Source organism: Mastigoproctus giganteus, chromosome 1 (assembly GCF_048544385.1).
Source record: "Mastigoproctus giganteus isolate SK-2022 chromosome 1, ASM4854438v1, whole genome shotgun sequence".
Classification (NCBI taxonomy): Eukaryota; Metazoa; Arthropoda; class Arachnida; order Uropygi; family Thelyphonidae; genus Mastigoproctus; species Mastigoproctus giganteus.
In genome coordinates, this window is record NC_143575.1 from 29,957,588 (window position 1) to 30,245,945 (window position 288,358).

Genomic DNA, 288,358 nt, shown 5'->3' on the forward strand with positions numbered 1-288,358 from the left:
AACTCTAAAATCAATATAAAACTCAAAAGAATAAAATTCATCAATATATTTTTGTATTTTATACTTTTTTTTTTTTTTTTTTCAACATTTCCTTTTTATACAACTATAAACTATAAGATCAATAAATTCCAATTCCAACTAAATCTCAACTCCATAAAAACACTATTTACATATATACAAACTTTTACAATTATCTAATCCTGTTTACTTCTCTAGCGAACTCAGCAAAAGCTTCATCCCATTCTCTATTCTTAAACAAGTCACTCCAGGTGTATGAGTTGGAGTCAATCTGCCTAATTAACATATTCCTTGGTATATCATATCTTACACACTGCCGTAAAATATGCTCTGTATCCTGTACCATCCCACAAATACACATTGGATTTTCTTTTACACCAAGCTCTACCAGTCTTTTCTTTAACCCATGTCCAGTTATTAACATAGTTTGGAACATTCCTAGACCAGACCAAGATGAAATCTCTTGAAATCCCCAGGCAGAAAGGCAAAGGTAACACCGCCTTAGCAGAACCGTTCAAACTTTCTTGCCATATACAATCTATATCTTGCTGCAACCTTTTCTTTTCTACTTTCAAATCGTGTCTTCCATACTCTCTTCCCTTTTCTCTACAAGATTTTATTCCCATAAGTTCTATTCTCTTATTATTCTTAATCGCATATTCCATTGTCCTTTTAAGTATAATCAGATCCACTGGTTCCTTTCCTGCAATAACTAGTAAGAGCATCATTTGAAACGGTTCTGCAGGACCGCGTCACCGCCAGAAGGGCAAATCGTGCTGAAATAAGACTTCTTTTAACGTGGCTATTAGTCACTCTATGACCCCAAGCCCTACACGCATATCTCACAATCGGTAGAAATATACATTTATAGAGGAGGTCTAAGAACTTACCTTTCACTCCCCATTCTACCCTTGTGACTTTTCTAATTTTTAAATAAATCATCCTCACTTTATCTCTTAATTTCTGCACGTGAGGCAAAAAGGACATCCTTTCATCCACATAAACTCCTAGGTACTCGACCAAGGGGGCGTATGCTATCGTCGTACCAAATATTTTTGCAGTTGGCCTTCTTCTTTCACTGAGCTTCCCTTTGAGCAGAACCATGTGAGTTTTTTTCATTGATATCTCCATTTTATGGACCTCAGCCCATTTCTCCACTTGTCCCATAGCCCTCTTAATTCTCTCCTCCAATTCTTTTCTAGACTTTCCCACCACCATTATTAACAAATAATCAGCATATGCTACCAGTTCGCATCCTACCCACTCCTGAACTAATAGCTCATCCAATACAATATTCCAACTATAGGGACCTATGATTGAACCTTGTAGAGCACCTCTTGTTACTTTCTGAGTAACTTTCCCATATTTCGTTACAATTGTAACTTTCCTATCTTTAAAATAATCTTTTAAAACTCCATAGAACTGCCTAGTACACTTCATTTTTCTCATTCTTGCTAGAAAGCTCGGCCACCACATACGATCAAATTCCCCCTTGAAGTCAAGAAATATACCCAGGACATAATTTTCTGAAGTCTCTTGTACATATGACACCATTTTAACCACAGCATCTTCAGTAGATTTGCCCCTCCGAAAGCCAAACTTCCTAGGGCTGCTCATTCCACTACTCTCGTAATATCCCTCCAATCTATTCATCAACACTCTTTCAAAAACCTTTGCGATAACTGGCAATAATGCCACTGGTTTATATGATCCAGGATCCGTCCTCTCTTTTTCTCTATTCTTTAATAATATTCTAATGTATGCAGCGGCGGATTAAGGATAATTGGGGTCCCTAGGAAAATTATATTTGCCCCCCCCCCAAAATAATAATAATAAAAAAAAAAAGAATAAAAATAAATAAAAGTTAGTGGCAAATAAATGAAATTTTGTACTTTTGAATTTTTTGCTTAAATTTTCGCTTAAATTAATCAAGATTTTTATGATGTTTACTGAAAACATTAATCTATTTTAGAACACTATAGGAAAATGTCTTGGCTTGTGGGCCCCTAGGCACGTTCCTCATTGTCTTAATGGGTAATCGGCCACTGAATGTATGCCTCCTTCCAACAACTAGGAAAGATTTTCTCATTTAAGCACACATTATATAACTCTACCAATTCCTTTCCAAATTTCAAACCAAACTTCTTTATCACTTCGGGTAGCAATCCATCGTGACACCACAGACGGGAGCACATGTTTGCTGTTGTCGAGATACTGGCACCTGCACGTCTTATCCCCACAGTCATTTCATGTTCGAAGTCTGATCGCCACGTGTGCAAACTACATTCTTATATCAGCCGTTCCTTACTTTGAGCGTTCACCACCGTTATAGACCAGTCCATTCTTACACAAGGGGGAGGTGTTTCTCATTCACAGCCAACTGAGTGTATTTACTGTTGAATACATCAAACTGCCATAATTTTCAGCAACGAACCGAATCATGGATACCTATTGTGAGAAATGTAATAAACTAATTTTCCTTCATACTTGGTGTGGCTCTGGAGTATATAACTTAATTTATCGCATCTGAAGAAATCAATATCCACCCATTCTACGTTCTGGGAAGTTGCCAAAGCAATACATTATGCTGCGAACCGTACCAGGAATTAACTCACAGTGCTCGCCTACACTCAATTTCCGGATATATGGCACGTAAAATCCAAGTGAGCGCTCATAAATATGCCACATGTGTACCCACAGTGACGGGGGCGTTAGGTTAATGACCGTGATATTCCAGCATAAAGTCAAGGGTAAGTTAATTATAGGAATAGCCAATAATGCTACCTCCTCTAACAAATCCATCCTTCATCGGTATGCAACCTTGCGCTATTTACAGACTGAAAGTCTTAACAGAGAGAGAGAGAGATTAAATAGAACTCCAGTGAACTCTTTCGTCCTCAGTTCTTCTCCTTGTCGCATAGTGGAGCCATCTGTTAACTATCACGAAAATCAGACCACAAACTGGCGTGATGAAACCAGTGGATTCAAGTGCCTTCAAATCAATACTGTTTAGTTTCATATTATGCAAATAGATGCTTAAAAAACATTTAACGGGACCAGAGCCAACTCGGATTATTGCAAACTAATTACACGGAATGACAAAATAAAAAGAAGTATATTTTGTAATTTCATTTATTTAAATTAATAGAAAGCTTTACTTAACTAATAAAAAAACAAAAAAACAAATAAATATGCATAATTTATTCGTACTTTAGCCCTATAGAAAGTTATGCAATTAAAAAGTGTTTAATTTTTTAAACAATAATCATTTTAATAAAACATAATGTAATTATTTTTTTGATATCTATGCAAATCCATCAAGTTATTGTATAGCTTTCTACACAAACTTTTTTTTTCGCTAGCGGCGATTTTGTATTAACCGGAAGTCAGATTAACGAGACTGAATATTGAGGTGGGACTATACTTTCTAGCATATATACTTTTTTTCGGTTACAACTAACTCATCTATTTACACCTAATCTGCATTTCATATAAAAACAAGAAATAACCTGTCTCATTCTGGGGAAACAAAATTGTAAATACCTGAAGAAATTCTGTACATTTGATAATGGAAACGTGTTTGTTCGTAGACTACCATACGATATCACACATGGTTACAGAACACAGTTTTCCTCCTAATTGTAAAAACTAAAACAAGATATATCTCGGCACGCTCATATATAAAGGGAACCGCGTTGTTGAAAAGATTCAATGCATTTCATTGTATTGCATGTCATATTTTATGATCTGTCATAAAGATGTTTGAATACTTTACTTGTTTCTCTGAAAAGGCACCAGGCAACGCAAAAACGCACTTTTACTGTAAGGTCTGCGGGGTGACGAGATGCTGACGGCCACTACCGACTCCAGTTGTGGCCGTCATATAATTCATGATTTATAACAAGTAAAAAAAAGATCAAAAAGCAACAACTTTTATGCGCCAACCCAGAAAATTCGTTCTGCACATCCGCCACCTTGTCCATTCATTCCTTTATCCAGGGCATGGCAACAAACAATAAAGGTTAAATGTGGACGTACGGATAAAGAAATAATAATTGTCGGATTTTTATTCATCCGATTTTAATGAAATTTCGGATGCTTCTAAAATCTTTCAAAAAGGACCAGTACCTGTCGTGGAGTGGAAACTCCATCTGGGAGAAATAATAATAAAACAAATTTACATTTATATTAGTTCAATTTTAATAAAAGTTAGAATAGCTGGATAAATCTTTTTAAGAGACCTAAATATAAAATTTCACGAAAATTCATCCACTGGAAGTTGAATTGTTACATGGTGAAAACAATAGGTGCATTACGGTTATATGCTAACACGCCTAAAAATTAATTTTAAAGCCTAATTTCCTGGACAATAAAAAAAGAAAAAGAAAAAGAAAAAAGAACACGAGAAAATGGGAACCTCTCCGTATTTTTGTACTGTAATTATATATGTCATCATATGTGCTCAAAAAATGAAAGAAATATTTATAAGAGAAAATATAGTTAATATATCGTAAAATGATTTCATTAATATATTTGAGGAATAATAAAGCCGTATTGAAATAAAATCAATCAGGATCCAAAGGCTTTACTCAAGTATATTTCATTGAACTTTTCCTAATCATGTTTTGATCATAAAATTATTACACGTTAAATTTATGTAGGATTTACCTAACGTTAGCAAAGGCACATGATGCAAGAAAGCAAGCTTATATAGCATCAGCCAAAAAAAAAAAAAAAAAAAAGCACACACACACACCCTTCTCATATCACCCATCTACTCTCTCTGCCTTGAATCTGTTTAAGCTATCAACTTCTACAACGACAGATGGAAGTTTGTTCCAGCAATCACCGACACACCTGTCTTTCCTCAATTTGAATTTTATGCCCTCTCAGGCGATTATTCTGAGCAAGAGGAAGAATCCCATCAGCATTGAGCCTGCTCAAACCATTCAAGGCTTTATACACTTCAATCAGATCACCTCGCAGATGCCTAGTCTCCAGACACTCTAATTTGCAAAACTTAAGCCTTTCTTCGTAAGAGCAATCCTTTGTTCCATTCACTAATCTTGTTGCCCTTCTCTGTACTCGTTCCAACAGCTCTACCTCCTTCTTAAAATGAGGCCTCCAGACCTGTATACAGTACTCAAGGTATGGCCTGACCATCACCTTATTCAAGGGGCATAATCACCTCCTTATCCCTGAGGCGCCTCCGTAGCCAGGTGGGAAGGAGCAGCAGTGCGTAGCACACGCTTCTTGATTAGACCGGGGTTCGAGCCCGTCACCACCAAATACGGAGGATGTGGAAAGGTCAGGGAATGACCACCGCATATCACGGAGCAATATGGCCTTAGTTGCTAATGCTCCTAAAAACCAAATAACAAAACAAACTAACAAACGTTATCCCTGCTAGAAAAATTCCTGTATATCATTGAGAAGACACCATGAACTACTTTGACAGACCGTCTGCACTGCTCAGAAAACTTCATATCTGCCTGCACTGTTCCCCCAGGTCCTTTTCACTCTCTATCACTGTCAGTGTAGTACCACACAGTTGATACGTTACTCTGGGGTTACTGCTTCCCATATGCAGTATTTTACATTTGTCAATGTTAAACTTCAGTTGCCACCTCTCAGCCCATCTACTCAACTTTTTCTAGATCCTGTTGCAGCAGCGTACTATCATTAGTGTCATTAACAACCCTGCCGACCTTCCTATCGTCTGCAAACTTTGATATTAAGCCTGATATACCATCAACATTAAGCCTGATTACCATCATCAATATCATTGATGAATACAGAAATATTATCCACTAATAACGAAATTAGTCAACGAAGAGCAGTGTCCAGTGATTACCACTCTCTGTCTTCTCCCACTCAACCATCCCTTTATCCATAGCCGCAATTTGCCTCCAATGCCACACTACTCCAGTTTGTGCAGCAGTCTTCCATGTGCAACAGTATCAAAAGCCTTTCTAAGATCCAAATATATGATATCAAAATTATTCTTTGCATCCAGTCCTTTGTGACTACATCATAGTATCCAATGAAATTGGTCAGACAAGGTTTCCCCTTAACAAACCCATGCTGTGTCCGAGCTATAACTGAAGTCTTGTCTAGATGATCCTGCAATGCTTCTTTAACCAGTGCCTCCATTAATTTCCCTGGAACAGAAGTTAAACTAACAGGTCTGTAATTACCTGTACCTCCCTTTGATCCTCCTTTGTGGATTGGGGTCGCATTTACACATCTCTAGTACATGGGTACCTCTCCTGACTCCAAGGAAGCTGTCATAGTTATGGCTAAGGGTTTGCTTACTTCCTTTGCTGTCTCCTTTAATATAACTAGATAGATTCCGTCCACCCCAGGTGCCTTTCTTAATGTTTATCTTCAACAATTTTTGACATTAATGACATTAACTTTTTTTTAAATCCAGACATTCTTCGTCCATCTGATCAATAAGCATTGCCGTAACAGTAGCAGGATGATGGAGCATTCTAAACACATATTTTAATTAATGTTATTGTTAAAACTATATTCCAGGAAAATAAATTTTCCAAGAAAATATAACCAATTTTTAGTGTAATTGGTAAATTCCAAATTATTTTAAATAAATTATAGATTTTTCTTGAATATAATTTGAAAATTTTATACCATAGCAGAGCTGAGGTATGGCCAATTATAATAATTTTGAATAATGTTTCATGAATTTCCGAAATATTTTTTTCAACACTTCCGTTTTGTGCCACAATACAGCCAGATAACCTCTTCAGTTTCCAAGGTCTGTTCTTAATGTGCAATTAGAAGCAAAGTTTTATCTGTACTGTAGTAACACTTTAAGATTTGTGCAGTGAAAAAGCTTATTCTTTTTGTAACCTAAAACGATCATATAAAGGTTACATCTCTGTAACAATACCCGTATTTTATTAATGGTTGATAGGAATGCAAGTTTTCCAAGAACCGGCCACTCACTTCGTTTTCCAGAATTGCATGATCTGCTTGTCCCGCCATCTGGTGACTAAGGGATTTATTATTTATTGAAAAGCAATTACTGAAACATTAGTTGAGTATTTTTCTTTGTTATTATATAAGGACAGCCGCTTTTGGATACAATAGCTTGGTGCTGAGTAATAAATGTAAACGACTCTCGACATTAATTCATTAGAATGAGCATTTTGAATTTATTTTAGATTTTGAATATAATATTAATTTTACACTAAATTTTTACAACCACTGCAGGTGATGCCTGTAGGTCCGAAAGACAGTTACTATCATACAAATTCTGACGTATTTGATTAGTCTCGGTTTAGTAGTTAGAAATTAGTAGGATATTTTCAGGGGTAGGACCAGTAGCGGATTAAGGTCGGTTCAGGCCCCGGGCGCAGAAGAAAATATTGGGCCCCTTAAAAAAAGAGAGAGAGACAGGAAAATAAAAATACATGTTAACCATTTTTTTTAAATAAATAAAAAATATTATGTACTATTAATGTTTTATTTCCAATAAAATTTGAATATAATATATGTATCATATAATTAATAATAGCATAATAATAATCACAAAGTTTTGAACTAATAGTTGAACGTATTAGTTCAACTAATTTGTTGGGGTTTTGCGTGGGCCCTTCAGAAGTCGGGGCCCAGTGCGCGCGCCCGGTGCGCCCGCAGTTAAATCCGCCTCTGGGTAGGACCAGTCTTAAGCTTGATTTGTCACGATGCATATCTTTCCATGTAATATACATTAATATGTAATATGTGGTGATACATGTTTGTTTTTCGATTTGTCAACTTAAAGTCCATTAGAACGATAATACTGCTTCACTGGGAAACCAGGAAATAAAATAAAATATTAACGGTTGGGTTAAAATCGTTTAATGACTAATTAGAACAAAAATAAAAGTGATATACTGTACACACAAAGATGTCGTCCTTCTTCAGTTGTGATAGTTAACCGTTATTGTAAAATACAGAACATCATAATCGTGTTAAAGTCCATTATTTCTCAAACAAACGAATTGAATTCAGTCTTTTTGCCATCAAAACACAGATATACAAACATAAAGCATATGATGCTGCAGCTTACGCATTACTTAATTTTGGGCAGCCGTTATATTGGATAGATCGACAATTTTCAGTCGGTTTTGCCCACCTCCCGAAGTCGAAATAGGGTATCTGGTCATTTTAGCCATATTAAGGAACGTGTCTTATGTAAGGGAAGGAAGATAATCTTTTAGCAATTGAGGACCAAAAGGAGAGATTAGAAATTTGAAGGCGTGATATTCTTTCATTTAATTTTTAGTTTTACAAAAATATATCAACGTTGATATTGGTTACCAATATTCTCAAAATATGATACAGATTTCAAAAGTTATTAAAATTATATAACTCAAAGAAAGTTTGTTTGTTTGCTATTGTTTTTTCGCCAAAGCAACATGTTATGGGGCATTATTGTACAGTATTGTATTAGGTCTGAATACTTATTTTCCTGCTTTGCTGGATGAAAAACTCATGTTTCTGGGTGAGGGGGAGACTCAAAGCAATGTAAACGTCTACCAAAATCGAGTAAAGAGGAATTAAACGTGACTTGAATTGGTGAATTTCTTGGTAGAAATAAAGAATAATAGAAAGCTAAAGCTGTTGTTGCGAAGTGTGATAAAAGAAAAGTTTAATTTTTTGAGGAAGGTAGGAGAAAATCGAAGTACAATGAAAATTATAAAGAAAATTGGATTGGAAATGTACTGAGGGAGATAGTTTGTGAAGAGAAGAGAAAGCGGAAAGGAGAATTGAAATGCTAGATGGTTTCATAAAGCATGATGAATACTGAAAGCCGAAGGAGATAGCTAGAGATTGCGTGGGTAATAGAGGTTAGCAGAAACAGGTTGGTGTACCTCTGGAGTTCGGACTGCATCACGTGTTAACAAACTTTTCATAGATGTCAAGACGGGTATTCACCTGAAATTTGACATTTTTTTTTTTACACCACGTTGCTGTGGCAGTATATGAAAGTAATCTGTTCTTCTCTTTCTCAAACGAGTGGATACAAAAACATCAAATTACTCTTTTAACGTCGCCTGAGTTCATTGTTTATATTTGTATGTGTGGTTGGAGTTTATCCCCGTTATTAATCCCTCTTTTTCCCACCGAACATACCCTCTAGCTGTCGCCATGTAAGTTCAGATGTTTACTTTTCACACCGACGATATGCAGAAACTTTATTTGGTATTGGATAAAAGTATAAAATATATTTACCGACTTCACTGTAAGTTTATCACGTTGACTCCGCACCTCTTTTAAACACAAATTTCAAACCATTAGCCCGACGTAGCCGAGTGGTCAGGGATGGGTGCAGTAGCACGCGCTCTTTTGAGTGGACCGGGGTTTAAACTGTGACTGCTATATACGATTAATGTTTGTCCTGATAATTTATTATAAACTTCTCTGACCTGGTGGGTTTGCCGGAGTATAAACAAGAATTTTTTTTCAGGCATGAGTTTTTCTGCAATATGTACACAATGTTTTAAAAGAAAATTTTGAGTTTACTTCAAGGAACCTTTATAATCCTTGGCTGTTTTTTGTGCTTTCTATAGAGTGTAATTTGTGTTTTCTTGCTTACATTGCAGAAATCTTTATAGAGAATATGATGTGTACATTGAATATGCTTATGACCGTACTGAAAGTGAAACTGGGTGATGACCACAGCGTGTATTGGTTTAGTCAACATGACCTAAATTAATTCATGGCCCTACACATACGAGAAACATCTGAAAAAAAAAAAGAAAAAAAAAATCGATTAAGATAAAAGACCTTGCAGTTTTGGAAACAATTAAAATAAGCAATCACTATAATATGCTAATGTTTAAAAAAAAAAAAATTCTTCTGCACCGACATGTTAATATGAAGTTACCCTTAAATTTCTCATAATGACATTTCCTGGCTTTTTTTTTTTTTTTTTTTTTTTTGTACCTTCACAGCAATTACGTTGTTAGCTTTTTTACGCTTTACGGCGCCAGCATGGTTGAATAGATTTACATGAAATTTCGTAACTGAATCTAGTCGACATACAAGGTCGCAATGAACAATTTATTTGATAGCAATTCACGTTTTCAATCTCCTTAAATTAGAATCAACTTTTTCTCGAACACTCGCGACACCTCGTGGTGAAAACGCAAACAATAATAATGTTTAATTTCCGATATAAAATTTAGTATGGCGACATAAAATTAAACTAAAAACGGCAGAAAATAAGGGATTATTTTGCAACTTAAAAAAAAAAATTTAACTACAATGTAATATAACTCTTTTTATTGATTAAATGGTTTTACATCGACTCAATAAAATTATTCAGAATAACAAGATACAGTATATTAATTATTAATTTATACTGTTTATTCCCATTTTGTATAGGGTGGCGATAACTAGTTCCACCAACTAGGATAGTGTAAGTTTATTATGCCAATCGATATACGAGATGTGGAAAAAAGTTCAGTGACTGGACTAATTTCTGGGAAATGATGAAGCTTACTAGCTATTCAGATGGTCTCCTTAGTCTTCTGGATACTGTATGCACTCACTCACTCTTGTGCATTAGGTAACACAGCGACAATCTTCAAGGCAGAATGCGCTTTTCCCACAGGAGTTAGTTATTGTCGTGATTCTATTGTCTGGGAGACGGGTAATAAATTGTGTAAAAAGGATAGATGGAATAGGACCAGGGTATGCCTGCCAGGGGCAAAAGTTGATGATGTTGTGGAGCAGATATCATCTTTTAAGGGCACAAAGGGTGATATTGTTGTACACGTTGGCACCAATGACCTTAAGAGTAGGAGATCTGCAGATTTACTTAACAAGTACAGGTCAATGTTGCAAAAAAGTCCTGAGTTAGGGTTAAATTTGAAAGTGTCTGCAATTCTGCCCAGAAACGATAGGAGGGAGAGTATGGTGAGAGCCTTGTCAATCAATTCGGCCCTGGAGGGATTGTGGAAGGCTCATGGGGTAGAATTTTTTTCAGCGTGGCCTGTGCTTATTCACAGGAGAGACTGCTTCTACAGGGATGGGATACACTTAAATAGAAAGGGTGCAAGAGTGTTTGCTGATGCTATCGAGGCAGCGTTAGGTGGGTCGGAAAACTTCTAGCTTGGGGGGATTCACAGACTAAAAGGTTAAAAGTAGCCGCAGGCAGAAGTGAAGGTAATTCTTGCACTACTTCCATTAGAATGAGCAGCGACCTGGAGCGAGGGGTGCTGGGGATTTCAGGAACTGATGGCAGTCATCATGAAACAAATAAATACATGGGATCTGTTAGGGTAACTAAGAATAAGAATAGGTGCATGTATACTTGCATGTACACCAATGCTAGAAGTATAGTAAATAAATTTGATGAATTTGAAGTGTTGGTAATAGGAAGGGAGGAGGGGTTATGCTGTTAATTAAGAAAAACAAAATCAAAGGTAGTGCATCCTGTTGACATAGATGGATAGTGCAATGTTATGTCAGTTTGGTGTGACATAAGCACTGGGAAAGCAAAAATAAGAGTAGGAATGTGTTATAGGCCTAATGACTCGAATGAGTACAATGAACAATTGTACAGAGAAATACACCGATGAGCCAAAACATTGTGACCAGCGAGTCGTTATGCAAATCGAAGCAACTGCAGTTGAACTACTGCACGTGCGTGGGTAGGGACACTGTATAAAAAACACCTGATACTGAGCTCCGTTAATCAGCGTTACTCTTGTTTTTCAGATGGGAAAGGCAGCAGACTTAAGTGAGTTTGACAAAGGACAAATTGTAATGGCCAGATGACTGGGTCAGAGCATATCCGAAACGGTACGGCTGGTAGGATGCTCACGGTCAGCCATGGTTTGTTCCTACCGAAAGTGGTCCGAGGAGGGGGAACCCACGAACTGCCGGCGAGGTGTTCGATGCCCATGGCTCATCGATGCTCGAGGTGGGCGAAGGCTCTCCCGGATGGTACGTGGCAACAGAAGGGCGACTGTGACGCAACTCGCCGGTAATTGGAATGCTGGTGACGGGAGTAATGTGTCACAATACACAGTACATCAAACCCTGCTGAAAATGGGACTGCGCAGCGGTAGGCCGCTCCAAGTGCCCATGCTAACGACGGTTCGAAAGGTGACACGAGTAATTACAGGCCAGTTAGTTTAAATACTGTTTCGTATAAAATAATGGAGTCACTGGTTAAAGATGCATTGCAGGATCATCTAGACAAGACTGCAGCAATAATTCAGACACAGCATGGGTTTGTTAAGGGAAAGTCTTGTCTGACAAATTGATTGGATACTATGTGGTTACAAAGGAACTGGATGCAAAAAATAATTTTGATATCATATACTTGGATTTCAGGAAAGCTTTTGACACTGTTGCACATGGAAGACTACTGTACAAATTGGAGCAGAATGGTATTAAGGGTAAGTTGCTACAATGGATAAAGGGATGACTCAGTGGGAGAAGACAGAGGGCGGTAATCAATGGATACTGCTCTACGTGGGCTAATGTTATTAGAAGAGTTCCACAGGGTTCGGTGTTGGTATATTTATCAATGATATTGAATGGATATATCAGGCTTAGTGTCGAAGTTTGTGGATGATGCAAAGGTTGGTAGGGTTGTTAATGACAATAATGGCAGTGTGCTACTGCAACAGGATCTAGAAAATTTGAGAAGATGGGTTGAGAAGTGGGAACTGAAGTTTAACTTTAACAAATGCAAAATACTGCTTATGGGTAGAAGTAACCCCAGAGAAACGTACCAACTGTGTGGTACTACACTTAGGGTGGTAGAAAATGAAAAAGACCTGTGAGTAATTGTGCAGTCAGGTATGGAGTTTTCTGATCAATGCAGACAGGCTACAAGAGCAGGTCATGAGGTTTTGTCAATGATATTCAGGAATTTTGTTAGCAGGGAAAAGGAGGTGATCATCCCTTTGTATAAGGCATTGGTCAGGCCACGTCTAGAATACTGCGTACAGGGCTGGAGGCCTCATTTTAGGAAGGATATAGATTTGCTTGAACGTGTACAGAGAAGGGCAACAAGATTGGTGAGGGGAATGAAGGAATCCTCTTACCAGGAGAGGCTTATGTTCTGAAAATTGCAGCGGCTGGAGACTAGGCACCTGCGAAGTGATCTGATTGAGGTGTATAAGGCCTTGAATGTGTTGAGCACGCTGAATTCTGATTCGATTCTTCCACTTGCTCTGATTACGAACCTAAAGGGGCAAATTCAAATTGAGGAAAGACAGTTGTAGAATAGATGTGCGGAAATTTTCCTTTAGCTAGCGGGTTGTTAATTGCTGGGACAAACTTCCATCTGTCGTTCTGAAAGTTGATAGCTTAAATAAATTCAAGGAGGAACTGGATAAACTTTTAGAGGGAATAGTTGTGCGATTTTTTTTTTTTTTTTTTGGTTGATGCTATATAAGCTCATACGCTTGCTTTCTTGTATCACATGCTTCTATTACTATTACTATTAAACCAATTCCAACGCTTCTGCAACTTCTGGAAGCATTTCTGATAAGCTTCGGTTGGAATTGCCGATAATTCCACTGTCGCGTTTGAAACAATTTGCTGTTGTTGCAAATCTGTGACCTTACCTTTCAAAAGGATTTTAGATTTTAATCTTGAAAAATAAAAAAATTAAAATAATATGCATAGATATATATATATATGATAAGCGCGATCACATTTGATCGAGATAGTTATTTGGGCTTTGGGAACTAACTAGTTCTCTTCCTCTCAATGGAAGACGGACTTTTCCATTGTGAATACTGGTTCGTTGTTTTCTGGTAATAGCTATACACCAATGATTCGGCACCAGTGACGTTGGAAGAACAAAATGTGGTTAGCAGCAGCACGATGACGAAGATCTTGACATGCCAAAATTCACTGCTGTCTGTGATCATCGGTACAGATGTAAGGCACGGCCTTGGCTGAAGCGCGGTCATTCCCAAATGTTGTATTAAAATTGATTGACATGTCCCATAAGAAATATCAATAGCAGATCAAATTTCACTAGCATCTTTAGTGGATAATTAAATTCGACGACTCTTATCAGATCACGAACACGCGCGATTAAAAGCAATCATCTTCGACGGACAAGCGGTCCGCTTTAAACTGCTGAAAAGTCTTGGAACGACATTTAGCACCTTCTCCTAAAGCTGTTTATAACATTTCGTGGAGTTGTATTGCACTTTAATCTAATTTATTAATTTAATAAATTATTAAAGTATTAATTTATTATTAAAATAATAAATAAATTATTAATTAATTAATTTATTTATTTATTATTAATTTAATTTAATCTAATTTAATCTAAAAAACAAAAAAAAAAAACAAGATGCACATTCGCTGTTCACTCACTTTAAAATATAAGAAACATATAAAACACCTATTCAACACGCGCTAATTCAAATTTACTGCTGATAAACATAAACGGAGATTGATGCATCACTATCTGGATGAGAAACCGAATATGTTGCTACAAGTCGCTACGAAGCCGCTATTTCAAGATGCAAAAGTTAATCCACATACCGTTTTTTTTTTTTTTTTTTTTTTTGTGTCATGCCTGGTACTCATAATTTTAATTTAAGACAAAAGGTAAATTATAAAAATAGTTGTTTTAACTCATTTTGCTAGATTCTTAAGATGTGACTCGTGAAGTCATACATTAGCTTTCAGCCACGATTTTTCTGTCAGTCTTTTACCATTTCAAAACTTGGTACATCTTTAAAATTGAAATATGAGCACAATTAATTCAACAAAATAAATAAAAAAAAAAACTGAATAAGAATTCCATCATGGCGTCATCGTTGTGTGGCCTATTGTAGCATGTTTTGTTCAGATAAATACCCTTGTTCAAATGTTTGGTCAATAAGAGCATGCAGCGCTACCTAGTAGCAGCTGTGAAAATCGAATGAGAATCATATTTTCAGATATAATCTATTTGCGTTACAAAGTGATAATTAGATTGGTTAAGTGCTTTCAAGAAACATGAAAATGCAAGTTTCAGCCGACCTACTTTTTTTTTTCTCTCTCTCAATGCCGAAACAATTTATTTACAAAACTCTTTTCTTTGGTACTGTGAACAGAAAAAGTATTTCGTGCCATCGTATTGATCGATATTCCTAGAATTTCCCTTTTCGCGTTCTTTGTCCACTGTGTTATCCAAGCGTGGGTTTTCCTTGTTAGAGACCTTGTCACGCGACTTCTCCGCTACTTAATCGTGTGATATGTTATGTTTTTGTTGATATGCAGTTCGATTATAACGTGTGATTTGTTATGCCATCGCTAATGAATATATTGTATATTTTGAAATGTTTCACTTTTAAAATGTAAGAAACATATAAAACACCTATTCAACACGCGCTAATTCAGATTTACTGCTGAATTAGCGCGTGTTAAAAAAAAAAAAAAAAAAAAAACGAATTTAACACATCATCGATTTCAAAGTAAGTTTGATGAATCATTATAGGAAGAATAATATTTTATGAAGGCTTAGTAAAATTTGAAATAATTGCGAAGTTAAAACAATTTAAAATTTCATATTTATTTGTACTTTTTAATGTATTTATATTCCATATAATTATATACCATTAATATAATATAATAATGTTAATTCCCTCAAAGCTCTGCTGTCTCTTCCGATTAGTAAGAAGTTTTTCGATAGTCGGGCATTACTTCCAGTTTTCCACTAAGTTTGGTTTTTTGATTTTTGGTAAGTTTTTTTTTTTAAATATGCAGATATGTATACGTTAGGTGACGCTGCATGTTCACTTTCATTCTGGATAGAAACGCACGTAGTTTTCAGTTACTTTGGAATAAAAATAAATTTTTTTAAAATCTATTTAATATGCTAATAAGAAACTGGAGAAATTTAATGTATCATTCATTGATAGATTAAATTTTTCCAGTGTTTCATTTAGTGTTCATTATCGGTACTTTGTGTGCTTGTGAAAAAGTGTCGATTGTGCTTATAACAAGATTAATTGAGAAAAAAATGTTACAGCTTCAAATTTCATCAAATATTACTTTTTATAGTGCCAGGTAAAAGAACACGTACAGTAAAATCCCGTTACAAGGGAGGGTATGTGAATCATGTCGTTCTGATAAATCTCGTTGAAAACTATTTCAAAAGAATCAAAAAAATATATATACAGTATATATTCTTTTTCCTTTTAGAACATTGCTTTTTCACAATATTTAAATCACATATAGGTCTGCTTAAACATTTATTTAAAGTTTGTTATCTTATGACTGCGACGAAAAAAAAAAAGATTTTATTATTATTATTTTATTTTTGTTGATGTTTATTCAGAACTAATAAACACTAAAAAAAGCGCGAGACTAGAAACTGGGGCCAGTATTCTCTGGTACATTCATGCGTCTCTATGCTCATGCTTTGGTTATTTGTTATGCTTATGAGAGCTAGTTTCAGAGTGACACGTCATCGTTCTTATGATTTATACTATATTCCATAATTTACAAAATCTGTTATGAATACGATATAAATATAAATCAGTAATAGCTGCCACCGTACAGAAGTGGCAAATTCTGTTTTAAAATCAGCAATAAATAAATAATATGAGAAAATTCACCGCAAAAATAAAAATATTAGTTCATAGATTATTGTTTTGAAAGCATATTTTATTTGTAAGAAATACTGTATGGTATAAAATTTTAATATATATATACAGTAACTTGTTCGTTTTCGCATATTAATAAATTAAATGATTATATAAAGTGTATATATACGAATTTCTGGACTTGGGTTACTGTTCACAGTAGTCCTAGTCAACAAAATAGGCAATGGAAATATTATCAGTAGATTATAAAGATTAATAAAATGAACGAATTACTTAAGTGAACTGCAAAAGGGGGAAAGTATTTCATTCCTTTCTTTGAAGTTCTATGAATAAAAAATATATAGTGTGATCAAAAAAGTTCGAGGACTGAACTAATATTTGAGAAATGATTAAATTTACCGACAGTTTGGGTAGATCTACTTCTAGTCTCCTTGATACTTGATGGAAGCCGTTTTGATAGGCGTATTTTGGAATTGCTAATAGTTCCTGACTCGCATTCTGAATAATTTCCTGTCATTGCAAATCTGTGACCCTACAAGAGGGCGTTAAGCTTTTTTTTTTTTTTTTACAAAAAAAAAAAAATAATAATAAATAAAATATGGTGGGATGGGACACTACAGTGGAGTGCCTTGCAAGAAAAGATGTGAGCGCCAATTCCCTGTAGCCCAATTTTTTTTGCCCATTTCCTCCAAACACGTATGCGCTGTAGAAATGTTCTTTTCTATTCTTGATTCATTATTTGATCATGCGGGACAAATTCATAACGAACAATAAATAAATAAATAACCCAGTGAGTCAAAAAATACGATAACTATCTTCATATCTAATCGAGATTGTCTTTTGTCCTTTGAGAAGGCGAAGTATTCTATTGAGAGGAATTTCTTTTAGGGTTATACATCTACGATTCGGCACCACCAGCCAGTGATGGAAGAAACGAAGTGTGAGTCAGTAGCAGCACGTTGACGAAGATCTTGATATGTGAGAACTCGCCGCTCTCTGTGATCATCAGCGAGGATGTTATGTAGAAACCTGGCTGAAACGCATTGCATTTCAAATGTTGTGTTAAAATTGATTGAAATGTCCCATAAGAATACAAATTTCACTAGCAGCGGTTAGTTAAACATTGATCACTCTTATAATCAATTTACGAATACGCGCGATTGATCATTAATTTTTGAACTCAAAGGGCGACCTGAGCGAGGATCATCTTTCGACGGACAAGCTTTTTTCTGTACACTTTATGAACCACGGAAAAGTCTTCAAAAACACACAATCTTCTCCGAAACTTGTTTTTTACATTTCGTGGTTTTTGGTTTACTTTTTCAAAATCACTTATTTTAAAATGTGATAAAACACATAAAACACCTTATATTGAACGCGCTCTAATTCAGACTGACTGAGATAAATGGGTGATTTCGAATTGCTATGTATAGATAAGTCATTAAACATGTTGCGACAAGTTTCAACTCGCTTCAACACCAAACGATTTCAAAGTTACAAGTCAGCAGTAGTGTAGGAACGCCTTGGCATCGGGGCAGGTGCCAAGAGCTCCAGTATTAAAAGGGTGCCACTGACAGGACATATCAGTTCTGTGCCAAGCTATTTCAACACCCGAGGTTAGCTGATGAAATGCTTCCCCTAGATGATGTCGCATCAGGATGAGAGCAGAGGGCGGGGTGAAAATTAATTTTCGCCAAATGGCGTGTTTACAGAGAGCGATTCAAGTGTGTATGCATCCATAAATCTGAGTGCATACTGTATAGCAGCATTTGCAATCTAGAACGTAGCTTTGAAGGGACCGTTCAGGCGACCGCTTCATCAGCGCATGCATAGCAGTTCTCAATTCATGCATTGTCTGTGCGGTAGCACAGTGGTATCTTCACCGTTCTCCCCACAGCGGGTGGAAAGGGCTTGGGTTCGAATCCTGTTGATGACGCGAGGAACTTTAATGGGCTTTTTACCCCTCCGTGGCTGAGTTAGTCGGTCTCAGGCGTAGAGAGCAAGGCTTTTTTCTCCAGAAACTGTTTTTTCCTTACAGAAAAACAGGCAAATCGACCAGAGGACACACGCAATTTACAGACACAAATACAGGTTTATGTAAGAAATTACGGGTGACCTTAACATAATAATTTGAATTTAAACTCACGCATCGTGTACATTCTACGATACTGAAAAAAGTTAGAAGTTATAAATAATGTGTGTATAGTGTTTTGTGCTTAAAAACAGGTTATCATGAATATTGTGATTTATAATTTAAATCAAACAACAAAAGCCCAACGAACCAGAGCCTACTGTCCGAATGTGGATTATGCCTTGATCTGCCCACTGGCTATGGATACATAGGAAAGTAGTTGAGCAGCTCGACTTCCTGGGGTATTGGATAAATTTTACGGGTACCACTAAGTTGCAGCACTGTTACCTAAATTGCTTGAAGGCCAGCAGTGCGACAATGCTACCCAGTTAAGTTTCTTATATTCGTTATATGGAAAAATTTCTTCGTTCTGCGGAGACTATTTTAAATGTAATAACCAAGTAGAATTTTAAAAAAATTCGCTAAATAGAAAAATTCGCTAGAAAGAAGTTCGTTAAACAGAGGTCCGACTGTGCTTATTATTATTTATTATAATTTTACCAATTATCGAAAAAAGGCGCGTAGCCATGAATTTGCCAAGGACGCCAAAAACTAGCTACGCCTCTGCAAGTCAGTTCCCGAACTTTTTTGGAGAAAAAGAATATATAGTAAAAATAGGTAAAAATAAAAACTAAAATAGGTAAAGCAAGCATCAGAGGCAGCATAATAGCATAATGCTCTGCATATTGCTTATTGTATAAGACAAGAAAGAATAATAATAAGACTTAAGCCTGCAGTATGGCAATCCAGTAGAGCGAAAAGTAGTTTAAAACTAAACGTAAAATCAAACCATCGAGAGGGGGTAACAAGACGGTATTGTAGAAGCAACCCTCTAGAAATTTTAGAATAAAGAAATCGAATTCGACAAATTTAGCGGCGCCCTCCTGTAGCACCAAATCCGAATAGCGTGAAATATCACTATTAACCGTACTTTTATCTCCTCGGGTTTGGTGGACAGAGACAAAGACTAACTACAATACAAAATTAAATTAAAATAACAAAAATAGACTAACCATTATACTCCAAAACCCCGCATCTGGTGATTATGGGCTTGGCTAACCTAGGGTCCTGAGCTGGATATCATTATTCTTCTCTTTCTTGGTGATTCCCTTCTATTCTCTCTCTCTCTCTCTCTCTCTCTCTCTCTCTCTCTCTCTCTCTCTCTCTCTCTCTCGGGGTAATTCAGATTTTTTTTTGGTTGTTGCAGCATAAGTCTCAGGCTTCCTTGCACCATATAGCTAATAAGAATAATCTCGTCAGAGGACCACGGGGCCAATAATGGTCAGGGAATCACAGCATTTCGAACATTAGACAAATCGCCGCCGAGTCGATCGAAAAATCAGCCCCACTTCCAATCAGTAGATTGAACCACCAGTGCAGAGGATTCCTTAAGCCAGATTTAAATAGACAAGAATTAAGCTGTAGAGCTCGCCGCTCTCTGTGATCATATATATATATATATATATATATATATATATATATATATATATATATATATATATATATATATATATATATATATATATATATATATATGTGAGGTAAAAGTTAGGTAACTACTGGCTGATGATTTTATTTAAATATCATATTTATTTTAACTATCAGATATATATATATATATATTGGATTGATTTACTTTTTCTAATAATATTCTATATATATATATATATATATATATATGATGATGATGATGATAAAAATATTTGTTTAGATAGTAACACACAATAATAAATTATGGTATAATCTTTTCATTAAAATATCATGGATGTTTTCATTGATCTATTGTTTTTTCCGCCTTATTTTCATTTACTTTTTCCATTGTACGTTTTATATCTTATTATAACTTTTGACCTTTAGTTTTTTTTCGTTTTTATTTTAATCCTAAATTTATATTATGTCCTTCAAGATTACTTAATTGATTGATACACATTTGTTTCTCTTTTTATCTAACCCAGAGAAATTTTTTATTTGAATAGCGTGCGTATTTGCCATAAGCGTCTGCCACGAAATGTCCTTCCACAACTTCCAATCAGTGAAATATGAAAAGAGGGCGCTAGCTACGCTTGCGATTTTAACATAGTTGTAAGTAGCAGATGTACAAACATAGATTCTTAACATGAAGCGTTCCTAGCAGGATTACGAAATTTCTTCCCGAGAACGTTCTAAATAAAAAGCTTCCATTCCCACGTTCTCGCTTTCAGAGGTTAACATAATCCGTTCACCACAGACTAATCTATCTACACGATTTGTTTTCCAGATAGCACGTGACAGGAGGAGTAATTTGACAGAAGGGAGGAGTTCAGTTTTACTAAACACGAAAGATCAATACCGCGTGTCGATCTCAGTTTGCTTTAACTGCTTTCGGTTTCTGTGAGTCATGCTAAACCTCAATCGCTCACGACGCAGAAATCAATGTTGTTCACCAGCTCCCCCTGTGAACAGCATTTTACTTACAATGTCAGATGTCCACAAAACGGTTCATTTGCAGGCGATGCAAAACGTTATTTCGAAGGATTAACATATGCGTGATGCTATTACAAGCACCGTTCAGGTAAGAGTGAATGACCTTTTGTTTATAGTAATACAGTTTGAGAGAATAGTTAATTACTTAAACGATAAATAACTTTTGCCACTTCATTTTAAGCAAATAACGTGTAATCAAATAAAAGTGTAATGAAAATGAACTGCTGGCCATTCTTTTTTTATCAGCTCTCTATCAGCTGTTGTTTTTATGTCAACGGAATGTTTTCTCATTAAACTTTTCTGATTCTTGAAAGAATTTATTTTTTATTTGGATAATTTTTTTTTTTTTTTTTTGCGCGTTATCTGTGCTCAGTGAATATAAATCCGTAAGTGCTAACTATCGACTTAAAAAGGAAAAAAAGGAAGGAAAACAGAGAAAAGAAATGTCCTTTGCTTTTAATTTTTTTGTGATTATCCATTTATTCAGAATAGGCTACCCTTAAGTATACTGATGGTCAAAAGTTTAGTTACAACCATAATGCCAGAGGTATTCTTTGTCGAATTCTGTTAAATGTTTCGTGGAAAGATATCATTACAAGACTGCTGAATAATGCTGAATTAAAATAAATATGCCTGTTTTCATTGATCATAATAATGAAACCCAAAACTGAGGATTACTCCTGTATCCAGGCATTCATTAGTGAGTGTGACCATTCCTGAGAGCCAAATAATTCTCACAGCAACCTCCCATGCTGTTTACAAGGTTCGTGATAAGGCCTTGTAGTAATAAATCCCGCTCCAACCCCTCTACAAGAGTAGATCTTAGCATATGGAGCGTTCTGTGAGGAGATCGACGTTTTCCATTTCGTCTATCAAGAGCATCCCGGACATGTTAAATCGGATGGACAGGAGATTTGGCTGGCCACTCCATCCGAAGTATTTCAGCCGTGAAAGATATCCTCATTTTAATGACACTCGTCGATAGATAAACTCTACGTGGAAGAACCCCCTTGAGCAACCAAGCTGCCAACATCAAAGCTAGATTGGTACGAAAGAGAAAACTTAAATCAGACGTGGTATCCGTACCGCCTTAATAAATGAATGGTGATGTAATTTTTACCTTCATAGCTCCCCTATTTTTCAGGTTCAGCTTAAAATCCTATTCTGGAGTCACATTCGCAGAAGTTATGGTAAGGAACATTAAGACTTCCTCCGTGTGAGTACATTAACTGCCCTACAGATAAATTATAGAACTGGGCGTCCCAGTGTGATTGAAGGCAGTAATATCGCCCGTAATTCTAAGAGATCAATTTTAATGATGTACAAAATTTTATTTACATTTAAACGTTGTTACGTGATAAGAAAATCCATATACAATGTTAAATTAGCAATATAGGAATTCATTGAAGCAACTTTTATATGGTATAGTTAGTTGGGAAGGAGAGGGGAGAGTATTTCCGAAGAACTACTGCCTTTGGGTGCAGAATCTACCTCGTCCTGACTCTGTAAACAAAACTGATAGAATTGAGATCTTGAATTATTTATATCTAAACATTAAGATCGAATATTACAGCTGTTGTAGAGTTTTATGGCAAAGTAAATGCTTCTAACTTGAATATTACTTTGCTAGTTCAGTACTCTTCCATCTTATCCCGTAATATAGATTGGGGAGCCCTTTGTAGCGGTATAGTCAAACGTGAGGGTATAATAGTACGCGCGTTTCAGTTGATCATGGTTCTTTTTTTATGTGAATCCTAAAATGCAGCGCTGTTTTTGCATTCTTTCTGTCTTGTAAAGTTCTTTTATCCTATGTGTCTGCCTGGGAATATAAATATAAATTTTATTTCTTTTTTACTTATTAGCTCAGGCATTTAGAATCCATTGTTTGTTTGTTTATTATTTGGTTTTTAGGAGCATTAGCAACTAAGGCCATATTGCTCCGGAATATGCGGTGGTCATTCCCTGACCTTTCCGCATCCTCCGTATTTGGTGGTAACGGGCTCGAACCCCGGTCTAATCAAGAAGCGTGTTCTACGCACTGCTGCTCCTTCCCACCTGGCTATGGAGGCGCCTTAGAATCCATAATGTAATACTTTTTATAATACTGTTTAATGTAATGTAATACTGATTATAGTTTTACCTTAGCTTTAATGCAATTAATTAACAGATTAACTAACAACAGGTAGGCATTCCTGTTACAATCCAGGTATTTGTTTAAAATGGCTATATGGTGTGTTTTAACAACTGAATTGTTTTTTAATGTGTATTGCTGTTTTTATCATATCATTTTTATCGTAGAGTTGATATTCGGTGCAGATTATTAGAAACTTATGATATGATTGATGCCTTTTTAACAATAAAGAATTTACATCTAGCAACCTTAAGCTAGTGTTATCAGACGTCCCTTCTTTTGAATGAGGTGTCCCATTGTCCCGACAAAAATTAATCGGGACGCAAAATAATCTCATTTTTTTTCACAGTGCCATTTTATTTGGAAGTTACGTGAAATTTTTACGTTATGCTTGCATTTCCAAAGTGGAAAATAGCTTCTTTTTTTTATGTAAACCCCAACGTGGGACCCGACGAGAGGTATTAGAACCTATAGTACTTCGTACCGTACTTGGGTTGGAGGTTGAGAAGATGAAAGAAGATATTTGTTAATATTGGACTTGAAATTCTGTAGACTGTAATTTTCAGGAAATACATATGAAGAAAGGTTGTTGCAGAAGACGGCAGTTGAATGAATAAAATTCATTCAATAAAATTGAACGAGGAAGATGAAAAGTTGGTTCTGTGAGTTTGAAGTTGGACAGTAAATGGATGTTGGCTGGTGGCTGCACGTGTTCGGACTGTTTTGAAAGAGAGAGCGGGAATTATAGAAGCCAATTCAGAAGAACAGTGCCCATGGAAGTATCTGTAGAAAAGGCATGCAGCAGAAACAGTACGTCGATGACACAGCGAGTGGAGAGACTCTGTTAGAGATGAATCATTTATTAACCTAACTGCTCTCTTCTGAATGGAATCAAGAAGCCTGAAAGAGGTTTTGGGGGCACCACCCCAGATGTAGGAACAATATTCCATGGTAGGGCGGATTTGCGATTTATACAGAGTGAGCAGATGTTTGGAAGAAAAGTAACGCAAGAGCGAAAGAGAAAACCAAGTATTTTTGATGCAGAGGAAGCAATATTTGTAATGTGCTTGTGCCAAGAGAGATTAGAAGTCAGGGTAATCCCCAAAAGAGATATATCATTTTTCCTAGAAATCGGAGTGTCACCAAAGATAAGCATAGCAGCAGAAGAATCCTTTTTGCGAGATATAAGACAAGACTTAGTTTTAGAAGGGTTGAAATCAACTAAGTTGTCTTTGTCCCACTGGAGAATTACCCGAAGATCGGCATTTAAGGAATTGGTAGCAGATTTTCGAGAAGTTGAAGCTGATTGAGCAGGCCAAGTTTTCTCAAAATGGAAAGTGGAATGCAATGTGCTATCATCAGCAAAACTATGGATAGGATTTCCAGTCAATGGAAGAAGATCATTAATATACAAGAGGAAAAGAGTGGGGGAAAGAACTGAACCTTGGGGGACACCGGCATTAGTGAAGAAGTTAGAAGACAGAGAGCCATCTACCATGACCCTCAGTGAGCGATCAGAGAGAAAACTGGATAACCAATTACAAAAAACAGTTGGGAAACCATAAGATGGAAGCTTGTTTAGAAGACCTTTATGCCAAACACGATCGAAAGCCTTTGAGATGTCAAGAGCAACTACTTGTGTTTCACCGAACCTTTCCATTGAATTAGTCCATAAATGGTAACATAAGCCAGAATATCACCAGTGGATCGACACTGACGGAATCCATACTGGCGATCGTTGATCAGACGGAAGGTTTCTGGGTAGTTTAAAAGTTGGCGGTTAATTAATTTCTCCATTACTTTAGAAAGAGTAGAAGTAATAGCAATGGGACGATAATTGGATGGGAGGGATTTGTCACCTTTTTTAGGAACTGGCTGGATATGGGCAAATTTCCAAGCAGAAGGAAAAACACCTTTGCAATAAGAAAGTGAAAAAAGGCGGCAAAGAATAGGAGTAAGTTCAGGAGCACAGGTTTTGAGAACAAGTGGAGAAATACCATCGGGACCTGGAGCTTTCTTAGCATCAAGATTCGTCAAAATTCTTCTAACATCCTTTGGACGGAAGATCACAGGAGGCATTGAATGGAGCGTGTTGGGAATGTGGGATGTGTTTTACCAAGATCATTAATACATGAGTTTGAAGAAAAATGGGATGCTAGCAGGTCAGCTTTATTCTTGGCTGAAATGACAACAGAACCATCTGGTTTGGACAGAGGTGGGAGCAGAGATGGGCAAAAGTTGCGGCCAATAGCTTTGGCAAGAGACCAGAATGCTCGGCTACCATTAGGGCAAAAAGCAAGTTTTCTACTCTTAGCCTGTTCGAACTCTAGTTTGGACTGATTAATGACTGCTTTACAATTGTTGCGAGCTTTGGTGTAGGCAGAAAATGAAACTGAAGAATTAGAAACAAGCCAATTACGATATGCAAAATTCTTTTCTTGAACAGCCTTAGCACATTTATTGGAAAACCAAGGTTTAGATAAAGGACGAGATTTTAAAGTGGAGTGTGGGATAAAGGATTCCATTCCTGGAAGAATAAGGTATAAGGTATGTTAGTGTCTAACGGCTCCTGGGATTTCTCCCATCTCCGCGGGTGTACATTGTATCGGGGCCAGAGATTTGAAGTGTGTGGGGGGTCATGTGCTGTATATTGTGTTGTGCCCTTTGTTCCTCCGGTCTATTAGCCGCCGAGCCCCTAGTGGGACCCGACGTTACCACACCATGCCACGGGGAGGCTGACCGGGTGTACCACTGTAGCTAGAGTACTCTGGCGGGTCCTGCCACCTACTTTCCTGGGATTTCAGTGGCTAGGACCAGATTTGAGAATGAGATGATCGCTGTTTCTTGAGCAACGGTTGTAATTTTAACAGAGCGTAGGGTTGTTCGCTGATAACTTGTTCTAGGGCCAAATAGGTCGGGCAGTAATTTTGATGTTTTTAGATTTAGACCTGTGGGGAATGCGTGTGTGTGTATATATAAATATATGTATATACACACACACGCACACATATATATATATATAAACTAAATAAAAAAAAAAAAAAAAAAAACGTTGTGGAAGAGAAAAGTAAGGGAGGAAGGCAGAAGACTGGAGGGTAGGAAACAGAAGAAAGGGGCCAATAGGGAAGATGGCCCCTGATGACAGTGTGGCATGCCCAGTGCCTCACCAGAGAGAGGAGTGAAAAAAAAATCATTCTGTAAGAGAAAAATAGGGGGGGGGGAGTAAAAGAACGGATGGCAGGAAACAGAAGAAAGAAGCCGAAAAAAAAAAAAAAAAAGAATAATTTCACTTTCACGATCTGAGCAGACATTGACATCATAAGTTTTGAAACAGTAATCCGACCAAGGAAAAGAAGAAAAGAAATCTCGCAGGTCATCCCATTTTGCATTCCTGTAATGCCAAACAACGCGAGGTCGGGAATATCCATGAGATAAAGGCTCCATTGAAGAAGAGACAATCACCAAGTTGTGATCTGAAGTGCCTAAAGGACCTCTCACTTCGACCGTGTACTTAGAAGGGTTGTTTGTGAGAAAAAGATCAACCATGTTGGCTGTATGGTTATGAACAATCTGCTCAAGGTCATTAGTAATTGCAAAAGCCTCAGCATCTCGACCAGCTGGGTCGGTGTGACTAGAAAACGGAAGCCAGCTGGAGTTATGAACATTAAATCACCAAGGAAAATTACCTCACTGTTAGGAAAGTTGGACGGGAGAAAGTCAAGTTGCAAAGAGAGGAAGTCAAAGAGCTCCACGTGATTAGTGCAGTTGGGAGAACGGTAGAGACAACAGATGAATTTGACGCAATGAGATAGATAGATTTTAAGCCAGAGAAGATGAAAGAGAGGAGATTCCAAATTGCCAAGTCTCTGACAGGGATTATCAGAACGAACATATGCACAAGTACCACCTTTGAGGCGAAAGGAATCATACAGCGAATAATTTGGGCATCTGAGATGAGCAGTAGTTGAATCAACGGATAACTGAGATTCTGTCAGAAAAAGTACATGAGGTTTGGCAGACTGCAAGTGGAAATGGACACCGTTGAAATTAGAATTGAGACCACGTATATTTGTGAAATGAACTAGGAAGTGTTTGGGAGGTTTAGATCTTTTCGCAGATAAGCTTGCTCTATTGGTTTGAAAATTTATGGTATATTCAATAGTAAGAAAAAGTTGGTGGGACATGCTGTATGAAGTAATAAAATTTTTGGATATGGCGTACACATGGTAAGAATATACCCAGATCCTTGACATAACGTGGCCTCGACAATTCTCCCCGCATACACAATACTCGGACTCCCTCCAGTCACTGGCAGAGTAGAGGTAGCAAGATTATACACTAGCTGATCCGGAAGCCTCCTAGAGATTTACCATTAGGTTCGGTTCGGTGTACTAACTAGCGGCCGGCCTGCGAACACCGTTTCAGAGCTGTTCCCTCGAAAAGTAAAGAATATTGGATCTCGCCACGATGTTCATCATAACCTCAAAAGTCATCAATCATACTGCATGAGGGAAGAGATGGGGAAGGGTTCAGCGGAACTTTGCTCTAGAGACTAAACATGGGTTCCACCACTTGAAGCCTCCAATAAGCAAAGTGGTGGTATTGCACTGGGTGATGAGAGCCATCTACCACCTAATAAAAAAAAAAATAATAAAAAATAAGGTAAAGTGCAGCCATTATCAACGCACTGCAGGATGGGAGCCTCCTCAACAAATCATTTTGAGGGAAATGGACCATAATCTTCCACGTTGGTCCAGTGCAGATCGACCGTATTCAGCAGTCAGGGGCTTGAAACCCGGTCTACTCAAAGAGAGTGTGCTACTGCACTCCCGCTTCTGACCACTCGGCTACGGGGTCTGCCTGGTAACATGGGCGGCATTCCTCCATGTGGTGCGGGCGCCCCACACCTCGACCCCTGCTTACGTTGGTTCACACCTGTACCCTCATGTACTTGTGCATGGAGGTTATACACAGGATTACTAACAGTCTGACCATCGTGAAGGTGCAACCAGACGATTTGGCTGTCACAGACTGTCCGGACTTCGCCGAAATTGGGTCCACTTGGCTTGAGTGTCACCCGAATATCAGTTCCATCAGCGTTTTAGACTCCCAGGTGGCAAGTACAGTTTGTCTGGCATATCTGAGAAAATGTCTGTGACAGCCTCAAGGACCAAACATAAAAGCTTACATAAAAGTCATATTTTCGCGATTCGCATGCGCACTTCGCACTCTCACTTGCAACATTGCCAATGCGGAAGCTGTTCACCAATCATTAATAATAATAATAATAATATTATTATTGTTATATTTAATATGATCACCCTAACTTAAGGAGATATTTAATATTTATTGATATTGAACGAGGAAGTTTTCATTCAAATAGATGTGTCTTTTAAGCTGACTGTACACTCATTAGATTTATTTATTTCAGGTGTGAAAGGGAAAGCTTAGTGAACCAAACTTAGACGCCAGAAGAATCATTGCAAACAATAAAAAAATTATGAAACAGGTTGTGAAAGGTGATTTAAAGCTTGGTGGCGCCTTCAGAGACTTTCTTCGAAAGAATTCTTTGCCTTTCTTAGTTTCACGATGTCATCTGGAATTAATTGCTCAACAGATATACCCAGTTCTGATGAACAAAGGATATACGTAATTGTTTCGGTAGGAATCGCTACAATAGCATTCTTCCTGAACTTAATTCAGCTCGTTGCAGTGTTTCTTCAAGGCCTTCTCCGAGACAACAAAAACATCATCATCGTAAATCTGTGCATGTGTGGAAAACTGTCTTCTTTCAGCATTATTTGGTATGTGCATAACGTTATTGAGGACACGCAAGAACCCGAAAACGCCGATAATAATTTTTTGTGTTTCCTTTTGCCATCAGGATTCCATCTGTTTTTGCTATTTACTTTTACTCCTTTGGTGACTCTGCTTGTATTCCACGAAAACTTGCTGTCATTCCCAGATAATATACAGAGAATTAAATGGCAGTATGTCGTAGTCATTGTACTCACTATTTTGTCGTGGTGTGAAGGTATATTATTCTCTTTACTGTCATTGACGAACTGGAGCTTTTGGAGTGGACAATGCATTGTCCCCTTTGTGTGGTCGCCCATATTTTCCGCTTTTGTGTGTCTTATATACTTCTTTCACTGTGCTGCTATTGTTTCTCTGCTTTTGAATTCTTGGATGGCAAAAGCAAAGAGAAGGAGAATGGTTACTCCTATTGAAGAGCATCCTGCATCTACCGAATTACACCATCCTTCCGAACAATCACAATTCAGAACTGCTTCAAAATCGGTAGGATTAATCTTAGCACTTTTTATTATAGGGACTCTACCTGCGGTATGTTTCCCTCTTTATGTGTCCTCAAAGTCGGTTGTCGATATTTGTTCATCATCTGTAACCATGAAGAAAACGATGAGGTGGACTTCTTTGTTAATGGTGATTTTTGCGATGCTGCGACCTCTGATTCACGTGTATGCTGAAGAAGATGTAGCAATGGCTACTACTGTATTTATTGGTATTGTGTGTCGGCCTTTTCAGATTAAACGACAAGAGCAAGTAGAAGATTCTAGGGATCAGATGGAATGTACCAGTGAAGCGCTCAAAAAAGACGCAAATGAATGCTGAATATTTTGATCATTCGTGTAAATTTTGCATTGGGTAAATGATCGCTGTTCTTCACCATGTGCTATATACGTATTTTAAATAATCATATTTGAAGTAAATGTTGAATGTTCAGTCCAACTCATTAATTTATGTTAATGAACACTTCTTACTTTTTTTTTTATAATAACATTTCATTCCATGTAAATACTTATATTTTATGTAAAGTTTGTGCTTAATATATTGTTTTCTCTATCTTGTGATCAGTGACAATTCAAAACTATTTCACATTCAGAAGGCATAGAATTGTGAAAATCATTGCTTCATTTTAAAATTCGTTCATATCCAGTAGTATCGAAATGATTAAGAATTATTTCTAATGTTATGTTATATTCTAGAGGAACAACTATACAACCTCATCATTGAATTCACGGAATGACAGCAGTGCCACCGTACAAACACTCAATTTTCGGCAAACTGGCAGTAGATGGCAGGAGTGTGTATTTCCAAAAAAGTATGCTTTTTTCTTCATAACCCAGATGAATAACTATGTTACGCCATACACTTCACAAATTCATTTTATTCTCTCAGCGGGTGAAATAAATAGAAGAAATGTTAAACAAGCGGTAAGTAATGCTCGTATTTCGGCCACGAAATACATAATATTTTATTAAATTAATTTTTTTTTTTTGTTCAAATTGGGGCCTTGTGACTCGTGGATCAGGTCTCAAGGGAAAAAAATCTAAGAAAAATTAAATTTTCCATTTTCATCATGTGAGTAGTTAGATACACACACAAATAATAACAAAAAAGTTGGTGACCCACATATTAATTTTCCTTCAACATCAGGGCAGTTAAGTTCACATGTTAAGTATTAAGACAACGGAGGCCATGATAGGAGGGGGTCCCAGTATATTATGTCTAAATTTCGCATATTCTATGAGCGGCTTATTTGTTTTTCTGGATATAAAAATTCGAATTTCCGAGAGTAAAAGTTATATAACCCACTTCCGATATCGGATAACTGGGCCACTTTAAAAAAATCCATAAAAACCTGCCCCCTCTTAACGGGATTCGAACAAGACTTTTTCAATATGGTATACCCTAGTAACCACTGTACAACCGCAAAGGTTTTCTGCTTGAAGAGATATTAGGATAAATAATTCTATAATGAAAAAACTATACGTTTAAAAGAGACCATGGTTTCGCTCGTATATACCGTTTTCTGGAACAGTAATTAGCACTTAATGAATAAATAATTTCTGCAATTAAAACTTTGAATAATGACTTTGAATTTATTATTTGAATTTCCATCCTGGAGAGGAGTGAAAAAAAAATCATTCTGTAAGAGAAAAATAGGGGGGGGGGAGTAAAAGAACGGATGGCAGGAAACAGAAGAAAGAAGCCGAAAAAAAAAAAAAAAAAGAATAATTTCACTTTCACGATCTGAGCAGACATTGACATCATAAGTTTTGAAACAGTAATCCGACCAAGGAAAAGAAGAAAAGAAATCTCGCAGGTCATCCCATTTTGTAAATGATATACCAAAAATTGCAGTTATTTATTTCTGAGCAAGACCGAAGGAACAGTAAGAGCATTGCTTAAGTGACTTTTTTACTGTAATAAAAACCACTTCAGATCATTCCATTGCAATGATGACAAATTTAGAAAGATTGGCTGAACTATCAGTGATTTCAGTCATATATTTCTAAACATCACTTAATGATCTAACTTGATAAATGACTTTGGAAATGAAGTATCACGAAGAAAACAACTATTGAATTGCCAAATTAACAACCTCTTAATTACTGTAGTCGATAGCAATAAATCACATGACGTTGCATTTCCTAATCCATGTACTGTGTCAAATGGATTTTGGAACTCCTAGCTTATTTTGGCAAGCACTCCTATGCGCTTCTCCCTCCCCAAATTCCATCTCATGCTTTCTCTGTTGGATGCATATTTGACAATTAAGTTGGTTTATCATAAACAATGTACAGTGACCTGAAAGATATTCTTGACTATTCTAGTACTAGTATGGTGTGTGTATGAAAGTTTTTAAGCACCACATAGTTCAACGTCGAACTTCTCTTAGGATTCTTGACGTTCAACATCAATGATGTAATTCACATACAATCTGTTATCTTCTAAAATATAATGAAAAATTTGATGTAGTTCAAATGAAAGATATGAATTCGTTTAGAACAGTGAGATTCTAAGATAAACCAATATGCATCGAATAAAGTGTACATTAATCAGTTGCTGAAGTACCACTATTTTGTAGCAACTGACCAATGAGAACTTTGCTCGATGACGTCATTTGTATATGCCAATATTAAAGTTAAAATTAACAAAATATAATTAATGCAATGGCCTTACAGAACAAACTTTGCCTTCATGATGAGTTGTCCGGTATTGTACTACTTTCGAACACATTTGCTCAATTAAAAATTCACTAAAAGTAGTGCATTTAGCAAATTTATCTTTTAGTGATGGAAAGCTGAGATGTCATCTAGCCATTTTCTTATCTTTTAAATAAATGGCAGATTAAGCTTTTCGACATTCCATTTATTTGAAAGTAATGCAATACCGGGGCAACTCGTGATTTCAAAATTTGTTATACCGTGAGCATTAACATCATTGCATTAAATATACAATTACAAACCCGCTTACCGCAACAATAATAATAACATGAGGACAGGCTAGTTCTCTTCACTCGAAATAATTTAATTAATTATTGTATGCTATATTTGTATAAATATTAGTAGTTGCAAATGATGCAAAGGAGCATGCTTATACAGCATCGTCAACAACAACAATAATAATAAAAAAAAAAAAAAAAAAACTACTCAAGTAATTTGTGCATCACTGCTAACCTGCAACGATCCTTTTCAAGTTAAATTTATGTCCTCTTTATGTCCAAGAAAGAATAAGAATGCCGTTAGCATTTAATTTGCTCCAGATATATTTAATATCTCGAGTTTAATATGTTTAATGGTTTCGCCTCGGGAGCCGAAACCATTAGTTTGCAACATCGCGCCGCCCTTCTTTCCACTAAAATATTTTTGCTGTCCGAATCGTTTCCCATGTTCTTCGCTTCTTCCTCGAATTATTAGTTAAATTTCTTTCCACAGATCCAACGATCAGTTTCTTTTCACAAATTATTACTTCTGTTACGTTAGGTATGTGTTAAAGCGACAAAGACAACTAAGACTATGGGGCAGCAGTATGTTGTTTTTGTAATTGCGTTTATTCTTTGTTCGGTTTGCTATTTGCTGGACCTCAAAGCAGTTTCCTAGATAGAAAAATATGCAGCCTTCGCCCGAGACCGACTAACACAGCCACGTTGGGGGGGGGGGGGAGCCCTCGTGGCATGCGGGATTCGAACTGAGACCTTTTCCACTTGGTGCGAGAGAAGAGTTATAACCAGTGCGCTACCCTGCGAGGGCTATTAACTATGTGTACTTTTTTTTTTTTTTTTGTCTACACAATACCTGTGTCTGTTCCGAAAACCGTAGTATTCCGTGATGGATAGTAGTTGTTTCACCACTTGTCATTTGTCATTCGTTTGGGAAGGTTTGAGTTCCAGTCGAAGGACTCATGGAATTTCTGGACTCTTAAATCGGAGGTTGTAATTAGCCGATTTGAAGCGAAGGGAGTAGGGTTTCCCAGTTAGCTTATTTCTGGATTTTCAGCCCACACAGCATGCAAATCAGCCAGTGAAGACGCAATTTACACAGCGCCTGCGTTTCATTAGATGGTTTCATTAGGGGACTGAACACCAGCTGTGGTATCTCGGTCTGAGCTACCAGAGCTGGTATTCAGTCAATTACAATTATCCCAATCCCAATAAATAAAATTATCTGGACTTCCACAACATAGTCGCTACTTGCTCGAATAGGAAATATTTATTTTATTTATTTTTATTTTTTTGGCAAGAACACTATCTTCATCTAAACTCCCCTCAACAAGTGGGGACCAAATCTATTGACGTCTCGCTACAAATAGCAGCTTTTACTCCAGCACTGTTTGGCACTTTGCCGATGTTAGAAGAAATTTTAAAACAACGACCTATAAAAGTTTAGTAACAGGAAGCTTCTTGCTAGTTCACCCTCGCTGCAACAGCCTGTTAAAATCAAACTCTATTTGCTGGTCGTCTTTACTCACAGTGCTCGGTTAAAAATATCGAAGTTCGTCATACAATACAAGCATATCCAGGCTGTAGGTAATTTGAGTCAAAACATTCTATTTAAAAACTAAGTGTGCTGCATGTGACAGCGAAGCCACTTGAATTTACAGACATTTCGAAGTCTGAGTGAAATCTTTTTTGATTTAGATTGTCTATTTTCTATCATTTTCATTATCTTTCACTTTGGCATTCAACTGCGATTTGTCACTAGGAACAATAAAAGCGAAACTTAAGTACACATATTCGAAACTATCTGATACCGTGAAGTAGGGAGATAAAGAATACACATACACTCTTAGCTGGATATCCCGCTTGTTTACTGTACAACGGGGAGACCACAGCGAGATTATACTGTTCATTACGACGCCTCTGAAAATGGCAGCTAAAATAGCTGAAAGCAGAATTAATGTTGTGTGCAGGATTCGACCATTCACAGAAAATTCTGGTGGGAAATGCATTCTGAAGTTTCCAGATGGTTCTGACAACTGCGTATCTCTGGGGGTAAGTACACCTAGTACTTAGATCTACTGTAGTTCTGTTTCAAATTGGACCGCGTCCAAAAGCTTTGTTTATGTTTTCAATTTTGTATTTCATTTAGAATGATCTATTCCGTTCATGTAAGTAGTTGCTAAATATATAAAGTGTTTTAAAAATTGGACAAATTATCTTCTATAATATTCCATTATTCTTTTTATTTTCAATAAATATAATCGTAAACTCAGACAAAAGGTGCAAACAGATTTTGCAGAAAACTGAAAAAATGTGAACTGTTTCTTTTATAGTTTAAACTTTAATGAAACGAATTACAAATATAAAATAAATGAATTGTGTAGCGTTTCCCAACTTGTGTATGATAATTTTAGGGGTATAAGAAATTTTTATCCTAAAATTTCGTTTCATTTTAAAAATTTATAAGGTCATAAATCAGTAAAAGATAAATTTAAATAAATCCTGATGGAATGATAGTGTTTACCTCTCCCTCCACCACTCTCAATTCAGTAATAATCACAAAAACCGAGAAAGGTAAACATGCCCACGTCACACCTTAACCCTGATACAATCTTTGCAATACACAGGAAATAACAAATGAAACAAGTACTTCAAAGGTTATCAGTAACTATCTGTGCATAGCGAAGTTGACATTTATGGAAAAATTATTGTGTTAGGAAATACTGTATTTGCTTTTTAAAAGTACTTAAATGCAAGTTTAAGCAAACGAATAAATTTCGCTACTCATTAATACAGGGCTTCACCATGAATTATATAAACGTTAATATTTACTGTAAACTAACTGCGGAAAATACAAATTACTGCCTATAAGAATGAAATAATAAAACGCCATCTACCGTTTAATAATAACAATTATTATTATGTTTGTTTTTAATTCATGTTTTATAAAAATCCTGTTAGAATTTAAATAAACAAACAAGCAGAAGCTCCGTATCGTGTTTATTATTATTACAAAATAAATATATAAACAAAAAAAAAAAAAAAAAAAAAGCATGAGTTGTATTCTTTGCAGTAAAAAACCTTGAAATTCCGAAAAGTTCAAAAAGGTTTTTTATTTGAAATACTGTATTTACTTTAGATGATGTCTGTCAATCGATAGCAGCGTCCTCTTATAGAATGAACGCTTTAAAAATAATACCCAAGTGAACCCCTTCCCCTAGGTGGCTATGTGTGCCAGAAGAAGGTATAGGGTTATGCTGGCAAGAGGGCTCGGAATGGATGGGAGATAACCGGAACACCGTTCCAGTTCTCCATACGCATTGGTAACGTTATTTACATACTTTGGTTATTAAAAATATGTTATTTAGTAATGAGCATTCCGATTCTCAAGAACGTCCCATTTCGAACTCTGACACACACACACACCACAGTATCTTTAAAATCATGTAGCTTTTATTATATAAATAATAAAATATAGTAATTATCATGGATTTTATTATTATTATGTATGAATGCTCGTACTAGTTGTCTCAAGTAGTGAAGTGCACAATTACTTTAGTGAAATATCCTGAATTTTGGGATCCTCTTACCAAGAGAGGCTTAAGTTCTGCAAATTGCAGTGGCTGGAGACTAGGCACCTGCGCGGTGATCTGATTGAGGTGTATAAGGCCTTGAATGGATTGAGCACGCTGAATTCTGATGGGATCCTTCCACTTGTTCAGATTACGAACCTAAGAGGGCATAAATTCAAATTAAGAAAAGACAGGTGTAGAATAGATGTGCGGAAATTTGCCTTTAGCCAGCGGGTGTTAATTGCTGGAACAAACTTCCATCTGTCGTTGTGGAAGTTGATAGGTTAAATAAATTTAAGGGGGAACTGGACAGGCATTTGGAGGGAATGGTGTGATTTTTTTTTTTTTTTTTTTTGTTTTTGGCTGATGCTGCGTAAGCTCATACACTTGCTTTCTTGCATCACATGCCACTACTACTACTACTATTTCCTTATAAAGTACTGTAGTTGTTGTTTTACTGTTTTAAGAGCATCAGAGACTTGGGCCCAGAGCCGTGCCGAGGCGAACGAGGCTCTTGCCTCAGATTAAAAGCTGAAAGGGGCGCCAAAAGAGAGATTAAATAATTGCCAACGTTGCCATGATTAACAATAGGGCACAATTTTTTCATTCTTGCCTCAGGTACTAAAATGGCTCGGCACGGCCCTGGTACTTCAAATCCTGACGAAGAAGCAAGGAATTTTTAAAGATCTTTTTCGCAACATGGCCGAGTTAGTTGGTATCAGCAAGCATGGTTTTTGATCCCGAAACTTTGGTTTATTGTCCATTTCCTGGACACCAAATTAACCACACAACACACACAATTTATGGACATATTATATACAGAAAAATATGGCTTAAGCTCCTGATGCGCATAAAATCTTAGAAAACCAGACAACGAGACTTTCCCTTTACCATTGATGATAGTTACATTTTATGTATGTCACACATCAACACTACCACCTTGTAGATCTATTATCTGCAAATTCTTAATGCGGGATGAAACACTGCTGATAATCAGATCTCTGATATGCTTATGTAGATAACGGACATCCATTAAATCCAGAACATTTAAGTTGGCTCTTTCGGTAGAGTTTGGGTGTATCAGAGTCTTAGATCATATTGTACCTTGTGTATTGTGTTTGTAAATCACGTTGGCTCTGTGTTCGATTTGCCTGTTTGGTGGACGAGAAACCGAAATATCCAGTAGAAAAAATATTGAATCGATTAACTCAGTCACGTTGTGAAAAAAGGTTCATAAAATTCATTGTATACTTGACAGGTTCGATTCGAGTCTTTTCCACTAGGTGAGGTGAGGACGGCAGTTATATTAACTGCGGAATCGACGATGACGAACAATATCTCTTAGTTGGTATAAAAAGGTTAGTAGCTTCTGCGATTGTTTCCCTGAATGCTCCCCATTAATATCGTTTCGTCGCACTGCATAGAATTTAAAACTGTTTGAGACATTTAAGAAATCTAAGGCCCTTTCCTTTGTCTTCTACAATAGTTACATCTTCAGTGTATTCATGTGGAATTTACTTAAATAACTTCCACATGAATACACTGTACCTAGTACTTTTTTTATCTGCAGCTTTTTAATGCATTAAGAGTCCCTGCTGATTATCAGTGTAAGTCTATTTCTCTCTTTTGTTTGCTCTGTAACATGCTGTAAAATAAATAAATAAATAAATTTTCTGTTCATACTCCGGGACGACCAAACAGTCAGAGGAGTTTGTAGAAAACAGTAATCTAATAAATCCACAAAATCCTTACTAGTACTGTATGTGAGTTATTAGTCTAAAAGTTCCAATAAACTTCTGGACAGTTATAATCTCTATTATAAGCGACTCTAATTTAATAGCCCTCTCTATTTGTCTATACAGTTGTTCGTTATATTCATCACATTTATTAGGCCAATAGCAATCTCCGATTAGTTGTTTCAGTACTTATGCCACAACAAACTGATTCAACATTGCACTGGCCGCCCATGTCATCTGGATGCACTGCTTTAGATTTTAAGTACCTCTTTATTAAGAAGATAAACCCTTCCTCCTCCTGTCCTGTCTGTACACATTGTACTACCCATGTCCAATTTTGCAACCCAATATCTGAGCAAAACCATGGTTCTGACATCCCCAACAGTGTCTGCATTTGAACACGACCAGTACTTGAAATTCGTCAAATTTATTTAGAATACTCTTAGCATTAGTTTACAAACACCTTTTTATTTTTACTCGTGGTAACCCTAACACAGTCCATGTATTTTGTTTTCCACAAGAACCCCAAGCAGGTGTTAAAATCCCCGACATCTTGCTTTCCAGGGCTGTATGATCTAATAGAAGCAGTTGAAGAATCACTTTCCCTTCTGCTTGCAGCTGCCATTAATCTGTTATTTATGTATTCCCTGGGGCTATCCGTTTTCCGTCTCATTTAACGCTGCCTCAATAGCATCACCAAATATTCTTGCACCCCTTCTATTTAAGCATATCTTATCCCTGTGGAAACATTATTATTATAATATTAGGATTACCCGTACTGTTAATACATAAACCCGTTTTTGTGTCTGTAAATTGCGTGACATCTCTTATCGATTTGCCTGTTTTGTTGGACGAAAAATCCCCAGTTTCTATGGGGGAAAACCTTGCTATCTCTGCCTGAGACCGACTAACTCAGCCACTGAGTGAAAAAAGCTCACTAAAGTTCCTCGCGTAATCGACGGGATTCAAACCCGGGCCTTTTTCACCTGGTGTGGGGAGGGCGATGATGATACCACTGTGCTACATGCGCAGACTCCTGTGAAAATAGTCTCTCCTGTTAACAAGCATAGATCAGGGTGAGAAAAATTCTGCCCCATGATCCTTGCACAGTCTCTCCAGGCCGAATTAATCGCCAAGGCTCTTATCCCCTATACTCCATCCTATCGTGTCTGGAAAGAATTGCAGACACTTTCTATTTTAATAGTAACTCGCGACTTTTTCTTAACATATTCTGTACTTTTTAATTAAATCCTCAGACTCCTACTGTGGAAATTAATAGCACCAAATTGTTCAACAACGTCACGTTTTGTGCTCTTAGGTGCTGTAAAACGTTAGAGGTAATTTATTTTAGCCCCTATCTTACCCTGGTCCTATGCCATATATACTCTTTGCTTGATATATTTCCCACTTCCCTGACAATCGAGTCACCAACTTCCTGTGGGACCAAGGATCTCTGCTACAGAGAATGTCTTTTTGTTGTCTGATAGTGGAGCATTGAATTGACCAGCTCAAGTGTTGGGCTGGTCGACTGAGTACTTGATTGGGTTCTCTTTTTAAATACTAGAGAATCCATTCTATTTTTCAAGCCCTCATATAATCCTATCAGCGCGCCGAGTTTGAGCTTAATCTGATCATTGTCTTTTTAATGAACACACACAAAAGCTGTATCCCGTCCTGTTAGAGGGCAGGACACGATTCGCAGAAAGCACACAAGTATCACATATAACAAATGGCGGCAGAAGTCGACTCTGGTTTCTTAAGTAATTATAAAGGCCAAGTAAAACAAATTCATCACTTTACTTGGAGAATCACAAATAATAACTGCACTACGAAGCGCAGATGTGGGAAACCACAGGTAGCGCCCAACCCTAAATACTACTATTACTACTAACTGCACTACGAATTTTTAATCAGAATTTCAAAAAATAACAATAAATAAATAAATAATAATAGAAATAATTTTTAAGTGTTTTGCCTCTTAACGTATACTTGTTCTTCCCACAAAATGTGGGCCTGTATCAGTGATGAGGCAAGATATTTCTGCAAATGAAGTAACTACACAGAAGTAGGCCCTTCTGCATTGGAGGCAACTAGTCAAAAGTGCACTTCCCTTTCTCTCCAACTAACCACGTAATTATTAATTCCTTTAATTATTGTCCGGAATTGGCCTATAACATATTTCTTTTTAAGCGTTTTGCCGCAATAAGAAAGTTAAACGTTACTGACAAATCTGTGATATTCACTGTGATCAAAAAGAAAAGAAATGCAAGTCAAGGAGCATATAAATCCCTCGGTAGTACCATAGCTGTTATAGTCACTGTCCTTCCTCAGAGAAAAAGACTTCACTGATAGAATATATAGATGAGAAATCCTGACCGATACTTATCAGTTCATTTCTCTTTGACACCAGGAGACCTTACTATTGTGTGGTGCAATGTAAATATGCAAATGCAAATATAGATAGGCAGCAAATGTAAATATAGATATCAATTGTAAAACAGATATGGAATGTAAAAATAGTTATGTAACGGAAACATAGAAATGCAAATAAATAAACACGCAATCATTATAAAGTATAGTGAGCTTAAAAGTGTATGACATGACGTACTGTCGGAGCAATGCTATGTATCATGAAATGAATTGAGGACAGTACTATTGTCAGGTTGATGAGAGGGTTAAGAAAGGCAGAATTAGTGTAATTCCCAATGACCACATAGGAAACAGAAAGAAGCAAAATTAATGAGAAATACAAAAGTTTACTACAGACAAATATTTTCAAAAAGAAATATTTTTCTTTTGTTTATACTCCAGAACGACCACATAAGGATAGAGTTCACAAGACTGAAAGATGCAGGAACAATACCGTATTTAGTAGTCATACAGGCACTTCAGCACGTGTACTTACGTACCTTCGCGCTTGACTACTCGGTTATGTTGGTACTACTAGTAAGCATTAACTGTCTCGATTAATTAGTTGTATATTTTTAGAATTATTTTATAAACTGTGTTCAGTAAATATTATAAACATTTAAATAATAGTAAACAATGATTTACTAAATTTATAAAAATGTACCAACCGCTTCTCTAGCACCCGAAGATTGTACATCAGTAATATGTAAATGAACAAATGGTTCATTCCTTTCGAAACATTACACGTTTGATGAAAGTGGTGGTCATAATGTTTCTAACAAGTGAGCACTCATTGTAATGTGCCTGTCCATATGGTATCTGCTGCATTCTGAATTACGACCTGTAACTCGTTCACCCACTAAATGAAGATTTGAATGTGCAGTATCCCTTAAAACATCAGGTAAACTCCGAGACGAAACACAACTTCTGAGACTTCCTCTGCAACATTCTTGAATTCCTCCGCTGTGCCCTTTAACAACCATACCAAACCAATCATCGGACCTCCCGATTCTTCCACTGTTCCACACTTTGCGGTGACGACTTGGCAGTATGGTAGTTTCACTACTGGATGAGCTAAATCTGTATTTATCGGTGGTCATAATCGTTTTGTAACCAGCTGCTCATGAAACACAGACTCCAAATAAAGAGGTAAGAGAGATGTGAGTGGTTTCGTTGTCTTGTTGAAATATGTTTTACGGAATTCATTCTGGTGATAATGGTTCCACAAACATTTGCTCATAACGCTCAGTGTTGAGTGGCTCGTTAAAGAAAGAAGTGAAGAGTCTCTTTCCCGAAACTGTGCACCAAACTTGAATTTTATAGTGTAGTGAAGTCTCTGGATCTTACGAGAATTGTAAAGTCTATCGACCATATTCGAGAATTCTGAAAACTGATGTACCCGTGTAAATGAAACGGAGTATCGTCTACCTAGAACCAGTCTAAAGTCCTCAAACATTAGGAGTTACGTGTGCTTCGCGAACCTTTGGCAATACTGAAACAGCTGACGTGATTTCGCAATAGCAATTCGCATACTTTCACTTTATAGGAGCCAAATGTTGCACATATGCTTGCTTTCGCCGTAGCATTATGAATATAATAATGGTCCTCCCACACCGGATGAAAAAAACTTGAGTTCAGTCCCATCAGTGACACGAAGAATTTTTGTAGGCCTTTTTGGCAACAAAACTAAGTTAATCGATCTTAAGTGAGGATCGCATGGTTTTTTTCTCTTTGGGAACTCGAGTTTTTTTATTCTAGCAAACAGCCAACCGATCGAAGATCATGCTCAATTACAGACATAATACACCGAGTGATCACTGAATTATGACCACCCCTATGAAAACTGAATGCGACCCCGTTGACCACGTGAGGTACGAGAGTGCGGAGTTAGTCGACCTACGTAGCATAGATACGATGTCAGTGATTCAGTAGGTAGTAAAATTCCAAGCGTGATGGGTAAAGGAACGATTTATCGGACTTTTATAAAGGACAGATTGTAGGTGCTCGACGAGCTGGTGCCTCGATTTCCCAAACGGCTGAACTGGTGGTGTGTTCGAGAGCCGCCGTAGTTAAAGTGTACCAGGACTGGCGTCAAAATGGTCAAACAATGACCCGACGGCAAAACTGCAGAGGTCAGCGAAATGTTGATGTTAGATGTCAGCGCCGGGTCCGACGACTCGTACATGCGCAGCACTGTTAAAGAGTTGACTACCCAATACAACATGGACCAACCCGGAACAATATCTGGTATGACTCGCACGCATGGGGTATACTTTTTCATTTGGACCCGCACGCTCGCACGTATGGGCTATACCAGCAGATGACCCCTACGGCATCCTCTCCTAACCAAGGTTCATCGGCGTGAAAGACTCGCCTGGTGTAAAGCGCATGCAAGTTGGACGTTAGAAGACTGGAAGAAGGTGTGCTGGTCGGATGAATCACGTTTTTTACTCCACACCGTGGATGGTCGTGTACGAATTTGGCGTCAACAACATGAGGCTCTCGATCCATCATGCATGGTATCAAAAGTGCAAGCCGGTGGAGGTGGTTGTATAGTGTAGGGCATGTTTCACTGGCAGGAACTTGGACCGCTGGTGATGTGGAACAACGTATCAGTGGTCTCCACTCAAAGTTCAAAGTTCAAAGTATTTTATTATCTGCGGGCTCCAGGGTTTCCCCTATCCGCCGCTGAAGAGTAACTTTACATTATTTACGATTTGTGGTTTTACAAAACATCTTGATCCACCAACTTCACAGGAATGATTACAAACATATTATATAACCTTAACACTTGCAACTAAGTTATTACAATTTGTTGAAGGCACCAATTTCTGTATTAACCTTCACAACTTATACAACTATACAGATAGTTAGGACCTACCAGTTGGGTTACAATGAGGTCCGGTATATCTTACAATTTATACAATTTATGATTTACAATTTATACAATGTAAGATTTACAATTTATACAATTTTAGATTTACAATTTATGTACCTTTTTTTTTTTTTACAAGCCGAAGTCCCAGGACACCGTCCACCCAACAGTGATCCTGGCACATCGACTGATATATTCTGAATGCTAATATTGCCTTCCGGCAATAAATACAAATACATTTCCTCATCAGAGGTCTTGTAACAATACGATTAATACCAAGGAGGCAACTATATACAGTGGTAGTACACTTATTACATTACATATTTATTCTCAGCCGGCAAGTCCTTTCCTTCTGCGGAAAGCCTTGTCTGCAAAGTTAGCCAGTGCCTCATAATTTTCTTTACATTCTAAAAACTTGGTGAAGTTATTTACATCGTAAACTTCGGTCAATGCCTGAAGTTCAAATCGAATGTCTACATAATATCGACATTCTAAGATTATATGTTGGACTGTCTCCTCTGAGCCACATTTACAGAGAGGAGACGCAGCCAAACCCAGAGTAAATAACTTTGAGTTTAAGCTACCATGCCCGGATAAAAGGAAAGTTAGGTGAAGACCCGGGTTAAACCAGGGCCAATGTTTTTTGTCAAATTCGGAAACTTGAGGTATAAAAAGGGTAGTAATTCTTCCAGTGTTGGCATTAGTCCATTCGTTTTGCCATTCCTGGAGGAACTGGTTTCTTAATCTAGTGTTGTCTTCTTTCACTGGCACGTCTAGGTTTACAGAAAACTGGTTGAACTGTGCCGCAATACCCTTCCTTCTACAATACTGAAAGTAATTGTACAGCACTTCGTATTTAATTGGTAGTTTGCCGTTGATTACCTGTAATGCCGACGTTGAAATTGTGCGACAAGCTCTTGAAGTTGCAAGCAGGAAGAAGCGCTGGGCTTGAGTCAAGATTTTTTCCACCATGACTCTGCGTATACTGGGGCCCCAAGCGCCCGCAGCATAACAGACAATAGGAATAAATATACATTTGTAGTACAGCTTGAGAGTAGAGGGTTTCAGACCCCAAGAACCTTTGGTAATTCTGATTATTTTGCCTGTCAAAGTCTTGATTTTGCTTAGTACGTATTTAGCATGTGTAATGAATTGAAGTTTGTTATCTAACATAATTCCTAGGTATTTGTACGAGTTAACTAATTTTATTGATTGTTCTTTAATCTTAATACATGGAGGTCTATTTGGGTCTAATTTTCCTTTGAGAAGAATTTGTTTTGTTTTGGGAACAGAAATAGTTAATTTATGTGTACTACACCACTCATCTAGGTCTGATAGGACTTCATTGGCACGGATTTCAAGTTGTAGTCTGGAGTTTCCAGAAACAAGGATAATTAAATCGTCTGCGTAAGCCATCTTAGTAGTGCAATTATGTTCGGTAGCCAGCCACCCATCAAGGACCACATTCCAGCATACTGGTCCGAGAACTGATCCCTGAGGGCAACCGCGAGTCACAGGTCTGGCAACAGAGCAGGATCCACTGGAGACCACAAGTGAGCGATTCTGGAAATAATCCGTGATGAGACGGTAAATAGGCACGGAGACCCCGGCCTCTCGGAACCTCTCCAGGACACTTTGCCACCAAACAGTGTCAAAGGCCCCTTTGAAGTCCACAAGGAGGCCGAGGACATACTTTTCATTGGAGGCTGAGACGTTATTAATAACTAGGTTAATGGCATCCACTGTAGACATCCCAGCAGTGAAGCCAAACTGATATTTGTAGTTTAGATTTCTTTCTCTATAGTGCTTTTGGAATCTCGCTACAATCAACTTCTCTAGTATTTTTCCGAAGACCGGAAGTAGAGCAATTGGGCGGTATGAATTTGCCAGATTTGCTGTTTTGTTGGGATTCTTAATGAGTAATTTAAGATTTGCTTTTTTCCAAGGAGAGGGGAAGGATCCATATTGTAGGCAGGCATTAAAGAGGTTCATCATCAGTTGGGGACAGGTGCTCCAGATTCTTTTTATTATGGTAACTTCTAATAGGTCCAGTCCAGGGCATTTTCCATCACGCAAAGTCTCAACAGCAAGGCCTACTTCGTTTCTGTCAAAATCATCTTCGTGGCTTTGGCCTATGTAGGAAAGATATTCTAAACGAATGCCTGTTTGTACCGGACTTTCTGGTACAGTTTCATCCTGCATGATCAATTCATCCAAAATTGTTTCCATAGTCTCGGCCCATGTCAGGGTTTCGGAGTTATCAGGTCTAAGTACAGAGGAGAATATTTCCCCCGGATGAATTTTGTCTAGAGTCAGCTTGTAAATCAAGCCCCAGGGCTCCTGGTCCATAGTTTGTTTAACTAAGCGTTCCCAAGCGGAGCGTTTTTCTTTGTAAATATTGTTGAAATATGTCCTTCTCGCGTTTTTGTATATTTCATTCAATCGGTTTATCTCGTCTTCAGGTCTACCATCTCTCCTAGCTCTCTGAACATCTCGTCTTGCGCTCTTTGTATGATTCCTTAGAGTAGAAAGGTTCTGGGACCACCAAGGAACCGAATTTTGCCTTCTCTGTTTCTTCTTAATCGTCTCGTCGCATATTTCGGTGATGATTGCCATCAATTCTTTTAGATGCTGGTCCAAAGTAAGGTCTGTCAGATTTGTCAGTTTTTCCTCCGTAAATTTTTCCTTAAGTAGTTTTTCAAAAGGATTCCAATTGATTTGTCGAGTTTTGTATCTGGGGAAGTCATGAGTTCCCCTCAAAGCTGCTGCGTTTTCATTAGATATTATGTCAAAGGTTATTACATTGTGGTCGCTTACCGACCAAGAGGAGTGAACAGTCCAGTTTTCTATGCATCTCCCGAATGTTGCATTCGACAGAGTGACATCTATGTAAGACTGACCAGAAGGGGATGAATAAGTGGGCAAATGCCCAGGGGTGTTCCAGACAATCAATCCGTTAGTTATTATTAATTCTTCCAGTAATTCACCTTTATTATTCGTTATGGGGCTGTTCCACATGGTGGAAGAAGCATTTGCGTCGGTCATTATAACTATCTTTTTGCCTGATAACCTAATTAAAGCTGTCTCAAGGAAGTTTAGATAAGGCTCAATTTGTTGAGAATGCTGTGAGCACTGCATGTAGATTGAGATGAAGAATATTTGTCCAAAACTGCCTTCCAAGCATGCACATGCCGCATGCTCGGAGCAGAGACCATTTACCCTCGTGACCGTGATCCGCTTGTCCGCTATAACGAGAGCTGCCCACACCCTTGACACAGCATTTGCACCCTGTCCTGTAACAGATACATTAGATTGAACCACCCTACAGCCGTTTGGTAATCCTTTAACTTTGCCTTTGTAGGAGTATAATTCCTGAAGTCCTAGAATGTCAATTTTGTGATCCGTAATTAATTTGGAGATATCACTCATTGCAGATGCAGAACGCTGGCAGTTTAACTGTAATATTTTTAATCTCTCACCATGCTGTACATTTTTTATCTTACTGAATGTAATTTGTGCGAGATTTGGTAACCTCCTGAGCTCGCAAGAACTCGGGACACTTCGAGTCACGATATGAGTGATCTGATTTCCTCTTTTTTATTTTGCAGTTTGGGCATGTAACGGGTGATTCAGGAGTGGGACACGATTGCGACTGGTGACCTTGCAGTCCACAATGCCCACATGTGTAGTCCTGCTGTCTACAATATCTAGCCGAATGCCCATAGGCCAGACACTTAAAACAACGTGAAGCGATAATAAAATCCTTCACGTTGTGAACCGACCAGCCCAGGTAGACGCGAGCATTTTTTAATATTATTCGCCTGATATAGGCAGGAACTTCAATTATCCAGTGTTTGTTGTTTTTGTTTTTAGCGTTAATCTTAAATCTCACCTTAACCCCCTTTTTGAAATCTTCCTCACTAACATTGTGCTCGCACAGGTTTTTGACATACAGATCCTCCAAGAACTCTTGGTCTGACATATCTTTTTGTACGTCATAGATTATCACAGTCGGGTTTAGTTTTCGGGGCGAGTCTACAATTAATTTGTGTTCCCCAAATTTCGGGCAGTTCTTTAATTTAGTAATGTCTTCGTCAGTGGCAGTTTCAATTGCAACGCCTTTTTCTCTAACTTTTGTGATAGATTTTATTTTAATCCGTTTAAGTTCGGATTTAAAATTCGTTGCAATCACCTGTTTAACTTCTTCACTCGTTTTTAATTCACACTTTTCACTAGCTTTAATCAACACTACATGCTTTGACCGAGTTCCCGAGGGAATCAGTTCAGCAGCAGTCTTTATGCCTGGGCTCGCTGCAGCCACCTTAGCATAAGTGGCCACAGGGGTGGACGTAGGCAAAACTCTTAAGTCTAAATTTGTTTTTAACCTCTCATTGTCGATGGTGAGATCAATCACCAATCGTTCCATACTGTTCCAGATTTTACCAGCTTCCACCACCATGAGGGGGGTAACGGTGGATCCTGACTTAAAAATATCTAGAAAATTATTTTTCAGAACACTTAAGTAATCTAAATTACCCGGGTTATTTACCGACTGAGAGTCAGCTGCACATTCAGGTGATCCCAGTTGGGGTAATTCCTTCCCTAGCATTTCTATAAATTCGTCTATAGGTTCTTTCAACCCAGTATTTAAAAAGTCTGGAGCTAATATTAGATCTCCAGGCATGTCCGATAAAGAATAATCATCAGACATCATTACACTGGTTAACGGTTTTCCTGTGACTAAAACTAAACCACACCTGGAAGAAACACCTGACTTTAATTTAGTTCAGTAAGCCTTGAGATTTCGTTCACACCAGGAGCAGTCCACAAGAAGAATTAGGATTAAGCGATTTCTGGCCGCGCTGTATAGCAGTCACAGTCTTTGTCCTTGCAATCAGTCCAGCAAGGTAAGATCAGTTGGAGTAAGGCTACTTGACCCACATGCAGAATGGCATGTTAATCCGGACATGGTTCGTTTTACAGTAGGAATGTACTACAATTGTCTTTCCCATACTGTTTCAAATTCCTTATTTATGTGAAGGCAGTGAAGAAGCTTCAGGCAAGGATTAACCTGCAGGGGTCACTTCCAAGCCTTCTTGCGAGGCTCGCGACCTTGACCGCGTACCTTGAACAGTCTGACTATGCGAATATAGTCATTTATTAACATAATTTTCGAAAGCATTTATTAAAGATTTTACCTGTTGTATCTGTCCTAGAGGATGGAGATTAACACTGTATGAAGTGTACATTGCGTCCTCACGATAGGCAAACTTTCAACACCGTTGGCGATTTAGATCCGACAAGAAAACTATGTTGAACACAGAGCACAGTAAAATGCGACCGCACTGAACATTTCCTCAATTATACTGCAGTGGTCTCCACTATCGTCAACTGCTTGCTGACTGCGTGCACTCCTCTGTGTTACACTTTTTCCCGAATAGCGATGGTGTCTTCCAAGATGACAATGCGCCGAGCCATCGGGCACTTGTGGTAAGAATGGTTTGAGGAACACAGTTCTGGCTTCCAGCATATCGATTGGTCTCTGAACTCCTCCGATATCAATCCCATAGAGCACTTGTGGGACACTATGGAAAGGCATATCAGGCGTCTGGATACACCAATCACCTCCATACCTCATTGCCGACCGCATTACACAGAGCTTGGTTGGCCATACCCCCCATCTTGTTGAATCAAAGCCACGTCGGATAGCTGCTGTACTGAGGACAAAAGGAGGACCTACGAAGTATTAGGTAGGTGGTCATAATTCAGTGACCACTCAGTGTATATTGATGCATGATAGCCTCAGTTGCTTTGGCGCTTAACTCTCTCTCTCTCTCTCTCTCTCTCTCTCTCTCTCTCTCTCTCTCTCTCCTGGCGCCTCCGTAGCCAGGTGGGCAGGAGCAGCAGTGCGTAGCACACGCTTCTTGATTAGACGTGAGTTCGAGCCCGTCACTACCAAAAACGGAGGATGCGGAAAGTTCAGGGAATGACCACCGCATATCCCCGGAGCAGTATGGCCTTAGTTGCTAATGCTCCTGAAAACCAAATAACAAACGGCGACTTCTTTCAGTCTTCCGCTTTTGTATACGTTTGCGAAAACCTTAGTTTTTCTTAAATTTGTATTAATTCAAATCAAAAGTGACTACGAAGCCCAATAAGTCCTATTATTATTATAATAATCTTAAATTATTCCTCATACCTTTGGGTAGCACTGATAATCTCTCAACATTCAATCGCGAATGATTATAATATGAATTTACTCCCCGTGTATTGTCATAAATGAATCAAGTTAAAATAATTATTAATTAAAATAAGCATGTATTCAACTCTCATATCACGTCAAGGGAATCGGAAAGAATCACGGAAAGACAGCACACCAACCTCCAAAAACCAACCAACACCACAAGCCATCATGAGAATTGAAAAACAATTTTCGCGAAATTCTAAAAACGACGACACTAATAAATTAATTCACAAATAAGTTAAACTTTAAAATCGTTATTAATTAAAATCGTGCTGTCTTTCCGTGATTCTTTCCGATTCCCTTGACGTGATATGAGAGTTGAATACATGCTTATTTTAATTAATAATTATTTTAACTTGATTCATTTATGACAATACACAGGGAGTAAATTCATATTATAATCATTCGCGATTGAATATTGAGAGATTAACAGTCCTACTCAAAGGTATGAGGTTTTCACCTATAATTTAAGATTATTAAATTTGTATTTAAGAAAATCTGCGTTATACTTGTTCCGAGGAGTAATTCTCTGCAGATTTTCCTCCTTTAGTTTCATAACTGAGACCTTCTAGTGTAACCTTCCAGTATGAATATTATTTGCTGCAAATTGTACATCATTGTTGAATGAAATTTAGAATTTCATCACTATGAAACGAGGAATGTGATGGAGTTTAGGAACATGTTAATTTTTTAGCCATTTTTTTAACGGTTGTTCATAAATTTGCCGATGGTTTGCAGCCCTGGTACTAAGGGTCCCCTAGGAGTTTGCTGCACTTGGGTATTATGTTATACCTTATTAATTCTATTTATTCGAATTTCTAATTTCCTATTAGTATCTTCTGTAAAAGGCGTCATTATCGATAACAGCAATAAAGAACACATGGAATGTTCCCTTAATTAACGAAATAAATTATATTTCATTTCATTAAGCTTGTTTATTTCCTGTCCCATTTAATCAGATACATAAGTATTTTATTTTCATGCCCATGAATAATAACAAGAAAGCTAAAAATAAATTTTCTAAAAAATTTATGATGACAATGTTATAAATGAAAGAGGGCGCTAATTGTGACCAACAAACGAAGATTTAGTGTCATTTTAAGAGGCTGTGTGGGACAGGTAAGTATAATCAGCTAGTTAAAAGTAAAATTTGATATATATATATATCACATTCAAGTGAAATAGTAAAATGTAAAAGAAATGCAAAAGAAAAAAGAAGTCGGAAATAACACATTTAAATGGGATGTGGCGCACCAGGAAGAAATACTGAAAAAGAATTGTTGAAATGGTTGAGCAAAGTATGCAGGACTTGGAGGTGGAAAGCTATTTTTAAAACATATGATAAAAGAACAGTGACGTGCAGTGAAAGATAATTTATTTTTTAAAAGGATTATTTATAATTTGAGAGATCTTTTCTTAAAAACAAGAAAAATGTAAGTATGGGTGGTGTTATAATTATTATCACTTCTATTTTTAATTTATTAATATAATTGCTTTGATAATTTAACTTAGTTATTCATTTGCTTCAAACTCAGATCTACCTCTTACCTAAGGAATAACTTAATTGTTATTCCTGTGAGGATGACGATACTGTTAAACTTTGAATTTTAGTTGCATAGTCCTAAAAAAAAAAAGATATTACTACAGTAATCTTCCAATTTATAAGCATCCGATTACAAGAGAGAATGAATGCATTTACAAGAAAGAATAAATTTTATTAGCAAATCACTCTTGTAAATACAGTTACAAGAATGATTTGCTATAAAATGAATACCCAAATTGCTTCATAATTAATCATAATGTAATGCGTAATTAAATAATTAATTCGCATTTTTTAATTTATGACTTTAATTTTAATGTGTAACAGTGTATGCTAGTGAAATAGTAAGTGCCATGATTATAATGAGCATGCTGTATAATTTTAAAGTTAAGAAATGAGTTTTCTAAAAATTTGACTTTAGTTTTAAATTTGAGAGATATAAATTATTTGTGATTTTGTGAATATTGTCATTTTATATAAATTTTGATATAATTTCTGGTGTTAATCGAATCCATTTTTCGAAAGTTGCCTATTTCTTCCAGTGCTGCAATAAAGTTGCTCCCTGATGAATATCGTAATAAATTTCGTTAATTTTAAATAATCAGTACAACTGACTCTCTTTTAAAATCATTTGCATAAGTATTTTTATGGTTAGTAGCTAGCGCTAAAACGAGATGACAGCTGGAAATGTTCCAAATGGGACAGCAGAAGGATGGGGTTAATGTTGCCTTTTCTGCTTAAATTTAGACTGCACAAGTTCAATGTCCACTGTGTATGTTGCGAAATTACACTTCATTCACAGTTTTCACGTAACTTTACTTACAAATCCCCTGTTACTAATTACTTTTTAATATGAATGTGCAGCTTAACTTAGGATTGATTTATTTTCTGACTATTGTTTTCTTCAACTGTATAAGGTGTAAGACGTCCAATACATTTGGAGGAAATGATCCTAAGGCTTCCTGAAATAAAGAAAAAAAGAGACAGTTAATTTAATGAGAGAGGGACGTTACGCAGTAATACTAACTTTAATAACCTGGAGAAAACGCTTTTCCGAAGTGGAATTTTATAAAAATGTTGTGATCGTTTTGTTTAGGACAGCAACTATCTTGGTCATAGTGCCCAGTTCACGTGGCATGCGGATTTGTTGATTTTTTTAAAATCGTGTATTATAGCTATGCAAGTGTGTGTGTGTGTGTGTGTGTGTGTGTGTTTGCAGGCTCCTTCCCATGTTGTGCTGGTTGGAAAAACCATAGAATAACTCATACGAAACACGTTACTACTTCCTCTTGAGATTAGCTGACTTCAGCATCCGACTGAAGGGACATTCAGTCTGAAGTCTGACTGAAGAAAGAACTTCTGAAGTCGCCACCCATTGGGATTTGACCCCAGAATCTCCAGACGAGTGAAAAGCGATAGCCCTGCTGTACTGTCATGGTGGGCCGTTGGCGAAATATTATTTAATATAAATTGACATTCGGAATGTTTTGTTGTGTTTCACGTGAATTATAAACAACTAATGTGCTATTTCGTATAATATTGAGCTTCTTATAGCTTTGTTACTTACTTCCCAAATCCTGAGATGATAGCTCTACGCACATTTGCACTATTCAGTTATCTAGTTCATTTTCCTTCACTTCATCTTTAGGCCTGATATAGCGGAGTGGGCAGCACAGCGGTACACGCGTTCGAGTTTATCATGGTTCAAATCCACGTAAGAACAAAATACAACAAATAATAATATTCTCTTAAATTATTATTTTATATTCTCTTAGATTATTACTATGTATAACACCACTCATATACCACATGAAATTAATGCGTTAGCTTAATGCAGCGTTTTTTCAAACTGTGTTCCGTGAGATGTGAACAAGTGTTCCCCGAAAAATCATAATTAAAAAAAAATAAATAAATAAATTTTGCATATTTGTAGCGTACACCACTTTTGTATCATTATAATATTTAACATAATTTTTTTTTCAGTTATTAATATACTGGCATAGACTATAATCAAATAGACCGTGGAACACTTTATTTTGGCGTGCTTTGCATAGAGAAGTATGCGTAGAGGTAATGACACCCACGAAAAAGTAGCAATGTGGTGATCTAATATGCCATTTCGTATGCGATTTAGCCTGGAGTACACGGGTTGAAGGAGAGGAGGAAGCGAACTGATATCATAACTAAACTCACTTCCTTTTATAATTTTTTTTGATAATTATTAGTATTTCGAAATATTATTATTAAAATATGTGAACATAGATTTGTGGTTGAAAAAAGGAACTTTAAACCAAGAAGCAAGTACTTCTGTAGTGCAACTGTGGTCGATGAAAACGAAAACAATATTGTCACACTTCAAAGTGAGAATGAACAATCGCAGCCTTTTGTTCCCCAGAACGAAGTGAAAAAACAGGAACCAACTAATAAAAGACCAAAACGAAAGTATGATGACAGTTATTTGAATTTCAGCTTTACATGTGTTGGAAATAAAGATTCTCCTGATGCACACATTGCATCGTATGTAATAAAATACTGTATTAGCAAACAGTTCTTTGGCTCTGCTAAACTTGTGTTTCTTAAGTGTTCCGTGAATATGTTGTTAAATGAAAAGTGTTCCGTGACTAAAAAAGTTTGGGAAACGCTGCCTTAATGTATAGTAGTTTAGACGAATAGCTTAATAAACTATACTATTAATTTCATGTGGTATTAAATATCGTAATAATGTTAATGAAAAAAAAAAAAACACATAACGTCCTTCCCCAACAATAATATTCATTAAATTTAAACTCCTCTGACTTGGTTGTGTGGGAGTATAAACAGAACATTTTTCACTGTAATGGTCGACTGCTGGCATTTTCAAAAGAAGTATCATGGCTGCAACGCATGACAGTAGACTTTCATCGAGCCTTTGTTTCATGTCGATTTTTGAATGATCTCGCTGCAATTAGCTCTATTCGATTATGTAGTTGAAGGTTTTACGGCGCAACGGCAGCTAAAGGCCATTATGCGCCAATTCGATTGTGCAGAAGTTTGGGAATATTGATTTACTTGAAACTTTCCCCTTTTTATATTTTTTGTCCCAAATTCTTTGTATCCCCTCCTCCTCTCAAGTAGCGGTCTTCTCGAGCAGGGAGGGAGATATACTTCCGAGACCACAATTCATCATATTCTTGAGTCACACATTCTTCATGAGTAATATGTCTCAAATTTTTAATTTTTATCTTGGCAGCCGTAGCCAAGTGGTCAGGTACGAGGATGTAAAGTACACGAGATTTGAGTGACCATCGCTCCCAGCTCGCGTGACTATTAAATATGGTGATGTCCTTGTACTCTGTCTTATGAACTCCTCTGACCTTATGTGGTCGTCCCTTTTAAAGCAGGGGTCGTCAACCTTTTAATACCTACCGCCCACTTTTGTATCTTTGTTGATGGTAAAATTTCCTTACCGCCCACCGGTGCTGCAGTAACTCAATTTAGAGTAAGTGCGAAGTAATTTTTAGAGGGGAGGGTTTGTAAAAAATATGTACTTAAATTTATCTTTTTATTTATACTTTATGTGTGTTTATACATAGATAATTTAAATTTAATGAATTTCTGCATCTCCATCGATACGGCGCCTACTAGTGTGGGAGCTGCTTAAATTGAAGAAAAAGAAAGTTAAATGTGAAAACAATAAAGTTTATTGAAATTACCTTTAATTAATGAGATTCTCGAGGCTGATGCTGCGAGACTAAATATTTGATATCTGGTATTCGATTTTCATAAGGAACAAACGAAGGTCTCCTCTTTCGGTGATATTCAGACGGTTTTTCTGGTGATAATATGATTAACAGCACTAAAGCCTGATTCTACAAGATATGGGGTAAGGAAAGGTATCAATAAATTAAATATCATTTTCCACATATTTGGATATAACGCAGGCATTTTTTTATTTTGCCAGAGTTTTTGGTATCCACCACCATCGAAATTATATTTGCTTTCTTCATCATATTTAAGTTCTAATAGTTCTTCTTGGCAAGTTATATCAACCTCAGCAAAATTTGCAGTAAAAGGATTTATCATCCAGTCATACACCTTCAAGTTCAAAATATCTTTATATCGTTTTTCCATATCCAATTTAAGTTCGTTGAGGTGGCTACTGAACCTTTCAATCTCCTCTGGTTTACGTTATCTTTTATAGATGACAATTCGGGAAACTGATGAAATTCTCTCTTCAAAAAGATTATGACGGAGAAGATCAAGTTTTTCGATAAATAATGACACAATATTTTTGCAACTGATAAGAGTTATATTGGCTCCTTGAAGCTGCAAATTAATTTCATTAAATCTCTTGAAAATGTCTGCCAAATAAAAGGCATCATTCTTTACTGTTTTTAATTGTTGACAGAGTTGTTGTTGTTTTTATGAGCATTAGCAACTAAGGCCATATTGCTCCGGGATATGCGGTGGTTATTCCCTGACCTTTCCGCATCTTCTGTATTTCGTGGTGACGGGCTCGAACCCCGGTATAATCAAGAAGCATGTGATACGCACTACTGCTCCTTCCCACGTGGCTACGGAGGCGCCCCTGTTGACACAGACCAGCCTCATTATTACTTTCAAAAAACTGTATGACTATCACATAATGCTACAAAACAAGACAAGCATGTACCCTTTGAGAGCCATCGAACTTCTATGTATAAAAGCAACCTAATAAATTGCGCATTATTGTCCTGGCACAGTTGTCGAAACATTCTATCATCTTTGGCATTAGATTTGATCTTATTTACACTTCTAATTATTATACTTAATGATGAATAGAGACTTGTACTTAAAATATTTTCCTACAAATGTTGTCTGTGCACCACACAATGAATACACCAAACGTTTGGCACTTCTTCCTTCAAATAAGCAACAAATGCACGATAGCGACCTACCATTGATGGTGCTCCATCAGTAGCGCATGCAACAATATTGTTCAAGGGTATATCATTTTTTGCAAAGTATGATTTCACAGCATTAAATATTGATGATAATCCTCTTGTACCTGTAATAAGATTTACAGTGAATAGCATTTCTTGAAATGTATTGTTTTCATCAAGGTACCGTACATATATCATCAATAGAGCATTATTATCTGCAGTGGTAGACTCGTCCAACTGTTTGGAAAATAAAGAGTTTCGGAGAATACCTATAAGTTTATTTTCAACATTAACCGCCGTTTCGTCAATGCGTCGCTTTACTGTGTTATCGCTAAGGGATAATGTTTTTAAAACTTCAGATATATCTTGATGCATTACTGTTGAGGTAAATTCTTTGATAGAGGGTATTATCAAAGTTTCTCCACTATTATGGCTTTTACCACTTTTTGCAATTAATTGTGATATGCGATAAGCTGCAATTAATCCATCTTCGTTTTTTCATGTTGTTTCTTAGACTTAAATGATGTAGTTATTGTTGAACGATTTTGAATTATTTTATACATTTCTTGAAAATATTCAATGGGCTTATCTTTATCTTTTCAATGTTTTGTACCAAGATGTTCTCGCAATCGACTTGGCTTCATTGCTTCAATGGATAATGTCTTGTGGCACAGTAAACACATTGGAAGCTGTTTATTTGTAGCAGATTCGATGAAACCCATCTTCAGATACTCTGGTAAATAGCCACGAGCGTATTTCTTTTTTTGAGACATGGGTCACAATTTGTTGCACAATTTATCAACTCGTTCCAAGCCGTGGACGCGTGCTTACTCTCACAAATCTAACCACTTACTGACCCCACCATGAAAGAGGTACAGCTCGAAGACTGAGTGATGGCCGGTGGTAAGCCCCGCCCTCGTTATGCGTACTAAACTCGTGCCTTTGGCTACGGAGCTCATTCGTTGCTTCCTCGTCCACGAGTATACTTCGAGAAGTGACCGGTGAATTATTATCTATATTAAAATTTTAGAGATGGAATTCAAAAGTAAATTGCAAAATCATATTTTAAAAAGTCAAACTCGCAAAGTTGTTAGCAATGTATTCAATATATGGAGGAAGAACAAAATTTGGAACAACGGACAAAAACCCCCATCGCCCACCATGAAAGCTTGAATCGCCCACTAGTGGGCAGTAGGAACCCGGTTGACGACCACTGCTTTAAAGTATAAACAGAAAATTTATTCAAAAATGGAACAAAAAATAATCTATATTTCTTCTGTTCTTTAGGTGCATCGGCAACTTAGGCCATATTGCTCCATATATGATATGTCTGCAAATTCCGTGTGTTCTGTGGTCGGTTTGCTGTACGAAAATGTCCAGTTTCCGTGAGAAGAAACTATGCTGTCCTCGCCCGAGAACCGCCTAACTGAGCCACGTGAAAAAAAAGCCCATAAAAATTCCTCGCATCGTTTACGGGATTCAAGTCTTTTCCAGTCGGTGTGGAGAGGATGATTATTGTACCAACTGTACTACCCATGAGGGCCTATATTGATTTCATTTTAGAAGTAGAACTTAATCCAGGTCTTATTTCTATCATTGATGATCTTAGAAAATCACTTGTAATTTTTATTACCATTCGTTTCACTTGAGAAGTAAGCCTTCTAATTTCTGTAAGGGTTTCTGTCTGATATTCCTTTGGATGTTTCACTTATTATACTATCAAAATTCCTTAAAATTACATGCTTTATCTGTGTTCAATTTCGATCATGCAAAGACTTTTTGCTTTCAGGACCCTGTCCTCTGCGTTAAGGCTTGGGCTCATATTCAACTTAGAGACAAATACTTTTATCCATGGTTCTGCCAAGTTGCCGATATCTTTTTAAATTGTATATTATCACCACATTAGGCTGATCTGCTATACATTTAACAATCCGAGACACAGATAGGACAGCTGATATTAGGATATGTAAACTTCTATGGCCTCTGACAGACAGTAGAAAAAAAGTAAAAACTCGACAGAAAGGAAAAAAAGACAAACATGAGATATGGAACAGCCTTCTGAAACACAAGAGGCCACACAATCTGCACCTGCAAAAAGTAGGGCGCAGCACTCGCACAATCTGAATCCTTGTGCCCAGCTCAATGTTGCAGAACTCGGCTGGAGACTCCACTGGAATAGGCCTGTCCTGTCTCAAGTCATGACTCCAACACCTCTTTCATTCCTTTGGTTGCTTGCAAAGGGAGAGCCACCCGCCCGATCAGACCAGAGATTACCGCTCTATAGCTTACTTCTGGCACGGGATAAACGACTCCTAACTTAGACACCAAAAATCCCTAAATTCCCTAAAAACTACTATTAAAACTTAAAATCCCCTAAAACTGCTAAACCCACTGAAATACTGAAAATTAACGAAACTGGATTCACCCTAAAATTTAATAACTTTGCTTCCCGATACCGAACCTGCCAAAATAGGTGAGATGCACAATTACTTCGGAGAACCTATACATTCCCGTAACGTCCATTAAAAGCGCAGCTGGACATAGGATAATGTAGACCGCACTATACACTTATAAGCCTCCTGCACTGATCCCCCTCTCTAGGACACGTCTGTCAGCCTTCCAGATATGGTACTTAAATTCTGCTCTTTAAAATAATGTAGTAATAACATATGTATCCTTCCTGCTAAACATTTGCAAACTGGAGAAACAGAATCTCATTGATGGAAAATTGGAACCTCATTCCAAAAAATGTTTATTATTCCAAGCTAACCCAGCACTGGGATGGCAGTAAAACGTATGCTCTACAGTCTCTATGATTCTGACATTCCCACATAACGTCACTCATTCTTTTTTCAAAAAAATTGCTTTGTTAGTTCTAACTGGAAGATACTCATGAGCAACATGCCAGTTAAGTTCCACCCTCAATTGGTATCTGCCCAAACTGGGAATTACTTCCACAAAATGTCTCCGTCGATTGAAAGGATATTCTGCCAGAGGCTCATACTTTCTTCAAAGTACCTAAGTAGTGCCCATTCACAGCCTTAAACTGCCCAAACTGCGGGACTGAGAAGCCCAGTATAGATAAATTTTTATATATGTTCTAAAAAAGTGAGGAATAAAATACAGCATGATGTCAATTTGACACCTATGCATGTCAAGCTTAAATTCTGCAACTATTCTTGCGAGTAAATATGAAATCAAACCGACTAATTCAGCCACGGAATGAAAAAAGCTCACCAAAGTTCCTCGCGTCATCGACGGGATTCGAACAGGGGCCTTTTCCACCCGGTGTGGGGACGACGATGACGATACCCCTGTGCTAGACGCGCAGACAGCAGCAATGGTAGTACACAAACTGGAGGCTCGATAAATCTATCTATCGTAAATGTTGCGTTCAAAACCTTCTTCCCCTAACTTCAAAATATATCCATCACTGTTAAACCTGGTGATGTTGGTCATTCCAAAAGTTATGAAAAAAGCAAATGATGTGACCATTTCACTATCTGAGTAGTAAACCTAGTAACAACACTTGATAGGGATATGGGCATTTTGAGCAGATTTTCCCAATGGGGGGTCGTCTCTTTGAGCAGATTTTCCCAATGGGGGGTCGTCTCTTTGAGCCGATTTTAATGGCGGACGCCACCGCTAGAGGGTGCAGCCATTGAAGCACTTTGAATCGATTTTTCCAGCGGGCGGTCTGGATTATGTTGTTTCCACTCTTTAAGACATGCCAGTGGTTAAAAATATATAGTGTTGTCTCTGACATAATTACCATTTAGACCTTTTTGTGTTTCCTGGAATTCCTACGTCCTTCAAATATATCAGAGAAGGGCAACAAGATTAGTGAATGGAACGAAGGGTTGCTCTTACGAAGAAAGGCTTAAGTTTTTTCAAATTACTATCTCTGGAGATAGGCACCTGGAGGTGATCTGATTGAGGTGTATAAAGCCTTGAATGGTTTCAGCATGCTCGTTGCTGATTAGATTCTTCCTCTAGCTCAGAATATTACCTGAGGGGGCAAAAATTCAAATTGAGCAAAGACAGTTGTAGGGTAGATGTGCGGAAGTTTGCCTTTAGCTAGCGGGTAGTTGATTGGTGGAACAGACTTCCTTTTTTGTTGTGGAAGTTGATAGACTAAATAAATTTAATGCTGAGCTGGACAGGTATTTGGAACGAACAGAGGGATGAAATGGGAGCGGGTTTTTTTTTTTTTTTTTTGGCTGATGCTGTATAAGCTTACTTTCTTGCATCGTATGCCTCTACTAATTCTAATGCTAATGTTAATTAAAATGCACAAGATGAAGGGGAACTTTTATCGTTTTTGTGTCTGCCTTAGATGATTTCGTTGTTTTTCTTTCATTAGCATTAGCATTAGTTGAGACATATGATGCAAGAAAGTAAACTCATAGAGCATTAGCCAAAAAAAAAAAAAAAAAAAACCAAAAACAAATAAATAAAACCTTCCCATTTCACTCTTCCGGTCTCTCCAAATGTTTGTCTAGTTCAGCCTTAAATTTATTTAAGCTATCAACATCCACAACAACAGATGGAAGTCTGTTCCAGCAATCAACTACTCGCTGGCTAAAGGCAAACTTCCGCACATCTATACTACAACTCTCTTTCTTCAATTTGAAATTGCCCCTTCAGGTTCTTAGTCTGAGCAAGCGAAAGTATCCGGTCAGCATTGAACCCGCTCAAACCATTCAAGGCCTTATATACCTCCATCAGATCACCTGTCAGGTGCCTAGTCTCCAGCTGCTGCAAGCATCTGGAGACTAGGCACCTGAGGAACTTAAGCCTTTTTTCGTAAGCGCACCCCTTTTTTCCTCTCACCAATCTTGTTGCCCGTCTCTGTACTCGTTCTAGCAACTCTACATCCTTCCTAAAATGAGGCCTACAGACCTGTATGCAGTACTCCAGGTGCGGCCTGACCATTGCCTTATAGAAAAGGATAATCACCTCCTTGTCTCTGCTAGCAAAATTCCTATACAGGGTGTTTCAGTTAAACGTTTCAGAACTTCTAAGAGGGGTAGGGTACATCCTGACAACTCGAAATCATATAGCAATGTGGGGTCGGAAATGCTTTCCTGAAGCGGTGTTGTAGTGGGCCAGCCGCACAGCGTTTGTACGCGGAACGATATTCGACGAGGCGTATTCCCAGTCATAATTTCTTTGAAAGAGTGCACCAGAGGTTAGCTGAGAGAGGTTCATTTGAAAGAGCTGACAGGGACAGGGTAAGAACAGCACGGACTCCAGCTGTCGAACAGAATGTGCTGCAACATGTACAGGGGAATCCAAAAACGAGTACACGAAGTCTAGCAAACGCAGTCGGGTTCTCCGAGAACAAGACATACATCCGTTTCACGTGCAGCGTGTCCACACACAGCAACCGGAGGATTATGCACGTCGTATTGCTTTCGCACAGTGGTACCTTGGAAAATGTGCTACAAATCCCCTTTTTCCTGCTGAAGTGTTGTTTTCCGATGAGGCATCCTTCACAAGGGAAGGAATTTTCAACACGCGTAACGACCTTATCTGGGCGGTCGAGAACCCGCATGCAATACGACGTCGTGCAGCACAGATTCGATTTTCGGTCAATGTATGGGCCGGTATTATGGGAGATCACTATCACATTATGGGTATTACTATCACATCACAGGCCCAGTATTGAAGTTTCTGACATCCCTTCTTCAGAATAGAATCATCCAAATGTACATAGGAAAACAAAGGTATACTAGACAAATACAAACAGGCGTTCCACAAGGAGGAGTCCTGTCCGGAATTCTTTTCACTGCTATCATCTACCCACTAATACACAATAGAACAGATATGATATCATATGCAGATGATTTAAAGATCTTCACAAAAATAAAGTTGACCGATGAAGCCAAAAATGCCACAGTAACCATCAACAAGACTTTATCAGAAGTACGGCAGTACCTCACGAATTTTGACCTGCAAGTGAATCCTGAGAAATCTGCCATCATGGTATTCTCTCTTAAACCCATACCAACCATAATTCAGCCTGCGATTGACGGAGTCCCGATCCCCTGCGTTGAAAAGCAAAGAGATCTGGGTGTAATCTTCGACAGAACATTACGATTCCATCATCATATAGACGAACTCTGTGCTAAATTCAACAAGAAACGGTGGGTTGCCAAGCAGCACTTGCTACACATTGACAACACAAACCTGATAAAAATGTATATCAGGATGATGGTTTTTGGAAGTATACTGTATGGAGTAGAGTTGTGGGGCTCAGCTGCAGACACCACAATTAAACCATTAAAAGCCGCTGAATACTGGCTCCTGAAGTGGGCAACCTGGAAGTGTCATCTCCCACCACAGCAGCGCACAACACCGATGGCCGACGCGCTGAATTTAACCAGGTTTTCAGCATTAATGCACGAGAGAAGACTCATCTTCACCGTAAAAATGATTTCCGGGAGAGTCTCAGCACCCAACGTTTGGGACACCGTGTGCTGGCGGATTCCCCAACCAGGTCTCCGCTCCACTCCCAAGCTTCTTGCTCTTCCTTCGAGACTACATTTGAAAGATCGGTTCCTCCCTTATCAGAAGCTCCACCTGGTTCAATCCTTGGATGCTGACTTATTTAAAATCATAGATGATAAAAAGTATAGACGGATCATCCTAGATCTGCACGTGGTCTCCACAACTACCAACTGATCTCAGATCGGTTTGGCGGGGCAAGAGACTCTCAGAAAACTGGACTCGAGGAAAATCTTTTGTTATCACAACTTGTTATTTTTGTATTAGTTTTCCTTTCAAGTCAATGTTATCTGCTATGAGTACTTTTTTTTTTTTTTTTTTATTAATTAATCTTTTAATTTTAATTAATATTTTAATTTTTTAATTTTAATTAATTTTTTAAAAATTAATCTTTATAATTCCGGCGAGGTTATCTCTGCCGTTTGTTAACCCCTGGCATGGTGCCGTGAAGGGTATTGTATGGTCGTGGTACCTGCGTGTACCGATGTACTGTACAATAAAGATCTTATTTATTTATTTATTTATTTATTTATCACCTCATCGGACCTTACCTGTTACCGTGTCGTCTAACCGGACCTATCTACTTGATCTTTCTGCAGCAAGTATTGCCACAAATTTTGAGAGATGAACAGATTTCTGCATCGACGCAACAGACAATGTGGTTCCAACACGATGGAGCCCCTGCCCATTATAGCGGAGATGTTCGTAACTACCTGGATGTCACATTTGGTCAACAGTGGATCGGACGTGGTGGTCCCGTGAGTTGGCCTGCTTGGTCACCCGACCTATCATGTCTTGATTTTTATTTCTGGGGTCATATGGAATCGCTAGTTTATGACACCCCTGTTGACAATGCTGAGGAGCTGGTTGCAAGAATCGCAGTAGCTGCCGAAGAAATTCGAAATTCGCCTGGAGTATTCCAGAATGTTCGGATGTCCATGCGTCGGAGATGTGAGGCGTGCATTGTAGCCCGTGGAAGAAACTTCGAACACTTACTTTAATCCATGTACCTTTTGCTTCTTTTCATGTATTATTAAAACGATTTCTCACTTACGGTCTCTTTTCTTTATGGTGCTTCTGTGTACAACACCGCTTCAGGAAAGCATTTCCGACCCCACATTGCTATATGATTTCGAGTTGTCAGGATGTACCCTACCCCTCTTAGAAGTTCTGAAACGTTTAACTGAAACACCCTGTATATCATTGAATTTCCTATATATCAGACTGGCTCTGGCAGCCCGTCTGCATTGCTCAGTGAACATCATATAGACTGCACAATTAGACCCTCAGGTCTTTTACATTCTCCACCTCCCTGAGTGTAGTACCACACAGTTGGTATGTTACTCTTAGGTTACTGCTACCTATATGCAGTACTTTGCATTTGCATATTAAACTTCAGTTGCCGCTTCTCAGCCCATCTGCCTAACTTTTCTAGATCCTGTTGCAGTAGCATACTGTCTTTAATGTCATTAGCAACCCTGCCAACCTTTGTATCATCTGCAAACTTGGGTAAAATAATGGAGTCACTGGTTAAAGATGCATTGCAGGATCATCTACACAAGACTGCAGCAATAATTCAGACACAGCATGGGTTTGTTAAGGGAAAGTCTTGTCTGACAAATTTGATAGGATATGATGTGGTTACAAAGGAATTGGATGCAAAAAAATAATTTTGATATCATATATTTGGATTTCAGGAAAGCTTTTGACACTGTTGCGCATGGAAGACTATTGTACAAATTGGAGCAGAATGGTATTAAGGGTAAGTTGCTACAATGGATAAAAGGATGGTTAAGTGGGAGAAGACAGAGGGTGGTAATCAATGGGTGCTGCTCTTCTTGGACTAATGTTATTAGTGGAGTCCCACAGGGTTCGGTGTTAGGTCCATGGTTGTTTTGTATATTTATCAATGATATTGATGAAGGTATATCAGGCTTAATGTCGAAGTTTGCAGATGATACAAAGGTTGGCAGGGTTGTTAATGACAGTAATGGCAGTGTGCTACTGCAACAGGATCTAGAAAATTTGGGCAGATGGGCTAAGAAGTGGCAACTGAAGTTTAACCTTGACAAATGCAAAGTACTGCATGTGGGTAGAAGTAACCCCAGAGAAACGTACGAACTGTGTGGTACTACACTTAAGGTGGTAGAAAATGAAAAAGACCTGGGAATAATCATGCAGCCAGATATGAAGTTTTCTGAGCAATGCAGACTGGCTGCCAGGGCAGGTCATGGGGTTTTGTCAATGAGATATAGGAATTTTGCTAGCAGGGAAAAGGAGCTGATTATCCCTCTGTATAAGGAAATGGTCAGGCCACGCCTTGAGTACTGCGTACAGGTCTAAAGGATGTAGATTTACTTGAGCGTGTACAGAGAAGGGCAACAAGATTGGTGAGGGGAATGAAGGGATCCTCTTACCAAGAGTGGCTTAAATTCTGCAAATTGCAGTGGCTGGAGACTAGGCACCTGCGCGGTGATCTGATTGAGGTATATAAGGCCTTGAATGGGTTGAGCACGCTGAATTCTGATGGGATCCTCCCACTTGTTCAGATTACGAATGAAAGGGAGCATAAATTCAAATTAAGAAAAGACAGATGTAGAATAGATGTGCGGAAATTTGCCTTTAGCCAGCGGGTGGTTAATTGCTGGAACAAACTTCCATTTGTCGTTGTGGAAGTTGATAGGTTGAATAAATTTAAGGAGGAACTGGACAGGCATTTGGAGGGAATGGTGTGATTTTTTTTTTTTTTGGCTGATGCTGCTTAAGCTCATACACTTGCTTTCTTGCATCAAATGCCACTGCTACTACTACTACTACTACTACTACTACTACTACTACTATTAAGCTTGATATACCTTCATCGATATCATTGATAAATACACAAAACAACGATGGGCCTAGCACCGAACCCTGGGGTACTCCACTAATAACATTTGTACACGAAGAGCAGTGTCCATTGATTACCACTCTGCTGTCTCCCACTGAACCATCCCTTTACCTATTGCAGCAACTTTTCCACAAAACTGCTCCAATTTGTACAGCAGTCTTCCATTTGCAACAGCATCAAAAGCTTTCCTGAAATCCAAGTATATGATAACAAAATTATTTTTTGCATCTAGTTCCTTTCTGACCACATCATGTATCCAATCAAATTGGTCAGACAAAGCTTCCTCTTAACAAACCCATGCTGTCTGAACTGCGGTCTTGTCTAGGTGATCTTGCTTCACCTCTTTAACCAGTGACTCCATTATTTGCTCCGCAACAGAAGTTAAACTAAGAGGTCTATAATTATTTGTGTCACCCTTTGAACCACCTTTGTGAATTGATGATACATTTGCACATGAGGGCCTCCGCAGAATCTAAGGATGCTCTCATAATTATGGCTAAGGGTTTGCTAACTTCTCTCGCTGCCGTCTTCAATATAACTGGATAGATTCCATCTGCCCCATGTATCCTTTTTTATGTTTAACTTCGACAATTTTTCCTCTACTTTGCTCTCAGTTTATACAAAATCGCTTAGCTCCCTGTTAGAGTTTGATAAACCTCTAGCATTCCCTTCTTGAATAACTCCTCATGTGTGAATGTAGATGCAAAATACTCATTCAGTTTATCAGCTGTTTGAGCAGGATCATCAGTAGTCAATGGTTTGTTATGATCATAAGGATCATACTAAGATTTTCATCCCGAAAAAGAAATCGAAAATAGCCTAATATACACTTGGAATGTAATGATTCCTGGTGGCCATAACTGCTTCAGCAATATATTAAAACTAACCAAAAAACGGTGTGACGAGAGTAGCGATACTATTTATTACTTTATTTTGGAAGATTAGCACGACACGTTATACATAAAAGATAACATTCTTAACTGATCTACCCCAATCTTTATTTTTTTTTTTTTTTTGTTTGATTAAATAAAGGGAAGTATTCTATAAACGAGCTTACTTTAATTTTGTATGTTGTTCAATTTTAATATTTTTTCTTTGGAATTTCAGTTACTTAAAATGGAATGAAATTGCCTCACAAGATGTCGCACGTGTAGCCCATCAAGAAATGTGATGTGTGTTTAGTGTTGGACTTCATACGGGTTTGTGATAAAAGTGAATGTTCAAGTATGGTTCTTTTAGAAAATGAAACTTTTCTTAGTGAACTTACAAAACTATTTCAGAAGGGTAGGAGTAGTGGTTCGGTTTACATCACAATGAAGAGATACGACGGAAGGAAAAAGCCCAAACCTCGCCCTTCAAAGTTAGCCGTCACTCCTTTGCATCCACCTGCCGAATATAAATGCTTAATTAGAGCTCATCTAGCAAATAAAAAAATAAGCACGGTCGTGAATGCGAAAGACGTCAATAAATTTCAGATGGCTTACTCGAACTTACTTAAAGGAAATATGGATGGATTAAAAAAGAAAGACAAGAAGAAAACCACTGTAGCAAAATCTAAGGCCACACAATAATTTGTAACCTGTTAGTTTTTCTTTCTGTATTTCTCAATGAATGATTGATATAAACAACTTTCTTTGCCTTTTTCAGTCCAGTTCTTGAATTGTGGTGTTTTGTTATTTCACATGGAAAAATGGAAGGTAAGATACCCAGCTTGATATCAATTGAGAAACTTCAGCAAGTTTAAGAGAACGGGTAAAAGAAAAACAAATTTGATGCCAGTATACATAAGTAAAATACAAGTAATTTAAGTTAAGCATATAATTTCTGGGTTTAATTTTCGTCGTTGTTTTCAGTTATGACGAGAAACAGCTGGTGAGAAGTTCAGACTAATCGTGGTTGTATAGTTTAAATTAGGTTTGTTTAATCAATGTTAGCGCATATTCCTATGTTTGCACTTGTTTAATACAATACAATACCATACGAATACTGTACATGTACAACAGGATACAGTTTGTTTTACAAAAGTTTTAAAGTGTCATTCATTACCTTGAAGGAGCAGATCTTCCTTAGATTACTTAAAGGGGATATATGAACTGGTACCACATACCTGTCATTTAATTTTTTTTTTTTTATGGTGCATTAAATGAAGATGAAAACCTTAAATGCATTTTATTAAGTTTGTGCTCTTTGTTCTAATGAAAACAAAATAAGGACTATAGCAGGTACCCTTACTGTGCATGTGATAGAGTAGTTTAAGTCCAAAAATTAGGGAAATATTTTCTGGTGGTGGCAGGGAGGATTAATCGATGTGTGGTTGCATTTTTTCCAGGATGGCGGTGAAGGTAGTGCTCACTGAAATGCTCACTGGCAGATGAAAGTAACTGTATCATAGCTCTGTATGATTTAAGGCTTATATAGCATAGGCAAAAAAAAAAAAAAAAAAAAGACATTTCCCACATCACCTGCCCAATCCCTCAAATAATTTATCCAATTCTCCATTAAATGTATTCATACTGCCCATTTTCCACAACATTAGATGGAAGTTTTTTCCAACAATCAATTATGTTCTAGCTGAAAGAAAATTGCCACATATTTGCCCTGCAACCATCCTTCTTCAGCTTAAATTTGTTTTCTTGTGTGTTGTCTTGGCAAGAGTAAGGATACCATCAACATTTAGCTTATCCAATCCATTAAAGGTCTTAAAAAAATATCTAGTTTCCAGACTCTGCAGTTTCCAGAGTTCTTCTGTTCCCTCACTAATCTTGTTGCTTCTCTCTGTACCTCTTCTTGCACCATTTGGGCTCTGAATGCCTTGTATTTCAATACATTTGGGTGCTGCTCTTTGTGGACTAATGTTATTAGTGGAATCCCACAGGGTTCGGTGTTGGGTCCACTGTTTTGTATATTTATCAATGATATTGATGAAGGTATATCAGGCTTAGTGTTGAAGTTTGCAGATGATACAAAGGTTAGCAGGGTTGTTAATGACAGTAATGGCAGTGTGCTACTGCACAGGATCTAGAAAATTTGGGCAGATGGGCTAAGAAGTGGCAACTGAAGTTTAACCTTGACAAATGCAAAGTACTGCATGTGGGTAGAAGTAACCCCAGAGAAACGTACCAACTGTGTGGTACTACACTTAAGGTGGTAGAAAATGAAAAAGACCTGGGAATAATCATGCAGCCAGATATGAAGTTTTCTGAGCAATGCAGACAGGCTGCCAGGGCAGGTCATGGGGTTTTGTCAATGATATATAGGAATTTTGCTAGCAGGGAAAAGGAGCTGATTATCCCTCTGTATAAGGAAATGGTCAGGCCACGCCTTGAGTACTGTGTACAGGTCTGGAGGCCTCATTTTAGGAAGGATGTAGATTTACTTGAGCGTGTACAGAGAAGGGCAACAAGATTGGTGAGGGGAATGAAGGGATCCTCTTACCAAGAGAGGCTTAAGTTCTGCAAATTGCAGTGGCTGGAGACTAGGCACCTGTGTGGTGATCTGATTGAAGTGTATAAGGCCTTGAATGGGTTGAGCACGCTGAATTCTGATGGGATCCTTCCACTTGTTCAGATTACAAACCTAAGGGGGCATAAATTCAAATTAAGAAAAGACAGATGTAGAATAGATGTGCGGAAATTTGCCTTTAGCCAGCGAGTGGTTAATTGCTGGAACAAACTTCCATCTGTGTCGTTGTGGAAGTTGATAGGTTAAATAAATTTAAGCAGGAACTGGACAGGCATTTGGAGGGAATGGTGTGAATTTTTTTTTTTTTTGGCTGATGCTGCATAAGCTCATACACTTGCTTTCTTGCATCATATGCCACCACCACTACTACTACTACATCAGCACTCTATTAGTATATGCAAAGACCCATTGCAGTTTGTTATCTAAAAAGAAAGAATATAATATTCAGGTTTAATTATATAATATGAATCAACTAAATTCATATTATCAGTTTAATTGGGTTAATATACTAATTGGGCTAATTATGTGAGTAGGTTAAATAGGTGTATATTAGTCCAGTTCACTGATTCTGCATATTACTGAAACAGAGGTAAATATTTGAACATGTCCTATAAAATTTTGAGGATTATAGTGGAGTAATTTACAGTAATAATTTTTATTTATTGAAGCTTTTTATTATTTGCTGAAAGTCTTGCATTTAAATTTAAGGGCATTTTATAAATGATTAATAATCAGTATAGATATGGATGTGAGTAAGTCTTTTACTGGCATGAAAGGATTTTATATAGGTGTCAGCAAGAATGGCTTCTATCTTATACTCTTGGGTAATTGTGTGTGTGTGTATTATGGTTAGTTAGTACAAGAAGTGGAAATGAGTCAGTTTTCTGAAATGAAAAGGTTCGATTCTGCATTTTTATAGCCCTGAAGAATATAAAGAGCTTACTTTCATTTTTTTTGTGAAGAACTTTCTTCTAAAGGGGCACATCTTTCTGGAACCAAAACATGAAGATATCAGTAGCAAACAGTATTTAATAGTTGAAACTAAACCAAAATCTTTTTATTTCAGTTTTGTATAACTTTTTTTTTTTTTTTGGTTTTTTTTTTTTTTTTTTAAATGATCAAAACACATGGAGTAGGGGGAAGCAGTTGGTGCACATATGCATGTCTTAGAAATTCTTTTTAACATCATGATTAAACTTATGGATTAACTGATTTTATTGCACTTTGTATTTAGTTGCTATAATTAGCATTTATTATTATTGTAATGAAGAATGTGATATACATAGTTATTGGAACTAAGACTAATTGCACACTAATTTCCAGAAAACGCAAAACATGTTATCTTTGAATTTGCCTTAAAGATTAAAAAAAATTCAAAACGTTTCCACTTTAGTATTTGAAGTATTAGAATTGTTGCAAAGTCTGGTTTATATCTTCACTAGAGCTGTGACCTTTGTTTTCACATTCCCCCCCCCCCATCAGTTTCCATCAATATATATAAATAAAATGGAATAGTGTTCGTAATAATACTTTTTTGTTGTAGGTGAGCCACCAACTGAAGGGGTACAGTCTGTGTAAGAAATGGAGAAAACTGAGGTTATAGCTGTTATCAAATATTTTATGAAAAAGAACTGGAGACTGACTGATATTCACAAAGATTTGTTGGATAGACTAGGTGACTCTGCTCCATCATCAGAACCAGTGCCAGGCTGTTTTGTGCCCTAGGCAAGACTAACTACTTGCACCTCCAAAAAATATTGCCAACTTCAATTTTCAAAAATAGATGTAGAAAAAATGAAAAGCACAAAACTTGAAACTGCTAAATTTATTTTTAATTGGAAGAATAAGTAATACAACAACATTTGATTATCTTTCTCAAATACAAAAGAAAATGTTTTAGCACACAAATCATTGTGAATATTCTTGTGAATCGTGATTTTAAAAATTAAGTCTCTTAAAAGGTTAAATTAAGGCATGAAAAATTACATGAAAATTGCACAAACATGCTGTTAATCACTCGAAACATAATGTAACATATTCAGCTGTAAACAACATGTTGCTAACTAAGAAGAATAAGAGATTTTTTTCTTAGCCTAAATTATCACTAAATTTAAAAAAGAAAAATAGTACAACATATAAAAAGAATAAATAAAAAAAAAGTATAGAAATTTTTTATAAGACAATAATTAATTATAATTTGTAGCACCGTTGTGGTATTTTTCTTAAAATAAAAAATATAAATTGAGAGTTGCATTTTTTACATGGGTTAAAAAACTAATCTGTATAAAACTGTGCCCCCTCTAAGGTCTGTGCCATAGGTGGCTGCCTAGTTGGCCTAATGATAGTACCGGCCCTATCCATCATATGAGCGCCTCCGTAGCCAGGTGGGAAGGAGCAGCAGTGCGTAGCACACGCTTCTTGATTAGACTAGGGTTCGAGCCCATCACCACCAAATACGGAGGATGCGGAAAGGTCAAGGGAATGACCACCGCATATTCCCGGAGCAATATGGCCTTAGTTGCTAATGCTCCTAAAAACCAAATAACAAACAAACAAACAAACCATCATATGATATAGTTAGAGTAGTGCCATAAATTTGGCGCCTCCGTAGCCAGGTGGGCAGGAGCAGCAGTGCGTAGCACATGCTTCTTGATTAGACCAGGGTTCGAGCCCATGACCACCAAATACGGAGCATGCAGAAAGGTCAGGGAATGACCACCGCATATCCCTGGAGCAATATGACCTTAGTTGCTAATGCTCCTAAAAACCAAATAACAACAAACAGCCATGAATTTAAACCATCGTGGGTAGCACAGTTTGTAGAATTGCCGTCCTCCCTAGATTTGGTGGAAAAGACTGGAGTTCAAGTCCTGTCGATGACATAAGGAACTTTTGTGGGTCTTTTTCACAATGTGGCTGAGTTTGTTGGTATCAGACAAGGGTAGCATGGTTTTATCTCCTGGAAACTGTTTTTTTGTCCAGCAAACAGAACACATGCAATTTACAGACAATATGCATGTAGCAATGCTTAGTTGCTGATGCTCCCGAAACCCTACAATAACAACCATGAGTTTAAGTGTAGCGGGGAATTGTGTGAAGATGAATATGCCAGAGGATCTCCAGAAGCCTGCCACCACTCTAGAAAGTGTTAATAAAGTCCACAACATTGTCCTACAGGGCCAGTGTGTCACCATTTGACATGTTGCTGACATTAGCATTAGTAGTGGCATATGATGCAAGAAAGTGGGATTATACCGCATCAACGAAAAAAAAAAAAAAAAACCTACCACTTCCCATTTCACCTATCTGTTCCCTCCAATAGTTTGTCTAGTTCTTTCCTCAATTTATTTAAGCTATCAATTTCCACAACAATAAATGGAAGTTTGTTCCAGCAGTCAGCGACTTATTGGCCAAGGGCAAACCTCTGCACATCTATTCTGCAGCTGTCCTCATCAACTGTTCCTCAGTTTACATTTATGCCTCCTCGTGTGTGTAGTCTGAGCAAGAGGGAGAATCCTATCAGCATTGAGCTTGTTCAATTCATTCAAAGCCTTAAACAACTCAATCAGATTACCTTGTGGGTGCCTAGTCTCCAGATGCTGCAGTTTGCAGAACTGAAGCCTACCTTGGTAAGAGCACCCCACTGTTTCCCTCACCATCTTGTTGTTGTCCTCTGTACTTGTTCCAGCAGTTCTACATCCTTCCTAAAATGAGGCCTCCAGACCTGTATATGGAGCAATATGGCCTTAGTTGCTAATGCTCCTAAAATTCAAATAAAACAAACAACAAACAGACCTGTATGCAGTACTCAAGATGTAGCCTAACCATTGCCTTACACAATGGGATTAGTGGGTTGTCATGTGATGCAGTACCAGCCATATTGATTGATACTCTGGGCATGAAAAAATGTACAAATATGAGTTCTTTGAATTCTGATGCCTGACTAGAAGCACATGTAGGCTTGGATAGTCAGCATCCTTTCTCTTTTTTTGTAAAGCAGTAAAACCTCTACAAAAAAGAGAAAAAAGGCAATTTCTTCTCTACCCAAATCTTCATTTCTGCTAGCTACAATTTTTAATTTCTTTAAATGGAAATTTTTGATGTGAAAATATATATAGTGGCACCTAACAAGGGAATGTAATGGAAGTGTGATGGAAATGATGTCACATCCTAAATGATGCTAACGATGCTAACTCAGTCATTAATGTTCATTCGGTAGAGTAGGCATGAGCATAAAACATCACATTCATACTTCCTTATGATTGTGCCGATGTAGTCTCGATGTGACAATCATACTATTCTATAAATGGATTTCACTAACCTCTATCAAGCCAAGAATGTTTTCACATAAAACATCTTTCTTATGTAAAGGGTACACACACTTTAGTTTGTTTTTTTTTCCCTGCAGCACTAATGTACTTTAATAAGAACTGTTCACATATAAGGAGACTATAATGTGTATATATGAATAGGAAAAGAAACATTGTTTAAAGAAAATTGAAATTTTTATTTATTTTATCAGTTTAAAAAATTTCCATTTATAATAAATCCACTCTTACAGATATGGAATATTACTGTATATATGGACTATTGCAAATATACTATCCTTTGTGTTACAACATTTTTTTGAAAAGAATCAAAAGGTTAACCCTTGATTTCAGCACCATTAGCATTAGTAGAGGCATACGATGCAAGAAAGCAAGTTTATGCAGCATCAGCAAAAAAAAAAAAAGAAAAGAAACCCTCCCATTTCATCCCTGCATTCGTTCCAAATGCCTGTCCAGCTTAGCTTTAAATTTATTTAGACTATCAACTTCCACAACAAAAGATGAAAATCTGTTCCACCAATCAAACACTCGCTGATTAAAGGCAAATTTCCGCACATCTATTCTACAACTGACTTTCCTCAATTTGAATCTATGCCCCCTCAGGTTCTTAATCTGAGCAAGAGGAAGAATCCCATCAGCATTCAGTTTGCTCAACCTATTCAAGGTCTTACACATCTCAATCAGATCACCTCGCAGGTACATACTCTCCAAGCACTGCAATTTGCAGAACTTAAACCTTTCTTGGTAAGAGCACCCCTTTGTTTCCCTCACCAATCTTGTTGCCCTTCTTTTTACTCTTTCTAGCAACTCTACATCTTTCCTAAAATGAAGCCTCCAGACCTGTACACAGTACTCTAGGTGTGGCCTGACCATTGCCTTGTACAACTGGATAATCACCTCCCTGCCCCCTGCTAGCAAAATTCCTATATATCATTGACAAGACTCCATGACCTGCCCTTGCAGCCCGTCTGTACTGCTCAGTGAACTTTATATTTTAATATATACTGCACAATCACCCCCAGGTCTTTTTCACTTTCCACTTTCTCTGAGTGTAGTACCACACAGTTGGTACGTTTCTCTTGGGTTTTTGCTTCCCATATGCAGTACTTTGCATTTGTCAATGTTAAACTTTAGTTTCACTTCTCAGCCCATTTGCCAACTTATCTAGATCAAGTTGGAGTAGTATACTGTCTTTAATGTCATTAACAACCCTGCCAACCTTTGTATCTTCAGACTTGGACATTAATCGTGATATACCTTCATCAGTATCATTGATGAATACTAATCACCCTATTTCAATTATAGCAAAATTTGTTGGATAGGGTACATTTGTGCCTATTATTTACCTTCCATATTAGCAGCAATTTTTAAGAAGAAAAGGGCAGTGTTCATCTGGTGAGTTCTATAATTTTAAGTCCATGCAAAATTGTTTTTGTGAGTTGTTTTAGAAACTTGTGGATGCTCTGTCCTGACTTAGATTGTTTGCATTATTATTTTTGCTCATCCTGAATATATGTATTTCTTCTTGAATAATTTCCACATGTATAATGATATCTAAATCATTTAGTCTCTAACTTTCAGCTAGAGAGTAATTGATGCTCGAATAAACTCCTACCTGGTGTTGTGGGAGTAGACAATATGAACAAATTTAAATGACTGGACAGATTACAGTGGCCAACATGATTTTTTACTTCCACTAATATTAGTTTGCTGACAATTTTTATGTGTAGATTTCAGAAATAATTCTTAAAATTTCACATTTTTTTACATATACAGGTTTTTGTGTTTACCCATAATAAGTATATTTTATTACAATTTAGAGAAGTGGATATGACACTGATCTGTTATATTAGTTGCAAATAATGTTTACACATGGTGATAAATGGTAGTAATATTGAGGAGAGTTAACATTTTGAATCTTATCTGTGCCTCCCTCTACAGTGTCTAAACATGCATATTCTTTGTACTTTGGTTGCAAGATTGATGATGGGACAAAATTTGGGCTCTACACATCTGCTGTATTACCTGCACCACAAATCTGAGGATGTGGCTGACTAGGATAATTAAAAGTATGCATTTTGCTCTTCATATGGTGTGGCAAGAACCATGTAGCCATGTTGATGATTACTATTTCTGCATGACAGAAGTATTCGGGATGTCCAGAAAAAAGTCAAACACAGCATCAAATGTTCTAACATTTATCTGCAGTGAAGGCTGTTGCGTATAATGAAGAATTTCGGTTATCAATAAGAAAATTATAATGTACCAATTTAATTAAGCAAAAGAGTTGAATGGCATAGTTCATAATTTAAACTCATATAAACAGCAAGCAGAACTCCCTGGTTCTAGGTTGCAGCAACAGAAGTTACTTGAAAAGCAGGAAGTAAAATTAGTTTATCAAAAGAAGCACTGCAGGATCATCTAGACAAGACTTCAGTTATAGCTCGGACACAACATGGTTTTGTTAAGGGGAAGTCTTGCCTGACCAATTTGATTGGATACTATGATGCAGTCACAAAAGAACTGGATGCAGGGAATAATTTTGACATTATATACTTGGATCTTAGAAAGGCTTTTGATACTGTTGCACATGGAAGACTGCTGCACAAATTGGAGCAGTGTGACATTGGAGGCAAATTGCTGCTATGGATAAAGGGGTGGTTGACGGGGAGAAGACAAAGAGTGGTAATCAATGGACACTGCTCATCGTGGACTAATGTTATCAGTGGAGTCTCTCAGGGTTCAGTGTTGGGTCCATTATTGTTTTCTGTATTTATAAATAATATTGATGATGGTATATCAAGCTTAATGTCCAAGTTTGCAGATGATACAAAAGTTGGCAGGGTTGTTAAGGACACTACTGACGCTATGCTGCTGCAACAGGATCTGGAAAGGTTGAGCAGATGGGCTGAGAGGTGGCAAGAGGAAGTAAAGTACTACCTATGGGAAACAGCAACCCCAGAGCAACATATCAACTCTGTGGTACTACACTGACAATGGTAGAGAATGAAAACGACCTGGGGGTAATTGTGCAGGCAGATATAAAGTTCTCTGAGCAGTGCAGATGGGCTGCAAGGGTAGCTCATGGTGTCTTATCAGTGATATACAGGAATTTTTCTAGCAGGGATAAGGAGGTGATTATTCCCTTGTATAAGGCAATGGTCAGGCCACACCTTGAGTACTGTATACAGGTCTGGAAGCCTCATTTCAAGAAGGATGTAGAGCTGCTGGAACTAGTACTGAGAAGGGCAACAAGGTTAGTGAATGGAACAACGGGTTGCTCTTATGAAGAAAGGCTTAGGTTTTGCAAATTACAGTGTCTGGAGACTAGGAACCGGCTAGGTGATATGATAGAGGTGTATAAAGCCTTGAATGGTTTGAGCATGCTCAATGCTGATGGGATTCTGCCTCTTGCTCAGAATAATCACCTGAGAGGGCATAAATTCAAATTGAGGAAAGACAGATGTAGGATAGATGTCCAGAAATTTGCCTTTAGCCAGCGGGTAGTTGGTTGGTGGAACAGACTTCCATCCCTTGTTGTGGAAGTTGATAGCCTAAATAAATTTAAGGCTCAGCTGGACAGGTATTTCGAACGAACGGAGGGGTGAAGTGGAAGGTTTTTTTTTTTTTCTTTTTTTTTTGGCTGATGCTGCATAAGCTTGTTTTCTTGTATCATATGCCTCTACTAATGCTAATGCTAAAATGTCCAAGTGTTTTCAAAATATCTCTTTACGGAAGACTGTATGTTGTTTGCTTGAAAGAAACATAACAGTATCTCCAAGATCTGGTCTGCAATAAAGTATTGTGACTTTGCTAGCACTGTCTGTGGTGATCTTAAGGTAATGAAATTATTCACTGGTCTAGTCTACAAGGAACTTTCACAAAATACCGTTGTTTTCTATATTTGTGGGACAGCTGTACTACGGAAAAATATTGTGCATCAGTGGGGAAAGAAGGAAGAATTTTTATCAGGGAGAAGTAATATAAGATATGTTCCACTGGTTGAACCAGAAAAGGCTCTTTCACCTTTGCATATAAAGCTTGGATTAATGAAGTATTTTGTGAAGACTATGGAGTTTATTTGAGGCTCAATAAAAATTCCTTTCAGTTTTGCATCTGTTAAATTGGGAAACACTTCCTTTAGGTAGCAGAATCTACTTCCTTAATTGGATTCTGCTAGCTAAAGGAAGTGTTTCCCAATTTAACAGATGCAAAACTGAAAGAAGGAATTTTCATTGGTCCTCAAATAAAGAAAATCCTAAAATATTATGTTTTTGAAACAAGACAATAGGATACTGAACTAGTTGTTGGGCGATCATTTAAAGCACTTGTGCATGGATTTTTTGGAAGAAGGAAAGAAGATAATTGTGAATCTCTGGTGTCAACTTTACTGCAGTGTTATTAAAGATATGGGCTGCTGAATGTCTTTAAAAATCCATTTTCTTCATTCCCATCTGAGTTTTTCCTCTCAAAATTTGGGAGGCATAAGCAGTGTGCAAGGGAATGTTTTCATCAAGATATATCCACAATAAAAAAGCAGTACTTGTGTCACTGAGATACTACCATGATTGGAGATTACTGCTAGTTTCTTAAGAGGGAAGAAAAATGAACTATAACAAAAACTCTGAGCTGCAAACCTTTCTAAGGCAGTAGAAATGCCTGTGTTCAGTCTGTATTCATAATTATGGACATATGACTAACATATACTGTGGAAGGAAATTTAATTCCTTGGGTTCCTAATAAATTGCCTATATGTTTTAATATGACTACTAATGCTCTTGTGACTGCTCACACTATTTGAGTTTACAGTTAACATATTTCCATGATCACATAATTTCCTGACCAGATTTTTGAAGATAGTATTAAGTAAAAATATCTTTTAATTCACTCATTAACTGTTGATAGAATCCTGAAAACTTATCCCCATGTGTATTATCTACCATTACCAGTTCTATCCCCAGTTCTCACATTTAGTGAGTATGGGCTTGGCACACCCAGGGTCCTGAGCTGGATATCATCATTCTTTTCTTTCTTGGTGATTCCCTTCTACTTGTCTCTCTCCCAGGGTAACTTGGAAATTTTTTTTGGCTGGTGCAGCATTAGCCTCAGGCTTCCTTGCACAATGTGGCTAGTAGTAATAATAATAGTAATAATTTTGTGTGCATTATTCACTAATCTACCCAAAATTAAATTAGATAGCATTGCAAAGTTCAACTGAGCATAATTTTTATACTAATTACTATTTTTCATATCCTCACAGTTGTAGATTTGAACCATTATATTTGCTGTGAAACATTGAAATATTTCACAGCAAACACTGCTGTGAAACATTGAAATGTTTCACAGCAGTGTTTCACATTTCAGTACAATGAAATGTACTGAAATGTTTCAGTACAATACTGCAAGAAAGCTTTTCACTGTTTTCTCATATTGTACATGGTCAGTCAAATCTGAAGCAGTAGACAACTTAATAAATTATGCCAATAAAACCATTAATTGCTTTTTTGCATGTGTAGAGTCTTTGTGTTTTGCATCCCACCACATGATTAACCTGTTGGCGCGTGGGGAAAACTCACGAGAACACGGGAGTCACATGATCGGTGGAGGTTTCTTGAATTTGTAATAGATAAACTGAAGGAAATGCAATTCTTAAAATAATGGATTTGTATCACCATAATAAGTATATCTTATTATGGTGATACAAATGGATATGAAAATTGGGATTTTGTGTTAAATGCCAAGCATTTAGTTTATAAATCACCATACACTTGCTATCATTATTTAGGCATATTTTTTAAGTAACCATCATCAATTCAATTTCACCACAAGATGAAAATGATCAGTCAAATTAATCAAGAGTTGATCAAATTGCATTACATTAGACAGTTTTTTAAACCTGTCTTAAATCTTAGGGCAATTAAAATATTTACATGTGGTATATTTATGAAGTTAATTACCACTTCCTGGTGCAACCTGTTTCATTTTTATTTTTCACTGTTTGAGACAATGTGTGTAAAACTCTAGAAACCATATATAAATTTCCACATTGTTTTAGGGAATATACATAAAATTCCTGTAGGAAATATTTTCCACTTAAAAATTCTCCAGAAAGATCTACAAATTTCACATCCCTTCAAGATATAGAGAGATGTTGTTTCTCACTTTTATTTTCTTCTAGGTAAGAGAACATATTGATAGATTTCCTTTCATGGGAATGTACAATGTGGCAAGGAGATACCATCTGGTAGTGTCATCTCTAGGCTTGGAAACAATTTCAGGAGACGGAAACAACATGTCCATTCACAAGCAGCATCATCAAAGGAAGACCAGTGTTGGAGCTTATTCTCTCTCTCTTGGTCATAGGTTGTGTACTGTATTGGAGGCGCCTCCGTAGCCAGGTGGGAAGGAGCAGTAGTGCGTAGTACACGCTTCTTGATTAGACCGGGGTTCGAGCCCGTCACCACCAAATATGGAGGATGCGGAAAGGTCAGGGAATGACCACCGCATATCCCGGAGCAATATGGCCTTAGTTGCTAATGCTCCTAATAACAACAACAACAACTGTATTGGAGACCTTATCTGAAAAAAGACATTCAGCTTTTTGAAAGGGCCCAAAGATGGGAACTCAAATGGTGAGATTGTGAGAAGGACGACCGTATGAGGAAAGACTCCAATTATGTGGGCTACAGAGCTTGGTAATCAGGCACTTCAGAGGTGACCTGATTGAAGTTTATAAGGCTCTAAGAGGGATTAGTAAAATGAATGAAAGTGCATTTCTCACTGTTATAAAGGATTCTAGAATTAGGGGTCATAAATTCAAATTATAGTGGTTGAGGTTTAAATTAGATTGTAGGAAGTTTTCTTTTAGCCAGTGAGTTGTTGATTGCTAGAACAAGCTGTCCTCGCAGGTAGTTGAGGCCGACAGTTTTAATCAATTCAGAGGTCGACTGGAGGGAAGCAATAATATAATTTGTGTTTTCTATGTACTTGTTTTTTTTTTTTTTTTTTTCTAGCACAGCAAAAGACTGGCTTCCTTGCACTATATGGCTATTACTGTATCAAGGTATTCAGTGTCTTGAAGGCTTAAACAAGGGGGGACTCTATGCAGCAAAACATGTAATTTACATTCCTCTAACCCAGTTCCACAAAGAGAGCCAGTTTACCTTGGAGTATAGAGAACTGTAATTGGGACACTGAACAATGGAGTCAAGTTCTGTTCTCTGATGAGTCGAAATTCTAGACATGGATTCTTGGTAGTGTTGCACCTGGAGAGAATGTGTTAAGTGATGTCATACTGAAGAATGGGAGAAGGGGTGTTGTGATAGTAGGGGAATGATTGTGTGGACAGTATGCAGTGATAGAGTGTCTTGGAACATCAGTGATCACATTCCCCTTTTTGTCTTAGATCCCAATGTGGCTTGTTCCATGGGGCATTTAATCCTCAGTTGCTTTTCATGAATGATAAACACTTCCTCACAGAGCTTAGTGGGTGTATGGAATCTCTGTAAAGCAAAGATATCCAGAGAATAGAGTGGCATGACTGATCCCTAGGCCTGAATCCTATAGAACATGCCCAGTATGCATTGAGGAGGTGAATTGCAAGTTTCCACCTGACTACAAGAACTCTGCATGAGCTAAAATATGCCCTCAAAAAAGAATAGGATTTATTGCCAACTGCCCTCCTGAATAATCTTGTTGGCAGATTAATTTGAGGTGAGTTACTATGAGGTGAGTGCTGAAAATTAAGCTAAGCTATACATATGATCTAGCAAAGTATAATTTTAAGGAATTCTTCACATATATAAATGCAAGGAACAGAAGGACAAATCAGATTGGACATTTATGTAATGGACACGGGATAGTATTAGGTACCCCAGCTGAAGTTGCAGATGAACTCAACAGTTACTTTGCATCGATATTTACATAAAAAAACCCTTTGTGAGATGTTATGGAAGTGAAGTTGAAAAAATAATGATGTTGAAATTTCAAATGATAATTTGAAATTTCGGCAAAATAGAGGCAAGTAAGGCTCCTGTGGTTGATGGCATATACCCTATAATCTTAAAGGAGGCAGCAAGTGAGTGCATTGAACCATTAAGGCTAGTTATGAGAGCATCACTGGACAGGATAGATTACATTGGATTAGTGTAAATTGGAACATAAAGGTGGTTCTAGGAGTGTAACGGGAAATTACCGACCGGCCAGTCTAACTTCAGTAGTAGGGAAAATAATGGAGGCAATGATCAAGAGTGGAATTCAGGATGATTTAGATGGAAATGGAATTCTGTAGGATACACAGCATGGTTTTGTAAAGGGAAAATCATGTTTAACAAATTTGGTTAGCCATTTTGACAGGTCACTCGAGAGCTGGATTTAGGGAATAATTTCGACAGTGTTTATTTGGATTTCAACAAAGCATTTGACTCAGTCCCATGTGAGTGGTTACTTTATAAGTTGGAGCAGGCTGGAATCGTAGGGAAAAATCCTTAGATCAATAGCATGATGGCTTGAGGGCACCAGGCAGAGGGTTGTGATAAATGGTTATTCCTCAGATTGGGTTAATGTAAGAAGAGGTTTCCCAAGGATCCACTGGGACCACTGTTGTTTTTGATTATCTTAAATGGCATCTATGAAGGGATGGAGGCCGTGAGTCTAAACTTGCAGATGATGTAAAGATCAGTAGAGTAGTTAATGATTGCTGCCAAGCAGAGCTTCTTCAGAGTGACCTAGATAGACTTCCGAGATGGTCAGAAAAGTGGCAGCTATGCTTTAATTCAGCAAAATGCAAAGTCTTACACCTGGGCAACAGCAACCCCAAAATAATTTATACGCTTGATGGAGTTGAATTGTTTGTTTGTTATTTGGTTTTTAGGAGCATTAGCAACTAAGACCATATTGCTCCGGGATATGCAGTGGTCATTCCCTGACCTTTCCGCATCTCCGTATTTGGTGGTGACGGGTTCGAACCCCGGTCTAATCAAGAAGCGTGTGCTACGCACTGCTGCTCCATCCCACCTGGCTACGGAGGTGCCCCGATGGAGTTGAACTAAAGTCACTAGTGGAGGAACGGGACTCGGGAGTTATGATACGGTCAGACATGAAGTTGTCCGAGAATTGTGGACAGGTTGCAATGTTGCATGGTGTCCTATCGATGATTTATCGAACATTTGCTAGTAGAGATGTTGTTGTTGTTTGGTTTTTAGGAGCATTAGCAACCAAGGCCATATTGCTCCAGGATATGCGGCGGTCATTCCTTAACCTTTCCGCATCCTCCGTATTTGGTGGTGACGGGCTCGAACCCCGGTCTAATCAAGAAGCGTGTGCTACGCACTGCTGCTCCTTCCCACCTGGCTACGGAGGCGCCTCTAGTAGAGATAACGACATCATAATCACACAAAGGTGATTTTATAACCTTTATGCGATTAAATTATAAACAATTATTTTTTAAAAATTAATACCGAAAAACCGGTATTTTTTGTATCAATACTGGTATTTGAATACCGGAAAAAAATGACCGGGATTCCGGGTTGATGGTATTGAGTCCTAGTGTTATATATATATTGTACATTTTATACATTAGCATTAGTAGAGGCATATGATGCAAGAAAGCAAGCTTATACAGCATCAGCCTTAAAGCTGTATTTGTATTGTAGCTTGTTTAATAAAAACTTTTAAAAATTATTCTGTATTTATATTTTTATTGCAATTATGTGATAATAAATACTGTGACCCACAGTAATAAATGAATCCCAAACACCTATAAAAAACATGAAGGGCAGTGAGTCCTCAGCCCTGTTCACCTTGAATAATCATGACTCTACTGTGTGTGTGTGATTTGAATACATTGATGATTATAATCTCATAATGTATATGTTCATTATGTTTTTGGTGAGGTTTTATAAATTATCATACCAGATGACCAGTTTATTAGCTACACTGACCTAATAGTGAGTAGCACCTTTAGCCTTCTCCGAGGTGCCAAAAGTGAATTCATGGGGATGTTGGCCTGGCCATATTCACTCTAATCCCATAGTTCCCTCGAACTGGACAGCCCTGCCATGAACAACTCATTCTGCCTCATCCTACAGATACTGAGTTGGTTGAGATCAAGTTCTCTTAGAACACATTGGTGTCGGCTAGTTACTCAATTTCAGTCAGTGTTGATTTGTGCTCTTGGAACTGTTTTGAGCGATCCATGCCTTGTGACATGGTGCATTATCTTGCTGGAGGTAACCTTTACCAGATGGATAAACTGTGGGTATGAAAGGATGAATTTAATTGGCAGCAATGTTCAAGTGAGCATTCAGATATTAATCTACCAGTATTAGAGGACCGAATGTATTTTATGAAAATAATCTGCTTACTAACTCACATCCATCATCAGCCTGTTGTTGCAGTACTCAGATTCTGTTATCAACATTGGATTAGAACCAGATTTTTTTTTTTTTTTTACCAAGTGACCATTTTCTGCTTTTCAAGTGTGGGTAACCACGATACTTGTACCAGTACCTTTGGTATTGACTATCATATCTCACAACTGAAAGTTACTTGGGTTGTGCTGTTGGCCCATTTCTTACTTGCTTGAGTTGGCCCATTCAATTGCTTGCGTGTGCACACATGCACTACCTTGGTATCTTACTTTCTGATTTATATACTTGGATTTCAGGAAATTTTTGATACTATTGCACATGGAAGACTACTGTACAAATTGGAGCAGTATGGCATTAAGGGCAAGTTGCTATAATGGATAAAAGGATGGTTGAGTGGGAGAAGACAGAGTGGTAATCAATGGATACTGCTGTATGTGGACTAATATTATTAGTGGTGGCTCTCAGAGTTCAGTGTTGGGCCCATTGTTGTTTTGTATATTTATCAATGATATTGTTGAAGGTATATCAAATTTAATGTCAGAGTTTGCAGATGATACAAAGGTTGGCAGGGTTGTAGTAACAGTAATGACAGTATGCTGCTGCAACAGGGGTATGGAAAAGTTGAGCAGATGGGCTGAGAAGTGGCAACTAAAGTTTAACATTGATAAATGCAAAGTACTGCATATTATAATTATTATTAGCCATATGGTGCAAGGAAGCCTGAGGCTTATGCTGCACCGGCCAAAAAAAAAAAATTCCCTATTACCCTGAGAGAGAGAGAGAGAGAGAATAGAAAGGAATCACCAAGAAAGGGAAGAATGATGATATCCAGCTCAGGACCCTGGGTGTGCCAAGCCCATACTCACCAGATGTGAGCCCCTGGGGGTAGCAGTAACCCCAAAAAAATGTACCAACTGGGTGGTGCTACACTCAGAGTATTGGAGAATGAAAGAGACCTGGTAGTAATTGTGCAGTCAGATATGAACTTTTCTGATCAGTGCAGACAGGCTGCCAGAATAGGTCATGCGGTCTTGTCAATGATATACAGGAATTTTATGAGCAGGGATAAGGAGGTGATTATCCCCTTATATAAGGCCACACCTTGAGTACTGTGTACAGGTCTGGAAACAGTGGCGTAGCTACCATGTAGGCAGGCAAGGCAATTGCCTCTGGTCCCGGCATCTTTGGCTGTCTCCTGTTTTTGCAATTTTCATTAATTAAGTAGGGGCCTGAACATGTTCTTTGCCTCCAGGCCTGAAAAAGGGTAGCTACGCTAGTGTCTGGAAGCCTCATTTTAGGAAGGATGTAGAGTTGCTAGAATGAGTACAGAGAAGGGAAAAAAGACTGGTGAAGGGAACAAAGGGGTGCTCTTATGAAGAAAGGCTTAAGTTCTGCAAATTGCAACTTCTGACGACTAGGCACCTGCGAGGCAATCTGATTGATGTGTATAAGGCCTTGAATGGATTGAGCAGGCTGAATGTTGATGGGATTCTTCCTCTTGCTCAGATTACAAACCTAAGGGAGCATAGATTCAAACTGAGGAAAGACAGTTGTAGAATAGATGTGCAGAAATTTGCCTTTAACTAGTGGGTAGTTGATTGTGGAAAAAACTTCCATCTGGTGTTGGTGAAGTTGATAGCTTAAATAAATTCAAGACAGAACTAGACAAACATTTGGAACGAATAGATCAGTGAAATTGGAAGTGTTTTTTTTTTTTGCTGATGTTTTTATTATTATTATTATTATTAGCGATATGGTGCAAGGAAGCCTGTGGCTTATGCTGCACCAGCCAAAAAGAAAGGCCCACATTACCCTGAGACAGAGAGAGAGAGAGAGAAGTAGGAGGGAATCACCAAAAAAGAGAAGAATGATGATATTCAGCTCAGGACCCTGGGTTTGCCAAGCCTATACTCACCAGATGTGAGCCCTTTTTTTTTTTTTTTTTTTTAGCATTAGCATTAGTAGAGGTATTTGATGCAAGAAAGCAAGCTTATGCAGCATCAGCCAAAAAAAAAAAAAAAAAAAAACCCACTTCCACTTCACCCCTCTGTTCGTTCAAAATACCTGTCCAGCTGAGCCTTAAACTTATTTAGGCTATCAACCTCCACCACAAGGGATGGAAGTCTGTTCCACCAACCAACCACCCGCTGGCTAAAAGCAAATTTCCGCACGTCTATCCTACATCTGTCTTTCCTCAATTTGAATTTATGCCCTCTCAGGTGATTTTTCTGAGCTAGAGGAAGAATCCCATCAGCATTGAGCATGCTTAAACCATTCAAGGCTTTATACACCTCTATCAGATCACCTCGCTGGTGCCTAGTCTCCAGACACTGTAATTTGCAAAACTTAAGCCTTTCGTCGTAAGAGCACCCCTTTGTTCCATTCACTAATCTTGTTGCCCTTCTCTGTACTCGTTCCAGCAGCCCTACATCCTTCTTGAAATGAGGCCTCCAGACCTGTATACAGTACTCTAGGTGTGGCCTGACCATTGCCTTATACAATGGAATAATCACCTCCTTATCCCTGCTGGAAAAATTCCTGTATATCATTGACAATACTCCATGAGCTACTCTTGCAGCCCGTCTGCACTGCTCAGAGAACTTCATATCTGCCTGCACAACCACCCCCAAGTCCCTTTCATTCTCTACCACTGTCAGTGTAGTACCACAGAGTTGATACGTTGCTCTGGGGTTGCTGTTTCCCATGTGTAGTACTTTACATTTGTCAATGTTAAACTTCATTTGCCACCTCTCAGCCCATCTGCTCAACCTTTCCAGATCCTGTTGCAGCAGCATAGTGTCAGTAGTGTCCTTGACAACCCTGCCAACCTTTGTATCATCTGCAAACTTGGACATTAAGCTTGATATACCATCATCAATATCATTTATAAATACAGAAAACAATAGTGGACCCAACACTGAGCCCTGAGGGACTCCACTAATAACATTAGTCCACAATGAGCAGTGTCCATTGATTACCACTCTCTGTCTTCTCCGCCTCAACCACCCCTTGATCCATAGCAGCAATTTGCCTCCAATGTCACATTGCTCCAATTTGTGTAGCAGTCTTCCATGTGCAACAGTATCAAAAGCCTTTCTAAGATCCAAGTATATAATATCAAAGTTATTCCCTGCATCCAGTTCTTTTGTGACTGCATCATAGTATCCAATCAAGTTGGTTAGGCAAGACTTCCCCTTAACAAAACCATGCTGTGTCTGAGCTATAACTGAAGTCTTGTCTAAATGATCCTGCAGTGCTTCTTTAACTAGTGCCTCCATTAATTTTCCTGGAACAGAAGTTAAGCTCACAGGTCTATAATTACTTGTGTCAGCCTTTGATCCTCCTTTGTGAATTGGGGTCACATTTGCACATCTCCAGTCTATGGGTACCTCCCCTGAGTCCAAGGAAGCTCTCATAATTATGGCTAAGGGTTTGCTTACTTCCTTTGCTGCCTCCTTTAATATAACTGGATAGATCCCATCCACCGCAGGTGCCTTTCTTGTGTTTATCTTCAACAGTTTCTCCTCCACTTTACTCCCAGTTATTTCAAGATTCTGTAGCTTACTGCTAGAGTTGAATACACCTCTGGCATTCCCCTTGCTGAATAACTCCTCATGTGTGAATGTCGATGCAAAATATTCATTTAGTTTGTTAGCTACCTGAGCAGGATCATCAACAGTTGACCCATCAATATCAAGTGGACCAATCTGATTCATCCCCTTCCTTCTAGAGTTTACATAAGTAAAGAACTCTTTGCTGTTTTTCTTTGCATCCCTTGCCAAGGATTTCTCGTAATCTGCCTTTGCCTGCCTAACCTCCTTTGTAACTTGGTTGCATATCAACTTGTATCTATCATAGGCTTCTGTGTCATGTGTTAATTTGTAAGTATCCCATGCATTTTTCTTCTCTGCCATATGCCTCATTAGTTCATCTGACATCCATTTTGGCCTAAACCTTGAACAATATTTCTTAGTTGGTATGTAAAGCCTAGTAGCTTCCAAGATAAGTTCTTTGAATGCTTCCCATTTTGAATTTGCTGTTGGTAACATCATCAGTTGGTCCCACTGTATAGAATTTAAATACTGTCTCAGTCCATCGTAGTCGCCTTTATGGAAGCAATAACCCTTCCCTTTACCCCTAATGGTAGTTACCTCTTTGAGTAAGAGTAAATCGCACTTCAGCACACTGTGATCACTGCCACCTAGTGGTTCATTTATCTGCAGATTCTTAATGCATGAAGAATCACTGCTGATAATCAAATCAAGAGTATTACTCCCTCTAGTTACCTCCCGAACATGCTGATGTAGCAAACAATCATCCAATAAATCCACAAAAACCCTGCTAGTGTGTGAGTAACCAGCCCCCAAATTCCAGTCAATATCTGGGAAATTAAAATCTCCCATTATAAGACTCTCTGATTTACTGGCCCACTCTATTTCTCTGTACAGTTCCTTATTATACTCATCAGAGTCATTAGGCCTATAGCACACTCCTACTCACAGTTTTGATCTCCCAATGCTTATGTCACACCAAACTGACTCAACACTGCACTGTCCAGCGATGTCGACTGGCTTCATTTCCTTGGTTTTTATGTGTTTCTTAACTAATAGCATAACCCCTCCCCCCCTTCCTATCCTGTCTATCCTTTCTGTAGACGTTGTACTCCCCAAATTGCAATTCTGCATCTCTTATATCTGTGTGACACCACGTGTCTGATATCCCAACAATATCTGCCTTTGATGTTTTGAGCAATACCTCAAATTCATCAAATTTATTTACTAAACTCCTAGCATTGGTGTACACGCAAGTATACCTGCACCTGTTTCTATTCTTAGCTACCCTAACACAACCCATGTGTTTACTTGTACCGCAATGGCTCGCAGCAGGCTCTGAAATACCATGCATCTTGTTTTTCAGGCTTCTGCTCATTCTAATAGAAGCAGTGCAAGAATCTCTTTCACCTCTGCCAGTGGCTACTGTCAATCTATTGGTCTTTGTCTCCACCCAAGCTAGCAGTTTTCCGACCCACCTAACACTGCCTCGATAGCATCAGCAAATATTCTTGCACCCTTTCTATTTAAGAGTATCCCATCCCTGTAGAAGCAATCTCTCCTGTTAACAAGTACAGTCCAGGCTGAAAAAAATTCTACCCCTTGAGCCTTGCACAATCTTTCCAGGGCCGAATTGATCGACAAGGCTCTCATCATATACTCCCTCCTATCGTGTCTGGGCAGAATTGCAGACACTTTCAAATTCAACCCTAATTCTCGACTTTTGTTCAACAGTGACCTGTACTTGTTAAGTAATTCTGCCGGTCTCCTACTCTTAATATTATTAGTGCCAACGTGTACAACTATATCACCTTTTGTGCCCTTAAAAGATGATATTCGCTCGACAACGTCATCAACCTTTGCCCCTGGCAGACATACCCTGGTCCTGTTCCACCTATCTTTTTTACAAAGCATGTTCCCCGTTTCCCTGACAATAGAGTCACCAACAACTACTAGTTCCTTCGGGACCAGCGCATTCTGCCTTGGGGGTTGTCTCTGTGTCACGCGATGCCCAAGTGCAAGCTCTGGCGTTGATGTGGGCAGCTGAGAGCTTGATGGGCCACCCTGTCCTTCAAGCTCTCATATAGGCCCACAAGAACGCCGAGTTGTTGCCTGATATTGATACACTCTTTGCATCGCGCACACACAAAGACATCCCCCTTGGCAGTATCACGTCCCGTACCCGACTGCTCTGCAAACATCAAGCAAACAGTGCATTTTATAAGTCTGTGAGTCAGAGGACAACTGCTCCCCTCAGTTCTGCTCTGAGCCACAGCACTTCCATTAGCTTGAGCCTTTTGCTTTGCTTTTGTATAAGCTTGCTTTCATGTGTCATATGCTTCTACTAATTCTAATGCTAATATAGCCTGGTATAGGTGTAATCCTGCCTGTAATGGAATGGACAATTCCTTTTTGTGATGGTTGCGTGGTAGTGTACTTTATTGTGCTTACAGAAGTTTTCCACTAAGGTGCATCACCTAACTGGTAAAAAAAAACACTCACATTTTGCCTTAAATTGACAATAGTAGATAGATTTTAATAAAATAATATATAGAATGTTAAAAACTGAAAAATATATAATAAAGTGATTAAACAAGAAGATGAGTAAGAAACACTTCATTGCACTGGTTGTAGATATATTCAATGATGACAAAATTAATATTACAATAAAATATATGTGTTGGTTGTTTAATTTTATTAATTTTTGTGTAATTTTCATTTTATAATGTATGTTGGTTTCCTCTTAATATTATCCTTCCATGTAATTTCTGAGCCGGCTACAAAAAGGGTTATAACTGTTTATTTATCTACACCAATATAATATTTTATTGTATTTAAAAATTTTTTTAGTAATAAATAATTTATAGCTAACACAGTGGAGTGATTTTTGCTCAGCAGTTTGCTATCATGAATTACAGAATCATGCTCATCTGTAACTACATCTTAAGTAGCCTTCACAATATGAAAATTAGTGCATGAATACTTTTACAAACATAATATGTGATAAAGACCATATGAACTAGTGCAGTAGTATTCAAACAGTGGTATGTATACCCTTTGGCAATATACAAAAACCCTTTAGGGGTTATGTTTACATGAAATCAGCTTTATTGAAAAATTGTAAACTTTTAAATTGACAAAAGCCTATGAGCTAAAAACTTTCAGATTGAGAAATTATAAACTTTTAACATCTAGATAATAATTTATTTGTGTTATGCATCTGGGTTAATTCATCAGTTATCATTGGTATTATCTGGAGAATGCATTTAGGGGACATATTTTGTAGAAAAAAAATGTAATGGAGATAGTATTTTTCAGGAAAATTGTATGGGATATTTCAACAAAAAAAGTTGAGTGCCACTGAAGTAATGCACTATGTAGCCAACCTGCTAAAAATATCCAAAATAAAAGTGACACTGTGACACTTTATTGTGACTTCTGCACTTTTATGTGCAGTAGTCACAATAAAGAACTATTTTCAGTGGTGCCATATATGATTTCAGCCAAGATGTTGACAGTAGGTATGTGATTCTTGCCATCAGAATGTCATTACCAAGGCAGACATTCATCAGAAAGTTCCAAAGTCAAAAGTCACAGGGATTGAAATCAGGTGGCTGAAGTAATTACACTATAAGGAAATTGAAAAATATCCTCTCAGTGACTGGTTGCAGTGTGCCAAGGAGACTATATAGTGTAAGAGCAGATATCTTGCAGTATCCATGCTGTTGGATTGTTGAAACAATATGGTTTACCAATACCAGAAGGTAGTGTAAATCTGCATTGACAGGGCTTGTTGGGAGTTTTCAAAAAAGAATGGATCAACAATGAATTATGTCATAAATCTGTTCACTGGGACTTCATGTGAGATTATCATTTGCTTAAATTTTGCAGTTATAGGTAGCAACATCATCATTCAACTGGAAATAGACTTCTGTCCATGAAATTCCATCTGTTAAATTTCTTTCCCCAGATCAGCATTCATGAGAATTTACTAAGCATGCTGATCTTATACAGATAGTAGTGTAGAATTTGTTGTGCACCATTTTGAATTGCAGCATAAGAAAAAAAAAAAAAAAAAAAGGACAGGCAACTCTTTGCCTTCTGCTGGTTCCTTGTGCATTCACAGTGTATCATATATTGCTACAGGTATATCCCTTTTCCTAATGTTTGAAGGTAGGTTTCTGTCCATGTCCACATCTTATGCCTATAAACCTGTAAGACAGTTTCACCAGTGATGCACTGTTTATTAACTGTGGCATTCAGTGTCATTTGCATGTTATGAAAGCCATGGGCACCTAATCTTTATAGCAGTGCAGTTCTTTCATTTGCATATGATCAGCCATATTGATGCTGAGTTTTGGAATAGTTTTTTTTTTTTTTTCATAATTGTAATCTCTTTACATAATTCTAATCAGCATTACCCAGTGTTCTCCCTAGGACCTATCGAATGGGTGCACGACCCGGTGAATTTAATCTACCGTCCAGCTAAAATTTAAGCAATTTTCGCAGTACCATATGGTACTGCTCACTGATCTCTATAATATTAATTCAAACGTACTATGCAATTGAGGTCAATGAAACAGGAGCATATAATGTTAAATTATGCAATTAATTTTTGCTCTGGATTGCTTAAATCACATTTAAAAATAACAGAAAATTTTATAATATTGCGAAGTATTACACTTCCTCGCCCGGCTACTTCATGTGCCACCTGGCTGACAAAATTTTCTGGGGAGAACACCGATTACCTTCTAGTATGCCTAACAAATATTAATATATGGCCATTATCTGTCAATTAAATATTCTCTGCAGATGCACTGGAACAGATGGATGTGACTTATAGCCACTTTATACTTATATTAACTGTCCGTCAATTTTATCCTAAGTGGAACAAATATGCTTATGATGCCTGAGACAACTTTTGTTTTAATTATACAGATAGTAGTGTAGAATTTAACAAACCCCACTTTCAATTTTTCACAAAATTGAAAGTGGGGTTTGTTAAATATGATTTGCTAAACTGAATTACAAAATATCGAACAAAAACTAACAAGAGAACTGGTAATAATAACATTTTTATTGTATTTCTTAGAATTTTCAAGATTACTCATCTCCCAAATTGAATCACAATGGCTCATCTGGCAGACACTGCACATAGGGCTGTGTTTCTGTCTGCTGTTCACATTTACCTAGTGAAACCAAAGCTCTATGGTAAGATTAGACAGCTCATGCTTAGACTTCACAGATGGTCTATGTGAATTGGAGTTGTATTCAACTCCAATTCACATAGACCATCTGAATTGGAGTTGAATACAAAAAAAAAGATAGATGCTATAGCTTGCATGGTGTCTGTTAAGTGCCAAATAAAAAATTAAGTTCTCATAATTCATATATTGAAATGAAAATAAAGTACTGTATAATCATTTAGAGAATATTGGTGGGAAAGGTATATATGGAAGTATTTGATTTCATTTCCAAATTTAAAATAGCATCTGTCAAACCCCATATTAGCAATGGAGGGTTAAGAAAGGGCAGAATTGGTGTAATTCTCAAGAAAAAATTCAATCCTTTTTAAAAATCTAGATATTAGAATTAGTAGTAGCAAATGATGCAAGGAAGTGAGCCTATACATCAACAAACAAAAAAACAAACAAACTATCCAGTTTATCTATCCATCCCCTCGAATAATTTTTTAATTCTTCCTTGAATTCCTTAAATTCTTCCTTATATTAAAGGGGGCAGCAAAGGAAGTAAGCAAACCCTTAGCCCTAATTATGAGACCTTCCCTGGACTCAGGGGAGGTACCCATGGACTGGAGATGTGCAAATATGACCCCAATCCACAAAGGAGGATCAAAGGGAGCCAGATAATTACAGACCTGTTTGTTTAACTTCTGTTCCAGGGAAATTAATGGAGGCACTGGTTAAAGAAGCATCGCAGGATCATCTAGACAAGACTTCAGGGCGCCTCCGTAGCCAGGTGGGAAGGAGCAGCAGTGCGTAGCACACGCTTCTTGATTAGACCGGGGTTCGAGCCCGTCACCACCAAATACGGAGCTTGCGGAAAGGTCAGGGAATGACCACCGCACCGGAGCAATATGGCCTTAGTTGCTAATGCTCCTAAAAAAACCAAATAACAAGACTTCAGTTATAGCTCGGACACAGCATGGGTTTGTTAAGGGGAAGTCTTGTCTGACTAATTTGATTGGATACTATGATGTAGTCACAAAGGAACTGGATGCAAAGAATAACTTTGATATCATAAATTTGGATCTTAGAAAAGCCTCTGATACTGTTGCACATGGAAGACTGCTGCACAAATTGGAGCAGTGTGGCATTGGAGGCAATTTGCTGCTATGGATAAAGGGATGGTTGAGTGGGAAAAGACAGAGAGTGGTAATCAATGGACACTGCTCTTCATAGACTAATGTTATTAGTGGAGTCCCTCAGAGTTCAGTGTTGGGTCCATTGTTGTTTTCTGTATTTATAAATGATATTGATGATGGTATATCAGGCTTAATGTCCAAGTTTGCAGATGATGCGAAGGTTGGCAGGGTTGTTAATGACACTAATGACAGAACACTGTTGCAACAGGATCTAGAAAAGTTGAGCAGATGGGCTGAGAGGTGGCAAATGAAGTTTAACATTGACAAATGTAAAGTACTATATATGGGAAGCAGTAATCCCAGAGTAACTTATCAACTCTGTGGTACCACACTGGCAGTGGTAGAGAATGAAAAGGACCTGGGGGTAATTGTGCAGGCAGATATGAAGTTTTCTGAGCAGTTCAGATGGTCTGCAAGAGTAGCTCATGGTGTCTTGTCAATGATATACAGGAAGTTTTCTAGCAGGGATAAGGTGATTATCCCCTTGTATAAGGCAATGGTCAGGCCACACCTTGAGTACTGTATACAGGTCTGGAGGCCTCATTTTAAGAAGGATGTAGAGTTGTTGGAACAAGTACAGAGAAGGGCAACAAGATTAGTGAATGGAACAAAGGGTCGCTGTTATGAAGAAAGACTTAAGTTTTGCAAATTACAGTGTCTGGAGACTAGGCACCTGCAAGGTGATCTGATTGAGTTGTATAAAGCCTTGAATGGTTTGAGCATGCTCAATGCTGATGGGATTCTCCCTCTTGCTCAGAATAATCGCCTGAGAGGGCATAAATTCAAATTGAGGAAAGACGGTTGTAGGATAGATGTGTGAAAGTTTGCCTTTAGCCAGCAGGTAGTTGATTAGTGGAACAAACTTCCATCTGTCGTAGAAGATTCAAAAATAGATTCAATAGATTCTGTCTTAAATAGATTCAAGGCAGAACTTGACAAACATTTGGAGCAAGTGGATGGGTGAAATAAGGGTGTTTTTTTTTGCCTGATACTATATAAGCTTGCTTTCTTGCATCATGTGCCTTTGCTAATGCTAATGCTAATTCATTCAAACTATCCACTTCCACAACACCACACATAAGTTTGTTCCAACTCTCTCTCCAATTACTCTCTGGCTGAAAGCAACTTTACACACATCTATTCTGCAGCCATTCTTTTTCAATTTATTTTCCCTAATGTATTGCCAAGGGAGAGTAAGGATGCTATTAGCATTTAGTTACACAATCCACTTAAAGCCTTAAATATTTCGATCAGGTCTCTCCACATGTACCTAATTTCCAAGTAATGCAACCTGCAGAACTGAAAGAGTACCCTTATGTCTTTGACTAATTTGGTTGCTCTTCTCTGCATTCATTCCAAGACAGCCACATCCTTAAAAGAGGCTTCCAGCCCTGTATGCAGCAGTCAAAGTGCAGCCTCACCATTGCCTTATATAGGGTGTTTCAAAAGTGATGGTTAATAATTTAAAGGTGAACTGTACAGACTACAATATGCAAAAAAAGCCTAGTAAACATGGGTGCTTAAGTGAATCATTTTCGAGATACTGCATATTTCTAGTTGGGATCTGCCACTGATATGTTTTTTTATATTATGTTAGGTTATGCTCATTCTCTCCCTTTCCCCTCTCTCAATGCTCAGAGAACTAGAAGAGGTTACAGCAATGAAGAGTATGCGGACATGCACTTCATGTATGGTAAAGCCAACGGCAGTGCATTCGAGGCTACACGTTTTTACCAAGAAGCATTTCCCTGCCGAAGGCAGCCCAATAGGCGCGCATTCATCAGGGTACACAATGCTTTAGAGAACATGGGCGCTTCGCACATGGAGTATGAGCAGGTAGGCCAGAAGTATAATACCTGATGTTGAGGAAAGGGTGTTGGAAAGAGTAGAACAAAATCCAGGAATTTCGACAAGGAGGGTTGCTCACCAAGAACGTGTACTGAGTCATAGTAGTGTGTGTTGTGAATTTTACATCGTCAATTACTGTACCCCTTCTATATCTAGTGTGTACAAAGTCTCAGTAATACAGACTATTCTTCCAGAGTGAACTTCTGCCAGTGGATGCAACAACAGTGTGTGCTGAACCCCCAATTTTTAAACAACATTTTATTCACTGACGAAGCTGGGTTTACTCATGATGGTATTTTTAATTTTCATAACTGTCACGTTTGGTCCGATGAAAATCCAAATGACAGTTCATGATTCACGACATCAGCAACATTTCTTGTTGAATGTTTGGGCAGGACTACTAAGAGACCATCTAATTGGACCACACTTTCTGCCAAACAGGCTAACAGGAGAGCTGTACCTTCAGTTTCTGCAGAATGTTCTTCCAGACCTTGATGATGATAGTGTTCCACTTCAGCAAAGCCAGAACATGTGGTTTATGCATGATGGTGCACTGGCATATTCTGCTCGAGTTGTGACTCGTTATCTAACTAGAAGGTGTGGTCAATGTGGATAGGTAGAGGTGGGCCAGTAATGTGGCCTCCCAAATCACCAGATTTAAATCCTATGAATTTTTGTGTCTGGGGTCATGTAAAAAGCTTAGTATATACTTCTGACATTAACACAGTTGAGGAATTGAATCGTCGGGTTTAAGGAGCCTTTCAGAAAATCAGAAATGACCCAGGAATGCCTGAGAGGATTCGCAACTCATTACAGAAAAGACTACAAAGCTGTGTACAGATGCAAGGACAGCATTTTGAACACCTTTTGTAAGTCTGTAAAATCCTGTGGTGTTGAAACCAAAAATTAAAATTGTATTATCTTATGTTTAATAAAACCAGCCTTAGCAAAGGATTCACAGCTTTTTGCTAAACTAGTGCTCCCATAGTCAGTGGCAAATCGTAACAGAAAATGTGCATTATCTCGAAAATGGTTCATTTGTAGCCCATTGTTCACTGGGACCTTTTTGCTTATTTTAGTTTGTATTTTTCACTTTAAATTATTGACCATCATTTTTGAAACACCCTGTATATGGGATAATTACATCCTTGTCCCTGCTGGCAAAATTTGCTGTATACCATTGACAGAACCCCATTAGCTAGAATTGGGCATTATTCAAATAACTTCTTTGTAGTACAATTTAAATAAAAATTTATTTGTTATTCATTAAAGAAAATATTATTCATGATTCATTATTTTTATTCAGACTACGAATAAATCATTAGAAGCAAACATTCTTGAAAAATTTCTTTAATTTGATTAATTGACCTTTTATCTTAATTATGGTAAGAAATTGAATTTTAAGAAATAAATGAAATACACTGCTCCCTGTTATAAAATGGTTTTGTTTAAACATGGGTTATTTTTTAATACCATTATTATGCGGGAAGGGCTCTTATAACCCAGTTATAAATACGAAAAAAATTTTTTTTATCTTACTTCAAGTTCAAGCTCTGTGCTTTCCCAAAATTTCTCCTCCACCGTGTCCATGCAGTTGCTAATTAGTGTTTTTAATTTGTTTATTTTATAATGTAATACTGAATTATTCTCAATAAGATTTTAAATTCTCACTAAAATAATTCATATACATATTGCATTTTGCATTTGAATGGTCATATTGACATCAAAACACTTTACATTATGTAAAGAAGGAGCTGTACATAAATTACATATAGCACCTTCCTTTTCATATCGCTTATCATTCTACGAGTATATAAACACCTGTCGATTTGCTTTACCTTTTACCCTCTACCTCTAACTCAGCATTAGTAAACATAAACAAGTTATGCATTTCATTTAATCATGGTTTTGTTATTTCCTCAGTTCTTTTTTTTACTTCAGAAGAGTAAACCAGGTTCTTTCAAGATACTTTTCTTGTTGATCCATTATTTTTCCAATTATCTAATCTTTGAATAGTTGGAATTTATTTTTTTTTTAAGTGGAATTTTTTAGATATAAAAGGAGGAGAAAAAAAACAAGGTATTATGATATACCAAAACTATTTGGAAAGCTTGTAAATTAGGAGTTACTAAAGCATTTAGAAAGAAAACTGACTGCCCCACAAATATTTTCCAAGGCATTTGTTTATTTATCCCTTCTCCAGTTATCTAAAGATACCCTTTAGGTTTAGTGATTCCTCCTCATGAAACATTTGTACTGGTAGTTATTTTGAGAGACAGTTGAAAGCTGGTTTGAGTGGAATTTTCCCTATGTTAGAAAGATCTGGAGTAAGAGAATTATGGTGATTAGTTTTTTTCCCTTTTATTAGGATATGCTGGATGTGGATGATTAATAGGTGCACAAAATAGAACACTGGGATAGGGATTTGAAGTACTATCAGCCCCAAAAGACTTTTGTATATTGATATTAGATAAAATTCCTTTAATCTTTTACTAAACTCTCTGTCTGCTGCACTCAAATCATCTTTTTATCCATAGTAGTAACTTGCATCTAAAATGGCTTACTCTTCCAATTTATACAATAGTCATTCATGTGAGACTGTGTAAAAAGCTTTACTAAAATCTAAGTAGATGGTGCACAATCCTTTGCATCCATTTATTTAGTGACAACCTCATATAGCTAATTAGATCATCAGATTTAAGGGGGATCATCTAATTAGATGATGATGTTTATCATTTAATAAGGTGATCTTGGTGATGGAGATAGATAATGTTCCCTTAAAAGAGCCATGTTTATAATTCTCATGTAATTCCATTCTTGTGCAGATGATCTTGTATTGCATTGTAAATTAAGGACTCCATAATTTTCCTTGGCACAAAAGCTTAACATACATGTCAGTAGTTACTTTTGACACCCTACCACCTTCATAAAAATGAGAGATGTTTGTATCTCCAGTCTATAGGTTTAACCTAATTAATGATGCAGCCATGACAACCTCTTTTGCTACTTCTTTCATTATAATTGGACAGGTTCTATCAGTTCTGGTGTCTTGTTCACTTTTAGTTGTAATGATTTTGCTTCTGTTTCCTTTTAAGTCATCATAAAATCATTTATTTCCCACTTAATATTAGCTAGGCCACTGGTATCCTCAAGTTTAAAAGCTTCATATGTGCATGTAAATGCAAAATATTTATTCATGCAGGATCATTGGTACTGTTTCTGTAGATACAAGGTGGGTCAATGTTGTTGATTACTTTTCTTTTACTGATAGCATACCCAAGAATTCCTTGCTGCTGTTCTTTGCACTATTAGCCAAGAACTCTGCATAATCTTCCTTAGCATGCCAAGCTGTCTGAATAGCTTTATTATGATTAATTTATATTTACGTTAGGATCGAAGATTTGTTAAGTTATAATCGTTCCATGCATCTTTTTTCTCCTCTGCCACTAAGGTAATCAGTTTGAGGTATAGACCAAAATGGATGTAAAGAGACATCCATTTTGTCTGTACCTTGAACAATACTCTTTTGTTGGTTTAAAAAGCTTAATCATTAATGGGTGTGCAAAATCATATATATGTGTTCCTCAGCCTTTGAGGATCATATGACCATATTCAGTAAAGAAACTGAACAAAAAATTACTTGGGAAAGGACTGCAGTTACTTCTGAATGAACAGAAGAGTTTTAGAGAGGAAAAGAGCTTAAAAAAGCACAGAGATTAAAAGGATCCCAACACAGCCAACAGTAGGTTAAACCAAAAATAAGAAATTTATTTATGATTATTAAATATGCATGTAAAAAATTTAAAAAAAAGCATTTTTTTTTCTGTGAAGCACAAAAAAATTTATAGGGGCTTTGAAGCTATTACAATGAAACATAAATATATATTTTTTAATATTAAACTAGGGGGCATTACCCCCTGCTTGCTTTGCTCGCCAACCCTGTGCACACTTTTCTATGTAAAATGTAGAGTTATGACAGAGTAAGTCAAATCTTTTCTACGTAAGAGACACACTTGTAGAAACGCACTGATGCTCTTCCTACCCCTTTTTACTCCCATCCTTCAGCTATCTCCCTCACTCATTCATTCTTTTTTTTTTTTTTTTCTTTTGTTCTCCGTCAATCCCTGATGGAGAGCAGCCAGAGTACTGTGGATAGTTTGGCTCACCTCCCAGTGGTGGCGGCAGGCAACGTGGAGTCCCACTAGGGGTCGTGCGACCAAAAAGCCAGCATAAACAACAGAACCGAACACTTTTCTGGCTTTTACAGAGGTTCTGTATTCATCACAAGAGTACTGATGGCGCCAATGTGGGAAATCACAGGTGGCATCATACCCAAACACTATGCCACTATGATCGATATCTGATCAGTAAATGACCTATGTAATTATTTACCTGTACATTTGTAGTGACGTAATTGTCCTACCCACTTGTACCATGTGACCTGAATCCCTCTTCTCCCATTCGCTACCCCACCCCACCATGTGGCATTCTCAAGGTGGAATAAATATCACTATGTAATTATTTACCAGTGTTTACATAGGTCACTTAGGAAAAGGCCTTTTGCTTCGGGTTCCATAATGCATGAGGAATATTGTTGCATCCGAAAGAGCAGGACTAAAATATTTGCAAACTAAATAAAATACTAAACTATTTACAAATATACAAACTGTATTGGAATCCTTTATCAGCTGACATTACACTGGAACATCAAATGATACTGTGCATGGTCATATATTACAGAGGGAAGCACTTATTATTATTATTATTATTCTTATTATTATTATTATTAGCCATATGGTGCAACTAAGCCTGAGGCTTATGCTGCACCAGCCAAAAAAAAAAATTTCTGAATTATCCTGTGAGAGAAAAAGAGAGAGAGAGAGAAAACAAGAGTTAGAAGTAGAAAGGAATCACCAAGAAAGAGAAGAATGGTGATATCCAGCTCAGGACCCTGAGTGTGCCAAGCCCATACTCACCAGATGTGAGCCCCTGTGGTTGCATTGCACAAGGTTGGTGAACATTATGGAGTTGTCTTTCAATGGAAGACAACAATGAAATTATTTACCTGCACATTTGTAGTGACGTAATTGCCCTGCCCTCTTCTCCCATTGGCTCGAATAAATATCATTAGGAGGAAATCTTTTTTAATGTATAGAGAGATAGCATATCAGTGCATATTTTACAACATAATAAATTTGAATTTTTATCTTATATAAGGCTGACTGCTTGTTATAGATTTATTGTCATTATGAAATAATTTTTTTTTGTGAGAGTAGAGAGAAATATGGAATTTATGCTCTTATTCTCTCTCTCTCTAGGGTAAGATATATTCCTTCGACAGTGTATTTAAACCTGATGCCACTCAAGCACAAGTGTACAACGAAGCTGTTAAAACTGTTGTCAGTGGTAATTCTTATTTTTATTTGTTTATATTGTTTGAAATATTGATGGAAATATTAATGTTTTTTAGATTTTGTTTCCTTTCGATAGTCTAAATATAAATTATTTTTGTAATGTTTCATACATATATTATTATTATTATTAGCCATATGGTGCAAGGAAGCCTGAGGCTTATGCTGCACCAGCCAAAAAAAATTTGAGTGCCCTGAGAGAGAGAGAAGTAGGAGGGAATCACCAAAAAAGAGAAGAGTGGTGATATCCAGCTTAGGATCCTAGGTGTGCTTAGCCCATACTCACCAGATGTGAGCCCTTGGGATTAAATATGGGGGAACTTATTTTTTTTTAATTTTTAATGTACATATATTGAAAAAAGATTCGCTTCACTGTATTACAAAATATTTTTTTATAAATATTGATTCTTTATTATTATTATTTTATTATTATTATTAGCCATACGGTGCAAGGAAGCCTAAGGCTTATGCTGCTCCAGCCAAAAAAAATTTCTGAGTTCCCATGAGAGAGAGAGAGAGAGAGAGAGAGAGAGAGAGAGAGAGAGAGAGAGAGAGAGAGAGAGAGAGAAGTAGAAGGGAATCACCAAGAAAGAGAAGAATGATGATATCCAGCTCAGGACACTGGGCGTGCCAAGCCCATGCTAACCAGATGTGAGCCCCTTTACACAGCTTACACATGCACAACAAACTAAACAGCTGAGATAATTTTGTGTCAGAGTCAAGACTGGTATTAGCAAAATGATATAAGAAAGTAAAGCCAGAATAATAAAAATAAAATAAATGGAATGAAATTAAAGAAAAAAAATTGCCTTTTAACAGCATTAGCATTAGTAGAGGCATATGATGCAAGAAAGCAAGCTTATGCAGCATCAGCCAGAAAAAAAAAAAAACGCTCCCATTTCAACCCTCCGTTTGTTCCAAATACCTGTCCTGTGCTCAGCCTTAAATTTATTTAGGCTGTCAGCTTCCACAACAAAAGATGGAAGTCTGTTCCACCAGACAACTACCCGCTGACTAAAGGCAAACTTCTGCACATCAATCCTACAACTGTCTTTCCTCAATTTGAATTTATGCCCTCTCAAGTGATTATTCTGAGCAAGAGGAAGAATCCCATCAGCACTGATGAGAATGATGCTCAAACCATTCGAGGCTTTATATACCTCAATCAGATCACCTCGCAGGTGCCTAGTCTCCAGACACTAATCTGCAAAACGTAAGCTTTTCTTCGTAAGAGCAACCCTTTGTTGCATTCACTAATCTTGTTGCCCTTCTCTGTACTCGTTCCAACAATTCTACATCCTTCTTAAAATGAGGCCTCCAGACCTGTATACAGTACTCAAGGTGTGGTCTGACAAGGGATAATCACCTCCTTATCTCTGCTAGAAAAAATCCTGTATATCATTGTCAAGACACCATGAGCTACTCTTGCAGACTGTCTGCACTGCTTAGAAAACTTCATATCTGTAATAACATTGTAAGCCATAGCCCTTATTAATTATTTTATTTATTTCATCTAAATATTTTTCTAATAATTTGAATTACTTCTGTTCCACAGTATTAGGGGAAGAGTTTATTGCAGTAACTAATTACCTTTTAATTCCAAGAGAATTTTCTTTAACCTTCCACTACTAGTATGGTGTCTGACAGATAGCAAACAGAAAAATTTAAATGAAAAATATTTCATGATTTTTTTTTTTTTTTTTTTGAAATTTGTAAATGAAATCAGTTCCTCTATGTACTATTGACCACCAATATTCTCTAACTGGTTATATGGTATTTTCTGTTTTCATTTTGGTATGCTACAAATTACAAGACATTAAATTTTTGTTTTGCATTTAACAAATTCCAGGTGAGCAAAAGCATCAAACTTTCTTCTAGGCAATTTTCATTCCCAATGTGGTGTCTGTGAGATGCCAGTGATAGGTTCTGATCTTGCTGTCACTGGCTAAACGTGAACAGTTGACAAAAGTACAGATGTTCATGTTGCATTTGCCAGATGTCACTTGAGTGCCTATGTTTCAATCCAGGGATGAGCGACCTTAAATATTCTGAAAAATACAATAAAAACTTTTTTATTATTATTATTGGTTTTTTTCATTTATTTTTGTTCAACACTTTTTAATTGGGTTTAGCAAATCAAAATTAACAGTCACTGTTTTCAATTCAGTAAAAAGCTAAATAATTTTGTATAATCAAAACAAAAAGTGATGTCTCACAGATTCCACATGAATGTCTGTTAAATCAGGAGCATGAGTTTAATGAAGATTAAGTAGCCTTTATTAGTTTAAATCTCTCTTCCTTAATGTCACCTGAGAAAGAGAAAAGGCACCTTCAGTCTTTAGTATGCTCATTCCTTTTAAAGTCATAAATATTCTAGTTGCTGCATGGGAGGCTTTGTGAGATACAGAATGTGTGCTCTTTGTAAGAATATCTTATTATAAATGTATCTTATTATGCGTTAAGTTCCATATCCTTCTGAAATACAGTTTGCAAATCAGTACATACATACATTCAAGGTGCAGCCTGTTACTTTATACAGAGGGATGTTAAATTTTAAACTTTTTAACAAGCACATCCCCTTCTCTCTTATAGTTTCAGCCCATCTGCCTGCCTGTTATATATTTTATGTTTTTAATGTTATCAGCTATTCAATATTTATTTAAAAATAGAATGTACCATAAAAATTAATCTGTAATATACATTTAATATATAAAATTAAATAAATACATGAAATTAATTATTTTATAACAGTAATATCTTATTTTTTTCTTGCATATTTCCATAGGCTTTTGTGCTTCTGACTCACAAAAGTTGACTTTATACTATGGAATAATGACTTCTTTGTCTCTGGTTGTAAATGCCTGTTTTCTTTGTCTCTGGTTGTAACATAGTTGTGTGATAGCATGCTTGATTTCTGGTATGCATGACATCTACATTTAACACTGTAAACCACTGTGAAATTGTCCCTTTCTGAATACCGTGTGAGTCTTGTTCACTTTTAGTTGTAATAATTTTGCTGCTATTTCCTTTTAAGTCATCATAAAGTCATTTAATTTCTATAACAGTGAAATTATATAGGCTCTTTTGAAGCATCATCATCATCTGTTTTTTGTTAGAGTAAGCATACCCTACACAAAGGTAGGGTTAACTTACCCTACTTACCTTTGTGTAATCAAAGTTGTAAGGTCTTCAGTATCTCTATTAAATATTAGAAACAATAAAGGACCCAGCACTGAACCCTATGAGATCTCCTCATGACATTGTGCCACATTATTACAATGACTAAAGTTACATAGGAAATTAAGTGATAAGTTTTGTAGTCAAATTATTTAGCTTTTAATGTAGAAAATATTAAGGCTATAGATGTATAAGATCTGTTTATCTTGTTATTGTGCATGTACACGCAGTTGTTAGCAATTTTGATAAATAAGTATGGTTGCATTTTTCCTTGACTTAGTTAATGAAATAGTAGCTTAATAAGAAAATTGCAGGCTAATTCATATTTAGAAATTAACAATATAAAATGGAAAAGTTGATACTGAGATATGTCTGTTATTATTTTTTTGCTTTAAAACTTAAATACATTATTTTCTTTTATAAGTATATTAAAAGTTAATTAACATAGTTAATAATTTAAGTGGTGATCATTAATAATTAACGTTAATATTAATGTTAAAAAAATTTATGTTTTTATATAACTGTTTCTAATATGTATTTTGTCTGCTGAATCTAATTGTGTCATTGGTTTTTCTTTAGTGTCAATATTTTGGTAGCACTTGAAAGTTTTATGTTTTTGTGAAATTTAGATGCATTACACAAGTGCATATCAATGCATGGCAATCAAATGAAAGTTTAAGTTATCTGTAGAATAATTCTGCTCTGTTTGTGGATATTATATTTAAGTATAAAGCAGGTGAAGCATAACATCATTGTTGATGGTGCATATAAAACCTATTTTGGAAAATATTTGGAAAACAAGCAATAACACAACACACAATATGGATTATGAAAGAGTGGTAGTGATTCTGTATGTTAATGATATCAGCAAAAAAACAAAAAAAAATTGCAAAAAGTGTAGGGTATGAGGTGATCTATAACCCTGAGTTAAGTGCAAGGGATCAGTTCAACCCAGACAATATTTCAGCAGTTCATGCTTCATCTACTCTCTCCACATAGCTGAAACATCTAATAGCTGTTTTTGAAAATGTTTTCTTTGAATTCTCCACTGAAAATTCCAGAAATGTCTGTTAATTATCTCACAATTATTACAATTACAATTAGGAAAAAGTGATGCCTGTTTTGATCCAAATCTGTCATTTACTGTTTAAACTCGCTTTATTGCTGCATGTTTTCCTCTGGTCAGTAATACTCTCTAGCTTCATGACATTGATGCATCAGGAATCAAATTGTTGATGCACACACTTCACATTTCATGTAGTGAGCACTCTTGTTATTGACAAGCTGGTGTCTAATTGCAGTGGTTGTTGAAGTGCATAGTGTTTAAAGGGAGTTTTAATTTCAAAAATTAATTAAAAATATATGGTTTTAATATAGACATGAATTCAGTTGTGTTCAGAAAAGATTGACAATAAAGATTACATAAAAATTCTTAAAAATAATTATTTTAAATTATTTTTTGCTAATTTTTCAAACTTTAACACACAGAAGAATTGCAATTTTTTGCTCATTCTAACTCAGGGCTAAGCTGATTAATATGATAGAGAGCTGGTTCAATGATCTGATACCAGAGCATAATAGAAGGCATATAGTATATAAAAATATGTGTAAATGTGGCAAGGTATACATAGGTGAGACAGGAAGAAGACTTGAAATATGCATAGATAAACACAACAAACATGTACCAAAGGGAATGCTATAGAATTGGTATTAGTAATAGCCATACAGTGCAAAGAAGCCAGAGGCTTATTCTGCACTGGCAAAAAAAAAAAGAAAGAAAAAAAAAAGTAGATAAGAAAATAGGCAAATTATATGCTTTCTCCTCATATAGTTAACTGTCCAGTAATTAGCATTAGCATTAGTTTAGGCATATGATGCAAGAAAGCAAGCTTATAGAGCATCAGCTAAAAAAACCACTTCTCATTTCACCCATCTGGTCACTCCAAATGTTTATTTAATTCAGCCTTAAATCTATTTAAGCTATCAACTTCCACAACAACAGATGGAAGTCTGTTCCAGCAATCAACTACCAGCTGGCTAAAGGCAAACTTCCACACATCTATTCTACAACTGTTTTTCCTCAATTTGAATCTATGCCCCCTCAGGTTCTTAATATCAGCAAGTGGAAGTATACCATCAGCATTGAGACTGCTCAAACCATTCAAGGCCTTGTACACCTCAATCAGATCACCTCACAGGTGCCTAGTCTCCAGATGCTGCAACTTATAGAACTTAAGCCTTTCTTCGTAAGAGAACCCTTTTGTTCCTCTCACCAATCTTGTTGCCCTTCTCGATACTCGTTCTAGCAACTCTATATCCTTCCTAAAATGAGGCCTCCAGACCTCTATGCAGTACTCAAGGTGTGGCCTGACCATTGCCTTATACAAGGGGGTAGAATCACCTCCTTGTCTCTGCTAGCAAAATTCCTATATATCATTGACAATACTCCATGACCTGCTCTGGCAGCCCATCTGCACTGCTCAGAGAACCTCATATAGACTGCACAATTACCTCCAGGTCTTTTTCATTCTCCACCTCCCTGAGTGTAGTACCACACAGTTGGTAAGTTTCTCTTGGGTTACTGCTACCCATATGCAGTACTTTGCATTTGTCAATATTAAACTTCAGTTGCCACTTCTCAGCCCATCTACCTAACTTTTCTAGATCCTGTTGCAGTATTCTACTGCAACTGAACTATCCCTTAAATATCAGATTATCAACCTTGACCACCCAGGGAGGCAGTTTATTCACTTGATGAGATCCAGCCTATTAGTTTTCTTCAAGTCTGTGTCACCTGGTCTCATTTAAGCGTTTAAAATTACAACAATCATGGATAAAATAATGAATAGTTGATCCTCTCTAGAGTGCCTCAATCAGATTCCCACTGTCCCCCAGAAGATGCCTCTGCTACCCACCTCTTCATTCTCCTCATATGGACTTCCCCTTGTCATTTCCACCAAATAAGTTGTCATTGAAATCTCTTGAAGAGCTCACTGTCTTTCTCCAGATGCTGCCTCCAGACCCGAATGCAGTACTTCAAATGAAGTCAGCCAACTGACATATATAAATGGGGCTATAATCTCCTCCTCCTCCTCCTCTAGATGCAAAGAGAAAGCAAATCCTAAGACAACATGCACTTTTCTGGCTACCTGCTTATAATGCATTCTAACCTCCTTGTATCAAACCCCCAAGTCTCTTCTTGCTGATACCTTTCAGCTCCAACCTAGTGTATAAGTTGTTCTCTGGTTATTTCTCAAATATAGAATTGGCAGAATATGCATTGGAATGTATTCAGGTGTATAGCGATAGAAACTTTGTAGTAATAGGGAAGGAAAGAGACTTTAAAAAAAGCAAAAAAAATAAGAGAAGCTTTTTACATTAAAAAATTTAGCCAGGTGGCTTTAAATAGAAACAAGGGAAAAGATGTAGCAGAATTATAGAATGTGCCTTTTAGCAATAAAATTAAGTAGGGATTAATGGAGCATGGTGGGGTGCTGGGGAATGAGGAGTTATGAGAATGCTAGACACTGGATTGGTGATGCCTCTTATGACGTGATGTCAACAGTTCGAGAAAGACAATTTTGTAATCCTTGTTCTAACTCACTGTGCATGTGAATAAGGATCTGATAAAGGGTTTGTAACATGATGCTCATTTATTAAAATTATTTGTTGTGGTGTATAAAGTTTTTGAATAATTTATTTCCTGATTCATGCCTTTTGCTATAACTTGAATATGGAAAGAGTTCACAAACCATTACAATGACTTCTACTTTTGTATGATGAATATATCAAAGTTTAAAAAGTCTGTGGATTGAATAGCTGTAGTGTATTCCTAAATACCATCCTCTATTAATGAAGGCACAATGAAGGCCTGCCAATTCCCAGTCTACCTTCCAGAAAAGAATTTTGGGTTTACACCTTGAAGCCTGTTCAAGTAAAGGGACATATTTCTCTAATTGTAAGCACAAATTAGATTACTCAGTATTGGACTTACTTACATCTAAATGACCAGTATAAATAGGATGTGAATGGGGAATTCAAAATGCTGGCAGTCCTTCTGGGTTTGCAAGGTGGTTTTGCTAAGTTCCCTCACTTTCTCTGCCTTTGGGATAGCAGGGCAATGAATCAGTACAACACAAGAAGGGAAGAGAATGCGCTGCCAGAATTGAGTTCCCACCTGGTGCAGACAATTCAGTAAACATTCCCTTGGTTCCATGACACTAAGTCTTTCTTCCACCATTCTGTGTCAAGAGGGGATTGGACAATTTGTTAATGCATTAGATTGTTGAGGTGACACCTTCAAGCATTCAGTGTTTCCAAAATTGTCTGATTCAAAATTGAAAGGTGGCATATTGGTCTACAGGCTAAGCAGACGTTGGCTTCAAAAGAGCTGCAAGACAGAATGACTGATGCTGAGTGAAATACGTGGCACTCATTTCTCCTTGTAATGAATGATTTTTTTTTGGGTAACATTAATAGTAAAAATTACAAAGAACTTGTTGACAAGTTTATTGAAAGTTACGGAAAAATATGTTGCAGAATATAAATCATGCTCCATTGCTTGCACTCCTACCTAGATTTTTTCAGGCCAAATCTGGGTGATGTTAATAATGAGCATGGAGAGAGATTCTACCAGGACATAGAGTCAGTGGAGAAAAGGTATCAAGGAAGGTGGGATGAAGCCATCATGGGTGACTATATCTAGTTCTTGGTTCATTATGATCACGCTGGTCACAAAAGACAAAAAAAAGACATTCAACTGTACATTTTTCAGGAATTTTTTTTTGATTAACCCAAGGCAGCTTTCTACTTTTTAATGTGTGATTTTTTTTTTAGCTTGTTATTAACTTGTATCAAAGATTAATACTGTTTTCTGTACAGATGTTAAATATTATTATTGAATCCAATATAGTATCATTGTTATTATTGCATTTTTTTCATCGCATAAACCATTGATGCCATGCAAAAAGAAAGGTAATATTTAGAATCATCATACCTAAATTACTAAAGCACACCAAGAAATGTAGATAAATAAAACCATTTTGAAATTATGTTATATACTGTTTAAAGAAATTGTGTGTATTTTTTACAGATGTTATGATGGGCTATAATGGTACAATATTTTCATATGGGCAGACTTGTAGTGGAAAAACTTATACCATGGAAGTAAGTATCATATAATAATAAGTACAGTACAGTATTATGGAATATCCCTAATTCTAAATGTTCTATTGTACTTTTAATGAATTCTGCTTTTTAAAAGTTTCTTGACACCTACCATATATTCAATTATTTGAAAATAAAATAAATGTGATATTAATTGTGCACATTTTATATGCATATATTCCAATTTTTAGAGTTATATCCTAAGTATTATTATTATTTTTCATTTTAAAAAAAGTAATTTCTGTGAAACCAATAATTTCATAAAAAAAAGAGAATTGTGCAGCAGTGAAATATTTTTTTTGAAAAGATTGTCTGAAAAGAAAATCCACGAGAATATGAAGGAAAGGAACATTTACACAGCATTTGTTTGTGATACAGTAGCATCAAAACTGACTTGCTGAATTCAAAAGAGATCATAGAGTCACCAAAGATAAACCCAGTTCTGGACCATCTGTGACCACAAGAAACATTAATGTTTCTTCATGACCTGATTTTGAAAGATCACATTGGATTGGATTACAATACATAGCAAATATACTACACATCCTCGGGCTCAGGTAACTGTGGAGATAATCAGTGATTTAGGTTATGAATTGTTATTGTCCACTTATCCTCCAGATATGGTCACTTCCTTTACTGCCTTTTTTCTGTACAGTAGAATGATGATGTTATCCATACAGTCAAGGATTGGTTAGAGCAGTGGTTCCCAAACTACTGAGATCTACGGACCCCGTCAAAAATGAAAAAAAAGTTTACGGACCCCTTCAAAAATAAAAAAAAAACATTCTCAGACCCCCTCTATATATGCATATGTTTCTGTGTGTGTGTATATACATATGAACACTGGGTTTTCTGAAAGAAAATTCAAAGTTTTATGTTTAAAACAACTCAACTTTATTTTTATTTTTACATAAATAATATAATAACTTTAATTATCATCAATTTGCTATACATAGAACGAATAATTTGAGAGGTTCCAGAGGGTTGTTTCGCGGATCCCTTGGAACTGGTCCACGGACCTCAGTTTGGGAACTGCTGTGTTAGAGATTCAAGACAGCGAGTTTTATGTAACAGATCTAAAGAGACGAGGCAACATTATTTGTGCAATTCTGTAGAGGTCACTATGTTGACTAAAAGTTGATTATTTTCCCATTCTGTTTAATTTTTTCTATGACAGGTCAGCTTTTCAAATACCTTTTTTCTTTTAATTCTATTATTTGATATACATTATTTTTATGAATTTATGAAATTGTGTAAATTTCCTTGCAATGTTTGCTCATTTCCCCTCCCATATAATGTACTGGGTGGTTATAAAATAAGTTCCCTATTCAGGAGTCCCTAGTTTCAAAACAGTTAGGGATAGTGCTGTGAAAATCGGTGGGATGTCATTTAGAGTATGGGGAAGCGATTTGTAGAAGAAAAAGAATTAGTTCAAATTTTTGCCACCAGGAGAGAAATTGGTATTGTAAACATGAGATGGAATACTTAACTTAGGATTAAATTTTAATATCAGAACTTAGAAATCTACAGCCATTGTTCTATGTGCTTTCCTTCACTTGAGATAACATTCTGAAAACGGAGGACTGTGTGCGACACAGTTTCACGTAACATCTCACTGGGGATGTTGGCTACATGCTGTTTAATGCTTGCTTTCAAATCGACAAGCATCTGTATGCTGCCACCGTAAAGTCTGTCTTTCAGGTATCCCCATAGCCAGAAATCACAGGGATTGAGATCTGGTGATTGGGCTGGCCAGAACTGCGGAAAGTCTCTAGAAATTATGCAATCATTTCTGAATGTTGAACGGAGCAGTTCCTTCACTTGTCGACCAATGTGGGGAGAAGCACCATCTTGCATGAACACTACAGTCTCCAAGCATTGCTTTTACTTGTGGAGCGGGAATAATGTGATCCCTTAGAACAGCACAGTACTGTGCACTAGTTACTGTACACCTTATGGGGCCATGAGGTGTAGACTGTTCAAAGAAAAATGGTCCAATTATAAACTCTGTTGTGAATGCACACCATACTGTAATGTATGGACTTTGTAGTGGTCTTTCATACACAGCATATGGATGAGAAGTTCCCCATATTCAGCAGGTGCATTTACAGTCCCATGAAGAGTGAAATGTGCCTCATCTGACCGCAGGGTCATTCGAGCCCATGTATCGTCAAGTTCCATACGAGCCAGAAATCGTAGAGCAAAGTCTATTCGTTGTTGCTGATCACAAGACTAGTTCTTGCACTACGTAAATCTTGTACGGGAACCAGCATAAAATTATTCGAAACACTTTACGTAAAGTAAACCAAGAAAGGTTCAAGTCTCTTGACACACCTCTGGCACTACTGACTGGTCGTGTTTTGCATTCTGACCATTTAAATCTCCACTTCATCAACTACCTCCATTCCGATACGTGGTTGTCCCCTGCCTGAAATTACACCCAACTCCCCGGTCGCTTCAAATTTCTTTATTAGTTTTCAAAGCCCCACTGACATCAAAAGTCCTTTATGCCAATCTTTAAGTTTCTGATATTCATGTAGTGCTGCATTAGTGTTACTATTATTCTGGTAGAACAGTTTTACTAAAAGAGCACGTTCCTTTTTTGTAAGAGCCATAATGGTTATTCACGGTGGCGTTGGCCTTTCTGCTTTTATATAACAGAATGTCATTTGCATAAGCAGCGTGTCTTTAAGTAAATGACAACTTTTACATATTTGCAGTGCCATTTTTCCCCCTGGTTGAGGAAATTTGAACTAATTTTTTTTATTCTACAGATTGCTTCCTCTTACCCTAAATTACATACCCACCAATTTTCACAGCGCTAACTCTAACTGTTTTGACACTAACGTCTCCTGAATAGAGAAACATTTTATAACAACCCGGTATATAAAATTTACATTACTCACATATGTTGGTGGTGAACATTCATTGACTCTTAGTTTATAATAAGCTTTGCTGTGTAAGAGTGAGGATGGCAAGAAGATATTAAAATAAGATGAATTCATAATTAATTGTACTACCACTTTACTTAAGTTATATTTATTAATAATTAATTATGTAATCAAGTTTTAACTGTTTTGAGGGAGTTTGATGCAGTTCCCTCTATATATAAAATTGAACTGCGTTCCACCCAAGCTGGTGACAAACATTCACTGGCTGTGTTTTTTTATAAGCTTTACAGCAAAGTGTGAAGATGGGTGACATGTTTTTGACATTTTTCCTCTGGTTGCCTGTAGTGGGAATTGTGTCCTACATTTCTATGAATAAAGAATTTTATTATTATGTACATTGTGCAAAGGCAATGGTAGTTTCTAGTTTGAAAAAAAGCAGACACTTCATTTATAGGGTAAAATTCTTGGAGTTCAAAATTCAGGAGACCGAAAAATAGTTATTTCAAAATAAAGACAAAATATTTTTCTCTTCCTTCCTAACTTTTGAATAATATATTATACAAATTCACACATAAGCAATTAGTAAGAATGTTAATGCATGATATTATTTTTTTATAGTGTCATTTGTAAAGACTTTCTGATTTGTGTTTGCTACTGCTAGTAATATGAATTGAGAATACTCTCCAAAAGATTATTTTCATTACTTCAATGTAAATAAGAAATTTACGCTTTGCAAATTAATTTTTAGAGGTATTCATATAAGTGTGATTAATTAATTCTATTAGTTTTAGCATGTCCATCCATCCATCTGCATGTAACAGTCCATTCTGAGTGAACAGATTGTTATGAAATTTTATATATATTTTTTATATTTAATATATAATTTTATATATTTTTTTATTATGGCTGTTTTTGAAACACTTATTGAGCTATTAAAAATTGGACACAGAGAAATAATGCAGTTTCTTAAAATATGTACTGGAGTTTAAACCATGTCTTTAAATGAGACATTTTCATTTCAGGTAGAAATAATATCCATCAAGAAATAAAATATTTAAACGATTTATACACTATGATAAATAATATTTATTGTGGTGCATAAAGTGTTGGAATAGTTTATTTCTTGATGGATTATTGCCCACAAATAAATCTTCTCATTTAAAGACATGATTAAAGCTAAATATGGACAGCACACAGTTCACTTATTGAGGTGACAAGAGAAGTATGGGAAGAAAGGCATCGGGACTTGGTTGCAGATTGAATTCCCCAAAGTTTGTAGGGATCATTGGGTTACACCAAAGGGAATGCAGCTAAATGATCCAGTCAGTATAGTAAAAATATTTATCATGGTATTTAAATTGTTGGAATGGTTTATTTCTTGATATCTGAGTTATTTTCACAGATTAAAATTCACACAGTACATATTTATAATGCTTGTCTTGGGGTAATGTATACAGATTCTAGCATGCCCATTGTGAGTTGAAGATCATACACTGCCATAATAAATGTATTGCCCATTATTACATGTTGCACTGGTTTATCTGCTGCAATAAAAGAGTTAAAAACTCCTCTGGCTGAAATGGTAATACAGATTATAAATGTAAAATTATTTGTATAAAATAAGAAAATAAAAATAATTACAAAAATTCACTGCAAAAGGAAAATCATTTGTTAAGAAGGAAATAGATATAATGAATCATTTTTACTTACCTTATCTGGTTTTGAAGAATTTTAGGGCTGAGTTCGTTAGTCTTTAACACTTCTAATCTCTTTCATTTGTTTGAAAGGTTAGGAAATCTACCTCTGCTGGATGTTTTCAGTGAGTTTAGAAAATTTAAGTAGTATAGATATAAATAAAATATTCTAAATTGACATCTATTGTTTAGCCTTCAGTGATAATAATGCCAATTTTTTTTTTCACAATTCTCTTTTGAATTGAGCACGTCAGTAAACGAGTGTCACAATGAGATTGAACTGATAATTACTGCAGTTGACCAGTTAATCATGATTGTTGACTTGCTTGATTCTGCACAATCAGTAAAGAAACTTTTTATTTGGATTATTTCTGGATTTGTTTTTCCTTTAAAGCCTCATAAACAACTGATAAAGGAAAAAAATTCTCTATAATAAACACACATTGTTTAGAAAAATCACCTTCTTAAGTCAAGTGCTCTTAGGGAGGAAACCAATTCTGAGGGATGGTATGGACATTGATGCCATGTTTCAGTCTGTATATGATTTCTAATTTATTTTCATTTTGAATGACACATTCTTTATAATGCATAACTAGTTTAGCCTATATGTAACTACTCACTGCCTAGTGCAAATTGTTATTTAGTACCAGACAGGAAACTGTCATGCATTTTCAAAAATAGTCATACATTTTAGCATGGCTTGTTAAATAGGAGGCAAGTATATTATCACCGTCTTTTCAGTATGCAGAGTAGTCAGTCTTCTCAGAGTGAAGGTTAGTAAGAACTTAAAAAAAAACTTTAGCTCAGAGAAATTCAATCAGTTTCTCTGATTGAATTTCTCTGAGCATGTGTTATTACATGTGAGAAACTCAATCAGTTTCTCACATGTAATAACAAAGATCAACAAGTTTGTTTTTTTGTTGCTATTGTAACTTGTCATGCAGCTGATATGCTGTGTGACTCATCATGACAGTAATAATATAATGGCAGAAGAAACCATGGTTGTGTGGAATTAAAAAAGTTGCTGCTTATGGAAAAGATTAATTATAAATTTAATGAAGTATACATTTTTCCAGCTGTACTCACACTAAGCATTTTCTTTCTCTCTTCACTCAGCTGTCAAACTGGTCACCAGCTCACACAATCACTATATGAATACCTGGAAATCTGTAATTTTTAAAAGAAACAGGAATTGTAAAATCCAGCACTTGGCAATGCAAATTGTAAAGTGCTAGGTTTTATAAAGTTTGCTGTAATTGGATAGCTTGCAAAAGGAAACACTTCTGTTTTGGCTTTGAAATAGTTTATTAAGCTGGGATAACAATTAAGTATTTATTTATTTTTATTTCAAAACCCACAAAATAAACCTCCACATCAATGCAGGCCACCTCACACCCCTAACAACAGAAGATAACCTGAAAATAATAGACCACGTAATGGGTCAGTCATTTTTCAAGTATGGGAGCTTTATTATGAACAATACAAGGGCCTATGTATGGGTAACCTCCTCCCCCATTCTGTCAGAGATATACGTCTCAGAGTTTGAGACCACCACATTAGAAGACTATCCATATAAACCTAAGTTATGGCTCCATTTTGTATATGGTATTTCTAGTATATATGGCTCCAAGATGAGCTGAAAGAGTTCCATAATTACATACACAGCAGGAACAACAATATGCAGTTTACTCTAGAAAGAGGTATCAACAATACCCTACCATTCTTAAGACATCCATTCAGATAGATAATGAAAAGCTAGTAGTTTCAGGCCAGAGAAAACCTGCAGACACAAGTAGGTTCCTAACTACAACTTCAACCAATCTGTCAGAGTAAAAGCAGGTCTAGTCAAAAGCTTACATTAAGAGCTCTTCATATATGTAGTCCCCACCTCCTTGAAACAGTGCTGTTTCATTCTTTATAACATTAATTATAATGATATTTAATTCTAAATCCATTGAAGAAATCCCACAAAGAGGTAATGGAACATCTGTTATCTCTAAATCTAAAATTAAAATAAAAATATTTTAAAAATTGTCAGTTTAAAAGGTAATTGTTATTCATGCTTAATAACCCATGTAAAAACCAACACAATGAAGTTTCCTTTTGCAAGCTATCTCCATTCTGCATTAAACCATATCTTTCAATGGATAAACTATATTGGATATGAAATTTTTTAGAAATTAAGCAAATAGTCTTAATTTGTTCTCCTATTGTATTATTTCATAGGGTGTAATTGGTAATCCCAATGAAGAAGGCATTATCTCTAGGATTGTGAAAGATATATTTAATCATGTGCATTCACTAGAAAACAATACTGATTTTCATATTAAGGTAAGAATTTAAAATTTGAAAATGGTTTTATATTTCATAAGTATATGATGTATCAAATGTCCTGTTATCCCATACCATATTGTATCAGAATCTAGCATGCATTTGTAACTTATTACAGGTGGCTGATACTAGTTCATACAGTATTGAAGAATGGGGTAGTAGGGGTACTCGTACATCAAAACTCATGCTCAGATTACGAACCTGACGAGACATAAACTCAAATTGAGGAAAGACAGTTAGAATAGATGTGTGGAAATTTGCCTTTAGCCAGCAGGTAGTTGATTGCTGGAACACACTTTCATCTGTCATTGTGAAAGTTGATAGCTTAAATAAATTCAAGGAAGAACTGGACACTTATGGAGCAAATGAATGGGTGAAAGGAAGGTTTTTTTTTGGCTGATGTTGTATAAGCTTTCTTTCTTGCATCATGTGCCTCTGCTAATGCTAAAACAGTTTTTGTGTTGTGCATGTGTACACACGTGCATGCACACATGAGTAAGATATTGAAAGATGTGTAAACATATTTCCTTACAAAATTCAATAAAGAAGCACCATCAAAAATTCCAAAAAAGAGACATTACAATTGTAACACTGAGTATGTTGCATAAAATATCACATTAGATTATTTTTTGCGAAGATCATGGACTGTGTACTTCAGTTGTGGACACATGAGACACAAGTGTTTGACTACTAACTGCAGTCAAATACTTGTGTCTTTCATGTTAATTCCATTTCTTTTAATTATTTGTATATTATAATTAATTAGGAACAGATATCTGAACATCTGTATTATTATATTTGCGATATTGTTTAAAGTAAATAATGAAAACTAGTAAGGTGTTATCCAAATGAAAAATAACAGAAGTTATTTAATTTATATAAAAATTTAATTTAATTTATAAAAAAAATGTATTTATATAAAAGAAAATCATTTAATTTAATGATGTTTTCCATATACTGTATTTTGTTTTGTTTGTTTGTTTGTTTGTTCTAAAAACTGATATTAGTTCAAATGAAGGACAACAATGAATATTTCATTTTTGTAATGCAATACCAAGATAACTCATAGAAGCACTGTAAGTCAGTGTGATTCATGAAGGTCAGTTTAGTTATGACTTGCATTGTTGTAGTCATAACTTTTTAAACTTCATTGTTGTTATTTTATTCTTTTTCCTGTTCTTCAATCTGTGGTTTTTTATACACTGCTTGTATTAATTGTACAGTCCTAATTTCAATCTTTGTACAATTTTTAACGCCAATCTTGTCTAGGAGAACTTATTCTTTCCTTAAGAAGTATTTACCAAATTAATAAATTTAGTTTCAATTTTTATCAAGTTCATTATTCCTTATCTTGCTAAAAAGCAAAAGATGCTGCATTTTAGCAGATTCAATTTTTGTTTAATTATCCTTCATAGTGGTCACAAGAATTACTTCTATAAATGTATTTTCTTATTCTTATCACTTTGTGAATCATTCTGATTATATCTGTTATATGGGAAATATATGAAATAAATTCACAGTAGGGCATAAAAGAAAAAAATTTATACAAATGTAATTTTTTTAGTTATTGGAACAGTATTAGAAATCATGAAGTCTTGTTTCCAGTCATATGGACTCATTATATACTTTTTATGCAAAATTGCTTAATTTTTTGCTTAATTGGCAAATAGCCAATTAAGAAACTGGCTTAATTGGCTGTTTGCCAATTTATTGGTCATAGAAAAGAATTCTTATCTTTTCCCTTCCAGATTTGACTGTTTATTGTGTGGATTTGTAAAATAAAATAAAATTTCAAGAAAAATCAAACATAGTTAACTGATTTTAAAGATTTAGTAATCTTTGTTGTCTCAGTAGTCACTCAAGTGAAAAATCTCTTTGAAGTATATTCAGAAATGTGTTGAAAGAAGAGAAAGTCCAGAATGAACATTTGGTAGGGTAATTCATGAATTTCTAATTCATGAATTAGCCTACCAAACAACTTCTAATTTACCATTTTATGAAAAATAAATTTGACTTTTGCTTATTGTAGTTAAATTACAGATTTTTTATTTCTTATTTATGGCTTTCTGTATAGAAACACGAAAGAAAAAAGATACCACTCAGAGTAATTTGTTTAAATTATAATTATTTTCAGGTGTCTTATTTTGAAATATATTTAGACAAAATTAGAGATCTTTTAGATGGTGAGTATACATTGTTTTCCAGTCATTTTAAAGAACATTATCAATTTAAATTAAAGTATATAATAAAGTTTGGACTAAATTTCTGAAACAGGCTTTTATAGCAGTGTCTCATATTTTGAATAAATAACAGATTAGCCCTTTGCTGATGTTGTTTGTTTAAAAGTAATGCTTCTTCAGGGAATTTGTGGTTAAGGGAGTTTATGTCTGAAAAAAATGAAATTACACTGCTGAGATTTTAATTTTAGAAATAATGACGACTTGTTTCCAGTGATATGGACTCATGTCACACTTTTTATGAGTTTAATTGGCTATTTGTGAACCAATTTATTGGTCTTTTTATTTATCTATTTATCTTTTTTTTTTAATTAAAAAAAATTTAAAGTGGGTTTAAAAAAGTTGGCTTTAAAAGTGGGTATGTTTCAGTATTTTAGAAAATAATAGATTTTATTTAGTCTTCTTTAGGTTATTTAACCTGAATAAGACTAAAGACCACTGAGAACCACTTTTAAGTGCTTCACACAGCCTTGAAGTGTCTCAGGATATAACATGTTGAGTACTGCACTTGGCATGGAACTATTCTGGGATATACTGAGTATATCCCAGAATAGTTCCATGCCAAGAGCAAATATACTTTATAAATTTGAAGTTAAATTGTAAAATTTCTAATATATTTCCTTTTTTTTATGTTTTTTTGTTTTTAGTGTCTAAAACCAATCTTTCAATTCATGAGGACAAAAACAGATTACCATATGTGAAGGTAATATTTATAATCTAATTGGCTGCTACATTCAAACATATTTATGTTTGAATAAAAACATATTAAAAAATGAACATTAAAATTACAAAAATCCAATAATGATTAGATAAAAATCTAATTTAGTAATTATCTTTTAATTTATACAAAGATTTTATAGTTTTTTTATTTTGGTACTTTGTTTTTATTTTGTTCTTTGACTTACAACAGCCAAAATTCTCTGGAATTAACATCCTGAAGTTGATGAAATCAAATTTAATGATACATAAATAGAGGTAGAGAATATTATTGCTTAAAAAAAGACAGTTATGCATGTTTCTTTTATAATTATGAGGTTTTTAATGATTTCTATGAATTTTCTTCTTGTTAAATTCTGAATTCATTTTTGACAATTTAAAAAGAAGAAACTTAACATTAAAGAACCTTATAATTAAAGAAACTAATATTTAAAAGCATGTGTTTAAAGTTTTCATTTTTTCAAAATTTCAGAATATAATAAAGAACCTCACTCCACAGAATGAATGGAATGAATTTCTTTAGTAAAATAGCACCCCTCCCATCAAAAACTCACTACAGAGAGCCCCCCACATACTCAAGGAAACTTGCTCATGAAAGGGTAATGGCAGGGTGCATACTGCTTGCAGAAAAGGAAATAAAAATTTTAAAGAAATTTCTTTATTTTCTTATTTTAACTTTATCAGTTTACCTCTTTCTTTCCAAAAATTCCTGATTATGTATTTGACTACAACCAAAGTATTTCTATCACTAATTTTATTTGCTGATTTAAAGTGTTCATATCAGCTATTTAATTAACCCTTTCGGCAGTGAGTTTGTCAAACGAAATTGGGCCTTTTCAGTAAATTTACATGGTGACAGGTTCTATGGAGTGATTTTTTTTCTTGGAATTTTGAAAATTTGTAAAATTAACACTTTTATACATTAATGCTTTCAAATATTGACATATTCTTATTCTGACATTGCACAATGCTAGAGTAAAATGATTGCACCAAAAATCATTGTCAGATTATTGTCAAAAATCAAATTATATCTTTAAAAAATAAAAAAATCATCAAAAATTTGTAAATAAAACCCAGTGTTAATTTTTTGATGCAACATTATCTTCTATATCTATGTATTACTTAATTCAATTTTATCAAATTCTGGATCTAAATTCTACAGAAATTCTTCAATTTTGCCCTTTTTAATCCAAATCAGAATCTCCTCCAATTTTCAAACCTATTTTCATGCTGCCATCTATTATAAACTGTGTCTATAATTACTTGGAAACAGAGATAAGAGATAACAGCACATAGTAGAAAAATTTCAAGACACTTTGTACATTAAAGGAACATATCATTTGAAATGACTCTCAAAATATAGATCTACATATGTACTCATGAGGTACATATGTAGATCTAGATATGAAAAATGTAGATCCATGTATGTATCACTGAAAAGGCTAATGAACATTATTCATCTGAAGCTTGGACATTAAAACAAAACTTATCAGGTATTCAAAATGCTATAACAATAACATGATAATAAGAAAAAATAGAGAGTGAAAGTTATTCAGTTCAAATTGCAATCATTTCTATATTCCTAGGAAGTCCTAGCATAAATAAATGAATTGTTTTTACTTTTGAAATAAAGCAATTTTGAATATCCATTCCTAGTATTTTTTTACTGGAATTCATGAATAAATTTTGATTACTGCAGGGTGTCACTGGAAAATATGTAACAAGCCCAGAAGAAGTTATGAAAGTTATGAATGAAGGAAAAACAAAAAAAATTTCAAGTAAGTTATTATTCAGTTAAACAAATTAAATTAAAAGGATTATGTTCTCATGTTTTCAAAAATTTCTTTCTGTTCAACTCTTTTCTAAATAAGGAATTATTTTCTTAAGATAAGTACCTCTGTGGAACAATATTGTTAGTGTCATCATTTGGAAGAGTCTGGTTAAAAATCCTGTAGACTATTAGTTTTTGTATCTTTCTCATGACCTGAAGACTGTTTTTCTTGAATATTTCTTAATAATCTTCAAATTGTCAACTGTACAGCCTTATATACTTTCAGCAGTTTATTTTGATTCTTATTGAATAAAGCATTTCTGCAGTCAGTTAATTAATTAATGTTAATTACTTAATTAATAATTAAACTAATTTAAAAACCTGTTAAGAATAACAATTTAATTTAAGAGTTATTAAAGACAGCTTCGTTGTGATAGTTTTTTGTTGCAAAAAAATTTTTGCACCATTTTATGCCATGGCGCACAAATTTCATTGATCACCAATTGACTATCATTAATTGATGTATTATGGCTTGATATAATTTATCTCAAGCAGTGAGCCATGATTAGATATGTTTGAATTAAATAGATAATTGATTTATATAAGTGATTATTTAAAGCTGCATCACTGGTTGCTGCATGATTCTGTGGTTATATGGGCATAACTTAGCTATTGGGTGCTGCTTGATAGGCAGAGTCAAGATTTAAACATTGTGCATTTACCTTTTCTCTGAAATGTGACTGATAGCACTGATGTTTATTATGTCTTCTAATTTAGTCGTTTTTATTTTTATTTCTTTTTCTTTGCTATAGTCCTATTTTGTGATTATCTGAGTCTTTTATGGTTTTAATAATCAACATAAATATATATATGCTCTGAAGTATATTTGTAAAGACAATTCAGGCATCTTTATTTTCAAGATCAACAGATTATTCACTGAGAACTTGAGTGTTCATCAAGTCTACCCCCCCCCCCCCCTTTCACATGCTTCAAATTTGATTGATTCATGATTTGTTCTAGTGCATTTTCCAGTTTGATGAACATTTATAGTTGTTGATTTTTCACAAGCCTCATGGAGTGATTAGCACAATTGGTATCTGTAAACATGATGTCCTGTGAATAAACTTTATAACACCACTTTTAATTTCTTTTGTTTTTTCAGCCATCTTAATGCTTTGTTTGCCTTTGTATTAGGCAATACAGATCAGTTTGGAGGCACTCATGACTAATTCACAAAGATTATCAAATAATAATTCTCTTTATTTTTTGTCTTTATTTTATTTTACTTTTATTTTTATTTGTCTTTGTTTTATTTTACTTTTATTTTTATTTGTCTTTGTGTTATTATACTTTATTTTTATTTTTGTCTTTATTTTACTTTATTGATTGAACTACAGTTTTAGAAGGCAAGTTCAGTGATGTGAATCATAAACTTTTTGTGCCATCTGCACATGCTCATTTAAGAAAGAAAAAAATATGGAACCTAAAGTACTTTTGCTGCTGGACACTTATCTTGCTCACCCTCCTGCAGAAAACCTCATAAGCCTTGATGGTAAAATAAAGGTGAGCTATTTGCCAAAGAATACAACCTCAAAGATCCAATCTTTTTTGGTCAAGGCATTATATCAACCTTCAAGATGCACTACAGTAAAAATATAATCAAAAAAATAATTGATGAGGACATATCCATAACAGAATGCCTGAAGAAGCACACACTGGTTAGTATTTTTGATTTGGCAGAGAAGGCATGAGGAACCATATCACCATTTACAGTTGAGAGGCATTGGGAGTGAGATTTGCATGATGCATTTGCAATTGCACCTGACTTAGAGGAACAAGAAAAATATGAGGAAGAAGCGTGTGACTCAGAGTAAAAGTGTGAGGGGTTTACTCAAGAGGATATTGACAATGCAAATGCAATTTATCAGGAACTGGTTATGCTGTCTGGTGGTCATGACATTTATGACTGGATCCATATTGATAATGATTTTCCTAATTATGAACACTTAAGTAACCAAACAATTGCACCAAATGCTCTGTCTCCAGGCCCAAATTGATGCCACATCTTGCCACAGCAGTGAAAAGAGGAAGATGACACACCACTTCCTCCCCTTAATCTAACAGAGGCTCTAGCAGCCATAGAAACTGCACTTCAATGGCTAGAATCAGAGAATATAGATATAATTCATATCCTTCATTTGAAATCAATTATTGAAATTACAAAAAAAAAAAAAAAAAAAAGAAACAGGCAACAACGAAGCAGTTAACTCTAGATTCATTTATTTAAAAAACCACAGTGTAATCAAGTACTATGCAGACTCCATCAAGTACTTATATCAGAGTTATTTCAATGTCAAAATGCATGTCTTGTTATTTCCACAATCTTAATCTTTAGGTGCTTATCATTGTTTTTTTTTGTTTTGTTTTGTTTTTTTAAATTGATGATGATAGAGTGCGGGTATTTTGGAACTTTACACATTTTGGCTTGGTTGTGTGTGAATTTTTGTTCTTAGCAATAAAATCACAAAAAATTTGAGTGAAATCTTTATTTCTGGCATTCAAAGAATGTATATGATTGCTACATTTTTTTTTATCTACATTTGCTCATTCATGTATAACAATCATTATTTGTAGTTACATCCTTTAGGTTGGTGATTTCTAATAGTCAAACCTCGGTAAGTTTATGTGCTGTTATGTAAATTCGATAAAACACTGAGTCATAATGCGGTTCAAAATTTTGGACCCCATTGCCTATGGTGTATATAGTTTAAATAAATCAAAGCTTTTTATATTTTTGCTACATTATTGGGATACAAAAAAAAAGGAAACAAAAGATACAAAAGAAGAGTCAATTCTAAAGGATCCAAACAACAGAATAGAATAACCAAGTGCAAACTAATCTGGTTCAAAATGATGTAGTTCTGTTAGGAGACTCCATTGTCAGGGAAAAGGGAAATATTTTTTGTAATAAGGATAGGTGGACTAGAACCAGGGTATATCTGCCAGGAGCAACTATTAATGATGTCACCAACAGACTGTAAGATTTTAAGAGGGGGTAAAGAGAATATTATTATTCATGTGGGGACTAATGACCTTAAGCATACACAATCAATGATTTGTTAGACAAATATAGGACCTTGCCGAAGAAATGCCACAAGTTAGGTCACAATGTCTATGTGTCAGCAATAGGAGGGATTATATGCTGAAAGCCTTGTGGATTAACTCAAGACTTGAAGGACTCTGCAAGGCTTTTGGGAGGAAATTTCTATCAGCTTGGCCTGCACCTGTAGGTAGAAGGAATCTGTTTTGTAGAGATGGGATACATTTAAACAAAGGAGGTGCAAGAGTTTTTGCCAGTATTATTGAGGATACCTTAAAGGTTCAGGGAAACTGCTAGTTTGGGGGGGGGGAAGGATAATAAATACATGCATTTCTCTGATAATGTAGGTCAAAGTAACATTTGCACACGAGTTCTTGTTTGTTACTGCAACAGAACATCATCATCAGCCATTTTCAATCCACTGCAGGATGAAGACCTCTCCAGCAACTTTCCAGTTCCTTCTATTTTTGTGCAATGGACATCCATTTACTACCCACGAACTCATGAATTTCATCTATCCATCTCCGTCGTTGTCTTCCAAGTTTTTCTTCTAGCTCCTTTTGGGTACCATTCTGTTATTTTCTTTGTCCCTCTGTCATGTCTTCCAGCTATGTGTCCTGCCCAAGACCATTTTAGTTCTTTAGTTTTGATAAAAATGTCCTTTACTTGAGTTTGCTGCCTAATCCATGTGTTTCTCTTCTTATCTAATAGTCTGATTCCTAATATAATTCTTTCCATTCTTTGCTGTGTAGTTTTCAGCTTCCCTTCCATTCTTTTGGTGGGTGCCCAAGTTTCACTTCCATAAGTTATGGTGGGGAGTATACATTGGTTCATTATTTTACGTTTCAGACAAATTGGGATATTGCTTCTCAGTATGTGACTACATTTCCTGAATGCTATCCATCCAAAATTTATTCTTCTCTTGACTTCCAGCCATTTATCATTATTACAGTTAATGACTTGTCCCAGGTAAGTATATGAATCCACCTTTTCAATTACTGCTCCATTCATTATATCCCTTTCTGTGGTATACTTGTTCATCAGTCCTTTTGTTTTTGCCATATTCATCTTTAGTCCGAAATCCTTATTAACTATGCAGAACTGATTAAGGTTTTCCTCTAATTCTTTGGAATCATGGCTTATGATCACAATGTCATCTGCAAATTGTAAATGGTTTAGGTACTCTCTATTCACATTGATTCCTTTCTGTGACCAATCTAATCTTCTCAAAGCTTTCTCAAGGGCAGCAGTAAACAACTTTGGAGATATTGTGTCTCCTTGTCGAACTCCTTTCTCAATTTTAAATTTGCTACTCTCTTTGTCTATTCTAATAAAGAAGGTAGCTTTCTCATATATTTTCTTCAAAATCATAAATATATGGGGTATCTATGCCTTGTCTTTTCAGTGCCCAAAATATTGCCTTATGCTGTATGGAGTCAAATGCCTTTTCATAGTCCACAAATGCCAAGCATAATGGTGTTTTCTATTCATTTGGTTTTTCCATTAGCTGCAATACTACATGAAGGTGATCCATAGTTGAGAATTCTGTCATAAAGTCAGCTTGCTCTTTCGGTTGATTCTCATCAAATATTCTTTCTAATCTGTTAGTAATGACTCTTGTGAACAACTTGTAGATGTGGGATGACAAGCTAATTAGTCTATAATTTCCACTCCTTGGGTGTCACGCCTTTTCTGCATTTTGTGAAGAGTCTTGTCAAGTCTCTTCCTCCCAATTTTAACAACTCTACAGTAACTTCATCTTCCCCCGGGGCTTTCTGATTCTTCATTTTCTTCAATGCATGTTCTACCTTATCAGGAAGAATATCGGATATGTTGTGTGTGTTACTAATTTGTGATCCATCTTCCCCACTGCTGGCATCATTTCCTCGCTTCTTGTATAATTCTCTATAGCAGTCTTCTGCTATTTGAATTATGCCTTCTCTGCCTTCTCATTTATAAGTACACCATCTTTATTCTTCAGTTTCACTATCATTTGTCTTTCTGTATTACTGCTCATAACTGCTGACTTGCGCCCTTTGTTTTCCCTTAATGCTTGTTCTACTTTTCTTGTGCTAAATATTTTTTTGTCCTCTCTGGGTCTCTTTCTGATGGCTTTGCATAACTCAGTATTAGCAACATATTCTGAGGGCAGAAACATTTCAAATGAGTGGGTAGCTAATGCCAGGGAAGTGAGCTTAAATAACTTTAAGGGTTGCATCAGGGTAGTTAACTATACAAGCACACTAAGTCTTAATTGTTTTGTACAGTAATGTCAGAAGTGTTGTCAATTAAATGAGCGAATTGAAACTGCTGGTTAGGACAAGTAACGCTGATATAATAGGGCTTATGGAAATGTGGTCCACCTGGAGATAGGGGATTATGAGTTTCAGTACATCATGTATAATGTATTTAGGAAAGATAGGGAAGATAAAAAGGGTGGTGGAGTCACGCTTCTTATCAAAAGCAGGCTGAGCACGATGAAAGCTTTTCCAGATTCAGGCATTTCACATGCTAGTATAGAATCAGTATGATGTGAGATAGTTAGAAGCAAAGGTATAATGAGAGTGAGAGTAATCTACAGGCCAGGTGATTATGTTAAGAGGTTCTACATGCAAATGGAATGGGCAAGTAAGCATCAATGTCTTATTTTGGGGGATTTTAATTTGCCTCTAATTGATTGGAGCAAATGGGAAGGAAACTTCATATCAGGGACAAAATTTTTAAATCAATTAGATGACTTATTTCTGTCAACATGTCAGGGAAAGTACTAGGGAAAAGAATACTCTAGACCTCATCATCACCCATGAACCAGATGACATAATAGGACTGACAGTACAGGAACCAGTAGCAGGAAGTGATCATGAAGTTCCACGGTTGACGATGAAGAGAGAGGTAGCAGTAGTTAAAGGCAAAGAAATGGGTTATAATTTCAGGAAAGGAAATTACGACGACTTAAGATGCTACATGGCCTCTATTAACTGGGTAGATATCGCACAGAGAGTGAATGCAATTAAATTATGGTATACCTTTAAATCATTAATCACAGAAGCTTTGATTACTTATATACCATTAAAAAAATTCTAAATGAGGAAGATTCCAAGTTGAATGAATAAGGAAGTTGCCAAATTACTTGAGCATAAAAAAGACGACATGGAAAATTTACAGAGCAATAAAATGTACTGACGCTATAACGGCTACAAATTGATCTGTAATAGTGCCACAGAAAAGGTCAGGCTGGCAAAGGCAGATTATGAGAAATCCCTGGCAAAGAGACCAAAGGATAAGGAATTCTTCACATATATAAATACAAAGAAGATAAGGGCAAACCAGATTGGGCTCTTACGTAATGGAAGTGGGATAGAATTAGATACCCCAGCTGAAGTCACAGATGAACTCAACAGTTACTTTGCATCAATATTTACAGAAGAAAAAACCCTTTGTGTCAATGAGAAATTATGGGAGTGAAGTTGAAAAAAATGTAATTAATGATATTAAAATTTCACATGTTTATTTAATGAAAACACTTTTGCACCTACAGGCCAGTAAGACTCCTCGGGTTGATGGCATATACCCTATAATCTTAAGAGAGAGGCGGCAAGTGAGTGCATTGAGCCATCGAAGCTAATTATGAGAGCATTACTGGACTCAGGAGTTATTCTGTTGTTGGATTGGAAAAGTGCCAATGTATCTCTAATACATAAGGGCGGTTCTAAGAGTGAAGAGAGAAATTACTGGCCGGTCAGTCTAACTTCAGTAGTAGAGAAAATTATAGAGACAATGATCAAGGGTGGAATTCAGGATCATTTAGATAGAAATGGAATTCTGAAGGATATTCAGCATGGTTTTGTAAAGGGAAAATCATATTTAACTAATCTGGTTAGCTATTTTGACAGGGTCACTCAAAAGCTGAACTTAGAGAATAATTTTGACATAGTTTATTTGGATTTCAGCAAAGCATTTGACTCAGTTCCACATGGGCGGAATTTTCCTACACGATTCAACCCTATTCCAGCTTTTTAAGCTGGAACAGGGTGGAATCATGTAGGAAAATTCCGCACATGATGCAAGAAAGAGCTTATATAGCATCAGCCAAAAAAAAAAAAAAAACCCTTATTTCACCCATCCACTCGCTCCAAATTTGTCAAGTTCTGCCTTGAATCTATTTAAGCTATCAACTTCTACAACGACAGATGGAAGTTTGTTCCAGCAATCAACCACCCGCTGGCTGAAGGCAAACTTCTGCACATCTATCCTACAACTGTCTTTCCTCAATTTGAATTTATGCCCTCTCAGGTGATTATTCTGAGCAAGAGGAAGAATCTCATCAGCATTGAGCATGCTCAAACCATTCAAAGCTTTATACACCTCAATCAGATCACCTCGCAGGTGCCTAGTCTTCAGACACTGTAATTTGCAAAACTTAAGCCTTTCGTTGTAAGAGCAACCCTTTGTTCCATTCACTAATCTTGTTGCCCTTCTCTGTACTCGTTCCAACAGCTCTACATCCTTCTTGAAATGAGGCCTCCAGATCTATATACAGTACTCAAGGTGTGGCCTGACCATTGCCTTATACAAGGGAATAATCACCTCCTCATCCCTGCTAGAAAAATTCCTGTATATGATTGACAAGACACCATGAGCAACTCTTGCAGACCATCTGCACTGCTCATAAAACTTCATATCTGCCTGCACAATTACCCCCAGGTCCTTTTCATTCTCTACCACTGTCAGTGTGGTATCACAGAGTTGATACATTTCTCTGGGATTACTGCTTCCCATATGTAGTACTTTACATTTGTCAATGTTAAACTTCATTTGCCTCCTCTCAGCCCATTTGCTCAACTTTTTTAGATCCTCTTGCAGCAGTGTACTGTCATTAGTGTCATTAACAACCCTGCCAACCTTCATATTGTCTGCAAACTTGGACATTAAGCCTGATATACCATCATCAATATCATTTTTAAATACAGAAAACAACAATGGATCCAACACTGAACCGTGAGGGACTCCACTAATAACATTACTCCATGAAGAGCAGTGTCCATTGATTACCACTCTCTGTCTGCTCCCACTTAACCATCCCTTTATCCATAGCAGCAATTTGCTGCTATGGATAAATCAATGATATATAAGAATTTTTCTAGGAGGGATAAGGAGGTGATTATTCCCTTGTATAAGGCAATGGTCAGGCCACACCTAGAGTACTGTATACAGGTCTGGAGGCCTCATTTCAAGAAGGATGTAGAGCTGCTGGAACGAGTACAGAGAAGGGCAACAAGATTAGTGAATGGAACAAAGGGGTGCTCTTACAAAGAAAGGCTTAAGTTTTGCAAATTACAGTGTCTGGAGACTAGGCACCAGCGAGGTGATCTGATAGAGGTGTATAAAGCCTTGAATGGTTTGAGCATGCTCAATGCTGATGGGATTCTTCCTCCCACTCAGAATAATCACCTGAGAGGGCATAAATTCAAATTGAGGAAAGACAGATGTAGGATAGACGTGTGGAAATTTGCCTTTAGCCAGCGGGTGGTTGGTTGGTGGAACAGACTTCCATCCCTTGTCGTGGAAGTTGATAGCCTAAATACGTTTAAGGCTCAGCTGGACAGGTATTTCGAACGAACAGAGGGGTGAAGTGGAAGTGGTTTTTTTTTTTTGGCTGATGCCGCATAAGCTTTCTTGCATCAAATGCCTCTACTAATGCTAAATGCTAATGCTAATGCTTTCAGTGCCACACTGCTCCAATTTTTGCAGCAGTCTTCCATGTGCAACAGTATCAAAGGCTTTTCTAAGATCCAAATATATGATATCAAAGTTATTCTTTGCATCCAGTTCCTTTGTGACTACATCATAGTATCCAATCAAATTAGTCACACAAGACTTCCTCTTAACAAACCCATGCTGTGTCCGAGCTATAACTGAAGTCTTGTCTAGATGATCCTGTAATGCTTCTTTAACCAGTGCCTCCATTAATTTCTCTGCAAGCAGTTGATGCAAGAAGTGGGGTTCTCCAAGGATCAGTATTAGGACCACTATTGTTTTTGATTTTCATAAATGACATCGATGAAGGGATAGAGGCCGTGATGTCTAAATTTGCAGATGATATAAAGATTGGTAGAGTAGTTAATGATGACTGCCAGAAGAGATTCTTCAGAGTGACCTAGATAGACTTCAGAGATGGTCAGAAAAATGGCAGCTATGCTTTAATCCAGCAGAGTGTAAGGTATTACACCTGGGGAACAGTAACCCCAAAATAACTTATGCACTTGGTGGAGTTGAACTAAAGCTGGTAGTGGAGGAAAGAGACTTGGGTGTTACGATATGGTCAGACATGAAGTTCTCCGAGCATTGTAGACAGGTTGCAAGGAAGGTCCATGATGTCCTATCGATGATTTATCGAACAATTGCTAGTAGAGATAAGGACATCATAATCCCATTATATAAGGCTATTGTTAGACCACACTTGGAATACTGTGTTCAAATATGGAGACAACACCTAAAGAAAGACATTATGCTTCTTGAAAGGGTCCAAAGACAGGTGACTTGCCTGGTGAGATCAGCAAAAAGGCGTCCATATGAAGAAAGACTTCAAATATGTGAGTTGCAGAGCTTGGAAACTAGACACCTTAGAGGAGACTTGATTGAGGTGTTTAAGGCTCTGAGAGGCATAAGTAAAATGAATGAGGATGAAATTTTCATGGTTATAAAAATTACAATGGGTAACATATAAAGATATTTCAAAATTTCTATTAAAAAACTATACATATCAAACTGTAACTCATTCAGAACTTGAAAAATCTAAATACAAGAACACATGTAAATGTGTTCTTATATTTGAATAACTACTTCAAAGAGTGAAATTGATTAGGATTAGTATATACTTAGAATAATATGCTTCCTAGTTCTTTGCTGAGTCCACCTGTTAAGAAAGGTATGGAGAAAATATTTAATTTAACATAGCATATTAACTGTACCACATAGATGAACAAAATCTACATGGACCATATTGCTTTTATACTGTACTTATCTACTTTAATTATTTTCTTGATATTCTGTATTTTTATTTTTCTTCTTTAATTACTCCCAGTAGATTAATTTGATTATGTATTAATTTGAATATAACAGTACTGCTTTATTCCTGAGGTTTGATTATTTTAATATTAATTTATTTTGTTTATTTTTATCATTTTGACTTAAAAGAAAGAAAGAAATTGTTTGAATTCAATATAACTGCAATAAATGCACTGCCCATTGTTAACTCAGCAATGTGTGTATCTGTGAAAACACTGGAGGTGTTAAAACTCCTCTTCTCCAGGATTATGTGCAGAAACATTGCTGCATGGGATTATATGTAGAAACATTGTTGCATCTTATTTTAATTTGTTTCTTCTGCTTATTCTTGCAATTCAGTAACAAAAGTCATAGCAAAAATTTGTATGCTTATCTTCTGTAAAATATTTGAATAGTAAATGCTGTGGTACAACTGTATGAATTCATGAATGAATATTAGGATGAATTCAGTTGACAAAATGGTTATTAATCAAGCTGTGCTAAAGAATGTCTTGTTTAGAATAGCTTGATTAATACCATAATTTTTTTGATTATTTTTATTCTGCCAATTCTTTGTACAGTAGTTCTATAAAGGATGCTCTTGCAATGTTCAGTTTAGCCTACTTATCATAAAGATTCCACAGGTCTGGGATGCATTATATATTGATCACAAATATATTATTTAGAGTAAAATACCTTTAAAAGTGCTGTGTTTCAGTAGAATATTTAAGCAATGTGCAGAGTGAATTTTTCAAATGAATAAGAAAATAAGCAGCATATTAATTACATTTCAAACTAAAAATGATAAGACACATGATACTAAAATTGACATCCTTCCCCCCCCCCCCACACACACCAGCATTCCAAATAATATTGTCAATAGTTAAGTTGTGCTGCTAGTAGCACTCATTTGATAATGCCAAGTTAATACGTAATACATGTTGGTAAACATTGTTATAATTTTGGTTTAATGATTTAAAAATATAATTATTAAGTAATAAGTAATAGTAAAAAAATTTTAAAGTTTTATACTTTTTATATGTTAAAGCACCAAAAAAAACAATAGAAAAAACCTAATTTTTGAGATTTGATAGTATTCTAATGAACAAGAGTTAAATTAAAAGTTGCATAATATCTCAATGGAAGTGACTATAATTGAAAATGATAAATCTATGTATTGTATCCATCCACTAACATAAATTCATCACATTATTTTTGATAATGATTGAATACAGTCACCACAGTTGAGGAAAAGAAAAAACTGTGATTAAACTGGTAGCTGGTCACAGAGTAGATGTAGTAGAAGTAGTGGTTCTATTGGAAATATTTCTGTTGTCTTTTTTAAATGTAACAGATTCCAAAAACTCCAAGGAAGAGATTGAGATCTACCGTATTAATGAAAAAAAAAAAAAGAATAAAAACAGTATTGGGAGTTATTTCAAACTTAACTTTTACTTAATGCCTGCAATGACCTTCAAGTTAAACAGCAACAAACTAAAATTAGTCTAAATACAAGCTGTCATTGCTTCCAATTGAAGTGACCATATGTATTAACTCTAATCGAAGGTGACAAGTCAAGGTGTATTTGTACTAATTTACTGTAAGGAATGAATGGATTGGATTTGATTTTAAGATATTTTACTTAAATAATTCAAAACACTTTTTAGTGTCCTTCACCTATATTTTTACTGTCCATCTCAACCATCAATTTAATTTGCATATTTATTAAATATCCTGCTGCACTTTAAAAATGCCTAAATATTCTTAAATGTTTAAAATTGCTTAAATATCCTATTTTCACTCAGCAATTTAAGAGTGTTTTATTCTAAAGAATTTATTTGTGATTAGTCAGATCACTGAACAGAATATACAAAGCATCTCAGGCTTTCATAATCTTTATGACAAGGGGACTAAATCTAAACATTGACAGAGCACCTTTACAGTACACAAAAAGGGGATTTGTTGAGCAGAGCTGGATTAATATAATTTTTTCAGTGTAGTTTATCAATACATGCATTTGAGGACTTCTATATGAAAATGAAAACAGAGGTGTACCAAAGTACTTACCACTCAATTTTTTTGTAGAAGATCAGTGCCTTGGATAAACATACAGCTTTTGCCATCACTCAAAAAAGAAATTTAGCATTAAACATGACGCTGCGTTCCTTATAAAATGTGATTTGTCTAGCTTAAAGACTGTGAATTGCCAGTGGGCTGGAAATTCAAATTAGGCAAACTTTTGTTACTAGTTCATTCTGAAAAGATATCTTTAATTAGACCTGGGTTTCCCAAAGTGTGGTCCACGGTCCAGTACCGGTCTGCAAAAAGAAAATACCAGTCCGCGATCAACTTATTTGAAATATACCTATATAAAACTATAATAAAATTTCCTTTCCTAAAATATGTCAATTTTATGTAAACTTTCGATAATAAACAAAGAAATGAATTACCTATCTTTTATTTATATTTACTTATGTTAATGAATATCTAATTTCATTATTACTCGTATGTTAAATGTCCTAATGGTAGTGTCGTTATTTCCTGAACTTACGAGTATAATTATTGAAAACACATTAATTTATAGCTATAGGTGGGCTGCAAAAAAAAAAAAAAAATTTGCAAATGCCGGTCTGCGCTTCAAAAAGTTTGGGAAACTCTGAATTAGACTTCTGTCATCTTTGATAAAAAGAGTAATCGTATTTTCAGATGTCAAAAAGTGATTATATTTTCAGATATAATTGTTTTTCAGAGAAAAAGAGTAATCATATTTTCAGATGTCAAAAAGTGATTATATTTTCAGATATATGCCTGAAAACATAAGAAACTTTTATAGGTGGTCAGTTAAAGGTTCAGAGGGACTGTTTAGAAAGATGCTATTTATAAAACTCAAACAATAGCATCATCAGTTGTTGTTTACTTAGTTTATTTTTCTCAGCAATATGTACAGTAAAACCTCAAAAATCCAGAATTTTATGAATATTTCTTTGAGGGTAGTCAACCATACAAAAGCACAGCTAAAGTGGGCTGACCAGACTTTAAAAAATGCAACATAGATGCATTATATTCCATTAATAATTTCCAAACATCAATTTCTTTCTTTCTGTTCTATATTTTTTCTATACTATATGTCATTGTTACTGTGTATTTGCAGAGCTGGATTAAATCTTGCAAAATTATTCATTTTGTGAGTACTAGTTCACAGCATATACTTAGTAGTATGCATTTAGTTTGTAAGGCAATTAGATTGCTAGAATCATATTACAGCCATTATATCTCATCTTAAAAAAACTGTAAAATCACAACACCCATACTGGAAGAGGGAATCAAACCCATGACTTTTTTCTGAGGCAAGCATGCTGCCCATTGGACTATTCCAGCAGCAACTTAATATTTGGCTTAATGCTGGCAACTCTTGTTCTGTGGAGATTTGGGATCAGAGCTACTGAATTATCTAATAAAAATAATGAATTACTCCTGAATACTTAGGCTATATGCATAACCTTTAAAAAAGAGAATTTTTAAAAATCCAGAATGTGCTGTGCTCCTGAGGATCCCAGATTTATGAGGTTCTATTGTATTTGAAATTTAAAATCGAGAAAGGAGTTCGACAAGGAGACACAATATCTCCGAAGCTGTTTACTGCTGCCCTTGAGGAAGCTTTCAGAAGATTAGACTGGTCGCAGAAAGGAGTCAATGTGAACGGAGAGTACCTAAACCATTTACGATTTGCAGATGACATTGTGGTCATAAGCCACGATCCCAAAGAATTAGAGGAAAATCTTAATCAGTTATGCACAGTTAGTAAGGATTTTGGACTAAAGATGAATATGGCTAAAACAAAAGTAATGATGAACAAGTATGCCACAGAAAGGGAAATAATGATTGAAGGAGCAGTAATTGAAAAGGTGGAGTCATATACTTATCTGGGACAAGTTATTAGTTGTAATAATGATAAATGGCTGGAAGTCAAGAGAAGAATAAATTTTGGATGGGTAGCATTCAGGAAATATAGTCACATACTGAAGAGCAATATCCCAGTTTGTCTGAAACGTAAAATAATGAATCAATGTATACTCCCCACCATGACTTATGGAAGTGAAACTTGGGCACTCACCAAAAGAATGGAAGAGAAGCTAAGAACTACACAGCGAAGTATGGAACGAATTATATTGGGAATCAGACTGTTAGATAAGAAGAGAAACACATGGATTAGGCAGCAAACTCAAGTAAAGGACATTCTTATCAAAACTAAAGAACTAAAATGGTCTTGGGCAGGACACATAGCTCGAAGACATGATGACAGATGGACTAAGAAAATAACAGAATGGTACCCAAGAGGAGCTAGAAGAAAACCTGGAAGACAAAGGCGGAGATGGATAGATGAAATTCATGAGTTTTTGAGTAGTAAATGGATGGCCAGTGCTCAAAACAGAAGGAACTGGAAAGTTGCTGGAGAGGCCTTCATACTGCAGTGGATTGAAAATGGCTGATGATGATGATGATGATGATGATTGTATTTGTATTTGTGTTTAGGCTTCTTTGGCTTATAAAATGTCACTGGCCAAGAAATCACCATTTCAAAAGGTTGGTTTATCTATAGCGTGTTCCAGAAGTATTGATAACTTAAATTATATTTCTGTATAAATATAATTATAAATTTTTATAAAACTTTTAACTAAGTAAATAAATGCACGAGGCATAATGCATTATGAATTGAGAATTTACTATAGAACATTCGGTGAAATACACACCATTTTTTGTTCGTAATAGCAAATTGTAATGAATTGCATCGATTTAATTGTATCTTATATTGTGACTCACCTTCACAACGAGTTACCATGTATTGCACTACCTGGAATAAGTAACGCTTCTCCAACGGGAAGACCATTATTACTTATTCCCAATGGATACTACCACCCAGACTGCACTGTTTCAAGGCTTGTTGTTGTTAACCTGGTAATGACAATAAGCTAACAATAAGGTGGGCAGTTACCCTGGTGTTGCAGTCATGCCAATCCAATTATGAAGTATAACTCCACAATATGAGAGATGCCAAAGGGTGTACATAGTAGTATTTACTAAGTAAATAAATGCATGAGGCATACATTATGAATAATGTATTATGAGGTAGCGCAATATATGGTAACTTGTTGTGACGGTGAGTCACAATATAAGATACCATTAAATCGATGCCGTTCATTGCAATTTGCTATTATGAACAAAGAATGGTGTGTATTTCACTGAATGTTCTAAAATAAAACTTTTAAGTAAACTCTGTACTTTCATTTTAATAAATGAAACCAGTTGATAGTTAACAGATAACTGAAACTTCTGAGAATATAATTTACAAAGAAAATGTTTCTTCCTGTTATCACTAAAACATGACCAGTTAATGTTTTATTTTTACTTCTGTTTTAAAAAGATCTAAATGGACACTCTTCGCACAGTCATAGTGTAGTCCTGATAAGTGTGAGGCAGGAAAATTTGGATACTCAGAAGCTGCTAAATGGGAAACTTTATCTTGTGGATTTAGCAGGAAGTTTAAAGGTAGTTACAGTTGTTGAATCAGCTATTGAATGGTAAATTATTAACATTATACACATTTGATCATTTTTGAGTCATAAGGTTCTTTTGTTGATTATTAGAGCAAGATAATATAAGATCTAGAATTTTTCATATAGAAAAACAAAATGCATTATCTAGCTTCTGTAAAGATAACTATGTTTATAGTTTGGCAAATTGGTGTATTTCTGCTGTTTTTCTTATTCTTTTATAGCCTCAATTCTAATAATTATTGATTCTTTTGTACATGAAACGTGCTGCAGTTTAACAATTCACATAGACTTTAGTTCTTTTTAATTCATTCTATCAAGCAATAAAATTATGTTGAAGTTAAATATCACATTGTTATTTTAAACAATATATTGTCAGTTACTTCTTTACCAAGTAGTGTTATGTACCGTATTTCCCCATGTATAAGATGCACCTTAATTTTGGGGCCAGAAATTTGAAAAAAAAAATGTTTCTATTACATAAAGTTATTGAACTCAAGTTTTATTCATCATAAAATTCATACAACTCCTTATCACTGTCAAAACTCCTATCCATTAGCTTGTCCTCATCTGTGTCTGATGACGAATCACTGTCTTCATATATTGCCTCGTCCTCAGTTCCATCTATGGCATTTGAAATGCCACACTTCTTAAATGACTTGACAACGATCTCAATCTTGATATTATCCCAGGATCTTTTCACCCAGGTACAAACTTCTCCTATAGTTGGTTTCTTCACTCTTCCTGCTGGTGTCAAATTGTCCCCAGAAGACTTCATCCATTGGTTCCATTCATCTCTCATGGCAACTTTGAAGGGTTTGTTAATGCTGGCATCAAGTGGTTGGAGCTGGGATGGCAAGCCTCCAGTATGACGGCAAGTTTTGTTTTTTGCTCTGCAGCAATCTTCTTTGTATTTTTTGTTGTGTGCCCTGAACTGATCAAGCACCAATAGGGCAGGGCAGGTTTGTGTAAGAGCCCACCTGGTCTCCTGCTCCAAACTTTCTCAAACCAGATCTTCATCCCATCCTGATCCATCCAACCCTTGTCATTAACGTGGACAATCACTCCTCGAGGAATGTCTTCTTTTGACATTGTTTTGCATTTGAAAATCAGCATAGGAGGCAGCTTGGTTCCGTCAGCACAACAAGCTAGAACAACTGTATAATGGCTCTTTTCATGTCCACTTGTCTTCACAGTTACAGTTTTCACCCCCTTCTTATCAACAGTTCTGTTGCTTGGGACATCAAATTGAAGGGGGACTTTGTCCATATTTGCAATCTGTCCCAACTCAAACTGATGTGTCTTCTGACATTGAATGACAAAACGATAAAATTCAAGGACCTTCTGCTCATAGCTTTCAGGCATCTTTTGGGCAAGTCTGGTACATATACGCATGCTTAGTCCATTCCGTTTCATGAACCTGAAGCACCAATTGTATCCTCCTTTGAAATCAGTAACTTCTTTTTCATCAGCAATTCTTCTTGCCTCATGCTGAACCATCTTTGTGGACACAGGAATTCCAATTGCCCTTTGCTCCTCAATCCATATCTTCAATTCCCTCTCTAAATCAGGCCATTTTGCTGACTTGCCTTTCATGGCCTTCTTCTGCCGTGGTGTTTTCAGTAGGGTTTCTTCTTCCCGTAGCCAGTCTCCGATTGTTTTCTCAGTTGGAGGAGGACCAAACTTATGTTCAGCAACACGATTTCCATTCACTTTTGCAAACTGGATCACTTTTAACTTGAATTCAGCACTGTACGAGAAAATCTTTTCTGAGCCATTTCTGGGCAGAACGTAGCAAAACATAACCTAATATACCGGTAACAAGTGCAAAACAATGAGCGCAAAGACAACAAATGCAAAACAGCGGGAAATGCAAGTAAAAAAAATCTACAACAACTGTATAAGACGCACCCAGTTTTTAGACCCCAAATTTTTTGAAAAAAAGTGCATCTTATACATGGGGAAATACGGTATATACAGGTCGACCATCACTAATCCGTCAGTGTTGTGACCTGTGGGGTGCCAGATTAGTGAGTTTCCCGATCACCGGTGCAAATAATTTGATTAGTGATTCTAAAATAAATATTGAAATGTCAGTGTTGTCGTTTTTTCGCTTAAAAAAAAATATATATATATATATATATATATATATATATATATGTTTTTTTTATACACAGTATATTTGATTATAGTCTAAGCAGATAAGGTACTTGCTGTTTAATGGTATATTATGTTAGAATTTTTTATGTGGTGTCCGGACTATATTGCTTAAGATATTTATTAATTGCTCCTATTATAGATATATACACAGTATATATATATATATATATGTCTTTTTTTATGTCGTATATATGTGGCCGTCATGGCCCAGTAGGTTACTTTATTTCTTGAGAAGCCGTGTCGGCCACATACGTGTGACACTATTACGGCATACATATGAAGGTCGCGTTTGTGATTAGTTTATTGCACGCGCGGCGAGCGCTGCAATAAAACTAATTACGATAAAATAAACCCTCAAACGTCGCAATAAGTTTGTCAGTATTGTTAGAGATTTTGTGAAAACAAGTTCGTTAGCGCACTGTATTATCCATTATATTGTGTTGTGTTTTTCTGCAAGTTTGTACAAGTGTGTTGTAAAAAAAAAAAAAAAAAAATGATTAAAAGAAAATTACTAAAATAGGAGGAACTGAGAGAAATTGCTGGAATGCAGAGTTAAAACTTCTCACAGACACACCGCTGGCAAGTTTTTTCAGAAGTTAAACTTTATCTGTTATGGACAATGTACGGTGTTTTCGTTTTACACCACGAGAGGCACTTCCGTGAACCATTGGAACCATGGCTAGAGCTAAATATGAGCAGGTTATAATAATAAATGAGAAAAACAAGTAAACAAGTAGAAATGGCTTGCCAGTGTTTACGAGTTCACGCCAACAGCTGATGCTGCAACAAACGCCACCAAAACAGTAGTGGCAGCTCGGTGAGCCGACCCGGGAAATTTGAAATTACATTCGCGGAAATTATGTCCGTATTAGAGGTGGAACCGGATTAGTGATGGCCGACCTGTAGTTCAAATGAAACAAAACATGTTTCACTAAAATAAGAATAGGTGCATGTATACTTGCATGTATACCAATGCTAGAAGTATATTAAATAAATTTGATGAATTTGAAGTGTTGGTCAAGACATCAAAGGCAGATATTGTTGGGATATCAGAGACGTGGTGTCACACAGATATAAGGAATGCTGAACTGGAATTTGGGGAGTACAATGTGTACAAAAAGGATAGACAGGATAGGAAGGGAGGAGGTGTTATGCTATTAATTAAGAAAAACATAAAATCAAAAGAAGTGCATCCAGTTGATATAGATGAACAGTGCACTGTTGAGTCAGTTTGGTGTGACATAAGCACTGCGAAAGCAAAAATAAGAGTAGGAGTGTGTTATAGGCCGAATGACTTGAATGAGTACAATGAACAATTGTACAGAGAAATAGAGTGGGCTAGTAAATCGGAATGTCTTATAATGGGGGATTTTAACTTCCCAGATATTGACTGGAACTTGAGGGTTGGTCACTCACACACTAGTCAGACTTTTGTGGATTTATTGGATGATTGTTTTTTACAGCAGCATGTTCGAGAGGCAACCAGAGAAAGTAATACTCTTGATCTGGTTATCAGCAGTGATCATTCATGTATTAGGAATTTGCGGATAAAAGAACCACTAGGTGGCAGTGATCACAGTGTACTGACGTGGGATTTACATAAAGATTTAATTACCATCAGGGGTAAAGGAAAGGGTTTTTGCTTCCGTAAAGGCGAGTACAGTGGTCTCCGACAGTTTTTAAATTCTGTACAGTGGGATAAACTGACGATGTTACCAACAGTAAATTCTAAGTGGGAAGCATTCAAGGAATTAATCGTGGAAGCTACTAAAAGTTTCATACCTATTAAGAAATATTGTTCAAGGTTTAGGCCTAAATGGTTGTCAAATGAACTAATGAGACTCGTAAAAGAGAATAAAAATGTATGGGATGCATATAAATTATCAAGCGACTCAGAAGCCTATGGCAGATATAAGCTAGTCTGTAATCAGGTAACAAAGGAGGTTAGGCAGGCGAAGGCAGATTACGAGAAATCCTTGGCAAAAGATGCTAAGAAAAACAGCAAGGATTTCTTTACTTATATAAACTCTAAAAGGAAGGGGATGAATCTGATTGGTCCACTTGACATCGATGGTTCAACTGTTGATGATCCTGCTCAGATAGCAAACAAACTGAATGAGTATTTTGCATCTACATTCACACGTGAGGAATTATTAAGGTTTGAAAATGACAGAAGGTTATCAAATTGTAGCAAGATACTTAATGATTTTGTAATAACCGAGAGCAAAGTGGAAGAGAAATTGTTGAAGTTAAACGTAAGAAAAGCACCTGGGGTGGATGGAATCTATCCAGTTATATTAAAGGAGGCGGCAAAGCAACTAAGCAAACCCTTAGCCATAATTATGAGAGCGTCCTTGGACTCAGGGGAGGTTCCCACGGACTGGAGATGTGCAAATGTAACCCCAATTCACAAAGGGGGATCGAAGGGTGACACGAGTAATTACAGACCAGTGAGTTTAACTTCTGTTCCGGGTAAAATAATGGCGTCACTGGTTAAAGATGCATTGCAGGTTCATCTAGACAAGACCGCAGCAATAATTCAGACACAGCATGGGTTTGTTAAGGGAAAGTCTTGTCTGACAAATTTGATAGGATATTATGATGCAGTTACAAAGGAACTAGATGCAAAAAATAATTTTGATATCATATATTTGGATTTCAGGAAAGCTTTTGACACTGTTGCACATGGAAGACTATTGTACAAATTGGAGCAGAATGGTATTAAGGGTAAGTTGCTACAATGGATAAAAGGATGGTTAAGTGGGAGAAGACAGAGGGTGGTAATCAATGGGTGCTGCTCTTCTTGGACTAATGTTATTAGTGGGGTCCCACAGGGTTCGGTGTTAGGTCCACTGTTGTTTTGTATATTTATCAATGATATTGATGAAAGTATATCAGGCTTAATGTCGAAGTTTGCAGATGATACAAAGGTTGGCAGGGTTGTTAATGACAGTAATGGCAGTGTGCTACTGCAACAGGATCTAGATAATTTGGGCAGATGGGCTAAGAAGTGGCAACTGAAGTTTAACCTTGACAAATGCAAAGTACTGCATATGAGTAGAAGTAACCCCAGAGAAACGTACCAACTGTGTGGTACTACACTTAAGGTGGTAGAAAATGAAAAAGACCTGAGAGTAATTGTGCAGGCAGATATGAAGTTTTCTGAGCAATGCAGACAGGCTACCAGGGCAGGTCATGGGGTTTTGTCAATGATATATAGGAATTTTGCTAGCAGGGAAAAGGAGGTGATTATCCCTCTGTATAAGGCAATGGTCAGGCCACGCCTTGAGTACTGCGTACAGGTCTGGAGGCCTCATTTTAGGAAGGATGTAGATTTACTTGAGCGTGTACAGAGAAGGGCAACAAGATTGGTGAGGCGAATGAAGGGATCCTCTTATCAAGAGAGGCTTAAGTTCTGCAAATTGCAGTGGCTGGAGACTAGGCACCTGCATGGTGATCTGATTGAGGTGTATAAGGCCTTGAATGGGTTCAGCACGCTGAATTCTGATGGGATCCTTCCACTTGTTCAGATTACGAACCTAAGGGGGCATAAATTCAAATTAAGAAAGGACAGATGTAGAATAGATGTGCGGAAATTTGCCTTTAGCCAGCGGGTGGTTAATTGCTGGAACAAACTTCCATCTGTCGTTGTGGAAGTTGATAGGTTGAATAAATTTAAGGAGGAACTGGACAGGCATTTGGAGGGAATGGTGTGATTTTTTTTTTTTTTTTTTTTGGCTGATGCTGCATAAGCTCATACACTTGCTTTCTTGCATCACATGCCACTACTACTACTACTATATTTATAAATTTTGTAATTATACAAACAGTGCTTTTTATTAAGTTATGAATATATTTTTTTTTATTAGGTAAATAAGACTGGGATGAAAGGGGTCATCCTTGATGAGATCAAAAGCATAAATAAATCACTATCAGTACTTAGCAATGTTATTGCAGCTCTTGGTGATGGAAATGTAAGTAATTGTTTAAATGTTAATTATTATTAAATACAGTATACAAATGTTTTAATGTAATATTTGAAAAAATTGCAGGCATTTGCTTTAAAAAAAACCTGTACTTACATACAATATATTCTTTCTTTTTTAGATCTAAGATGTAAATACACACTATATATACTTAACTCAATTCTGTATATTTATTCCTAGTTGAAAGTTCTGTATACAGTGGAACCTTAATAACCCATGATTTGTCATCCATCCATTGGATTATCCATGTGGGTCTTCTTTTTTAATGCAATTTAACTTTCTTTTTTTTCTGGGCTGCATATTTATTTTCTTAGAAGATTTTTAGTTGAATGTTGGTTTACAGTAAAGGGCCAAACAGTAGAGATGACAATATTTTTTTGTATTTATGAAATCAGTATACCATGGGTCCAATGTGTATGTATGAACTTTTCCTCTTTATACCACTGTGATTTTTTTTTTTTTTTTTTGAAACTGTAATAAAGTGTCAGACTGTTTTCTACTCTGTGTGTGAATCTTTTCATTATAAAATGTGTTATTTTATATTTATAACAAATCAGAACCAATATATGCAAAAACAGTCAAAAGGGAAAAAAATAAACACTAATAGATTACTTTTGTAAGTTAATTTTACCTTCTATCCTTGTTTTGAAAAATGTAAAACTAAATTATATACATAGATAAATTTATTTTGTAGGTAATTTGTATGATACTGTACATAAAAATCATCCATTTCTTATGTACATAAAAATTATCCATTTCTTATGTACATAAAAATTATCCATTTCTTATGTACATAAAAATTATCCATTTCTTATGAATAAATAAATTAATTTTATTTTTAACCAATTATATATATCTGTACTGTATAGAGATGTAATGATGCAAGAAAGCAAACTTATACAACATCACCCAAAAAAAAAAAACACTTACCACATCATCTGCCCTTTAATAATTTTGTCTAGTTCCTCCTTAAATTTATTCACCCTGCCCACTTCCACGACACCAGATGGAAGTTTGTTCCAACAGTCAAGAACATAGATATGTGGAAGTTTGCCTTCAGCCAGCAGGTGGTTGATTGTTGGAACAGGCTTCCATATGTGTTGTGAAAGTTGATGGGTTCAATAAATTCAAGGGAAAACTAGATAAATTCTTGGAGGGTATGGGTTTTTTTTTTTTTTTTTGGTGATGCTATATAAGTTTGCTTTCTTGCATCATTTGCCATTACTAATACTGGTTAAAAAATTTCTTGTGATTAAATTGTATTTTGTGATTAACTAGCATCTTGCTCGTTGACATTAGCACAGAATCAAGGTTCCACTGTATTTAGTTCTAGATGGAAGGTCTATATAATTATATCTATTTGGAAGCATTAATGGCAGTAATAAAATGCAGCTTATCTTGAAATTTTGAAAACTACAGAACAATATATCTTACAGATGATCACACTCGTTATATAACAAAATAAATATTACTACCTAATAAGACAGTTAGAAAAATGTTCATTAATTATAATGTATCACAGTGCTTCAAGTTTAAACTATAAAATTAAACCAAAATACAGCATAGCTAACAATAACCAAACTTGCCTTGTAAACTGTATCTCTTTCATTTAGGTACAGTAAAGCCTCATAAGTTAAAATACAAATTAAAATATCTCCAAACTAACCTAAGATGCACCTTTAGTCTACCCTGGCTCATTAGTTAAATCAGACAAAATTCCCCAATGAAAACTGAGATACAGTTTAAAAGGTGAGTTTCATTTTAATAATTAAAAAAAAATAATAATAAAATAAATTCTTCAAGTTAGTTGTTGATTGAAAATGAACTTTATTAATTTTAATAGTTCCTAAATGCAATGTTTCGTCAGACACCTTTTTTGTTTCATAAATGGTATTTTTAAGTATAATTGTGAACAGCACTATAATTAAGATAAACTATAATACTTACATTTTATTAATTTTGAAATATTTTAAGAGATACTGATGAAAAGAATCAGTCCAGCTAGCATTTTCAAGAAAAGTTAAATGATTAATAGTATAGTAGCAACTAATTTCTATGCTACTTTATTTACAAAGTACAAAATATTGGAACTGGAAATTTTTTATCCCAAAGAATATATACATATATATTTTATTTATTATTATTATTTTTTTCATAGAAAACTTATATCTCATACCGGGACAGCAAATTAACTCATATTCTAAGAGATAGTTTAGGAGGAACATCTCGGACAACGGTAATCATTTGTTGCTCTCCATCTTCTAACGATGAACAAGAAACAAAATCGACTTTGGAATTTGGCAAGAGGTTAGATTATATAGTATTGACTATGGTCAGTTTTTCTTTGTTTAAAGAATATATTTTATATTCATAAGAATTTTTTCATAAGAATATATTTTAAGGATTATTTAAGGTCATGCATTTTTTAAACTGACATTTATTTAAATTATGGCATTTTATTTAATTGCCTTAATTTAAATAAATGTCAGTTATTTCTTCTCTCTAAAAATATACAGTTGAAGTTTAACAAAATACTAGTGATTATAATTGAAAGCAACAACTTTGCCATGAAAGTTCATGAGTTTCAGCTAGTTTCAATTAAAAACAGTAAAGTAAGCTCTGCTTTACTACAGACAATAATGATGTATGTTGAATTCTGAATTATAATTTATTAGTAGGAATAATAATTTCATTTAACATTAAATTAGATAGTGAAGGGAATTGTTTTGTATGTACATGTAAATATCTTTGATGATGGGAACTGCTCATCAAAGATATAATATATTTGATACATTTCCAAAATAAACAAACATTACATCAACAACAAATTTTAAGCTTTTGAGTTTTTTCCCTCCTGAAATATATATTTCATGGATTTTCATGAGCTGAATCCAAATTTGATGTCAGATAGTGCCTAGTGCCCATTTAAAAAGGAATGCAGATTATGCTTACTGAAAAATTTAATGGATTTTAACAAGTATTATGATAGATAGGTAAAAATATAGTCAGGTTTTTTATTTGTTTTTTTTTTTTTTTGCTTTTTAAATGAGGAGCTTGTCTAATCAATGGCCAGCAGTATTCTGCCAGTATACTGAGCTTCCACTTTTCTTGGTAACATTTTTTCATTGATGGAAATTTTCACTGTGTTCATCAGTGTCTAAAAAAAGTCTGAATGGGAATGGAATAAGTGTTTTTAGATGCATATTGCAGCCAAGATTTTGGTAGGCTTGAAATTTATTTTCTTTTTGTTGCTCAAAAAACATTTTTTTTGGCTGATGCATGCTTATATACCATACATCAGTATGGTATATAAGCATGCTTTCTTACATCATTTGTCACTATTAATACTAAGTATTAATAGTGGCAAATACTAAATAGTAGTAGTATTGCTAATACAAATACTAATAATAGTAGTAATTGTAATAATTACTGATGCTAATATTAATACTAAGCTGTGCTACTCTGCAATAGAAACATACATCCATCTATATTAATTGGTCATCAGTCCACACAAAAGAATCCCATGAGAATCCATGGAGCATCTCTTAAAAAATGCAGTATGATAAATAATTGTGGTACATCTGCAATGATTTTGGAATTATTAGAAACATTTAGATCTGTAATTTTGCATTTTGCTGTACAAAATACTGTTACTTTTTGTGCGAATGATACAGTTAAGCCAAAATCATTCATCATGAAACTATGATCCCCCCCCACACACACACACACATATGTATCTTGCATCTGGAAAGAAAAATGTCACCTATAAGCTATTAGTTGAGCAAACAAACATATTAGTACCATGGTTCACATAAAATTAGGTCTAATGAAAAATTATTTCATAAAAGCTATGTACAGGAAATGAGATTTTCAATATTTAAAAATAAGTTTCTATGCATTAGTGACACCAAAATCAAAGGTGAATTCATCAGTCTGCAGATCAGAGAAATTTCGTATAACCAGATATTAGACCCAAAAGATTCTGATAATTCCAAAATCTTTGCAGATGTACCACAGTTATTTATCATACTGCATTTTTTAAGAGATGCTCCATGGATTCTCAGAGATTTTCATGGGATTCTTTTGTGTGGACAGATGACTAATTAGTATAGATGGATGTATATTTCTATTGCAGCATAGTATTAATATTAGTGTTAGTAATTACTGCTATTATTTAGTATTTGTATTAAATACTAATAGTAGTATTAGAAATACTACTATTAGTATTTGCCACTATTAATACTTAGTATTAATAGTGGCAAATGATGCCACTATTAATACTAATACGTGGGCCAAAAGAAAAAAGAAATGTTTTGTACATCATCTGTCCATACTTTCTCATACGCTGCTCTACAAAATTAACGGGACACAGAAAACGTGGTAACTTGTGCACCATGCGATGAAACGGGACAAAATTTGGTATGGTGATGTACCATAGAATAACAATGAAATGAGGAAACAGTGAGAAGCTTTGGACAGGTATAAAGGACATTTATAGGGGTTATAAAAGAATTACCAAAAAGGTCACATTACAGAAGCTGATACAAGATGATCACATGACATCAGTATGGTATACCCACCTAAACAGGCCTGACAGCAGTGAAACATGCTCGATATAAGGGTATCCATAAGATTTTGTGGTAACAAATCCCATTCTTCCACCCATGCAGACCTTAGGTCACCAAGTGACCGACGAGTTGACTGTCAGCATGCAATGCGATGCCCAAGAGCATACCACACATGTTCTATTGGATTTAAGTCTGGTGATCGTGCTGTCCACAGCAGTCACTGGATATCTTCAGTTTCAAGTTATTCCTCCACCATTTGAGCTCTATGTGCAGTGGTGTTGTCATGCACGAAAAGAAAATCTGGGCCAATTGCACCCCTAAAAAGTCACACATAGGTTTCGAGGATCAGTTACAGTATCCCTACCAAAAACATGAAGAGGGCGTGGCCATTGATCATTATTATGCCCCATGCAAGAACACCGCCTCCATTGTAAGTGTCCCTTTCCCTGATGTTGGAGGAATAGTACTACATTCCTCGTTGTCTCCAGATGAAATAATGTCTGGAATCTGTTTCTAACCTAAAACGGGATTTATTGGAGAACAGAACTGAATTCCATTGGTCAGGGCACCAAGTCACATATTCATGGCACCAGTTTCGATGAGTTCTGCAGTGGTTTGTGGTTAATGAGATTCAAACCACTGGCTTCCTTGCATAGAGTCTATTTGAATTGAGACTTCTTAACACAATCTAGTTGGAAATGTTTTCATTTGTGGCTGCCACAACTTCCAGAGACAGTTGATGACAGGACATCATAGGGTTCTGTCTTGCTGTTAGAGCCAGATAGCAGTCTGTCCTGGCGCCTCTGTAGCCAGGTGGGCAGGAGCAGCAGTGTGTAGCACATGCTTCTTGATTAGACCGAGGTTCGAGCCTGTGACCACCAAATACAGAGGATGTGGAAAGGTCAGAGAATGACCACCGCATATCCCTGGAGCAATATGGCCTTAGTTGCTAATGCTCCTAAAAGCCAAATAACAACAATAGCAGTCTGTCCTGGTTGACATAGTCGTATAACCTTGGACAGCTCTTCTTGTAATGGTTCCTGTCTCCTAAAACTGCTTCCATAGTGCCGAGATGCATTGCGTGACTCATTAAGCCAGCTTGCCACCACTGCCTGCGACTGCCCAGCTTCAAGTTGCCCAACAGCCCACTATAAAAATCATCTAAATGCCGATGACCTGCCACCCTGATTACTGGAGATGTGGCTATCCAATTGAACAAGCCAAAAAATGGGAATGAGGTGATGTGGTCGCAACCCATGTTTTTATAGGCTAATTTACATAATGTGTGGCTTTCTATTGGATCCTTGGAATTTGCCTGCCAGGATGCCTAATATATTTAAATATTTGCCTTCGGTGACACTGTTCACAATAAAATATTCGGAAAAAACATTGTTTTCTGTTAATTTTATTGAGTAGTGTAGTTTGCCTAGTTCTATTTTCAATTTATTCACTCTATCCACTTCCATAACACCAAATGGAAGCCTATTTTAACAATCATCTACATGTTGGCTGCTGAAGCAAACTTCCAGACATCTCTCTTGCAACGATACTTCTTCAGTTTGAATTTATTTCACCCCTTATGTGTAATCTGAAAAAAAGGAAGGCTGCCATCAGAATTGAGCTTATCAATTCATTCAAAGCCTTAAACACCTCAATCAGATCTCCTCATAGGTGCCTAGTCTCCAGATGTTGCAATTTGCAAACCTGAATCCTTTCCTGGTAAGAGCATTATTTTGCTCCTCTCAATAATCTCATTGCTCTTCTCCGCACCCATTCCAACATATTCACAGCCTTCCTAAAATGAGGTTTCCAGACTGTATACATTACTTAAGACATGGCCTAACCATTGCCTTATACAACAAAATAATCACCTCCTTATTCCTGCTGGCAGAATTCAAAACCCCCATGAGCTGTACTAACAATCCATCTGCAGTGTTTAGAAAACTTCATGTCTAACTGCACAATTCCCTCAGGTGTTTTTCATTCTTCACTACCTTGTTTGTGGTACCACACAGTTGGAACACTAACTTATGACCACTGCTACCCATATGAAGTATCTTGCATTTGTCAGTGTTAATCTTCAATTGCCACTCAGCCCACCAGCCTAATTTTTCTAGATCTTGTTGCAGTACATACCCTGATTACTATTAACCATCGTGCTGATGTTGTTTCTTTTCACATCACCACGTGGTGGGACCCCTTTTCTTCAAGGACAGTTAACAATAACAAATACTAGGAGCTTATATATTAATCCATTTCATTATTAGAAATGGATGAATGTGAATACTGGTTACAACAGGACCTTGGTGTTGAGAGTTTTTTTTTGGTGATTATGTTATTTTCAAAAATGTGTGGCCACCACACTGGCAAGTGCTATATATAAATTTATTCAAAAAGAGAGCTTTGAGATCATAGAGCACTTTAGGGCTATAAGCCTCAGTTTGCAAAATAGTTAAATGACATGTAAGTTAGTTCAAGTGCATCATTTCTACATACAGCCAGCTACACAGTAACTAGGAATTGGCATCATTAAGTACATCTCATATTGTGAATACCTTCACAACATTACCTTGATATTGCACTACCTCAAATAAGTAACGCTTAACCAAACCAATGGAGAAGACTACTGTTACTTACAAAAAAATGTTTGCCCATTTTGTTTTTGTTTGTATGATATGATAAACTATTACAAAGATCTCTTTTAGTGCAGTGCATCATTTCTACACGCAACCAGCTACTAAGTAATGCTTCACCAAACCAATGGAGAAGACTACTGTTACTTACAAAAAAATGTTTGCTCATTTTTTTTTTTTTTTTTTTTGTTTGTATGATAAACTATTGCAAAGATCTCTTTTAGTGCAAGTGCATCATTTCTACACGCAGCCAGCTACTAAGTAACTAGGAATTAGCATCATTAAGTACATCTCATATTGTGAATACCTTCACAACAAGTTACGTTGATATTGCACTACCTCGAATAAGTAACGCTTCACCAAACCAATGGAGAAGACTACTGTTACTTATTCTTGGCAGATACCACCACCTAGATGGCATCGTTTCAGAGCTTGTTGGCTCCTCATCGGTGGGCTGGTAGGTACCCTGGTGATGCAAAATCATATTGTGAAGTTATACTTCGCAACTAGGTTGTCATCATTGCATCACCAGGGTACTGCCCACCCACCGATGAGGAGCCAACAAGCTCCGAAAAAATGCTGTCTAGGTGGTGGTATCCACCAAGAATAAATAACAGTAGTCTTCTCCATTGGTGAAGCGTTACTTATTCGAGGTAGTGCAATATCAAGGTAACTCGTTGTGAAGGTATTCACAATATGAGATGTATACTTAATGATGCCAATTCCTAGTTACTTAGTAGATGGTTGCGTGTAGAAATGATGCACTTGCACTAAAAGAGATCTTTGTAATAGTTTATCATACAAACAAAAAAAAATGGGCAAACATGTTTTTGTAGGTCCCTTAGTTTTTTTAGGCTCTAATGTGTCTATTGGATAATATGGCCTTGGTTGGAAAAATTAAAAGCCAGTATATAACTGTTCAGACACTTCACAAGTCACATCAGACATGGTGAAAAGAGTTCATGCTTGCATTTGGGAAGAAGGATACTTTCACTATTTATTATAACCTCAAATATTATGTTTATAATAATAATTTAAAATGTAAATTTATTTACAGTGAATGCAATGTGTCACTTTTCCAGGCGTAATGAAATTTTCTGTTTATACTCCGGCACGACATCCAAGTCAGTAGAGTTTACAATAAATCGTCAATACAAATATTTATTGTATTTATTTGTCATGGGCTTGAACCCCAGTCCACTCAAAGAACGTGTGCTATGCACTCTCACTCCTGACCACTTGGCTACATCAGGCCTGTGGTCATATGCAAATGCCCATGCAGATACACGTATGTCTTTTCAGTTGCAGAACCACAAATTAAGTCTCTTCAACTTGATAGTTTTAAATTGATAGTGCAGGTGCTTGAATACTTTGAAAGGTGATATCTGTGGGACAGAATTCCACAGGTATCACCTGACCCGTGTTGACTCATACTAATAATCTTAATTTGGAATTCAGGATATTGTCATGACCTTAAATATTTGTATTCTAAAATCATACTTAACTAAATAAAAATAAATAATTTTCTGTTTATGCTCTGGGATGGCCACATAAGGTGAGAGGAGTTCACAAGCTAGAGTGAATACAAGAACACCCACCATATTTAGCAGTCATGTAGACTTAAATCATCATTGTCCACTCAAATGCATGTAACAACCATATCCTTATGCAAGAGTGTACCACAGAGGGTTTCTTGACCACATGGCTACAGTGACCATTCACACTTTACTGTTTTTATTGGAAACCTTATTAGTATTAGTAACGGCTGCATGGTGCAAGAAAGCTTATGGCTTATACTGCACCAGCCAAAAAAATAAATAAATAAATAAAATAAAATAAATAAATAACTAAATAATAATAATTAATAAAAAAAAAAGGAAATTAAACCTATCATCCTATGTGCTTCCCTTACCCGAAAGTACTGTCCAGATGACCTTTGAATTTCCCCAAACTGTCGGCCTCTACCACTCATGAAGGCAACTTATTCCAGTAATTTATAACTCGCTGGCTAAAATAAAACTTCCTGCAGTCCAATCTAAACATTTCCCCCCGTAACTTGAATTTATGTCCCCTAGTTCTAGCATCATTTATAATCTTGAAAATTTCGTCCTCATTCATTTTACTGATGCCTCTCAGAGCCTTAAACACCTCAATCAAAACTCCTCTAAGGTGTCTAGTTTCCAAACTCTGCAACCCACATATTTGAAGTCTTTCTTCATAAGGACGCCCTTTTGCCGATCTCACCAGGCGAGTTACCCGTCTTTGCACCCTTTCAAGAAGCTCGATGTCTTTCTTTAGGTGCGGTCTCCATACTTGAACACAGTATTCCAAGTGTGGTCTAACATAAGCCTTATATAATGGGATAATCACGTCCCTATCTCTACTTGCAAAAGTTCGATAGATCATCGATAGGACACAATGGGCCTTCCTTGCAACCTGTTTACAATGCTCAGAGAATTTCATGTCTGACCGTATCGTAACACCCAAGTCCCTTTCCTCCAGTACTGGGTTTAGTTGAACTCCACCAAGTGAATAAGTTATTTTGGGATTACTGTTTCCCAGGTGTAATACCTTACACTTTGTTGGATTAAATCATAGCTGCTATTTTTCTGACCATTCCTGAAGTCTATCTAGGTCTCTCTGAAGAAGCTCAGCTTGACAGTGATCATTAACTACTCTACCAATTTTAACATCATCTGCAAATTTAGACATCAAGCCCTCTATCCCTTCATCAATGTCGTTTATGAAAATTAAAAACAACAGTGGTCCTAATACTGATCCTTGGGGAACCCCGCTTCTTACATCAACCCAACCTGAGGAATAGCCATTTATCACAACCCTCTGCCTCCTGCCCTGAAGCCATCCTTCTATCCATCTAAGGATTTTCCCAGTGATTCCAACCTGTTCCAGCTTATAAAGCAACCGCTCATGTGGGACTGAGTCAAAAGCTTTGCTGAAATCTAAATAAACAATGTCGAAATTATTCCCTAAATCCAGCTCGTGAGTGACCCTTTCGAAATAGCGAACCAGATTTGTTAAACATGATTTTCCTTTTACAACACCATGCTGAGTATCCTTGAGAATTTCAATTCAATCCAAATGATCCTGAATTCCACCCTTGATCATCGCCTCCATGATTTTCCCTACTACTGAAGTCAGACTGACAGGTCGATAATTTCCAACTTCACTTTTAGAGCCACCCTTATGTATGGGAGATATATTTGCACTTTACCAATCCAAGGGAATCTCCCCAGAGTCTAATGATGCTCGCATAATTAGCCTCAATGGTTCAATGCACTCGCTTGCCGCTGCCCTTAAGATTATAGGGTATATTCCATCAACTCCAGGAGCCTTACTGGTCTGTAAGCTCGAAAGTTTTTTCATTAAATAATCCTGCGAAATTTCAATATCAAAATTTTATCCTTTATTATATAAAGGCTTTGTTATATAATCTTTCTTCCCATGGAATGCTAAGCTATATATGCCACAAATAGTTAAACTATTATTTGAAGGAACAAATTAAATAAAGCCTTTATTTTATTTAATAATAATAATAATAATAATAATAATAATATAATAACAGCATGTATTTGTATTTTGCTACATTAGATGCTTTTCTGTTTAACTTCCCTTATTTCTTTCCTTAGAGTAAAGACCATTAAAAATACTTTAATGATACATGAAGAACTCACTGCTGAAGAATGGAAAAGAAGATATGAAAAAGAGAAAGATAAACTGTCAAGGCTGAAAAAATATTTGATTCCTACATTTAAAGAACTGAATATGTGGAGGAATGGCAAGTAATGGTTTTCAAGCACAAATATAGCTTTATATGTTTTGATTTTTTTAAATTTCATTATTAATGATAAAGGAACAAAAACCAAAAATCAGAAATATATATTTTGCTTGTGAATTTATATCAGAGAATGGATAATAAACTTGAATCATAATTAATAGATAATTTAATGTACATTTAATCTCTTTGGACAAATTATACGGATTTTGATGATTTTGTTACATAAATCCAGTCTATGAACCTATTTATATATTGTAAAAAGTAAATAAATGCATAAGAGAATGAATCTTTAAGCTGTTGTGATTTCAGTTATTCATTATTATTAATCAGTAGCAATGGGCAAGTGCCATTTGGAGAATAATTAAGATTATGTATCATTTTCCCTTTATGCCTTTGATTTAGATCATGGAATTAACTCTTTTTAACATCAGGATAATGTTACATTCATTTAACAAGGATCCTTTTAATAATTAGGACTATATAGTATGTACTTCAGCTTTGTTAGCCAGTAGACCTGGCTTTCAACTAGATTTTTTTAGTCTTAGATAAAGAGAGTGAATCAGGTCCTCTAATGTCAGATTATAAAATTCCCTTTCCCCCCACTCAGGTATTAGTAATAGTATTAGTATACCCATATAGGGCAAAGAGGGGAACAGGCATTCCCCTGTTCCTATATAGGGGCTTAGAGGGAAACAGGCATTCTGTGTGTTATCAGACACTTAGTCTAAAACACTGAGGGATCCAATATCTTTCTATTTCAGAAGATTTAGGAGAAGTCCGGTTGGCCTGCCTCCCTAAAATCCACTCATGCACACCTTCTTGATGGTAAGCCCTGTTACGTCACTTAGGTGGCAACGAATGTGTAGAGTGGTTCTCTTCAAGACGCCAGGTCAGGATGAAGAGGAAAAGACCAAACCCTCCAGCACATGACAGTAAGACGAAACAAATGGCCCTCAGTTCCCAGCGGCTTTCACTCCCCCCCCCCCCCCCTTACAGCAGCAAGAGGATCAGAGTGCAAGCAGAGGGTGCTAAGAATCTCTGGGTACGACCAGGCTGCCATGCACGGAAACTGAACTTGGCCTGTTACAACATAAGATCGCTCATCGGTGAAGACAGGATATTAGAGCTTGAAAAGGAATTAGAAAATGTGAATTGGAATATCATCGGTTTGGCTAAAACAAGAAGAAGAAATAAATCTCTTATAAGTTTATCAAGTGGAAATCTGTTGTACACCAATGGAAACAGTGAAGGTGGAGTTGGCTTTCTGGTCCATAAAAATTAGATAGTATGAACCAGAGCTGTAATGCTCAATACGTTCTAAGTTGATATATAGAAGATGATATACAGAAGTTGATATACAGAACACTTCCGTATGATACTCTCCAGAAATTAAAATTAAAATGAAATTAAATTAAATCACATGAAAATTCTGCTAATGTTCGTCGGCCATATCTCATCTCCGATTCATGGGCTTTTACGTGCATGCGCAAAGACAAATAATCCCTATTTAAGTTTCATACTCACCCCTATTCGGTAATTTTCATTCCTGTAAACACGACATACGGTCGAAAAGCGTTGTCAGCTTCAAGAAGGAAAATCGTTTTGCAATTTTTTCGTTAAATTCTTTTAATTAATTTTCTTATTTTTAATTGTGTTAAATTGAGTTTTATTGTGTTAAATTGATTTTTTAATTATTTTTTAAATTATTTGTTACTCTAATGTAAGTTTTTCGATTTTTTTGTTTTAATTTCTGGAGAGTATCATACAGACGTGTTCTACATACTATATTGAGGTAAACTTCTCTTATCATTTTACAAAGGTCCATAAAAATATAAAAAACAACATTTTGGAATTCAAAAGTACATCACCAAGGGTGTCAAGACTACTACTCAGGATTTCTAAGAGGTATAAGCTAAAGGTTATAATGATTTATGCACCAACATCGAGACATGATGATGAAGAGATTGAAGAAATGTACACCGAAATTGAGAGTCTTCTAGATGAACAGAAAACTCACTACACTGTCATTATGGGGAACTTCAATACTAAGGTTGGAAAGGGACAAAACAGTGCAGAAAGGGGAACTATAGGAAATTTTGGAATTGGTGAAAGAAATGAAAGAGGTGAAAGACTTGTGGAACTTGCAGAATCTCGAGGAATGTCACCCTTTCTGTTCACCCTTTTTTTCAAAAAAAGGGTGAACAGAAAGTGGACATGGAAGAGCCCAAATGGATTAACAACTAATGAAATCGATTTCATCCTCACTAACAGAAGATATATCGTGAATGGTGTTACTGTCCTGAACAAGTTAAATGTTGGAAGTCATTACAGAATGGTAAGATGCACACTTGATATAGATGTAAGAAAAGAAAAGAAAAAACTGACTCGAGTAAATAATACAAAGGTCTTTGATATAACAGAAGAGGAGAAAAAGCAGTATGTACTGGAACTTAAGAACAAGTTTGAGCTTCTGCAGACTGCTCAAGACCAAGATATCGATGAGGAATATTACAATTTTCTGAAAGTGATAAAGCCCAAGAAACCTATAGGTAAAAAGAAATCCCAAAGAAGAAAAATCCCAATGATGAACCGAAGATGACAAATGAAGAGAAAAACACTGACAAGGAGAAAATTGAGTATACTGAGTTATGCAAAGCCATTAGAAAGAGACTCAGAGTGAACATAAGAAAATTAAACACAAGAAAAGTAGAACAAGCATTAAGGATAAACAAAGGATTTAAATCAGCAGTAATACAGAAAGACAAATGATACTGAAACTGAAGAATAGTGATGGTGTACTTATAAATAGCAGAGAAGGCATAATTCAAATAGCAGAAGACTATTATAAAGAGTTATACAAGGAGCGAGGGAATGATGCCAGCAGTGGGGAAGATGGATTGCAAATTAGTAACACATACAACATACCTGATATCCTTCCTGATGAGGCACAACATGCGTTGAAGAAAATGAAGAACAAGAAAGCCCCAGGGGAAGATGAAATTACTGTAGAGTTGTTAAAATTGGGAGGAAGAGACATGACACAAAAACTGGCAAGACTCTTCACAAAATGCATTAGAGAAGGTGTGATGCCTAAGGAGTGGAATAATGCAATCATAGTTTCTCTGCATAAGAGAGGAGATAAATCAGAAATTGGAAATTATAGACCAATTAGCTTGTTATCCCACATCTACAAGTTGTTCACAAGGGTCATCACTAACAGATTAGAAAGAATACTTGATGAGAATCAACCGAAAGAGCAAACTGGCTTTAGGACAGGATTCTCAACTATCGATCACCTTCACGTAATATCACAGCTAATGGAGAAAGCAAATGAATATAAAACACCATTATGCCTGGCATTTGTGGATTATGAAAAGGCATTTGACTCCATACAGCATAAGGCAATGTTTCGGGCACTGGAAAGACAAGGCATAGATACCCCATATATTATGATTTTGAAGAAAATATACGAGAATGCTACCTCCTTTATTAGACTAGACAAAGACAGTAGCAAATTTAAAATTGAGAAAGGAGTTCGACAGGGAGACACCATATCTCCAAAGTTGTTTACTGCTGCCCTTGAGGAAGCTTCCAGAAGATTAGACTGGTCGCAGAAAGGAGTAAGTGTGAATGGAGAGTACCTAAACCATTTACGATTTGCAGATGACACTGTGGTCATAAGCCACGATCCCAAAGAATTAGAGGAAAATCTTAATCAGTTATGCAGAGTTAGTAAGGATTTTGGACTAAAGATGAATATGGCTAAAACAAAAGTAATGTTGAACAAGTATGCCACAGAAAAGGATATAATGATTGAAGGAGCAGCAATTGAAAAGGTGGATTCATATACTTACCTGGGACAAGTCATTAGCTGTAATAATGATAAATGGCTGGAAGTCAAGAGAAGAATAAATTTTGGATGGATAGCATTCAGGAAATATAATCACATACTGAGGAGCAATATCCTAATTTGTCTGAAACATAAAATAATGAACCAATGTATACTCCCCACCATGACTTATGGAAGTGAAACTTGGGCACTCACCAAAAGAATGGAAGAGAAGCTGAGAACTACACAGCGAAGAATGGAATGAATTATATTAGCATTAGTAGAGGCATTTGATGCAAGAAAGCAAGCTTATGCAGCATCAACCAAAAAAAAAAAAAAAAAAAACCACTTCCACTTCACCCCTCTGTTCGTTCAAAATACCTGTCCAGCTGAGCCTTAAACTTATTTAGGCTATCAACTTCCACGACAAGGGATGGAAGTCTGTTCCACCAACCAACCACTCGCTGGCTAAAGGCAAATTTCCACAAATATCCTACATCTGTCTTTCCTCAATTTGAATTTATGCCCTCTCAGGTGATTATTCTGAGCGAGAGTAAGAATCCCATCAGCATTGAGCATGCTCAAACCATTCAATGCTTTATACACCTCTATCAGATCACCTCGCTGGTGCCTAGTCTCCAGACACTGTAATTTGCAAAACTTAAGCCGTTCTTCGTAAGAGCACCCCTTTGTTCCATTCAGTAATCTTGTTGCCCTTCTCTGTACTCGTTCCAGCAGCTCTACATCCTTCTTGAAATGAGGCCTCCAGACCTGTATACAGTACTCTAGGTGTGGCCTGACCATTGCCTTATACAAGGGAATAATCACCTCCTTATCCCTGCTACAAAAATTCCTATATATCATTGACAATACACCATGAGCTACTCTTGCAGCCCATCTGCACTGCTCAGAGAACTTCATATGTGCCTGCACAACCAACCCCAGCTCCCTTTCATTCTCTACCACTGTCAGTGTAGTACCACAGAGTTGATACGTTGCTCTGGGGTTGCTGTTTCCCATGTGTAGTACTTTACATTTGTCAATGTTAAACTTCATTTGCCACCTCTCAGCCCATCTGCTCAACCTTTCCAGATCCTGTTGCAGCAGCATAGTGTCAGTAGTGTCCTTGACAACCCTGCCTACCTTTGTATCGTCTGCAAACTTCGACATTAAGCTTGATATACCATAATCAATATCATTTATGAATACAGAAAACAATAATGGACCCAACACTGACATTAGTCCACGATGAGCAGTGTCCATTGATTACCACTCTCTGTCTTCTCCCCCTCAGCCACCCCTTTATCCACAGCAGCAATTTGCCTCCAATGTCACACTGCTCCAATTTGTGCAGCAGTCTTCCATGTGCAACAGTATCAAAAGCCTTTCTAAGATCCAAGTATATAATATCAGAGTTATTCCCTGCATCCAGTTCCTTTGTGACTGCATCATAGTATCCAATCAAATTGGTCAGGCAAGACTTCCCCTTAACAAAACCATGCTGTGTCTGAGCTATAACTGAAGTCTTGTCTAAATGATCCTGCAGTGCTTCTTTAACTAGTGCCTCCATTAATTTTCCTGGAACAGAAGTTAAACTCACAGGTCTATAACTGCTTGTGTCAGCCTTTGATCCTCCTTTGTGAATTGGGGTCACATTTGCACATCTCCAGTGTGCGGGTACTTCCCTTGAGTCCAAGGAAGCTCTCATAATTATGGCTAAGGGTTTGCTTACTTCCTCTGCCGCCTCCTTTAATATAACTGGATAGATCCCATCCACCCCAGGTGCCTTTCTTGTGTTTATCTTCAACAGTTTCTCCTCCACTTTACTCTCAGTTATTACAAGATTCTCTAGCTTCCTGCTAGAGTTGAATACACCCCTGGCTTTCCCCTCGCTAAATAACTCCTCATGTGTGAATGTCGATGCAAAATATTCATTTAGTTTGTTAGCTACCTAAGCAGGATCATCAACAGTTGACCCATCGATATCAAGTGGACCAATCTGATTCATCCCCTTCCTTCTAGAGTTTACATAAGTAAAGAACTCTTTGCTGTTTTTCTTTGCATCCCTTGCCAAAGATTTCTCGTACTCTGCCTTCGCCTGCCTAACCTCCTTTGTAACTTGGTTACAGATCAACTTGTATCTATCATAGGCTTCTGTGTCATGTGTTAATTTGTATGTATCCCATGCATGTTTCTTCTCTGCCATATGCCTCATCAGTTCATCTGACATCCATTTAGGCCTAAACCTTGAACAATATTTCTTAGTTGGTATGTAAAGTTTAGTAGCTTCCAAGATAAGTTCTTTGAATGCTTCCCATTTTGCATTTGCTGTTGGTAACATCATCAGTTGGTCCCACTGTATAGAATTTAAATACTGTCTCAGTCCATCGTAGTCGCCTTTACGAAAGCAATAACCCTTCCCTTTACCCCTAATGGTAGTTACTTCTTTGAGTAAATCCCACTTCAGCACACTGTGATCACCGCCACCTAGTGGTTCATTTATCTGCAGATTCTTAATGCATGAAGAGTCACTGCTGATAATCAAATCAAGAGTATTCCTCCCTCTAGTTGCCTCCCGAACATGCTGATGTAGAAAACAATCATCCAATAAATCCACAAAAGCCTTGCTAGTGTGCGAGTGACCAGCCCCCAAACTCCAGTCAATATCTGGGAAATTAAAATGTCCCATTATAAGACTCTCTGATTTACTGGCCCACTCTGTTTCCCTGTGCAGTTTCTTATTATACTCATCAGAGTCATTAGGCCTATAGCACACTCGTACTCTCAATTTTGATCTCCCAATGCTTATGTCACACCAAACTGACTCGACACTGCACTGTCCAGCGATGTCGACTGGCTTCACTTCCTTGGATTTTATGTATTTCTTAACTAATAGCATAACCCCTCCTCCCTTCCTATCCAGTCTATCCTTTCTGTAGATGTTGTACTCCCCAAATTCCAATTCTGCATTCCTTATATCTGTGTGACACCAAGTCTCTGATATCCCAACAATATCTGCCTTTGATGTTTTGAGCAATACCTCAAATTCATCAAATTTATTTACTAAACTCCTAGCATTGGTGTACACGCAAGTATACATGCGTGTATATATTGGGAATCAGACTGTTAGATAAGAAGAGAAACACATGGATTAGGCAGCAAACTCAAGTAAAGGACATTCTTATCAAAACTAAAGAACTAAATGGTCTTGGGCAGGATACATAGCTCGAAGACATGATGACAGATGGACTAAGAAAATAACAGAATGGTACCCAAGAGGAACTAGAAGAAAACCTGGAAGACAACAACGGAGATGGACAGATGAAATTCATGAGTTTGTGGGTAGTAAATGGATGGCCATTGCACAAAACAGAAGGAACTGGAAAGTTGCTGGAGAGGCCTTCATCTTGCAGTGGACTGAAAATGGCTGATGATGATGAGGCAAAGAAGCCACAGGCTTTTGCTGTGCCATCAAAACAAAAAAAAAAAGTAGATTAAAAAAATACAAATCATAAACTTCCCTCCTCATGTAACTATCCAGTTGACCTTTGAATTTCTTCAAACTGTGAACCTCAACTACTGTTCCAGAGACAACTTGTTCCAGTAATCCATGACTCTCTGACTAAAAGAAAACATCTTACAGTCTAGTCTAAACTTCTTCCCCTGTAATTTTAATTTATGGCCTCTAGTTCTGGAATTCTTTATAACAGTGAAAATTCTGCCATCATTAATTTTACTAACCCCTCTCAAAGCCTTATAAACTTCAATCAGGTCTCCTCTAAGGTGCCTTGTTGCCAAGCTCTGTAGCCCATGTAATTGAAATCTTTCCTCATATGGTCTTCCTTTTGTCAGTCTCACCATGCAAGTTGCCCATTTTTGGACCCTTTCAAGAAGCTCAATGTCTTTTTTTTTTTTTTTTGGTGAGGTCTCTATACTTGGACATATGGAAGTGTTCTACGTACTATATTGAGGTAAACTTTTCTTATTATTTTACAAATACTTGGACACAGTATTCCAAATGCAGTTTTACAATTGCCTTATACAGTGGGATTATGACCTCTATCTCTACAGGATAATGTTCGATAAATCATTGATAGGACACCATGGGCTTTCCTGGCTGCCTGTTTACACTGCTCACTAAACTTCATATCTGCCCGTATCATAATTTCCAGATCCCTCTCTTCCTCTACTGTTTTTAATTCAACCCTACCAAGTATATAATTTATTCTCAGGTTGCTATTTCCCAAGTGTAATACCTTGCATTTTGCTGCATTAAAACAGCTGCCATTTTTCTAACCACTCTTGAGGCCTGTTCAAGTCATCCCAAAAGAGTGCTGCTTGGCACTGATTATTAATAATGCCCCTCCCAGTCTTTACATCATCTTCAAATTTTGACATCATGCGCTTTATCCCTTCATCGATGTCATTTATGAAAATCAGAAACAACAGTGGTCCAAGAACTGATTCTTGATTACTCCACTTCTGATGTTACACTAATCTGAAGAATATCCATTAATCACAATCCTCTGCCTTCTGCCTCCTTGCAGTCCATCTTAGAAATCTTTCTAGTAAACCCAACGTGTTCCAACAGTAACTTCTCATAAGGGACTGAGTGAAATGCTTTGCTAAAATCCAAATAAACTATGTCAAAATTGTTCTCTATGTCCAATTTATGAGTAACTGTGTTAAAATAGTTTAGTTTACTAGGTTAGTTAAACATGATTTTCCCTAAACAAAACCATGTTGTGTCCTTCAGCATGCCATTTTTTAAAAATGTCCCTGGATTGCACACTTAATCATTGCCTCTAAGACTTTGCCTAACACTGAAATCAGTTCTTTCTATTTAATATGAATTCATTTATTATTTACCGGTCTGTAGTTACCGGCTTCACTCTTAGAACCATCTTTATGTATTGGCGATACGTTGGCACTTCTCCAATCCAAAGGAATTTCACTTGAGTCCAATGATACCCTCATAATTAACCTCACTGGTTCCATATACTTTCTGGCTGTCTTCCTCAAAATTACTGGGTATATGCCACCAACTCTGGGAGCCTTACTTGCCTTTATGCTTGCAAGTTTTTCTAATAAACAGTCATCAGTAATTTCGAAATCATTAATTGTAGGGGTCAGCCTCACTCACACAGCCTCTCTTCAGCATGAAGGGGCTTTTGTCAGTAAAGACCAAGCAGAGTTCCTATCCAATTCATCAATACTGAATATCAGCTGAGTTATTTAAGACTTTCTCACACCCAGTATGCAAGGGTCTGATCTGATTCATTTTCTTCTTTATATTTACATACATGAAAAGTACCTTGTTACTGTTTTTTGCTCTCTTAACTGGTGCTTTCTTATACTCAGTCTTTGCCTCTCTAACCTTATTTGTGTGGTACTGTTACAGATAAACTTGCAACTGTTGTAGGCTTCAGTACTTTCATTACTGCTCTGTAACTTTCCCATGCTATCTTTTTCTGTTCTATTGTACTGGCCAGTTCCGTATTCATCCATTTCAGTATCCTCCTTGTGCAATATTTTCTTAATGGTATATATGCATTCATGGCTTCCGTGATTATCACTTTAAAGGTATTTCATAATTCAAATATATTCGCATAAACTGTCATAGCCCTCTCTTCTGAAATTAAAACTCCTGTCTTTACCTTTAACTACTGCAACATCTCTCTTCATCTTCTAAATAATTATTGCATGATCAGTACCTACCAATGGTTCCTGCACTTTAAGCCTGTGTCAGTTCTTGTAACAACTTTTGTTTCCATAAAATTCTTTCATGGTTTTTTGTGCACACTTGTGTTTTCTTTTAACTTATTCCTACTCCTGCATAAAATGTATAGTGCCCTTCATGCAATGTGTTTTCAGTTACTATCTAATAATTTCAAATTTATTTTTTGCATCCAGTTCCTTTGTTACTGCATCATAGTATCCAATAAAATTGGTTAGACGAGAACCTTTAACACGTCAATCACATCCATTCTGTGACTGAAGTGTATTAGCATTAGCATTAGTAGAGGCATTTGATGCAAGAAAGCAAGCTTATGCAGCATCAGCCAAAAAAAAAAAAAAAATCCGCTTCCACTTCACCCCTCTGTTCGTTCAAAATACCTGTCCAGCTGAGCCTTAAACTTATTTACGCTATCAACCTCCACGACAAGGGATGGAAGTCAGTTCCACCAACCAACCACCCACTGGCTAAAGGCAAATTTCCGCACGTCTATCCTACATCTGTCTTTCCTCAATTTGAATTTATGCCCTCTCAGGTGATTATTCTGAGCTAGAGGAAGAATCCCATCAGCATTGAGCATGCTCAAACCATTCAATGCTTTATACACCTCTATCAGATCACCTCGCTGGTGCCTAGTCTCCAGACACTGTAATTTGCAAAACTTAAGCCTTTCTTCGTAAGAGCACCCCTTTGTTCCATTCAGTAATCTTGTTGCCCTTCTCTGGACTCGTTCCAGCAGCTCTACATCCTTCTTGAAATGAGGCCTCCAGACCTGTATACAGTATTCTAGGTGTGGCCTGACCATTGCCTTATACAAGGGAATAATCACCTCCTTATCCCTGCTGGAAAAATTCCTGTATATCATTGACAATACTCCATGAGCTACTCTTGCAGCCCATCTGCACTGCTCAGAGAACTTCATATCTGCCTGCACAACCACCCCCAAGTCCCTTTCATTCTCTACCACTGTCAGTGTAGTACCACAGAGTTGATACGTTGCTCTGGGGTTGCTGTTTCCCATATGTAGTACTTTACATTTGTCAATGTTAAACTTCATTTGCCACCTCTCAGCCCATCTCCTCAACCTTTCCAGATCCTGTTGCAGCAGCATAGTGTCAGTAGTGTCCTTGACAACCCTGCCAACCTTTGTATCGTCTGCAAACTTGGACATTAAGCTTGATATACCATCATCAATATCATTTATAAATACAGAAAACAATAATGGACCCAACACTGAGCCCTGAGGGACTCCACTAATAACGTTAGTCCACGATGAGCAGTGTCCATTGATTACCACTCTCTGTCTTCTCCCCCTCAACCACCCCTTTATCCTTAGCAGCAATTTGCCTTCAATGTCACACTGCTCCAATTTGTGTAGCAGTCTTCCATGTGCAACAGTATCAAAAGCCTTTCTAAGATCCAAGTATATAATGTCAAAGCTATTCCCTGCATCCAGTTCTTTTGTGACTGCATCATAGTATCCAATCAAGTTGGTCAGGCAAGACTTCCCCTTAACAAAACCATGCTGTGTCTGAGCTATAACTGAAGTCTTGTCTAAATGATCCTGCAGTGCTTCAGTAACTGCAGTCTTGTCTAGACAATCCTGCATTACTTATTTAACCAGTGACTCCATCAGTAAAATGAATGAGGATGAAATTTTCAAGATTATAAATGCTAGAACTTGGGGACATAAATTCAAGTTACAGGGGGTGGGAATATTTAGATTGGACTGCAAGAAGTTTTATTTTAGCCAGCGAGTTATAAATTACTGGAATAAGTTGCCTACATGGGTGGTAGAGGCTGACAGTTTGGGGAATTTCAAAGGTCATCTGGATAGTACCTTCGGGCAAGGGAAGCACATAGGATGATAGGTTTAATTTCCTTTTCTTCTATTAATTATTATTACTTATTTATTATTATTTTTTTTATCATTGTTTTATTTGTTTTTTTTTTTTTTTTTGGCTGGTGCAGCATAAGCCATAGGCTTTCTTGCACCATGCGGCCATTACTAATACTAATACTAATAATTATTTTCCCTGGATCAGAAGTTAGTTAACAGGTCTGTAATTACTCAATCACCTTTGAATCCCCCTTTATGGATACATTTGCACATCTCCAGTCTAGAAAGACTTCCCCTAAATACAGAGATGCTGTCATAATTATGGCAATTTGTTTGGTACCCTTCTTTGCTTCCTCACTTAATATAATTGGATAAATCCCACCACCCTAGGTGCCTTTTTTTATGTTTAGCTTCAACAATTTCTCTTATATTTCCTTCTCAATGATCACAAAATCATTTTAGTTTCCTGTTAGAGTTTGTTAAACTTCTGGCATCCCCTTCTCTAAAGAATTCCTCATCTATGAATGTAGATGCAAAAATGCCTATCCAGTTAGTCAGCAGTCTGATCAGGATCATTAACTTTAAACCATCGATATCAAGTGGACCAATGTATTTCATCCCCTTCCTTTTAGTGTTTACATAAATAAAAAAGGCTTTGCTGTTTTCCTTACATCCTTTGCTAAAGACTTCTCATAATCTGCTTTAACATGACTGACCTCCTTTATGACTTGATTGCAGACTAGTATATATCTACCATAGGCTTCTGTGTAATCTGATAATTTATGTGCATCCCATGCATTTTACTTCCCTGCCAGGAGTCTTATTAGTTCATCTGACTTCCATTTAGGTGTAAGCCTTGAATAGTATTTCTTAGCTGGTATGAAAATTAGAGCAGTATGGCATTAGGGAAAAGTTACTGCTATGAATAAAGTGATGGTTGAGTGGCACGAAACAGATTGATTATTAATGGCCACTACTCTTCATGGACTAATGTTATTAGTGGAGTTTCCCAGCATGAAGGCCCCTTATTCTTTTCACCATTTATTTAAAATATTTATGAAGACATATTAAGTTTAATGTTTAAGTTTGCTGATCAGAGTTTGGCAGGGTATTTAATGATAGGAATCATGGTATGCTGCTGAGAAGTGGTAATTGAGGCTTAAAATTGTATTTGAGTAGCAATAATCCAATTTCATTCTCTACTACTTAAAAATAGCATACCAGTTGGGTGCTACTGCACCCAACTGGTATGCTATTTTTAAGTAGTAGAGAATGAAAAAGACCTAAGGATAATTGTACAATCTGATATGAAGTTCTCTGAACAGTGCAGATGGGCTTCTAGGACAGCTCATCGGGTTCTGTGAGTGATATATAGGAAAAATTTTGCCTGCTAGCAAAATTCCTATATATCACTGATTATCATATGGGATGAATAAATGAGGTGTTTATCCTGTTGTAAAATGCAATGATTAGTCTGCATTTTGGGTATTGCATACAGGTCTGGAAGCCTTGTTTTAGAAAGGATGTGGATCTGTTGGAATTGGGTGCAGAGAAAAAGCAACAGGATTAATCATAAGCACAAAAGGATACTCTTTGTATTAGCCATATAGTGAGAGAAAGTTCTGGTCTTTTTCTGAACTGGCTCTTACCAAGAAAAATTTCAACTGTGTATATTGCAGGTGTGGAAACCAGGCACCTGCAAGTTCTGCTTGAAATGCTTAAGGGTTTAAAAGGATTTAATAAATTAAATTTTGGTGGCATACTTACTCATTGTTGGACTACACACACAAAAGGAATCAAATTAAATTGAAAAAGGAAGGTTGCAGGATAGGTATATGAAAATAAAATTTTCTTGCAGTCAGAGAATAATTGATTGTTGGTAAACTTTCATCTGGTGCTGTGGAAGTGGGTAGTTTTATTAAATTTAAAGAAGGATTAGCTGAATAATTAGATAGGATGAACAAATGAAGTGGGCAGATTTTTTTTTTTTTTTTTGCTGTTGCTATTTAAACTTGCTTCCTTGCATTACAGTAGACTTTCAGAATAGCGGCACCTTCGGGGATTCAAGGTGCTGCTATTTCGATTTTTCCGTTATCTAGAAAGTTTTATTTTTAATGTATTTAATGCAGAAATAATGAGGCTAAATAAAAAATAGAGAGATTAAGAATGAAATTTTATTAACTGCACATAAAAAACATAAACACTCCTCCTTACACCCCATTCTATTTTCTTTATTGTATCAAGTTTTCTGTGTGGTTAGCACAGTGGTATCATCATCATGCTCCCCATACCAGGTGGAAAAGACCCAAGTTCGAATCCCATCGATCACACGAGGAGCTTTTATGGATTTTTTTCACTCTGTGGCTGAGTTAGTCAGTCTGAGGCGTAGATAGCAAGTTTTTTTCCCCAGAAACTGGGGTTTTTCATCCAGCAAAACAAGCAAATCGACCAGAGAACACATGCAATTTACAGACACAATATACATGGGTATATGTAAGAAATTACTGGGTGAACCTAATATAATAGTTTGGATTATATCAAGTTTGTCACTAAACTTTAATGTTTAGTGAGGGGTTTTTATTTAAAATAAATGTAAAACAGCAGTATAATCCATAATATCAGTACAGAATTCACTTTTAAAATGGCGAACGTAAACACATACAGTAATCACATGACTTGCTGTTTTCATTTCTTTGCCACTTCAAGACATCTGCATTCTATGTAAACATCCGATCTCAATGTGCTGCTAGCTTGAATGTTCCCTTATTTGGGGTGCCGTTAGTTTTGTAGTCTACTGTATTTGACACTACTAATACCAGGTGTTTTTATTACAGCGAATATACTGACACAACCGTTAACATTAGGCTGTGCATTTTTTTGTGTGCCACTATACAGACTTGATCTTACAATGTATATAGATTAACCCAGGACTGCATCTCATGTCTGAATAAACAAAAATGCCTAAATTTTATTATTTTGGCAATATTTATTACTGTTTTTAAGTACTTGCTAAAATTATAATTTCCATAAACTTCACTAACTGAATTAACTGACTTGCTTTTAACTTTAAAGTTTAAGTTTGTATTATGCTACATGAATTGATGTAACAACATAAATATTTTATTACAGCAAATTGTATGATTTTAATCATATAGTTATATGATCTGCTGTGTTCTGTTTTTAAAATTGTTGGAATTGAAAATATTAATATTTTGGTAGTGTAATGCTATAACAATTCATTCTATGGGAATAATTAAAAAATTCTGAAGTTCTTAGAAATATTTTTTTGCTTTCAATTTAAAAAAAAATGAAAAATACATTTGAAAATAATTTAATGTGAGATTTCTTATTTGTATATTTTTATAGGAGAAACAGTTGCCCAAAATGAACAAGTGTCTTTCAGAGATTTTATCAATGATCTTTTAAGTCTCTCTGATTTGAATTCATCATCTGACCAGCCTGCTACAGCTGTCCAGGCACTACTGAGATTGATAAGCATTGATGACAAAGAAAATTTTCAAGAAGAGTATGCTCACCTATGTCATCTTTTTGATATGCGAGACACAGATACCATTCAAAATAGACAGACTATTGAAATGTTAAAAAAACAAATTCTTGAAAATATTGAGGTAAGTTTAATTTTTCAAACCTTATTAATAAACATTCACTTTGAAATATTCTTTTATTTCAAGGTGATATTGGATTATTGAATTTTACAAACTGTTAGGTGCTGGTCTTTTACTGCATTCTTGTTTCTCTCTCAGTATTATTACTAACACTAGATTTTGTTGTTTCTTGAACAACACATTATTATTTTCTCCAGTTTTGCAATATTTTTATGTCTAACTTATTTAGCTTGAACCTGAACATTGCTTGTTCTTGCAAATGATAAAATCTTCTTTTTATGTTATGGGTACATAATTTTATGATTTTTTTTAGAGGATGCCATTGTGGTTTCTTCCTTATGCTTTCACCGTAATAAAGAATTTGGTCGTTTTTCATTTCTTCCCATAGGGCTGTTGTGCTGAAGCACTGAAAATGATTTCCCTAATTCATGACAATCTCCGAGCTTTGATTTTTTTTTTATTATTTATTAAAGTATTTTGAATAGTGTGAATTTTAAGCATTTTGGATAATTCTGATTTCCTCTGTTCTTTCTATTTAATATGAATTCATTTATTTTCCAGAATATACAAATCTCAGGATTGTTCATTACTGGCAACATATAAAAGCTGTGTGATGTTATAGAACACATAACTCAAGGAGTAAAAAAATACGTGGAACTCAAGGAGATGATGCCAAAATACCATCATAATTTTTTCGGCATGGCTTTCACTTTCATTATTTCCTTTCATGTATGTAAAAATGTGATTTATAATCATTAATGATTATAAATCACATTTTTCTTGTAGATATCTCATATAACATAAAACACATAATTTATAATGAAACAAATTTTCAGTTTATACCCTTAGAGTAATATATGATTAGAGAATTTTGTATTTTAATATTTATGGAAAAAATTAGTTACTCATTCTCAAACATCATACGAAGTGCTACCAGTGGTGAGCTATAGTGGGCTCACGACAGCTCAATTTATTATTTTTTTAAATTTGCGGGCCCATTGTTGAAACAATCATTTATTTTACAAGTGAAATCCTGAATTTGATTATTGAGTATCCAGAGCCGGAACTACGGTGGGGCGAGTGCCATCCCCAGAAATTTAATGGCACAATCGACACCAGTTATGTGTTTTAAAATTTCTTCATTTGATTTAATTAATTAACGAATGAATTACAAGAGATTTAATTTTGTATGCATTGTTCCCACCTCTGGCCTTTAAGCAGTAAGAAAGTGCAAATTAAGGGTTAAAGGGATTATCATTCCGTAATATTAGTGGTGCCTGTAAAACCTATGCAGCCACCTTTCCCACCTACTGAGAAGTCATGCTAGTCAATATGAGAGAGAGAGAGAGAGAGAGAGAGAAAATATTTATTGCAACAACCTTTGATTGTAACTGGTTAGAAGGTTAAATAATAGTAGTAGTAGTAGTGGCATGTGATGCAAGAAAGCAAATGTATGAGCTTATGCAGCATCAGCCAAAAAAAAAAAAAAAAAAAAGTCACACCATTCCCTCCAAATGCCTGTCCAGTTCCTCCTTAAATTTATTCAACCTATCAACTTCCACAACGACAGATGGAAGTTTGTTCCAGCAATTAATCACCCGCTGGCTAAAGGCAAATTTCCGCACATCTATTCTACATCTGTCTTTTCTTAATTTGAATTTATGCCCCCTTAGGTTCGTAATCTGAACAAGTGGAAGGATCCCATCAGAATTCAGCGTGCTCAACCCATTCAAGGCCTTATATACCTCAATCAGAACACCATGCAGGTGCCTAGTCTCCAGCCACTGCAATTTGCAGAACTTAAGCCTCTCTTGGTAAGAGGATCCCTTCATTCCCCTCACCAATCTTGTTGCCCTTCTCTGTACACGCTCAAGTAAATCTACATCCTTCCTAAAATGAGGCCTCCAGACCTGTACGCAGTACTCAAGGCGTGGCCTGACCATTGCCTTATACAGAGGGATAATCACCTCCTTTTCCCTGCTAGCAAAATTCCTATATATCATTGACAAAACCCCATGACCTGCCCTGGCAGCCTGTCTGCATTGCTCAGAAAACTTCATATCTGGCTGCACAATTACTCCCAGGTCTTTTTCATTTTCTACCACCTTAAGTGTAGTACCACATAGTTGGTACGTTTCTCTGGGGTTACTTCTACCCATATGTAGTAATTTGCATTTGTCAAGGTTAAACTTCAGTTGCCACTTCTTAGCCCATCTGCCCAAATTATCTTGATCCTGTTGCAGTAGCACACTGCCATTACTGTCATTAACCCTGCCAACCTTTGTATCATCTGAAAACTTCGACATTAAGCCTGATATACCTTCATCAATATCATTGATAAATATACAAAACAACGGTGGACCTAACACTGAACCCTGTGGGACTCCACTAATAACATTAGTCCAAGAAGAGCAGCACCCATTGATTACCACCCTCTGTCTTCTAGCACTTAACCATCCTTTCATCCATTGTAGCAACTTACCCTTAATACCATTCTGCTCCAATTTGTACAATAGTCTTCCATGCGCAACAGTGTCAAAAGCTTTCCTGAAATCCAAATATATGATATCAAAATTATTTTTCGCATCCAGTTCCTTTGTAACCACATCATAATATCCTATCAAATTTGTCAGACAAGACTTTCCCTTAAGAAACCCATGCTGTGTCTGAATTATTGCTGCAGTCTTGTGTAGATGATCCTGCAATGCATCTTTAACCAGTGACTCCATTATTTTACCTTGAACAGAAGTTAAACTCACTGGTCTGTAATTACTCGTGTCACCCTTCGATCCCCCTTTGTGAATTGGGGATACATTTGCACATCTCCAGTCCGTGGGAACCTCCCCTGAGTCCAAGGATGCTCTCATAATTATGGCTAAGGGTTTGCTTAGTTGCTTTGCCGCCTCCTTTAATATGACTGGATAGATCCCATCCACCCCAGGTGCTTTTCTTACGTTTAACTTTAACAATTTCTCTTCCACTTTGCTCTCAGTTATTATAAAATCATTAAGTATCTTGCTACAATTTGATAACCTTCTGCCATTTTCAAACCTAAATAATTCCTCATGTGTGAATGTAGATGCAAAATACTCATTCAGTTTGTTTGCTATCTGAGCAGGATCATCAACAGTTGAACCATCGATGTCAAGTGGACCAATCAGATTCATCCCCTTCCTTTTAGAGTTTATATAAGTAAAGAAATCCTTGCTGTTTTTCTTAGCATCTTTTGCCAAGGATTTCTCGTAATCTGCCTTCGCCTGCCTAACCTCCTTTGTGACCTGATTACAGATTAACTTATATCTGCCATAGGCTTCTGAGTCGCTGATAATTTATATGCATTCCATGCATTTTTCTTCTCTGTTACGAGTCTCATTAGTTCATTTGACAACCATTTAGGCCTAAACCTTGAACAATATTTCTTAATAGGTATGAACCTTTTAGTAGCTTCCACGATTAATTCCTTGAATGCTTCCCACTTAGAATTTACTGTTGGTAACATCGGCAGTTGATCCCACTGTACAGAATTTAAAAACTGTCGGAGACCACTGTACTCGCCTTTACGGAAGCAAAAACCCTTTCCTTTACCCCGATGGTAATTAAATCTTTAAGTAAATCTCACGTCAGTACACTGTGATCACTGCCACCTAGTGGTTCTTTTATCTGCAAATTCCTAATACATGAATGATCACTACTGATAACCAGATCAAGAGTATTACTTTCTCTGGTTGCCTCTCGAACATGCTGCTGCAGAAAACAATCATCCGATAAATCCACAAAAGTCTGACTGGTGTGTGAGTGCCCAACCCACAAGTTCCAGTCAATATCTGGGAAGTTAAAATCCCCCATTATAAGACATTCCGATTTACTAGCCCGCTCTATTTCTCTGTACAATTGTTCATTGTACTCATTCAAGTCATTAGGCCTATAACACACTCCTACTCTTATTTTTGCTTTCTCAGTGCAATACTAAATATTTTTAGTATTGCACTTTCCCTTCACGACCAAAAGTCCAGGGGTTTACAGATAAGAGGCATTGAATAACATTAAATGACAAGACATTAAAGAACAAAATAAGATGACATTAAATGATATAGGGTGCCGTTAATTAAACAACTGACATTAAAACAATTACATTACAAATTAAATTATATTTCAAAAATTACTAAATCATACCATGAGATTTAGAACATTAAACTTAAATAACCAAATGACAACTGATACATATACGATTTATATATACTATTGTCCTCACAGTTCATGGGTGAAAGCAGTAAGAGCATTGCCAGGCTCATTTCCCTGTTATGGTCATTAGTAAATTCTCAGGGATCTCCAAGTGGTGATGAAGAGTATGCTGTCTTTGGATGTGAAGAAAGGTTTTTCTTTGTTCATATGCTTTCTTCACTTTCTTTCTTTCTTTTTTCCTTCACAGTCTTTCTTCTTATGCTTTCCATAGCCAGTCAGAAGATTAGGGCATATTCCTGACACGGATAATTGCCTCTGGTCAACCTATGTTGTGGTTCCCCTTTACTCTGGAAAGCAGTCATCTCTTTTTCAGAGAAGTGAGTGATCCACACCTTTCAGTAAATTTCTCCTGTGTAAGTATACATGGTCACAGTAGCCAAATATCCAAGTGATTCCAACAGTTTGGACAAAGATTTTCATCTTCGCAAAGTTGGCAGATTTTGAAACTGTGTCGAGGCCTTCGCTGTGAAGAAAATGTTCCAAAATATAATGGCATGCAAACAATAATAATAATAATAATAATAAAAAAACAACTGTATGCATTATATCACCAATCTCCAAAAATCCAGTGCCATTTAATTAAGGATGATTGCTAAAGAACTTGATGTGGAAACTATAAAGATTGGTTGTGTGTTTGGGCCATGATGAGCAGCTTTTAGCTTGCAGACTGCAATTGCAGTTTGGAGGAATTATCCTGCTTTGTGAAAACATTTTGAATCAGAAGTTAAATATTTAAGGATTATTAAGGCGACTTTTAAATCTGGAATTTCTTAACGATTTAGCACCAATGATCAACATCCTGCAGCTCTTTTACTTTTCAGAAGCTTTACAAAGTCGCATCATCACTCTAGTAAAAGTAGATAAATTAATTTTTCGAACTATCAGTGCCATTGCTAATTTCAAAAATTCTGAAGGAAATATGAAGCTAAAATTGAGAGCATGCTAAAGTCAAAAAAATTTGAAGGAATCAAAATCAAAAGCAAGAACGCATTTAAAAAATTACCTTGCGGCAAGTTATTAAACTGCATTGTTTTATCCTTATTAATGCAACAGAGTAATTTTAAATTAAATAAAGAAAGTCATGATATCATTGACGATGAGGAATTAAAGGAAATTTTAAACATATGCTACCCAGAATCGTGGAATATGGAAGAACTTTCGTCTCAATGGCAAGAGACATGAGAGCCATGGCACGAAAAACAAATAATAAATTTCAGTTTTCTAATAAAATATAAAATAAAAATTAATGACTTTAGAGATTTTATCAAAAACAGTTTATCTTTAAAATCGAATAAAATTCCCTTTTCAGAAATATTCTTGAAACCATTGTGATTAGCAGTGCTGAAGCTGTGCAAGCTTTCAGCATAATGAACAATATTGTAACAATAAAAAAGAACATCTTTGATAATTAAACACTTTGCATATATGATGACCATACATCTAAATGGAAAACCATTGCTTCAATTTGATCCAGATCGTTATGTCAAATCTTTCCTCAGTAATCATCACTCAGCTATTGTTCAAAGCAGAAGATCGACCTAGGCACCTCCGTAGCCAGGTGGGAAGGAACAGCAGTGCGTAGCACATGCTTCTTGATTAGACCGGGGTTCGAGCCCGTCACCACCAAATACGGGGGATGCGGAAAGGGAATGACCACCGCATTTCCCAGAGCAATATGGCCTTAGTTGCTAATGCTCCTAAAAACCAAATAACAAACAAATAAATAACAGAAGATCGACAACAAATATTAATAAAGAAGTAAATTCTATATGGCAATTTTTAGAATAAATTTTTCTTGAATATTTGTGTGATAATTTTTTTCATGTAATCTGTGAGTTTTGTGTACCTTTTCTAGAATAGTTTGTTTTTTATGTAATATTTGTTTTTATATTGTAGAATGTTTTGTAATAGTTTTTATGTTATTTGTAATATGGGAAATATTTCATGTTATTTTTATTTGCAGTATTAAAATTTTATAATGAAAAAAATGTATCCCTTATATTTCCTTAGTTTTAAAAAAAAGAAGAATAAAAAAGTGGCACGTGTGCTGAGCATGTGGTAGATGGTTTTATGTAAAACATCCTTTGCGTTTCTTTTAGGTATTTTAATTTGTATATATTGATTATGAAATAGAAAAGCTTTTGTATCATAAATGAATCAGATTGGACCACTTAACATAGATGGGTTGACTATTGATGATCACGCTAAGGTAGCTGATAAACTGAATGAGTATTTTGCATCTACATTCACACATGAGGAGTTATTCAATGAGGGGAGTGCCAGAAGTTCATCGAACTCAAACAGGGAGCTAAGTGATTTTGTAATAAATTTTGTAGGAGAAATTGTTGAAATTAAACAATAGAAAGGCACCTGGGGTGGACGGGATCTATCCAGTTATATTAAAGGAGGCAGCAAAGGAAGTAAGAAAACCCTTAGCCATAATTATGAAAGCTTCCTTGGACTCAGGGGAGGTCCCCATGGATTGGAGTGTGCAAATGTATCACCAGTTCACAAAAGGGGGTTCGAATAACTATAGACCTGTTAGTTTAACTTATGTTCTGGGGAAAAGAATAGAATCACTGGTTAAAGAAGCATTGCAGGATCATCTAGACAAGACTGCAGTAATAGTTAAGACACAGCATGAGTTTGTTAAAGGGAGGTCTTGTCTGACCAATTTGATTGGATACTATCATGTGGTCACAAAGGAACTGAATGCCAAAAATAATTTTGAATCATATACTTGGATTTCAAGAAAGCTTTTGATACTGTTGAACATGGAAGACTGCTATACAAATTGGAGAGGCATGGCATTAAGGGTAAGTTGCTACAATGGATAAAGGGATGGTTGAGTGAGAGACGACAGAGAGTGGTAATCAATGGACACTGCTCTTCATGGACAAATGTTATTAGTGGATTTCCCCAGGGTTCGGTGTTGGGTCCATTGTTGTTTTGTATATTTAGCAATGATATTGATGAAGGTATATCATGTTTAATGTCCAAGTTTGTAGAGGTTGGTTTGCAGAGATGATACAAAGATTGGCAGGGTTGTTAACGATAGTAAAGACAGTATGCTACTGGATTTAGATAAGTTGGGCAAATGGGCTGAGAAGTGGCAACTGAAGTTTTCATTGACAAATGCAAAGTACTGCATATGGGTAGCAATAACCAAAGAAAAATGTACCAACTATGTGGTACTACACTCAGGGAAGTGGAAAGTGAAAAAGACCTGGGAGTAACTGTGCAGTCAAATATGAAGTTCGCTGAGCAGTGCAGATGGGCTGTCAGGGCAGGTCATGGAGTCTTGTCAATGATATATAGGAATTTTGCTAGCAGGGACAGGGAGGTAATTATCCCGTTATACAAGGCAATGGTCAGGCCACACCTAGAGTACTGTGTACAGGTCTGGAGGCCTCATTTTAGGAAGGATGTAGAGTTGCTAGAATGAGTAAAGAAGGGCAACAGGATTCGTGAGGGGAACAAAAGGGTGCTCTTACCACGAAAGGGTCCTGCAAATTGCAGTGCCCGGAGAGTAGGTACCTGTGAGGTGATCTGATTGAGGTGTATAAGGCCTTGAATGGGTTGAGCAAACTGAATGTGATGGGATTCTTCCTCTTTCTCGGATTAAGAACCTGAGGGGGGGGCAGAGATTCAAATTGAGGAAAGACAGTTGTAGAATAGATGTGCAGAAATTTGCCTTTGGTCAGCGGGTAGTTGATTGGTGGAACAGACTTTCATGCTGATGGCCTAAATAAATTTAAGGTAGAGCTGGACAGGCATTTGGAACAAATGGAGGGGTGAAATGGGGTTTTTTTTTTTTTTTTTGTTTTTTGGCTGATGCTGCATAAGCTTGCTTTCTTGCATCATATGCCTCTACTAATGCTAAATATTTTATTGATCATTCACAAATTTCCACAATTTCTGGAAGACAAGATACAATGGATTTATGATAACTAAAGTAAGAGACATATACTTGCAACTGCAATGTATCTAAATGTCTCTGTAAAACAGCGTTGATTTGAGGTACCCAACCTTGTAGTTGAAATGACATATGTAGCTGTTGGGGGCACCTACAATGGAATCTAACGAAAATGCGAGACAAAAAAAGAAATTGTTGACAAATATTTGTATTGTTGCAGTCATACTTACTGCAGTTGTAACTGCAAGATATCGTACTGGTCACAAAAAATGCGTCACATGCTCTAATTGCACTACTAGTGAGTGCTTGGCACAGACTAGCTGTGACAGTGTGGGAAACACCTCTGGCAGACACTGCCACTTCCGTGACTGATCAGATTTATGGTAGATACCCCTAAGGGTGTTTCACATCAAAAGGTCGGCAAAACTGTAAGCCTATTTTTAAAATATTCATAGCTCACCACTGAGTGCTACCAAAATGGAACATATTCAAAAACAAAAAATTATCTCACCTAGTTTTCCATCATGCCCCCTTCAAGTTATTGAAAGTAATACACTGAGCCTAGTGATTGCACCACTGCCTGAGATTTATTTTTCATAATACTATGAAGTATCTCCTGCACTTTTTTTTTCTAAATCTTCAAGGCATCATTAAATCTCTTTCCTTTAAACTTCAGTTTCATCTTTTGAAAGAAGTTATGTTAGAAAGCAAGATCTCTACAGTGGGTGGGGGGAGCAAGAGGCAGGGATCATAGGCATTTAGTTCTTGGTCCGCCCATGTCTGAGAGGTCAGTGCATGAATACAGAGGTACACAATGGCAGGTGCATGATACCACAAAATATGGTAATATTCTTATTACAGTTTTTATCTTGTAAACCCCTCTAACCCTCTGTGGTCATTCTGGAGTATAAAGATAAAAAAAGTAACTGTTCAACAAACAATATAATACAAGTGCCCTCTCACACTGCATTATCTGTCTGGGTGCATTTCCACGTTGAACCAGACAACTTCCATTTCACCATTTCTCAAGATATTTTCTGCAAATGGCATAGAACCATATCATACTGCTGATTGGCAGTTTGACTTTGCTAAATATAGGACACATCTAATTGGTTGGGATGAATTCATAATAATAATAATAATAAATACAGTTTATTGGTCATCAGGTGCCAAGGTTAAAATATATTTGCCAAGCAAGAGAAGACCTGTCCTGTACAACTCTGGCCAGAGGAGAATGACCCATTATAAAACATAAAATCAAAAGAAGTGCATCCAGTTGATAGAGATGGACAGTGCACTGTTGAGTCAGTTTGGTGTGACATAAGCACTGCAAAAGCAAAAATAAGAGTAGGAGTGTGTTACAGGCCTAATGACTCGAATGAGTACAATGAACAATTGTACAGAGAAATAGAGTGGGCCAGTAAATCAGAATGTCTTATAATGGGGGATTTTAACTTCCCAGATATTGACTGGAACTTGTGGGTTGGTCACTCACACACCAGTCAGACTTTTGTGGATTTATTGGATGATTGTTTTCTGCAGCAGCATGTTCGAGAGGCAACCAGAGAAAGTAATACTCTTGATCTGGTTATCAGCAGTGATCATTCGTGTATTAAGAATTTGCAGATAAAGGAACCACTAGGTGGCAGTGATCACAGTGTGCTGAAGTGGGATTTACTCAAAGAGGTAACTACCGTCAGGGGTAAAGGAAAGGGTTTTTGCTTCCGTAAAGGGGAGTACACTGGTCTCAGACAGTTTTTAAATTCTGTACAGTGGGATCAACTGACGATGTTACAAACAGTAAATTCTAAGTGGGAAGCATTCAAGGAATTAATCGTGGAAGCTACTAGACTTTTCATACCGATGAAGAAATATTGTTCAAGGTTTAGGCCTAAATGGTTATCAAATGAACTAATGAGACTCGTGACAGAGAAGAAAAATGCATGGGATGCATATAAATTATCAGGCGACGCAGAAGCCTGTAGCAGATATAAGCTAGTCTGTAATCAGGTCACAAAGGAGGTTCGGCAGGCAAAGGCGGATTACGAGAAATCTTTGGCAAAAGATGCTAAGAAAAACAGCAAGGATTTCTTTACTTATATAAACTCTAAAAGGAAGGGAATGAATATGATTGGTCCACTTGACATCGATGGTTTGACTGTTGATGCTAGCGCCTCCGTAGCCAGGTGGGAAGGAGCAGCAGTGCGTAGCACACGCTTCTTGATTAGACCGGGGTTCGAGCCCGTCACCACCAAATACGGAGGATGCGGAAAGGTCATTCAGGGAATGACCACCGCATATCCCGGAGCAATATGGCCTTATTTGCTAATGCTCCTAAAAACCAAATAACAACAACAACAACAACAACGACTGTTGATGATCCTGCTCAGATAGCAAACAAACTGAATGAGTATTTTGCATCTACATTCACACGTGAGGAATTATTACAGTTTGAAAATGGAAGAAGGTTATCAAATTGTAGCAGTGTGCTTAATGATTTTGTAATAACTGAGAGCAAAGTGGAGGAGAAATTGTTGAAGTTAAACATAAGAAAGGCATCTGGGGTGGATGGGATCTATCCAGTTATATTAAAGGAGGCGGCAAAGCAACTAAGCAAACCCTTAGCCATAATTATGAGAGCATCCTTGGATTCAGGGGAGGTTCCCAAGGACTGGAGATGTGCAAATGTATCCCCAATTCACAAAGGAGGTTCGAAGGGTGACACGAGTAATTACAGACCAGTTAGTTTAACTTCTGTTCCAGGTAAAATAATGGAGTCACTGGTTAAAGATGCATTGCAGGATCATCTAGACAAGACTGCAGCAATAATTCAGACACAGCATGGGTTTGTTAAGGGAAAGTCTTGTCTGACAAATTTGATTGGTTATTATGATGTGGTCACAAAGGAACTGGATGCAAAAAATAATTTTGATATCATATACTTGGATTTCAGGAAAGCTTTTGACACTGTTGCGCATGGAAGACTACTGTACAAATTGGAGCAGAATGGTATTAAGGGTAAGTTGCTACAATGGATAAAAGGATGGTTAAGTGGGAGAAGACAGAGGGTGGTAATCAATGGGTACTGCTCTTCGTGGACTAATGTTATTAGTGGAGTCCCACAGGGTTCGGTGTTGGGTCCACTGTTGTTTTGTATATCCAGCTTAATGTCGAAGTTTGCAGATGACACGAAGGTTGGCAGGGTTGTTAATGACAGTCATGGCAGTGTGCTACTGCAACAGGATCTAGATAATTTGGGCAGATGGGCTAAGAAGTGGCAACTGAAGTTTAACCTTGACAAATGCAAAGTACTGCATATGGGTAGAAGTAACCCCAGAGAAACGTACCAACTGTGTGGTACTACACTTAAGGTGGTAGAAAATGAAAAAGACCTGGGAATAATTGTGCAGTCAGATATGAAGTTTTCTGAGCAATGCAGACAGGCTGCTAGGGCAGGTCACGGGGTTTTGTCAATGATATATAGGAATTTTGCTAGCAGGGAAAAGGAGGTGATTGTCCCTCTGTATAAGGCAATGGTCAGGCCACGCCTTGAGTACTGAGTACAGGTCTGGAGGCCTCATTTTAGGAAGGATGTAGATTTGCTTGAGCGTGTACAGAGAAGAGCAACACGATTGGTGAGGGGAATGAAGGGATCCTCTTACCAAGAGAGGCTTAAGTTCTGCAAATTGCAGTGGCTGGAGACTAGGCACCTGCGCGGTGATCTGATTGAGGTCTATAAGGCCTTGAATGGGTTGAGCACGCTGAATTCTGATGGGATCCTCCCACTTGTTCAGAATACGAACCTACGGGGACATAAGTTCAAATTAAGAAAGGATAGATGTAGAATAGATGTGCGGAAATTTGCCTTTAGCCAGCGGGTGGTTAATTGCTGGAACAAACTTCCATCTGTCGTTGTGGAAGTTGATAGGTTAAATAAATTTAAGGAGGAACTGGACAGGCATTTGGAGGGTATGGTGTGATTTTTTTTTTTTTTTTTTTTGGCTGATGCTGCATAAGCTCCTACACTTGCTTTCTTGCATCAAGTGCCACTACTACTACTACTACTACTACTGTTATCCCATAGCAAAAACGATTGACATGCTCTTGACATTTGTTTGAATATGCCTAATTTTATTTGGATGTGGTAACTGTGTACAACTGTTTTGTTTTGGATCTGTAAACTCAGGTTTTATCTTAAACTCATAAACCTGAGTTTCATTGCCAGTTATAAACATTGACAAGAAATCTGGATCATCTTGAACTTGTTAGACCATTACACACACAGTAGCATATCCAAGTATCATTGTAAGGGGGAGCATGACAGCCAGGTGTTTGAATGTTTTTTTTTTTTTTAGACCTAGGAACACTTATCAATAAAACATGCACATGTTTTATTGATTATTATTTTATTGATTGATCAACGTTTTGTTGATTATTATCTTTATTGAATATTAGGAAAGCATGTGAATAATAATATGTATTAATCACAAAAAATGAAAATAATATATTATTTCCAAACATTTGGCAATAGAACACATGGAACAAACAAGTTTATGAAATACGCATGTGTACAAGCAGTTCCCGCTTTACGATTTCCTGGGTTTACAATTTTTTTTTTTTCGAGTATCAAGATTCAACAAAATCGAAAATATGAACATTAATCGCAAAAAAATGAATGTTAAACATTCATAAATACTGCATTTCAAACCACGTGCATAGCTATACAATACAGTGTACCCCGCTTTACAATATTAATCCATTCCAGAGACACCATCATATCATGAAATTATCATAATGTGAACCCAATAACACATTGTTTTTTGGTAATTCGACCTCAGAAATTGAAATTTTTGCTATATAACTCTCTAAAAGGTCATTTTTATAGTGTAAATTGTATTAGTTACTAATTCAAATCATTAAAATACACTACACTTTTATCGTTATCATATGTTCTGTTATAAGAACCAATTTTGAACGGCTTTGTGATATTTTTCTAAAGCACATTTCTGGAGGTCACAACCATAAAACAATAAAAACAATTTGCACTTTCTGGTTTATTGGGCTTTTCTGTTACTGCAAGCAATTATAAATGGGTAGTAAATACCATATTATTGCATTTGTGAAAATACCTATAGCTGGATTTGTGGTTTTTAACGTTATTATGATGAAATGTGTTTTCCCTTTACCGAAATCTTCGTATAAAAAACATAAATAAATTTTCAAAATCTTTTCTTCATTCTTTTTTTTTAAAGCTTCGTAAACTTGTTACTCCACACAAATCGTGTTAGTTGCAATTTGTGTGTTCTGCTAAAAAATGCTTATGCATGCTATTGAAATTTATAATGAAAAGAAAAGATTATCTTGGAAACAAATGCCTCTTGAAGCATTTCTGAAGAAGATGACTCCTTGTGCAACGAACCAAAAATGCTGAGCCAATGATGATGATGATGAAGAATAAACATTCTTTAACATTTGTAAGTCATAAATAATTTCTTTATTATTATAATTTGCTTGATTTTACAGGCATCAATCATAAATCAATCATTGCTTAAACATAAACTAATTAGCTAACTAATTTCATTGTTGAGAATGTAACCCCTATTTTTAACATTATGTCTATGGGAAATAAATTCTCGCTTTACGAGTTTTCGCTTTACAGGCATGCGCTAGAAACAAATTAACTTGTAAAGTCGGGAACTGCCTGTATATAAGAAAATTATAAAAGGAAAGAATAATAGAAATACATGCAGAGGCAGATTTACAGTAAAGCTAATGAAGCTTAAGCTTCAGGGTCCCTCACTTGCACGGGCCCTGGGAGGGGGCTCTAGCAATATGTTCCCATGGTCATATGTTTTTGTAAGATATGCAAAAGTAAGATATTTTAACCACTGCTCTCTTTTTCCATTCCGACTTCCCCTTCGTCACACTGTCGTGTTGGGTGGCGTTGGAGTCATGGGTGCTGGCAGGATATTTTGCGAGGTGGTGCATGTGGGAATAAATTTTTGTTCATCAAATTTTGGAAAAAAAATGCAATATTTTAATTAAGTCAAGTTTGACTGATTTATGTGTACAGCTGAGCCAACGTTTCATGATCGGTGGGAGAAAGGACTTGTATTGTTTTAATGTTTCAATAAATTAATGAAAATATTAATAATTGTGTATTACTTTGATATCCAAAGGTGGTACACTTGTACCACCTTTGGATTTCGAATGTCAATGGTGCAACATAGTGCAAAGTGCACCACCTTGCACCATGCTGCTGGCGCCCATGGTTTTAGTGGCCATCAGCTTTAAAAAAACAAATAAATTTTGCAATCTTTTTTTTTAAAGAGGGCCCCACAAAACCTCCATCTCCCTGCACAGCTATGAAAAATGCTATGCTTCTTTCTGCCATTGCACATTCTGTATTGCCTTTCTTGAATGGCAATACTCCGATGCTGAAAACTAAAGGGCTCTTCAGCTTTCTTGTGATTTGTTTGTATTACAATACCTTTCAATATCACTTAATTCAGCTGTCAGCGTACATTTACAATATTTACAAAAACATTTTAAATAATCGCTGTCTGATTTGCAGAGCCAGTTCTTATATTTAACATTTTTGAGCCATTGATCATGAAAGTGTTGACTATATTTTTTGCTCATTTTCAAAAAGGGGCAAAATTACACACTATAGTTTAATATGAAAATTCATAAGCGAAAAAAAATTAATTACCTACTCAAAGTAATTGAATCATCACAAACGAAAAAGGGCAAGCTTTCGTCAACACTGTTAAACCCATTCAGAATGTGATTTGCATGTGGAAACGATTTAAGTTACCACATCTTTTTTCTGGGCAGTCTACTCCAGTATTTCAAAAAGTGAACCAGCATAAAGTGACCCTCCGTACTAGGATAATTAGACAGCAGAAAGTCGAATTTCAAAGAAAGGAAGTTGAAGAGCTCTTAGTGATTGGTGGAAATTCGTATTATAATGTTTTTCTCTGATCTGTAAATGATCCAGCAATGAATTTTCAATTAAAAAAAAATTACTGACATCAGAGTAATAAAATTACAAACCGTTCTCTCAAATTGTAACAAAATGCAAAGAACAGTAAAAAAATAAATAAAATAAAAAGATATCTAGATCAATGAGTAACATATATTAGTATCACAAATTATACAACGTTCAATGATCACTGATGTCATGGACCATTCATAATTTGTGAATGTAAACTTATGAAAACTGAAATAATAAATATGCTTACATGAAGGCTGTTGAAGCCGAGTGATCAAGCGCGAGGGGCATAAGTACACACACCTTGAGTGTTCAGGGTTCGAGCCTATGACCATGGATACTGCCAGCATGATGCACTTGCACCACCTTTGGATTTTGAAGTAATACACAATTTTTAATATTTTCATTAATTTATTGAAACATTAAAACTATACAAATTCTTTCTAAAATACAATGCATGTATTCAAAAATTGGTGAATAACAAATTTATTTCTGCATGCACCACCTTTAAAAATATTCTGCTGGCACTCATGCCCATTAAATATGGTGCCGTTTCTTCTATTCTCTCTATCTTGTGAACTTCTCTGACCATGTGATCACCCCGGAATATTAACAGAAAATTCATTTATAAAATCACTTATTACAGAATCACTATAAAGTTGGCATTGCATTGTGCACATAAAGCAAATCAATGCACACTTCTCTGTTCAGAGGTGCACATTCATCATTTACTGCATGCAAAAGGGGAAAAAAAGGCGAGACCAAGAAAAATAATTTTTTGAAATTCATATTTCATCTTTCTATAATCTGTAAATGATCCAGCAACAGGTTTTCAATAATAAATTTTTTTTTTAAAATACTGACACCAGAGTAGCAAAATTACAAATCATTCTGTTAATTTTTAACAAAATGCAAAGAAGAGTTAAAAAAAAAAAAAAAAGAAATCTACAGTAATGAGTAACATTAGTATCAAAACTGGACAACCTTTTGACTATCGCCGACATCGTGGATCATTCAAAATTTGTGAACAGAGGCAGACTGGGTCAAAAATTCTTACCGGGGAAAACTTTTACCAGCCTTGCAACAGTGTTAATGGCTATATTGTTTACAGCAATTGCACATCAGTCTCCAGCCCACCAGGGTTTCCCTGGTAAGTCTTATGGCCAGTCCACCTCTGTTTGTGAATGGTCCATCATGAAAACTAATGAAAATCGGAATAATAAATTTGCTTACATTTTCAGCCTTTTTAACACAGGTTAGAAAAGAATACTTGTAATGGGTGAATTTTTTTTGTGCTCTGAGAAACTTGAAAATGTAAAATCGCTACTCTTAAAAATGTAGAATCACAGAATAGTTCAATAGTTCATGATAAGAGCTGCAGAACTTTCTTTCTCTGCCAATAAAGCAAAAAGAAAATATCTGATTGGCTGAATTTTTTTGTTTTGTTTCCCGCTCTCACTTCCCCAGTTTCTCCTTGAAGTAACTTTACAACAAATTTTCCCACCAGAAATGAAAACAGAACAGATACATATAAAACATTTATAAAATGTATTAAAGGCAACAAAGTCCAGTCTTGTTGGCTGTATAGAAAGAAGCAATAGAGAAGGGTAGAATGTTGTTGTGAAAATGGCAAATGAACCTCAGAACCATAAATTTAATGAAACTGCATGCTTTGGAGTGACATTTTGGACAAACAATTTGGTGATCAAAACCCACTAATTTTGGGGTGAGTGAAGTAGGCGTTTTACTCTTCCTTGTCATTGTTTAATTCACTCTCTGAACACCACGAGATAAATGCTAATTACAGAAAGGTTCCTCCCACTGCATTGGTCACTTACAAAACATCATCGACATAAGCTAGGATCAAAGAATTGGCAATTTAGATGTGTCTCTGATTAGCATAGTAGTAAATCATTCGTAGTCCTTGTAGTTTTTCGTTTCAGATAAACAAAAAAAAAAGGAAATCTAAGGCACTTAAACGAAATACTGGCCGTAGCTAGACTGTTATGTGAGAAATTAGTGTATTATAAAAAAAAAAAACATATTGCCCTCCGACAACAATCAGTGTACCCACACACACAAAAAATGTAAAATAAATTCAACACTAATAAATTCATCACATCTGAATAAAATCAGATGTGATGTACATACTGTGTACATATATATTTGGCACTGGTTTTGCTGAATATTTCACAACTATCTTTTATTTGATACTATTTCTATAAGCGTGGCACAGTCAAAACAATACTCGGACGGCTAGTCCCTGTGCTGATAAGAATGTGTTACATTTAATTTTAAAAAAATTCTCGTTTATTAATGAAATTCATTAATTGTTTTGAGAAATGAATCTGTATTCCAAATTTAATGGTCTCCTTTCAAAATTGGACCCAAATGCAGCTGCATTGGCATAGTTACACCACTGAATAAAAATCATTGGTTTTTCTGGAGATTGTCTTTCAGTTAGCTCTTCATACACTGAAAACCCCTTGAGAAAATAGAGAAGAAGCATGTTAACAGGTGAGGAACCAGTTTGGCAGAGATTCTTTACATGTACAAAACTTCTGACAAAATAAGTTGACTGCTTCCATAAGAAAGATACAATTTTTCACACAAATCATGGATAGTAAGACCCCTCTTGATCAGTTAACTCTTGGATCTTTTCAACATTTCATCTGTTCTGTTTTTTGAGAGGAATTTAGAATTTTCTTTGGACAAGCTTCCATAGGAGTTTTTCCAAAGTTTCATCTTGAAAACCACCTATAGAACATTTGTACTTTTGATATTTTTTCCAAAGGATGCTTGTAACATTCCATGCATTTTTTTTTTTACCAATCTTAAAACAAAACTTGATGAAAATTCTTTGTTCCTTTGGGCTCATTTCAAAAAATGTGTATCCCGCCAAACATCTTCACATACTTGACTAATACAGCACAGAATGCACGTTATGAGCAAAACTACTGTGACAGTATACTTACTCACCACATGGCTAATCTAACCATTATCAGTATAAATATTAATGGGAAACAGCACTAAATGTGTATGTATATGAAAATCTCTGCATTTTATTAAAAATTTGTTTGAACCATTTTTTATAAGTAAGTAATATATGCATTGCATTTCATATAATAAAAGTGAACAAATATTTCTGTAAAATGCTATAGGCAACTACTTCAATAAAGAAAAGCTGGGAGCAAAATCAAGAAGAAATAACTTATATTCAAAAAGAAAACACATTATTAAAAGAACAAATGCAAACTGTTCTTCAATCTTTAGAGGATGCCCATGCTGATTGCAGCCAAAAGTCTCAAGAACTAGAAAGAAAGAACAGACAAAATGAAGAATTAAATCAGCAGCTGGTAAGGACTTTTTTTTTTCCTCTCTTGAATAACTTAACATTATAATAAAAGAAAAAGATGCAGACAGATGCACACAGACACATGTAATAATGCAGTTTTCTGAATGACTCTGTCCAGCATTCAGAAGTACGTTTAGCTGCTATACATTTTCCAGTGCTCAGCTGCAGATAATTGCCACGATTCAACACACTTTTAAAAACCCATGGTTGTGAATGCCAGGAAGATAAATCAGTGTCATCAAATTTTTTCTGGCATTGCAGAAATTTTAAGGACTAGCAAAATGTGTAATAATCCCAGATGATATTGTAGAAAATGAAAGGCCATTCTATGGGGGTGAGAAAAAGATGGGGCACATAGGTTGAAACAACAGATGATAATAGAACTCTCACACATATAGAGATCATTTTAGAGTAAGACAATTCAGTGCAGTTCAATGTATGAAAATCCAGTGTAAACAACAATTCTATGAAGGAAAATTTTGGGCACGCAACAATTTGGTGAATGCCAAAGTTTGGCATATTCTTTATGTATATGACATTGTTAAAACAGAAATAAAAACCTTTAGCATGCATCATTGTAAAGTAAACTTAGTGAATGTAAGTGTGGTTTTTGATATATGAGGTGTGATAAAAAATTTCACAGACTGGACTAATATTTGGGAAATGATGATGCTTAAGGGCTATTTGGATGGATCTTCTTTGAAGTAGTCTCCTTGACATTGAATACATCAATTACAACACTTCTGCAACTTCTGGAAGTGTCCCTGGTAGGCTTCATTTGGAATTGCTAATAGTTCCTGTGTCACATTCTGAATAATTTCCAAAGGTATTGTAAATCTGTAGTCCAAAAGGTATTGTAAATCATGGGGCTCTAAATCTTGGGGGGGGGGAGAAATAAAATAATAATAATAATCACAAGAAACTAAATTCGGTGAGCATGGCAGTTGGGGGATCCACAGTGAAGGAGTGCTTGCAAGAAATTCTTGAATGGAATGCACCAAGTGTGCAGAAGTACTGACATGATGCTAATTGCAATTCCCTGAGCCCACCTTTCTCCCTTTTCTAGCAACTGGCTGGATATGAGAAAATTTCCATGTTGAAGGAAAAACATAGGTAAAATAAGAAAGTTTAAAAATGTGACATAGAACAGGAATGAGCGCAGGTTTTGAGAACAAATGTAAAAACGTCATTAGGATTTGAGGCTTTCTTGTCATCAAGCTTGTTCAGAATTCTTCTATCCTTCTGTCAGAAGGCCTCAGGTGGCATTCAGTGGAGGGTATTGGTTATGGTAGGAAATGATTTTTGAAGATCATCAATATAAGAATTAGAAGAAAAGTAGAATGTTAGTAAGTTGGCTCTATCTTTAGCAGAGGATGCACTGGAACCAACAATTTGGCATAGAGGTGGAGTATAAATGGACAGAAGCCACTGGCTTTGGTAAGAGATCAGAATGCTTGACTGATTGATGGATAAGAAGCAAGTTTTCTGCTTTTAGCCTGTTCAGAATCAAGTTTATATTTATTAATAACAGTTTTACAATTGTTGTGTGTTTTTGTGTAGGCAAGGATGCTGGAGATTTGGATACTAGCCAATTGCAATATGTTGCATTTTTGTCTAGAATAGTCTTAATACATTTATTGGAAAGCCAAGGCATAGAAAGGATAAAGAATTGCAATCCTCAGTATGAAGACATATGCTGCTGCTGGTGCATTCCACCTCCAGGACAACAACTCCAGAGATGGAATTGATTGCAAAAACCACTACAATCTGCCTCACCATCACAGAACAATTCATTCTGTATCTAATGTTGTATATTGTGCAAGATTAGATGTAGACGTACACAAATTTGCTTCTGACCTACACAAATTTACTGCAGCTATAGGAACAGCATATACATCATATACTTAACCTATTAATTTAAATTTAATACGATACAACCTTGAGAAGTTTGGTAATGGATTTATACTAATTTTATGAAGTTTCTTCTTTAGATTTGTCAAAAAACTGACAGTATTTATGGATAACGATAACTGTTCACTGATAAAAAAAAGAGAATTTTGAGTATCCCAGAAGTACAGGAACTCCCTGACTTACGTAAGGGTTGCGTTCCGCGGAATGCTACTTAAGTTGGAATTTCCCCCATGCTTGAGCAGCACTCACAACTGTGCTCACTGAATTGATTGAATCAAAAAAGAAATGCTCGACCAATATGTAAATAGAATTATTTATTGTATTTATTCAATTTTTTATCTCAAGTGCAGGAAAAATTACAAAAGTGTGCAATTTAAAAAAATTTCAAAATTATAAAATTACAAAAAAAGAGAGGAGAAAGGCATAACGTCAGTAAGTTTTACTTCTCGAGCATCGTTGCCAGAATCGACGTCTTCAGCTGATAAGTATGCCACTGTGGAGGTTGAGGGCTGTGGAGATTTAGAAGGGGTCGGCCACTCAACCTTACGAAAGAACGTATTAATGGATGGCTGGACGGTGGCTTTTTTTTCTTTTCATCATAGATTTCTTTGTAGCAAGCAAGCATATCATTCACCCCTCTGTTAACTTTTAAAAATCGTTTGCTGTCAGGATCCATCTTCTCAAACCTCGCCATTGCCGATGCAATTTCACGAAATGCCATTGCCATCTCTCTGGTGATGAAGCATCTCGGCTCCTCATTTTGTTCATCTTGAGCTTCGTCAGCATTTTCTTCTTTCACTATCACTGCCTGCAAGTCAATAAGTTCTTTGTTATATAATTCCTTCTCTTCTTCCTCTATTAACTCTTCCAGGGCTTTGACATCAACCTCCAACCGAAGTAGCTCTGCAACCTTTATAATCTTATCTGTAACCTCTTCATATGATTCGTCTTTTCCAAATCCTTGAAAGCCTTTTACGTGCCATGGGCATATTTTCTTCCATGCACCATTTAAACAACTTTTAGTAATTTCTCTGCAGCTGCAGAATCGGCACTGGTGACTTCACCACATACTTTAACGTTGTGGAAACCAGCACGATGCTTCAACCTATTAAGCCACCCATTGCTTGCCACGAACTTGAGTTGGGGTTTGCCATACTTATCCTTAATATCTTTATAAATACTTGTTGCTTTTGCTTGAATGGTCATTAGACTCAGGGGCACTCGCTTCTGAATCTGATTTTCCATCCATATTATTAACAGCTGTTCCATCTTTGATATAGCACCTGAATGCTGTTTTGTGATCACTGTTGATCTTACGTGCATTGATCCTTTGACAGGTTCTTTTATACATGCACTGTCCTTTAAAATAGTATTCACTGTTGAAGCAGCGAGACCTAATTCCCTTGAAATAGATGACAAACTTTGTCCTGCTTTGTACTTAATCATTTTCATCTTCATTTCTAAATCAATTTTGTTTGGTTTCCTAGCACTACCACCACTTGCACTTTTCGTTGGTTCCTTTCCCTTCATCATTGTAATATGTAAATAGGAATGAAGAGAAGTTTCTGAAAATTTGTTTTTTATATGATTGAAGATTTCAGTAAAGGGGAACACATTTCACCATAATAGTGTAAAAACCCACACAATTGCAGTTATCAGTACTATTGCAAATGCAGTAAGATCAAGTTTACTATCTGTTTATAATTAGATGCGGTTGGCCACGCAACCAGTATGCTGCTGTAGGTGCCGCAGGGTTTCGGACTTGCTCTGTGATGTTCTTCCATACCTTACGATCCATGACTTCAGTCCTGGCCTGGTTAAGGTCGAGACGTCGGTTCTTCAAGTCATCTTCCACTTGCTTGGCCCACGTTTTCCTAGGCGCGGTCCGTTGGATGCTCCATTGGGTGGGTCGTTGTCTCCAAAGGAGTGTGGATGGTATTCTGTTCGTGCCCATTCTACATACGTGGCCAAACCATCTGAGCCTTCGCTTCTGGATTTGGTCGGCAATGGTTGGTTGCTGTTGGCATCTGGCGCGGATGGTATCATTAGTGATGCGGTCGTGAAGAGAGATGCCCAAGATCTGCCGCAGGCATCGCATTTGGAATACCTCAAGTTTGTTCAAATCTAACTTGAGACAAATCCATGTTTCCGATCCGTAAAGAAGAATGGGCAGGATCAAAGTCCGGAAGAGTCGGATTTTAGTTTTTGTGGAAATGTTGGTCCTCTTCCACAGACACCATTTGAGCGAGGCGAACGCAGTGGCCGCCTGTCCAATTCTGCTGTGGATTTCCATGGTGGATGCAACTTTCTTCTCCTGGACCAGCGACCCAAGGTATTTAAAGTCCTGCACTTGCTCGATCTGGACGCCTTCGAGATAGATGGTGGCTTGCGACCCATCTGTTGTCAGGGCCTTTGTCTTACCAGCATTGATCTTCAAACCGTATGGCCGGGCAATGCGGGCAATGTCGTAGAGGATGTCCGTGGCTTCAGTGTCGTTACCGGCAAGGATAGCACTATCATCAGCAAACATCAGGTCAGTCACATAGTGATCCTTGTCATATTGTATGCCCTGTCTGTTTCTGAATGCTTGCCTCATAATGGCGTCGACCACGATGTTGAAAAGCAACGGGAAGGCTACATCCCCTTGGCGGACTCCAGTTTGGATGGTAAATTCCTCAGATAAATCGTTCTGGATGTGCACCTGGCTGGTTAAACCGTTGTATGCAGTTTGGAGGAGTGTGATGACTTTTCGAGGTACATGTTCAACCTCTAGTAGTTTCCATAAGGCAGGCCGGTGGACACAGTCGAAAGCAGACTTAAAGTCAATGAAAACAATGACGGTTCGCTGTCCACACTGGATCCTCTCCTCCATCAGCTGACGAATGGCAAAGATTTGATCACAGCATCCTCGCCCGGGTCTAAATCCTGCCTGTTCTTCTCGACTGGTTTGCTTGCAATGTTTTTGCAGTCTTGACTGGATGATCTTCATAAAGACCTTTCCGATGATGGAAAGGAAGCTGATGCCACGGTAGTTCTTGCAGTCCCGGTTATCACCTTTCTTGTGGATCGGTACGATAATGGCTTTCCTCCATGTTAACGGAATTTGTTCAGTGCACCAGATGGTTTTGAGGAGTGAGTGTAGTCGGCGAAGCAGTACATCTCCCCCAGCTTTGATCGCTTCTGTGGTGACTTGGTCCACTCCTGGTGCCCTGCCATTCTTCAGGGATTGTATGGCTGCTTTCACTTCTTCTACTGTAGGCTCAACATCGACCATGGAGACCTCAGGGGGGTCGATCGAGAGTGCTGTTGCTGGCGGTCCCTGAGGTGGGTCGTGATTATACAAAGCTTTGAAGAATTCACTCCACCGTTGCAGGCGTTCGAATGGTGATCGCACGAAGGTCCCATCAGCATTCTTGATGTTGTCACTAGTCAATTTGGTCTTTCCACTCAGACATCTGAGGGTGCGGTAGAGAGTGCTGTACTCGTTTTTGGATGGTGCCACTTCAAGATCGTCTGCCACTTGGTTCCAGTATGCTTCTCTTTCTGCTGTCATTCTTTGTCGGACTTCTCGGTTTAGCTGCCGGTACCGTTCACAGTTGACCAACTTTGCCTGTTTCCGTTTGTCCACGAGGTCGAGGCACTCGGCTGATATCCATGGTTGCGTTCGACGTCGGGCAGGTGGACATAGGGGCTTGGCACATTCCAGGATGGCATCAGAGATCTGCTTTTCTTCTTCATTTATATCCTCGGGCACAGCCAGCATCTCGAAGCAGTTGGATAGGGCGATCTGATATGCCTGTTTGTTGGCAGCATTCATTAGCTGCCTCCAGTCCAGCTTGGCTGACCGAGATGATCTTTTTGCATGCCGTAATTTGAGCTGCACCTTAGCCCGGATGAGGTAGTGATCAGATCCGCAATCAGGTCCCCTCATGGCACGAACGTCCATGAGTGATGAGCGAAATCTGGCATTGATCAAAATGTAGTCCAGGATTGCTGAGTCCTTGCCAGATGGATTTCGCCATGTAAGTTGATCTTTTTGAGGGTGCTGGAAATGGCTGTTTCCAATGATCAGGTTGTTAGATGCGGCAAAGGACAACAAACGTAAGCCGTTGTCATTGATCTTCCCATGGCCAAACTTGCCCATTGTTGTTTCCCAACCAGATCTGTCCACGCCAATATGGGCATTAAAGTCCTCTGCGAGGATGATCTCTGATCACCGTCTGCGGAATTGAATCCAGCGTATGTTGGAGCTGGTTGTAGAAGTCATTCTTGGTCGGGTCCAGGCTAGTCTCAATTGGCGCATAGGCGGAGATAATATGGGTCTTGATGGTGCCCTTGACAGTAAGGACTGCCAGGCGGTCCGATATTGGTTGTAAAGTGATCACACTACTGGTGGCCTGAGCATCGACCATAAGGACCTTCTTTGGTCCTTAGCTGGCAGCTAAGGACCAAAGAAGAAGAAGATGCACTAACAGAAAAGCCCAATAAACCGGAAAGTGCAAATTGTTTTTATTGTTTTTTGATCATGACCTCCAGAAACATGCTTCAGAAAAATATCACAAAGGCATTCAAAATTGATTCTTATAACGGGAACATATAATAACAATGAAAGGGCACTGCAATTTCCATTATAAATATGACCTTTTAGAGAGGTAAATAGTTTAGTTATATAGTGAAAATTTCAACTTACAAATATTTGGAATGAATCACAAAAAAACAAACAAAAAAAAAAAAACCAATGTTATTGGGTTCATATTATGAAATTTTTACGATACCTTCATTTATTCCCACAGAATGCAAAATACATTTCCACGATTTTTTTAAGTTTGCAGCGGCCGGCAAAAACTTACATAAAGTCGAATTTCCGTAAGTTGAGTATTACATAAGTCGGGGAGTTCCTGTATGCCATTTTTATGTGTATTAGATTAGGTTCAAGGCAGCTTGAACCATCAGTATATCTTTTAAAATTTTTGCACATTCTGATTCTGTTTGTCTGTTTCATAATTGGGTTGCATGTTATCAGCATCCACATCATTTTCCTGAAGTTTTCTTTAGGATGAAAATTCTAGGAAAATGTTTTGCCAATTTCTGAAAATATCAACTCAGATTTGCTTGAAAAGGCTTTAGTTCCTTCTGTTATTGACAGAATTCAAATGTAGATCCTCCTGATAATCTGCGCTACATAAATAAATTAACTAATAACATAATTTAATTATAAATTTATCACAATTAATATAAGTGTGCATGAAGTATTTATGATGTCTGATATATTTTTAAATTTTAATTTTTTTTAGATGCATTTAAATTCATCCTATGAACAGCTGAAACAAATAAATGAGAATAATTACCAGGAAACAGAAAGGCTAAAACAATCATTTAACAACTTGCAACGTGATTTAGATGATGTTGCTGTAATGCTTGGCTATAATACAGATGACATGAAGGTAAAAATTTTACTACATTGCTTATTATGAATTTTGTTAAAATTGAGTACATATTTTTATAGTATCCATTTACATTGCCCTACCATTAATATCTAGACACCCCCTCCATCAATAGTTGATCACATCCTACCCAAGCAACATGTTAGACACAACTATAAATATGCTCATCAGCCTCTGAGAAGACAGTAGTATGATTTTGAATGCAAAACACTTACGATCGACAGAGTTAACAGACTTCCAGCGTAGAATGATAACAGGGTGCTGTATAAACAATCAGTCTGTATGCGATATTTCAACAGCGCTAAAGATCTGGTTAATGATTGGTAATGTGATCTACAAGTGGAAGCAGACTTGTGCTGAAACTGTCATTAAATTACCCAGAAAACCTGCAAAGCTGATAGAATGTGACAACAGACCCCTGCAAAGAATAGTGCAGTAGAATACAAGTCGATATTGTTGCAGCACATACCATATTGCAGGCTCTCAGTGAGATGATTGGGAAACATGTCAGCAGCAGTACACTCTGCAGGATGCTGCACAATGTATTGGTGGACCATGGTGGGTTCCCATGGTCCTGCAACCATTCACAAGCTACTTATCACCCTGACTGTTGTCAGATGCCGTCTAGTTTGGTGTAAGGCTGACTGTCCTTGGACCATAGACCAATGATAAGCCATGCTTTGGAGTGATGAGTTACGATATGTGGTCTGCCAGTCTGACAGATGTGCTTGGGTGTGGCAGATGGTTTGGGCTTTAAAAAGACTGCAAAAACATAGAGCTGAACTAGTCACTGCTTTGAAGGATGAATGGCAGAAAATATCAAAAGATATTGAGAAAAAAATAATAGAGTGTTTTCTGGAGACTGCAGCTTGTCATAAAGACTAATGGTTTTGGCACACATTATTAGATTTCCTGTAAATAAAGGTTGTTTGTAGATATACACGTGTCTGGATTAATATCCAGACACCTGTATATTTACAAATAACCTTTATTTAGTATATTATCAGTATATTATACTGTGTATTATCAGTAGGTATTTGGCAATCGTGGCCATACCAAAGAAAAATTGGAAAATTTTTTAAACAAGTTACACTAATGAGCAGTGTGTTTTTTGTGTGCAAAAGGCTTTATGAAACTGGCAGTTTTGTTATAGTACAGTGTGAGTTCATAATGAGCTTTTGTTGCAGAAAAGGTCAAAGAGAGATCAACAGTTTCAATGTTAGTAAGGAAGTTGGAACAGCCAAGTTCTGTGTGGCAGACAATAAGAAATGCATTATTGGAAGGAAAGTTTGTAGGGATACCTTAAAATATTTCATCTGTGGAAGCAATCATTTATAGCCCAAAGAACTCTATGAAATGATAATTACAACTGCTGGGTTTAAAAGAAATATCCACTTTAAACATTGTTTAACAAGACTTTAAACTGTTTCTGTAAAAAATAGATACCACAATCCCTCTCTGACGTTGGAAAAGAAATATCTCTTCTGATTTATTTTGATTTATTTCATCACCATTTGGAAAACAATGCACCATTATTCACCACATATGGTCCACTGACAGAGCACATTCCATCTCAGTAAACAGAATATGCATGTATAGGATAGTGAGAATCCCCTTGTAGTCATGGAGATTCTTTTGCATCCTGAAAAATGTATTGTATAATGAGCAATTTTATTAGCTGGAATTGCCAGACCAGCCTTCCTGAATGATATTATTAATACAAAATGTTACCTGACACTCCTTCAAGACCACTTTGTTCCAATCCTTCAAGGAATGGGAAAAATACAGAGGAAATACTTTTCCAACAAGAGAGAGAGAGCAAGACCAATAGAGCAAATGTGGTTTTTCATTTCCTGAAGGAACATTTTAATGATTGAGTCATCCCTCTTGATATTTTGGAATATATGGGATTGAATGGGCCTGGCAGCCATACTTGCCAGGTCTGAATCCCTGTGAATCTTTTCTCTGGGATTCCTGAAAGTATTGTGCACAGGAATAACACACATACTGTTGAAGAAATGAAAGATGATATCACAGCTGCTGTGAAGGGTATCTCAGAATTTACCACAGTTGTGGTAAACTGACATTTACCACAGTTATGGTAAATGTCAGTTGGTATCTGCAAATGGTCTTAGACATGTCTTACATGTTCATTGACAATGTAGTGCTAGCACAATACATCAAATAATTTAAGGAGCAACAAAACTGTTGTATGCTACTAAAATCATATTCCATTTAAAAATGCTTAATAAACATTAATATAAAAATGCATCTATGAAAAATGCATTTTTCATAGATGTATTATTTTAGTTTTATAAAATAAAAATAAAATGATAAATAAAATGAAAATAAAATAATACATAAAATGATGTACTATTTTATTTTCATTATTTTCATAAGATATGCATTTTTACCTTACACAACAACTCCCAACAATTAATTGTGTAACTTGAGGGATATCTGTGTATTTACAAGAAAAAAATTTTTTTTTTCCTTCTAAATACTACAGATATCCTTCATTGAATAAAACAATAATGTAATGAAAAATATCTTATTGTTGGCTGCATTACAAACTACTGAATGATTGGGAGTAAAAATTGACTTGGGAAATTTTTTTTAAAAAAATTGTCATTATGATCTTTTATTTTCAGAATTTTTGTGGTATTATTGACTAGGAAATTAAAATCAAAAGGATGATTGACCAGAAAAAGAAAATTAATGAGGAAATATTCATAAACAGCTGCATTCTTATGCATTTAAATTTGGAATTAAAATTTACTCATAATATTTTGCATTATAACTAATATACTGTTGATTGGTTAATAGAGAAGATTAAAAGATGTTTTCCTTTCATTAAATTGTCTGATTGAGTTTTTATATTCATCACTTTTTTCTTCCAGAGTACAGATGGCACTTTTGGTGGTATTGAGGAAAAGCTTGCTGTGTCCTCTGTGCATATCATTAAAATGAAGGTTTATATTGAAGAGTTGATAAAGGTAATTAATTTAATATCATAATAATATATAGAGTTTTTCATTAATACATTTTATAGTGATGTGAAGCATTTAACCCCAGGGGCTCACATCTGGCGAGTATGGGCTTGGCACACCCAGGGTTCTGAGTTGGATATCATCATTCTTTACTTTCTTGGTGATCCCCTTCTATTTTTGACTCTCTCTCTCTCTCTCTCTCTCTCTCTCTCTCTCTCTCTCTCTCTCTCTCTCTCTCTCTCTCTTTCTCTGTCTCTCTCTCAGGGTAACTCAGAAATTTTTTCTTGCTGTTGCAGCATAAGCCTCAAGCTTCCTTGCACCACATGGCTAATAATAATTATTATTATTAAAAATAATATAAATATTTCTTCATGTTTTTCATCTGTCTCTATCATTGCTATACAAATACTCAACAAACAGAATAGCTTATTATCATAATAGCGATGAAACCTCAAGAAGTAGTTTTTATACCTAGAATATTTAACTTAAAAAATAAATTAAAAAGAGAAAGGCAAATCGAAACTCAAAATGAAATTTAAAAAAAATCTGGCATTGAAACAGTTTTTAACACCAGCTTTGTTTATTTTTGTGTTTTATTAAAATAACAAATATATACACTGATGAGCCAAAACATTATGACTAGCGAGTTATGCAAATTGAAGCAACTGCATGTGAATTATGGCATGTTTGCGGGTCGGGACACGGTAAAAACACCTGATACTGAGCTCTGTTAATCAGTGTTATTACTCTTATTCTTCAGATGGAAAAGGCAGCGGATTTAAGCAAGTTTGACAAAGGCCAAATTGTAATGGCCAGACAATTGGGTCAGAGCATATCTGAAATGGCACGGCTGGTGGTGTTCTCATGGTTAGCCATGGTCAGTACATACTGAAAGTGGTCCAAGGAGTAAAAACCCATGAACTGCTGGAAAGGTGTTGGACAAGCACGGCTCATCGATGCTCGAGGTGAGCGAAGGCTGTCATGGATGGTACATGGCAACAGAAGGGCAACTGTGGCGCAACTTGCTGGTAATTGGAATGCTGGTGACAGGAGTAATGTGTCACAACACATAATACATTGAACCCTGCTGAAAATGGGGCTGTGTAGCCACAGGCTGCTCTGAGTGCCCATGCTAACCACGATTCACCGGCGACAGCACATAAAATGGGCACATGAGCATCAAAACTGGACCTTGAGTGATTGGAAGAAGGTCGTCTGGTCCGATGAATCACATTTCCTGTTGCACCATGTGGATGGCCGGGTACATGTGCATCGTTTACCTGGGGAAGTGAATCGGATGCATCGTGGGGATGCATCGTGGGGCGAAAACAAGGTGACGCTGGAGTCATGTTTTTGGGCGATGTTCTGCTGGGATACCCCTTGATCCAGTCATCCATGTGCTAGGCACTCTGACATCTAACACCTACCTAAACATCATTACTGACCAGGTACACCATTTCATTGCAACGGTCTTCCCTTCTGGTGGTGCCATCTTTCAGCAGGATAATGTGCCATGCCACACCGCCTGGATTGTGGAACATGACGAAGAAGTCTAGGTATTGTCCTGTCCTCCAAATTCCCCAGACATCAATCCCATCGCGCATCTGTGGTTTGTGTTGAAACAGCAACTCCGATCTGGGCATCTCAGCCTTACAGGAGTTAAAGGATCCGTTCGGTACGTGTTGGTACCAGATACCACAAGACACATTTAGAAATCTTGTAGCATCCATGCCTCACTGGGTACAAGCTGTTGTGGCTGCACATGGAGGACCAACATCATATTAAGTAGGTGAACATAATGTTTTGGCTCATCAGTGTATATATACCAGTAAACAATAAATTTTTTAGCTTCTAAGGATGGGAAATGTAATAAAAATAATTCACATGAAATATATGCCATATCTCTTGCCTAATCTTGTAGACTTATCACAGAATATTAAAGTGGTTCAGTTATATTCAAGGAAACATTTTTTCTTGCTTAGACTTTTTTTTTTTTGTCCTCACCTTTTCCCATTATTATATGGGGTCAGCGTTTTTATTGTTTTGGCATGCAATTTTTGCGGCCGGATGCCCTTCCTGACGCCAACCTTCACCCTTTATCTGGGCAGGGAGTATGCGGTGGTCATTCCCTGATCTACTGCATCCTCCGTATTTGGTGGGTACAGGCTCGAACCCCGGTCTAATCAAGAAGCGTGTCCTATGCACTACTGCTCCTGCCCACCTGGCTACGGGGGCGCCTTTTTCTTGCTTAGACTAATTTCTGTTATACTGAGGAACAAACATGGTTAATGATTTACATCTTAAGTTGTTATTAGGCTTTAGCAAATGCTCTTTCTATCTGGTTACATCTGTGATATTTTACATGGAACTTATGAGCACCACTTATAGAAACTTTAATAGACGGGTAGTATCCCAGACTTTAATGGATACACAAGCTGTTTTCACACTGGCTTGAGCATTTGTCCATTTGTTTGAAAGAGCTGTATTATATAAGGAGGAATGAACTTTATAACTATTCAGTTGCAACAGACTACTCCATACATCATGTAGTTACATTTCTTCTCATAGTCACATTTAAAATGAAAGGACAGGTTATGTTACTAGGTAATTAATTCTGCAGTGGTTGTACTGTTGAACCGAGTTCACTACCTCCCCCCCCCATCATCATCATCAGCCATTTTCAATCCACTGCAGGATGAAGGCCTCTCCAGCAACTTTCCAGTGTTCCTTCTGTTTTGAGCACTGGCCATCCATTTACTACCCAAAAACTCATGAATTTCATCTATCCATCTCCGCCTTTGTCTTCCAGGTTTTCTTCTAGCTCCTCTTGGGTACCATTCTGTTATTTTCTTAGTCCATCTGTCATCATGTCTTCGAGCTTTGTGTCCTGCCCAAGACCATTTTAGTTCTTTAGTTTTGATAAGAATGTCCTTTACTTGAGTTTGCTGCCTAATCCATGTGTTTCTCTTCTTATCTAACAGTCTGATTCCCAATATAATTTGTTCCATTCTTCGTTGTGTAGTTCTCAGCTTCTCTTCCATTCTTTTGGTGAGTGCCCAAGTTTCACTTCCATAAGTCATGGTGGGGAGTATACATTGGTTCATTATTTTACATTTCAGACAAACTGGGATATTGCTTTTCAGTATGTGACTATATTTCCTGAATGCTATCCATTCCAAAATTTATTCTTCTCTTGACTTCTAGCCATTTATCATTATTACAGCTAATAACTTGTCCCAGATAAGTATATGACTCCACCTTTTCAATTACTGCTCCTTCAATCATTATTTTCCTTTCTGTGGCATACTTGTTCATCATTACTTTTGTTTTAGCCATATTCATCTTTAGTCCAAAATCCTTACTAACTGTGCATAACTGATTAAGATTTTCCTCTAATTCTTTGGGATCGTGGCTTATGACCACAGTGTCATCTGCAAATTGTAAATGGTTTAGGTACTCTCCGTTCACATTGACTCCTTTCTGCGACCAGTCTAATCTTCTGAAAGCTTCTTCAAGGGCAGCAGTAAACAGCTTCGGAGATATTGTGTCTCCTTGTCGAACTCCTTTCTCGATTTTAAATTTCCTACTGTCTTTGTCTAGTCTAATAAAGGAGGTAGCACTCTCATATATTTTCTTCAAAATCATAATATATTGGGTATCTATGCCTTGTCTTTCCAGTGCCCGAAACATTGCCTTATGCTGTATGGAGTCAAATGCCTTTTCATAATCCACAAATGCCAGGCATAATGGTGTTTTATATTCATTTGCTTTCTCCATTAGCTGTGATATTACGTGAAGGTGATCGATAGTTGAGAATCCTGTCCTAAAGCCAGCTTGCTCTTTCGGTTGATTCTCGTCAAGTATTCTTTCTAATCTGTTAGTAATGACCTTTGCGAACAACTTGTAGATGTGGGATAACAAGCTAATTGGTCTATAATTTCCAATTTATCTCCTTTCTTATGCAGCAAAACTATGATTGCATTATTCCACTGCTTAGGCGTCACATCTTTTCTAATGCACTTTGTGTGTTATGTCTCTTCCTCTCAATTTTAACAACTCTACAGTAACTTCATCATCCCCCGGGGCTTTCTGATTCTTCATTTTCTTCAATGCATGTTCTACCTCATCAGGAAGAATATCGGGTATGTCGTATGTGTTGCTACTTTGCAATCCATCTTCTCCACTGCTGGCATCATTCCCTCGCTCCTTGTATAATTCTCTATAGTAGTCTTCTGCTATTTGAATTATGACTTCTCTGCTGTTTATAAGTACGCCATTGCTATTCTTCAGTTTCAGTATCATTTGTCTTTCTGTATTACTGCTCATGGATGCTGATTTAAATCCTCTGTTTTCCCTTAATGTTTGTTCTACTTTTCTTGTGTTAAATCTTCTTATGTCCTCTCTTAGTCTCTTTCTAATGGCTTTGCATAACTGAGTATACTCAATTTTCTCCCTGTCAGTGTTTTTCTTGCTCTTCATTTGTCGTCTTCGGTTCATCACGACAAGTGTTTCTTGACTAATTTTTTCTTCTTTGGATTTCTTTTTCCCTATAGGTTTCTTGGGCTTTATCACTTTCAGAAAGTTGTAATATTCCTTGTCGATATCTTGGTCCTGAGCAGTCTGCTATAGCTCAAACTTGTTCTTAAGTTCCAGCACATACTGCTTTTTCTCCTCCTCTGTTATCTCAAAGACCTTTGTATTATTTACTCGAGTCAGTTTTTTCCTTTCCTTTCCTACATCTATATCAAGTGTACATCTTACCATTCTGTAATCACCTCCAACATTTAACTTGTTCAGGACAGTAACACCATTGACGATATATCTTCTGTTAGTGAGGATGAAGTCGATTTTATTAGTTGTTAATCCATTTGGACTCTTCCATGTCCACTTTCTGTTCACCCTTTTCTTGAAAAAAGTGTTCATTACTGACAGTCTTTGAGATTCTGCAAATTCCACAAGTCTTTCACCTCTTTTATTTCTTTCACCAATTCCAAAATTTCCTATAGTTCCTCTTTCTGCGCTGTTTTGCCTTTTTCCAACCTTAGCATTGAAGTCCCCCATAATAATAGTGTAGTGGGTTTTCTGCTCATCTAGAAGACTCTCAATTTCGGTGTACATTTCTTCAACCTCTTCTTCAACTCCACCTAGAAAAATATCAGAAGACATATAGAAACTGAAGCCTTCAGTATGGGCTTCAGTTTCTATTTGCATTGTTGATTATTTTTTAATTTAAGAAGTGTAGCTGTAAAAAATCAATAAAGAATTCATGCTGGTGTACAAAATACACTGTGTACCCACTTGAGTATTATTTTCTCGTAGAGTTTTGATTTTGACTATGATTTCTCTTCCTTTGGTACATTGTCACATTCTCTCATTATTTTTAAATTAAATAAATAAACTTTTTGTTGATATTCTGGTATGGCCACATAGGCTCAAAGAAATTCTTTTATTTCATGTAATCCTGAAATTATTTTGTAATACTTCTTTCTGATTTGTGCAGCATTGTAATGAACTAGAAGAACACAGGATAAATACTAAAAAGAGAATGGAAATTAAAGAACAGGATCTGCGTGAGAGTCGATTTTTGCTTCAACAGGTAAATGAGAACTTTTATTCACATTTATTTGAGAATAAAGTGAGAATGATTATTCAATGTGTACATTTTCCTCTTATAAGTTATGATTTTTTTATTCCTGGAAAGAAATTTATTTTTTTATTTAGTATTTGTGCTGAGGCATTAGTATATTGTTTGTATAAATTGCACCTATGGTCAGTTTGCCTGTTTACTGGATGGAAAGCTTGTGTTTCTTGAGAAAAATTATGCAACCCTCACTTGAAATCAATGAACTCAGCCGTGAGTGTTTTAAAAGCCCATAAAAAATGTCTCCATTGCAATGGTATTCAAGCTTTCCACACAGCGTGAAAACATGATTGTGGTCACTGTACTAGCTATAAGGGTAAACAGCAAAGAAAAATCATTGAGAATATAGCATATGAAATTGGCTAAAACCATCTTTGCACACCACAGACAAAAGTTCTGGAATCCAAACATTTTCTTTCTCCATCTGTTCTACCATGGTAATAATGCAAAAACTATCTTTTGAAGATTTAATGAGAATCATGGTGAGATGCAGCAGCTTCTACATTTCAATAGTAAATTGGATCTGCAAACAGGAACAAAAATAGAAAAATTTACACAATGGAACACTTGGTAATAAAATATATAGTACTTGTCTGTTACCCTCCAGCCCATGTAAATTACAAATAAGTCAAACCCAACATAATCTGATTTGTGTATATTTATGTATAATTATAGGTTAAGTTAGATTAGACTTACTTGTAACTTACACTGGCAAGCAGATAATAGACAAGTACCAAATATCTTATTTTGAATATCAAGCATTTTCAAAATACATTTTTGAAATGTTGTTCCAGTTCATCGCATACATTTTCAATGTATGCGATGAACTGGAACAGTGTTACAATATGCTCCAGTCCCTTCTGAGCTCTGTCCACAATATATATATATATATGAACATAGTTCCGGAAATGCTTGGTTTCCGAGTTTTGAAGGTCTGTCTATAACACTTAACTGTTCACATCACCTTAATTGTTCAAAATTACTATAAGGTGATTTTCTCCCTGAACACAGGCCTCACATCGACGTCTCACGGACTCGCAAAGATGATACCAAATTCCTGGCATGTTTTGTATTGTCTCACAACCTGCCACAATTCGATTGTGGAGAGTTTCCACATCAGATACCGGAGTCGAATACGCCAATGACTTTAAATGGCTCCACAAGAAGAAAAGATCTAGTGGGTTTAAATCAGTGAGCGTGGAGGCCAGGCAGTTGGTCCACCTCTCTACTTCAGGAGTCGTAGATCTTAGTCGTCCTCTGTCGGCAGCACGAGGTGTAAAGGTCCCATGTTCACAAAAGTGGCGATGGATACCTTCAAACGTTTTCCTGTCTGGACATCTTCATTCTGGGAATCTTTCGTGGTACAAATGATGAGCCTCCAGAGCACTTCCGTCCGCCAAACCGCACATAAAGTGCATATCCGCTTGCTCCTGATTTGAGTACATGGTCGGAATGGAAAACCACCAGATTCTGTCAGTACCTTGTGATGAAGGAAATCACCTGTGGGAGATAAGACATTCCAGTTAATAACTCGGGAACCAAGCATTTCTGGAACTATGTTGATATAAAATATTTTTATTGTCTACATATGAGGAACTCATTCCTGAAGTTATGCCATCTATTTTTGAGACACCCTGTACATATATTGTATTATTCCAGAGATTTTGGAGGCTTCTGCATCAGCTAGTTAGTAATCTTGCATTGCAGCCACTATTCTGTTAGATTACACCTAGAAAAAAATCTACAGTCACATATGAGAGGTACTCCAAGATTGAACTTTTAGCATTAGCATTAGAAAAGGCACATGATGCAAGAAAGCAAGTTTATATAGCATCAGCCAAAAAAAAAGAAAAAGAAAAAAAAAAAAAACCCTTTTCATTTCACCCATCCACTCCGCTCCAAATGTTTGTCTAGTTCTGCCTTGAATCTATTTAATCTATCAACTTCTACAACGACAGATGGAAGTTTGTTCCAGCAATCAACCACCCGCTGGCTAAAGGCAAACTTCCGCACATCTATCCTACAACTGTCTTTCCTCAATTTGAATTTATGCCCTCTCAAGCAATTATTCTGAGCAAGAGGAAGAATCCCATCAGCATTGAGCATGCTCAAACCATTCAAGGCTTTATACACCTCAATCAGATCACCTCACAGGTACCTAGTCTCCAGACACTGTAATTTGCAAAACTTAAGCCTTTCTTCATAAGAGCAACCCTTTTTTACATTCACTAATCTTGTTGCCCTTCTCTGTACTCATTCCAGCAGCTCTACATCCTTCTTAAAATGAGGCCTCCAGACCTGTATACAGTACTCAAGGTGTGGCCTCACCATTGCCTTATACAAGGGGATAATAACCTCTTATCCCTGCTAGAAAAATTCCTGTATATCAATGACAAGACAACATGTGCTACTCTTGCAGACCATCTGCACTTTGTTGAGAAGCCAGGCATATTTTCGTCATATATGTGCGATATCATCAACCAGTGTTCCTTCCAGTGAAAAGTTATACTAACAGTACTAATCCATAAGAGATCATCTTTATTATGTCATGCACCTGGGGAAAATTTTAATGAAAGGGCTCCAAGAATATCTTATACTTGTAGTTAATCTTTACATATCAATTATAGGGAAATCTTTCTTTGGGCCAAGTCAGCCTAATTTGTGGATATTGTTTCCTTTTGGAAATAACACCTGGAGGGCCCTTAGACCAGTGGTGTGAAAACTGTGGGCATTCCCCCAGAGGGGTCACAGGATAAATTAAAGGGGTCGCAAAAATTTTTAAATAAATTTATTTTTTGTGTACATAAAAGCTAAAAACCTGTTGTTAAAATTACCTTTTCAGTACTGCAGGTGTAGAGACTTTGCTACTCGAACTAAGCCTGAGATACAAATGAACCCTACTGCCTACCGCCTCTGGAATACACCTTAATTTGCTCACTGGCTATGGGCACACACAAAAACAAGCTGACTAATGTGACCTCTCAGTACTACTCAAATGCTGAGTAGTACTGAGGAGTACTACTATTCAGTTAATTCCTTACAGTAATCCCTTTAGCTCTTAATTCATGCTTCCTACAGCACATATTCTCAAATTGCCTCTACTGTATTGCCTAAAGGCCAGAGGTGCGAATGTGCGGTAGCAGTAAATATACATAGCACACAAGTTTTATTGTTCTTCGTAATTCAGTGCATTCTCCTTGCTGCAATAAAAATTATTTCAATTATTTAAAAACCATTCCTCTGTCCAGAGACAGTCTCATGGCATATTACAGTTATCAGACAATGTAAAATTCAATTTATTAAATCAATTGAGAGAAAGCCCAGTTTTTGCAATACAGTTAGCTGAATCCACAGATATTTCAAACCTCGCTCAACTTATTCGGATACTGCTATGAGGAGGATTTTCTATTTTGCAAAGCTTTGGAAGGAAGAACGATGGGCCAGAAGATTTTTGATGTTTCCATGTTAGATTATTTATTTCTTTCAAATAAATAATCTAACATGGAACATCTGTGTTGGATTTGTACTGATGGCTGCATTAAATAAAGGTTTAAAAGGCAAAGTAAAGGAAATTGCTTCAAATACATTTTTTAATAATTACATTATACAAAGGGAAACCCCTGATGCTGTTAGACAGCTAACACACGTTACACTTTATACATAGGGAAGCATTAGTAGCAAAGGAAATGCAAACTGATTTGCACAAAGTTTTGAAGATGCAGTAAATGTGATCAACTTTATTGAAAGTAGAAGCTTAAATAGCAGACTTTTCACTATACTTTTTAATGAAATGGGATCCGCTTATGAAACACTTCTTTTATATACGAAAGTGAGGTGGTTGTCCAGTGGAAAAATGTTGTGACGTCATTTTGGCCTCAAACATGAAATTTTATTGTTTTTATCAGATACAGATCAGAACCTTGCTCAATTGTTTACAAATCAAAAATTGCTTGGAAAACTTAGCTACCTTGTTGATATATTTGAAAAACTTAAATTATTTAAATTTAAATCTTCAAGGACAGGGAACAAATATATTAATACTCAGAAGCTTTCAAAAATAAAGTTAACCTTTTGGAAAACTGAATTTGAGCATAATAATACTGAAATGTTCCCATGTTTTTCTGATTTTGTTAATAGTAATAATATTGACATTTTACAATTTAGAGATATCATTGTCTCCCACTTAACAATGCTAATTAAGAATTTTTCCAAACAATTTAATGTATCTCCAGATAAAAAGTTGTATTGGATTTGTGATCCCTTTGCTTTTGAAATGTCTTCATGTCCCAAAATTATCATTCGGCAAAAGGAAGATCTTACGACCTGTCGTCAGATGAAGCATTACGTCGGGCACGTCAAACATGCGGCCCGCGGCCCTCATTCAGCCCTCCAACAAAAAGGCTGCAGCCTGCTGAGATTGCTTGAAAATTTTTTTTTTAATTAAAAGAAATGTAAAAAAATACTAATCAAGTTTATTTTTATTTTCACATAATTTATTTAGAATTTTACATTTAAACAATTTTCAATGCACTGCTCGAAAAAAAGAGATAAAAATAGGGCATAATGTTTCATTTTTAAGCCTCCACCTGCAGCTTTGAGTACTCAGTTTTGCTCAGTTGTATATTCGTGAATTATATTTTTAACTGTGTGCAGTTAATTTTGTGTTTTATTTGTATTAAATTAAAAATCCACATAATAATAAACATTATGTCAACCCCTAATACCAGTATGAGTAAGAAGGGAACAATCGAAGAAGAATGCCATAACTTCCAAGAGAAGGGCAACAAGATTAGTGAATGGAAAAAAGGGTTGCTCTTATGAAGAAAGGCTTAAGTTTTGCAAATTACAGTGTCTGGAGACTAGGTACCTGTGAGGTGATCTGATTGAGGTGTATAAAGCCTTGAATGGTTTGAGCATGCTCAATGCTGATGGGATTCTTCCTCTTGCTCAGAATAATTGTGAGATGATATCCGCTCTACAACGTCATCAACCTTTACCCCTGGCAGACATACCCTGGTCCTGTTCCACCTATCCTTTTTACAAAGCATGTTTCCCGTTTCCCTGACAATAGAGTCTCCAACAACTACTTAAGTACAATAGAGTCTCTAACAACTACAACTACTTACAATGTAAGCATAAGTAGAAACACAGTAGCTAATAGGATCAATGAAATAGCTGAGAATTTAAGAAATCAGCTCAATTCAATGATATATATATATATATACACACATTTGAAGCTTATTCTATTGCAATTGACGAAAGTACAGACATTCGAAATATTGTTCAACTGGCCATTTTTATTTGTGGGTGTGATGTGAACTTGGAAAGTAAGTGAAGAGCTTTTAGAAATTATTCCTATGCATGATATAACCACTAGAGCTGATATTTTTGGTGCACTCATGGAAATTCTGAATAAATATAAATTATCATTGAACAATTTGGTTTGTCTTGCAACTGATGGTGCACCTGCTGCGACAGGTATTACTAAGGATGTCATTGCAAAACTAAAAGAAACATGCAAACAACATGATATAATAATCATTTCAAACATTTTCATTGCATTATTTACCAGCAAGTATTATGTTCCAAGGTTTTAAATATTGGACATGTGCTAAAAAAGTTTCCAAAATTATAAATTTTATTCAAGCACGTGGATTTAAACATCAACAATTTGTTTCATTTCTGTAAGTCATAGAAAGTGAACACACTGATCTACCCTTTATACAGAAGTTAATATTAATATTTTCAAAGAAAAATTATTACTTTGGCACAAACAAATAGAAAAAGAAAACTTATCTAATTTTAAAAGTTGCCAATCTCTCTTGTTAAAAATCACCTGACTTAAAATTTACAGAATATATACACCAAATTAAGTTGTTAGAAATGGAGTTCAATAGAAGATTTTCTGATTCAGAAACTGTGAATTACAGTTTTGTCTTTTTACTTTGCCTATGTCTATTGATATTGAAATTGTTGATGAGAGCTTAAAAATGGAATTAATTGAAATCCAATGTGACTCTTTGCTAAAGCAAAAATATACATAAATTGGAATTCCAGACTTTTACACTTATTTACCTTCAGATCAATTTCCAAAAATGTTATCTTTTGCTATGAATATACTGGCTATGTTCGGGAGCACATTCTTATGCGAGCAACTGTTTTCTTCAATGACAAATAACAAAACTTCAGAAAGGTCAAGATTAACAGATCACCATCTAACATCAATCTTAATGATTACATCAGCTCAAGACATTCAACCAAATTTTGATGATCTGCTTTGTGGAAAACGATGCCCTCTAAAAAATGATATAATAATAAATTGTGGTTTTATTGTTTATTTTTTATTAAATGTTGTAAAGTATTTTTAATATAAAACCTAATGTAGGATACAAAACAGGTTATCTATATACTAAATACAGTAATTATAAAAATTGTATTTTGTTTATTTTTTGAATATTGAAGGCATGTGGCCCTCAGCCTGATGCAAAATAGCTTATATGGCCTGGGTGCAAAACGAGTTTGACATGCCTGCATTACTTGCTCATTTCATAAAATTAAAAGCTATAAAAACAAAACAGCGATTCAGACTTGATCTAGAAGATGACATGAGATTAGCAATTTCAAATATTGCATCCAAATATGGACTAAATATTATCGGTTATCCAGGCTCATCGTTCTCATTAATTGTTTTGTTTTGTAATTGTTCATTTTTTATTGTGAATAAGAATTTGATTTGTTGTTTTTGCTGTACTGTATTCAATTAAAATATTAAACAATTATTTTAATGTGTAAATTAAAAAGGAAACAATTTTTTTATTCCTTTCTCAGTACTCAAAATTTTCAACAACATAATTTGTAAAATGCCATTTTTTTCTCTAAAAATCTTGTCATCCTCCCTGGGGGTTTACATTGAGGGGTTGCATCAATTTTATATTTAATAAAGGGGGTCGCGAGCAAAATGCATTTGCACGCCACTGCCTTAGACCATCATCTGGACAAATGAGAGATTCCCTTGCAGAGCTCATGACTCTGTCTCAAAACCCCAAAGTTCTTAACACTTAACGGTATCTTTGTTGGTACTAGTTTTAGTTCAGTCAAATGTTTTCTGTATTGTTTCTCTTTCAGTTTTAAATAAATTTGTAGTATATTATCCACAAAGGAATGGGAATAATTTCCAAAAATATATGAAATCTTAATTTTTCTTATATATATATATATATTCCGCCGCACACTTAGAAATCTATATATATAAATGAAAGTATGTTTCAGATGTTCATGAATTTCTCAAGAAGGAAAAGTCAAATTGACACCAAATATTTGATGCATGTTTTGCTGGTCCCTGAAGAGGTATTAGGCTGCATTCTGATTCCGTAGTCCTCTCAGTTGCTCCTTCCTCTCATCCCAACACACACACACACACACACACACACACACACACACACACACACACACACACACACACACACACACACACACACACACACACACACACACGGAGTAGAGTCGTCCTGAAAGATGCAGTTACTTGGCAGACTGAAATGGTCCTGTAATGGTTGGCAGCAATTTGCCTTCCAATATAGCCAAGTAGAGGCTTCCGAGAGGCCTCCGTAGCCGAGTGGGCAGGAGCAGGAGTGCAGTAGCACACGCTCTTTGAGTAGACCGGGGTTCAAGCCCCTGACTGCTGAATACGGTCGATCTGCCAACCCGCACTGGACCAGCGTGGCAGATTATGGTCCATTTCCCTCAGCATGAATTGTTGAGGAGGCTTCCATCCTGCAGTGGGTTGATAATGGCTGCACTTTACTTTTTTTTTTTATATAGCCAGGTATCCATTGGCATTTATGGAATCTTTTATAAACTCCAGGTGACCTACTCCATGATACGAAATGTACCCCCATATCATTTGGCTGGTAGGGAATTTCACTGTAGACATCATACAGTCTGGATGGTATTCTTCACCACATCTACGGTGAATCGTTTGTCTCCCATCAGAGCCATGCAGGTTGAATTTCTTCTCATCCCAGAAAATAACTGATTTCCACTGCTTCCATGTCCCTTTGACATGCTCCTTACACCAAATGAATCGGGCCTTTTTCATTTTTTGTGTGAGGAGGGGCTTCTTTTTAGGACAACTGGCTACAAATCCATTTTTGAAGAGGCATTTATGCCTCTTCAAATCCATTTATGTCCTTCCCATTCTCTTTTCAGCTCAGATGAAGAAGCTTTATGGTTTTTAAGGCATAAGTGCTTAAAAATGCAGCCCTGTTTTGGTGTAGAGACTCATTTGCATCCGGTTCCTCTTTTCCTATCAGAAGAACCAGTATTCTTGAGTTTGGAAAGAAATCTACTCACTGTCGACTGATTACAAGACACTCTATAAGCAATGATGGAGAGTAGATTTCTTTCCAAACTCAAGAATACTGGTTCTGCTGATAGGAAAAGAGGAACCGGATGCAAATGAGTCTCTACACCAAAACTTACGTACTTACGTTATTCGGATGATGCACTTCCTTTGAACACCAGTGTGTATATATACAGGGTGTCTCAAAATACAGGGCATAACTTCAGAAATGAGTTCCTCATATGTATACAATAAAAATATTTTATATCAACAGTTCCGGAAATGCTTGGTTCCCGAGTTATTAACCGGAATGTCTTATCTCCTGCAGGTGATTTCCTTCATCACAAGGTACTGACAGAACCTGGTGGTTTTCCATTCCGACCATGTACTCAAATCAGGAGCAAGCAGATATGCACTTTATGTAATACATAAAGTGTATATCCACATAAATACATAAGTGCATATCCAAATAATACATAAAGTGCATTGCCGACGAGCCTCCAGACGGCAATACTCTGGAGGCTCGTCGTTTGTACCACGAAAGGTTCCCAGAACAAAGATGTCCAGACAGGAAAACGTTTGAAGGTATCCATCGCTGCCTTTGTGAACATGGGACCTTTACACCTCGTGCTGCTGACAAGATCTACGACTCCTGAAGTAGAGGAGGAGATTTTGTATGTTGTGCATGCCACTCCTGGAATCAGCACATGCAGAATAGCAATGCAACTGGCTGTTCAACATTCAACTATTTGTAGAGTGTTGCGAGAACACCAACTGTAGCTGATGTGGAAACTCTCCGCAATCGAATTGTGGCAGGTTGTGAGACAATACGAAACATGCCAGGAATTTGGCATCGTCTTTGCAAGTACATGAGATGTCAATGTGAGGCCTGTATTCAGGCAGAAGGTGGACATTTTGAATAATTACTATAAGCTGATGTGAACAGTTAAATGGCATAGACAGACCTTCAAAACTCGGAAACCAAGCATTTCCGTAACTATGTTGATATGAAATATTTTTATTATCTACATATGAGGAACTCATTCCTGAAGTTATGCCGTGTATTTTTGAGCCACCCCTATTTAGTGCTTTTAATTAGGACTGTAAAAACAGACTGCATTAAGCAGAGATGATTTATCCATAAGACTATAATTTTAACTGGTTGGCATGACCCATGTTTATGGTTGTTTTTTAGACACTGTTTCCCTATGTAATAATATTAAATGTAGCAGAAATATGTAAATACATAAATTAGCTGATAACACAAATACGATATATGTTCAATACATAATATCAATACAATATATATTCAATACGATAATATACGTTAAATACGATAATATGTTTACTGTATTTACATTATTTACAATAACAGCCTATAATATTTCATAAAAGCTTTCCTGTTGATTTTAAAATCATTGAAAACCACTAAATATAATAATCTAGCACTGTCCAGAATCCAGTCTTTTAAAATGTTCAATTTAGTTTCCAAAAAAGTTTTTCCGATAGCTCTTCACCTTTTTGTGTTATTAGCACTAGATGACTCACTTGATCTCTTTGAGGTAAACAAAAAAGAAGTTTAAACTACCTACATGGTAAGCTAAAATCAATCACTTGGACACAGGATGTACATCAACAATACATAAACCAAAACTAAACTGTGAACAGCATTGCTGACTGGAGCTACCAAGCACTGTGCAGCTCAAAGCAATTCCCTGTCAGGAAATGATAGTTCTTGAAGAAAAGTTTTATATATGACAATTCAATAAACTTCAACAAATTAGAACCCCCAGTGGCATTTCCTTTTCAATAACACTGCTATGTGAGATGATGAAAAGCATATCTTCCACTTAACCATTCCTTTATCCATAGCAGCAACTTCCTCTTAATGTCACATTGCCCCAGTTTATACAACGTTCTTTTATAACAACAGTATCAAAATCCTTCCTGAAATCCAAATACAGGCATACCTCGCTTAACGTTACCTCTGATAACGAAGCTTCGATATAACGAAGTCCGCAATTTCAAGCCCCATTTAACATAAAAAATATTCCAGTTTAATCACCTGAAATCTAAACAAACTGAAGAAATTACGGAAACCTTTGGGGCTTCTCGTGGTTGGTTCGAGAAATTTAAAAAACCGGCCAGGATTCATAGTGTAAAATTAACAGGAGAAGTTTCCAGAAAAACTAAAGGAAATAATTGAACGTGAAAAATTTCCACCAAATTTGGTGTTCAACGTTGACGAAAGCGGTTTGTTCTGGAAACGGCTACCAACAAAAAGCTTCATTTCTATTGAAGAAAAATCAGCTGCTGGGTTCAAAGCAGCCAAAGACCGTTTAACGTTACTCTTTGGATCAAATGCCTCTGGCGATTATAAATTAAAATTGTTATTAGTTTACCATTCAGAAAATCCGAGGGCGTTAAAAGGTAACATAAAAATGAATTTACCTGTAACATGGAAAGCAAATAGAAAAGCGTGGGTTACCAAGGAGTTATTTACTGATTGGTTTGTTAACCACTTTTGTCCTGAAGTAAAACGGTATTGTCAAAAAACAACTTTGAAGAAAAAGCTCTTTTGTTGTTAGACAATGCTCCGGGACATCCTACTGATCTTAACACGTTGGACACATGCATTCCTGTCAAAGTTGTGTTTCTTCCAGCAAACACAACTTCCCTGATTCAACCATTGGATCAGGGAGTAATAGCATCATTTAAAGTTTATTATCTGCGTCGAACATTAAGCAGTTTAACTGAACTAGAGGATAAAGAGGAAATGACAGTTAAAACTTTTTGGAAAAACTACACCATTAAAAACGCAATTGAAAACATTGATAGTTCTTGGAAAGAAGTCACTAAGAAATGCTTACATGGAGTTTGGCGCAAAATATGGCCAGAAGTTGTACTAGAAGAAGAAAATAACATCCAAGAAATTAGAAATGAAGTTATCCAGATGGCTCAATCAATAGGTTTCGAAAATGTCGATGAAGAGGATGTTAGAAATTTATTGAATGCAGAAGATGATGGTTTTTCAGTGGAAGATTTAGAAAACCTTGTTAGCAACGAAGACAAAGATAATGAAGACGAAGTTAAAGAAGTTCCTGCTGAAAAAGTGTTAACAACCAAAGATTTAAAAAGGTGCTTAAATGACATTGAAAACGTTTTAAATTTTTTTTAGTGAAAATTATCCTGATTTAGGAAGAAGTTTTATTGTTAAGCGATCAGTGTTAAATGCAATAACTCCGTATAGGCAATTGTTAAATGAAAGAGAAAAAAAGCATAAGCAATCAACTTTAGACTCATATTTTAAAATGTGATTTCACTTTGTACGTAAGTTGACTGTTTATTTAATAAAATTTTTCTTTGTTCGAAAAAAAAGCTTTTCATTTTCTTTACGTAGGAACGTATCCCTATTCTGGCCATAGTATTTTTACCTCTGAAAACAAAGTTTCGCTTAACGAAGTAATTTCGTGGAACGCATCCTATTCGTTATTCGAGGTATGCCTGTATATGATATCAAAATTATTTTTTGCATCCAGTTCCTTGATCATTGCATCATAGTAACCTATCAGATTGTTTAGACAAGAACACCTCTTAACAAATCCATGCTGTGACTACAGTATAATTGCATTCCTATCTTGATGGTCCTGTATTACTTCTTTAACGAGTGACTCCATTGGAACAGATATTAAGTTGATTGGTCTATAATTACTCATATCACCTTTGATCCCCCGTTATGAATTGGGGATACATTCGCACATCTCCAGTCCATAGGGACCTCCCATGAATCCAAGGATGCTCGTATAATTATGGCTAAGGGTTTGCTCACCTCCTGCCTCCCTTAATATTATTGAATAGATCCCCATCCACCCCCAGGTGCCTTTTTTATATTCAATTTCAACAGATTCTTTTCCGGATTCCTTTCAATTATCACAAAGTTATTTAGCTCCCCGATAGAGTTTGATAAACTTCTGACATCCCCTCCTGTAAAGTGAATGTAGATGCAAAATATCTATTTAATTTGTTAGTAACCTGACCAGGGTCCTTTCCTTCTACTGTTAATATAAGCATAGAAGTCTTTGCTGCTTTTCTTGGCATTCTTTGCCAGAGACTTCTCATAATATGCCTTAGCTTGCCTAACCTCCTTTATGACTTGATTACAGATTAAATTTAACCTGAACTCATGACATTTTCTCAACATTGCTCTGTAGATCTACTATTAATGTCATTAGTGCCATCGGGTGCAACAATATCATCCTTTTGCTCTCTTAAAGGATGATATCTGCTCTACATCATCAACTTTTGCTCTTGGTAGACATACCCTGGTCTCATTCTACCTATCCTTTTTGCACAATATATTTCCCATTTTCCTGACAATAGAGTCACCAACTATAGCTACCTCCTGCAGGTCCTGCACATTCTGCTTTAGGGGTTATTGCTGTGTTGAAGTCTGGCATCGAGGTGGGTAGCTAAGAGATTGATGAGCCCCCAACTTAATTCCTTCAAGGACATCCACCCCGTTCCTTAAGTTCTCATAAATGCCCATCAGAATGCTGAGTTCACACATCCTCACACTCTACATGCGCTTCCGTAGCCAGGTGGGAAGGAGCAGCAGTGCGTAGCACACGCTTCTTGATTAGACCGGGGTTCGAGCCCGTCGCCACCAAATACAGAGTATGCGGAAAGGTCAAGGAATGACCACCGCATATCCCGGAGCAATATGGCCTTAGTTGCTAATGCTCCTAAAAACCAAATAACAAACAAACACTCTACATCGACACACACACACAAAGACATCCCCCTTGGCTGTAACATGTCCCATTCCAGGTAGATCTGCCAATATCAAACGAATAGTACATTTGTTTGATATTTGCAGGCTGTGGTTTGGAGAACAACTGCTCTCCCCCCCCCTTAAGTTCTCCCTTAAGCCACAGCACTCCCATACTTTTAGCTCTTTGCTTTGCTGCTCTGGTCTGAGGCATGATTTTTCAAATTCAATTTGAGAATACTACACTAGTCATTTTCCACCAGAGTACCGTGGCACCTTAGGGTGCCGCAACAACATTCCAGGGATGCCACATAATTTGGGTTTAAGTTACTTAAACTTATTTTTTTTTAAATTTATATATTTATTTCATTATAAAAAGGTGCATGGTATGTTTTTAATTTTGTGGTGATCTATAATTGATGCTTATTTAGTACCTCTATATAAAGAATAAAATTATATATATATATATATATATATAATTGCTTTTTTTTTTATAAAAGAATAGGTGTGCCGGTACTCATTCTTTGCTATCAGGAAAAATTATTGATTTGTTGTTTAAAAGGATTACTGATTAAAAGGACATGAAAAGTACAGTACTCTAAAAAATTATTTCCTGATATTGTTACTTTAGTAGTAATGTTTTTGGAATAAGAAACACAAATTAAGTATATTAACACAGAGTTTATTAAGCATAAATTTATTATTCAAGTATACTAGGGTGCTTCACCCCCCTGCTCACTGCGCTCGCTTCTTTTGATAAAATAAAATAAAATACTTAACAGAAGCTTTCAACACTGTGTGTGTGTCTCTTCCTTAGCTATAAATACATAAATATGTTACATATGGAAATCAAGAATGGTACTGCGTGGTCATGTTAGATAAACAAAGCACATGCACGAGGTTTATCTAGCATGAACATGCTTAAACAGAAGCTTGTATTACCACAGTAAAACAAGCTTCCTTTACGTATTTTAGTATTTGTTGCGTATTATCACGTAACCCGCATCCCTCTTCTCCCATTGGCTGAATAAATATCACTAGGAGGAAAAATTTTTTAATGTATATAAATATAAAAAATAAGGAGAATGTGTAAAAAATAAGTAATAAGTAAAAATTAGTAAAAAAAATTCCAATAGAATATTCCAAATTTTTATTGAGTTCTCATCCAACACACTATGCCTGACTTCTTTTCTTGTTTGTGTCTGTTGCTGAATGACGTTTCCGAAGCAGCCACGAGGTTGGGCTGACGATCAGATTCATTTATGAAAATCCTCATTCACATTCACTTGATGAAATTGGTATCATACTCAGAGCATTCAACAAATGCTCTTAAATTTTTCCGAAACCATCTTTTTGATTAGGTATTCTCAAAATCCACGAATTGTATCTCTTTCATTTAACTGAAACCTAATTGACAATTTTATAACTTCATTCTCACCAAATGCCAATATTTCATGTTTAGAAGGTTTAATACCTTCATTGTCCTCATTTTCCTTCTCTCGTCATAGATATTGTCACTAGTTCTTAAATTTGAATTTTTTCTTTTCTTTTTCTTTTTTTTTTTTTTTTTTAACTGTCCAAAATGTTGTTGTCATTCAAATATTCAGCTACTGTGATCGTGTAAACAGAGATAGGGAAAATTTACGGAAAAATGTGGATAATACACTTCTGCAGAACAACAGATAATTATTTGTTGGGATAAAAATAAATCACTCTCTCCTATTTTCAAATGGGGCGCTTACAATTAATTCACAGTGGTATCCAACCTACAGCCTGCATGGAAAGTGAATTAAAACAGCATTTCATATTTTGCTAATTATCAAAAAAATTTTCTCATTAAATGTTTTGTTTAGTAAATGTAATCATGTATTGTACTTAATAAAATTTTCAAATATTTTCAATTTTAGGTGTATCATTATTTATTCACCTTATATTCACCTTAAGCAGTGATCCTTTAATGTTTTAAATTTTCTAAAGTGAGCATTTAAAGGCAAAAGTAAGGTATTTTTTTCAAAAAACAAAAGAAAGTCATATTTTTATAAAAATCTAAAAAATAAATTAGTGACATAGATTTGTTATACATAAAAGTATATGGAATTTGAATTTTTTATATATAGCCTGAAAATAAAAAACAGCAACATGAAAATAGAAACTTCCTTTTACATGTAACAAAATATGGAAAATGTAACACACTAATTTTTCTCGAATCACTCAGTGCGGCCCCGAAAGAAATCTAACTTTGAATATAGCCCCTGTATGGGAAAAGGTTGGACACCACTGCAGTAGAAGGTTGCCAGAGCCCACTGGGAATAACCCTTGTTCTGCTCACTGTTGACCAGCGCTGCTTCTCTGTATGTGTAACAGGTGGTTGGATAGGTTTTACCAGGTACCTCTAAGTTATAGAATGGTAATCTCTTTAACTCTCTCAATTCTTGCTTAACAGTAGCACTAATTTCCTAAATTGCCTGAAGGCCAGAGGTACAAATGGTGCATACCCAGTTAAGTCTCTCTTAAGCCGTTTGTTTTATGAAAAGTTTCTTCACTCAATTTTAGGTGTATTACCATTCTACAACTTATGGGTACCTGGTTTTACCAGGTATCCCTAAGTTGTAGAATGGTAATCCCTTTAACTCTCTCAATTCTTGCTTAGCAGTACTAATTTCCTAAATTGCATGAAGGCCAGAGGTGTGAATGGTGCATACCCAGTTAAGTCTCTCCTAAACCGTTTGTTATATGAAAAGTTTCTTCCCTCAACAGAAACTATTTTAAATGTAATTTCTGAGGGGAATTAAAAAAAAAAATTGCTATAAAAGGAGTTTGTTAAACAGAAGTCCAACTGAGTAATTTAGAATTCTAAAAATGGTTATAAAGTTTCATATAGAAAATATCTTAACAATAGACAGTGAAAAATGCAAATTTAGTTAAATAACTTTAAGCTTATTTGAATAGTAGGTAAACGTGAAAAAATTTACAGAATATTACAAATTTCAAAGTGTACTGCATCCAAATGTCACAAGCCACTGTTAATAAAGGTGCCAGTACACCGTACAATTGCATATCGTCCCAAAAAAAGCACTGTATGTATAATTTGTATTATGAATTGTAATTTTGTTTATAGTTATATTATTGTAATAATATAACTATAAACTTTTTTAATATTAGATATATACAAGGAGAGAAAGAATCAGATCTAACAAGCAGATTATTGAGTAAGGGTGCCACAAAATAAAATTGTTACTTAGGAGTGCCGTTATTAAAAAAAGGTTGAAAACCACTGTACTACACTAAAGTAATATATGAGGGGGTATCAAAAAGTTCATACCCCGACCTAGATAAAACATCAGTAGGAAGATGCCATTTTTAATATAAATTTTCTACTTATTCAATAACTAACATGTAAAGTTTCATTCCTGTAGGTGATACCAGAGGTGGAGCCTGGAATTCTGAGGAAGGACCCTATGGTTGAAAAAGTGGAGTATAGAGCAGTGATCAAGTTCCTACATTTGCAGGACAAGAAAGCTCTGGAAATTGATTAAGAAATTAAAGTTGTGTATGGGCAGAATTTTCCATCGTATGACACTGTAAAAAAGTGGAAACAGGAGTTCCAGTGCGGTTGTACAAGTGTCTTTGACGAGCCAAGAGAAGGAAGGCCATCAACATCCACAGACAGTGAGACAGTTGCAAAGGTTGAGCTGGTGCTGAGTGACAGACGTGTGACAATTCATTTCATTGCAAATGCAGTGGGAATTAGTTATGGGTCTGTCCACAACATTTTACATGACCATCTGCATGTGTCTAAGGTCTCCACATGATGGGCTCCAAGATTGCTGACGCCTTTGCAGAAGCAATGTCGAATGCAGCTTCAATAATGTCAAATGCAGCTTCGAACTACTGCAGCACCCACCCTGTTCTCCTAACCTAGCGCCATCAGACTTCTTGTTTCGAGAAATGAAGAAACCATTGCTTGATGCCACTTTGATTCGTCTCAGGAAGTCATCATTGAAGTGGAATCATGGTTTCAGGCAAAACGTGGCAGACTTCTATGATCAAAGCATTAATCAATTGATCCGTAGATGGGAGAAATGTGTTACTACATGAAGTAGTACATAGAAAAGGATTAAAGTTCCTGTGAAGTTTCACCTTTCTAGGGCTGTTATTTCTAGGTAAGGATACAAACTTTTTGATACCCCCTCGCACATTCAAATGCAATAATAACACTATGCAATGGTTATTCAGCAATAATATGTATTACGCTATCAAGTTTATTTTATTATATATATGTATTATATCAAGTTTACTTTATTAAATTTATATATATTACAATATCAAGTTTACTTGATATGTTTGATCAAGTTTACGCTGTACCGTTACATTTGTAAAAATTATAAGTTAATTATAATAGCTAATAAAATTATATTCTAATGCCAACCTATTTAATTCAAACTTTTGAGATACTTATTTATCACAATTAAGACACTAGAATTTCCCTACCACCCACTACAGTATAAAGTTACAAGATAGGATGTTTGTGCCTAATTTCTGATGCAAAAGTTCTGTGTATACTAAGTAGTAACTTACAAAATCTCTAGCTAAATTTAAAAATAAACTAATGAACATGACTAGGACTATAAAGCTATTTATCGAATATGGTTTAATATGCTAATTAAATCAATAAAATGGTAAACTTTTTCAAAACTTATCCATTCCCAGGAGCTCAAAATTCTTTAACTATGCATACATCTGGAATGTAATACAATGTATTTACCTAACTGTGTTTTTTTTTGTTTTTTTTTAATATTAACACATTAAGATAAATATTAATAGTTGAAAGCATATTTTAACAACAATTAGCTTATTAAGTTGATTTATATAATGTCTGTTTATTTTCAGTACAAAAAAAGCATGAATTCTCTCCATGAATCATTCAAAAGCATAGAGAACATAGAAAACTCTCTGGAAGAAGTTGTTGGCTCTCTTAGTGATGTTTGTACACAAGTAAAAACAGGTAAACAGTTTTACAGTATTATGGCATTTCAGACAGTTCTGGTTATCAAACAAATCTCTCTCTCTCTCCACTTCCCCCCTCCCCCCGTACTGGCCATAGTATCATCTTCAAACCATTGTATTATTCACTAAGCAGTTAGCCACTGCTAAAACTCAAAAGGGGTTTTATTCATGAAAGAACTCTGTTTATATATTACTTTATTTCTCTCCTAGATACTTAGTTTTTTGGTGACATTTGAAAAGAATGGACAGACATAAGTTGAAGTTCAGAATGGCTAGTGGATAATTGTCTTTCTGTTGTGTTTGGTTCTTACTGTTGCATGGATTTTAATATGTAAATTAACATGGTATGGGATATTGCATTAAAAAAATAAAGCACAATATATAGTTGATGTAGTTTTTTTTTGTGAATCAGTTCCAAGAATGTTAAGACAGTTTTAGATTTTATCCACTGCTCTGAATATTCAGTTTTTTGGTTGGTCAATTGGGTGAAGTGGGTTGATTTTGTGATTACTGTGACGTCTTCATATAACTCCAAACAGACTTTCTTTTGGAGACGTGTAAAATGTGTACATATAATGAATAAAAAATTTTCAGGGATTGTGTCAGAAAATGATTTCAGAAATGCTGACCCAGATGACTCAGAGGCCTTAAGGCAGTAATACAAGCAGTACAAAAGTATCGTTTATATATGTAGCAAAATATTTTAACTAAATTTGTTACGAACACATCAAGCATCTCACACTCTATGGTAAATCATCATGAATTGCCTCTTACACTACAGATAAATAACAGTATACATAGTGTGCATAGTGTTAGGGTCAGGCGCCACCTGTGATTTCTCACATCTGCGCCATATGTACGCTGTGAAGAAATACAGAACTACTGTAAATGCCAGAAAAGTGTTGTCTGTTGTATATGACATATTGCGTTAGGTTCTGTTGGGTGTCCTGGCATTTGGCCGCAGGGCCCCTGGTGGGACCTCACGTTGCCCGCACACACCGCTAGGAGGTAGCCAGGCTGCCCATTATTCTCTGGCTAGTCTCCGCCAGGGTCGCCTGAGCGTCCTGGACGAAGACCAAGTTAAAAAAAAAAAAAAAAAAAAAAAAAAAAGAGAAGAAGAGAAGAGAAGGTCTGGGGAACAAGAGGAAGAGGGATCTGAATGTGAGGAACAAGCTAAAGTGGACAGATAGAGAAGGCAGTCCACCCGAGTAAGGAGAAATAGGGGATGGGTAGAGGGATCAAAAGTCACAGGGGCAGGCGCCACTGTGCGAGTGCCAAAGGCCAAGCACTCTCTGGGAGTCAGCTTTTCAAGGAGTGCCAACCATGATGATGCCAGCATAGTATTTTAATCTTCAGTCTTACTCTTTTATCAGTTTGGAAAAATGCTATCCGACCCCAGTTTGTGTTTGCACTTGAAGGTCGTTGTTCTGAGCAGCTCTAAGTTCAGCAAACTTTGCCCGTCTGATGGTAAAGACAGCTTGTGCGTAACTCGTTAAGGCTTTGTATGTCGTTTCATTCTGAAGCAGGTATGTTTCATGATTACGAGGGTTCTCCTGGATTTCAGTTAAAAATTTGAGCCTACAATCATCGTAAGCAGGGCACTCATACATGAGATGCCCCCATGACTCCTCTTCGCCACAGTGGCAGAATGGATTGCTTTCAATTCCCATTGCTGTCAATTTTTGTTGAAAGGGCCCATGTCCTGTGATCAGGAATGTAACTTGCAGACCAGGTGAAAACCAGGAAGGAGACTTCGGGAAAGTCATGTCAATGGATGGGAGGAATCTTCTGGTAATTTCTCCTTTGGGCGTGGTTTCCCATGAATGCTGCCAAATTCCTTGAAGGTGTGTGAAGATACGTTTTCTTTCTTGTTTCAGGTCATTGGTAAGTTGCAGTTGAAGATTTAACAACTGTGTCAGAATTCCCTTCTTTAATCGATGGTAAAGTCCCCTTTTAATCACCTCAAGATAGAGTGGCAAGCATCCAGTAATAGCCTGTAGGGCAGGGGTGCTGACAGTGCGACATGCCCTGCAGATAGATAACATCATGAATCTTTGTATTGAGTCAAGTTTACGCTTGTTCTTTTCCAGGATAGCCTTTGTACACCAAACTGAGGCTCCATAACACACAATTGGGAGAAACGCCGCTTTATAGATGAGTGACAAAGCTTTATGCTTCAAACCCCAGTCCGCTCTGCTGACTCTTCTTATCATAGCCGTATACTTTCGGATTTTTGTGGATAAGTACTTCAGATGAGAGTGAAAGGTAAGACCGGTGTCAATGTAGATTCCCAGGTATTTGACTTCTGTGTAGAGACGTATAGGGATGTTATTTAACTTCATTGTTGGAGCCCTGCGTATTTGTAGCTTTCCTTTGAGGAGAATCGATTTTGTTTTCTCACCAGAAATTGAGAGGTTGTGGAGTGCTGCCCAGTTTTGGAGCTTTTCCAGAGCTGTATTTGCTTTTGCTTCCAGTGCCGCTCTTGTGTCACCTTGCACCACCAGAACAAGATCATCAGCGAAGTAACAGTATACAGTAAACCCCCGCTATTCGCGGTATCTGTATTCGCGGTCGCTGATTTAACATAAAATGAAACCTAAAAAAATGTGAATTTTAAAGCGCCGTGAACATTTTCCGCCATAAAAAAACATGGGCGTGGCTAAAATTATCTTTCCCGGTCAAAACAGCACTGTGGGTGGGGAGAGAGGGGTGACAAAATCGCGAGCGTGGATGTTTCTCGCTAATCCTTGTTCAGTATGTGTTATGAGCTTGTCATGGAAGGTTTTGTCGTTTGCTTTTAATTTATATGCTTATAAATGGAATAAATTTATCAATATATAAATTGATATGCTTACAAAAGTGATAAATCTTCCGTTTTGCAGACTTTTTCGAGTGTGTTAACGGAAGAAAGTTGACTTTATTACGGACAAGTTCTTTCTAACCCGTACAAAAATATGGCTACAAATAACAAGGAAAATGTGAAAAGATCAAAGAAGGTGATGACATTGGCGAATAAAATTGAGTTATTAGATAAAATTTCTAATGGTGAAAGTGTCTCCTCAGTGGCAAAACATTATAAAATCAATGAGTCAACGGTACGATCAATCAAGAAATCGGAAGAAAAAATCCGCCGTAATGTCCGTGAAAATGCGCTAATTGCTTCAAAAATTTGCTCTGTAACTCGTGATGTTAAATTAGAAAAATGGAAAAGGCTTTAAATCTGTGGATAGAAGACCGAACTCAAAATAAAATTCCACTAAGTTCACTCATCATTCGTGAAAAGGCAAAACTCCTTTAACAACACTTTAGCGAAACTGGTGATAGCACTGGCGGGATAAGTTTTTTAGCTATAGCAAAGGCGCTGGTTTGAAATTTCTAATAAATATTACATTTAATATTAAATTGTTTCTTATTTTCATTTCGATGCCTTATGCTTGCATTTCACTATTTACATAATATGTACATAGTCATATTATGAAGTAGACCAGGGTTCGAGCCTGTCACCACCAAATACGGAGGATGCGGAAAGGTCAGGGAATGACCACCGCATATCCCGGAGCAATATGGCCTTAGTTGCTAATGCTCCTAAAAACCAAATAACAACAACAACATCATATTATGAAGGTACATATAATACATACATACATAGACAAAATTTTAGACTAGTTTTTCTTATATATTTCATACTTTGGAATGGAACCCCTTTATTACTATGGGAGCCATAACTCAGTATTTGCGTTTTCGGTATTCGTGGCATTTCTCAGGAACGTAACCCCCGCAAATAGCGGTGGTTTACTGTACTTACACTTGTCTTTAGAGAAAAATGCCCTTTATTTGGAGTATAAGATTCAGATAACCCATGGTGATTTGCTTCATAATGCAAAATGTTTGTTGCATTTGTAATCAAATTTAGCTTGATTCTTTGGCTATATGCAAAAGATGCTTGTGCAATATGTTTACCTTAATGTTATGAAAACTTCGTCTGAAGCTCGTTAACTCTAATATACTTGTTTTAAAAGCAACACCTTTTGGCATCTCTCATATTATGAGTACATTTATATCACCCACCAAGAGACAGAGAAACAGTAACCCCAAAACAGTATGAGATTTTTGGTACATTTTTAGCAAACTTAGTTTGTTACTTTAATTAATACCACTCATATACCATGGGAAATTAATAACATAGTATCTTTATACACAAACGTGCATATACCATTCACATTACAAGCCTTACAAACATTCTTAATGACAGATGATACCTTAACCAAACACACCTCTCTTTCCATTAACAATATCCTAGAACTCACTTTATTATTACTAGATGCCAGATATTTCAGGTTCCACAACAAAATTTTTCAGCAAATATTTGGCCTACCCATGGGTCTAGGTATTTCTGCCCCTTTGTCTGAAATTTATTTAGCTACAATAGAAAACCAAATTTTACACCCTTTCCCTTCAGAGATAAAATTATACACACGTTACACAGATGATATACTTATAATAGATAATAAATCCACAATAGACAATCTTTTCTCAAAATTCAACTCAATACATGATAGATTGAAATTCACACTTGAAATTGAAGCGGACAATCAAATCAATTCCCTCAATCTTATCATTTACAAAACAGGCACCAAGATTTTTAGAAAGAACACACACACACACAGGGAAATATTTACACTTCCCATCGCACCACCCACTTAGCACAAAAAAAGCCGTCCTATATAATCAAATTCATAACGCCATAAAATATACCTCCTCACAAGATGACTTATCCAACGAACTCCAATATCTCACAAAAAAAGTTTATAGCTAGGAACTATCCACCCCAACTAATTCAACATACTATTTTCATTGCAAAAAGTAATACTAACAACTCAACCAAACATATTACTAAAGCAAATACGTGTATCATCCTTCCCTATCAAAATGAACTCGCTAGACAGTTCCGTTGGGTATTTACAGGTACAGATATCACTCTCATATTTTCAGCATACAACAAACTGGGATCTTTATTCAATACATATAAAGATACACACAAGTACCCAACAAGCGATATGAACAACTTAATATATCTGATCAGATGCCAACAAAACTGTAATGCTTGCTATATTGGAAGTACTACAACAAAGTTCGGTTCCACAAAAACCTCTAATACACATTCATACTAACACTATAACAGTTTTAGAACAGGACAATCTAGCACCGAGCTCACAATACACGCACACACCCACAACCCCCCCCCCAGTCGATCCTGCCATTACTATAATTAAACTAAAAACTAGCTACAAAATTCTCCAATCTGAGGCTCTCATTATTGAATGGTTTCGTCACCACTCTAAACTTAACATCATAAATGCAAAACTCCCCTTCAATCTTTCCCCGGTCTGGAATCTCTCACATTTGAGATTCCCACGTGTTTCAAAGAGCATCATGGGAGTATAGATATTTCTTTTAAATACAGCACGTGCTCACTCTCTACTCAACTTTGCCAACTGAAGATGTTTTTAACAAAACAAAAGTCCATTGTTATGACTATTGGCATTATCAGTTTTATATTACTTAGAGTTTTTTAATTAACTTTCCTTCATGACAACCAGGGACGGAGTTGTGCACTTCTGCCTCCTTGCGCTTATTTTAAATTTTTAAATTCCATCAAATTAATTAATTTATTTTTTATCTCGTTTTTTAATTTACTAATTTAAATTATTCAACCCAAAATTTAGCCATCATTTCACCGTAATAACTACTGCAGATTGTATAAGGTGAGTACTATACATTAAGCATTTGCTATTTGGAATTTAGTCTAACAATCATAGTATTTTAAGAACTCTATAATTTCTCATATAACATAGTTTATTAAGCTAATCGACTAAATCACTGTACAATTAGCTTAATAAACTGTATTATTAATTTCACTAGTATATGAGTGGTATTAATTATATTAGTAGTCTTAATGGAAAACAACCACATAACATCATTCCCTAACTATATTAAACTTAGTTTGCTTTTTGGCTACATACACAAAAGATACATTTCCAATACAGATGCTATACAATATTGTAATACAATACAATTTTAAATGGGAAGCGTTCAAGGAATTAATCACAGACGCTATTAGGCTTTTCATACCAACTAAGAAATACTCTTCAAGGTACAGGCATAAATAGATGTCAGATGAATTGTTGAAACTCATTGCAGAGAAGAAAAGTCACAAAGGAGGTCAGGAAAGCAAAGCCAGATTACAAGAACTCTTTTGAGAAGGATGCAAAGAAAAACAGCAAAAAACGTCTTTACTTGCGTAAACACTAGAAAGAAGGGGATGAATCAAATTGGTCCACTCGATATCAATGGTTTGACTGTTGATGATCCTGATCGGGTTGCTGACAAACTGATTAAGTATTTTCAATATACATTCACACATGAGGAATTATATAGGGAAGGCGATGCTGGAAGTTTATCAAACGCTAACAGGGAGCTAAATGATTTTGTAATAACTGAGAGAAAAGTGGATAAGAAATTATTGAAGTTAAAAATAAGACATGCACCTGGAGGGGGGGGGGATGGAATCCATCCAGTTTTATTAAGGGAGGCAGAGAAGGAAGAAAGCAAACCCTTAGCCATAATTATGAGAGCATCCGTGGATTCATTCCGTGGGAGGTCCCCGTGGACTGGAGATGTGCAAATGTATCCCCAATTCGCAAAGAGGATTAAAGGGTGACATGAGTAATTACAGACCTACTGCTTTAACTTCTGTTTCAGAGATAATAATGTAGTCACTGGTAAAAGAAGTAATGCAGGATCATCTAGAAAAGGTCGCATTTATGCTTCAGACAAAGCATGAGTTTGTTAAGGGGAAATCCTGTTTGATTAGATACTACAGTGTGATCACAAAGGAACTGAATGCAAAAAATAATTTTGATATCATATACTTGGATTTCAGGAAAACATTTGATACTGTTGCACATAAAAGGCTAATATACAAATTGGAGCAGTATGGCATTAGTATTAGCATTAGTAGAGGCATATGATGCAAGAAATCAAGCTTATGCAGCATCAGCCAAAAAAAAAAAAAAACACTCTGCCATTTCACCCCTCTTCATTCCAAGTACCTGCCCAGCTCAGCCTTAAATTTATTTAGGCTATCAACTTCCACAACAAAGGATGGAAGTCTGTTCCACCAACCAACCACCCGCTGGCTTAAGGCAAACTTCCGCATATCTTTCCTACATCTGTCTTTCCTCGATTTGAATTTATGCCCTCTCAAATGATTATTCTGAGCAAGAGGAAGAATTCCATCAGCACTGAGCATGCTCAAGCCATTCAAGGCTTTATACACCTCGATCAGATCACCTCGCAGGTGCCTAGTCTTCAGACGCTGCAATTTGCAAAATTTAAGCCTTTCTTCGTAAGAGCAACCCTTTGTTCCATTCACTCATCTTGTTGCCCTTCACTGTACTCGTTCCAACAGCTCTACATACTTCTTAAAATGAGGCCTCCAGACCTGTATACAGTACTCAAGGTGTGGCCTAACCATTGCCTTATATAAGGGGATAATCACCTCCTTATCCCTGTTAGAAAAATTCCTGTATATCATTGACAAGATACTATGAGCTCCTCTTGCAGACCATCTGCACTGCTCAGAAAACTTCATATCTGCCTGCACAATTACTCCCAAGGGCCATCAATATATATGACCTGGATAAAGACCTGACCCCAGACAAACTAACAGAGGAAATCTATCAAAGAAACCTGATGTCCGCTCTCCCAGAACACAGAAGGGACGAACTGCTGACACCAAAATATTCAACCAAGTCCAAGGATGGTACTCAACGAAACTGGATAATTGAACTTGTGCCTGCAGCATGGAAAGTATTAAACACCCAGAACAGAGTATATGTAAATTGGAGCAGCCACCGCTTCCGTGAACATGTGGCTGTACCCAAATGCTTCAGGTGCTGTAAATATGGGCATACAACGCACACCTGCACCCAGACTGACCCCACATGCGGCCACTGCTCGGAAAAAGGCCACACTTATAGGGATTGCCCAAACAAGAGTACTGACCCAATCTGCACGAACTGCAAGAGTCTGACGCTGGACTGCACCCCCTCAATCAGGGATAACAAGTGCCCCACCTACCTGAAGATTAAGAGCTTGTTCCAATCTAGGCTGGATTATGGGGACGTGCCTTAGAGGATACAGTACTACAGAGGTAAAATTTCTGTAGATCAATACACAGAGGGCCAGAGCAGTAGCGGATCAGATCCGTATCAAGGCTGAAGAGGAGAATGTAGACGTCATGATAATACAAGAGCCATACTCACACATGAAGATAGTCAGGGATACCCCCCCTGGCCTACAAGATAGTACAATTCGAGGACGATGCCGCAGTCGCGGTCAGAAATCTGGATATTACGGTGACCAAAATCACACAACTTTGCACAGCCTGGGCTGCATGTGCCCACTTCACCACAGCTCTGGGGGCATTTTATGTTATTGCCCTCTACTGTCACCCGGGCGAAGACATAACCTTCGCCACAAGATACCTCCAACTGGCTTCTGACACCCTTCCCAACGCTAAAATTATAGTAGGTGCAGACGTGAACTGCCGGTCACCAATGTGGCATAGTCACACGTCAGACAGACATGGCACCAGAAACGAAACTATATTAGAAGAGTTCCTTGCAAGTTCAACGTTGACAGTGTTAAACCAACCAAACAATCTGCCCACATTTAGTAATACACTGTGGGAGGCCACGATAGATGTCTCCTTGGCTTCCAGGAACATTGCTAATAATACTACCGACTGGTCCATCCAAGAGGCCTGGACATCGTCCAATCATCGAGCCATTACATTCCAACTCAACAGATCACTGACTAGAGTACCGGCAGCTAGACAAACCACTCACAGATACTCCATATCCAAAGCAAACTGGGAACTCTTCCAAAGTACCTTAAAAACCAGCATACAACAGAGACAGAGTGAGCTTGAGCACCTCAAAGACCCAGATCACCTCCAAAGCAAGATAACAGAGATCATAGTGCATACAAGCAACATCGCTATTAAAAAGAAAAATCCAGCCCCCTGGGGCTGTGCTCTGGTGGAACCTAGAACTGCAACGACTCCAGAAAGAAACACAAACCAGAAGAAAGGCCTTTCGGCGGGCCAGGCGCTCCTGGCCGACGGCGGAGGTCAAAGTACTCTGACAACGCTACAAAGAAGCAAGGAACACTTACACGGCCCAAATCAGAAGCTGTAAACAGCAATCTTGGGAGCGCATGGTCTCCACTATGGGAAACGAGAACCCCTGGGGAATCATCTACAAACTGACCATGAATAAACTCCCCCGAGGGGAAGTTATTGCCACCACCATATTGACCCAAGGAGGCATGTCCACAACCTAGGAGCAGACTATTTCCAATATCCTGGACACAGTCTTCCACCCGGCTATACAACCGGAGACAACAGAGCAGATCCAACTCTGCTTAGAAAATGAAAGCTATCAAACAGCAACGACAGAACCTCACTTCACTGTGGAGGAGCTCAACAGTGCTGCCACCCTCATTAGGGGAAATAAATGCCCTGGACTGGACCTTTTGGAGCCCGAAATCATCAAAAAGACAGTAGAGTGTTCCCCGAACCTGTTGCTCAACCTCTTCAATCTCTGTCTTCACTGTAGCACCTTCCCGACCTCGTGGAAGAAAGCAAACGTCAAACTAATCCTGAAAAATTTGACCAAACCACCACACCTCCCAGAATCGTACAGACCGATCGCACTTCTCACAATTGCAAGTAAACTACTCGAACGCCTTCTCTATGGACAAATACAGCAATATTATGACAGGGCTGGCCTGGCCTCACCCAACCAATTTGGCTTCAGGTGGGGTTGCTCAGCCGTGGACGCCTTAACACACCTACAAGAACAAGTAAGAAGATGCACCAAGAAGGATTTCTTTGTGATTGCCGTGGACTTTGCTGGGGCGTTCGACACACTTTGGTGGCCGAGCGTCTTGGCAAGGCTTCGGGTTGCTGGGATCCCAGGCAACCTCTACAGTGTCAAGAGCTACCTCACAAACAGATCCATCAGGATTGTTGCTCCCTATGGGACCCTCTCCAAGAATACATTTCGCGGCTGTCCACAGGGTTTGGTCCTTGGACCACTACTGTGGAACATAGTAATGGACTCCTTCCTAGCTATAGACCTTGACGAGGTAAAATCGCAGGCCTTTGCTGACGACCTCTTACTAACAGTGACAGCGGACTCAAGGGCACAACTGGAGACACTGGCAAACCGGGCTCTGTCCACCCTTCAGGAATGGGCAAAGAAAAATCAACTTAGAATATCCCCTGCAAAGACAAACTCCTTTCTGCTCAAGGGGTGTCTCAACCTCAGGCAGCCTCCACAAATCAAGATTGACCAGAAAACAATTAAATTCTCAAAGCAGCTAAAGTACCTAGGCATGATTCTAGATCCGAATCTATCATTTCAGGACCACCTGAAATACTTGCGCACAAAAGTCAGACGATACACTGCATTGGTTGCCAGAGTCACTCGCAGAGACTGGGGCCTAGACAGACGGGTGCTACGTCTTTTCTATAAAACCATCTTCACCCCAATAGTCACATATGCATCTGGCGCATGGTATCAAAAAGCCACAACTGTTGTCAATAAACGAATCATTGACTCGATTCACCGATCAATCCTTCTGACCATTACTCGAGCTTGCAGCACAGTGAGCATCCATGCCCTGCAAGTCCTTGCTGGTGTCCTTCCACTGGACTTAGAGAACATTCGACGGGGCCTCACACGCACCACCTGGACAAGGGTATCCCACAGACATGTTTGGGATTCACCACCGACATCATCAACAGCAAGACTATGGAAAAGAAAAAGCTGCATGCTCACCTGCTGCAGGTGTGGCAGGATAGATGGGCCACCTCGCAAAAAGGCGAAATCACAAGAAAGTTTCTGCCTAACATTGGCTGGGTTTTTACGAACTTCCCACCCTGGTTTTCCCCGGGCCTCCAAGTCACATACCTACTGACAGGACATGGAGCTCTGAATGCAAAGCTATCCCTACTCGGAATACAGGAAGATCCCACCTGCACCTGCAGGGGGCTGGAGAGCTGGCAGCACCTCATGCATGATTGCCAGCTCTATGATGACCTCCGAAGTGCATTCGTCACCAAAATACAGTATCTACCATATGGCCAGGAGCACCACATCTTGGACACCAGGGAAGAATATCAGGCTTTCTCCAGCTACGCACTGGCCCTGTTCACAAGACGGAGAGTTCTTATCGCACGAACCACAACCAACCACTGACACAATAAGGAAATGAACAAACCTCAAAGGAAATCGTCCCGCGAAAGACACCTGGAACCCAATGGCCTCCGATAATCAAGGCACTAAATCCCGAAGTGGACCTAAAGTCGAATAAATGAGAAATGACTCTATAAACAACATTGACGCAAACACCACATGGATGGGAAAATGTCACAAGAAATACCCCACAAACGCCAACAAGCAAACCCGGATCTTTTGACGGTAAAGACTGCAGAACGGATGGGAACCACCCCATGAACGATCACGCTATGGTCCGATCGCTCCTGGGAACAGACTAGGACCACTAGCAGCTCCGCTGCCAAATGCTATATGGCGAGCTGAATGGGGGGTACCCTAACACTATTCATCTTTAATTCCCTATGCCCAGCAGGAGTGAGAGGAGACATGCTGTTTCCTCCCTCCCCTGCTGACCCATCTCTTCGCCTGGTGAGGCATAGGCCTGCCTCACTGACCACCTGGGGTTGCCTTCTCTGTCGTCCCCATGCTTCTGACTTTCACCCCCCAGCCTTCAGTCTCTTCCCCCACTCTACCTGTATACCTTATCCATGGCAGGGGGAGATAACTCTTCTTTGCCCCCCCCCCCCCCCCCCCGCCCCATCCAAACTCCCCTCTGGTGTGGCATGGGCATGCCATACTGCCTAGCAGGGGTCATCTCCTCTATCGACCCCTTACTTCTACTTCTACCCCCCAGTCTTCAGCCTCCCCTCCCTCCCACTTTTATCTTTCATCTAACGTATAGTCCCCACACATCTAAATTTAATAACAACAAAATTCTGCCCAACCTATTAGGCCTTTTAACACATCTCTCTAGCGTTCAGCCAAAACCAGCGATTTGCTAACTGCAATCTTATTAAGAATTAATGTCAAACGCCTATATATGTATATTTTATTATTTTTTATTATTATTTTTTTATTTTTTTAGGTCCTAGCCACTGAAATCCCAGGAAACTAGGTGACAGGACCTGCCGGAGCAACTTGTCATGATTCTGGACACCCGGCTAGCCTCCACGTGGCGAGGTATGGGCAACGTCTGGCCCCACTAGGGGCCTGGCGGCCAATAAGCCGAACAAACAATGGGCACAACAGATCACACTGCACAGACATGGCCCACACACTTTCAAGTCTCTGGCTTGACAGTGTACTGTCCTCGATACAGCGAACACATGCGAAGATGAGAGAAATCTCAGGCGCTGTCTGACACGAACATACCTTATACCTTATGTCAGTGTAGTACCACAGAGTTGATACGTCACTCTGGGGTTGCTGCTTCCCATATGTAGTATTTTACATTTGTCAATGTTAAACTTCATTTGCCACCTCTCAGCCCATCTGCTCAATTTTTCTAGATCCTGTTGCAGCAGCGTACTGTCATTTGTGTCCTTAACAACCCTGCCAACCTTCGTATCGTCTGCAAACTTGGACATTAAGCTTGATATACCATCATCAATATCATTTATAAATACAGAAAACAACAATGGACCCAATACCAAACCCTGAGGGACTCCACTAATAACATTAGTCCACGATGAGCAGTGTCCATTGATTACCACTCTCTGTCTTCTCCCACTAAAGGCAAGTTGCTGCTATGGATAAAGGAATGGATGAGTGGGAGAAGACAGAGTGGTAATCAATGGAAATTGCTCTTCCTGGACTAATGTTGTTAGTGGAGTCTCCCAGGGTTCGGTGTTGGCCCATTGTTGTTTGCTCTATTTATCAATAATATTGATCGAGGCATATATCTGGCTTAATGTCCAATTTTGCAGACAATACGAAGGTTGGCAGGGTTGTTAATGACAGTATGCTACTGCAACAGGATCTAGAAAAGTTAGGCAGATGGGCTGAGAAATGGCAATTACAGTTTATCATTGATAAATGCTAAGTACTGCATATGGGTAGCAGTACTTCCAGAGTAATGTACCAACTGTGTGGTACTACACTCAGAATAGTAGAAAATGAAAAAGATCTGGGGTAAATGTGTAGTCAGATATGAAGTTCTCTCAGTAATGCAGACAGGCTACCAGGACAGCTCATGTGGTTTTGCCAATGATATACAGAAATTTTTCCAGCAGGGATAAGGAGGTGATAAGGAGTGGGATAAGAGAGAGAGAGAGAGAGAGAGAGAGAGAGAGAGAGAGAGAGAGAGAGAGAGAGAGAGAGAGAGAGAGTGATAATAAGTGGACACTGCTCTTCATGGACTAATGTTATTAATGTTGGGCCTATTGTTCTTTTCTGTATTTATCGATGACGGTATATCGGGGTTAATGTCTAAGTTGGCAGGGTTGTCAATGACAGTAATGATAGTATGCTACTGCAACAGTATCTGGAAAAGTTGAGCAGATGAAGTTTAGCATTGACAAATGTAAAGTACTGCATGTGGGTAGCAGTAACCCCAGAGTAACGTATCAATTGGGTGGTACTACACTCAGGGTAGTGAGAATGAAAAAGACCTGAGGGTAATTGTGCAGTCAGATATGAAGTTGTCTGACAGTACAGACAGGCTGCCAGAACAGTACTTGTGGTTTTGTCAACGATATACAGAAAGTTTGCTAGCAGGGATAAGGAGGTGATTAAACCATTGTATACGGCAATTGTCAAGCCACACCTTGAATACTGCAGACAAGTCTGAAGGCCTCATTTTAGGAATGAAGTGGAGCTGCTGGAATGAGTACAGAGAAGGGCAATGAGATTGGTGAGTGGAACAAAGGGGTGCTCTTGCCAAGGATGGCTTCGTTCTGCAAATTTCAGTGTCTGGAGGCTAGGTACCTTGAGGTGATCTGATTGAGGTGTTTAATGCTTTGAATGGATTGAGCAAGCTCAGTGCTGATGGGATTATTCCTCTTGCACAGACCACACATGTGACTGGGTACGAATTCAAATTGAGGAAGAATGGTTGCAAAATAGATGTACCTTTAGTCAGTGGGTGGTTGATTGCTGGAACAAACTTCCATCAGTTGTTGCAGAATTTGACAGCTTAAATAAATTCAAGGAAGAACTAGACAAACTATTGAAGGGAATGAATTGATGAACTGGGAGGTGTCTTTTTTTTAATTGGCTGATGCTGTATAAGCTTGCTTGCTTTATATCATTTGCCGCTTCTAATGCTAGCAGTGAAGCCTTGATCCAGCAGTGAAGGTGTAAATTTGGAAACATGGATACTGTAGCAATGGTCATTCTCATTTTAAAATACATATAAAATTTTAATTTTATATATATAGAGATATAGAGAATTTATAGTAAATAAACATGATAATGAATTGTACAATTGATAACATATAATTTCTATAAAGATCCAAATTAAATGTTTGCAGTCACAGAGATTTGTTGACATAGGATAATATGTAATGTATTTTGATTATAATGTGTCTTGTATTCAAGATGTTAAAGATCTATATCTATTCCGATATAGTTCTTTAACATTCTGACCATGTTTTTTTTTTCATGATATTCAGTACTTCCTGGATTTGAAGTTCTGTTTATAGCACTTCTATTATTTCTACTCTTAAAAATTTACCCTATCAAATTAAACTTTGTAAGAACATTATATAAAATTCTTTTGGATAATTTTATGAATTTATTTTGACGTATCGTATTGTTCTTTAATTTGATAAATTAAAATCAGTGAAAATAGTAAACAATCTGATCTTCAGTTTTATATTCTAGGAATTGACACAACATATTCAGACCAGCTATTTAATGAAAGAGAGAGTATTATTCCACCCTTTATGGATGAATCTACACATTAGTCTGGGTTACTTTTCTAGTAAAGTGAAACAAATGTATATATTATAAAAAATTGTTTTTCATATGAAGATTGTAGCTGGGTTTTCCCTACTGTCTGCTCCATTTTTTTTTCTCTCTTTTCTTTTTTCCATTCATGTAATTTGTTATTTTAAATGACAGGTTCTTGCTACTCTGTATTGAGTGAAAATGATTAAATTTAAAAATTGTTTTATTTTAATTTGGTTTATATAGTAATCTTTACAGATTTTTAATTAAAAAACATACTCCTCTGTATATCATAAAATGGCCTTGACTTATTTGTTCAAGATGTAGTCATCAAGATCTAGCCAAATTCTTGTCACCAGCTAGGGATGGGGGAGGGAACAGGCCATACTAAAAAAAAAAAAAAGTCTTCTAAAACAGCCATTAGACAGTAAACTCTAGTCACGTAATAAGGTGAAGATACCAGTGTTTGCCTTGCTTATTAGCAAATTCATAATTGGCTGATATCAATCACCATGATGTTAGATAATCCATTTATACTTAAGCTCTGTCAATTAATATCTGTTCAATTAATTATAAATTATATATTAACTTTTACCATTGTGCTGAATCAGTGCAAATCAAAAAAAGCACAAGAGATGTTAAATTATCAGTCACTTCTTGAGTTACAAATACACAACCTACAACAATTATCTATGCAAACAAACTTCATAAGATAAACAATATAATGGTTTTATGAATCAATAACCTTAGAATATTTATTTGTTTTTTTGTAATGAATCAGAAAAAGATAAAGTTTCCTGTATTAACATTGAATAAGAAACTCATTACAAAATGATGTCCAGGTAACAAATTTTTGCACTATCCTAACAAAAGCCAGATATGATTGAGAGACTATTATTCTCTGTTAAGTTCATTATTAAGTTATATAATTTTACAGCTAGGCTTGAAGTGCTATCAATTTACTCATCAAATTTCAGCAAAAGCTTATTATTTCAGTACTAGTAGTAGTAGTGGCATGTGATGCAAGAAAGCAAGTGTATGAACTTATGCAGCATCAGCCAAAAAAAAAAAAAAATCACACCATTCCCTCCAAATGCCTGTCCAGTTCCTCCTTAAATTTATTTAAAATATCAACTTCCACAACGACAGATGGGTGGTTAATTGTTCCAGCAATTAACCACCCACTGGCTAAAGGCAAATTTCCGCACATCTATTCTACATCTGTCTTTTCTTAATTTGAATTTATGCCCCCTTAGGTTCGTAATCTGAACAAGTGGAAGGATCCCATCAGAATTCAGCATGCTCAATCCATTTAAGGCCTTATACACCTCAGTCAGATCACCGTGCAGGTGCCTAGTCTCCAGCCACTGCAATTTGCAGAACTTAAGCCTCTCTTGGTAAGAAGATCCCTTCATTCCCCTCACCAATCTTGTTGCCCTTCTCTGTACATGCTCAAGCAAATCTACATCCTTCCTAAAAAGAGGCCTCCAGACCTGTATGCAGTACTCAAGGCGTGGCCTGACCATTGCCTTATACAGAGGGACAATCACCTCCTTTTCCCTGTTAACAAAATTCCTATATATCATTGACAAAACCCCATGACCTGCCCTGGCAGCCTGTCTGCATTGCTCAGAAAACTTCATATCTGACTGCACAATTACTCTCATATCTTTTTCATTTTCTACCACACAGTTGGTACATTTCTCTGGGGTTACTTCTACCCATATGCAGTACATTGCATTTGTCAAGGTTAAACTTCAGTTGCCACTTCTTAGCCCATCTGCCCAAATTATCTAGATCCTGTTGCAGTAGCACACTGCCATTAACAACCCTGCCAACCTTTGTATCATCTGCAAACTTTGACACTAAGCCTGATATACCTTTATCAATATCATTGATAAATATACAAAACAACAGAGAACCCAACACCGAACCCTATAGGACTCCACTAATAACATTAGTCCACGAAGAGCAGCACCCATTAATTACCACCGTCTGTCTTCTCCCACTCAACCATCCTTTTATCCATTGTAGCAACTTACCCTTAATACCATTCTGCTCCAATTTGTACAATAGTCTTCCACGCGCAACAGTGTCAAAAACTCTCCTGAAATCCAAATATATGATATCAAAATTACTTTTTGCATCCAGTTCCTTTGTAACCACATCATAATATCCTATCAAATTTGTTGGACAAGACTTTCCCTTAACAAACCCATGCTGTGTCTGAATTATTGCTGCAGTCTTGTCTAGATGATCCTGCAATGCATCTTTAACCAGTGACTCCATTATTTTACCCGGAACAGAAGTTAAACTAACTGGTCTGTAATTACTCGTGTCACCCTTCGATCCCCCTTTGTGAATTGGGGAGACATTTGCACATCTCCAGTCCGTGGAGACCTGCTCTGAGTCCAAGGATACTCTCATAATTATGGCTAAGAGTTTGCTTAGTTGCTTTGCTGCCTCCTTTAATATAACTGGATAGATCCCATCCACCTCAGGTGCCTTTCTTATGTTTAATTTCAACAATTTCTTCTCCACTTTGATCTCAGTTATTACAAAATCATTAAGCACCCTGCTACAATTTAATAACCTTCTGCCATTTTCAAACTTTAATAAAATAACTCCTCATGTGTGAATGTAGATGCAAAATACTCATTCAGTTTGTTTGCTATCTGAGCAGGATCATCAACAGTCAAACCATCGATATCAAGTTGACCAATCAGATTCATCCCCTTCCTTTTAGAGTTTATATAAGTAAAGAAATCCTTGCTGTTTTTCTTAGCATCTTTTGCCAAGGATTTCTCGTAATCTGCCTTCGCCTGCCTAACCTCCTTTGTGACCTGATTACAGACTAGTTTATATCTGCCATAGGCTTCTGAGCTGCTTTATAATTTATATGCATCCCATGCATTTTTCTTCTCTCTCACGAGTCTCATTAGTTCATTTGATAACCATTTAGGCCTAAACCTTGAACAATATTTCTTAATTGGTATGAAACTTTTAGTAGCATCCACAATTAATTCCTTGAATGCTTCCCACGTAGAATTTACCGTTGGTAACATCGTCAGTTGATCCCACTGTACCGAATTTAAAAACTGTCTGAGACCACTGTACTCACCTTTATGGAAGCAAAAACCCTTTCGTTTAACACTGATGGTAATTATATCTTTAAGTAAATCCCACATCAGTACACTGATCACTGCCACCTAATGGTTCCTTTATCTCTCCTTTTACTCACCTCTAAAATCTGTGATTATGGTTTAAAATTCATAAAAAGCAAAAGTAATGTTGAAAGATTAACTACATTAAATTAAATAACAACATGTGCTGAGGAAGAAGAAGTGCATTGCTTTTTTCCCCCAGTTGTCATCTTTAAAATAAACTGCATACCAACTACATAAAAGAAACTGAACCAACATCAGTTGGTTTCAACTGACGATAACAACATTGAAAGTCTTGCATTTTGGCTCTTGGTTTTGACACTCCTTCCTACTCCTTTTTATACAGTTTATTCTATAGACGACAACCGGGGAAAAGCAGTGCACTTCTTTTTTTTCCTCGGGGAATGCTGTTATTTAATTTAATGTAGTTAATCTTTCACCTTTACTTTTACTTTTTATTAATTTTAAACCATAATCATGGGTCTTAGAGGTGAATACTGAGTAGCATCAGCATTAGCATTAGAGGCATATGATATAAGAAAGCAAGCTTATACAGCCTCAGCCAAAAAAAAAAAAAAAAAAAAAACCCCTTCCCATCCATTTGCTCTAAATGTTTGTATAGAATTTCTGCCTTGAATTTATTTAAGCTGTTAACTTTTTCAATAACAGATGGAAGTTTGTTGAAGCAATTAACCACCCGCTGGCTAAAGGCAAATTTCTGCACATCTATTCTACAACTGTCTTTCCTCAATTTGAATTTACGTCCCCTCAGATGATTAATCTGGGCAAGAAGAAGCATCCCATCAGCATTGAGCATGCTCAAATCATTCAAGGCCTTGTACACTATCAGATCACCTTGCAGGAGCCTAGTCTTCAGACACTGTAATTTGCAAAACTTAAAATAACCTTTGTAAGAGCAACCCTTTGTTCCATTCACTAATCTTGTTGCCCTTCTCTGTACTCGTTCCAGCAGCTCTACATGCTTCCTAAAATGTGGCCTCCAGACCTGTATACAGGAACTCTCCAACTTACTTAAGGGTTGCATTCCATGGAACGCTACATAAATCAGAATTTCCCCCATGCTTATTCAGCACTCGCAACTGTGCTCACTGAATTGATTGAATCCAAAAAGAAATGTTTGACGAATATGTAAATAGAATTATTTATTGTATTTATTCAATTTTTTATCTCATGCGCAGGAAAAATTTCAAAAGTGTACAATTTAAAAAAATTTCAAAATTATAAAATTACAAAAAGAAAGAGGGGATGGGCATAACATCAGTAAGTTTTACCTCTCGAGCATCATTGCCAGAATCGACATCTTCAGCTGATAAGTACAACGCTGTGGAGGTTGAGGGCTGTGGAGATTTAGAAGTGGTCAGCTGCTCAACCTTACAAAAGAACATATTAATGGATGACTGGATGGTGGCTTTTTTCTTTTCATCATAGATTTCTTTGTAGCAAGCAAGCATATCATTCACCCCACTGTTAAATTTTAAGAATCGTTCATTGTCAGGATCCATGATCTCAAACCTCGCTACTGCCAGTGCAATTTCACGAAATTGCCATTGCCATCTCTCTCTGGTGATGAAGTGTCTCGGCTCCTCATTTGGTTCATCTTGAGCTTCGTCAGCATTTTCTTCTTTCACTATCGCTGCCTGCAGTTCAATAAGTTCTTCATTAGATAATTCCTTCTCTTCTTCCTTTATTAATTCTTCCACGTCTTTGGCATCAACCTCCAACTGAAAGGTAGCTCTGCAACCTTTACAATGTTATCCGTGACCTTTTCATATGATTAGTCTTTTTCAAACCCTTCAAAGCCTTTGACGTGCCATGGGCATATTTTCTTACCTGCGCTTTCTGTGTAGGCCTTATTATTGTTTAAGATGGCATGGCATATATTGTAAGATTTCCAAAAGCCTCTTAATATTTTCTCATCGTCTACTGCAACAATGCCTGAGCAAATGTGTGTAAATAGTATGCTTTTAAATTCGAAATAACACCCTGATCCATAGATTGGATGAGTGAAGTAGTGTTTGACGGTAGAAATATGACTCTCACATTCAAATTGAAATCATCTAGATGCTTAGGATGTCCAGGAGCATTATCTAATAGAAGCAAAATCTTGAAAGGAATGTCATAGTCTTTCAAGATTAGACCGGGGTTTGAGCTTCTTGATTAGACTGGGGTTCGAGCCCTTGTGCACCAAATACGGAGGATGCGGAAAGGTCAGGAAATGACCACCGCATATCTCGGAGCAATATAGCCCTAGTTGTTAATGCTCCTGAAAAAAAAAAAAAAAAAAAACTGTCTGCACTGCTCAGAAAACTTCATATCTAACTTCATAATTACCCCCAGGTCATTTCATTTTCTACCACCCTCAGTGTAGTACCACACAGTTGACACGTTACTCTGGGGTTACTGCTTCCCATAGGCAGTACTTTACATTTGTCAATGTCAAACTTCAGTTGCCACCTCTCAGCCCATCTGCTCAACTTTTCTAGATCCTGTTACAGTAGCGTACTGTCATTAGTGTCGTTAACAACCCTGCTGACCTTCGTATCGTCTGCAAACTTGGACATTAAGCCTGATATACCATCATCAGTATCAGTAATGAATACAGAAAACAACAATGGACCCAACACTGTACCCTGGGGGGACTCCACTAATAACATTAGTCCATGAAGAGCAGTGTCCATTGATTACCACTCTCTGTCTTCTCCCACTCAACCATGACTTTATCCATAGCAGCAATTTGCCTCCAATGCCACACTGCTCCAATTTGTGCAGCAGTCTTCTATGTGCAACAGTATCAAAATCCTTTCTAAGATCCAAATATATGATATCAATATTATTTGCATTCAGTTGCTTTGTGACCACGTCATAGTATCCAATGAAATTGGTCAGACAAGGCTTCCCCTTAACAAACCCATTCTGTGTCTGAACTATTACTGTTGTCTTGTCTAGGTGATCCTGTATCACCTCTTTAACCAGTAATTTCATTATTTTCCCTGGAAGAGAAGTTAAACTAACAGGTCTATAATTATTTGTGTCGCCCTTTGAACCCCTTTGTGAATTGGGGATATATTTGCACATCTCCAGTCCAAGGGGACCTCACCTGACACCAAGAATGCTCTCATAATTATGGCTAAGGGTTTGCTTACTTCCCTTTCTGCCTCCTCCATTATAACTGGATAGATTCCATCTTCTCCAGGTGCCTTTTTTATGTTTACCTTCAACAATTTTTGCTCCACTTTGCTGTCAGTTATTACAAATCACTTAGCTCCCTGTTAGAGTTTGATAAACTTCTAGCATTTCCCTTCTCCTGAATAACTCCTCATGTGTGAAAGTAGATGCAAAATACTCATTCAGTTTATGACCTACTTTAGCAGGATCATCAATAGTCGAACCATGTATGTTAAGTGGACCAATCTGATTCATCCCCTTCCTTCTAGATTTTACAAAAGTAAAGAACTCTTTGCGTCCTTTGCCAAAGATTTTTCATAATCTGCCTTCGCCTGCCTAACCTCCTTTGTGACTTGATTATAGATTAGGTTACATCTGCCATAGGCTTCTGTGTTGCCTGATAATTTATATGCATCCCATGCATTTTTCTTTTCTGCTACGAGCTTCATTAATTCCTCCGACATCCATTTAGGCCTGAACCTTGAACAGTATTTCTTAGATGGTATGAAAAGCCTAGTAGCCTCCAAGGTTACGTAACTGAAGGCTTCCCATTTAGACTGCACTATTGGTAACATCATTAGTTGATTCCACTGTATAGAATTTAAAGGGAGAAATTTAGAATTTAAATTCCTCCCTTCCTACCCTGTCTGAGATGCACTATAGTCATCTTTACAATAAGAAAAACCCTTCCCTTTATCCTTGATGGTAGTTACATCTTTAAGTAAATCCCACATCACTACACTGTGATCACTGTTCACCTAGTGGTTCCTTTATCTGCAAATTCTTAATGCATGAATAATCACTGCTGATAATCAGATCAAGGGTATTACTTCCTCTGGTTCCCCTCGAATATGTGGCTGTAGAAAACAGTCCTCCAATAAATCCACAAAAGTCTTGCTAGCATGCGAGTGACCAACTCACAAGTTCCAGTCAATATCTGAAAAGTTAAAATCCCCCATTACAAGACATTCTGATTTTCTGGCCCATTCTATTTCTCTGCACAACTCATTGTACTCATCAGTGTCATTAGACCTATAACATACTCCCCCTCTCATTTTCCCTTTCCAATTGTTTATGTCACACCAAACTGACTCAACATTGCACTGCCCACCCATGTGAACTGGATGCACTTCCTTAGATTTTGTGTTTCTTAACTAACAGCATAACCCTTCCTCCCCTTTCTGTACACATTGTACTACTCAAATTCCAATTCTGCACTGCTTATATCTGTGTGACACCATATCTGTGATATCCCAACAATGTTTGCCTTTGATGTCTTCATCAGCACTTCACATTCATCAATTTTATTTACTATACTTCTAGCATTAGTGTACATGCAAGTATACATGCACTTGTTCTTACTCTTAGTTACCCTAACACAGCCCATGTATTTACTTGTTCCATGATGACTCCTAGCAGCTCTTGAAGTCCCCAGCAACTTGCTGTCTAGGCTGCTGCTCATTACAATAGAAGCAGTGCAAGAATCTCTTTCTCCTCTGCCTGAGGCTATCGTTAATCTTTTAGTCTGTGAATCCCTCCAATCTAGCAGTTTTCCGACCCACCTAACTCTGCGTCGATAGCATCAGCAAATATTCTTGCACCCTTTCCATTTAAGTGTATTCCATCCCTGTAGACGTAGTCTTTCCTGTTAGCAAGCACAGACGACACTGAAAAAAATTCTACCCCATGGGCCTTGCACAGTCTCTCCACGGCCAAATTGATTGACAAGGCTCTCATCATATACTCACTCCTATTGTGTCTGGGCAAAATTGCAGACACTTTCAAATTTAACCCTAACTCGTGACTTACTACTACTACTTTTTTCCAGCATTGACCTGTACTTGTTAAGTAAATCTGCAGATCTCTTACTCTTAAGGTCATTAGTGACCTTAAGAGTAAGAGATCTGCAGATTTATTCAATATTACCTTTTGTGCCCTTAAAAGATGATATTTGCCCAACAACATCATCAACCTTTGCCCCTGGCAGACATACCCTGGTTCTGTTCTCCCTATCCTTTTTGCATAATATATTCCCCGTCTCCTTGACAATAGAGTCACGAACAATAACTAGTTTGGGTGGGACCAGCGCATTCTGCCTTAGAGATTGCCTCTGTGTTGCCTGATGCACAGGAATGAGCTCTGGCATTGAGTTGGGCAGCTGAGAGCTTGATGGGCCGAGGGAATTTACTCTACATCTCAAACTCTCATAAATGCCCATCAGAATGCATAATTAATTGGTGTTTAACCAATTAGAGAATAACTATGGAAATTAACTCTCTTTTTTTTTTTTTTTTTTTGTTTGTTTGTGTGTTTTTTTCAGCTTCCTGTAGTATACAAAAATTTTGGTAACTCTACAATGGTTATAGTTTGCTGTTTCATAATAGCAAAACATACTAGTTGAGGAAAACTCAAATAATGATGAATTCGGTTTTATAAACGTTGCTATTTTATGAGTAGGGGCATTATCTACTGAATAATTGTCAAATGAAACACTAAAACAAAACCTGCATTAAGTAAAACAATTAATGGTAGATACAAATAAATAAACAGTATATACAAGTTTGAAATGTATATAATATATTTTGAATAATTAATAAAGAATAGATGTTTTAATAAAAAAGGTTTCAAAAAATAGATGTTTTAATAAATTTCAAGACATCAAATACAGATATTGTTGGGATATCAGAGACAGTGTCAGACATAAGCAGTGCACAACTGGAACTGAGTTGGTCACTCACACACTAGCAAGGCTTTTGTGGATTTATTGGATGATTGTTTTCTACAGCAGCATGTTCGGAAGGCAACTAGAGGGAGTATTACTCTTGATCTGATTATCAGTAATTATTCTTCATGCATCAAGAATCTGCAGATAAAGGAACCACTAGGTGGCAGTGATCACAGTGTGCTGAAGTGGGATTTACTCAAAAAAGGTAACTACCATCAAGGGTAAAGAGAAGTGTTTTTGCTTTCGTAAAGGTGACTGCGGTGGTCTGAGACAGTATTTAAATTCCATACGGTGGAACCAACTGTTGATGTTACCAACAGCAAATTCAAAATGGGACGCATTCAAAGAATTAATCTTGGAAGCTACTAGGCTTTTCCTAACAACAAAGAAATATTGTTTAAGATTTAGGCCTAAATGGATGTCAGATGAACTAATTAGACATGTGACAGAGAAGAAAAATGCATGGGATACATATAAATTAACATGTGACACAGAAGCCTATGATAGATATAAGCTGGTCTGTAACCAAGTTACAAAGGAGGTTAGGCAGGCGAAGGCAGATTATGAGAAATCTTTGGCAAAGGATGCAAATAGTTCTTTACTTATGTAAGATAGGTGGAACAGGACCAGGGTATGTCTGCCAGGGGCAAAGGTTGATGACGCTGTAGAGCGAATATCATCTTTTAAGGGCACAAAAGGTGATATAGTTGTACACGTTGGCACTAATAATATTAAGAGTAGGAGACCGGCAGAATTACTTAACAAGTACAGGTCACTGTTGAACAAAAGCCGAGAATTAGGGTTGAATTTGAAAGTGTCTGCAATTCTGCCCAGACACGATAGGAGAGAGTATATGATGAGAGCCTTGTCGATCAATTCGGCCCTGGAAAGATTGTGCAAGGCTCAAGGGGTAGAATTTTTTTCAGCCTGGACTGTACTTGTTAACAGGAGAGATTGCTTCTACAGGGATGGGATACACTTAAATAGAAAGGGTGCAAGAATATTTGCTGATGCTATCGAGGCAGTGTTAGGTGGGTCGGAAAACTGCTAGCTTGGGGGGGAGACAAAGACCAATAGATTGACAGTAGCCACTGGCAGAGGTGAAAGAGATTCTTGCACTGCTTCTATTAGAATGAGCAGAAGCCTGAAAAACAAGATGCATGGTATTTCAGAGACTGCTGGGAGCCATTGCGGTACAAGTAAACACATGGGTTGTATTAGGGTAGCTAAGAATAGAAACAGGTGCAGGTATACTTGCATGTACACCAATGCTAGGAGTTTAGTAAATAAATTTGATGAATTTGAGATATTGCTCAAAACATCAAAGGCAGATATTGTTGGGATATCAGAGACGTGGTGTCACACAGATATAAGGGATGCAGAACTGCAATTTGGGGAGTACAACGTCTACAGAAAGGATAGACAGGATAGGAAGGGGGAAGGGGTTATGCTATTAGTTAAGAAACACATAAAAACCAAGGAAGTGAAGCCAGTCGACATCGCTGGACAGTGCAGTGTTGAGTCAGTTTGGTGTGACATAAGCATTGGGAGATCAAAATTGAGAGTAGGAGTGTGCTATAGGCCTAATGACTCTGATGAGTATAATAAGGAACTGTACAGGGAAATAGAGTGGGCCAGTAAATCAGGGAGTCTTATAATGGGAGATTTTAATTTCCCAGATATTGACTGGAATTTGGGGGCTGGTTACTCACACACTAGCAGGGCTTTTGTGGATTTATTGGATGATTGTTTTCTACATCAGCATGTTCGGGAGGTAACTAGAGGGTGTAATACTCTTGATTTGATTATCAGCAGTGATTCTTCATGCATTAAGAATCTGCAGATAAATGAACCACTAGGTGGCAGTGATCACAGTGTGCTGAAGTGCGATTTACTCAAAGAGGTAACTACCATTAGGGGTAAAGGGAAGGGTTATTGCTTCCGTAAAGGCGACTACGATGGACCGAGACAGTATTTAAATTCTATACAGTGGGACCAACTGATGATGTTACCAACAGCAAATTCAAAATGGGAAGCATTCAAAGAACTTATCTTGGAAGCTACAAGGCTTTACATACCAACTAAGAAATATTGTTCAAGATTTAGGCCAAAATGGATGTCAGATGAACTAATGAGGCATATGGCAGAGAAGAAAAATGCATGGGATACTTACAAATTAACACATGACACAGAAGCCTATGATAGATACAAGTTGATATGCAACCAAGTTACAAAGGAGGTTAGGCAGGCGAAGGCAGATTACGAGAAATCCTTGGCAATGGATGCAAAGAAAAACAGCAAAGCGTTCTTTACTTATGTAAACTCTAGAAGGAAGGGGATGAATCAGATTGGTCCACTTGATATTGATGGGTCAACTGTTGATGATCCTGCTCAGGTAGCTAACAAACTAAATGAATATTTTGCATCGACATTCACACATGAGGAGTTATTCAGCAAGGGGAATGCCAGAGGTGTATTCAACTCTAGCAGTAAGCTACAGAATCTTGAAATAACTGGGAATAAAGTGGAGGAGAAACTGTTGAAGATAAACACAAGAAATACACCCGGGGTGGATGGGATCTATCCAGTTATATTAAAGGAGGCAGCAAAGGAAGTAAGCAAACCCTTAGCCATAATTATGAGAGCTTCCTTGGACTCAGGGGAGGTACCCATAGACTGGAAATGTGCAAATGTGACCTCAATTCACAAAGGAGGATCAAAGGCTGACACAAGTAATTATAGACCTGTGAGCTTAACTTCTGTTCCAGGAAAATTAATGGAGGCACTGGTTAAAGAAGCACTGCAGGATCATTTAGACAAGACTTCAGTTATAGCTCAGACACAGCATGGTTTTGTTAAGGGGAAGTCTTGCCTGACCAACTTGATTGGATACTATGATGCAGTCACAAAAGAACTGGATGCAGGGAATAACTTTGATATTATATACTTGGATCTTAGAAGTGCTTTTGATACTGTTGCACATGGAAGACTGCTACACAAATTGGAGCAGTGTGACATTGGAGGCAAATTGCTGCTATGGATAAAGGGGTAGTTGAGGGGGAGAAGACAGAAAGTGGTAATCAATGGACACTGCTCATCGTGGACTAATGTTATTAGTGGAGTCCCTCAGGGCTCAGTGTTGGGTCCATTATTGTTTTCTGTATTTATAAATGATATTGATGATGGTATATCAAGCTTAATGTCTAAGTTTGCAGATGATACAAAGGTTGGCAGGGTTGTCAAAGACACTACTGACACTATGCTGCTGCAACAGGATCTGGAAAGGTTGAGCAGATGGGTTGAGAGGTGGCAAATGAAGTTTAACATTGACAAATGTAAAGTACTACATATGGGAAACAGCAACCCCCGGAGCAACATATCAACTCTGTGGTACTACACTGACAGTGGTAGAGAATGAAAGGGACTTGGGGGTGGTTGTGCAGGCAGATATGAAGTTCTCTGAGCAGTGCAGATGGGCTGCAAGAGTAGCTCATGGAGTATTGTCAATGATATACAGGAATTTTTCCAGCAGGGATAAGGAGGTGATTATTCCATTGTATAAGGCAATGGTCAGGCCACACCTAGAGTACTGTATACAGGTCTGGAGGCCTCATTTCAAGAAGGATGTAGAGCTGCTGGAACGAGTACAGAGAAGGACAACAAGATTAGTGAATGGAACAAAGGGGTGCTCTTACGAAGAAAGGCTTAAGTTTTGCAAATTACAGTGTCTGGAGACTAGGCACCAGCGAGGTGATCTGATAGAGGTGTATAAAGCCTTGAATGGTTTAAGCATGCTCAATGCTGATGGGATTCTTCCTCTAGCTCAGAAAAATCACCTGAGAGGGCATAAATTCAAATTGAGGAAAGACAGATGTAGGATAGATGTGCGGAAATTTTCCTTGAAATGGCAACTAACAACCAACCAACTAACACCAACCAACATGAAATGTTTTAATGTTGGTTGGTGGAACAGACTTCCATCCCTTGTGGTGGAGGTTGATAGCCTAAATAAGTTTAAGGCTCAGCTGGACAGGTATTTTGAACGAACAGAGGGGTGAAGTGGAAGTGGGTTTTTTTTTTTTGGCTGATGCTGCATAAGCTTGCTTTCTTGCATCGAATGCCTCTACTAATGCTAATGCTAAACTCTAGAAGGAAGGGGATGAATCAGATTGGTCCACTTGATATCGATGGTTCCACCGTTGATGATCCTGCTCAGGTAGCTAACAAACTAAATTAGTATTTTGTATCGACATTCAGACATGAGGAGTTATTCAGGGAGGGGTGTATTAAACTCTGGCAGTAAGCTAGATAATCTTGTAATAACTGAGAGTAAAGTGGAGGAGAAATTGTTGAAGATAAACACAAGAAAAGCACCTGGGGTGGATGGAATCTATCCAGTAATATTAAAGGAGGCGGCAAAGAAAGTAAGCAAACCCTTAGCCATAATTATGAGAGCTTCCCTGGACTCAGGGGAGGTACCCATGGACTGGAACTGTGCAAATGTGACCCCAATCCACAAAGGAGAATCAAAGGGAGACACAGAGAATTACAGACCTGTTAGTTTAACTTCTGTTCCAGGGAAATTAATGGAGGCACTGGTTAAAGAAGCATTGCAGGATCATCTAGACAAGACTTCAGTTATAGCTTGGACACAACATGGGTTTGTTTAGTGGAAGTCTTGTCTGACTAATTTGATTGGATACTATGATATAGTCACAAAAGAACTGGATGCAGGGAATAACTTTGATATCATATATGTGGATCTTAGAAAAGCCTTTGGTACTGTTGCACGTGGAAGACTGCTGCACAAATCGGAGCAGTGTGGCATTGGAGGCAAATTGCTGCTATGGATAAAGGGATTGTTGAGTGGGAGAGGACAGAGTGGTAATCAGTGGAGACTGCTCTTCGTGGACTAATGTTATTAGTGGAATCCCTCAGAGTTCAGCGTTGGGTCCATTGTTGTTTTCTGTATTTATAAATGATATTGATGATGATATATCAGGCTTAATGTCCAAGTTTGCAGACGATATGAAGGTTGGCAGGGTTGTTAATGACACTAATGACAGTACACTGCTGCAACAGGATCTATAAAAGTTGATCAGATGGGCTGAGAGTAGGTGAATGAAGTTTATCATTGACAAATGTAAAGTACAGTCCATTCCGGTTATTTGGGACACACTGGGACTAGTGCATTTTGGCCCAATTAAGCGGCTGCCCCAATTATCCGAAGTTTCACATAAATAGTTAAAAATACAATGAACCCCCCCCCCCCTTTACAATTGATTCACTGTACAATCAAATCATGTTACGACAAACTCACCATAGTAAAGTACCATTCACTATACGATGTGTAGTAAGCACCGGTCATTGTGATCTTGTTTGTGAATTGAATTTTAATTCTAATTAGAAAAAATAGGAGGAATATTATCCACAGGCTATAAAAACAAAGATATATTAAGCATAAATTTGCCCTTTATTACCTTACCAATTAAAAAATTAAATGATACATGGAAATCGGGAGAATATAAGTGATAATCGGAATAATTAATACGTACTGTAATATGTACATAGTAACTAGTTGACATTTCTGTTCACTGACATTTGTGGGTGGGGTTAAGATTTAAAACAGTAAAAAGATAAGCAATCAATAACAAAGAACACTGCACACAAAAATTCCAAGTAACACAATACATGCAAGTGAGATCGGAGTAACAAGTTACAAAGCTTTAAAAATAGGAATGAAGAGAAGATCTGAAAAATAATTGTTTTATATGATTGAAGATTTCATGGAAGTGTAAACACATTTCACCATAATAACCCACAGAATTCCAGCCATTGGTATTATTGCAAATTCAGTAAGATCGAGTTTACTGTCCGTTTATGATAGATTTCACTAATATAAAAGCCCAATAAACAGGTGACTGCTAATTGTTTTTATTGTTTTATGGTTGTGACCTCCAGAATTTCGACCGAACCACGTGGTACCATCGGAAACAATCGTAGGGGTAATCTCCAGTGCAGTTTCCTGCCCTGATTAAACGGCATGCTGTCCCAATTAAGCGAAGTAAATCCTGGCTGTTTTCTCGATTGGTTTCTGTTTTCTAAGATTTGCCCCAAATAACCAGCTACCCTGATTAACCGGTGGCCCAAATAACCAGAATCCACTGTACTACATATGGGAAGCAGTAATCCCAGAGTAACATATCAACTCTGTGGTACTACACTGACTGGTAGAGAATGAAAAGGACCTGGGGGTAATTGTGCAGGCAGATATAAAGTTTTCTGAGCAGTGCAGACGGTCTGCAAGAGTAGCTCATGGTGTCTTGTCAATGATATACAAGAATTTTTCTAGCAGGGATAAGAAGGTGATTATTCCCTTGTATATGGCAATGGTCAAACCACACCTTGAGTACTGTGTGCTTTATACACCTCAATCAGATCACCTGCGAGGTGATCTGATTGAGGTGTATAAAGCCTTGAACGGTTTGAGCATGCTCAATGTTGATGGGATTTTTCCTCTTGCTCAGAATAATCGCCTGAGAGGGCATAAATTCAAATTGAGGAAAGACGGTTGTAGGATAGATGGGCAGAAGTTTGCCTTTAGCCAGCAGGTGGTTGATTGTTGGAACAAACTTCCATCTGTCGTTGTAGAAGTTGATAGCTTAAATAGATTGAAAGCAGAACTTGATAAACATTTGGAGCGAGTGGATGGGTGAAATAAGGGTTTTTTTTTTTTTTTTGTTTTTTTGGCTGATGCTATATAAGCTTGCTTCTTGCATCATGTGCCTTTGTTAAGGTGGCCTTCACATTTTCTTCTGCATAATTAATTGGTGTTTACTTGTGTTGAACACTGTTTATATGGAATAAAGTTAGTAATGAAGAATTTTTTTCTGCAGATACATTCATAGGCACTGTTGAATTGGCAACTAGGTTTTCCAAACCAGTTCACACAGTTAACTTTTCTCTACCTAATTTATCCCATCTACTTATTTTCTCTCTAGTAATCTTCCTTCAAATGTACTTCCTTAAAATAAAGCATCTTTGTATTTTTTTTCCAATAATACACTAAAAGAATATTTCTCTTAACTTTTAAAAAAAAATTTAATTTAAAAATTCTAGATACCTAAAAAAAATTGAATTCTTTCCTCTTTTGACTATTAATCTCATATAAAATGCTAGATATACAGAGACCACTCTTTTTCTAAATTTCGTTTAATATTTCTCTATATGCTGTGAGTTTTTGATTTAGTATCTTTTACTTATTATAAATCTTTTAACATGTACTTAGTAAATTAATTCTATGTAATTTATTTCAATTTATACTCCAGGACAGTGATGTCATCAGAAGAGCTTAACATCATCAGCAATCTGTCAAACACAGCACTTCATAGTATCTAATGCTACAGTAATTTCTCATGTCACATTCTCTGGTCAGTTTGCTTGCTCCTGAAACCTTATTTTTCAAGTGATAAAACTTGAAACTGCTGCCTGAGACCAACTTGACTTGCTCATTTCTGCTGGAAAGCAGCTTATAAAGGGTTCCTCCCCAGTGCTGTAGTGGTAAAATTAGCAGAAGGTATACTCTATGAATATTATGAAAAGCAGAGAGTGTACTGTGCATATCAGACTTATTAACTGCATTCGTTTTGGTCGCATAATATAAAACAAGCGATTTTTCAACATAATGTTCTGTATTTTGGTAATCAGCATATGAAAAACTTGTGATAGTCAATGAAATTAAATTTTTATAATATTTGTTTTTTCAAGTCCTTCAAAAACCAGATGGTGTTACACTACTCACCTAAAAAAATCCAGAGGGTATATCCTCTACTACAGCCCTGTTCCTCCCTTCAGAACAGAATTCAAGCTGTATGATCTTTCCAAGATGAGTAACAAGTGATAAAGTTGGGCAAATTATCACATTTACAGATGGCCCAAGAAAATGCAGATAAAATGCATCATTAAAACCTACTATAACTAAATTGAAGTGTAATTAGAAAATTATATATTCCTTAGAAAATTAGAAAATAGAATACATTCCTTAGAAAATTTATACATAATTTTCTAAGAAGCCCCAACTATAAATAGTGCAAGAAAAACCAAGCAGTTGAAATAGATACTAAAGGGTTCAAAGAAACCAATTGAATTTTTCTTTCTTCACAACTGCATTCATTGTCAGTAAAGAAAATAATGAAAAAAATGACTTTCAGTTATTTCCATGTGAATAATAGTTGCTGCAGATGGTAAATAAGGATAAGCAAAACAATAAAAGGTTTTTGATTTTTTACATGAGTTGGAAAATGTCAGCAGTGTTGATTTAATGAATTCAGTTGAAAATGGCCAAAATAAAAATGTTACAACAGCTTTTCTTCTGCGCCTCCGTAGCCAGGTGGGAAGGAGCAGCAGTGCGTAGCACACGCTTCTTGATTAGACCGGGGTTCGAGCCTGTCACCACCAAATGCAGAGGATGCGGAAAGGTCAGGGAATGACCACCGCATATTCCGGAGCAATATGGCCTTAGTTGCTAATGCTCCTAAAAACCAAATAACAAACAAACAACTTTTCTTGCACTGAGATCCCTAGTCATTTTGCAAATGGAAAATCAGGAGTTTCAGGGAAAAAATAGCATTAGCATTAGCATTAGTAGAGGCATATGATGCAAGAAAGCAAGCTTATTCAGCATCAGCCAAAATAAAAAAAAAAAAAAAAAAAACAACCACTACTCCCATTTCACCCCTCAATTCGTTCGAAATACCTGTCCAGCTGAGCCTTAAATTTGTTTAGGCTATCAACTTCAACAACAAGCGATGGAAGTCTATTCCACAAACCAACTGCCCGCTGGCTAAAGGCGAATTTCCGCACATCTATCCGACATCCGTCCTTCCTCAATTTGAATTTATGCCCTCTCAGGTGATTATTCTGAGCAAGAGGAAGAATTCCATCGGCATTGAGCATGCTCAAGCCATTCAAAGCCTTGTACACCTCTATCAGATCACCTCGGCGATGCCTAGTCTCCAGGCTCTGTAATTTGCAAAACTTAAGCCTTTCTTCGTAAGAGCAACCCTTTGTTCCATTCACTAATCTTGTTGCCCTTCTCTGTACTCGTTCCAGCAGCTCTACATCCTTCTTGAAATGAGGCCTCCAGACCTGTATACAGTACTCAAGGTGTGGCCTGACCAATGCCTTATACAAGGGAATAATCACATCCCTGTCCCTGCTAGAAAAATTCCTGTATATCATTGACAAGACACCATGAGCTACTCTTGCAGCTCGTCTGCACTGCTCAGAGAACTTCATATCTGCCTGCACAATTACCCCCAGGTCCTTTTCATTCTCTACCACTGTCAGCGTAGTACCACAGAGTTGATACGTTGATCTGGGGTTACTGTTTCCCATATGTAGTACTTTACATTTGTCAATGTTAAACTTCATTTGCCACCTCTCAGCCCATCTGCTCAACCTTTCCAGATCCTGTTGCAGCAGCATAGTATCAGTAGTGTCCTTAACAACCCTGCCAACCTTTGTATCGTCTGCAAACTTGGACATTAAGCCTGATACACCATCATCAATATCATTTATAAATACAGAAAACAACAATGGACCCAACACTGAACCCTGAGGAACTCCACTAATAACATTAGTCCATGTTGAGCAGTGTCCATTGATTACCACTCTCTGTCTTCTGCCACTCAACCATCCCTTTATCCATAGCAGCAATTTGCCTCGAATGCCACACTTCTCCAATTTGTGCAGCAGTCTTCCATGCGCAACAGTATCAAAAGCCTTTCTAAGATCCAAATATATAATATCAAAGTTATTCCCTGCATCCAGTTCTTTTGTGACTACATCATAGTATCCAATCAAATTGGTCAGACAAGACCTGCCCTTAACAAACCCATGCTGTGTCTGAGCTATAACTGAATTCTTGTCCAGATGATCCTGCAGTGCTTCTTTAACCAGTGCCTCCATTAATTTTCCTGGAACCGAAGTTAAACTAACAGGTCTATAATTACTTGTGTCAGCCTTTGATCCTCCTTTGTGAATTGGGGTTACATTTGCACATCTCCAGTCCATGGGTACCTCCCCTGAGTCCAAAGAAGCTCTCATAATTATGGCTAGGGGTTTGCTTACTTCCTTTGCTGCCTCCTTTAATATAACTGGATAGATCCCATCCACCCCGGGTGCCTTTTTTATGTTTATCCTCAACAATTTCTCCTCCACTTTCCTCTCAGTTATTAGAAAATCATCTAGCTCACTGCCAATGTTTACTTCACCTACGACATTCCCCTTCCTGAATAACTCCTCATGTGTGAATGTAGATGCAAAATACTCGTTTAGATTGTTAGCCACCTGAGCTGGATCCTCAACTGTTGAACCATCAACATCCAGTGGACCAATCTGATTCATCCCTTTCCTTCTTGAGTTTAAATAGGTAAAGAACTCTTTTCTGTTTTTCTTTGCATCCTTTGCCAAGGATTTCTCATAATCTGCCTTTGCCTGCCTAATCTCCTTTGTGACTTGGTTACAGACCAACTTATATCTATCATAGGCTTCCACGTCACCCATTAATTTGTATGTATCCCATGCATTTTTCTTCTCTGCCATATGTCTCATTAGTTCATCTGACAACCATTTAGGCCTGGACCTTGAACAATATTTCTTGGTTGGTATGTAAAGCCTGGTAGCTTCCAAGATTAGTTCCTTGAATGCTTCCCATTTTGAATTTGCTGTTGGTAACATCATCAGTTGGTCCCACTGTATAGAATTTAAATACTGTCTCAGACCAGCATAGTCTCCTTTACGAAAGCAAAAACCCTTCCCTTTACCTCTGATGGTAGTTACCTCCTTGAGTAAATCCCACTTCAGCACACTGTGATCACTGCCACCCAGTGGTTCATTTATCTGCAGATTCCTAATGCATGAAGAATCACTACTGATAATCAGATCAAGAGTATTACTCCCTCTAGTTGCCTCCCGAACATGCTGGTGTAGAAAACAATCATCCAATAAATCCACAAAAGCCTTGCTAGTGTGTGAGTGACCAACCCACAAATTCCAGTCAATATCTGGGAAATTAAAATCCCCCATTATAAGACTCTCTGATTTACTGGCCCACTCTATTTCCCTGTACAGTATCTTATTATACTCATCAGAGTCATTAGGCCTATAGCACACTCCTACTCTCAATTTTGATTTACCTATGCTTATGTCACACCAAACTGACTCAACACTGCACTGTCCAGCGATGTCAACTGGCTTCACTTCCTTGGATTTTATGTGTTTTTTAACTAATAGCATAACCCCTCCTCCCTTCCTATCCTGTCTATCCTTTCTGTAGACGTTGTACTCCCCAAATTCCAGTTCTGCATTCCTTATATCTGTGTGACACCACGTCTCTGATATCCCAACAATATCTGCCTTTGATGTTTTGAGTAATACCTCAAATTCATCAAATTTATTTACTAAATTCCTAGCATTAGTGTACACGCAAGTATACATGCACCTGTTTCTATTCTTAGCTACCCTAACACAACCCATGTGTTTACTTGTACCGCAATGACTTCCAGCAGTCTCTGAAATATCCTGCATCTTGTTTTTCAGGCTTCTGCTCATTCCAATAGAAGCAGTGCAAGAATCTCTTTCACCTCTGCCCGTGGCTACTGTTAATCCATTAGTCTTTGTCTCCCCCCAAGCTAGCAGTTTTCCGACCCACCTAACACTGCCTCGATAGCATCAGCAAATATTCTTGCACCCTTTCTATTTAAGTGTATCCCATCCCTGTAGAAGCAATCTCTCCTGTTAACAAGTACAGTCCAGGCTGAAAAAAATTCTACCCCTTCAGCCTTGCACAATCTTTCCAGGGCCGAATTGATCGACAAGGCTCTCATCATATACTCCCTCCTATCGTGTCTGGGCAGAATTGCAGACACTTTCAAATTCAAGAATCAAAGTATCAAATACTTTGATACTTATATGGCAGTAAATGTAGGGAACCTACTGTTTTACATAAATTACATAATTTGTACACATATACATAATAATATCATTTGGCAATAGGTTACTACATATAGTCACAAGATGACAAAATTATGATAGTGCATATTCTAACTGGGAACCTATAGATTGAATTGATTCAATTCAGTTTGCAGGATGCTAGTTGCCATTGAATTGATTTAGTGAATCGTTTCTAGATCAATTTATACTTATAAAATCTGGCTTGTGTCTTATGAAGCGCTGATTTTCATTTCTGATAAATATGGCCCTCTCATTATAAGTACCAAACAGTTGTAAGTTACTCACTCAAATGTTAATGTGTATTAACAAATTAAAAATGACAGTTTCTGCAGCACAGGATATTTATACTTCTAATAATAAGCCATCAGGCTAGTGAACTATTTGAGAACCAAAAGTTTTAGACTGAGCCTGGCCTGGCCCGGCCCAGTAAAATTTTAGCTCAACCTGGCATGGACATGCCCGATCCTTTAACCTGCATTGCCTGATCCAGTTCAATTCAGAGGAAGCCAAATGTTGCAATTAGAACTGCTACTAACATGGGGGCAAGATTGATCATAAAAAATGTAGATTTGCTTAAAATGCAAAAAAAAAAATGTAATTTTCACATACCTCACATGCATTGGATACATATTACACCTAGTGTATATTGCTTTTCAGGAAATGTATGGAGTTTGCAGCTTTTGGTAGAAAGATACTTTTCATAACTTAACCAGAAACATGGATCATTGGACTGGCTTGTCGCAATTACTGAGTGTAAACTGTAATTTTATCAAAAGTATAGCTTATCACATTCCCCAACAGTTGATGATTAGAGTGTAATTTCTCTCATAATAAATTTGTGAAGTAATAAGGAATTAAAAGAAAAATAATTAATTATGCTTCAATAGTAGTTTACTGTAATCTGTTGTCCTGTTTCTGAAAATAATTTGTGTGGAACTAAATCTTAGTGCAGTCTGGTGCAATGGCAAATTTTTGCCAGTCAGCCCAAACACAGCCTGTGAGTTGAGCCAGGCCTTGGCCTATGCAGATCTATACTTTAAACAATTTCCAAACTAAAAGAGAATATCAGCAACATTGCTATCCTTCTTCATGATACTAAATGCATTGTTGTAATGCCAGTTCCTATGAGTGAAAATTTTGCTAGTTATCATTAACCACTTTCTGTGTCATATACCTCACAGAAGAAACTGTAAAAATGGCTTGTTATATGATATTCTAAAACCAGCATGCTACTGTTCTTAATCATTCAAATTCCCCTTTCACTACAGCATTTGCATTTTTAGACAACAGTACATAGTAAAAAAAGAATTTCATATTTGGGTTTTGTCAACAGATATTGTTTAACAAAAGCAAGTCCAACTTCTCAATTGGCTGCAGGTTAAATTTGCTTTATTGTTAAAATACTTTAATTAATGTAAAATAAATCGACATGCTTTGCAACATGTACCTAAGAATTTGTTAATTATTTATTACAAAAATATTTTTAATAGCTATTACTATTACTGAGCTAAGGCTAAAATTAGCTACTGAGTTGACTGATTATATTTCTGATTAAGCAATGGGGCAGCAACAAACATTTTTATGTCATTTTAAATGGTAAATGTAATACATAACAATTACATAATATTTAAATGATAAATAATACATAAGAATTACTTTCAAGACATATTCATAAATTATTTTATAATCTTAGGCAGATTTGCTCTTCTAAATCTAATGTGAACTGTGTGTTGATATGCTCTGTTGTAAATAAAGAATCCATTTTCTTAAAAAAAAAAAAAAAAAAAAAAAGATGAAGTCTTTAATTTTGGTTTACATACATTGTATGTTGTATGTATGCATGATACAACTTCAAATGAGGTTTGTACAAAAATTTCAGATTTGCTGGGCAAGTTCATGGAAAGTTCATGGTTTATGTGCTCTTCAGAACTATGCACTGTATATTTGGCTTAAAATTAGACTTCACAACTTCAGTGTGTGATGCACTGTTACAATCTCTGGCTTGCTGGACAAGCTCATGTAAAGATTGGAAGTGCCCTTCAAACTTTGGGGCCAGCATTGTTGCATAAATCTAAGTCTTATTTGCTGTCATTATCTCTCTCTCTCTCTCTCTCTCTCTCTCTCTCTCTCTCTCTCTCTCTCACACACACTCATGCACACAGGGACAGTGCTGTAAGGAGGTAAACTAAGACTTGCTCCGTATTGAAAAGCTTCCATAACTTGCTCCGTATTGGTGAAAAGCTTCCATAAATGCTGCTGCTGCTGCTGCCGCCAAGAGTAGCTCCTAAATGGTATATTATAGATATATACCTGCTGCTGCCAAGAGTAGCTCCTAAATGGTATATTATAGATATACCATTTAGGAGCTACTCTTGGCAGCAGCAGCATTTATGGAAGCTTTTCACCAAAAGCATCATTTTGGTTAAATTACGCAAACTACATCTATGCTGCTAGTGTTTTTTATGAGAACCATGAAGATTCCTATTATCCGTATCATCATCGTCTAATACTATTAATATAGCTGCCTTTCATAGAAATGAAAGTGAGCTATATTAATAGTCTTGCTGTTTATAAATCATCTAATTCACACAATGAGTCACTTAGAGCCTAAAGATGTATCCTAATAAGGCATTCACAAGAAACTTCATGTTAAAATTAATAGAATCAGCACTAACTTTATCATGATGCAGCTTACTTTTATGAGATGATATTTTAAAGATTATTGAAATACTAATGCTCTCCAGACTGCCTACTCTCCAGGTGCTTCAATTTGCAGAACTGAAGCCTTTCCTAAACAATAAGAGTACCCTCTTTGTTCCTCCACTAATCTCATTGCTCTTCTCTGCACCAGTTCTAATCCAGATCCACATCCTTCCTAAAATGAGACTTCCAGACCTGTATGCAGTACTCAAGATGTAGCCTAACTGCACCCATATAGAATGGGATAATCATCTCCTTATCCCAGCTGGCAAAATTCCTGTATATCATTGGAAAAACATCGTGAGCTGCCCTAGCAGGCTGTCTGCACTGCTCAGAGAACCTCATACCTGATTGTACAATTATCCCCAGGTCTTTTTCATTCTCCACTGCCATGAGTGTGGTACCACAGAGTTAGTACGTTAAGCTGGGATTATTGCTATCCAAGTGCAGTACCTTATTTATAAATGTTAAACTTCAATTTCCACTTCTTAGCCCATCTGCCTAATTTTCCTAGACCACCCTGGCAACCTTTGCATCATCTGAAAACTTATATATTAAGCCTGATATACCTTCATCAATATCATTAATAAATATAGAAAAGAACAATAGGCCCAGCATTGAATCCTGGGGGAATCCACTAATAACATTATTCCACAAAGAACAGTGTCCATTGATAATAATTCTGTCCTTGTTGAGTAAATCCTCAGATCTACTCTTAATATCATTAGTACCAATGTGGATAACAATATCACCTTTTGTGCCCTTAAAATATGATAACTGCTCCTCTACATCATCAACTTTTGCAACTGGCAGGCATACCTGAGTCCTATTACACTATCCTTTTTACAAAGCATATTTCCTGTTCCTGACAGTTGAGTCACCGACAGTAGCAATCTCCCATGGGACCAGTGCTCTAATGTGGAGGATTTTGTGCCATGTGTTGCCTGAGTGTAGTGACCAGTATTGTGCTGGGTGGTTGAAGGGTCCTTATTTTAATTGGTATGATACCAACCACTCTGTTCCTCAAGCCTCTAGCCCATTATAGTAAAAAAAAAAAAAAAAAAAAGAGTACTAACCTCAAGCCAACTGAACATCTTGGGGATGAACTGGAATATCAGACTTAGGGCAAGACCAAAACCCCTTTGTTAATGGAGTTTTAAAATGCCTTAGAGGAGTGGCACACAATACCACCAGTTTTCTATCAGAAATCAGATAAAATAAATTTTTGATACTATGACCCCCCCCCCCAAAAAAACCTATGAGATAAAGAGCAAGACCTACATGGCCACAAGCCACGGGTTTTACATGAGTTTTATTGATATGAATAACCATCTACAGGACTATAAGTATTTATTATGTGCAGATTGGAATGTTGTTCCACCACTCCTGTCTGTAACTAGTCCTCTGCTTGAACTAGGATGTTTTGTTCAGGCTCTTAATTATTAAATGTCTGAGGCCCACAAGTATTTGATCCCAATATCTTTCAGCAAGTTTTTAATATAATATGGCCTGCTTTGGCTGTACAAAAGTCAAAAGCATCCCAAAGGTGTTTAATTGGATTCAGAGTTCTGCTCTGTGCTGGAAATGGCAGGTTTGCTACATTATTCTTCTCAAAACTAATGCTTTCCTAAATGTGCTTTGTAGCATGCAGCATCATTATGGTGATACAAATATCACCTCTCTCTAAAAATTGCCACAATGTAAGTAATGTAGAATTGTTTAGAATGTCATAACAGACAGCTGCATTCATAGTTTCATTGATGAAACCAATAGGCCAAATCCAAACAATGAAAAATAGTCCTGCATCATACATGACAGATTTTTTCATTTAAAATACAATAATGTATGATACAAAGCTTTTATGACATTTAACTGATTTATTTCTGACTTCCCACCTCTCTAGCTGTATGTTCAGAAATAAGGGCACTAGGTGCATGCCCTTAGGCCCTCCCATTTTGAGGCCACACAAGATGAAATAAACATAAAAATACACTACATTTTTTAGCAGTAGGTGCCTCAAATGAACATGTACACTCTCAGATGATCCAGAGATGCCACTGGTCCTGTATAATAAGGAATCTTGATGAACTTTGTTGTTGGTACAATAGACTTAATGAAATTATGCTTTGGACATACACCATGCTAAAGTGTATCCATCTGATACCTAGCTCTTGTAATGTGATTCATCACTCCACTTTCTGCAGTTACTTTAATGGCCTGTTTTCTCTGCCATAATTGGGCAGTGAGCATTGCTAGGATAACTTTGGATTACAAGCAGCTGTGCAACCACGGTAGCCCATTTTATATTTTTTCTGAAGGTTATTTGCTCTACACTTAGTAATAGCAATAGCCATATAGTGCAAGGAAGCCACAGGCCTTTGCTACACTGGCCGCAAAAAAAAAAAAAAAAAAAAATAGCTAAGAAAATACAAATCATATTCTGCCCTCCTCACATAGATAACTATCCCGTTGACCTTTAAATTTATTCAAGCTGTCAACCTCAACTGTTCATCACTCTGTAACTGGCCCATGCTATCTTTTTCTACTCTACTCTACTTGGCAATTCAGCTCTGCATTCATCCATTTTGGCATCCACCTCGTGCAATATTTTCTTAATGGTATGAATGTGTTCATGGCTTCTGTGATTTTTGCTTGAAAGGCATTCCATAATTCAAGTGTATTTGTCCTCACTCTGCAATCTGCCCAATTCATAGATATCATATAATGCCTTAAACTGTCAACGTCCCCCTCTTCAGAAATTAAAACACTTGCCTTTAACTACTGCAATATATTTCTTCATCTTCCAACTGATGACTGCATGATCACTACCTGCCAATGGTTCTTCTATTTAAAGCCCAGTGACGTTATATAATTCGTGAGTAATGATGAGGTCAAGAATATTCTCATCCCTACTATTATCTCTGATATGCTGGTACAAATAATAAACATTGAGCTTATTTGGAAAAATTTTTCCCCAAGGTGAGTTTCCCTCCCACTTATTCCCATCAGTCTGGGGCAGATTGAAGTAACTCATAATAAGATATTCAAACTTGCTTGCTTACCCATTCCATTTGCATGTAAAGACTCTTGTCATATTCTTCTCAATCTTCTGGTCTGTAGATTACTCCCACTCTCATTATACCTTTGCTTCCAACTAACTCACGTGAGTTAGTTGATGTGACTTCAGACTCAGCAAATGCTCTTTTTGCGCTCAGGCTGCTTTTGATAAGAGGCATGACACCACCACCCCTTCTATCTTCCCTACATTTCCTAAACACATTATACATACCATAGTGGAAATTGTCATCCCCAATTTCCCAGTGGTACCAAGTTTCTGTTAGCCCCATTATATCAGCATTAGTTGTCCTAACCAGCAGGTCAAATTCAGTCATTTTGTTGACAACACTCCTGACATTAGTCTAGACCAGTGATTTTGAACTCATGGCACACTGAGCAAGGTGCTAAAATTGTCAAGGCAGACCATCACTTTTTTAAGGAGAGATTTTATCATTAAAAAAAAAAATGGCATTAAGATTGTGTTTAAAAGTTCAATAGCTAAAATTCTAATCATTGCGTTATTTTTTAAAATAATATTGATCTGGATTTCAAAAGATTTATTTTTAAAATTTATGTTCATATTATTCCAATTACTGAAATAAGATATCATTGAAAAGATGCTATTTATAAAAATATATCATTAAAATAATTAAAATATCAGTGTGAAATCTGTGCTTGGTGATGTCTCTTGTCTGAGGTCAGATGGTTGATAAGCATACCCTCAAGTCCTCCTCTAATGTTTGAAGCCGCGACCTGTTCTTACTCTTCATTATGTTCATAGCAGAAAAGCCAGCCTCACACAGATACGACATAGAGAAAGGAAGGAGTGCTTCAATCACCTTCTTTGTGATAATGGGGGTATTCCTGTTGGAGAGACAACCAGGATGAGACCAAATCTGTTGATGGGTGCTTTAGTTTCAGTCCTCTGTTGTTTCTTAATTCTGTCAGCTCATCTTCTTCTGAAAGTAAAACATTTAAAAGTATTTCCCGTCACTTGATGTATCTTCCTTGGACTGGGTAAGAGATCCGTTTGTGTTAAGTGCGTTGGAATCAGCAGAATTAACTGTTATTATTATTATTAGCCATATGGTACAAGGAAGCCTGAGGCTTATGCTGCACCAGCTGAATGATGATATCCTGAGCTGGATATCATCATTCGTCTCTTTCTTGGTGATTCCTTTCTACTTCTCTCTCTCAGGATAACTCGGGGAATTTTTTTTTTTTTTTTTGGCTGGTGCAGCATAAGCCTCAGGCTTCCTTGTACCATATGGCTAATAATAATAATAATAATAATAACAGTTAATTCTGCTGACTCCAACGCACTTAACACAAACAGATCTCTTACTCAGTCCAAGGAAGATACATCAAGTGACGTGAAATACTTTTAAATGTTTTACTTAGCAGTGACAAACTTTGTAGAATTAAATCGACAAGATTTTTGTCCAGTCTGCAACTTTTTTGTCAACTCAAACATTTCAACTTTGTTCTCTTTTTTGATTCTGGTTCACCACAATGTTAGTTTTTCCTTAAAAGAGCTAATTTTGTCAGTACAAGTAAGGATAATTTCATTCTTTCCCTGATACTCTTGTTAAGAGTGTTCAAGGCTTGGGAAATGTCAGCTAGGAAAGCAACTTGATTGCATCAGGTCTCATCACTAAGCAGGTCATCATCATATTTACACTCATTGGAGCGTTTCCCGAGCAAAGGCTCAACAACGCAATTTTAGCTACTTTCGACCTATTTAGCCTTCCTAACGGCGAGAACTCGTCTTACCGCCAGGAAGTTACCATCCCTAGCCCCGTGGAGGCAAGTCACTACTATCCTTATTAACACAACGTTGTAGCACTATGTTTGTAGAATTCAGATTGCTTTGATCTTACCCACAATCTAAGAAAACTACATCAATTTAGAAGTCTAAAGAGTGTTATTTACATCAGTTTAGAAGTCAAACAATATTATTTACATAATATACAAACAAATAGCAACTTCAAGCAGTTGTAAAGCAAAACTAACATCCGTGAGCATGTGGGAATATGGTACTACTAATTGTATTTACATCAGTCTGAACAACCCTATAATCTAGGGGATAACCACGAACCTTATCATTCGCAGTGTATGGCTCTTGTAAAGGATACAGTCACATTTCTCAATCTGCAGCGGTCAGCCAACTGTAGGGCCACTGGACACGAACTCATAACCATTAATCTGAAGAATACTGAACCCATCAGTAAGAGTTGTTATAGGCTTACTACCCATAAACATTTCTCTTTATCTGTTCGAGGTAGCTCTTGAAGACTGGACAGTCTCTACTATGGACAGAATGGTCAGAGGCATTGCCACGTTTCTTACAGTTAATACAAGTCAGCTTCCCAGCCGTCTTAGGACAGTCCTTGAGAAAATGGCCTTCTCCAGCACAATGCGCACACACAGTCTTGAACTTATAGTTCCTTGCTAAGTGCCCAAAGGCAAGACACTTGAAACATTTCACAGTGAAGTGAATGTCGTGGACTTTATACGACGACCAGTACAGGAACACTCCCTTTCTCGATCAAGATATTCCTCAGGTCTGCGGGAACCTCCATGATCCAGTTCTTTGTGTCCCTATTGGCGACTTTCGCCATGGACTGAATGATAGTACTCTGCTGGAAATGATCTTTACTTACACCATGCGAACTGAGGTTTCGTTCATACAGCTCAGAAAGGAAATCTTGTTTGACGTCTGAATCTACATCTTAGATAATGAGACGATTATCTGGTTTCTTTGGAACCTCAGTCTTTAAGCCTCTCGCTTTTATCGTCTCACAGTTCAGAACTTTTTGAGCGTCAGCTTGGCTGGCAACCTCCAGCACAACTCCTATATCTTTGATAGTTCTCATGCGTCGAACATTTACAGACTTGAGAACAGGCTTCACAGACTGCAAAACCATTTGTTTTACAGCCTCACTGGTCTTGAGGGAGTCTGAATCGGACTTGATCAGAACGGCGTGGACATCCGTCTTCTTGGGAGCACTACTCGTCGGGGTTCGCACGGCATTCGCGTACGAAGTGGGGGTGACGTTGGCTGAGGACTGACTCATCTTTAACATCGATTTCAGCGTTTGGTTCTCGGCATATACTTCTATCGCTTGATTTCCAGCTGATCCCACATACCCAGAATAGCGTACATAGTCGCTCTGTTGACTTTGTTTGAATCATTGATCATGGAGTCTCTGATGTACTTCCTTCATGTCTTTGAAGTTTTCCATTGATTCTTCCTCATCATCAGAGGAGTCTGGCCTGAGCCGTTTAACAGCAGCTCGCTGGTGTGACTCGACAATCGTCGAATCATTAGAGTCGCTCTCCATGCAAACCTCCTCTAGGTCACTTGGCAAATGATCGAGCACAACTTGTGTTGAAGTCAGTCCGCAGCTTCCAGAACTACCGTCTGTAGAATTTGAAGCAGGTTTGTCGACGATGTCTGTCGTCCCACTGTCTAAGGCCTTGAGGCTCAACTTAACTCTTGGCTGTACAGACATAATCAGTTCTTTAAAATTGCAACAGTACTTTCAAGTATATAAAGTTATTTATGGTATAATTTGTCCAAGAACACAATGTCTTTATTCCCAGAAGAGTCCCACACTACACAATCACTTTGGATCGACAAAGTCGTTCGATCAGGGCCTGTTTAGCCGACCAGGACTCGCCTGGCCGCCCACCCCGGACTACGTGGAAGTAAGGCCCACCAAATAGCAGTATTCACTGCACAGTAAACAAGAAGTCTTGTGGAAGCACTAAGATCACTATAATAAACGCTAGATCAAAGCAATAAGAACACTGTGCACCCAGACAGCCAAAATGGTACCAGGGCCACTAAGCAGGTCAGTCAGCTCAGACTCTTCAGATGTAAAAAAAAAAAAAAAAAAAAAAAATTATAAGCTCTTCCCTCAGTTCATAGAACCTTGAAAGTACCTGCCCTCGAGATAGCCACCTGACTTCCGTGTGCAGTAGGAGTTGTGTGTGTGTGAGCAGCTTCCATGGCATAACACAGTACTGAAAACAACCTTGATTATAATGGTCTACTCTTGATGTAGTTAACCATTTTGATCGTCTCATACAGTACTTTTTGGAGCTCAGGTATTACTGATTTTGAAATGAGGGCCTCTCTGTGCAGGAAACAGTATGTAAAAACAATGCCAGGGTTCTTTTGCTTGGCCAGTGTAACGAATCCTTTCAGGCTTCCTGACATAGAGGGAGCACCATTGGCACAGATGCTGACGCATGATTTCCACGACAAATCGTGAGAACTGAAATAACTTGACAATATCAAGAATGTCTTGGCCTTTTGTTGTTTCTGGAAGTGGTTTGCAAAATAAAAATTGTTCAATGATGTCTCCATTACAAACAAACCTGCTGAATGCTAGCATTCGACCTTTTCCAGTGATATCAGTTGACTCATCCAATTGATTGGAAAAAAAATCTACTTCTTTAATGTTAGCATTGTGACTCAACATCTTGAGACATGTCTTGTATACGCCGACTAATAATGTTTTCAGACATAGGGATTTTCAAAATCTCTTTTTCATATTCCTCACCAAACATAATATTTACAATTTTACGGCATGCTGGTAAAATTACTGACTCAGCAATTATATGCGATTTCATCTTTTTTGCCATGATTTCGACAACGGCACAGCTTGCTTCTTGAGCTTTGTCGGAAATAGTTATGATTTTGGTCCATTGTTCAGCCTGGCATGTTTGATAAGCTATAAGCCTTTTAAAATATTGAATTGGTTTCTCTTATAATGTGAGTGCTTTGTGTGAAGGTGTCTTCATTATACTGGCGCACGGCAGTTTCAGAACTAATATTAACTGCACTATGTGTTATTCTACCAGAACTAGTGCCAGCTACACTTGATTCATTGTCATCATCTGACTTACATTTTTTAATTAGAAATCTGTCCACGTCTAATAAGCCCTAAAAAAAAAATAAAAATAAATTTAATTCAGAAATAACAAAATAATTAAAACGAAATAGAAATAAACAAAAATGCATTAGTGTAAACTCACACGGAATAACACACTCGATGCGAGCAACAGCTGACTGAAAACTGACACTGGTGGCTTGACAATGGTGAAAGGTGGGGTGGTAAAAGTACATTGCAGAGTTATTTTGGGATCTGGATCAACAGGGATGGAAGTTCTTGGAATTTTACTATAATAACTTTTTTTTTTTATTAAACTTACTGTTTTCATTCTTATCGGCCTTTCATGAAAAATATACAGTACTTCTAAAATTTACCTTGACGATTTTTTTTATTCCCCAAATTTTTTTCTCTCTTCTTTTCTACCTTCCCACAAACTCCGTGGCACATCTGCGGACCCTTCGTGACACACCAGTTGAAAATCGCTGCTCTAGACACAATTAAGACAAATATTCTATAGTTTACTACCCTAACACACACTCCTTGAAGTTATTTAGGCTTGTCCCTATCTTTCTCATCCCGCTAATATGAAACATTGCTATCCTCAGAACATCTTGCTGTCAGCTGTTGTGACAACAAAAAGAATTCTTGAGGCGAGTGCAAGCATTATTTTCATCCATATCATCAGATAAACCCTTCTACCCCCTAACTAGCAGTTTCCCTGAACCCTTAGGGTTGAGGGAAACTGCTAGTTAGGGGGAAGTAGGGTTATCCTCTGTGGTGATACTGGAAAAAATCCTTGCACTACCTTTGTTCAAATGAATACCATCTCTACAAAATACTGAGTTGTTAAAATTAAAGTATCCCTACGTAGAGGGATCTGGAGTGAGTTCTAAGGCTCATACTGAAGAGAAATTTGGACAACTGATACAATAAAGAATGCGCTTGCCATTTATTGGGGAAAAAATAGTTAATAAAATTTGTCACTATATGGCGCTGTGGCAATACAACTCACTTGGACAGTGCTACATTTGTTCAATGTTTCCTCCATTTCGGTCAACAACAGTTTCCATTCAAAGAACATTTTCTACAGCAGAACGTAACATATCAACTGGAATAGCCAGCACATGATGTCTAATGCTCTCCAGATCTGCCAGAGTTTGACATCCTTAACGATACACCTGGTTCTTCAAAAAACCCCACAACCAGAAGTCACATGGGGTGATGTCTGGTGATCAGGGTGGCCAAGATGTCTGGAAACAACAGATGATGATGACTCATTCATCTGTAAAGTGTTACCTTAGCAATCTTTGGACACAATGGCGGATGTGGGGTGGTGCACCATCTTGCATAAATATGGTATCCTGAAGGCACCCACGTTGTTGCAGCTCTGGTATTGCAAAATTTGCCAAAATTTCATAATATCACTGTCCAGTGATGGAACAGGTGCGAGGTCCAGTTGGTGTTACCTGTTCAAAAAAATATGGCCCGATTATGAATGTGGCCGTAAATCCACACCACACTCACTTTTGGAGAATGCAACGGGATGTCTTGGATAACTCGAGGGTTTTCTGTTGCCCAAATGCGACAGTTGTGCGTATTCACTTTTCCATTTAAGCAGAAGTGGGCTTCATCACTCCAAAGGAAGTTCCTTGGCCAAGTGATATCCACTGTCATTTGTGCGAGAAACTGAAGTGCATATGTGAAACGAAAATCTGCATCACCACGCTTTAGCTGCTGTAGCATGTGCATCTTGTAAGGGTAGTATCGCAACAGCTGATGCATTACTAGCCTTACAGTGGAGTACGGCATGTCTACTTCACGAGAAACAGCTGGCACACATGGAGATTGACTTGATAAATCCAAGACAGCCATAGCCACATCTTCAACAAGAGGAGTCCACTCGTTTTTGACCTCTACCTGGTTGAACACCAAGATGTCCTGTCGCTTCAAATTTTGCAATCATTTTGTGGACAGCACAAACAATCATAGGTCACGCCTTATGTGCTTCTGACACCAGAATTCTCTGATAGCCACAGCTGCATTGTTGCTGTTCTGATAGAGCTTCACTAATTGTGCCTTTTCCTGAAAAGTTGTTGGCATTGCTTTCTGTAGTGCAGGCAAACATCTGTATGATTTTGAAGAGACTGCTTTGCTTTTATGCAGTACAGTACAGCTGAGTAGTGGCGCTGTGGCAATAACTTACAATTATGCAAATGACGTAAGTTATTTGCATAATCGTAATTAAAATAGTTACATGCCATACAGTGACAAATTTTATAGCTAATTTTTTTTTCTAATAAATGGCGAGCGCATTATTTATTGTACCTGTTGTCCAAATTACTCTTCAATACGAGCCTTGGAACTCGCTTCACAGCCCTCTGCATAGGGATACTTTAATTTTAACAACCCTGTACATTCCTTCTACCTACAAGTGGGGGCCAATAATAAAATCCCCCCCCAGAGTCAAAGCAAATTTCCTCAACTCTCATCTTAATTGTCTCTTGAGTCATCTTATTCAGAATGATTTTGTAAGTTCCTCTTAATATCCATTTCAAATATCAACAGTGGTAGTTAGCATTAGCATTAGTAGAGGCATATGATGCAAGAAAGCAAGCTTATTCAGCATCAGCCAAAAAAAAAAAAAAAAAACACACACCACTCCCATTTCACCCCTCCGTTCGTTCGAAATACCTGTCCAGTTGAGTTTAAATTTGTTTAGGCTATCAACTTCAACAACAAGTGATGGAAGTCTGTTCCACCAACCAACCACCTGCTGGCCAAAGGCAAATTTCCGCACATCTATCCGACATCCGTCCTTCCTCAATTTGAATTTATGCCCTCTGAGGTGATTATTCTGAGCAAGATGAAGAATCCTATTGGCACTGAGCATGCTCAAACCATTCAAAGCCTTATACACCTCTATCAGATCACCTCGCCGGTGCCTAGTCTCCAGACTCTGTAATTTGCAAAACTTAAGCCTTTCTTCGTAAGAGCAACCCTTTGTTCCATTCACTAATCTCGTTGTCCTTCTCTGTACCCGTTCCAGCAGCTCTACATCCTTCTTGAAGTGAGGCCTCCAGACTTGTATACAGTACTCAAGATGTGGCCTAACCATTGCCTTATACAAGGGAATAATCACCTCCTTATCCCTGCTAGTTTACCTGCCTTGGGATGAATGATGGTGTGTGACGTTTCTGGCAGTTGATTTTGGATGTCCCACTCTTTCTGCTATCTATCAACTAAATTTTTTTACCCTGTATGATTCCTTATTAACAGATTTCTTGTGATCCCAATCCTTTTTCTCGTTCATTAGGTAACATCTACAAAGCACCCTCTCGGGTAACACAGTGATTATAATCACCATCCTGTCCACAGTGAGTGGAAAAGTTCTGGCTCTGAGTCCCGTCAATGAAGTGAGGAACTTTTATGGACTTTTTTTCACTCTGACTTTCTGAGTTACATGGTCCCAGGCATGGACAATGAGTTTTTCTTTCCCATAAAATCTGCGTTTTGGTACAGAAAAATAAGCAAACTGACAAGAAAACAAATGCAATTTACAGACATACATATTATTCATGGTTAGATCAGGTAATTCTTGGACTCCAATATAAGGTTTTTTTTTTTTTTTTGTTTTTTTTTTCGATTCTACCAGACACAAATTCACCAAATGTAAACTCATACGGAACGCTTGGCGTCGTTAGGCCTAGACAAAGAGTGGACAGAATAGCAGCAGGCCAATGGCAAACACCCTCGCCTCATCAACGGTCGAGGTGAATGTAGACTGCCCCAGCTTGTACAAGCCGATAGATGCAAAACAGTGAAATTGCTAAACATGGACTTTGTCTGTTCAGATAGAACAGTGATTATAATCACTGTCCTTCCCACACCGGGTGTTAAAAACCTGGGTTCGAATCCTGTCAATGATGCGAAGAACTTTTATGGGCTTTTTCGCGCGGTGACAACCAGTTCATATCACTATTGGATGCCCACTAGGATGGTTGCAGCAACAAAACCTTGCCATCCACTCCTGAGACAAATTCAGGAGTGGATGGCAAGGTTTTTGTTCACTCCCGAATTTGTTTCAGGAGTGAATAGAAAGGTTTCTCTTCCGGAAACTCGGGTTTTTCATACAGAAAAAACTTGGGAAGGAACGAGCAGCAGTGTTTACAACATCATGATCCAACGAACCCCCTTCGTATGGACTTCCAGAGTATGCACCTGGCAGCACAGTGATTATAATCACCAACCTTCCCATACGGGGTGGAAAAGGCCCTGTTCCAAAAAAAAAGTGTGGCCCCTGGAAACAGTTTTTTTTTTTTTGCCCAGCAAAACAGGAAAATTAGAGAACCCATGGAGAAATGAGAGTGTTCTCGAGCAAACCTAATATGACCGGTTTTTTTTTTTTTTAATTTAAATAGAACTGCCATCTACTTTGTCATTTCACCACTGATATCAGCCATTACCTCTTGAGAGTAACATACCTCAAAACATGTTGGAGGAAAGTGTAAATTTAAATGTGCGTTTCTATGTGTTTGTTTTCATTATTTGTAATATTCGCAAACGATATTCGTTGTTTAGAAATATATAACAATTATTTATTTATGATTAGGGAAATTTGAACTTATAAGCACACTTTCCGTTGTCATTTTTAACAAACCAGTTTTACTGATAAGTATATTAAGGAACTCTTTAGGGAGGGCATAATGCCTTCCCGGGTAGCACAGACGCAGTGTAGGGAGCACTGCGAAGTTCAAATCTCCTCAAATAACGCAACGCGAAGTTTTTTCTTCCTTCTCTCTCTCTCTCTCTCACACACACACACACACAACGTAGTTGAGTAAAGTGGCTCAGCAAAAGATGCAAATCGACCGCAAAATACACGTACTTTACAAACACAATACACTTGACGCCTCACGGTCTCAGCATGCGCGCAGGGCGTACTGGGTAACATAGGTTCTTAAACTTTTTTTTATCTACGACTCCTTTTCATAAGACAAAATTATTAATGACCTTTTTGCGACCCCTCATAATAATTTCAATAATTCTATAATAAATATTTAATTTACTCAAATTTTTAATGTTTGCCGTGACCGCCACAATCTTTTTCGCTACCCCCGGAGGGATCGCGACCTACAGTTTAAAACCCCCTGCTGTATAATATTGACAAGCGGCGCACGCAAGATTTTTATTTTGCGGGGGATGGGCTGAGAATCAGGGTGAATCTCTTGACTTATTTATTATTATTAAAAAATAAATCGGAATTACCCCGAGAGAGAGAGAGAGAGAGAGAGAGAGAGAAGTAGAAGAAGGGAATCACCAATGATGATATCCATCTCAGGACCCTGGGTGTGCCAAGCCCATACTCACAAGATGTGAGCCCCTGGGGTTATTGAGAATAAGTCGAATTCAAAATTGATTTGAATAAAGAGGAAATTATAGGAAGTTTGCTTTCAGCCAGCGAGTTGTTAAATTAGTGGAATAAGTTACCTTAGTGTAACTTATTCCAACTGTGGTGAATAAGTTACCTTCGTGTAACTTATTCACCACAGTTTCCTTCCCGTAACTTATTCCGGTAATTTTCAACAACCGGGTAGCTGAGGCTGACCGCTTGAGGAAATTCAAAGGTTAGCTGGCCACATAGTTTAATTTTTTTTTTTTTTTAACGCAGCCCTGGTTGTAATCTGGCAGAATTACGTACGAAAATGTGCATGTTAAGCTCTTTGACCACATTTTTGTTCTCCTATTCCGAAACAAAATTGAAACAATGATTGCATCCTCCCCTGAAACAAAATGACTACTACTGTTCCCCTTCCCCAGCTTCCTATCAACGGGTATGTTTGGCACTAATATGAAACTATACATTAATATAATCCAGTAAACATGAGATTTTAACCATTCTGAAACAGGAAAAAATAAAATAATTAAAAAAATGATATGATATAATATGCGAGGTGAAATAAATTTCGGGACTTCTGCTGTTGTGATCATTTCAGTAAGTTTGGAAATAAACAGAGGTGGTATGTTACAGTTTAAACTTCTTCCAACAGATGGTAGTACAGAGATTGTCCACTAAGCTGACAGGTTGCAAGTAACAAGTTTCGTTAGTAGCATCAACGTTCCGTGTCATGATTTTGCAATGCAGCAACGAACAAATATCAGATGTTGATTTAAACTGATAAATCTAAAACAGAAACGAATGAAATGCTAAAAACTGTTTATGGTGATGAAACGTTAAGTCGTACCAATGTGATTGAATGGTATAAGTGGTTCAAAGACGGACATGAGGATATTTGCAATGACTTAAGAAGTGGGCATCTGTCAGCCAAATGAGGACAGTTACAAAAGTTCAGGAAATTGTGGTAAGAGATCGTAGTTTGACACTTAGAATGATGGCTTGTGAATTGGATACGAACAAACAGAGGATACGATTTGTCAAATTCTGATGAAATTTAGGGAAAAGGAAAGTGCATGCAAAATGTGTGCAGCACAGCCTCACGGATGAGCAGAAGCAAAGAAGAGGGTCATCATCGCCTGTAAATGCGTATTGGGTGTTTCAGTACGACCCAGAGGCGAATTGTTGGAGCATGCAGTTTTGTTGTAGAAGTCCAGGATCAAGAGGATGCTGATTATGTTTTTCTACAAATAGGATGTTATTCTTGAGGAATTTGCACCTGAAGAGGAAAGAGTCGATGCTGTTTTATGTACAGGGGTTTCAAAGACCACTGAAATGCATTTCTCGGGTGAGGCCACAATTTCGAGAAAGGGCAGATGGTTGTTGCACGACAATGACCCCGCCTTCTGTGGAGACTTCTGAAGAATCATGGCATTGCTAATGCTAATTGTACAAAAATAACCATTCACCCTACTCTCCCCACATAGCAACCAACAGACTTGTTCCTCTTTCCCGAGGTGAAAACTGCCCTCAAAGGAAAAAGATTTCAGGACGTTGAAGACAAAGAAAAACGTAACTGCTGAACTGAATACCACTCTCTTTGGACGCTGACTTGTCACATTTTTTTAGCATAGTCCATACAATCAGGTGGTGATTACTTTGAATAAAAATAAAACAATTTTTGAGCCCATCATTTTGTATTCTTTTTATTGCACCAGTCCGGGACCTTTATTACCACACATGGTATATATGCATATACATGTATTTGTAAAAGAATAAGAGAAGTTTACCTCTATATGACACATAGAACACTTCTGTGTAATACTCTCCAGAAATTAAAACTAAACAATTAAAAAATCGAAAATCTTACATTACAGTAAGAAATAAGTTACCTTAGTGTAACTAAGGTAACTTATTTCTTACTGTAATGTAATTGTTACTGTAATGTAATTGTTAATAACTCGGTCATCAGGATGACCGAGTTATTAACAATTTAACGCAACTAAAAATTAATTGAACGAAAAAATTGCAAAACGATTTCGTTAAATTAATTTTTTTCTTAATTTTGAATTGCGTTAAATTGATTTTTAATTATTATAAATTATTATTATTTTAAGTGTATGGCAATATTTCTTACAGATTGCATCAGATAAGATTGACACGCGTAGGTAATGATGTAATATTGCATCAGCTGTTACTTTCAGCTATATAAGCACGTTCTACAAGGGTTGCAGTCATTCCTTGCTTGTGTCAGGATGACGAGTTACGTGCTAGTCATTAATGTAACATACCATTGCGAAAAAAGGGTAAGAAATGTGAAATTCCTAGGTAATGCAATTTCTTTAAACACCACTGTAGAACCATAAAAATGACTACGATCTCTTTTTGACTAAAGTAGGTTAAATATGTACGGGGGAGGGTTCCAGGTAGATGCCAAAGCGGCCATACCCCTTCCCCCATAGCGATCAAAATAATGTGGATGATTAAGCTTAATGATTCCCTGGAACACTGCTGTGTCCACCCATCAGAAAATTTTGAGTGCAAAATAGGTGGGGGCATATAGTGCAATAAATAAAATAATATATATTTTATTTTTTTCCTAGAAAGCATAAAACGATGTATCGTTCATGGTTTATGTACACTTATAACGCTATACTGTACAAAATTTAAAACAGGACATATTGTGCCCACCTCACCAAACTGTAAAAAGGACAACTGTGGTGTAGGCTGCATGTCTGTATCAAGGATGGATTAAGAATTGCCTCATCTACCCGTGTTTGTAAATTACATTTGTTTTCTGGTCGATTTGCCTGTTTTGCTGGATTAAAAACCCAAGTTTCCCGGGGGTGAGTGAGGGAGGGGAGGAGCCTTGCTGAGACCGACTAACTAAACCACGGAGTTGAAAAAAAAAAAAAAAAAAAAAAAAGCCCATAAAAGTTCCTCGCATCACTGATGGGATTCGAACCTGTCTTTTTCATCAGGTATGTGTGCGCATGTGGGGAGGGGACCGAGTTATTACCTCTGTGCTATCCGCGAAGGCTGTAAAAAAAGGAACAGAAATTCATAAGAACCTATTATTGAAATTATTTTATTGAGATTGTTAGAAATATAATATATAACAAACGACTTACCGAAACCAGAAAAAATTTACAAACGGTTCGCGCGAGCTGAAAATCAAACTGGGCTTCAGCACACCCAGAGTCGTGCCGAGGGTGAGGCGAACGCGGCTCTTGCCTCAGGTTATAAGCTGAAAGGGGCGCCAAAAGAAAGATTACATAATTGCCAACGTTTTCGATTTTATGTTTTAATTATTCCAATTCGTTTATCCTCTTGCTTTTGCAAGACGAAAATCTTTGTCGAAAAATACCGAGCTCTGCGCGCTATCTGGTGCGCCACCATGCTTGTAGCCCCACTGGTTGTCATTTCTAAAACCTCAATTTTAATTTTTTTATTAAAGCGTGTACCAGAAATGTATTTTAAACAAGTCATTTTTTTAAAAAAATATTTTAGGGGAGGACGAAATTTTTCATTCTTGCCTCAGGTACTAAAATGGCTCCGCACGGTCCTGCTGCACACCGCTGGGTATAACTGCTTTATTCATGGAAAGCCATTTAAATTAACGAATTACAGATTGGAACGAGTTTCAGATGATAAAAGAAATGGGGGGGGGGGGAGGAAGGATCAGGTACGAACGTTCTGAGAAGATACCGCCGCTGTTTTGTAGGGATAAATAGAGAATAACAATTTCGCATAATTTCTATAACCCTTCAACACTATTTCTGTAATAAATGGCTTTAATATTCTCATTAACAAGATCTACATCTAAAATGGGTCACGAACAAACTCATTTTTAGCACAAACTCGATTATGTTAAACAGAGCGTTTAACAAAGTGGATCATACAGGTTTCATTTGCTATAGTGCAAATGAGATAACGCAATCATGTTTTTTTTTTGTTGTTGTTATTTTAATTAAGATAACGATTTAAAGATTGTTATCTTCTGATAAAGATAGTATAAAAATCACTTTCAGAAGAGCGTCTAGAAGTCCCAATAGCAGTAGAATAAACTTATGTTTTCGATATTTATGAAATAATGTTATTCCGCTATTGAAGACTATTATACATAATGTATAATTGAATGGCTATTGCCCGTCCCGAAACTTAATTACCATGTTTATATTTAAATCTCCAGTTTAACAGAATGACGCACTCACATGCGACTTCCGCATTACCGGCTTGCTGCATGTAAAGCACCTTCCCATAATGCCATCTAAGGGGAAATATGGCCGATCTCTTTCAATTCTAACAAATGTTTGTTGCTGGAAAATACCAGCAATATCCAAAAGTTCGAGTTACTTGAGAATAACTGTCAAGGGAATAACGATACCAAAAATCAACTTAGTGATTATTGTTTATGAACTTTTAGGCAAAACGAGTTATGCACAATGATAAGCTGATGATTCATACCTTTCACCTGAATTTCCACTACGTTTGTCAGGCAGTCCAATAGTTGACGGAATTCTTGTCTGTTCTGTTGTAGCAATGGGGAATGTATACACAGTTTCATAGACATAGTGCGTTGGCTGCATCGTTGTCCAAAACGAAGTCTACAGAGATTTTTGTTCCTGTACATATATTCCACGTAGCCGCATAACTGATTTTATATATTTAACAGTTGTATTTCATCATTTTCAAAAATGACAGAAAATCCAGCTGAGGATAGCATCAAAGTCGTGTGTCGATTCAGGCCTTTAAATTATGCCGAAGAAAGGGCAGGTAGTAAATTTATTGTGAAATTTCCGCAAGGTACCGAGGAGTGTTTGTCTTTATCGGTAAGTTTCTAAAACTTAATAGGTATTTAGAGGTTAATTTTAATCATAATAGGGTTACATTTATTACAGTATCGTATGCAAAGTGCGTTTGGACTTGTCAGATTGCAGCGATCTAAAGAGAGGAATGATACAAGAAAAAGAAATTTTATACATAGATTGGATATGAACATTTGTATATAAGGAATTATGCTTGTTTTTTTTTTTTTTTTTTTGAGATATTGATGGAGATTGGCATACCTTTTTTTTTTCTTCCTCTCACTCTGTAATTGCTTGTTAACAAACTCTCAAAAATTTTATTCATCTTGTAAAGGGTAATAAGTTTGAACATTTTAGATTAAATTATATTTTATTGATTTGTTTGAGTAATCGGAAACAGTTTAACTTTGTGTTTATCTAATTCATGGGAAATATTTTGGCCAAAAAAAGAAACTTGAGATTTTCTTACCCTACCCTACGAAGACGATCGCTATTTGAGTTCTCAGCTTGATACATACCATATAGGATCCAGCAATGTGGACATCTCCCCCACCTATCTTGTTTGCCAGCTACTGTATATATTGCACTTTTGCGTACAAAGGACAGGAATAACTAAAGGGGGGAGCAGAAATATTTTAGTGAGAACTAAACCTTGAGAGAGAATCGTTATTGTAAAAACTTTGGATGTAACTGGTTACAAGGTTAAACGGTGTTGCACTTCACGGCCAAAAGGCCAGGGGTTGAATGAAATAATTAATATTTCCTATTCACGAAGTTTGCCTTGTATATAATTTATTTAGTATAGTAAAGTTTTATAATTAAATTTATCATGATATATATATATGTGTGAGTGTATGTGTTTTTTTCTTTTTAATGGCGCTTATTGGGCCAATTGGCATAATTACAATGGCACATAAGTATTCATTAAACTATAAGCTAATATCTAACCTATTATGCATACTAATAATAATATATAAAGCTTATAGGCATTTGCTGATTTTTGCACATTCAGAAAGATTTACTATGTAAATGCAAGAGAAATTTACAGGTATTTATAATACAACCAAATTATTATACATAGAATCAGCCATTACTAATCTGGGAATTGTACTTTAACTGTTTTTTTTTTTTTTTTTTTTTTTTTATGGATATTTCACACTTGGTAAATTGCAGTATTAAATGTATACTTTTTATTCCCTGTGCAGACTGGATGATAATATTCTACAATGAAAATTGTAAAATATAGACAGACCAATGAAAATTGGTCTGTCTATCTTAATCTGTTTCTGATACATTGAAGTCCTAACTGTATCTGTGGTATTTTACTTTAATATTTCTCTAAAGTTGGGCAGACACTCTCTAGTTCTATGTATATAATTCTCTGGAAGCCACATATCTTATTTCTGCTATACTTTGTCATGGTATTTGCTGGTTCCAGTTAAATTTCTCTACTGTTGCTGACAATGGAGAAACATTGATTATAATATTATAATGCGAAGTTTTAGAGATCTTCAAGTACCGTGTTAATACACTAGTAAAGGATAGCGAAAGCTTAAAAAGCGGTACTCACCTTGAATTAATCTGCGATGGCTTACTTAGGTAGCGTGGTTAATGTTTAGGTTGAATTGTTAAATTGAATAAAATTAAAAGGGAGGAAGTAGGTAAGTGTTGACTGAGTTAAAATAAGCACAAGAAGACAGAAGCGTACACATCCAATCCTTGGTTGTCATTGGAGTAAAGAAGCAAAAGAATAATTGAAAACTAAATAGGTGAATATGGTGAAGCCAATAGTCGTTACGGGGACTTTCATTAGTTAAAACATCTTCAGTTGGCAATGTGTGGAGAGAGAATGCGCATGGTATTTAATAAATAAATTATACTCTCGTGATGCCTTTTTTGACATGTGGGAACTTTAATTGCGAGAGGTTCCAAATTGGGGAAAGATTGAAGGGGAGTTTGGAATTTAGAATTTTGAGGTTTGAGTGGTGCTGGTACCATTCAATCATTAAGTTACACAAAACCGACCATCCTTTAAGACCAATTGTTTCATACAGCAAATCAGCTTTCGCTAATTTATCCTCCTTTCTGGTCAAAATTATAACCCCTCTTACTAAATTTTCCACATTCAAGATCAATAACACCAATCAAGCTTTTCAAAAAATCAATAATATTACAATAACCGATACAGACATCTTAGCTTCCTATGACGTCACTTCCCTCTACACTAATGTCCATATTCCATTTACTTTACAAGCCTTACACAAGTTTTTAGAAACAGACGATACCTTAACAAAACGTACCTCCCTTTCTATAGACCGGTGTTTCCCAACGTGGGTCCCACGCCCCACACAGGGGAAATTTGATTGTTCAGGGGGGCAATTCAAAAATTGCTCGTCTAGAGTTTAAAACAACCGCCTACTATGACTTAACTTGTACAAAAGAAGAATTGTTGGTAAAGTCTGTTTATTGCTCATATTGCAACTGTCAATCGTACTCTTGAGGCTAGTTATGAAATTTCTTTACTCATTGCTAAATCTGGGAAAAATCATACTATAGGAGAGAATTTAATCAAACCATCAATATCAGCATTTCTTAAAACAGTTCTGGAAAAAGATGACAAAGACGTGAAAGCTATGCCACTCAATAACAATACTGTTAGCAGAAGAATAGATGAAATGAGTGAAGATATTGAAATACAACTTGTTGGAAAGCTGAAAACAAGAAAATTCTCAGTGCAAATGGATGACTCAACTTTGAGAGACAGTGAAGCCGTACTGATAACTTATGTACGATATATTGATAAAGGTAATTTTTCTGAAGAAATGTTATTCTGTAAATCATTAGAGAGCATCACTACCTCCAAAGATATATATAATAAGCTAAAAAATTACTTAGATGACAATAATATATCAATGAAAAATATAACATCTTGCGCTGCAGATGGTGCTCCTAATATGATGGGCAAAAAAAATGGCTGCTTAAAATTGATGAAAGATGAGAATCCAGAAATGCTTCTTGTGCATTGTGTTATTCATAGGGAAAACTTGTCTCTTCAAGCTTTTTTGTGAAGAACAAAATGAAGACCATGTGAGACTTTTACTTCACACTGAAGTAAGGTGGCTCTCGAAAGGGAACTGCTTGAAAAGATTTATGGAACTATTTGATACTATTAGTGACTTTTTAAGTGACAAAGACAAACCTAAAATGAAGCATCTGTTAACAGTCGATGGTAAAGCATTTGTGAGTTATTTAGCCAATATCTTTGAAAAACTAAATATATTAAATAAACAACTTCAAGGAACAAATAAAACTCTCGTCGATGCAAAAGCGAAGATATTTGGTTTCATTACATTTATTAAATTATGTCAAAAATATATTTAAAAAAAAAAATTTGAACAGCTTCGTTGTCTGCAAAAATGTGAAGTGACTGATACCGCTGTATTTGTTATTGTTGATCATCTGAAAATTCTGTCTGATGATTTAAAAGAAAGGTTTCTTGATTTAAAACAAATTGATTTTCCAACCTGGATGATGCAACCAATGTTAGTGGATTTGTCTGATGTATCAATGCAGTACCAAGAAGAATTCTCAGAAATGCAAAATGATGAGTCAGTTAAAACTTTATTCAATATAAAAGAAGCGATGGCATGGCTTTGTGATGAAACAGAAATTAAATACCCAAATTCAACCAACTTTGCAAGAGAACTGTTGTTACCGTTTCCATCTTCATATTTAGCTGAATGTGGATTTAGTGCCATAAATGATTTGTTACTAAAGAAAATAAATCGACTGGATATCACAATGTCTATTATATGTTTTGAAAATTTACGTACTATTTTTTTCTTAATAATTTCCTAATGATTTCTTCCTAAAACCTAAGTCTCGTGTCCTGAACAAGTTGTAATTAGGCTTCATTTAGGGAATAATTCAATTTTTGAATATAAAAAATATATATATCGGTGTTTTCCAACGTTACATAGGGGGCATCAGAATTTTAGAAAGACTTAGGTGGGGCATGGTAAAAAAAAGGTTGGGAAACACCGCTATAGACCATATTCTTGAGCTCGCCACCCTTCTATTAGAAGCAAGATTTTTTTAGATTTAACAAAAAAATTTTCCAACAAATATTTGGCTTACTAATGGGACTAGGCAATTTTGGCCCCATTGTCTGAAATTTACCTAGCCACCATTGAGAGCCAAATTCTACACCCCTTTCCCCCTGAACTAAAACTATACATGCGATACGCCAACGACATTCTTGTAATAGGCAACAGATCCATCATTGATAACCTCTTCGTAAAACTCAACTCTATATATGACAGACTTAAATTCACCCTTGAAATTGGACAAAACAATCAGATAAATTTCCTCAATCTCACTATCTATATAACAGGCACAAAATTAAATACGAAAATTTTCAGAAAAAATACAAACATCGGTAAATACCTACATTTTGCTTCTCATCACCCCCTAAACACTAAAAAAGCAGTTTTATATAATCAGATTCACAATGCACTCAAGTACAGTCCCTTACCAACCGACCTTTACAACGAAATCCAATATCTCACTGACAAATTTATATCCAGAGGTTACCCCCACCAACTTATTTTAAACACAATCTCCATCGCTAAAAATAAAATTAAACTTAACAACCCAACCAAAGACAATAAAAAAACAAACATCCGCATAGTCCTCCCTTATCACAATGAACTCGTAGGACAGTCTATTTAACGACACTGATATTTCCCTTGTTTTTTCCACCAACAACAAATTAGGATCCTTCTTCAGTACCTATAGACACACACAAATATCCTGCAAACAACCTCAATAATATAATATACCTCATTAATTGTCAACCAAACTGTAACACATGTTACATCGGAAGTACCACTACCAAATTTGGCTCATCAAAAACATCCAACACCTGTGCATACTATCATTTCCATAGTCTCATGTCTAACCAATCTGTTACAGAACTTACAATTCATGCCCAGACCCACAACCCCCTCATTGACTCTGTCATTTCCATCATTAAACTAAAATCTAGCTACAGAATACTTCAATATGAAGCCCTAGCTATTGAATGGTACTGGCACAACTCAAAATTCTAAATTCCAAACACCCCTTCAATCTTTTCCCAATTTGGAACCTCTCGCGATTAAAGTTCCCACATGTCAAAAAAGGCATCACAAGAGTATTATAATTTATTTATTTCTTAAATACCATGCACGTTCTCTCTCTCTCCACACATTGCCAACTGAAGACGTTTTAACTAACGAAATTTCTTGTAACGACTATTGGCTTCACCATATTCACCTATTTAGTTTTCAATTATTCTTTTGCTTCTTTACTTCAATGATAACCAAGGATTGGATGTGTACGCTTTTGTCTCCTTGTGCTTATTTTAACTCAGTCAACACTTACCTACTTCCTCTCTTTTAATTTTATTCAATTTAACAATTCAACCTAAACATTAACCATGCTACCTAAGTAAGCCATCGCAGATTAATTCAAGGTGAGTACCGCTTTTTAAGCTTTCGCTATCCTTTACTAGTTATAATATTATAGTATAATAAAAAGTAGTTTGCTGCAGAAGATTGGGGTGGAGGGTTATGTTGTTGTTTTCTGTGGAGCATTTGCACTGGTACTCCAGAAGAACTGAGCCATCAGTTTTATATAAAGTATGCTATATTTTTTGTTAAATTGATGGTCTGTATATTGGTTTTTATTGTGACATGTTTTTTAAATTGGTTTTCAGTAAATTTATTATGCTTAATTACTTAAAAAATAGCCTGAGAAGGAACATTTAAATATTTTCCTTGGAATGACGAGGAAAATAATTGTTTGAAGAAAGCAACCAATTAACTGATGAACATTAGTTTGTAATGTGTAGTAACAAATAAGTAGTGGCTGACGAGGATATAACCTGGGTCTTGCATCTGGTGAGTATGTGCTTAGCACACCCAGGATCCTGAGCTGGATATCATAATTCTTTATTCTTCTCCTTCTTCGTAATTTGCTTCTACTTCTTTCTCCGTCTCAGGGTAACTCATAAATCTTTTTTTTTTTTTTTTTTTTTTTTGGCTGGTGCAGCATAAGCCTCAGGTTTCCTTGCACCATATGGCTAATAATAGTAATAACCAGGGGTAATTAATAGGAGGGCTCGTGTGAATCCACTGTTAAAAAATTAGTTTACAAGATAAAATTTAAGACTCTTAACTAGAGATGGTCTATAGCTGAAATTCTTCTCAAGTGAGCTCTTTGTTAACAAATTGACAGCACACGCCTGGATATAACTTTGTCTACAAATGAGAACAGAATAGCATGCAGAATACGGTAGTTGTCTATGTTGGTAACAACCATCTGCATGTTGTCAGGGTTTTTCTTAAATTTGGATAGCCCTCACTCAGGCGCCTCTGTAGCCAGGTGGGCAGGAGCAGCACTGCGTAGCACACACTTCTTGATTAGACTGGGGTTCGAGCCTGTCACCACTAAATATGGAGGATGCGGAAAGGTCAGGGAATGACCACCGCATATCCCCGGAGCAATATGGCCTTAGTTGCTAATGCTCCTAAAAAAAAAAAAGAAAAACCAACCAAATCAGCCCTCACCCCAACAGTTATTCAATTTTTAAAGGTATCGTTGGTAGTGTGAGATCAAGGTATATGATATATCAAAAGCATAAAACAATCCAAAATGAAGAATGGAATATGGCTTCTTGAGACCAGTGGGGGAGAAGGTTGCAAAAGTTGGTTTATTCAGAAAGTGGGAATTACCAAGAGGTCTAGAAATGTTAATTATATTTATTGAACCACACACAATCTATGGCATTCAATCCCAGAGACAACCATAGATTAGGCTGGGGGGGTTACACATATATTGCCAAAGTATTGTAATACTGGATGCAATAAAAATAATTTTGACATGATATACTTAGATTGCAGAAAAACTTGATACTGTTGCACAAATTGAAATGATGTAGCATTAAGCAAAAGTTATTGCTATGGATAAAGGGATAGTTGAGTATGAGAAGACAGTAGTTATCAGTGGGTACTGCTCATTTTGGAATAATATTATTAGTGGAGTTCAAAGGGTTCAGTGCTGGGCCCATTGTTTTCTATATTTATTAATGATATTGTTGAAGGCATATCAGGCTTAATATCTAAGTTTTCAGATGATACGAAGGTTGGCAAGGGTATGCTATTGCAACAAGATCTAGAAAGATTAGACAGATGGGCTGACAAGTGACAATTGAAGTTTAACATTGGCAGATGCAGGTACTGCATACGGGTAGTAGTAATCCCAGGATAACATACCAACTGCGGTACTATGATCAGGGTAGCGGAAAGTGAAAAGGCTTGGGGGGGGTAGGTGCTTCCGTAGCCAGGTGGGCAGGAGCAGCAGTGTGTAGCACACGCTTCTTGATTAGACCGGGGTTCGAGCCTGTGACCACCAAATACGGAGGATGCGGAAAGGTCAGGGAATGACCACCGCATTATCCCCGGAGCAATATGGCCTTAGTTGCTAATGCTCCTAAAAACCAAATGACAAGCTTGGGGGGTAATTGTGCAGTCTGACTTTGAAGTTCTCTGACATGAGCAGTGCAGAAAGGCTGCTAGGATAGCTCATGATAGCTTTGTCAGTGCTACACAGGAATTTTTCCATTAGATAAGATAGGATAAGAGGTAATTATTCTACTGTATAAGGCCACATCTCAAGTACTACATACAGATTTAGAACCTCATTTTTAAGAATGGGTGCAGAGAAGAGCAATAAGATTAGTGAGGGAGAACAAAAGGGTACTCTTATCAAGAACGACTTCAGTTCTGCAAATTGTACATCTGGGAATGAGGCATTTGCAAGCAGAAGCAAATTGAGGTATTTAAGGTTTTGAATGGATTGAGTAAGCTAAATGTTGACATCCTTACTTTTGTTCAGACAGCACACATAAGGGAGGGTCATAAATTGAAATCGAGGAACAATGGTTGTAGGTGTGCAGAAATTTGCTTTTAACCAGAGGGTAGTTGACTGCTGGAACAAATTTCCATCTGGTGTGGTGGAAGTGGAGTAGTTTGATTTAAGGAAGGATGGACAAATTATTAGAGGGGATGGATAGGTGATGTGGGAAGTTTTTTTTTTTTTGTTCTGGCTGATACTTGCATTATTTGCTACTACTACTAATAATTTACAATAAATATTTGTTCCCTGAAGTTTGCTATAAACATTCTTCTAAAATGCTGGTCCCACTTTTGAATAAAGTGTTAAATTTCAGTGTAGTCCAGCTGTACTGTGACTATCTTCTACTTGCACCTTTGCCCTGGTGGGACTGTTATTGACCTTGGGTATATCAATTGTACAAGTCTTAAAAATATTATGAATGCTTAGTATACTGGAGTTGACTGCCCAGGTGTGAAGCAATATAAGTAGCAGTTAAGGTATAGGATCCAAACCATTGTAAAGGAATGGCTAAGCCCCTGTGATGCTATGCAGTACTTAGTATCTCTTAGTGCATTACCACCACTTTGTTTAATGGAGGCTTGAAGTGGTTCAGCTCAGTGGAGTATCTAACAACAATCCTCTCTGAAAAAAAAATGTTAAAACTAAACTCAAAATTTTAAAAATATTGGATGTTGCCAGCCAATATGTTTAAAATTTTGTGAGTTTAGTTTTGACTTTTTTTTTTTTTTTTTTTTTTGCCACAGGCTTGTTAGATACTGCACTGAGCTGAACATATTAAAAATACTCTAGAAGGCATAAAATCAGATAACTTTGCAGCCTTTACTATGACTGGAGAGAGACCAAGTAGTGTTTATATGAGGGGCCACTGGGAAGGCCAGAGGTGTATCTAAAGTGGGGAACTTGGTGTGGATGCAAAAACATAAATAAAAAAAAATATATATATATATATATACAGTCCATTCTGGTTATTTGGGACACATCAGGACTAGTGCATTTTGGCCCGATTAAAGCGGCTGCCCCAATTATCCGAAGTTTCATGTAAATAGTTAAAAATACAATGTTACCCCCCTTTACAATTGGTTCACTGTACAATCAAATCACATTACGACGAACTCAACCTAGTAAAGTACCGTTCACTATAAACATTATGCAGTCATTATGATCACGTTGGTGAATTGAATTTTAATTTTATTAAACAGCGATTCTAATTAGAGAAAATATGAGGAATATTATCCACAGGCTATAAAAGTAAAGATATATTAAGCACAAATTTACCCTTTATTACCTTACCAAAAAATTAATGATACGTGAAAATCAGAAGAATATATGTGATAATCGGAATAATTAATACATACTGTGTAATATGTACATACTAATTAGTTGACATTTCTGTTCACTTTTTGTGTTATTCTTCAACTCTTTAATGAAATTTGATTGATTGTTTGTATTTTTAAAGGTCTCTTCATTTGTTGCTGTGGTTAACCAGTCTTTTATGTGTACAGTTTTTTCCCTTCAAGTTAAGTTTTTCTAATTTTCTCATCCTGTGTAACATGAAAATGAGCCCACGAATGCGAAATTTTGCAGGCATGATAAAGACTGTATTAACTGGTGCATTATGGCTGTAAGTAATCTGCACCAAAAACCTTAAACCAATTATTTTTCAATCTTATTACACATTTCAGAGCTTCCCAAACAGTGTGCTGCAGAAGGATTACTGGTGTGCCGCGAGAGATTTAATTTTATAAAAGTTTCATATAGTTAGGGAAGGAATAGGAAACAGTGAATTCAACTTGCGATAAGAAAATAGAAGAAGGAATGAAAAAAACCAGGACAAGAAAATAGTCCAGATACAATCCTTCCAGTCCACCTGCACCAGAACCAGTTTGACCTTTGTTGGAAGTATAAAAATCACGTTTTCTTTAATTTTTTATCTCCTTTTTTTTTTTTAACTTAAATTTGAAAAATATCTTTTAAATGCAAGGCAAAAATGATTTTAAATCATTTCTTATGCAAGAAAAATTTCTAAAATTTAAAAATAATCAGCAGAACCCTTTAAATATATATGTTTTTTTCCTCTTATCTTTGATAAAAATCTTTTTTTTTTTTTTATACGAAAACCGAGTTTGATATCATGCTTAAATGCGAAAAAATGAGATTTTACTTACTTTAGTCGCGATTTGTTTTTTGTTTTGCATATTGGTTTTTTTTTGAATTATTTTGGACCATCTTGCACATTTTCCTACTGAAAAGATATACGTATAATAAGTTATTGCTTACTTTTAGAAATAAAAATCAA

The 288,358-nt window shown here is 36.9% G+C and overlaps 4 protein-coding genes across 6 annotated transcripts in view; all 4 read left to right on the forward strand.

The window, feature by feature from the left end:
* The first annotated feature begins 28,921 nt into the window (after window positions 1-28,921).
* LOC150090675 (uncharacterized) lies at window positions 28,922-29,965 on the forward strand. The gene has a single exon (XM_090390335.1). It carries the CDS (start codon window positions 28,922-28,924, stop codon window positions 29,963-29,965), a length of 1,044 nt encoding a protein of 347 aa, XP_090246461.1.
* A 4,320-nt stretch (window positions 29,966-34,285) lies between these two features.
* Window positions 34,286-236,198, forward strand: LOC150090676 (kinesin heavy chain-like). Its single transcript, XM_090368489.1, has 18 exons — window positions 34,286-34,631; window positions 100,516-100,603; window positions 108,878-108,951; window positions 115,763-115,867; window positions 118,002-118,050; window positions 118,752-118,807; window positions 120,521-120,599; window positions 136,162-136,286; window positions 142,321-142,425; window positions 144,596-144,744; window positions 153,286-153,434; window positions 168,207-168,469; window positions 186,780-186,974; window positions 194,179-194,328; window positions 197,229-197,324; window positions 202,819-202,914; window positions 220,959-221,073; window positions 236,087-236,198. The coding sequence occupies exons 1-18, from the start codon at window positions 34,506-34,508 to the stop codon at window positions 236,167-236,169; spliced, it is 2,103 nt and encodes a 700-aa protein (XP_090224615.1). The 5' UTR covers window positions 34,286-34,505; the 3' UTR covers window positions 236,170-236,198.
* LOC150090677 (signal recognition particle 14 kDa protein-like) lies at window positions 35,871-66,894 on the forward strand. The gene is made up of 2 exons (XM_090379402.1): window positions 35,871-35,902; window positions 66,361-66,894. The coding sequence occupies exon 2, from the start codon at window positions 66,480-66,482 to the stop codon at window positions 66,822-66,824; it is 345 nt and encodes a 114-aa protein (XP_090235528.1). The 5' UTR covers window positions 35,871-35,902; window positions 66,361-66,479; the 3' UTR covers window positions 66,825-66,894.
* Window positions 236,199-277,546: 41,348 nt separating the features above from the next.
* LOC150090678 (kinesin heavy chain-like) overlaps window positions 277,547-288,358 on the forward strand; it is a 400,102-nt gene continuing 389,290 nt past the window's right edge. For all 3 annotated transcript variants that reach the window (XM_090372178.1, XM_090372181.1, XM_090372188.1), the window contains exon 1: window positions 277,547-278,127. In XM_090372178.1, coding sequence (XP_090228304.1) covers window positions 277,993-278,127 — 135 coding nt within the window. In that variant the 5' untranslated portion in view covers window positions 277,547-277,992. The remainder of the gene's footprint in view (window positions 278,128-288,358) is intronic.

What these genes read in the sequence shown, in the direction of transcription:
- LOC150090677 (XM_090379402.1), top strand. Translation starts at nt 66,480, where the DNA reads ATGGTTCTTTTAGAAAATGAAACTTTTCTTAGTGAACTTACAAAACTA.
- LOC150090676 (XM_090368489.1), top strand. Translation starts at nt 34,506, where the DNA reads ATGGCAGCTAAAATAGCTGAAAGCAGAATTAATGTTGTGTGCAGGATT. An exon ending in ACTTTGGAATTTGGCAAGAG is followed by an intron (nt 144,745 to 153,285) that starts GTTAGATTATAT and finishes TTCTTTCCTTAG; the next exon opens with AGTAAAGACCATTAAAAATA. An exon ending in GTCGATTTTTGCTTCAACAG is followed by an intron (nt 202,915 to 220,958) that starts GTAAATGAGAAC and finishes GTTTATTTTCAG; the next exon opens with TACAAAAAAAGCATGAATTC.
- LOC150090675 (XM_090390335.1), top strand. Translation starts at nt 28,922, where the DNA reads ATGTCATCTGGAATTAATTGCTCAACAGATATACCCAGTTCTGATGAA.